Genomic DNA, 288,358 nt, shown 5'->3' with positions numbered 1-288,358 from the left:
GGTCACACAGCTGATAAGTGGCAAACACAGGATTTGAACCTAGATTGATCCATAAATGAATCTTCCCTGGTGGCTCATAGGGTAAAGAGTCTGCCTGCAGTGTAGAAGACCTGGGTTCAATCCCTGGGTCAGGAAGGTCTCCTGGAAAAGGAAATGGCAACCCACTCCAGTATCCTTGCCTGGAAAATTCCGTGGACAGAGGAGCCTGGCAGGCTATAGTCCATGCGGTCACAAAGAGTCAGACATGACTGAGCGACTTCACTTGATCCACAAATGTTTCACTATATTGCACCACTTCCAGTCTTACCTATTTGTTCAAATTTACTTTTTACCAGCAATATTCTCTTTACTTTGTATACATTAAAGTGATTAAAATATCCTGTAAAAATGTTCCATAGTAATACTCTGAGGGAAATCTTGAAGACTTCTTTTGGTAAGATGAACACTCCTTGGGTTGTCCAGATTTTGTGAGACAGTATTGGAGATGTTACTATTATTTTAGAGGCTAAAAAAGAATATGGTACTGCTTGCTGGCTCCTCCTCTGCTTAGTTAGGGGCAGTATGCATTCTTTCTGCTTTCACTGTTAGCTCTGCCTTTTTTGTGCTACCATACAGAGTTGAGTTGATTCATGACAAAAAACAGAAAAGGTGATTACTAGTCGCTCTGTACATGAATTACCTTTCTATTCTTGGTATTATGTGAATTTCTAAAACCAACATTCAAATTCCTTGATTCTGTGCCATTTAAAAAATTGTCTTCCCATTGAGATTTTTAGTGAAAGCACTGAGAAATATTAAAAAAAAGATGTCTATCAAAATCTTTTTCTGAGTACATGTCAAATGCTTATTTGATAAGGATGAATATTTCTTCCTGGATCTCACTATCACTGAGGGACTAATTGTCTCTTACATAACTTCAACTCTCACTTAGAATAGTGCTTGGCAAGCAGTATGTTCTTCATGAGTGTTTGCTGAACTGGAATTGTTTCTTAGCAGGACACTGTGCCTCTGATATAGATTATCTTCTTATCATCTCTGAAATTTAATATTTTTGAATGAAATGAAGAAACCTTGATTTTGAATTTCTTTGTGCCTCTAGGTCTTCAACTGATGCCAGGGAGGGAAGGGTATGGACTGCTGCTGTCCACAGCTCCCACACCTTGGATTTTACCTGGAGATCTAGGCGCTGATGACCAGCTGCCTTTCTCTGTTTAACCTTTGGTTCCATGCACTGGCCTCACGAAGGACCTCACATTAGTCAGCTGCCTTTCTAGGCCCTTTCCCCCTCCTTCCTCTCCCTTTCTTCTGTGATCATCCTTTGCTGACCTGCATCCCCAGGACTTTGCATGTCCTATTCTATTGAATTTGGGGTATCAGCTTTCCCCTAGTCCTTTATGGATTTTGCATGTAGTTTTCATGACTCTGATTCTTATGTGTAATTCATGCACTGTGATGTTCCTATTCACAAAGAATATGCTTTCTACAGACTTCTACTAACACATGTTGCTGTTAGACATTATCACCAGATGTTTGGGAAGGCAGGTGAGGAAGTAGTTCTGGGCTGTAAGACTCAGGCCCTCCCAGGAGAGTTAGGAGGAAGTGGGACGTCCTGTTGCTTCCAGTCACTTTAATAGACCCGGCCTTTTGATGTTTCCCAAGAGTAATCTGAGGCCATCTCCATCAGCTTTCACAGGATGTGACCTCTCTCCTAGCAGCCTAGGGAGTGCTGGTTTTCACGCTATATTCCACAAATCCCCTAGACTCCACAGGTCCTGTCATTCCTCAAACATTTGACTTATCTCCTAATGTGGATGTGTAGTAACTTAAAAAAATGTATACACAATGTATTTAACAATTTTTAACACTGAAGCCCACTAATTTGTGTTCTCAGTGATGGAATGATTTCATAATACATAAATGTTGTAAATTAGAATTTATAAAATTCATTTGTAACAGATATTGGCAGTCTCTGTGGGCGGTCTTTAATCTCACTCCATGCTGTTCAGACATGAGCTCTGTACTTCTCTCAGATTGCAGCCCTTCTCATCTCTCCTCTGGGTTATTTGTAACAGCCACTCATTCACTTTACTCACAATCCATTCCTAGCAGCAGCCAAAGTAAGCCTATTAGGAGGGTGTGATGACTCCTCTACTCAAAAACTTTCCCATATTTTCCCATCCTTTTGTCCCAGGTGTCACTAGTGGTGAAGAACCTGCCTGCCAATGCAAGAGTTCGATCCCTGGGTTGGCAAGATCCCATGGAGGTGAGGATGGCAACCCACTCCAGTATTCTTGCCTGGAGAATCCCATGGGCAGAGGAGCCTGGCAGGGTACATAGGGTTGAGACCGAAGCGACTTAGCATGCGTATCATTGTTTTGTTTTTTAATTGAGATATAATTGACACGTAGCATTGTATAAGTTTACAATGTACAATGTGTTGATTTGATATAAACTGTAAAATGATTACCACTATACTGTTAGCTACTTTTCCATCCTATCAAATGGTTACCATTTCTTTTTGTGGTGAGAAAGTTAAGATCTACTCTCTTAGCAATGTTCTAGCATATGATACAGCATCATTAGCTACAGTCACCATGCTGTGCATTAGATCCCCCAAATTGTTCATCTATCTCTGGAAGTGTATAACCTTTGACCATTATCTCCTCATTTCTCCCGCCATCCCCAAACCCTGGTAACAACCACTCTACTCTCTGTTTCTCTGAGTTTGTCTTTTTAAGACTGTCTATTAGGTGATATCATACAGTATTTGTCTTTCTCTGGCTTATTTCACTTAGAACAGTGCCCTCAGGGTCCATTCATGTTGTAAAGGGCAGGATTTCTTCCCATTTATGGGTGGATGATATTCCATTGTGTATATAACACATCATATTTGTCCATTCATCTGTGACAGGCATTGAGGTCCATAGTTTAGGTCCACAGTTCTCCATATTACCTAGAGTAAAAGCCCAAGACATTGCAATGGCTTATAAAGTCGTACACTACCTGCCCTCACCCCTGCTTGATGTTCCTGTTCTAATTATCCCATCTCTTTTTGGCTTTGCTGCCTTCCTTGGTCTTCCTCCAACATGCCAGCCATACTCCTGCCTCAGAACGTTTTTTTTCTTAATGGTCCTTCTGTCTTAAACATTTTTGCTTAGCTGGACACTCCAACCCCAGGTCTTTACTCAAATATCAACCTGCCTTCCCTAACCTGACAGCACCTTCCTTAAAATATCCCTCCATTCCCTTTCCTGCTTTTTTTCTTCTATTAAAATGGTCTAAAACTTCTCTATTGTCATTAACATTCAATAGCAGTATTATCACCATCTAATGTATTATATATTTGGCATCTTCATTTTGCAATTCTTCCCCCTGTAGAAAGTAATCCATGTTGCCAGAAATATCTGAATGTTTTGTTCCCTGCTATATTCCCTGTAGATAGCAGTTGGTAGTTATCAATAAATATTTATGTTCTCTAGGAATAATCCACGAGCCCCAGAACATTAGTAAATAAACTAGATTTTTCTGGGAATTTGCAGGGGGAGATGGATAAGATGGTTTATGTCCAAGGGGGAGATTCTCCTTTCAATTACTCCTTTCCTGAGAGTAGAGACCAAATTGTTTTGACTTGAGAGATGCTCTTCCTGGATATCACTATAAATAGATGCTTTTTAGGTCAGTACAACATATAATCAAGCAGATTAAGTGATAATGTTTATGAGGATCTGAGAGTGAGATGTGCCATAATGTACAAGTCAACTGGATTTTGGAGGAAAAAGGATTTATGAAAATTCTTTTTAACATTATCTGAAATGCAATGATCTAGATAAGCTAAATAAGTATTTTTCCTCTATTTTTCCTAACCCCCAACTACCAACTACCTCCCTCATCTCCATCCCCATCCCCCAGCTGATGAAGTAAAGCCAAACTTATTGTCCAAATGGTGGATTACCTAAGTCATTTGCTTTTACCTCATGACTTATCTTGGAGAAGGAAATGGCAACCCACTCCACTATTCTTGCCTAGAGTATCCTTTGGACACAGGAGTCTGGTGGGCTGCTGTCCATGGGGTCATGCAGAGTCGGATACAACTGAAGCGACCTAGCATGCATGCATGTACTGGAGAAGGAAATGGCAATCCACTCCAGTATTCTTGCCTGGAGAATCCAAGGGGCAGAGGAACCTGGTGGGCTGCTGTTTATGGGGTTGCACAGAGTCGGACACGACTGAAGCGACTTAGCAGCAGCAGCATGCCTTTTCTGTTTATAGGCTTTTGGCCAATTCTGTTGTTCCCCACCTGGAATGGCAATATGAAAACAATTAAGGTAATTAACATTATCACTTATGGTAAAAAGTTGGGTGGGGAAGAAAACAATTATTGACTAAAAGGAAATTTGAAGGGTATGCATAGATTGTCTCTCCATGTATTTTGTTAGCACATATAATTGGTAGCAATATTAAGGCATTAAAAATATTTACTTCCTGGTTTGCATTATTAGCTCATATGTATTTCATTAACACACATGAGCAAGAGTGATACATAGCAACAAGTGAGCTTTCTTTACCAGCCATTGTGCAAAGTTAGCATGAAGCTATTTTTAAGGCTGATCTACTAGTATATGTAAATGTAAACACCTCTGTATGCTCTGGTGACATCTTTAAGTGATTGAAAGCTCGGCATGAAAGTTGTGTCCAGCCTAAAGACCACTCTCAGTTAAAAGGTTAATCTTTTTAATAGTTAAATAGGCTGCCCTCTCAGACACATCTCAGAGAAGAGAATTTATTAGGTATAATCTCGTTGGGTATGCAAGGTAAATAACCTCATTAAAACTAAAATGTGAAGGAGATGCAGTACTATTCAAATAGGGCAAAAAGGGGCCAACAAAGTAAAACAAAAAGCAGTTATGGAAAGTCAACCACTGCTCTTGTTTTGTGTTTCATATTTTGTGCTGAATAAGCAGATTAAAAGGGTGAACTGCTTAGCATTAAGAAGAGCCTAAAGGAAAAAGGCCTAGGTAAATTCTTTTGGTGAAAAAGCAACAGATTAAAGCATAGCCTGTTGGCCATGCATTAGCTGAATAATCTCAAAGAGTGGAAATGCTGGTTTCCATGAGTGTTCTTCAAAGGGCTATAAATGAAGTGATCCTTCCTGGTTCTAAAACCCTAATAGACCTTGAACACTTGTTTTCCCAAAGCATGGGTACCCCTGATGGATGACTTGACTGTCTTTTTATTTGACTAAGCTCCCTTGTTATGTTGGAATTTCAAGATCATTATTTCTCTATGAAAAATTCCTCTTCCACGTAAGGTACTGAGCAATGCCCTAGAACTAGAATCTCTCTCAGTTGTGTCTGACTCTTTGTGGCCCCATGGACTGTAGCTGCCAGGTTCCTCTGCCCACGGGATTTTCCAGGCAAGAATACTGAAGAGGGGTGCCGTTTCCTACTCCAGGGCATCTTCCTGACCCAGGGATTGAAACTAAGTCTCTTGCACCTCCTGCATTGGCAGGCGGATTCTTTACCACTTGCACCACCTGGGAAACCCTTTGGTATCCTACCTATCAGTATCTACACTTATTGTCATCTATTTCATCTGTTTTGTTATTGTTTTTAGTTGCTCAGTCATATCTGACTCTTTTATACCAGGGACTAACCCTCCGGGCTCTGTGGGATTTCCCATGGAGAAATTTCCCATGGAGTGGTCCATGGGATTTCCCAGGCAAGAATACTGGAGTGGGTTGCCATTTCCTTCTCCAGGGGGTCTTTCTGACCCAGGGATTGAAGCCGCATCTCCTACATTGGCAGGTGGATTCTTTACTGGTGAGCCACCAGGGAAGCCCTATTGTGGTTTACCTACAGTTTTTCCAGGGGAATCTGTAGTGGTTCTAAAATAAGAATTTGCTTTTATGCAACTGGTATTTAGGACAATGAGGCCAGTATAACTCAGAAGTCATGTTGGTCATACATGATTTCCCTCAGATTATTAATGTTTTGCATCACTAAACAATAGCAGCTGAATGCAGCAAGTTAGAAGAACATAGAATATAGAAAGTAAAAGTGTTAGTTGCTCAATTGTGTCTGACTCTTTGCAACCTCGCGGACTGTAGCCTGCCAGTCTCCTCTGTCCATGGAAATCTCCAAGGCAAGTATACTGGAGTGGGGAGCCATTCCTTTCTCCAGGGGAACTTCTCGACCCAAGGATCTAACAGTGGTCTCTTGCACTGCAGACAGATTCTTTGCCATCTGAACCACCAGAGAAGCCCCATAGAAATAGGACCTACGGCCAAACTATGTTGAAAAGAAGACCAACCTGTGAACAGCTTGGCTATGTGCTTTGTCTTAGAAGTGCTGAGTGTGTGGTTCTCTCTGATCCTTGGGTATTTTGCTCTTGTCTCCTCAAATAAGCAGCCTCTGTCTTTTATTTTATCCCTTCTAGCAAGCTGTCTAGTTTCTCTCTCTCTTTTATTGTGGTAAAAAATATATATCTTTTTTTAAAAAGAGGTAAAAATTCCTGTGTTTACAGTAGTCTTTTAGGAAGTTAACTAGAGCTTTAAAAAAACTGAAAATATTTTTATTAGGTTTATTATTCTTTGTGTTGGTATTTTTATTACAAAGTTGCTTAAATTTGGAGTGGTTTGCTACTCCTTTTTTCCCTATAAATCCTGTGACTGCAGAATGCAAGTATCTTTTGAAACACATATATCTCTTAGTTGCTGCTGCTGCTAAGTTGCTTCAGTCATGTCCAACTCTGTGCGACCCCATAGACGGCAGCCCACCAGTCTCCCCCGTCCCTGGGATTCTCCAGGCAAGAACATGAGTGGGTTGCCATTTCCTTCTCCAATGCATGAAAGTGAAAAAGTGAAAGTGAAGTCGTTCAGTCGTGTCCAACTCTTAGCGACCCCATGGACTGCAGCCTACCAGGCTCCTCCGTCCATGGGATTTTCCAGGGAAGAGTACTGGAGTGGGGTGCCATTGCCTTCTCCACTCTTATAGCAGAAGAGCCTTTATTTCATTTTCTTAACGCATGTTGCATGGATGTCATAAGTGATCATGTTCAGAACTTGTCCTAGGAAGCTACACTAAGGTTGGAGCTGCTGCTGCTGCTGCTAAGTTGCTTAGGATCACCTATAAAGAACATAGCAGGAAGAAGTCCCAAGATCAGCCAGGAGACGTGCTGAAGTTTTTTTTTTTTTAATTGATTTATTTTTAAATTGAAAGCTAATTGCTTTACAGAATTGTGTTGGTTTCTGCCAAACATCAACATGAATCTTCTGAAGTTTTGTGGGTTCACAAGTGTCAAAGTTCGGAAGTCTCACAACTATCACTCTTGGTGCAATGTTCTTATTCCTCTGGCTTCTCCTATCCAATGAGTCAGTTCAGTTCAGTTGCTCAGTTGTGTGCGACTCTTTGCAACCCCATGGACTGCAGCATGGCAGGCCTCCCTGTCATCACCAACTCCCTGAGTTTACTCAAACTCATGTCCACTGAGTTGATGATGCCATCTAACCATCTCATCCTCTGTTGTCCCCTTTTCCTCCTGCCCTCAATCTTTCCCAGCATCAAGGTCTTTTCCAATGAGTTAACTCTTCACATGAGGTGGCTACACTATTGGAATTTCAGCTTCAGCATCAGTACTTTCAATAAGTATTCAGGACTGATTTCCTTTAGGATGGACTGGTTGGATCTCCTTGCAGTCCAAGGGACTCTCAAAAGTCTTCTCCAACACCACAGTTCAAAAGCATCAATTCTTTGGCACTCAGGTTTCTTTATAGTCCAGCTCTCACATCCATACATGACTACTGGGAAAACCAGAGCTTTGACTAGACGGACCTGTGTTGGCAAAGAAATGTCTCTGCTTTTTAATATGCTGTCTAGGTTGTTCATAACTTTTCTTCCAAGGAGCAAGCATCTTTTAATTTCATGGCTGCAGTCACCATCTGCAGTGATTTTGGAGCCCCCAAAGTCTGACACTGTTTCCATTGTTTCCCCATCTATTTGCTATAAAGTGATGGGACTAAATGCCATGCTCTTAGTTTTCTGAATGTCGAGTTTTAAGCCAACATTTTCGCTTTCCTCTCTCACTTTCGTCAAGAGGCTCTTTAGTTCTTCGTTTTCTGCCATAAGGGTAGTGTCATCTGCATATCTGAGGTTATTGATATTTCTCCTGGCAATCTTGATTCCAGCTTGTGCTTCATCTAGCGCAGCATTTCTCATGATGTACTCTGCATAGAAGTTAAATAAGCAGGGTGACAATATACAGCCTTGATGTTCTCCTTTCCCTATTTGGAACCAGTCTGTTGTTCCATGTCGAGTTCTAACTGTTGCATCCTGACCTGCATACAGATTTCTCAAGAGGCAAGTCAGGTGGTCTGGTGTTCCCATCTCTTGAAGAATTTTCCACAGTTTGTTGTGATTCACACAAAGGCTTTGGCATAGTCAATAAAACAGAAATAGATGTTTTTTTGGAATTCTCTTGCTTTTTCGATGATCCAGTGGATGTTGGCAATTTGATCTCTGGTTCCTCTGCGTTTTCTAAAACCAGCTTGAACATCTGGAAGTTCACGGTTCACATATTGCTGAAGCCTGGCTTGGATAATTTTGAGCATTACTTTGCTAGTGTGTGAGATGAGTGCTGTGAAAGTGCTGCACTCAGTACGCCAACAAATTTTGAAAACTCAGCTGTGGCCACAGGACTGGAAAAGGTCATTTTTCATTCCAATCCTAAAGAAAGGCAATGCCAAAGAATGCTCAAACTACTGCACAATTGCACTCATGTCACAAAGAGTTGGACATGACTGGGTGACTGAACTGAACTGAACTGACACTTATAGGGTGACTTCTCTGAACTTTTCTGCAACCAGTAAAAATATTTTTGGTGTCAAGAATATAGTTTGCTCAACACACAATGAAGCTCTTTTCTAAACCCTTTTCAGTTACAAAATAATCCTATATTTTCCAAGTGAAGTGAAGTGAAGTGAAGTGAAGTCGCTCAGTCGTGTCCAACTCTTTGCGACCCCGTGGACTGTAGCCCACCAGGCTTCTCCGTCCATGGGATTTTCCAGGCAAGAATACTGGAGTGGGTTACCATTTCCTTCTCCAGGGGATCTTGCGACCCAGGGATCGAACCCGGGTCTCCCGCATTGGAGGCAGATGCTTTAACCTCTTTTTTATTTCCATCTCCCTGCCCCTAGCCCTCCCCTGCACTCAGGCCTCTTGCTCTGTCCTGTGATGCTTTCAGTCACTACTAACTGGGAAGGTCACGTGGACATGATCTCATGGATGCTATTTCAGTTCAATAAACATATATTGAACACCTATGACATGTAGGGCATTCTGCAAAGCAGTTTCAGTTAAGTCTCCCAGATCAGAAATTGGTGTCTTAGAGACCTTTAAAAGGTAATGCATTAACCCAAGACAGCAACCAGATGAAACAGAGCCTCAAGTATTCCTGAAACATCTCCTTAAATCTCTTCAGGGACCCACCCTGGTATTTTCCTGGATGACCTACTCGCTCTAGTGTCTGCAAACAAGCTAGGAGCCAAGAGAAGAAAAGTGGGGAGCTGATGAGCATTCATACTTCAGAAGCTATTCCTTTATTCAATAACTGGTTTCATCCTTGACATTAGTTTAATGATTTGTGTGTGCTGGGCAAGTATATGTTCAATTATTCTGCAAAGGACCATGAAAACTTCAGTGTCCCAACAACTAAAATTCTCTGTGTTGCAAAGCCACCAAGCTGGCCTGGAATAATGAAATTCCCATGAAATTGAATTGATCCTCAAATTATTGCTTAAATGATGAGACAGTAGAAGTTAAGAGAATATTAATGCTAATGAGAGTTCTTCAGCTAATGCTATGAGACCAGCTGCAAAGTGGATTAAGCATACTATGAGAAAAGTCATCATGCTCATCTTTTCGTAGATGCATGATTTGCTTTACTCTTAAAACATTTGAGGTTTAAAGTTTTTATACCATGCTCTATGAATAGAAGTGTAATGAGGTTGAAAACCAAAATTGTACTCACCACTATTAGAAAAAGAAAAAAGAAGCTCTGGTTGAATGCTGCCCATTTGAATCCCTTTTTCTAAAAATCTAATTTTTTTATTACTTGTCTCATTAACCCCAAGATTTAGAACATTGAATGGTGTCTGAGTAAAATGAGTGACAGTGCAAAATATTTTTAAAGGGCTAGTCTTTCTGTTGATCTTCTCTTAAACATTTTAAAATTAAAATGTTCTTACATGATACAACTATTTGGATATGTAAGTGATTTATCCCTAAGTTTGAATCTACCTGTCTTAAATGTATACTGAGCTTTTATATATGCTTTGAAAATACAGTAGATAAGAAGCATAAGTGTTTCTGATATTATGTTTTGTCATCTCCAGCGAAGAAGATTGAAATCTTGAGAAACAATTTTCTGAAGAAATGAAATCGTATGCCCTCCTGAACCCTTGGGGGAAAATAGCCTCTCTGTTTGCTCAGAATATGAAACAGTAAAACAGTGCAAGTAAAACAGACAGCCATGCCATGCATGTCACATTTCCATTTGTATTGTTTGAAATGATGTTTAAAAAAAGATTTTCTGGGGTTTTATTTATTTATTTAAGAAGTAACTGGTACAAATAATATTTGCACAATCTCGCTGGTGTAAGAATTTCCAAATCAAATGTATTTATTTTCTGGGACCAGAAGAGATTGGTTTGTAACCGTTGTGATCTACGACTAAACAGAGAACATGTGAAAAAGGTTTTGGAAGTGCTCTATAGTAGTAACATTTCTGAAAAGATAAAGAGAAGCTTCCAACATCCTTGTCTCCTAGACTGTTAGGGGAGTCCTCAGTAGACTCGGTGACCTCGTAGGCTAGGCAGAAAGATAACTTACAGAGGAAGGGAAGTTTTTAAAAGGCAAAAAATGAAAAAAAAAAATTAACTGCTATGCTTCTCAAAGAGAAGATTATCACATTTAGAGGGAAGAATTTAGAGTGAAGAATTGTCCCTTCTTATCACTCAAAGTCATGAATGTCTGCCTTGGGCCTGATGACAATCTAGATAATTCAGTACAGTTGAGGCTGGAATGGAAGATTCTGTAAAAGTCTAAAGTAATATTTTTTGCTTTTTAAGCAAATTGACATAATACATCCAGACACTTCTGGGGACACATCCCTTGTTATAAGATCTTGGACTTAGGGGGAGGAGATTTTCTTCTCCTTATAAATTTAAAAGATTAAAAAATTTTACTTTGCAGTTTAACTGTATTATAAAATTATAACAGTATGTAACTGAGGAAGATCACTTGTCAGAAGTGGTTTGTCAATAATTAAAGAAGAAATCTATCTCCATATTTATATTCAAATATTATTTCTGGTGCCAAGTAGTTTTTTAAGCTGGATCACTCACCTTAATCAACAGTCTCGGCTCCAGATATTTTGATCATTCCAAAACTCTAGATCTACCTCCAGTGATAAATGTTTGGTACCACTAGGAATATTTAGAGGATAGGTGGTAAGCTGTGAAGGCCATCTCCCTAATGGAGTTCCAATGCTGCATTGAGATAGCCTTACAGACTAAGTGTGTGGTCCTAGGTTGATGACTTTAAATGAAAAAGCACACATTTGGGCTTTAGACACTGGTTTATTTATTTAAAAATCAGTTGCTTTACTGTGGAGTCATAACTTGTGTACAATTTGACTTAGAAATGCATCTCCTCCAGGTTCTTTGAGTGCTCAGAAAGCTGCCATGGTTTAAAGCCCATAGGATCACTTATCCCTAAATTTCTGGCATCAGAGAGGGATGGTCGCAATAAGAGTAGTTGAAGTTGAACCACTTGCCAACATGAACTAAATTATCTGTTGCTGATCACTACCTTTAGAAAAGGGTCCCCACCTACATGTTTTCTAGTATTGTGTATATGTAAATAATATTTTACATAGTGACACAGCAGCCCTTGTTTGCCAGTTGTTTATAAAGGGTTTCTGAGTATTTTTATGTAAATTAATTCTTTATGCTTGTGTTAGTAATTTTTGTGTGTGTGTGTGTGTGTGTGGAGAAGGCAATGGCAACCCACTCCAGTACTCTTGCCTGGAAAATCCCATGGACGGAGGAGCCTGGTAGGCTGCAGTCCATGAGGTCGCAGAGTCGGACACGACTGAATGACTTCACTTTCACTTTTTCACTTTTATGCATTTTTGGAGAAGGAAATGGCAACTCACTCCATGTTCTTGCCTGGAAAATCCCAGGGATGGGGGAGCCTGGTGGGCTGCCATCTATGGGGTCGCACAGAGTCAGACACGACTGAAGTGACTTAGCAGCAGCAGCAGTAAGTTTTTGATTGCAAGTGGTAGAACTCCAGCTGGTTTGAGAAAGAGGGTAATGTTTTGGAAGGTTATAGGTTTATCTTACATGACCTAAATTCAGTTGGGGAGCTATGTGGCTAGACCTTGGGGACAACAGGATCTAGACATTCAAATGCCCTCAGAGCTCCTGCTCTCTCCAACTCTCAAACGTGTTTCTGACTGTTGGTTTTGCCCTCCACTGCTGTAGAGCAATGTCTTCCATGTGGCTGAGAACACATGGCTGATGCCAAGTCTTGTATCTCATAGCTCCTGCCATTAGATTTATCAACTGTCACTTCTCAGTTGTAGTTCAGTCAAGCCCACAGACAGGCACACCTCTAGAGCCATCAGTTCAGTTCAGTTCAGTTACTCAGTCGTATCCGACTCTTTACGACCCCATGAATCACAGCACGCCAGGCCTCCCTGTCCATCACCAACTCCCAGAGTTCACTCAGACTCATGTCCATTGGGTTGGTGATGGCATCCAGCCATCTCATCCTCTGTCGTCCCCTTCTCCTCCTGCCCCCAATCCCTCCCAGCATCAGGGTCTTTTCCAATGAGTCAACTCTTTGCATGAGGTGGCCAAAGTATTGGAGTTTCAGCTTTAGCATCAGTCCTTTCAATGAACACCTAGGACTGATCTCCTTTAGGATGGACTAGTTGGATCTCCTTGCAGTCCAAGGGACTCTCAAGAGTCTTCTCCAACACCACAGTTCAAAAGCATCAATTCTTCAATGCTTAGCTTTCTTCACAGTCCAACTCTCACATCCATACATGACCACTGGAAAAACCATAGCCTTGGCTAGATGGACCTTTGTTGGCAAAGTAATATCTCTGCTTTTGAATATGCTGTCTAGGTTGGTCATAACTTTCCTTCCAAGGAGTAAGCGTCTTTTAATTTCATGGCTGCAATCACTATCTGCAGTGATTTTGGAGCCCAAAAAAATAAAGTCTGACACTGTTTCCAGTTTCCCCATCTATTTCCCATGAAGTGATGGGACCAGATGACATGATCTTAGTTTTCTGAATGTTGCGTCAGTGGTGACCAAATGTCTCATGCAAGAACATGGCAGTCCCCACTAGGTAGCGCTGGGGAGAGAAGGTCTCAAGACAAGGGGAGAAAATATGATAGCAGTCCATCACAATTTCCAACCAGAAATAGAAGAGCCCTAAGGACAGAGGTTTTACCTGTGGTCATGTATGGATGTGAGAGTTGGACTGTGAAGAAGGCTGAGTGCCGAAGAATTGATGCTTTTGAACTGTGGGGTTGGAGAAGACTCTTGAGAGTCCCTTGGACTGCAAGGAGATCCAACCAGTCCATTCTGAAGGAGATCAGCCCTGGGATTTCTTTGGAAGGAATGATGCTATAGCTGAAACTCCAGTACTTTGGCCACCTCATGCGAAGAGTTGACTCATTGGAAAAGACTGATGCTGGGAGGGATTGGGGGCAGGAGGAGAAGGGGATGACAGAGGATGAGATGGCTGGATGGCATCACTGACTCGATGGACATGGGTCTGAGTGAACTCTGGGAGTTGGTGATGGACAGGGAGGCCTGGCGTGCTGCGATTTATGGGGTCTTAAAGAGTCGGACACGACTGAGCAACTGAATTGAACTGAACTGAAGGACAGCGGTGGTAGTATGTTGAGTAGAATGTTTTAAGGGCTCAATGCATGTTCAAGGATGGCTGCTTTCCAGATAACTTTTAGGGCTTGAAAAATACAGCTGTTTCAACTATAGAATTGGTTAGAGCAAATCTTCCACATTTCCTTGACCTCACCACATAGGTTATCTGTGGTGACACTGCAGTTAAGCATGTGGGCTCTGGAGCCAGACATCCTGAGTTGAAATTCTCCCTTCTGGCTCTGTGCCCATGGGCAAGTTACTTATGCCCTGTATCTCAATTTCCTCATTTGTTAAATGGAGTTAGGACCTTCATCAGAGGCATATCTAAAGATTCAGTGAGGTTTTAATACCTGTACCTGACAACTGTAATGAGTTAGATGTTGTTACTCTTCTGCTCACAGTTACATAATTAGAAACACATACTACAGGGAAAACGTCTGTGTGTCTGCATCTGCTGTTCTTTTCTGCTGGGATGGCCTTTTTCCTACTCTCCTGACATGCCAATCTCTAACAAAGCCAGAGCTTCAGCTTCTTTCTTCTGGTTGCTCAAAGCATGCTAAAGGCAGAGAACACAGACACACTGCTGTGGGCTGCGGGGTTGCTGATGCTGCTCTTCCTATGTCCCGGGGGGATCTTTGAGAGTATGTACTGTGTGTGTTTCATTTGCATATTTTAGAGGTTAGCAGATGACAGAGACAAGTTTTTGGTAGGATGACTATAAACACGCACATTTCAATTTTCTCTCATTGGCATCGCCTCTGCCATTCTACTTGGCATTTCTTCCTTCAATTCTTGTTTTGTTGAAATCCTATCAACTCTTCAAATTGCAGTTCAAATGCTGTATTTAGAATCAGGCATTCTCTGAACAGGCCAGGTCTCTGCAATCTCTTAATACACCTTCCTCCCCTGTCACTTAGCACTTTTGTGTATTGAACATGTTGGTTTGCCTGAAAACAAAGAAGACAGAGAAGTTTTGTTCTTATAGTTGCCTAAGAAAATTGTTTAGTCAAATAAATGTAACTTTTTGCTTATGTGTAGACCATATGTAATCAGTTCTGACTTTAAAAATACCAGTTTAATATATTTTAAAATATAGCTGTGTGTCTAGTAACCAGGAAAGAGTCCTTTTATTTCCTGAATTCTTATACTTGATTTTAAAATATTTGTTTGCATTATTGGCAAAATTGAGCCTATTAAACTATTAATTTTATTATAAGATGAACTGGAAATTCTGATTTCTTGATTCTGTTAGATTTTAACTTAAATTGTTAAGGATAGAGAATGCAAATGATCTTAAGAAGCCAAAAGAAAATTTGAAAACAGGAAGAAATATGTGGAATTTATGCTATTTCCTAGTAGGTGTCAGTGATAAGATTAAAAAGCAGTGAAGCTTTTATGGATAAAGACCAGTTGCCTATTTTGGAACTGAGGACAGCTGATGTCCTAGGTACCTTCATTGTGAGTGTGTGTGTGTGTGTGTGTGTCTGTCAGTGTATGTGTGTGCACTCAGTCACTTCAATCATGTCTGACTCTGCGACCCCGTGGACCATAGCCCACCAGGCTCCACTGTCCATGGGATTTTCTGGGCAAGAATACTGCAGTGGGCTGTTGTTTCCTCCTCCAGAGAATCTTCCCGACCCAGGGATCAAACCCAAACGTCCTGCATTGCGGGCAGATTCTTCATCACTTGAGCCATCAAGGAAGTCCCTTCATTGTGAATAATCATAGACAAAAGTATTCACAATATCAAGTTGCATAAAAGTGCTTGTTTCCCTGTACACTTTTTATGATTCAGGTGGTCATTTTTTTTTCCAGCAGGAGGTGCCATATGAGATGGATGTGGGTACAACTTGGAATTGTTTCTAGTTTCAGCTTGAGTCCCTTGTCCATGAACGCAGAGGACTTAATACCTGTGTGGAGAGGATCTGAAGGCATGAGATCTGGAAGTGCACGTCCGGGAGCCCCAGTGTTTGTTGTTGGCAAACCTTTATTTTTCTATCCCACAAACTGTAAGTATTCATTCATGGAATATTTTATCTAGGTATTCATTAGTATTTAAAAAGAATGTGTTTTTAATACTTTAATGGTTACATCAAAACAGGAAAAATGAACAACGAAAAAAAAAAAAAGGTAGGGGAAGATTTTTCCCAAGTACTGCTGAAATTTTCCAGGATGATTAACTTAAAAAAACAAAACACAATACCTTAAGCCACTATTTCTATTGGCTGGCTTCTAAATAGGTCACCATGGCTCTGTCTTCAAAAGTGCAACAGAACAGGCTGAAACATTTTAAAAAATACACGCATGCTGTGTCAAATAACTTGCTAGACTGGTCTTTTTTCCCTGGTGACCTGATGGATTTCTAGAGATGATCCTTTCCTCTGATTACATCTCCTCTGTCTCAAGACTGTCTCAGCCTCTGTCTCAAGACTGTCTCAGCCTCTGTTGACTGTCTCAGCCTCTGTCTCAAGATTGTATCATCTGTTTTTTCTCTTCCCAGTTTCCCCTTCACTCTCCCGTCCCCTCCAGCATCTCTTCTTCACTGGCACTTTTCTATTCAGCCCAGAAACTCAGACTTTTGACATACCCAAAGAATCTTTCCTGCATCCTGCCTCTCTGACACTTACCTCATTCCCTCCTCTTCCCAGCCAAGTATCTGAAAAAGAAAATTTTATTCCTGATGCCTCCCCCTCCACTTTAACTCCAGAGTCTGGCTTCCACCTTCAGAATTTACTGCAAGTACCCTTGCAAAAGTCACGGATGTTCAGTTACTGCCCAGCTCAATGTCCCTTCTCTACTGCCCCACTGCTCTAGCACTGTTGACACTGGGCACTCCAACTGGCCCATCAGTAAGTCCACTTGTTCAGCATCATTGCTAGTTCTGGCTCCTTTTTCAGTCTCCTTCAATGGTTGTCCTTCTTCCACTCACCCCACCATTAGTGGCCGACATTGCTTTTGGTCCTCCTCTTGCTTTTTTATGCTTTTTACTGGTGAACTCAGTCATCCCCATATTGTTAGCTATAGCATATACCCACATTCCAATAACCCCAAATTTTGTATTTCCAGAACTGAGATGGTCATAAATGATGTCTGATCCCATAACTTTTTGTATAGAGTAGAGGTAACTTTTTAAAAGTTAGTGAGAAAGAGAAGCAGTTGGGAAATAAAATGGAGTGAGGAATGAGGTGCTTATTACAAATACCTAAATACTTGCTAGAGGCAATATTTAAATAGTGTTTCCAATTTGACTCTGATCTTTCTTGCAGCTGGTGAGAAGAGAAAAAATCTGATAAGCTATGTAATTCATGATATCTATAGGAAAAAACAAAACCAGCTTCCCCACGCAGCTATTCCTTGTGCTAACACTGGAAAGATGTCTCATGAGGAGGATCTTGGATAATACACTGACTGATATCTTTATACCTTTATCATAAACGAATATTCATTTTTCTTTTAAAAATGACATTTGCAGGATGGAGTGTGATATGATTATCCAGCTTGAGCATCATTTATGGGACTGTTGTGAACTAGTCCGAATTTGATTTGGATCCACTGTAATTTGCGCTTTTCTTCCTGGACCTCCAGTGGGTTTTCCTAAAGTAGGCTAAATGGAGGCCGTTTCTGTACATTGTACAAAGAAGATCAGGAGCAGAATTTGCTAACTTTAAAATGTGCAGTAACTTCATATATTAAATAATGCATACATGTAACCAGGCTGGCTACCTAAGTTAGGTGGAATGGCTCATGCTTCTTGCCTTAGGAACAGTAGATGAGAAAGAAAAGGAGTGACTGAGTGCAGGGAGAAGGCAATATGGATGTACACTCTCATTTTCCTTAAACGGCATGATGGAATATGTCCCTAAAATATCTGTCCTCAGCGCAGATGGGACACTATACCTTCCTGCTGGACAGCAGCAGGGTTCTTCTGCTCTCCATGTCACCGCTCACTCTTGTCTCCTGTTCTTCATGAGCCAAGCGACAGGAGACCAGTCCTGGGTGACTGCCTGGTCCCTCTTGTGTTTCTTGTTCTTACATGCTTCATCCAGCTCCTGGCCTTTGTCCCAAAGCTGTCTACAGTTCTCGCCAGCACTGAGTCGGGGTACTCACTGGCATTGACTTCACCTGTCCAGTTGCCCTCGTTTGCACCTGTGCTAACGTGGCCAGGCCTAGTTTTCACTGTGACACTGCCTGCCTTGTTTATTGATATCAGGAACTGGATCAGGATGTTCATATATCAGATGAATGACATGTTTGGTAAGAAAACAGTTACAAAATGAGAAATATATAGATTTAAAACCACATGTCAAATACATTGATATTTGTTCTTAATCTCTATTCACCAGGGAGCAGTGATTGAGGACCCAAGCAGCAGAATATTATCTCTTGAAAAACATAGGTTCCAATTTTTGACTGGTTCAAATTTAATCCTCTGAAACTGCATGGCATCTTTCAGATTCCTGTAGAGTGCCTAACAGGCAAGCTCTTTGGGCAGGAGACCCAGAGTCTTGAAATTTCAGAAGAGGGTATGCTGAGATCCCGGCCTCCATCCTTCTGTGGAAATAATCCTCCCTGTATATTGCAACACTCTTGCAACAGTCCTCTAGAAATGTCTCCTTTAGGCACCTCTGGTTTAGAGCTTCCTCATGTTTGTGGTTTTCTTTGGAATCCTGTACTTCCACCTCTTTGGGACACTTATTGTCTTGTGTACAGGCAACTCATTTTTCTCTTGAATATTATTATCATCTATTAGAGTGGGGTTAGATATTTCCAGTTCTGATGTCCTTTTCCTGGGACCTGCCAATTTACTGACTAGGTTCCAACATGTAACTGAATCTCTTCTACCAGCTGTTGAAACCTAATATGGAGACAGAGGATCCTTGGGGCACCATGCCTCACGCTCTCTAAATAGAATCTCCCTGTCACACCAAATGTTCTGTGAGGCTTTGATAAAATGAAAAACGGAAAGCAAAACCAAACAGCATTCATGACAAGAAGCCCTCGATCCCTGACAAGCCTTAGCTTGGCTTTGACAGAGCTCCTGAAACAGCCATCGTCCTTGAGTTTGTTTCCGCGTAATGTTGTTTATAGCCTCTTCAGATAATTGCCACTAGTGACCCCGGCCACAAGGTCAGCCAGCTTCTTCCGCCTAACTGGACTCTAACCTTTCCAACCTTTATGGCACAGAGACAGTCACACAAGCTCTGCTTTAGCTTTCTGGGGATGATTCTGGAGTCTTTACCTAGACGAGGGTTGGGAACCACATTGATGTCATTTCCCCAAACTGGGGACTGACCTCTGCAAGTTCCTTGGTTCCTAAGGACTGGAGAGTTTATGCCCCCAGGTCTCCTCTGGGTGTTGGCCAGAAATGTTATCACCATAATGAGAAACCCCCTTATTTGCTCCTTAAGCAAATGATCCTTGTGTTTTGGGGAAGTAAACAACAAATAAGCCGCAGTGGAACTCCTTTGACTTTCAGGAAAGGTGAGATGTTATGGGTTCATTAATATGTAAACGGTAGTATGTAGATCTCAATGAAAGTGACAAACAAGTGCCACACTGGGTATTGCTGAACACAGGAAATGGTTGGTTTGAGCTAATATATACTTTTGGCACCACTTCATCTTAAAATCATACATAGCATCCAGCACCAGCAGGTTGGTTTTATAGCTTCATCTATTACTATCCTGTCACTGTTAATTGTCTTCTTTTACCTCTGCAGTATTCTACAAATTGGGCCTATCCAAAGTGACAGGAGGAAGAACATTAAGCATCTGACAAGATGATATCTAAGTTCAATTTCCTACTCTTTACCTGATTTATACCTGCAGAAGATAATTTTCCTTTCTGTCATAAACAGCCCTATAAATCAGCAGTGCTTATGGAGCAGCCGCACCGAGAGCCCCCAGCTTTGCAGCCTCTGTGTTTCCTATTAGGAAGCCATTACTGTTGAATTTTCCTCCTTCAAACAAAAATGATGAAATTTAATACCACTGAGATTACAAAGATTAAGAGCTGAAGTACTGCCGGGGCTTTTCAATTGAAGCTGCTATCTGAGCAATCTTTGCAAAACTCAATAAAAACAGGGTTTCTGCCTTTGACATCATTATCCATCTGTTTGGATGAAATTGCTGTATCATGGTATAAATCTGTGATACAAGTGACATAACCTCTGAAATAAAAGGGAACATTAACTGCTCTATCTTCTGGAGGCCCTGGGACCGGCTGGCTATAAGCTCACTCAAGTGTGATGGCAGTTATTCTGTGTTTTACTAGACTGCAGACAATTATCCTTTGCTCTCCTCCCCTCTTATGACAAACTGCCAGAGCTTCTGCTGAAATGATCTCAAATAGATTTTCTAAAATGCTTAGTACTAGATTGCCTCCATACATTATTTCTTTTCAATGGGCTGAAAATAAAAACCTAATCCACAAATCAATTGCTACATCTATCAGATGCACATTGGTGCACATTTTATTTTGTTCTATCAAGATTTTATACTGCTTATATCCTCTTTGCAGCATTTTACATAGATGGGCGTGCTGCAGGAAGGCAGCTTACCCAGGGTTCAATAGGAGTCAAGAGACATTTAGCCTTATGAGAGGGGAATCTTGTGAAAGGACCATTGATGATAATGTGAAGTGTGAAAAGAACTCTCCAGATACCGCTCTTACGGCTGTGGCACCTCTCCAACCCCCCTGACATGCCAGCCAAATTGAAGCGGGAGATGGATTAGAGGATGAAGAGGAGAAAACCACTCATTAGGACACTTTCCTGGATGAACTCACTTCCTTTCTTGTTCTTTTTCTCTAGGGCTGTTGAGTGCAATTGAGGTACTTTCTACCCAAAGAACAGGGCACCATCTTGTCTGCCAAGCTTCATCCCTTGAGTAGACTTGAGATGGATATGCCTTAAAAAATCTAATTTGAAGTCATTCAGATAGGTGGTTGTGGCACCTCTTTGAGGGGGGCACAAAACATTTATCGACTTAGATTCATTCTTTTATTTAACTGTGCTCATTGTCTTTGTGTGATGCTAATACCATTAGTCTCTGAGATGCTGGCTGGTTATTTACTCAGCCCAAACAAGCAAGCAAGCAATTGCTCAGTTGTGTCTGACTCTTTGCAGTTCCATGAACTGTAGTCTGCCAGGCTTCTCTGTCCATGGGATTTTCCAGGCAAGAATACTGGAGTGGGTTGCTATTTCCTTCTCCAGGGGATCTTCCTGACCCAGGGATTGAACCCAGGTCTCCTGCATTGCAGGCAGATGCTTTACCCTCTGAGCCACCAGTGAAGCCCTTACTTAGCCCAGTAGACAAATAAAAATAGCAATGAGTTCCTAAGCCCTCAATACAAGTTATAAACTCTCAGTGTGCTCTCTTCTGCTGAGTAAACAATCTCCAGTTGCTGTTTACCTCTATTGTATTTACAGGTTCAATCTGAAGCATTCATGGGAAAATCCCATTTGTATGGTAAAACAGGGATACCTGGTACAAGATCAGGATTGCTGATTTGCCTTTCCAGGGGGCATTCTAGTCCCCTTTGCCTCTTTCCCCACTTTCCCCCTAGATGGGCACACTTATACATACTCTCCTGAGATCACATCTCTTTTTTTGTCTGCAAATAAGGGCAAGAATTGGAAAGAATGGAACATGTCTTCATAGACCCTTCTATTTTGGTCAGATAACTAGAGAAGCAAGGCAATTAATAGGCAATCAAATTTCCTTATTCTTATAAATGGCTCAGGGAATCCTTATAATCACTGATACTTGTTGCTTAAAGGATTGAGCCAGGAAAGAGTGAAGCAGCAGAATTTTTTTTTTGACAATATGCTGACACAGGATCTATTATACAAAACCTTATCAAAACCCAAATTTTGGGGAAAAAATTGAATTAGTTCAAACATCTGGGAAACTACACCTCTAAGAGTTTTATTAAATGTCAGAGACTAACTCATACTTCTTTTTAAAAAAATTCACTGAAGACAATGTGAGTCAGAAAATAATTTGGAGAAAACCAATCTTTAACAAATAAAAAAGCAGTTGAATATCCACAAAGCAGTTGATATATATACTGAATCAGAATTTCAAGGGAGGGGGATGTGGAACTAGAAGAATCTATACTTTTAGAAGTTCCCCAGGTGATTCTGATGTGCAGACATGGTTAGCTGGGAACCACAGATACACAGCTTGCCAGCTGCTCTTCATCTCCATGGCAACAGAGGCAGAAGAAGCAAGCATTAACTGTGGCATGAAGTATTTAAGCTAATATGAGTTTGCTTTTAATTACTAGATTTGCATTTGTCATTATAACCCTTTAGTGAATATCTTCTCTTTGGCCCTATGCCTAAGATTTGGATAGTTTCCACCAGGTGAACACTATGCTTTTGATTATAGACTTTTTTTAACCTAGGCTTATACTAATTATGCATAAAAGAAAAATCATGTTAGAACCCAAGTAATTAAACTTTTTCTCTAGAGACTCATGTCATTAAAAATAATGTCATACAAAAATAATGCATCTAGTTGTAAGTATAAACAATGGAATAAAATATAGAACAAGATTTAAAGAAATACAAATGCCCAGGTACACATTTAAGAACATTATTAGCTAAACCTCAACTGTTACAAACTGTATTTAATTTAGGTCTGGTTTTCCTCACTGAGACTGAATAGGAAAACTAGTATATCTGATTTCATTTATAGGGCCAAAATTTTTTATTACTATACTTGTTCTCAAAATCCTTTTTTCTTTGAGGCTTTAGAAATAAGTATATTTTTTTCCTGCAACTTCAGGCATTAAAAGCCTTTTGCAGTATTTTAGCCTTTCGGGGAAAATATTAATAATAATAGAAATATAATACATGCAGTTTCCTATATATATGTCCTGTTGTAATTGCTTTTTCTCCTGCTCTGTTTTAATAGAAACATCTATTTCCTCCACAGAATTTTCTTAGTCTTCTACTGTTCTTTTTTCCTGCCAAGAGAAGCCTTTTGCCTGAGTCAACCCTTTTTTCCAAACTTTATGTGCATGAGGCTTTATAAAATCCTGTGATGCTATCTTCTGTTATTTATTATCATTAATCATAACTATGACAATAATAAATATTTTAATACCTTCTTTGAACATAGTTTAATTTCATCTTTTGAAATCAGGAAGGGTTCCCTTGGCAACCAAGTTATATCCTCCTCCCTGGGTGGCATGATTCTGGTATAAAAATTATATGATGCAAACTAGTCAAAGATTATTTTAAAATTAACCCATCATTTCCCAGTTTACAACTTACATCAGGCCTATATTTTTTCTGTGCAAAAGGAACTAAACACTTCTGCTGTCTAGCCTTTAAAAACAAAAATGGAATAAAAAAGAATTAAAAATTATGGTTGTGATGGGAAGAGAAAAATTATATATATATAGTGCTTGCTTTGGATCAGGGGATTAGGACCTGCCCATTTATCTGTTATTGCTTCTGTATTCCTATATCAGGAGAAGTGGCATCAAAAGGACTGAGTGTTAAAAGACTCAGTGTGTGAGTGTGAGTGTGTGTGTGTGAGTGTGTGTGTGTGTGTGTGTGTGTGTACACCTACCTAACTGTATCTTGGGGAAAGATGAACTTTGTTGCTTAGTAGCTGTTATGGATGAAATATTTTCTGTCCGCCATCAAATCCATATGTTGAAACCCTAACCCCTTCAATGTGATGATATGGGATGTAGAACCTTTGGAGGTAATTAGGAATAGATAAGGTCCTGAGTGTGGAGCTCTTATGAATGGGATTAGTACCCTTATCAACCTCACAAGACAGGGCATGCTTCTCTCTGCTCTCTACTGTGTGATGACATGGTGAGAAGTCTGCAACCTGGAGAGGGCTCTAACCATAACGCACAGTGCTGGTTCTCTCATCTTGGACTTCTGGCCTCCAGAATGGTGAGAAATAAACGTCTGTTGTTTATAAGCCACCCAGTTTATGGTATTCTGTTTTAACAGCCTGAACTGACAAAGTCAGTAGCCTTAAATTCACTTAAATCATACAGGTGGAACTAAAGATATAATTGTATTTTCTATAAATGTAATTTACAGTTTTAATCAGTAACTTCAGCTTCTTTTGCTTGAGTCCAATTAAGTTATTTACAAAATATTTTCTGGAAAAAATGAAGATCTGTAATTCAAACATTTTTCTCAACTGTGAACGTGAATAAGCAGGAGGGTGAGTTAAAAAAAGCTTATAATCTACAGTGGCTTGTTCTATAAAGTAAGAGAGAAAAGCGTATATTGTTTTAAAAAACTGTTACATTGTGTTAGGAAACTTTGTAAAAGTGGCATTATAGAAATGCTACATTATAGAAAATTTGGCAAACTGCAGTAAAAGGAAAAGCAGGAAAAAATTAAACTCAAGTTGCATCTCCTAAAGACAAACACAGTTAACATTTTGAAGTACTTTCCTAAGATTAGGATTCTTTTTTAAAAATTCAATTTTGTAACTCAGAAAGTCCTTTTAAGAGTTACAACCTATCAAAAGCAATTTCCTTGATAACATATTAATATTTGGCAACATATATTTAAAGGTAAAACGAAAGGACATAACTGTAAGTGAAGATGCCTGTTATGTTGTCCTTTAATTAGGTACAGAATTTACCCTTCACAGGCAATACCACTGCTAGAACACTATCTTCAAAGGATAATCTGAAATGCAAAAACAGAGACTCAAGATGTTTCTCACAGAATCACTTTTTGGGAAATTGTCAATCAATGGTGTCATATCTATATGATTGAATACTCTGCAGCCACTAAAGTATAAGGATTTAAAAAATAACATGTGAAATGATTACTAGCCAATGTTAAGCCAAAAAAAAAAAGCAGATTTCAAAGTTTCATATAAAATATGATCTCAATTATATTTTTACAAAGCAGAAGAAATGTGGTACCAAAACACATCATAAAACACCAAAAGGGTTGCTATATCTGAATGCTGGGATTATAAATAAATCTGATTACTTTCTCTGTAATTTTTTGCATATCCAAACATTTTCTACAATGAATTTGTATTTATTTTATAATTGTATTTTTGAAAATAACACAAGCTGTTCCCTTGCTCCATTTTCTGGGAACCATACTTGGAACACAAAGGAAGAGATTAATTGCACCAAGCATCCCTTCCTCAGAATAGTTCCTGTGTTTCTAATCACATGGCAGCTGTTTGCATGGTAATAGTCTGCTCCAAGTTTTATAGAAGCTGCATTTCTTAATTGAGTGCTTTGAAGAGTCTTAAGACCCATGCAGAAAGCAGAGTAGGGGCCCTCTCTCTGGCAGGGTTAGCTTGTAACACAGTTTGAAATATTTTTCAGGGATGGTCACAGCCTTCCCTGTTAGTGTCCACATTTCTTGGGAAGCAGTGGCCCAGACACAGGGCTCCTGCAAGCCTGGGCATAAAACCTCACTTATGGAGGAAGCCTTGTTGGACCAGTGTGGGCCTGAGCTCTTCATCACAGCTAGGGTCCGTCTCCAGCTTGTAGCAACAGAAACTGGCCCAGGGCTTTGCTTTCCTTCTGACCAGGTGGAGCCTGAATATGACACCCATTTTTGATTTTGCAAATGGTATGATTTGATGGAGCCTCATTTCTGGGCTGGGCTGTCTACCCATTTGCTGTTTACTGTGACTTTTTCCCCAAGGGCACATGATAACTCCAGAAGGCCTTCAATGCCAAACCCAAAAGGAGGAACCTAGGGTTTTTCTCTATTTTGATGGGGGCAGGTTGTCAAAGAGGGGAGGGGGTACTTAACACTACAGAGCATCAGTGGTCTCAGTGTAATAAAAAAATTAAAAAAAAGGCTCACTTTTTTCACTGGGCTGGTGGGGAGGCAGAAGAGGGGCTCCAGGAAGAAGGGAGCACAGGGCTTTTTCAGAGGCCATTTAAGGCCTTGACTGCCTAGGTGGAATGTGCAGGTTTTGTGACATCCATGATCCAAAGTAAGTCATCTGATCAACTTGGCAAAGTTTCTTCAAAATAGGGAACATTGTCTAGTCCTTGTCCAGAGGAGATGCTGGATGCTCTCTGAGTTGGCTTGGGGATGGGTATTCAGAAGGCCGGGGTCAAGGAGTGATTGTCCTTTATGAACCCTTCATTTCAAGAGGAAATGAACAGACCAGAAACCAACCAACAGTGCAAAAGGTGCTTCTGTGTCTGAATGGGAAGCAGGCCCTCCTGAGGGCCTCGAGCCCTGGGACTGAGGCATTGCTCCCCGCCCAGCTAGCGCAGCTGGTGCTGAAGGAGCATCCCTGATTCCTTCATGGGCGGGGGCCGTTGGTGGGGCTGGAGGTTGAGTCTCACCCCCCCACCTCCCCCAACGGCGTGCCCTCCTCATCATCCGGCACCACTCTAAGAAAGTCTTCCAGCTTCTGGGACAGACGCGTCTGACACCAGGGGAAAACCTAGAGTTGCGTGGTGCCTTACTCCATCTGCCGGTTCTCCATCCTCACCTTGTGCCCGCTTGGCTCTGGCTGGCTGTTCGCACCCTACACCCGCGGGTTCCCTATTGCAGCACCAGGAAGGCCTTTCGGGGTGAGTCAACAGTCCACTTACATACATTTGCTCCTCATTGAAAGGGCATGGGTGGCGGGAGAAGAGACTTATTTATTAATTATAAATTTCAAAATAAAATTAGTTTTAAAGTTTTTCTGATTGTAAAAGCTGCATTCTCGTGGTAAGAATAAGCCAAAGTATACAGAAAAATCATAAGAAAAAAGCAAAAAAAACCACACCCCTCTAAAATCTCAGCATTGATTGGTAACTACTGTTAACATATTGGTAAACGGTCCTCCCCCTTCTTTCTTTGCTATATTCTCAGTGGGAATATACTGTATATTCTTTTAAAAACTTTTTTTTTTAATTTAGAAAACCTCAATCATTTGTTCTTAAATCTGTTTGCCTTTAAACTCAACAATGTGTCTGAGTGTTTTTTTTTTAAGGTAAATATAGTACCACATTGTTATTTTTGTGGTTGTATGTTATTTGCATTGTATGATATACCTTAATTTAATTAAAAACCCTTGATAGATATATCATTTACTTTCAATTTATGGTAATAATGGTACCCTTACTTTTCTTTTTATTAGTAGAAGCAATAGAAGAAAAATAAGAGGAACAGTATTTGTAGACTTTTCAAAGTATCTGTTACATAAATTTCTAGAAGTATTAGGTTGCCAAAAAGTTTGTTCAGGTTTTTCCTTAACATCTTACAGAAATTGAAGACAAAAATTTTGGCTAGCCCAATAGAATCATTGAGTCTAAAGATATTTGTATTTATTATGTTGACATATATCTAAACTGCTTTTTGAATTATTATTTTTTAAATTTATTTATTTTCTACTTGAAGGATAATTGTTTTATAGAATTTTGTTGTTTTCTGTCAAAGTTCAACATGAATCAGCCGTAGGTATACATAAATTCGAATAATGGGAGAAGTTTTTGGTGCCACAACAGCTATCTTCTTGTGATATGTTTTAGAGTGTACAAAATGGATTTATTGTTTCCTTCTGAAAGACAGATACTCTTTATGCAGTGCTTGTGAAGAAATTAGGTATAGGCTCATGGACAAGTTGATTCACTTTTGGGGGGCTTTGTTTCTCATCTGTGTAAATCAGCCTTGGACTAAATGCAATCAAAGATCCCTTACATGTCTAAGATTTTACAGTTTTATGATGCCGGGCGTGGGGCGGGGAGGCGGAAAGCAGTGGCCAAATATCTTACTGTTGTCTGCCTGCCTTTTTATTTTTTCCTGTATTTTTTCAGAGTTTAGGTTGGAATCTTATTGTTGTTGTTCAATAGCTAAAGTTGTATCCAGCTCTTTTGTGACCCCGTGGACTGTAGTCCACTAGGCTCCTCTATCCAAGGGATTTCCCAGGCAAGAATACTGGAGTGGTTACTATTTCCTTCTTCAGGGGATCTTTCTGACCCAGGAATTGAACCTGTGTTTCCTGCATTGGCAGGCGGATACTTTATCACTGAGCCACCAGGGAAGCCTGCTGGAGTTTTATTCTAGTTGTATGTTAATTCAGAAATGATTAACAACTGCACAATGTTGTCTCCCTATCCTACAATGACCTTGTTATTGGATGTTGACATATATGGATGTGAGAGTTGGACTGTGAAGAAGGCTGAGCACTGAAGAATTGATGCTTTTGAACTGTGGGGTTGGAGAAGACTCTTGAAAGTCCCTTGGACTGCAAGGAGATCCACCCAGTCCATTCTGAAGGAGATCAGCCCTGGGATTTCTTTGGAAGGAATGATGCTAAAGCTGAAACTCCAGTACTTTGGCCACCTCATGCAAAGAGTTGACTCATTGGAAAAGACTCTGATGCTGGGAGGGGTTGGGGGCAGGAGGAGAAGGGGACGACAGAGGATGAGATGGCTGGATGGCATCACTGACTCGATGGACGTGAGTCTGAGTGAACTCCAGGAGTTGGTGATGGACAGGGAGGCCTGGCGTGCTGCGATTCATGGGGTCGTAAAGAGTCGGACATGACTGAGCGACTGAACCGAACTGAACTGATTTCTTCCTGAAAATAGTGCAAATGAAATGGGTTATATCCTTTTTTTGCCTACTATCTATACTTCTCTCTCAGTGCCTAATTCAGGGCTCTTTACCCCAAAAGGGGCTACCTAACTTCTAATAGTATACATATACCTTGTTACATGTGAAAATAAGCAAAGCAATATATGCACATATTTTATATATATATATATATATATATATATATATATATGGTTGTATATGTGTGTGGGAGTGCACATATGTGTGCACACTTGTAGTTTTGCCCATTGCATCTCACCAGCAGCTCGCATAATGAGAAAGCTGAGCCATTAAACCTTGGTTCAATGGTTTGGTTCAAAACAATTCTGGTTACTCTAATTTCACTCAAGCTTCTCCCCTGAGCTTGTATATTCCATCCTACTCCATTTCTCAGCTTCCTCGCCTGGCAGGTATCTTGAGCTTGACGTGTCTAAATCAGAACTCCTTATGTCTCCCGCATCCTCCAATACCTTCTTCTTCTACAGTCTCCCCCAGTTCGGTAAACGACAACTCCATTCTCCCAAGAAACACCTTTGTGCTGCTCTTGCTTTCTCTTTACCTCACACTGGTCCGTTCTGTCTGGTCTGCCTGCATGTCACCCTCCAGCAGAATGGGCTCTCTTGGTGATAAAGTTGTCCAGCTCTGCTGGACCACACGCAGCTCGTGCTCCAGGCTACATGTTTTAAAGTGTCTTTCACCTCAAAGGCTGCAGTCAAAATTTTGTTTCCTCTGCGTACAAGTCTCCTTGTTGCTGGGTTCTTAGGCATGGTAGTTGGAGTTGGCAGGCAGTTACTTAGAATTTCTACTCAAGTGCTCTTTTGAAACCACTTTTTAATTAAAAAAAGTTAGATCCCCAAGATCCACTGAATATCTGGCTAGCCTGAAGTTCCATTACAAGCCTGGAAAAAAAATGTCTGTAATTGTTTGTTGCTTTATAGTCTTATTTAGTTCTTAGGATGGACAGGGACACACGTAACCAACACTGACTGAAATAAAGAGTGATGGGCAGAGGTGTTTCAGGTGAAATGTGTCTGGCCCTGAAGACTCCAGGGGCCTAGGCTGCAAATGTGCAGGCATGACCAGTGACCTAGTTGGTCAGGTGTGGGCCAGGAGAGACAGAGGGTTGTCCCAGGAGTCAGGAGCTGAAGAATGTGGGCTGATATCTAGAGGGAAGGCTCATCTTATCTTTTCTGAGGACTAAATGGCACTAGTGGTAAAGAACCTGCCTGCCAATCCAGGGGACATAAGAGTTGTGGGTTTGGTCCCTGGGTTGGGACGATCCCCTGGAGGAGGACATGGCAGTCACTCCAATATTCTTGCCTGGAGAATCCCATGGACAGAGGAGTACGGCAGGCTGTAGACCATAGAGTTGTAAAGAGTTGGACACGACTCAAGCGACTTAGCATGCAAGCACACCCAAATGAGGCACCCAGATCAACGTGGAGCAAGCACCATGTACAGCTAGAACCAAAGCCCTTCATTTCTCAGAAGAGATGAAAGACGACGGTTCAAATTTGTGTCCCATAGGTACTTTATCTCTTTAAGACTGTTTTCTAGGGTAGAGTGGGTGGAGTTTTTAGCATCTCAAGAGAGTGTTAAGAACACATCTGCTTTGTCTGGGTGTTTGATTTTCCTTTAACCACAGTGATAGGTACACTTTGTGGTGGTGTTTGTTTTTGGCAGAGTAGTTAAGGCTGTGGGCTTAGGACTCAGTAAGAATTCCCTCCAGATTACAACTCTACCACTTACTAGCATAGGCAGTTTTTTTTACCTCTTTGAGTCACAGTTTAGTCATCTGCAAAATGGGTGTGGTAAGGCCTACCTTATGGGTTGATGTGAAGATTAAATACAATAATCCAGGCTCTGTGCCTGGCATATAGTTAATGCTCAATAGCTGCTATTATTGGTGCTGTTATCATTACCACTATTATTAGAGTTGAATGTGGCACAGAGGTCATCAGGCCTACCTTCATTATATCCGAGATAAAGAAACTGACCCTCAGAGCTCACAGGTCGCTTACCATCATCCCTCCATAGCAGGTTCCTGGCTGAACCAGCCAGTGCAGCCCCTGGTGCTCTTTCATCATACTCATCATTGCCTGGTGGCTAAAGTTTGTAATCATTCTTGCCTCCCTGCCAGGTGGAATATTGGCATGGAGTTGCCTGCAGAGTTTAAAGGGAAGGAAATAATAGTTTACAAGCTCTGTGGGGCCAGGGACCATGTCTGTCTTGGTCTCTTCCATATCCCTTGTGCTAACTACAATGTCTAGTGTTTAGTAATGTAATAGTTAATACACAAACATGTGCATTACATGAAGCATATTCAGCAAGGAGGTGACTACAAACACATCACAGTGGAAATGTGGCACCCATGAGCACTGACTTCTCCCCTGGGAGTTGTTCCTGGACACATTTGCCCATGTCCTTCCTGTGCTCCTAGAGTGCTTTGAACAAGGATGAAAGCAATTTACATGAGAGGCACTTGCATTTGGTCCCCACATTGCCTCTTCCCTTTTTCTCCCCCTCTGTTCCTCTGTGTCCTTTTCTTCTTTCTCTCTCACTTCTACTTCCTACTCTTGATCAATTCTTTAATGAGGATAGGCTATGTTGTGCTGCAGAAATAAGCCACCTCTAATATTCAGTGGCTTAATACAGCAAAATTTATTTCTACAAATCTGGGTAGAAATAAATTACTCCAGGACAAATGCCATCCATGTGTTGGCTCAGCATTCCAGGCTTCTGTCTTATGGCACTGCCTGCAGCTGCAAAGATGCCCACCCCAAGGCTGGGTATGGAGCCCTCAAGGAGCTCTTCCTGGTATGAAATACTCGACGCCATGTCACGCCCACCTGCTCTAGTGTAGGCTGGTCACCTGGACTCACCCACAGATTGGGAAGGGTCATCTCTCCGTGGGCTCAGAAGGTCCTAGAGGCAGGATCTGGGTAAGATGGCTCTACCACAGGTCTTTTTCAAAACTCAACTCTTTTCCTCATCTGTTCTCCTGTATTTTCCACTGACATTCTTTTCTTTCCTTAGTCCTTTCCCTGCCTCCTGTGTCTTCTTGCTCACCTCCCTCCAGCTCCTGGTCTGTATCCTACTGCGTGATGCAGAGCAGATGCTGACTGAGGACGCTGTTGCGATTGTCGGGTCTGCTTGACTCTGACCTTCTTGCCTGGATATAGACAAAGGCAACAGAATTTCCCTCCTCCTTTTGGATCACTGGGAACTTACAAAATCCTCCTGTTGTCCTGAGTACCCTGGGCCTGGAAAGGACTGGCAGAAGGTCAGGCCAGGCATCTTGCACTTGGGAGACACCAGGCAGCCCCAGAATCTTCCCCTCCTCCCTTCAGGAGTCAGCGCCCTCAAAGACCCCACCAATCTCAGCACACGGCTCAGTGGAGCTGGATGTTCATTTGGAGTGATGTGTATTTGATTTTCTGCACAGGATCTAGTCACTGACCACTTACCTTGACTGTAAGGAGTGATTAGTTTCTTGATAACATCAATAAGGTCTCTACATGAGTGTTTCAGATTGGCCTCACAGTGAAACAAGTTGATTTCTTTATCTCGGATGTAATGAAGGTAGGCGTGATGACCTCTGTGCCACATTCAACTTGATTTTTTTTTTTAATACTAATTTTGTAACAGATGAAAAGAACCTGTGTGGCAGACAGATGGAAAGCACATGGCATGGGGGCCAGATTGCCTGACTCTGCCATCACAATAAACTGTGGAAAATTCTTCAAGAGATGGGAATACTAGACCACCTGACCTGCCTCTTGAGAAATCTGTATGCAGGTCAGGAAGCAGCAGTTAGAAGTGGACATGGAACAACAGACTGGTTCCAAATAGGAAAAGGAGTACATCAAGGCTATACATTGTCACCCTGCTTATTTAACTTTTATCTAGAGTGCATCATGAGAAATGCTGGGCTGGAAGAAACACAAGCTGGAATCAAGATTGCCGGGAGAAATATCAATAACCTCAGATATGCAGATGATACCACCCTTATGGCAGAAAGTGAAGAAGAACTAAAAAGCCTCTTGATGAAAGTGAAAGAGGAGAGTGAAAAAGTTGGCCTAAAGCTCAACATTCAGAAAATGAAGATCATGGCATCCGGTCCCATCACTTCATGGGAAATAGATGGGGAAACAATGTCAGACTTAATTTTTTTGGGCTCCAAAATCACTGCAGATGGTGAGTGCAGCCATGAAATTAAAAGACGCTTACTCCTAGGAAGAAAAGTTATGACAAACCTAGATGGCATATTCAAGAGCAGAGACATTACTTTGCCGACTAAGGTCCGTCTAGTCAAAGCTATGGTTTTTCCTGTGGTCATGTATGGATGTGAGAGTTGGACTATGAAGAAGGCTGAGTGCTGAAGAATTGATGCTTTTGAACTGTGGGGTTGGAGAAGACTCTTGAGAGTCCCTTGGACTACAAGGAGATCCAACCAGTCCATTCTGAAGGAGATCAACCCTGGGATTTCTTTGGAAGGAATGGTGCTAAAGCTGAAACTCCAGTACTTTGGCCACCTCATGAGAAGAGTTGACTCATTGGAAAAGACTCTGATGCTGGGAGGGATTGGGGGCAGGAGGAGAAGGGGACGACCGAAGATGAGATGGCTGGATGGCATCACTGACTCGATGGACATGAGTCTGAGTGAACTCCAGGAGTTGGTGATGGACAGGGAGGCCTGGCGTGCTGCGATTCATGGGGTCGCAAAAAGTCAGACACGACTGAGTGACTGAACTGAACTGAACTGATTAGTTGAGTGTCTTTCCCTCTGGGTCTCATTCCTGCAAATAAGAGTGGTTGGACAAGATGAACTTTGAAGCATCTTTGAGAGCTATGATTCTTTGAGTTTGTTGTATCTGGCTTGCCACAGAGGATAATACATACGGCTGGGGTAGAATGTATTATGTGAAGTCTTAAAAAGGCCCCTTGGTGTCATCATCCATAGAAGAGAAGGAGCAGGAACAGGCTGAGGAGTGGATTAGATGAGGTATGATGGGCAGCACCAGGGGTAGGGTTTGATGAACTTGCTCTATAAATAGCCCATTGTCCTCAAAAAAGTAGCACAGTTTATCTGTTAATTTTATTCTTTGTAGTCTCTCCTCTTATTTTTTTCCCCTTATAAAATTTTTAGTGTCAGAAAATGCTGAGAATGGAAATATTAGGGAATTTAGAATGAGCTTGTTGAGATATTCAGTATAGACATATCAGCTGTTGGTGATTTCCCCCAAAGTTGAAGGTTATAATTTTTCTACCCTTCCTAAGAAATAACGGTCTCTTGGAATGTGCAACTAAATTAGTCATACTGTGTCCTGAGAATTGGTCTCTGTAATACATCCTGGCCTTTGAAAAAGAGCTGCAGTTGTATAATGGATTTTAGAAGTCTCCAAAGCTGGTTCAACTAACATATTTGTTAGTCTAATAAATGATATTGCTCTTGTCAAGATTTTTCCATATAGCACAATTTAATAGAGGAATCAATAGTTTCTCAGACATGACAAAAGGGCCTGGGTGTGTTTTGATGGGAGACACAAAGACTCTTGTTCTAATAAAGCCAAAATGGAAAAAAAAGTTTTTTCCCTCCGCTTTCAAGTGTATTTTTATGAAGCTAAAATATACATACCACTTTCTCTAGGAAAATATTTGTTTATCAATATTTTCTCCTACAGTGTCTTTTTACTCTGTTATTATACATGAATATGCATTTTGTTTCCATCTTACTTCCTCTGGTCTGATGAGCTGTCACGGGTACACTCTTCTTCAGGAAAAACTCCAGTCTGAGGGTATTTTAATCCACTGAACATATGGAATTTTCTTTAGAAATCTTTTAAGAAACATTTTGGGCAAACATTGGCATCTACCTACATTTCCTCTCATCATAGCTTTTTTAAAGTCCTCAGAGTGGTTTCGTATAGTCAGGGGCCATCTTCTCTAGCAGCTCCTGCCTTCACTGAACAGAGATTTTAAGGTTGCGTACAGTGTCCTCTGACTCCTGCTGCCATATTGATATCTTTGCTGATTTTAGTTAATGGGTTAAACAAATCTCTTTTGGAGTTGTTGAAGCTTCTTGGAAGGAAACTGCATTGGTATTGAAAATATTGGCACGTCTGTGTGTCTCATCCTCAGCCAAAACATTTAGTTTTTGCCATGGAATGTGTTATTTGGAGGATGTCTGACTTTCACGGCTCTGGGTTCTACCTCCTGGCAGGAGCAATTTGCTGACATTGTCCCTTAGCAGTTATCCCCAAATAACACCATCTTCATATAAGAACTCAAGTATTGGTCAGAAAATGACTGTTGGGGACAATTTCTACTAGACTGATGAAAGACTGCTCTTTGAAATGCTTACTCAGACAGCTGAGATTATTGGTCATGACTATCTCTTGAGACAGAAATAGTCTCAGAACATTTCCAGAGACAAGACAAACGAGTACATTGATGTGTTAGGGGAGCTAAAATTGACTAAGGAGATAAGCTAGGTTGAGAGCAGTGGCTCACCTTGAGTACACATTAGAATTACCTGGTGGGCTTTAAAAAACAAACAAACAAAAAAAACCCAGAGTCTTGACCTTATCCCTAGAGATTCCTGCTTCACTTGGTCTGGAGTGGGGCATGGTTAGTAGTCTCTTTCTCGCTTTTTCTCCTTTTCAGCTGATTCTACTGTGTAATCGGGGCTGAGATCCACGAGTCTAGTGCAGTGCTGCTAGAATTGGAATTGGTTAGAAATGCACTTGGAGAAGGCAGTGGCACCCCACTGCAGTACTCTTGCCTAGAAAATCCCATGGACGGAGGAGCCTGGTGGGTCGCAGTCCATGGAGTCGCTAAGAGTCGGGAACGACTGAGCGACTTCACTTTCACTTTTCTCTTTCATGCATTGGAGAAGGAAATGGCAACCCACTCCAGTGTTCTTGCCTGGAGAATCCCAGGGACGGGGGAGCCTGGTGGGCTGCCGTCTATGGGGTGACACAGAGTCAGACACGACTGAAGCGACTTAGCAGCAGCAGCAGCAACAGAAGTGCTCTTGGGAGTGGGGCCTGGGAATCTGTATATTTTCAGTTCTCTAGATGATTCTTGCCCGTGATTGTCAAATGTTAGCACATATCAGGACTGTCTGACGGGCTTGTTAAAACAGTTTGCTGGGTCTTATCCCAAGAGTTTCTCATTCATCAGGTCTGGGATGGGACCTGAGAGCTTGCATTTTGAACAAGCTCTCAGATGTTGCTGGTCTATGGTCCACACTTGGGCCAGCATCAGTCTGCAGTAGACCTGGGGACTTGGACTGTTTCTGAGTTTGCTGCAAAGGTGGTAGCTTAAAGACATTAGGATCTCAGCTGTCGTAAACTGAGATCCTAATGTCTTAGAACTAATTGCTTTGGCTAGGAACCCATTTCCCACCTCCCACCCCCACTTTTTAAAGGTTTTTTGCAGCAAGGCTGCAAAGCATGGGATAAAACTCCAAGAGTCAAACTGTATCACAGATGATAGTTACCACTTTCATTATTTTGACTAAGACATTCTGCCAGTTTTATCAGGGTAAAATGAATTATCTTGAAAGACTTTTTTACCCTTCTCTGTAATGATTGGTTGTTTCAATGTATTAGGCAAATTGTGGAAGGTTTTGATTGTCAGATACACTTTATAGTAGAATCTGTTTTTGCCTCAGTGGTTAAGAGTAGAATGTAAACTAATATCTTAGGTAAAAAGAAGTAGCACATTTTTTTTTCCTGTTTCATGGATGGACTGGATACTATTTAAGGCAATATGTATTTTGGATGAAGGTGGTGGGGGAGGGTCCTCTCTAGTTGATTCTGATAAAACCCTCAGGTGAGAACCATTGCTTGAGAGCAGGGATCACAAACTAAAATGCCTCCAAGGACTGGCAGGGATTGGGGGCAGACTGGAGTCTGCTGTCTGCAGGGAACAGCCCTCCTCCCACTCTGGCTGGTTTTGACTAGGTAGGAACACTGCATAGCATGGCCAGAGCTTCTGGTTTTAAAAGGAAAGCCAAGGAACCTACTTTTCTCCTGAGAAACGTCCTGATCTTTGAATGTTGTCAATACACTTTTAAACCTGTAAGACCCTTGCACTGATCAAGCAAAACATACTTGTGAGCAGTAAACAACCTGTTTGTGACTTCACAGTGCTTTTTCTAAGTCTGAAATTCCAATGAGTCAGTCAAAACGAGTCTTATTCAAAGTTACCTCAGAAGTACACTCAGTTTCCTGGGTTTGCTGTCTAGCACTGTGATCCCATGAGATATAAGGGCGACAGGGAAAATATTACTGCTTACTTTTAAAAAAGGACAATTTAAATATCTCAGGCTCCAGCTTGTGTGCTCCCAGATTTTAATATAATAATCATCCTTGATATAACATATTTCTTTGGAAATGAAATTTGGATGCATTTCAATCTTTAATGCATGGAATTAGCAGGATAGGGGTTGGAAAAGTTTCAAACTCTATAGAAGAGTGGCCACAAAAGAACATTCAAACCAATAACTAAAAATCTCAGCGGTATATTCTTCAGTTATTGGATCTTGGGTATTCAGGGCTGACTGCATCTTCCTGCATATTGAATTATTGTAGCATTAAGTTTCTGTAACATTTAGGAAATAGATGGCTGAGAAGTGACTGAAAAGAGAAATTTAAAAAGCAGGCATCACATTCCTTTTTATTATGTTTATCTGTCCTCTCAAGGACAGGAGAGGCGCTTTCCATCTGTTTAAATCTTGCCCTGGCACATCCAGCCCCAAGGTGCTGGAGGGTTTGTGGGCCTCACTCACGCATTTAACCCCTAAGACCTTCCATTTCATTAGGGGAATCTGCCATTATAGGTGCTCATTCCTATCCTGTGTACAAATTTTCTCTGCTGGCTTTGTTGATAGCTTTATAAGTTGCACGTTCTCTGAAGCGGCAGACAGGGGAGTGAGGCCTGGACTGAGCATCTTGGTAGCTCTGTATTAACTGTATTTTGTTCCCTAATATGTTGAATGTCAGTTTTTGTGGCCTCTGAAGATATAGTTTGGTATGTGTTGGCAGGTCAACAGAGGAAACATTTTCAGGGATGAAATCCAAGGTTGTCGCTATTACTCCTAGAACATAAATATAGAATAATGGTCAGTGGGATTTCCCTATGGTTCATCCCAGTGTATGGGAAATAGGAGTCATCTAAGATATTCACATCTGGCTAATAAGAGAGTGGTATCTTGTTTCACTCTTGCTGTTTCTCCTTGTATGTTTTCTGTCTTGGGGTTCCCGTGGGTAAGGTGGAATTGTGTGTTTTTGGATCCCTAGCCAAATGTCATCTAATCTCTCATTAACCATGAATAAAGCTTTTACAAGCACAGATATACTGGAGGAATCTGAAACTGGGTAGGGATGCAAGCTTGTGGTAATTTGGGAAACAAGCACATAAATTTTTGTCTAATGTAATTTTTGTGCTCAGGAAAGTAACAGAGAAAGGGATAGGAACAGGCAGATCTTAATTAAGTGAGCAATTTTAGAAAGGATAAAAATATTATGGAAACTGAAAAGAAGTATTTTGGATCCTGACTCAAGTCCTGGTGTGAGTTGGGAATGTTTTAATCTGTTTGGCATGAGCCAGAAATTGTTTCCTAGTGGGGAAAGACATAGGCTCCTCAAATAAGACCTTAGCCTCCTGGTTTTTGTGTTGTAGGTAGACCCCATGCTGATGGCTCTTCTATAGGTGGCTGCTTCATGACACTGATGGAAAGTCTAAGCCTGGCCCATATGGTGTTGCTGGGTGTTCTAGAATCAACTTCCCAGTATTACCAGTTACAAAATATCCACTTTCCCCCAATCCTGTGACCTCACTCTGTTCTTACCATCTTTGGTCATCAGTTTCTTTATGTATAAACCTGAGTGATAATACTTGCCCTGCATCCTTCTGCAGTTCTGATAGTCAGTTGAGATAATATATCTGAAGGTGCTTTTAAAATTGTTGAGTGATACAGAGATGTAGGAAGTTCTTAGACAATTTGTACTATAAGGGTGATACAAGGAATTTGGAAACTTCTGTTCACAAATGAAAAGGCTGTATGTAGGTGGTATCAAATGTTTATAGGCAGGTCTTTCAGAAACACTGTTCCATTGCAATAGGCTCAGTGGTCAGTTCAGTTCAGTCACTCAGTCATGTCTGACTTTGTGACCCCATGAACCGCAGCACACCAGGCCTCCCTGTCCATCACCAACTCCCAGAGTCTACTCAAACTCATGTCCATCGAGTCAATGATGCCATCCAGCCATCTCATCCTCCGTCATCCCCTTCTTCTCCTGCCCCCAATCCCTCCCAGCATCAGGGTCTTTTCAAATGAGTCAGCTCTTTGCATGAGGTGGCCAAACTATTGGAGTTTCAGCTTCAACATCAGTCCTTCCAGTGAACACCTAGGACTGATCTCCTTTAGGATGGACTGGTTGGATCTCCTTGCAGTCCAAGGGACTCTCAAGAGTCTTCTCCAAAACTACAGTTCAGAAGCAGCAATTCTTCAGTGCTCACCTTTCTTTATAGTCCAACTCTCACATCCATACATGACTCCTGGAAAAACCATACCTTGACTAGATGGACCTTTGTTGGCAAAGTAATGTCTCTGCTTTTCAATATGCTGTCTAGGTTTGTCATAACTTTCCTTCCAAGGAGTAATCATCTTTTAATTTCATGGCTGCAATCACCATCTGCAGTGATTTTGAAGCCCCCCAAAACAAAGTCTGACACTGTTTCCTCTGTTTCCCCATCTATTTGCTATGAAGTGATGGGACCGGATGCCATGATGTTAGTTTCCTGAATGTTGAGCTTTAAGCCAACTTTTTCACTCTCCTCTTTCACTTTCATCAAGAGGCTCTTTAGTTCTTCTTCACTTTCTGGTATAAGGGTGGTGTCATTTGCATATTGGAGGTTGTTGATATTTCTCCTGGCAATCTTGATTCCAGCTGTGCTTCATCCAGCCCAGTGTTTCTCATGATGTACTCTGCATAGAAGTTAAATAAGCAGGGTGACAATATACAGCCTTGACGTACTCCTTTTCCTATTTAGAACTAGTCTATTGTTCCATGTCCAGTTCTAACTGTTGATTCCTGAGCTGCATACAGGTTTCTCAAGAGGCAGGTCAGTGTGGTCTGGTATTCCTATCTCTTTCAGAATTTTCCACGGTTTATTGTGATCCACACAGTCAAAAGCTTTGGCATAGTCAATAAAGCAGAGATAGATGTTTTTCTGGAACTCTCTTGCTTTTTCCATGATCCAGTGGATGTTGGCAATTTGATCTCTGGTTTTCTGCCTTTTCTAAAACCAGCTTGAACATCTGGAAGTTCACAGTTCACGTATTGGTGAAGCCTGGCTTGGAGAATTTTGAACATTACTTTGCTAGCATGTGAGATGAGTGCAATTGTGCAGTAGTCTGAACATTCTTTGGCATTGCCTTTCTTTGGGATTGGAATGAAAACTGACCTTTTCCAGTCCTGTGGCCACTGCTGAGTTTTCCAAATTTGCTGGCACATTGAGTGCAGCACTTTCACAGCATCTTTTAGGATTTGAAATAGCTCAACTGGAATTCCATCACCTCCACTAGCTTTGTTCATAGTGATGCTTTCTAAGGCCCACTTGACTTCACATTCCCAGATGTCTGGCTCTAGGTGAGTGATCACACCATGATGATTATCTGGGTCTTGAAAATCTTTTTTGTACAGTTCTTCTGTGTATTCTTGCCACCTCTTCTTAATATCTTCTGCTTCTGTTAGGTCCATACCATTTCTGTCCTTTATTGAGCTCATCTTTGCATGAAATCTTCCCTTGGTATCTCTAATTTTCTTGAAGAGATCTCTAGTTTTTCCCATTCTATAGTTTTCCTCCATTTCTTTGCATTGATCATGAGGAAGGCTTCCTTATCTCTCCTTGCTATTCTTTGGAACTGTGCATTCAAATGGGTATATCTTTCCTTTTCTCCTTTGCTTTTCACTTCTCTTATTTTCTCAGCTATTTGTAAGGCCTCCTCAGACAGCCATTTTTCTTTTTTGCATTTATTTTTCCTGGGGATGGTCTTGATTCCTATCTCCTGTACAATGTCATGAACCTCCGTCCATAGTTCATCAGGAACTCTGTCTCTCAGATCTAGTCCCTTAAATCTATTTCTCGCTACCACTGTATAGTCTTAAGGGATTTGATTTAGGTCATATTTGAATGGTCTAGTGGTTTCCCCCACGTTTTTTAAGTCTGAATTTGGCAATAAGGAGCTCATGATCTGAGCCACAATCAGCTCTCAGTCTTGTTTTTGCTGACTGTATAGAGTTTCTCCATCTTTGGCTGCAAAGAATATAATCAATCTGATTTCAGTGATGGCCATCTGATGATGTCCATGTGTAGAGTCTTTTCTTGTGTTGTTGGAGGAGGGTGTTTGCTATGACCAGTGTGTTCTCTTGGCAAAACTCTGTTATCCTTTGCCTTGCTTCATTCTGTACTCCAAGGCCAAATTTGCCTGTTATTCCAGGTGTTTCTTGACTTCCTACTTTTGCATTCCAGTCCCCTATAATGAAAAGAACATCTTTTTTGGGTGTTAGTTCTAAAAAGTATTGTAGGTCTTCATAGAACCATTCAACTTCAGCTTCTTCAGCATTACTGGTCGGGGCATAGACTTGGATTACTGTGATATTGAATGGTTTGCCTTGGAAACGAACAGAGATCATTCTGTCATTTCGGAGATTGCATCCAAGTACTGCATTTCGGACTCTTTTGTTGACTATGATGGCTACTCCATTTCTTCTAAGGGATTCCTGCCCACAGTAGTAGATCTAATGGTCATCTAAGTTAAATTCACCCATTCCAGTCCATTTTCATTCGCTGACTCCTGAAATGTCGACGTTCACCCTTGCCATCTCTTGTTTGACCACTTCCAATTTGCCTTGATTCATGGACCTGACATTCCAGGTTCCTATGCAATCTTGCTCTTTACAACCTCAGACATTGCTTCTATTACCAGTCACATCCACAGCTGGGTGTTGTTTTTGCTTTGGCTCCATCCTTTCATTCTTTCTGAAGTTATTTCTCCACTGATCTCCAGTAGCATATTGGGCACCTACTGACCTGGGGAGTTCATCTCTCTGTGTCCTATCTTTTTGCCTTTTCATACTCTTCTTGGGGTTCTCAAGGCAAGACTGAAGTGGTTTCCCATTCCCTTCTCCAGCGGACCACATTCTGTCAGACCTCTCCACCATGACCTGTCTGTCTTGGGTAGCCCCACATGGCATGTCTTAGTTTCATTGAGTTAGAGAAGGCTGTGGTCCATGTGATCAGATTGGCTAGTTTTCTGTGATTGTGGTGTCAGACTTGAGTGAACTTCAGTGGTCAGACTTGAGTTCAGGTCTTTGCTTTACCAACTGTACAACTCAATGTTGTATAAGCCTCACTTTCCTCATTTATGGACTTTCCTATTGCTCAGTGGTAAAATCTGCTGCCAAGCAGAAGACACAAGACACACAGGTTCAATCCCTGGAGGAGGAAATGGCAACCCCCTCCAGTGTTCATGCCTGGAAAATTCTATGGACAGAGAAGCCTGGTAGGCTACAGTCCATGGGGTCACAAAGAATTGGACACAACTGAGCAACTGAGCATGCATGTTCCTCATTTATAAAAACAGCTATAAAACCTATCTCACAGAGTGATTGTGAAGATTAAATGAAATATTAATAATATATATGAAAGTACTTATACTTTTAGGTTCCTATTAGATGGTTCCTATTAGATGTTCAGTGTGTGTTGATTTCATGGGAAATAGATGGGATCACTTCATGGGAAATAGATGGGGAAACGGTGTCAGACTTTATTTTTGGGGGCTCCAAAATCACTGCAGATAGTGATTACAGCCATGAAATCAAAAGACGCTTACTCCTTGGAAGGAAAGTTATGACCAACCTAGAGAGCATATTCAAAAGCAGAGATATTACTTTGCCAACAAAGGTCCGTCTAGTCAAGGCTGTGGTTTTTCCAGTAGTCATGTATGGATGTGAGATTTGAACTGTGAAGAAAGCTGAGCGCCGAAGAATTGATGCTTTTGAACTGTGGTGTTGGAGAAGACTCTTGAGAGTCCCTTGGACTGCAAAGAGATCCAACCAGTCCATCCTAAAGGAGATCAGTCCTGGGTGTTCATTGGAAGGACTGATGTTGAAGCTGAAACTCCAATAGTTTGGCCACCTCATGTGAAGAGCTGACTTATTTGAAAAGACCCTGATGCTGGGAGAGATTAGAGGCAGGAGGAGAAGGGGACAACAGAGGATGAGATGGCTAGATGGCATCACCAACTTGATGGACATGAGTTTGGGTGAACTCCGGGAGTTGGTGATGGATAGGGAGGCCTGGCGTGCTGTGATTCATGGGGTCTCAAAGAGTCAGACACGACTGAGCGACTGAACTGAACTGAACTGATGTGTTGATGTGATTCACTAAATCATACATTGATGACAGTGTTCTCAAAGCATTTGCAGTATATGTAAAGTCATCTAAGACCTTGTGAACCACTTTGTTTGGCCAGTCCAGTTCTTCTAATAAAACTGAATGAGAAAGAATTCAAGGCCTGCTGTACCAGTAGGAGGCTAGTTAAAAGCCCCTCCCTAGTAAGTATTGCACCTACACAGGGTTAACTCCTTATGGATAAACCATTGCTCCTCCCAGTGTCCTCTTTTACAGTGCAAATATTGCTGCATAGAAAACACATGATATAGCTCTTCTACACCAGTTGGTTGAGCATCTTAGAGGAGCATCATCAGAGGAGCATCCTAGGGTCAGGGGTAGGGTCTAATATCAGTGATTGAGAGGAATATTCAGCATAGTCAAAATCACCATCAAAGTCCCCATAGATTCTCCTGAGTATGATTTTTGTGTGTATGTAATTAGACAACAAGTTTTGCTTCAGAGTTGCACTAGATCACTGTTTCTAGGTGAGAGCCAAATGAAATATTTGACTTGTGGTTAGGATTCAGGTTTTATGAAAAAGTATTTATTGGTGTGCTTGAGAGTATATGGTGATGAGATGCTCTGGAAGCCCATTTGGGCAACAAGAGCGCTCTGGGGAAAAAGGGTGAACAAAAGATGTTTTAAAGGCATGTGCCTGGTGAGTAAGGACAAGCCTCATCAATTATTGTTAAGTAAGTGAATTAATTGTGATTGTTTGCAGAAAGTTTGCTCAGTTTATGTCGTTATCAGTGAATGAGTGTTTTATAGCACTCTTACAAGCATTAAATTACATATTTTTTAATATGATACAAACTTAATAGAACAACATGCTATTTCATTTTTGTTTTTAATGTGCATCAAAAATATTAGTACCAGTCTCCTCATTTCACAGTGTAAAAGGACAGGAAAATCCAATCGAATGCTTAATTTTGTTTTGACCTCAACGATCTCCATTCAGGCTATTTTGATGTGCATGACTTTCTCTGACAGTCACTTGCCTGAGTGGGGTTTATTGATCTGGGTAAGCCCTCCTAAGAGCTGGTCACTTGTACCTAGTCTGGTCTAGTTCTGAATATCCCCTGAACCAACTTCCAGTCCTGACCTGCCCTGTACCAGGAGGTTGCTAACATCTCTCTTGCACACGACCTCTGTTGAAGACATGATTTTTTCCCATCCCATTTTGCCTCTCAGGACCCTCTTCCACTCTCCTTTCCTTCTCTGCACCTAGCCAACTCCCACTGCTTTCCATCCTACTGCTGCTAGCTCAAGTCCACTTCCTTCTGGAAATGCTTTCTTTTCCCTTTGAATGAATCACACTATTGACCATACCATTCATTAACAATGTGTCAAGTAAATGGCACAGACAGTAATCGGCATTTTTGTAATCGTGGGTTTTGCATGCAGGAGGTAAATGATAACAGTGGTCCCTGGGAATTTCATCATGACAGCCTCATTTCTGAGATGGTAAAGAAGATCACAAACCCAGAGTTCAACTCAGTAAGAAGCACCTTTGTGGCCTGATAGCTCTGAATTCCAGGTTTTCCCCATTAGGAGCTCACTACTCATCCTATCTCCACATCTTGGTTTTCTGTCTGTGAGACCAGGACTCTGACTGGTAACCTTGGCGAACAGAGTTGCCTGGATTACATACCCTAAGGCCCTGCCAAGTGACTAAATTAAAGGACTGATTTAAAGGAAGTTAAAAAGAAGATAAAAATGACACCACCCGGAGAGAGCCCATTATTCAACTCAAGTTGCTCTGTTCTGAGGAATTAGAAGCCATGATCTATGATTTGAGTATAACTCAGGGAACAATTTTGGTCTAACAGCTTCAACTATATTTACAACAGCCTTTCCCCCATTTCAACCCTCTGCTTTTTACTCTATAAACTTCCTTCTCTATGTCTAAAGAAATTCTGCTTAAATTCCTTGAGGGTCTGACCCTTTCTGAGCCTTAGTTTATGTTCTTTTGTTCTTGTACTTGACATTATCTCAAATAGTCTTGTAAAATCTTGTTCCCTTCAGAATTTTATATCCCTCAACGAGGCATTTTCTCTCCTTCCTTCAGAAAAATCACTGCATCACTTTGGTAACTTTTTCCTTTTATGAATACAGATAAAAATTTCCAATTCCTTAAATGATACAGATTACATTTTCTGGCACTACTGCTGTGTCCAGAATAACCTAAAACAAAGTTTTTTGAGCAGAGTTAATATTTGGCAAATCTGCATTAAACCCAGTAATAGCAGGCTGAAATGCCCTCTAGAGAGGACTGCCCAGAAGAAAGCTGATTATCTGTTCTTGGGGGAGGAAGGGGAGCCTAAAATGGTCAGTGGGCTGATTAGCACCATAGTATTTTTCTCTGATATGATTCTTGGATGAAAGTACTGTGATTCAATAGCATTTTTCCCTTTGTTCATTCATTTCATAGATATTCACCATCTCAGGTGAAAATGTGTACAGTTTGTTTTCAGGAGGAGATAAACTGCTCAAAACCTTTGAAATAGCAATTATTCATTTAATAATATATATTTTTTGAGATCCTGTGCTGTATCAAGCCCTGTGCTGATACAAAAATACCAAAACACATTCTTGCTCTGTGGAAGTTCTGTCTGGTGTGGTAGATGAACAAATTAACAGTCAATTATAATAGAATGTGACAAGTGTTCTGAGGAAGGTCAGAACTGAGAGAGGCACCTCTCTTCTTTTAAGGGGTGGATTGTGGTCAGAAAGGAAGACTTCCTGGAAGAATTGATGCTTCAACCAGGACAGGCTACCACGTATACACAGAGGAGAGAAGGGGTATAGGATGGGAAGGAAGGTAATACATGATTGTATTAGTTTTTTAATTGCTGCTGTAACAAATTATCACTAATTAAGTGGCTTATGTGTTTTAATCGGCTCAGTCACGTCCAACTCTTTTGTGACCCCATGGACTGTATGTAGCCCACCAGGCTCCTCTGTCCATTGACTTCTCCAGGCAAGAATACTGGAGTGGGTAGCCATTTCCTTTTCCAGGGAATCTTCCCAACCCAGGGACTGAACCCAGGTCTCCCGCATTGCAGGCAGGTAAAAATCCATCTGAGCCACAGGGAAGCCCATTAAGTGGCTTAAAAAAATACGTATTGAAGATGTCTGATGTCTGAAAGGGGTTTCCTTGGGCCAAAATCAGATGTTGGCAGGGCAGGGTTCCTTCCAGAAGTTCTATGGAAGAATCCATTTCAGCTTCGAGACCCCTGCATTCCTTGGCCCCTGACCCCTTCCTCCTTCCTGGATAGTCCAGGACAAGTTCAAAGTCCTCAACTTATTCACACATGTGCAGTCCTTTTTGCTATGTAAAGGATATATTTATAGGTTCTAGGGATTAAGACAGACTTCTTTTGGTAGTGGTAAAACACTATTTTGTCTACCACAATGAACAAAGTACATCCTGAGGGGAAGGAAAAGGGATCCCGATCTGAAGTTATCTGAATGTATTTGAGACGTTCAGTGTATAGTTTGAAAGACAGCATTATCTAAATCATTTACCTTCTTATACAGTAGTCTGAGTCTCATGCCTGTTCTGAAACCTCGTTAATGGTCCCCTTCAAATGAAGAAATGGGCCACCATTTGACAGTTTTTCTTAGTATAGAAAAATAAAAATTAGGATAGTGTTATTTCTTATAATGAAGCTACTTTGAGAAGTAGTGTGGATTCAGAAATGGTTAAAAAGTCTTGAGTAATCTTCACAGGAAAGCTTGTTACTGGGCTCAGTTTCCTTGCTTAAGAGCTGGCCTATCTTGGTTTCCTTCTCATCTTGTTCTCTTCAAGTTTTACAGTTCAGAGTCATAACCTGCAGGTGTGCTTTTCGATTGCCATCCCTGTCACTGAGCCCAAACCGGGGAGCCTTGTGCCACCCCTGAATCAGCACTGACCTCCCCAGTTGGTGTCAGCTGAGCCTGAGCTAGCTGCTCTGCCAGCTTTGGCAGCAGCAACTAACAGGGCATTTTGGGTTCCACTGACCTCACTGTGGTGGCAGAGGCAGGGATAGAAAGGATGGTGGATGCTTGCTCTGATGGAGTGGACTTGGATAAAGGACATCCCACATCTGCTATGCTGTCTCCTCTTAGTGGCTGAACATGAAGGCTTGGCTGCTATAATGGGCGGAAGGGTGTAATTTTATTATTTTCAAAATTAGAGTTGATGATGAGGCACTGATGGAGAAAATGACCTATTGACTGACTTTGAAGTTCTAATATGCTTGTCTCATATGCATTTTAACTTTATTACAAAATATTTAAATTTACATCACATTTGCAAACTGATTACAAAATTCCAAAACAGATGAAATTTCAGAGGCCATACATTTTTGATACAGTCTTTCAAGCTAGGTTAAACACTGCTTCATCAGTCAAATGTGTTCTCCATAACTGTTTTCTCATCCGTCCCATCTACACTGCACTGACTGCCCTGTAGACAGTTGGATTCAATGCTGGGGAATTTCAACAGTCTGTATAATATGGGGCCAGTGCTCTCCTTTCCAAAATTTGTGTTTTGCTAGTGATCATTCTTTCCTGTTAGCATTCCAGATTTGTTCCTAAACTGGCTTGATGCTGGGTACTGAGCCCTTTGTGTTCAATCTGAAGCTGCCTGAGGTGGGGCAGGAAAGGCATGAACCCTAACGTCTTGGGCCTGGGCTGAATCTGGTCTCTGCTACTTACTCATTGTGTGAGCAGGAGCAGGCCACAAGACTGCTGTTGGCCGAGCACTGTCTGTGACTCTTCAGGCCCGCCTCAGGTTAGGCTGCAATCACAATCCCCTGTCCTGTTGCAGATGGACAGACCGAAAGCAGAGGCATATTACATCTTCGTGGCTTATGGGTGATGGAACTGGGATTCAAAGAGAACTGTGTTTCCAGATGTTTTTTCAAGGTGAAAGGCTCTATAGGAGGAGTTGAATGGGGGCTGAAGGCTGCACAGTTGGGGTAGCTATGTGCCCCCAATCCCTCTTTTGGAAAGAATTTACTGTCATCTGTTTGATAATTACACATTTATTGGAAAAAGGTTTGAAGCTAAAAAGGCATTGGAAAATAATTACGTTTTTACTACATTATGCCCTTCTAACTTAGTTAAGCTCCTGGCTGTTCACTGTCTGCTGGAAACTCAGGATATAATAGTACAATCCATATAGAATTGTAGGAAAGATAAAATGAAGTAACACAAGTGAGCCATCTGGTACAGGATGAGGCCTCCCTGTTCATTCTCTTTGTCATTATCATACAAAGGCTTTGTGTCAGGGTATGGCTCAACTGTACCTAGGGCATACAGAACCATTAGTTGGATATTTTTACATTATTTACAATAAAGGCTGATTAATTCAACAAACACTTGTTTAGAACCAACCATGTGCCTAGAAACGTGTGGGTCTATGGCCAGGGATGGCCTGGTGGAGGATGGGGTGGGCAGCCAGATAATATGGTAGCTGTGAGAATTCTCCCTGTATCCCACTTCAGATATGGCCTGATGTCTGAACAGTCTCCATTAGGCCATTGTTACCATTGGCTCTTCAAAAATGTTCACTAAAATTCAAAGCCATCAAGAGAGGCAGCATCTCCATTTTCATGAGTTTATTCCCTGAATGAGCAGCCATACAGACCCCAGGGTAGATTTGGATGAAGGCTTGAGGTAAAGGACAGGGATCAGTGTGGAGACAGGGGTATTCTAAGGTCAACATCTATTTCCTTACTGACTCAGTCAGAGCAGGCGTGTGCCAGTTGTCAGGGGGCTGAAATGACACTCACATCATGTTCTCTGGGTCTCGGGCCTGCAGCCCTGGCCTACGGGTACCTGTTGGATCTGTCTACTCATGTAGATGGAGTTTCATCTAAGAAAGAGGGAAATTCAGGGAGTGAGCTCTGAGGAGAGCAGTTGATAACACAGCCAGTCCCAGATCGAGGAAAGGATAGGGAGCAGACTAAGAAGCAGTGCGTCAGGGACCCAGAGTGGCACACTGTAACTCCCACAGACACTGAGTTTCCTGAGGATAGGATGAAAACACCAGTTTCACACAGTAACCTCCAGACCCAGAAAAAGACTGAATTAATTGAAGAAGGCTCTGAGAGTTTTTCTAAATTTGGTAAAGTGAAGGATCATATTATCTCTGTATTTGCCAAGAATGAGTTGTTGAGCAAGCAAAAACAGCCGGGTAAGAAAAGGAAGGTAAGATGTCATTTAGAGTCAGACATCTCCTGAATGATGTCCTGAATGAAGAGAGAGTCCAGCCTATATAGGAAGAGCTGGTCTGGTCAAGAAAAGATCCCAAGAGACCTTCAAAAGGGACTTGGAATGAAATGAACAGTGATGATCACAAATGTTGATTTGTGCCAAGAACTCACCTAAACCTTTTGCATGAGTGGTGAACTCACTCAGTCCTAACAACATCCTTATAAAACAGGTATTATTATTTTTCCCGTGTTACAGATGAAACTGGGACAGTCAGGTTAAGCTGCTTGCTTGAGGTCAGTCATGAGGCCAGAGTTCAAACTAAAAGCCTGACCCCAGAACCCATGCTCTGAATCACCTGCTTTCTCTCTACAAAATGGACAGCTTGTGTAAAAGTCCAATGAGAAGCTAGAGAAGTCCAGAAGGCTGAAGCAGTGGTTTTTGACTGGGTTCACACCTCCTGGATTAGTGAGCAAAAGTTAGTGTGTCTGTTAGTGTATGTTTTGGGTTTTTAATTTTCCCTAAGGAGTGGAAGAAAATAGTATTTTCAGAGAAATCAATGACCTCTAAATAGGTAAGAATTCCAGAGGGTTAGGAGCAATTTCTGCACACCAGCCTCCCAACCAAGGTTTGGCTGCTGGTGGGGGTCACAGAGCTTATGCTGACTTGTGTTCTCAGGGCTGACTGCCTGGTACCTCCAGTGGGATCTCCCCAGAAGGGTGTTTCTAGAGGCTCAGCTGTCTGTCCTCATGGGAACTTTGGCTGGGAGGGATCATCCCCTGATAAGCATTTCATTTGCCAGGCTTGGCTTGGTGTATATTTACTAGAAGATGAAGCCTGTTAAAACAGAAAAATGGTCACTGCACTGGAACATTTTTCTCCAAGTGACATTATCCATGACTTCTACTGTGGAGAAAAGAGGCAAAATCCTTATATTCTGGACAAATGCTTTTGCAATCTTCTGGTGCCATTGATTATAGCTTATCTAACTTCACAGTAGATCTGTCTTATTCAAAAGATACAGTGTAGCTTGAAAATCAGTAGAGGGGTGGGGAAGGGGGCTGCTGCTGCTAAGTCGCTTCAGTAGTATCTGACTCTGTGCGACCCCATAGACGGCAGCCCACCAGGCTCCCCCGTCCCTGGGATTCTCCAGGCAAGAACACTGGAGTGGGTTGCCATTTCCTTCTCCAATGCGTGAAAGTGAAAAGTGAAAGTGAAGTCGCTCTGTCATGTCCCACTCTTCGCGACCCCATGGACTGCAGCCTACCAGGCTCCTCCATCCATGGGATTTTCCAGGCAAGAGTACTGGAGTGGGGTGTCATCGCCTTCTCTGTCAGATAAGACTTTATGTTATGATTAAGTCACTTTTCCCAGACAATTTAGATTAAGCAGAGGTTTTCTCTGTGAAGAACAATATTGTCACTAATCCTGAGCAGCAAAGAAATATATGTTTTTCTGCCATTAACACCCAACAGTGAAGAACAATGAATCAGGAACAACAGATGTATTAGAGTCACTTGATTGATATCTGAAAAACTACCATTTCTGCTTTCATAGATATTAGCGTAACTTTCAACACTCTTAATGTTAGATTTCAGTGAGAGAGAGAGAGGTAAATATTCATGCCATTGAAAAGATACATTCTACAATCAGAGCCTGATATCAGCACAGTACATCTTCCTGACCCTTGATTCTTTCCATTTTTGCTATCTTATCTGGAAGAGACAGTGGGATGTGCCCTGGAATACAGCAGATGCACTGGTCTTAAATCCCACCTCTGTCACCAGTCACAACCTTCATGAGCTTTAGTTTCATACCTTTCATATCCTTACGGGCTTTTTGTGCTTGATTTATGGTTTATATATCTGGTTGTACTTCTTTGTGGTTCTGACAATCTTGGCTTAATACATTTTGAGGCCATGAGTGTGTTCAAGTTTAGAGTCATTTTATCTCCTTGGTGAACTACATTTATTTTGTAGTGCATCTCTAACATTTTTGCTTGCTTTCAAGTCTCTTTTATCTCATATGAATAGAGCTATACCAGCTTTTTGTTGTTGGTTGGTCTTGTATACCTATTTGCCTTGTATACTCTTTTCTATCTTTTTGCTTTTACTCTTATTACAAAGCCTTATGCTTTAGTGCATCTCTTTTAATCAGTAAATAGCTGTTTCTTAAAAAAAATTCAGTCTTAACAAAGTCTAAAGTTAATCAGCATCTTTAATTTTATCCCAAACAATGCTGCTGCTGCTGCTGCTAAGTTGCTTCAGTCATGTCTGACCCTGTGCTACCCCATAGACGGCAGCCCACCAGGCTCCCCCGTCCCTGGGATTCTCCAGGCAAGAACACTGGAGTGGGTTGCCATTTCCTTCTCCAGTGCATGAAAGTGAAAAGTGAAAGTGAAGTCACTCAGTCATGTCCAACTGTTAGCGACCCCATGGACTGCAGCCTACCAGGCTCCTCCGCCCATGGGATTTTCCAGGCAAGAGTACTGGAGCGGGGTGCCATTGCCTTCTCTGAAACAATGCTAGTACCTTAGAATATTTTAACTGCCATCATCTTTCTTGACTTACATGTTACTTTGTCATGTATTTATTTTTACCATTTTTGTTTTTAAGTGTTGTAGTGGATGCTGTGTGCACTGCCTCATTTTCCCTTTGAGGACTAAGACAATCCTTCTACCAGTCCCTAGGAGTGTTAGTGGCTTATGGATTTCAGTTGAGTCCCTCATTAAGAATTGTTCTCAGCAGAAGAGAATGGTCTGGCCCAAAGTCATGTCCCCTCCCTGGTGGCAGTTCATATCTAAGCCTGGTCAGTGTGTATATGTGGTGGGATAAAGGCCCCCTCCCCGAGAGGTGAGACAACAGCAGAGCTCTCCGTGGGATCAGATGATGTTTTATTGTGACTACATCACAGTTCACTCCTTTCTCTGACAGTTTTGCTTTGTTTACTCACCAGCAGATGTTGCCCCCTAGAGAACTCTCTCAAAACCCTCCTGCATACAAATCTCATACTCACAGTCATTTCCTAGGAAATTCCTTGGGCCAATATTCATGTAGACTTACATATTTTCCATTTTATTTGCTAATACTGTCTTTTTGTGTGCAGAATCAATTTCCTTCTGCTTGAATTACATCTTTTAAATTCCTTTAGACAGAGTCTGTTGAGTGGAAGTCCTCATTTTACTCTGATCTGAAAGATGATTTAATGAATATGGAATTCCAGGATGACTATTATTTTCTTACAGCTCATTGGTGATGTTATTCTACTGTTCCCTGATTTCCATCACATCTCTTGTTCATTTAGCTGTCAGATGAACTATCACTTGTTTGAAGGTAATCTGTCTCTTCTCTCTGCCTGCTTTTCAGATCTTCTTTTTGTCTTTGATGTTCCATAGTTTCTAAAGGAGGATTTATTTTTATTTAACTTACTCGGGATTCACTGAGCTTTCATATCCAAACCACTGGAAATGGAGTCTTCTGAGCCTCAGTTTTCACTTCAGTAAAATCATAATGGTGATGATTTTCATTTTAGTGTGTGATTGCAGAAAGATCACATTAGACAATTCATTTATATTTCCTTTAAGGCAGAATTTCCTTTTTTTTTGTTTCACTGGATTAGACATTTTCCCTGTTCAGACTTCCTTAGCAAATTCTGTAACCAAATAGATATGGGCAGTGCTGGTTCCCACATGTTCTCTTGGAGAATTGCAAAGCTCATCAAATAGTGTAGGGAAGTCCTACACTATTCTCCACACTCATGTGTCCTCAGAAGAGCTTTGTTATAAGCATCTTACATTCCATGGAACACAATGTTGGGGAATGTGTGTCTGTGTTCAGTTGCTGGGTCATGTCTAACTCTGCTACCCTTTGGACTATAGCCCACCAGGCTTCTCTGTCCATGAGATTCTCCAGGCAAGAATACTGAAGTAGTTTGGCATTTCCTCTACCAGGGGATCTTCCTGACCCAGGGACTGAACCTGCATCTCCTGCATTGCAGGTGGATTCTTTACCGCTGAGCCATTGAGGAAGCTGTTTTAGGGAATACCTGTGTATAAAATATCAAATAATATATTTTATTTAATAAGAAAGGAATATTTACCCCTTAAAAATAGTCTAGGTTTTTTTTTTTTTTCCAAAAATTAAGCAAATAACAAGAAAAGGATTAATCACAAGGAAGCAGTGGCTCATAAATGCCTTGTTCCAGGCTGCCAGAATCTACACCTGCCCCTGGGGTGGCCTCCTGCCTTCTTTGTTGTGAGACTGTAATAGAGCCAGGCCATGAACAGCCTTTAGCATGGCTGGTGCTTTGCTTGGTTACCAGCGCTGCCCCTCCCAACCAGGCAACTGTTAGCGGTGGGGACCGTTGGTAATTCTGCTCAGCCATTGTCAGCACCACAGTGGGCCCCTCCCCCAAGTGAGCAGCTGCCAGAGAGTGACCGTTAATGGTCCTGCTCAGCCATTGGTCAGCACCACAGTGGGCCCCTCCCCCAAGTGAGAGTCTGCCAGAGTGACCGTTAGTGGTCTTGCTCAGCCATTGGTCAATAACACAATAGGCCCCTCCCACAAGCAACCAACAGTCAGTGAATGACATTAGCAGGCCCATTCAGTCAACAGTCAGCAGAATGGTGGTCATCAGACAGAGAGTGAGGTACGAGGCAGATCCCAGCCTTCTCCCAGGGAGCTTTCCAGCTCACCCAGCCTGGCGTCAGCAGGTGAGCTGGGGGGCCTAGGGAGCTGGCTGGGAGCTGCGTTCTGCAGGGCCCCAGAACCCTCGTCAAGGCCACTTTTCTGGCCAACTCCAGGTCTTGAAGTGGCAGTGAACATCTCCCCATCCTGCCTCTGCCACCTAATGGCAGCAGCAGTCTTCCTGGGTCGCAGTCTGTGGGACCTGGTGTCTCTCACCTGGGAGCCGTGGACACACCTGCCTCAGAGGGACCTGAGTTCAGTTCAGTTCAGTCGCTTACTTGTGTCCGACTCTTTGCCACCCCATGAATTGCAGCACGCCAGGCCTCCCTGTCCATCACCAACTCCCGGAGTTCACTCAAACTCATGTGTGAGGGACCTGAACTCCCCAGTAAAAATGCAGGTTTGAGGCCCCACTCCGTACCTACCGCAGCCTTTCAGCTTCTTTCATTTCTTCATGTGGTGACCATGCACATTCAAGCTTGAGTTTGCTATAGCAGTAGTCTTAGTAGTGATCACTAGAAATGGCTATTTGTAGGTCAAGTATCCTTGCCTGACACTTAATATAAGGAAACAAAATCCCTTCTCATACAAGCTTCAGTGGCCTGTCAGTCACCACTCTGTAGTTCTGAAATTTAGGGTTTGGTGGACAGAATTCCTTCTATGGCCTTTGGAACCTTTCACCTGAGGTGAAAGTGTTAGTGGTTCAGTCATGTCTGACTCTTTGTGACCCCATGGGCTGTAGCCCTGTAGGCTCCTCAGTCCATGGAATTCTCCAGGTAAGAATACTGGAGTGGGTAGCCGTTCCCTTCTCCAGGGGATCTTCCTGACTCAGGGATTGAACCCACATCTCCTGCATTGCAGGCAGATTCTTTCCATCTGAGTTACCAGCATTTGAGATAACTGTTGAAATGGGCGAGAAGCAAACAAATATAATTATTAGGACTCATATTTCTAGATAACTGTCTTTATGCTTTTCATAGTGCTTTCAAAGCAAAAGCCACAGATGTATTATTCACTGGATCCTTCTTATGGATCTGTAAGATAAGCAGGATAAATATCAATATTTCCATTTTACACAAGTGGAAACAGACTCAGCTGGACTAAGTCATTGGTTCAAATCCCTGAATGTAGTCAGTGGTGGAGCCTGTTTGAAATTTAAGGCTCCTTGCCTGCCCACCCTCCATTCTTTTTTTCCCACACACACCGAATTCGCTGTACCTCCTTTGTTCTCTCCCTTCCTTGCAAAGATTTCTACTGTCATTTGCACATATCACCATCAACCTATTGGCATATCTGTGCTGTTCTGTCCTGACCATTGTAGACATAGTCTACCAGCCTGACTGCTGATGAGCCCTTCCCAACCAGGTGTGCTCCTGTGACCGTTTCTCTATCGACAGAGAAGAGTGGTGGCGACTCGCAGGAATACTTTGCCTAATCAGGCTGTTTTGTGGACATTTCCTTCACTTTACCAACCTTCCTAACTCTTAATTTTGTAAAGCTAAAAATAGCATACAGCAGTCATTGTACCATCTGGAGGGAGGTGCACCTGTGTTCTTCCCCTCTCAGGACATGTGTACCTGTCTAGGAAAAGGGGCTGCATTCTGGACAGTTTGGCAGAATGGCGAGGGAAGATATTTGTATAATTTGAACCTGCAAACATTTTTAATTGCAATAATGAGAGAGTTGCTATTCTGATTACCCAGCACAAAGAGAACACTTGTCTAATTCTCCAGTTAATTTGATCCATGCAGATAGCTTATTTTCCAGAATCCATTTAGCACTAAATCTGAAGTGATGGTCCACACTACGGAATTATCCAGGTAACTGTTTAATGAGCTTTTTACCTTCTGGAGCCTGTACACCCAGTCAGAAGAAAAGTAAGCCCTGTTCCCTTCTATTAGTCATATAACTTTTAAAAGTCTTGGTAGTGTTTTATCACCCTCCCCTGTTTGTTCACTCTGGGCTCTGAGTACAGAAACAAGATAGATTCAGAGCACAGGGGGAGTGCATTTGTTCTACTTCCACAGTTTCATAGCATTATTATTAGGCCTTTTGCATGTTTATTCTTCAAAGGAACTGTTTTTTCCTTACCCAGCCGTGGCAAGAGGGCATTTCTTAGCTTCTCCTCTTTAAATCTCTGGTCTGAAGGTCATCAAGGTGAACGATGATGTATTCCCTCCTGGCTGTGAGTAAATGCAAGCGGTCCTGGCCCACCAGCTGCCTGCTAAAGTGATTTAGCTGCTGTGTGCCTGCACCAGAGCTCAGAACACAAACGGGGCAACCGCTGAACCTCAAATTAAGCCAGCAGCCACATTCCAGTTGCCATGCTGTGGCTACATCACCTGCTGCAGCATTTCAGCAGGATGCTGGTGAACATGTGGGGTCACATTCTGTGCCGTCAGCCTCTGTGAAGTTCTCTTTGTCACGTCAAGTTTCTCATCCAAGTTATGGTGATAGAAAACCATTGTTGGGATGCTGGAGTTGGTTTGGTGGGATCCTTACAAGAGACAGTGCTGTTTGTCAGTCCTTATGCAGGAGAGGGAGGAAAGCCAAGCCTTTCTTTGGTTGTCTTCATAGACATATTCCTATAAAGCTTCTGAGGCTAATTGTGGGGAAAATGTGCCAGGTAGACTCCTTTCATGCCAACCATAATTAATACTATTATAGTCTTCAAGGCCATAATGCTCATCAGTTATTAATTAGCAATTCATTTTGTTGAACAAATAACACTTATGATTGATGATAGAACTTGTAATTGGGCACTAGAAGTGGCCCTCCTGGGACTGACTTACCAGCAGATATTAACCACGACACAGTAATGAAAAACACAGAGGATCATCCCGGAAAATCCATGTTAAACAATTGTGACACAGCCAAGGTGTTCCTTCTCAATTGGAGAAAATCCCATCTTGAGTGTTGGGTGTGTATCCTGGGTCTGAGTATGTTAATTGTTCCTGGTTACACAGCATTGGGGTTTTCCATTTCCTCTTAAGTTTGTAATCAGCTGCCCTATTTTTTTTTTTTTCCAAAAATCAAATTGTTCCTTGCTAGGCAATTCTATTGACTTTGAATTATTCTTGTGATAGGTCATTTTGAGGTGTTATCATGACATGTCCAGTTAGACCTGAGGGAAGAAAGTGCTTTTCCAAAAAGGTAATGATTGAAATTTTTATTTTAAATGATTTCTTAGATTGAAATCACTTTAGATTAACAGATTTTCCTGCCCAATTGATTTTCTGGCATCCATGTGGTGATCTAGCAGAGATAAAATGCGGGTTCTTAGTCCACGGCTGCGAGGAAACCGAGAGCTTGGCAAATAGAACCGGCAAAGCTTCTTTCTCTCTCGCTCGGTTGGAGCAGGACAACTGGAGCCGGTCAGCTGCTGACCAGATGCTGCCTTCAATTAATATGCCAACCCTCAAAGACATTTATCGCTCACTCTCAAAAGCAGAGCAGCTGAGTAATAAAAGGAACTACTAAAACCATTTTTTTTAGAGCATTTGTAATGGCTAAATTGGTTGAAATAAATTAGCAAAAAAAAAAAAAATAAACATAGTTTGTACAGTATCTGTAAAACAAATTTCTAGTCTTGGGAAAATAGACAAAGTGAGAGCTTGTATTTAACAAGCACATGCAATATGCTTCATTAAGACAAGGCTTTTTTTTTTTTTCCTTCTAAATTTAAAAAGGGTTAATAAACTCCAAGATATCATTGCCAGTTAAACAGGTTCTGCACCATTTTAAGGGAAGTAAGAGGTTACAAAGGAGACAGTTAAAAAGAAACCAAGAGACTGTGTTGTAGTGCTAACAGGCAATTAACAAACTCATGGGTGTTAATTATCTTCATACTGTTTCATGTTCAATTAGCTTAGTCTCTGCAACAAAGGCAACGATGAACAATTGCTTTGATAGGTGTACAGTACTTCATTTGTAGTTAATCGGTTTAAGCCCTCTGGTTGCTAGGTTACCTTGGTCTCCAGAGGTAAAAAGCTGTACAGATGCACTATGTTTAAATGACTACAGAGAACTGTTTAAACTCAAACCATGTATAACTCTTTATTGATTTTTCACAGAAGATCTCAGCTCTGATGATAAGGTTTTGATATATTTTCCTGCTACAGCCAGTTCCTTGGAGTATTGCAGAAAAAAAATCTGTCAATATGCTTCTATTATGATCTCTTGATCTGTGCCTATAAAAACCTTTAGCCACAGCCCTTATTATAAATAATGGAAGAAGCAATATCTGATTTTTTTTTCCACACTGTACTACATGAAGATTTTTTTTTTCCCGTCATTGCCTTTGGATCCAAATTACAGGACTTCTTTCTGTACCCATGCTCTTAAATAATAAAGAAGAATTTCTAGCTCTAATTAATTTGATTGACTCTCAGCAGGATGGGATCAGCTGTAGCATCATGAACTTTAACAATAACTACCAACTGATGGGCAGTTCACATCAATAAGACCATCACTAGCCTCTCTCTCACCTGTCACCAGGCGGGGAGTGAGCAATAACCAGCCCCCCACAGATGCTCCCTGCTTAGCGCTTTCTGCCCTATTAGCAATTTATAATGGTGATCAAGAAACAGTCAGCAGCAAATCAAGACAACTGTCTGGCTGCCTGTTTAATTGGCCTTGTTTGCGTTTTGATAAATGGCTCGTGACTACTATAGGCCCCTGTATTTTGACTTTTAATAGGCCACAGTGATTAGACTACCAACAGATACTAGGTCAAAACCAAGGAAAGGTGCAAAAAATGTTAATTAATATCAATAATAGGCAATTATTAGTTAGACAGAAGGACCTACTAGCTGCGTGCTCTAATGGCTCAGAGCTAACTGGAAGAGGAGTGCTGCCAAATTAGCATAACTGTGTATGCAGACTGCATGGTGGATCCTAGCAAACATCTGTTATGTTAGTAATTCAAATAGAATTCCTGCCTTTGGAGAGAGATTCGCAGAGTCAGCAATCCCTGTTGGCCATTTCAAGGCACTAACAATACCCTAGTGACTGGTGTCCTTCCAAATGGGCTGTGTTTCAGGCTAAGAATTAAATTGCACCTTTTCTTTGGAGTTGTGCTCGTGAGGAGCTTAAGGGGGTCACTGTCTTCTGGCCAGGAGAGGGTGGAGGAGAAGGGGTATGTATGGAAGCCACACTCACCTTAGAGGGAAGTGTAATGTGGGCCCAGCAGGTTCAGGGAGGGACTCAGCCATTTACGTTTGCTATTTCATAATTAGCACTGAAATATGGCTGTGTTCAATACATCAGATGAAACACTGTGTATCATTCTCACAGCATGATTTTATCCTTTTCTTGAAGTGTGTGTTTGGGCTTGTGTAATGATGAAAGACTGACAGTATGTTTTGAAGCATAAAGAGAAGTAAGATGGAGTAGGAGTTAAGACAATGCAATGCTTGGAATTGTAAATGTTATTCCCTACACTTGTTGTTGACATTAAGGTCACCATGGGCAAAATCCTCATGATAGTCAAAGAATGTTAGAATTGGAAAGGAATTGGAGCTTTCTTAAGTCCAAATTGAGAAATGGAGATCCGGAGAGGTCAAGGGACTCTTCATGGTCAGCCAGCTGGTTTGGGGCAAGCCTGGAAGGAGACACAGGTCTCCTAATTTCCCTCCCAGTACCCTTCGCCTGACCTTGCTGCCTACCTAGGAGGCTGTGAGTTTCTATCTGTGATTTAGTGTTTGGTAGGTATTTTCAAAATGCACATTTGAAATGTAAATGTGGAATATGTACAAAAAGTGTTCCTACTATATAAATATATGATATTTATGAAATGGCATGTTATCAAACATACTTTATTTTTAGGGTTAGAAAAAAACTTGGTTATAAAATTCTGAAATCTACAGCCACCTCTTGATGTTTCACATTTTAATGTCAAGCACAAATTTTTTTTTTTTCTTTTTGAGAAGGGTACCTTATAATTGCGGTATCCCCTGTTTTATTTTGAGCTGTTTCCTTATGTATCTTGCTTGAACCAAACCGGGCAAGGATATGTGTGTGTTGCCCTTTTCCTTCCTCACCAGAGTACTGACATTTAAGACCCATTTGACTAAACATTTTCAAGATCTTAAAAAAAAATAGAAAAGTGTGTGTAGGGGCACAGACTCTACCTCGTCAAAGACTGAAATTGAACTGTGGATTATAACCAACTGCAGTTTTCTCTCTTCTCTCTCTACCCTTCCCTAACCCTAACTCAGCCCCTCTCACCCCACCCCCAATACCAAGGATATCTCTTCAGACTGCATCTTTTCCCTGAATGCAGTGAGCCATTAATCCTTTTTAGTACCAAAGTGTCAGAGAAAAATGGACTTACTTTTTCATCTTTATTCCTGCAAAAATACTTTGAAAATCATCTGGTTTTGCATCTATGAGGAAAGTATTATGTAAGCTTAAAAATAACATTTTCAAATAATTCATTTCTGGGAATAGATTCTTTTAAAATGATGGAAATATGACACTTTAGTTTCTCATTTTTTACACTCTTAACAAAAATATTTGTTGAGTCCTGGGCCAGGATGTAAAAGAATCACAAAAATAACTATCAGAATAGTATATTTATGAGTTATTTATTTCCTACCATATGGATCTCTTTACTAAACATTTTCTATGTGTCAGCCACTTAATTCTCATAACAAATCCCATGAAGTAGGGTTCATAAAATGAACCCCATTTTATGAATGAAGAAACTGAGGCTTAGCAAGTTTCTATTTAACTTAAGTTTTAAATGTGTGACACTTTGTAATATAAATTATTTTTCTATTTTGAGGATTTTAAGAGTTTCTTCAATTCTTTTGTATTGAAAATATAGTAGATACTGTGTTTTAAATAAAGTTTAAGAAGCAACAAGAAAATGGTTCATGTCGTAGCATTTTTTTCAGGTAGAGAGTATATTATACATAAACGTTACTGTGATATTTTAAACTTTAATATTCCTAGAGTGAAAGGAAATTAGATTTATTTTCTTTTAATTCTTAGAGATTTGTTTCTTTTATTCCTGTAAACTCACTGCATTGTGGTATACTTGTCCCTTAAACTCCAGCAAATCTCACATGTTACTGATTAGAAGAAGTATGAGTATTTTATCTGTCACAAATTAATGATGGAATGCTAAATTAAACTAGGATGAAATGCTTTCCAATCCTTTCTTCTGAGTTATCAATAGCATTCATGATATAGCATTTCTTTAAAAAGTGCTCAGCTGTTCACTCTGTGATTTTCTTCCATTGTCAGTAACATTCATTCCACAATTTTTGATGCTGGCGCTTTTAATGTTCTCACATGAGCAGAACACGACAAATCTGCCAGGACTGTAGCCTTGCTGATAGTAGTAGAATAACACAACTGCATCTGGATTTCACAGGTGTTAAAATGTGCAAAAAGGAAGGTGCTGCTTAGAATCCGTAAGATGTGTTAGTACACCCATCATAGTTATCTATCACACATCTGTAGAGTTATACAATTTTCAGATAAGTAAGTCTAGTATTTAATTCCAGTCTCTCAAAATGACATGTGATCACAAATGTTTTTCTCATAGTAGCATTTGCAGCTAAACTCTTGGTGTGTGGACTAAACTGCGAATGTGGTGAGAAATTCGGAAACTTCTCTTATGTAGAGCTGGATAAAGAGACTAGTAAATTGAGTATTTAAGGTTTCTTTTATGTATTTTTTACTAAGGTTCATCTGTGCAGTTTTTAAAATGATCTTTGGCTGTGCTGAGTCTTCATTGTTTTGCTCAGGCTTTTTCTAGTTGCAGTGAGCAGGGGCTACTCTTGTGCTGCCTGGGCTTCTCACTGTGGTGGCTTCTCTTGTGGCGGAGCACAGGCTCTAGGCCCGTGGTCTTCGGCAGTCACAGCAGGAGTGCTCAGTACTTATAGCGTGTAGGCTCTAGGGCACAAGGGCTTCAGTAGTTGTGGCACACAGGCTCAGTAGTTGCGGCTCTCAGGCTCAGTGGTTGCAGTGTGCGGGTATAGTTGCTCAGATACAGGCGGAATCTTCCTGGCCTGAGGATTGAACCAGTGGCCCCTGCACTGGCAGGTGGCTTCTTGTCCACTGTGACACTATGGTAGTCCCATATGTGCAGTTTTTAAGAGCCAGATTCCACATGTGGCCAATTATGCCTTTAGTGTTTTAGTTGTACCAAGAGTACCACTATGGCCTATAAATGGAAGGTCTGTCTCTACCTTGCTGGAACCAGGACCAAGCGGAAAAATATCTTTACGAGGTCTGGAAAGCTGAAGTGTTAGACCTAAGTGGTTGTCAGAGTGTCTGTCTACAAGAGAGAAAGCCCTAACTCTGATGTGTGCATCAATGCCTGCTTTTGGTGATGTGTTGAAATTAATAGAATCTCTCATGCCAGAAGAATTTCCTGCTTTCTCTTCTGTATAGGGCCTAGACCACTGTATCTGTTTTCTTTTTTTTCCTCTTTGGCAAATATTAGTCTTTGGATAGATACTGATACTTATTGAGCCTATTTCTATTCATGCCTGACATAGCCGTGACTCGTAATGAGGGGCTAGGTGTCTTCCTCTTGGGTAGTTATATATTAGTCAATAGTCATGATTTTACAATCATGCAGGCCTGTATTCCAGTCCCAGTTCAGCCACTCAGTAGCTTCACGGTCCTGGGCTTCAGTTTTCTCATCAATGAAATGGGCTATATGATACCTACTACACGTAGGTATCTAAGAAAACATGTATGACATACTTTAATTCCTGGTTGTAGTAAACGCAAAATGATGGCACTTGTCATCATTATTGCTACCATTTATAGACTCTGTCATGCACCTGGACCATCAGAGACCAGAGCATCTCCAGAACTCTTCTTGGTAAATACTTTCAGGAGCCATTTCTTCCTGATCAGATGAGAGTTCCCAATCCCTTCCCTTTGTTTAGAGTCTGCCTGTCCAAAGAGGCACCTATCTTCTGCCCCTCCCCTGACATTGCACCTGTTTTGATTAGTTATATACTGATCTATTATAGGTCTATTGTCTTGGATGTGTCCTTTTAAACACAGAATGGTTAGATGAGCATTAGAAGGAAGTTGACTTTCTTCTAAGTTGACTTAGAACCTAGTCACATTTCTGTCACTAGCCAGGTGACCACTCTCATCAGTAAAATCTTTCTCTGTGGTGCTACCTCAGGAGTCGATCACTTATTCTAGCTACCATTTACTGAACACCTGTGCAGTGCCATCCAGATGTCAGTGACATTCCACGCTTCATCTCTAGTCCTTGTGATAACCTGGCAAAGCAGTTATTATTCTCCTCATTTTAGAAATCGGGACAGTAAAGCTTAACAATCTTAACTGTGTTTTTACTGCCTGAATGATTTGGGGCAACTTCTTAAACCATTTTAAATCGCAGGCTTCTCATATGTCCATTAGAGGAGCTAACAGCTGCTGCCTCATAGGCTATGGAGATGACGTATGTAGGGCTCATGACACAGTCCCGCACGCAGTGGGCATTCCAGGAGCGCTTGGTGATATGCCTTGTCAAGAGCCACATAGCTAGAAGGATGAGCCAGGTTTTAGTCTAGGTCTGTCTGGGTCTTTCAAGGTATGTGAGAAAGTACTTGCGACCCAAGTGCCTGTGAAGACCTTTTCCTTGGTGTGATCCTGGAAGAGGGAGCAGCTGCCTTACTCTCCCTCTTCCTCTTGGGGGTTCCTCTTTTCTTCTCCCTTTTGGTCTGTCATCTGCTCCTCCATTGTGGCTGCATGGGAGGACCACAGGTACTAGAGAAAATATTCCTTCTCTTAAAGGCCACAGGGATAACCTCTTTCAACATAAACACGTAACATAAAATTTACAATCAGTGATGTTTAGTACATTCATAATATTGTACAACCATCACCACTATCTAGTTCCAAAATGTTTTAATCATCCCCAAAGGAAACCCCTTACCCAGTGAATAGTTACTCCCCATCCTCCTGCTCCAGTCCCCCTGGCAACTACTAACCTGATTTCTATCCCTATGAATTTGCCTGTTCTAAATATTTCCTATATAAATGAAATAAGACCATATGTGGCATTGTGTGCCTGGCTTTTTTCACTTAGCATAACAAGGCTTATCTGTATTCTTTCCTTCTCTATACCAGCTCCAGGAAGACAGTGAAGAAAAATTTCCCACTGTTTCTTTTCAGTAAGTCCTCTTGTACATTGACTGCCATGGCGGCCAATCAGCCTCATTGTGACAAAGCTGGCTATTTCTATGGAATCTTCCTGCATTGCCCATCAATCTGTAAGCCTGCCAATCATGGCAGAATCTGCTTCTGTCACAGTGGTTTATGGTCTTTGCTTCTACAGTTTGTCTTTTTCTTCCAGGAGTAGATTCCTGTTCCTTTAAGAAGGATGATGAGATTCAAGATATTTCATGCAAGGCAGAGCCTTATCCTGGCCTCACTCATGATCTCTGTAAGAGCCCAGGCCAGCCCACACACCATTCAATAATTTCATCTGGAAATGAAGAACTTAGGAATTTAGATGAGTTATCTGAGCAGGGGGCTGGGAGAAGAAAATAACAGATAATTCACAGGGCTTCTGAGTCTAAAATGTTACTTAATAGAAAGATTTTTCAGATAAGGAGTAATGAATACTGGATTGTCACATATCACAAAGTATTGGTTTGGCCAGAAGTTTGAACTTTTTGGCCAACTCAGTTCATAAAATTAAGAGTTAAATGGGGGTTACACAGAGCAGGTTGGTGATTGGAATGGAAGTCTCGGTTCCTATGCTAATTTGTATTTCTCATTGAAGATGTTTATATTAGCATTTTGGTTTTATTAAACAATAGCAGTAAAAACTCAATATACTGAAAAAGCAAGAGGAGTTTAGGCTGTGGGCAATTCCAGAAGGCAGGACTGGATTGTCTCCTGAGGTCACCTCCAGTCTCGTAATTCTGTGTGTCTGAGTCATCTTGTAATTTCTTGGGGGTTTGTGGGAGAAGAAAGAGGAGGTCCCACCTGACAGGAGTCAGGGTCACCTGTCATCTCTCTACTCATCTGGCTGATGCATACTTAGCATAGTGAATTCCTGTTTGGAAATTGATTTACAGTAATTGCAAGTGGCAGAGAAAGCTTGTTTCAAGGCAGGATTTGAAGTGGGAAAGAAAGGACCTTGTCCAAAGCTTTTTCCAAGGCCGGTCATGCTGAGTGAAGGTTCCTTGTTGAGGGAGAAAGGAATTCCCCGCAGACCCTATCTTCTCACCCCAGCTGACAGCTCTATTGCGGATATGGTACCTCCCTGGCTGTCAGTCATTTGAAGGGAACCTCTGACTCTAAGACCTCTCTAGGTTATTAAAGGGGATGGCATACATGTGTCAGGCTGATGACGGTGTACATGACAGAGAAACTGTCACAGAACAAAGATGAAAGAAGCTGAGCACCTGCCTCCCTGAAGTGGCCACCAAGTTATGCCTGAAGTCAGTGTTCCATTTTAGAGGGCATACTGCCTGAGGGTCATGCACTGTGTGTGTGTAGAAAGGTGGTGTAGGAGGGAATATCTTAATAGGATTTTCAGTTTTTCTTGTTTATTTCACATACAAAATTTCTGAATGAACATCTCCATTCATGTGCTTGATGTTACTATTGAATAGGTAGAAGGATTTGACATTTGGAGCCCCAAAGTTACTTGTCTCTGCTGCCTATAAAACCACAGCAGGTGGTGAGCTCTTCACTAGTGAGCACTAAAAATGCCCAAATAACACTGCAGGATTATTGCTCATCTATATTTTGTAAATAGACATACATATATCTGCATGTAGTATATACATTTTAATCTCACCTATTGTCTAAATATGAAAATGAATTTGAAATAAATCCATCAGGAATATGCACTTAACAGCACATTTAAATAATCAGCAGTTGGTACCTGATTTATTCTCATTTTGGTCTCTAAAGCAGAAGAATTCAGTCCTTCTGAATTTCTCATCCAGGACTCATAAGTTTGAGAGAGTCAGAGAATTTTTTGTACTGTAATCTTCTCCAGCTGTAGCTTATTCTGAAATTGGATCTGTTCCAGGGTGTAAATATTTGTTAATGAGTTTCCAAAGTCAAAATAATTAGTGATGCTTAGGCATCTTTTATAATGGGCCTAGAATAGATTTTTTAAAGCAGTCTGCAGTAGATTTTTCGTATTGGTGTACAGGTATAGAGTTCTGGTGGACAAGCTCATTTAATAATTAGGGATTCAAAGTAGATGTTTAGACATGATTACATTGATGGGTTATTCTTCAGATTTAACAGGATGAATGTTTTAAACCTCATGACTGACCTGTGACTTTGAGCTGCATTGAACTTACTGACATAATGTGCTGAAAGTGGATCATGGAATCCCTCAGGATTCTGTGGAAAACATGATCTTCCTTCTCAGAAGCTTGCATATCAAGGGGCGGTCTTTTCTGGCGAGTTTCAGATTTACACACTTTGAAGAACTAAGATTCAAGAACGGGTTTCATTTTGAGATATGTTCTAGAACTGGTAGAGCTCAAGGTCTAAGAGATATAATATTTGTCTTAGAAAGATGCATAAAGAGGTGTGACTCTTCAAAAAAATTCAAGTATTTCTGAGCTAAATATCATGTTAATACAATGTGCCATTTTAATTTCTAATGCCTATCAAAATAATTATTAGAGAATTTCTGATTAACCTTTGCTAAAAGAAAATGTATACTCAGATAAATTAAGAATATGTCATCCAGTTACACTGAAAACTATCAATAGCTAGCTTGGGAACAACTCTTATTTAGTTAGATATATTAATCCAGTAAGTGGGAGAATTCTTTCTGTTTGTCCTCTGATGCATTTGACTTTGAGATCCCTGGTACCAAACATCTATGAGATATCAGTGAGGGTTTGGTCAGAGAAGCTGACTCATTGTGAGTGATATTTTTCAATGCTGCTTGTCAAGAGGTCAAATATACCTTTCTTGATAAGTGATATTGAAAAATAAATCAAATATAAAGCTAAATCAACTTATATAAGCCATCTAGGAATTTATCTTGGTTGGATTATATAGATTTCTGCATCCATCCTCACTGTTTTGTCAGATCTAACCTCTGTAGTGAATTCCTTTTTCCATATCACTCATAGTGTTATTTCTAGAAAGTGTTGTAAATCTTCATAGAACTGGTCAACCTTAGCTTCTTTAGCATCAGTGGTTGGGGCGTAGACTTGGATTACTGTATTGTTGAATGGTTTGCTTTGGAAATAAACCAAGATCATTCTGTTGTTTTTGAGGCTGCACCCAAGTGCTGCACTTCACACTCTTTTGTTGACTATGAGGGCTACTTCATTTCTTCTGAGGGATGTCTGCCCACAGTAGTAGGTATAATGGTCCTCTGAGTTACATTCGCCCATTCCCATCCATTTTAGTTCACTGATTCTGAAGATGTTGATGTTCACTGTTACTATCTCTTGCTTGACCACATTCAATTTACCTTGATTCATGGACCTAACATTCTAGGTTCCTATGCAATATTGTTCTCTTTACAGCATCAGACTTTACTTTCATCACCAGATACATCTTCAGCTGAGGATTTCTACTTTGTCATTTCTCATTTCTACCTTGACCCAACTGCTTCATTCTTTCTGGAGCTATTAGTAATTGCTCTCTGTTCTTCCCCAGTAACGTATTGGATACCTTCCAACCTGTGGGGCTCATCTTCTGTTGTCATATCTTTTTGCCTTTTCATACTGTCCATAGGGTTCTCTAGGCAAGAATACTGGAGTGGGCTGCCATTTCCTCCTTTGGTGGGCCACATTTTGTCAGAACTCTTCACTATGACCTGTCCATCTTACATAACCCTGCATGGCATGACTCATAGCTTCACTAAGTTATTCAAGCCCCTTTTCCATGACAAGGCTGTGATTCATAAAAGGAATATTTGGTATATAAACCATATTTACTTTATCTAAAGAAGAGCTTCTTTATTGAACAATGAAACATTAGTAAAACCAAAAGCTGTTTTATGATATTGCTATTCTCCCTAATATGAATCTTACCTCTAATTTGGCTTTTAAGTAGATAACCAGGACTATCTGATATAATTCACTAAAATATGTTAGCCATTTACTGTGGCAAGATGCTGGGTTGGTTGTTAGATCATGGTTACAATATATCCTTACATTCTCTAAGTTATTTTTGTGTTTTCTAAGCTATGTTTGTTTTCTCCTTCTATGATTAGATTAGATTTATTTGTTCAAAGGAAGTACAATAAGTATTTATTCATTGTGAACACTCTGGTAATTAGACCTGCCCAAACTAACTGGTGGGTGCTATAGTGGTTTTGTCCTAGGTCACTTAGATAAGGAGGAATTTCCCAGAATTCCCTTCACAGTATGGTTCTGGGTCAGGGTTGGTCACCAAAGAAATTTACCTGAGGTTTGGGAGATCGACGGGAAGCAGTAGTTGTTATGCTCTGAAAGTCAGTGTAGGTTGCTAAGCTATCTTGCAGCTCAAGACTGTTATTGCAGAGCTGTTAGATAGATGCAAAAGTAATTCTGGTTTTGCATTGTTGAGCTTTACCATTTAATACTGGAACACATTCTTAAATAAGTGTGATTATGTTATGCATCATTTTAATGTGCCTTTCTTGCTTTGTTTTTTTGCTAATGACTTATTACTTGCTATTTATTTTATATTATAGAAATGATGTTAGAAAGCAAATTTGAATGATTTTTTTGAGTTCAAAATAGGTTGTAGAGCAGCAGAGACAACTTAAAACATCAACAGTGCATTTGGCCAGGAACTGCTGATAAACATTCAGTGCAGTGGTGGTTCAAGAAGTTTTGCAGAGGAGACAGGAGCCTTGAAGATGAGAAGCATAGTGGCCAGCCATCAGAAGTTGACAACGACCAATTGAGAGCCATCATTGGAGCTGATCCTCTTCCAGTTACATGAGAAGTTGCATAAGAACTCAATGTTGACTGTTCTAAAGTTGCTCAGCATTTGAAGCAAATGGGAAATGTGAAAAATAAGTGGGTACATCATGAGCTGACCATAAATCAAAAAAATTGTTGTTTTAAAGTGTTGTCTTCTCTTATTCTACTCAACAACAACAAACAGTTTCTCAATCAGATCATGATGTGTGATGAAAAGTGGATTTTATAAACAACCAGTGATGACCAGCTCAGTGGTTGGACTGAGAAGAAGCTCCAAAGCTCCCAAAGCCAAACTTGTACCAAGAACAGGTCATGGTCACTGTTTGCTGGTCTGCTGCCAGTCTGATCCACTACAACTTTCTGAATCCTGGCAAAACCATTACATCTGAGAAGTATGCTCAGCAAATTGATGAGATGCACTGAAAACTGCAATGCCTGCAGCTGATACTGATCAACAGAATGGGCCCAATTCTTTTCCATGACAACGCCCCACTTCACCTTGTATAACCAACAGTTCAATCACTGAATGAATTGGGCTTTGAAGTTTTGCCTCATCCGCCATATTCACATGACCTCTCACTAATCAACTATCACTTCTTCAAGCATCTGGACAACTTTTTGCAGGGAAAATGCTTCCACAACCAGCAGGATGCAGAAAATGCCTTCCAAGAGTTAACTGAATTCTGAAGCATGGATTTTTACACTACAAAGTTATTTGTAAACACACTTATTTCTTGTTGGCAAAAATGTGTTGATTGTAATGGTTCCTATTTTGATTAATAAAGATGTGATTGAGCCTAGTTATAATGATTTAAAATTCACTGTCTGGAACCACAATTATTTTGTACCAAGTTAATATTTTCTGGCTCTCCTGATTGGCGTTAAGACTGAACTTCAGCTCATCTAAGTCCTGGGACCAGCAGTGAAGAGTATCAGCTTCATCGAGGTTGGAGGTGATGAGAGACGGTTGGAGGTTCCAGTTTGTCCTCACAGGTTCCAGTTTGCCTTTTTTCTTTCCTGCTCCATGACCAGGTTTTTTTCCTGACTGTTGGCCCTGCTGACCTAAGACAGTTGGTTTCAGGTCCACTACCAGATTTCTGTAACTTCTTTACCAACTCCAATTGCATAACCAACCCTTTACTTCATGTCACTCATAATGGTCCTGCTTCCTTGATCAGACTCACAGATAGAGATGCATTGTATCAGAGATGTAAAAATCGCATGTTCCAGTGGCCACATGAGTGACATAAATGAGTGCAGCAGGTCTGCTGTCAGAAAGTTCATGCAGCCTTCTTCATCTGTTCTTCTTTTTCCCACTTTTGGTAGAGATGTGAAATCAACAAAATATTCCTCTACAGTAAGAAAAACAGCAGCAGAAGCATATTGATAAGTTACATGTGACTCTTGCCTTAGTACCAAGGAGGCAATGGGGAGAGTGGGCACTACCAAACAGGGAAGGGTGGACCTCAAGTAGAGAGCATCTCTGCTTCTGTGCTCCAGTAGAAATCCCAAGTGGATTTTTTTTTATAAAAAAAATTTTATTTATTTATTTTTGGCTGAGTCAGAGCCTTAGTTGCAGCATGTGAGCTTAGTTGGCCTGCCACATGTGGGATCCCATTTCCTCAACCAGAGGTCACATCCATATCCCCTGCATTGGAAGGCAGACCCTTAATCACTGGACCACCAGAGAATTTCCCTCCAAGCAGAATTTTACTGTGCATTCCTCTGATTTCAATGTGTTTACTAATTATACACACACACACACACACACACACACACACACACACACTCACACATACACATAAAATCATGAAGGCAGTCCATGGACCAAATATAAACATGTAGGTTATATTTGGTATGAGCCTCCACTCTGACTGGGAAGATGGTTGGCTAAGACCTTGGGATGAAGACAGAGAATTTAAAAAGCAAGAGGACTGTTGGAGAAGAGAATGATGGAGGGAGGTAGGGTCGGGGGACCCCCCAGACTCTTATGGAGTGGACAATATAGATGGATAAACACAACTCCATAGGAAAAACAATGAATTCTTTTGCTCTGTATGTGTGTGTGTAAGAGAGAGAGGGAGAGAAATCATCTAATAAGAACTATCACTTTCATAGTAATTTGCATTATACACAGGGATTTCACATATGCTATTTCATTTATTCTCATTTACTATCTTATCTGCTATATTGGGTGTGAGTGGGATGAAAGATAAATTACTCTTGGTTCCTGCCCTTGAGGGTTGCAGTCCATGGGGCAGTCTGATATGTTCACATCCAGCTATAGAACAAGAATGAATGTGATTCAGTGTCATGGTGGGAGAAGGATTTTGACAAATGGAAATGGGGAGTGAGAAGAATGCTGGGTGACACAAAAAGTCTGAGCAGAGGAACCAAGGAGAATTTGGAGAAGTCAACAGTAAAAGCTGCTATGAAGAACACATCAATAGCAAATATTCTATTAAAACATTTGAAATTCATTTGTGAATTCCTGAAACTGGGGAGGGGGGAATCTTTAATCTGCCTTAATTAATGGTCAAAATGTTAGTGGCTTACATTCAAACAACCTCAGTTTGAGAGAAAGGTAAGTTAAACAACATCCGTTGTCTTTGGTAAGTGGAGGAGGACAGTACTGAGCCTGGGATTCAAGACACAGAAATGACAGCCAGATTTGTCTAGAGGGAGGATGAAGAGCTGTTAGGTTTGCTGATGTCGTATCAAAGTCCAGGCAAAAGATAGGAGCATACTGATAGCAAAGGCTGTCCATTGCCAGAGAGGAAAGCAAATATATTTTAAAGGTTTTATAATAAGTTGTTCAGTTCAGTTCAGTTGCTCAGTCTTTGCGACCCCATGAATCGCAGCACGCCAGGCCTCCCTGTCCATCACCAACTCCTGGAGTTCACCCAAACTCACGTCCATCGAGTTGGTGATGCCATCTAGCCATCTCATCCTCTGTCGTCCTCTTCTCCTCCTGCCCCCAATCCCTCCCAGCATCACAGTCTTTTCCAATGAGTCAACTCTTCGTTTGAGGTAGCCAAAGTACTGGAGTTTCAGCTTTAGCATCATTCCTTCCAAAGGACACCCAGGACTGATTTCCTTTAGAAAGGACTGGTTGGATCTCCTTGCAGTCCAAGGGACTCTCAAGAGTCTTCTCCAACACCACAGTTCAAAAGCATCAGTTCTTCGGCGCTCAGCTTTCTTCACGGTCTAACTCTCACGTCCATACATGACCACTGGAAAAACCATTAAGTATGCTCTATTTAGATAATCCAGAAAAATCTGATATCAATCCAACTGGTCTCCTTTCTGTGTAAAACTCTTCAAGATGTATTAAAGTTCAGGCTCTTCTCTGGCATGACATCAGGTCCCTTTATACCCTGGCTTCAGCTTCCTTCACCAGCCTAGTATTTTTCCCTGCCCTCACCCCAGTCTCCTGAGGTATGGATACAATTTTCTTGCCATGAGGCACTACTTGCAGTCCTCTTGATGTCTCACAGCTCTATGCTTGCACATTCTACTGCTTTTTCTCTGGCATGTCCATAGTCTCGATTATCCTTCAGAATATCTCAAAGTGTCCCATGGTCCCCCCACTCCCCAATAAACCTTTCTTTGCTAACTGTACTCTATATATTTGAATTTTTGCATTTATTGTACAGTGATATAATTGTGTACATGTATGTTATTCCATGTGCACTGTTATATGTGCCGACACATTCATGCATGACCTCTTTACTGAGTGGCTTTTCTGGGTAAGACACTGCACAATGTTCTGTGGATGCTGCAGTAAATAGCATAGATCACGTTTCTGGACTCATGAAGCTTCAGTTAAAAATGTATGTTGAGGTGAAATGAATTCACAGGACATTTGAATTGTAGTGTCAAATTGTGTGCATTGGCAAAAGATTCACTTTCCTGAATTATAATTTCAATCCATTTTAAGTGTTCTGTCACTTAAGTTGTGTTGGACTCTCTGCGACCTCATGGACTACAGCACACCAGGCTTCCCTGTCCTCACCATCTCCTGGAGTTTGCACATACTCATGTCCATTGAATCACTGATGCCATCCAACTGTCTCATCCTATGTTATCCCCTTCTGCCTTCCAAGTGTACTGTTGGTACACTCCTACTATTGTTGAGTTCCTGATTAATGCACTCCCCGAGTTTATTCCTGCCACGTTCTCTCCGTAGTGATGGTTGGACTTTCAGGAGCTCTGTGGTTTTGTAGATCTTGACTATATTGGGGTTGGCTCTCTACAAAGGTTTAGATTGTCTTTGGAAGCAGGATCTATTTTGAGCCTTGGGTACAGGGGTTCTGCTTTCCTAATTCTTACCTGCCTATTTAGGATGTGCCATTCAACCCTATAGCTTCTCCAATGCACCTGTTTTGGATTATTTTTGGTCTAGCATGAGTTCTAGGGCCACAGTTTTTTCCCCCAGACCATCCTGAAATCTGTTTGTTCCATTCCTGATGCTTCTTTCAGCCACTAGTCATTTACTTCATGATTCATTCTGGAGAAAGGAGGCAGCTGTTCTCAGATTTTGCTTCCTGCAAAGTCCTACATAATGCCAGTTCTGTCTGTGTCTGGCAATGTGGAGTAGGCCGCTTCTCATATTTAGTGCTAATGTTGGTATTGACACATATATTTCTTCTTTTTAAAAAAAATATTACCTGCTTGGCCACATTCTAGAGTAGTAGTTTTTTCAAACAGCAGGTCATAAAAAGGACCGTGAAATACATTTAATATCATAACCAGCACTAGAAAATATGCATTGAATGAAATAGGAAACTTCAGAATATATCATCTGAAGTGAGGGTAAGTTTTGTAAAACCTGTCAGACACAGATGCCTGTGTGTGTACTGGGTTGTGATCTGTCTCTTTGTATGGGAGACAAAGTTTGGTAAACATGGTTCTGGAACAATCTATTTACATTTTTTTCCCTCCTTCTTGCAGTTTTAACTCTTTAACAGGTGTCTTCTGGATATAAATTTACATTGTTTTAGTTGGCTGTCCACATTTATTAAACTGCATAATTTTGCCACTTTTCTTTTCATTGTTCATTTACCTTTAAACTTGAATTTTTTTAGCTTTTGAAGACTGCACTTACTGGAGTACATTTATTTTGATAAGACATTTGAAATTTCACTCATAGCATTTTGGCAGTTCCCTCCTACTCTTCAGAAAGTTCTAGTGTTTTAGATTACACTTTAGAGGAAGATCTAGGCAAACATTAGCTAAAAACAAAATCAGGAGCAAAAACCAATTCTTTACTCAGCTTAATAGCTTCAATTAATAATCAAATTATTTTACACCACATCCAAAATTATGCAGCAGACCATGTTATTTAGTTACTAATGATTAAAATATTTATTCCAAAAGGATTCACATATACATACTTTTGACTCCAGATTAACTTGAATTAACTGCTTTAATGCTCTTTCAAATAAATGATAACTCCGAAAGGACAAGCTATCCTAAAACAAACATTTTAATAGGGGAAACTCAGTTTTCTAGCACATTTTGATATGGAAAATAAACTTGCTTTTTTTTTTAAAGGTTCTTTGAAAGGGAACTAGAACAACAGAAGGTCCCAGAAGAACTGAATGTTGAGCAAATTTCTGAATGAATCGCCTAGGATTTGTTTTTAATCTGAATATTTAATAGTGTGGCATTGCAAAATTCTAATTGTGCTACTCAATTTTAATGGTTAATCTCCTTTAAAAAATACACAAGCTTAATTGTGACATACGAAAATCCTTATTTAGGGTAGATTTCTAATTTGAGTGCTTTCGGCCCTGCTGTGTAAGGAGTCTCTTGGGTACAGATTTGAGTGTATGTGTGTGTGTGCCTTTACATCTCACCCTGTAACAGTTCCTCATTGCTGAGTCCGCCTCTCTGCAAGCCGGGCGCAGACAATAGATCCATCCTAATGGAGTTGTGTACTTGCCATCTGTAGGAGCAGCTGCTGGCCCGCATCTGCACAATATGCTAGGAGGGGAGCTCCACTAATCTGCATAATAAAGAGGAGGCTCATTCCACTCCAGCTAATAATCTCAAGCGATCGATGTACTTCATTCCCTCACTGCGGAGCGCAACCCAGTGGCTTTCCGCATCTGGTACAGTGGGGTCAAGTGAGATGGGATGGCCTGGGGCCGAGAGGCACTGTTTACCGTGTATGCTTGCATCGGGCTGTTGAGACCATGGTTTAGGTCTTTCTCTTGAGTCATCCTGACATGTGCAAATCCTGGGAATTGGGACTAACTGATGCTAGCACATTATTAAGACTGCTAATCAGAAATACTTTTGGATCAATTAGTCTCAGCCAATTTGCAGTTTTAAATACTTGCTTTGTTAGAAAAAGGGCGTGAGCAAGGTTTTGGTTTAATTGTGAACTATTTTGAGTCATTTGATTTTCATCTAGTTTTTTAAAAATAGCTTCATTATCTGACTTTTAAAACTGTTAATGCACCTATACCCTTATTGTGAAATAGGCAGACTATGTGAATTAATGAATCAAATTTATTTTTATTTTTGTTATGACATCAGGATGAAATGACTGTATCTTCAAGCAGTAGAACTAGTAGTAGAAAAGAAGATAACTGTTGAATTGAAATGATATAATTCTAAACTGGCCAAAAATCACTCTCTTAATAAAGCAAATGCCAAAATGGCTCATTTCTGTAGAAAATCATGTATGTACAAATATAATTTGATTCATAGAGTTGATTTAAAGGTTAAAACATTTGAACTTAGGTGACCTAAGTTGAAGACAATATTTTATTAATAAATGAGACTGGGCACATTCAGGGTGGTATGGCCATAGATGAGGACAATATTTTAAATCGAATTATAGTTTGCTGTTATTTATAACGTCTTGCTGTAAGAACTGGTGAGACTATTTCATCTAATTCTTGCAGGAAAAATATTTGCATAATTCATCACCCATCAATGAAGCACAGGGAAAAGAGCATTAATTTATGGAGATGGAAGACTAGGGTTGAAGAAATAATTGCTTCCACCAGTAAACAAAGAGTCCACTTACCTTTCATTTTAGCCTTTTAATCAACACCATTTGGTTAAACAAGATAACATCTTCTGGTATGATTTAGAAGAAAACTTTATTAGAAATAATTCCTTTTGGAATCCATATTGCTATCCAGTGATAAGAGAAAGATCTGACGTCCCAGGGAAATGTTAGTCAAAGGTGTTGTGTGAAATCTTGGTGGAGTGTTCTCCAGGGTTAAAATAGTGTGCTGGTTCTGAGTTATTCAGTTGACCAACCCTCATAGCGCTGTGATGAAATGAAGAGAAATGTACAAGGTGAGCTGAAAGCTTTCTCCCCTGGTTTCCTAATTTTAAAGCCCATGTACTGCCATATATCAAGAGACTGCCTACATATTCTTACTGAAATAGAAAAAGCAGCTGCTCCAGAATGCCTCTAGAAGTTTTGAATGACACCCACAAAGAAGGAAAATGATAGTCTGAGTTGGCTTCAAATATGGGGTCCCTTCATACAATTTTTTAGTAACTTTCCCAGAAGTTAGAAAACAAAGGCAATAGAGGGAAAAAAGTACTAGTTATGGGTACAAACTTGAGGATCAGTCAGGGAAGAAAACATGTTAATAACTAAATTAATAGATTTCATGACCCTAGTAGTGTCTTGCACAGTACACATCACTCACTATCTGTAGGTATTTGATTCATCTGTTTGTTGATTATCTGTTTTTCCACACTTGAATGGAAGCCCTAAGAAAGTAGGGACATTTCTTGCTGTATTCCTAGCATCTAGTAACAAAATTAATCCTCAATAAATATTTGGTTGAATAACTAGTAAAAGTTGTTGCAACATGCACCAACCCCATGGGATAGTTTCAAGATCTTTCAGGAGCAGTTCAGGAGCATAATCCTTATATTCAGGTTATTTTTTATGCTAAAATACAAAATATCCCTAGCTGACCTTGGAAAAACTGTGAAACCTTAAAGACTGGTCATGGCAATGAAAATCTGTGAATCTCCTGATAAAGTGTAGGACATTTCAGAGTCTCAGAAGATAAGACCTCAGTGTAATACATGCATCTCTGTACCACAAGAAAATAAAAGCCCTCCTAATTTCTGTTTATCTCTTGTCAAAAGGGACCTGGATTGATCCTAGAAGTGCCCTTGAATCGAGTACAAGATGGAATGAGTCAATTCTGAAGAACTTTTTTTGGGTAAGAGATTCACTGTTGCCAGGGTCGTTCTAAGAGTTTGTGAAGTTGCTTTGTGAGTGATTCTTTTATTTCATCTATTCATCCATCTTGGGCTTCCCTGATAGCTCAGTTGGTAAAGAATCCACCTGCAATGCAGGAGACCCCAGTTCAATTCCTAGATCAGGAAGATCTGCTGGAGAAGGGATAGACTATCCCCTCCAGTATTCTTGGGCTTCCCTTGTGGCTCGGCTAGTCAAGAATCCGTCTGCAATGTGGGAGACCTGGGTTCGATCCCTGGGTTGGGAAGATTCCCTCAGAGAAGGGAAAGGCTACCCACTCCAGTATTCTGGTCTAGAGAATTCCATGGACTGCATAGTCCATGGGGTCGTGAAGAGTCAAACACGACTGAGCGACTTTAACTTTAATCCATTCATCCATCCAATATTATTTCAGTGCTTACTATGTGTCAGGAACTTTCTGAGTGCTGGGTGCACTAATGAATGAATTCTGTATCTCTCTTCAGATTCTAGGAGAGCATTCTGGAGAAACTTCCTTTAGGGAGATGAGGGAGTTCTAAGACTCCATGGTTTTGTAAGGATTCAGGGTGCTGATTTGAACCAGGTTTGTAGGGAGACTTAAAAGTTAACTACTCTAATGACTGCCCAACAGTCTCTTAAAGCAGTTCTCACTAAATATTTTTATTTTTACCATATAAAGTACTACACACAATCCTAACTTGAATGAGCCCCTAACTCTTTTTAACTTTTGGCTTCTTTTCTTCAAGTCATCCATCTAATCTCAAAACATGTAAATGGTTAGAGGTGAATCCTTTTGCTCAGTTCAGTTCAGTCACTCAGTCGTGTCCGACTCTTTGCGACCCCATGAATCACAGCACACCAGGCCTCCCTGTCCAACACCAACTCCTGGAGTTCATTCAAACTCACGTCCATCGAGTCAGTGATGCCATCCAGCCATCTCATCCTCTGTCGTCCCCTTCTCCTCCTGCCCCCAATCCCTCCCAGCATCACAGTCTTTTCCAATGAGTCAACTCTTCGCATGAGATGGCCAAAGTACTGGAGTTTCAGCTTTACCATCATTCCTTCCAAAGAACACCCAGGACTGATCTCCTTCAGAATGGACTGGTTGGATCTCCTTGAAATCCAAGGGACTCTCAAGAGTCTTCTCCAACACCACAGTTCAGAAGCATCAATTCTTCAGTGCTCAGCTTTCTTCACAGTCCAACTCTCACATCCATACATGACCACTGGAAAAACCATAGCCTTGACTAGACGGATCTTTGTTGGCAAAGGAATGTCTCTGCTTTTGAATATGCTATCTAGGTTGGTCATTACTTTCCTTCCAAGGAGGAAGCGTCTTTTAATTTCATGGCTGCAATCACCATCTGCAGTGATTTTAGAGCCCCCCAAAATAAAGTCTGACACGGTTTCCACTGTTTCCTCATCTATTTCCCATGAAGTGATGGGACCAGATGCCATGATCTTCATTTTCTGAATGTTGAGCTTTAAGACAACTTTTTCACTCTCCTCTTTCACTTTCATCAAGAGGCTTTTTAGGTCCTCTTCACTTTCTGCCATAAGGGTGGTGTCATCTGCATATCTGAGCTTCTTGATATTTCTCCCGGCAATCATGATTCCAGCTTGTGCTTCTTCCAGCCCAGCGTTTCTCATAACGTACTCTGCATAGAAGTTAAAATAAGCAGGGTGACAATATATAGCCTTGACGTACTCCTTTTCCTATTTGGAACCAGTCTGTTTTTCCATGTCCAGTTCTAACTGTTGCTTCCTGACCTGCATACAGATTTCTCAAGAGGCAGGTCAGGTGGTCTGGTATTCCCATCTCCTTCAGAATTTTCCACAGTTTATTGTGATCCACACAGTCAAAGGCTTTAGCATAGTCAATAAAGCAGAGATAGATGTTTTTCTGGAACTCTCTTGCTTTTTCGATGATCCAGCGGATGTTGGCAATTTGATCTCTGGTTCCTCTGCCTTTTCTAAAACCAGCTTGAACATCTGGAAGTTCACGGTTCATGTATGGATGAAGCCTGGCTTGGAGAATTTTGAGCATTGCTTTCCTAGCCTGTGAGTTGAGTGCAGTTGTGTGGTAGTTTGAGCATTCTTTGGCATTGCCTTTCTTTGGGATTGGAATGAAAACTGGCCTTTTCTGGTCCTGTGGCCACTGCTGAGTTTTCCAAATTTGCTGGCGCATTGAGTGCAGCACTTTCACAGCATCATCTTTCAGGATTTGGAATAGCTCAACTGGAATTCCATCACCTCTACTAGCTTTGTTCTTAGTGATGTTTTCTAAGGCCCACTTGACTTCACATTCCAGGATGTCTGGCTCTAGGTGAGTGATCACACCATTGTGATTATCTTGGTTGTGAAGATCTTTTTTGTACAGTTCTTCTGTGTATTCTTGCCACCTCTTCTTAATATCTTCTGCTTCTGTTAAGTCCATACCATTTCTGTCCTTTATCGAGCCCATCTTTGTATGAAATGTTCCCTTGGTATCTCTAATTTTCCTGAAGAGATCTCTAGTCTTTCCCATTCTGTTGTTTTCCTCTATTTCTTTGCATTGATTGTTGAGGAAGGCTTTCTTATCTCTTCTTCTATTCTTTGGAACTCTGCATTCAGATGCTTATATCTTTCCTTTTCTCCTTTGCTTTTTGCTTCTCTTCTTTTCACAGCTATTTATATGGCCTCCCTAGACAGCCATTTTGCTCTTTTGCATTTTCTTTCCATGGAGATAGTCTTGATCCCTGTCTCCTGTACAATGTCATGAACCTCCGTCAATAGTTCATCAGGCACTCAATCTATCAGATCTAGTCCCTTAGATCTGTTTCTCACATCCACTGTATAATCATAAGGGATTTGATTTAGGTCGTACCTGAATGGTCTAGTGGTTTTCCCTACTTTCTTCAATTTAAGTCTGAATTTGGCAATAAGGAGTTCATGATCTGAGCCACAGTCAGCTCCCAGTCTTGTTTTTGCTGACTGCACAGAGCTTCTCCATCTTTGGCTGTAAAGAATATAACCAATCTGATTTCGGTGTTGACCATCTGGTGATGTCCATGTGTAGAGTCTTCTCTTGTGTTGTTGGAAGAAGGTGTTTGCTATGACCAGTTTATTCTCTTGGCAAAACTCTGTTATCCTTTGCCTTGCTTCATTCTGTATTCCAAGGCCAAATTTGCCTGTTACTCCAGGTGTTTCTTGACTTCCTACTTTTGCATTCCAGTCCCCTATAATGAAAAGAACATCTTTTTTGGGTGTTAGCTCTAAAAGGTCTTGTAGGTCTTCATAGAACCGTTCAACTTCAGGTTCTTCACCGTTACTGGTCAGGGCATAGACTTACGTTACTGTGGTATTGAATGGTTTGCCTTGGAAACAACAGAGATCATTCTGTCATTTTTGAGATGCATTCAAGTACTGCATTTTGGACTCTTTTGTTGAGCATGATGGCTACTCCATTTCTTCTGAGGGATTCCTGCCCGCAGTGTTTGTTTTGTTTTTAAATACTCTTGGTTTCTTAGATTCAAAGTTTGAATTCCTGTGCTGAGGATTTTCTTAAAATGAGGCACACTGGCACAAAACTCACCCTTCCCATGCAGAGGCTAGAGCAATACCAGATCTAAATGCACTGTTGGTGAAAACAGTGCTGGGACCCATAGGTCCTGTAATTCTAGTTATTTTCAGTAAATTTATGATTAGAATAATGTTGGGAAATAGAAAGTTGGTGATGTTTCCTAAAGGTTGGACCCACTACATGGGTTGACTTTTGAGAGACAGATAGAGGATCAGATTTAAGTCTTGAGACATTAGTGATCTCTCCTGTCTTAACCAGATAGCCTCTTTTTTCTCCCATTTAAATTGACATTCCAAGGTTGTTAGATTGATAGTGGCATGTGGTGGAGGCAGCTGGATTCTGGTTTGGGTGATACACTAGGCAGCTTAGATTCTCATACCTTAGTATACTGCTTACCTTCTTTACTCTGATGTGTGCATAAAATTGATAGGAAGCAAGAAGAATGTAACTAACAGCACCTAATAATAAAATAGTAAAAACAAACAATGAAAACAGTAACATTTATTAAGCACTTACTATGTGTCAGGCCATCTTTGAAGCTCTTTATGTAAATAAACAAACAATATGGCAAGGTAAGGGTCATTCCCATTTGACATATGAGAAAATTGAAGTACAGAGATATGGTGTACAGATTCTATGATAGACCCCAGTGATCTGTGCCTTCTGGTAATTTGTGCCCAGTGTTATGCCTCCCCTTGAGTGTGGGATGGCCTGGGGACATGCTTTAATCAGCAGAATATGGCAAAGGTGATGGGATCTTACTTCTGATAGGATGTTATTATGCTGCATAAGATAATGATTGCTATCTTGCTAGCTGCTTCTCCCCCTTACTGGCTTCAATGAAGCAAGTTGCCATGTTGAGGAGATCCACGTGTCAAGACATACAATTATTTTTCCACTGAGAAGGACATTTTAGAGACTTTATTGCCATCCACCAAGAGAATCTAAAAAGGATCCCTGTAACCACAAAGCCTGTAGTTTTTAAGTTGCTAACAGCTACTTAGGATCTAAGAGTCTCAATCTAACAGTTCTTGAAGAACAAGAAGTGAAAGTCTGCTAATAACCATGTAAGGAGCTTGGAAGCAAAGACTTTCCTAACTCCACCTTCAGGTGAGACTCTTGTTCTGGCTGGCCCCTCGATTCTTGACCCTCAGAAACTGAGCTGATAAACATGTGTTGTTCTAAACAGCCAGGTTTGTGATAGTTTGTTATGTAGCAAGAGATAACTAATGTGAGAGGCAGAAATTAACTTGCCTTTAGTCACAGATCCATCTGGTTACAAGCTATGGATTCTCTTTTAATGATTATCATAGGAATATTCCCAAAGGGCTTGCTACATGATACTGGATTTTCCGTTTAGAAATTTGAAGTTTTCCCTAACATTTTAAAACAGTTCTTTGAGTGGGAAATTGTATTTTTAAAACCCCAAGAATCTGAAGGAAAAGGAATCCAGGGAATCTTGTTTGGAGTATGGAGTAAAGCATCGATCTTTATTTTCTCTTACTGTTTTTATTTTGCTGTTCAGGGGGCCACTGATTCTTTGGATTTAGCATCAGTCTACTTTCCTTATATAGTGATTGTAAAGGGAAGTAAGGCCAGACAGTAAGATTAGTAGATCAGCTGGGGACCATTTAAAATATTCAGCCAGTTTAGAAGAAAGATGAATGTGGTGAGTGAGTTCTTTTTCAGATATGCTTGTAATAAGGAGTGGTTTGGGTCCTTTTTTTTTTTTCATTAAAAAATTTTAATGGGTATATAACTTCATGTCTTTCAAAATCTGGGGGAAAAAAATCAAACATGCAAATCTACAATGCGTTAACATCCTTAATTGTACCTATGCTTTCTCCCCCTCCACGGCTAGCACAGTGTTAATGGCACATTATGTGCTTGGAAGACAATCATGACCCCTGAGGTGCCCCTCCTCCAGCCATAATCACCACCTAAGTAAAGCAAATCCAACCCTCTCAGGAGGCCTTCATCTCTGGAGAGCCCCTTGCTCCAATATTGGAAAAACAAAGAGCTGTGTTTTTCTGCACAGAAGAACATGTTAAGGACATTTTAACTTCAGTTACCCACAGAGAGAACCTAACAAGACTTCTGCAGCCATGACGCCTACAGGTTTTAAGTTGCTTTAGTCTTCTCAGATCATGATGGTTTTCTCAGGCTACTCAGCATCTTCTGTTAACCTGAAAGGGCTCATGTCCTGAGTAGAAAGTTTCAGACAAACATGAATACAGTAAATAAAAAAATTGAGTACTGGATTGTGTTCCTGCCACGACTGGGGGTGTTTTGAAGCTGTGTGGTGAGAAAGTGACAGGCATCACAAACTCTTTGTGTTCTAGTTCTATCCTCCCATGATAGTCACACCCCTCTCCCTTGTCTCTCTCAATATATGGGATATATATTCAAAATACTTTGGATTTGAAGGTGAAAATCCTAATATAACCATCAATCATTCATTGCTCCTCTGTGTGGTGAAGTAGTCAGAGTATTTGCTTACGGAATAAAAAAAAGCTCTAACCTGAGCTATAAATCAAGGATTTTAGACAAGTTTTTTTTTTTTCTTTTCTGATTTTAAATTATAGTAAGGGCTCATTTGTTGGTTACACTTGTTGGAGAACTCTTACACTTGCACTTTTGGAAGTGTCCCTTACAGAGATGAGAATGTCTTCTTGGCTGTATTTCTGGCTTCCTTGGACACCTTGCTTTCTAAGTTTAAAATTTTAAGATGGTCTAGTTCCATTTACTCTTGGCATAACTTGAAGAAAGACTAAGTTAAAAGGCTCTTGGAAAGCTTTTGTAAGTCATTCGGTTGACAGTGCATTCAGACCAAGACTGGGATAAGTTAGGTGTAAATAAATCAGAAACACGTGGATGTCGTTTCCCTTAGTGAGTAACTGTGCTTCTAATGTGGGGCCAGAACACAGTAAGCCAGAGATGATTTTGTTTTGGTTAAGCTCACATGGTGAAGGAACAAGGCTGACCTCCAGACCAACTTGCTACTGCTTAGTGTAACTAAGTGAATCAGTAGTGCAAGGTTCCTGTGGGCAGGGCCTCACCCTGGCATACACATGCATATTGGTTGAGGCTAAAGTTGCATGCGATGGTGTGATCACTCACCTAGAGCCAGACATCCTGGAATGTGAAGTCAAGTGGGCCTTAGAAAGCATCACTACGAACAAAACTAGTAGAGGTGATGGAATTCCAGTTGAGCTATTCCAAATCCTGAAAGATGATGCTGTGAAAGTGCTGCACTCAATGCGCCAGCAAATTTGGAAAACTCAGCAGTGGCCACAGGACCAGAAAAGGCCAGTTTTCATTCCAATCCCGAAGAAAGGCAATGCCAAAGAATGCTCAAACTACCACACAACTGCACTCAACTCACAGGCTAGGAAAGCAATGCTCAAAATTCTCCAAGCCAGGCTTCATCCATACATGAACCGTGAACTTCCAGATGTTCAAGCTGGTTTTAGAAAAGGCAGAGGAACCAGAGATCAAATTGCCAACATCCACTGGATCATCAAAAAAGCAAGAGAGTTCCAGAAAAACATCTATCTCTGCTTTATTGACTATGCTAAAGCCTTTGACTGTGTGGATCACAATAAACTGTGGAAAATTCTGAAGGAGATGGGAATACCAGACCACCTGACCTGCCTCTTGAGAAACCTATATGCAGGTTAGGAGGCAATAGTTAGAACTGGACATGGAAAAACAGACTGGTTCCAAATAGGAAAAGGAGTACATCAAAGCTGCATATTGTCACCCTGCTTATTTAACTTCTATGCAGAGTACATCATGAGAAACACTGGGCTGGAAGAAGCACAAGCTGGAATCATGATTGCCAGGAAAATATCAAGCAGATGACACCACCCTTATGGCAGAAAGTGAAGATGAACTAAAAAGCCTCTTGATGAAAGTGAAAGAGGAGAGTGAAAAAGTTGGCTTAAAGCTCAACATTCAGAAAATGAAGATCATGGCATCTGGTCCCATCACTTCATGGCAAATAGATGGGGAAACTGTCAGACTTTTTTTGGGGGGGTTCCAAAATCACTGCAGATGGTGATTGCAGCCATGCAATTAAAAGCCGCTTCCTCCTTGGAAGGAAAGTTATGACCAACCTAGAGAGCATATTCAAAAACAGATATTACTTTGCCAACAAAGGTCGGTCTAGTCAAGGCTATGGTTTTTCCAGTGGTCATGTATGGATGTGAGAGTTGGACTGTGAAGAAAGCTGAGCACTGAAGAATTGATGCTTCTGAACTGTGGTGTTGGAGAAGACTCTTGAGGGTCCCTCGGACTTCAATGAGACCCAACCAGTTCATCCTAAAGGAGACCAGTCCTGGGTGTTCATTGGAAGGACTGATGCTGAGGCTGAAACTCCAATACTTTGGCCACTTCATGCGAAGTGTTGACTCATTGGAAAAGACCCTGATGCTGGGAGGATTGGGGGCAGGAGGAGAAGGGGATGACAGAGGATGAGATGGCTGGATGGCATCACTGAGTTGATGCACATGAGTTTGGATGAACTCCAGGAGTTGGTGATGGACAGGGAGGCCTGGTGTGCTGTGATTCATGGGGTCGCCAAGAGTCCGACATGACTGAGCAACTGAACTGAAAGTTGTATAAAGATAAATTGTATAAACATTTCAGATTCCAGATTCTATCTCCAATGTCATGGAGGCTAAGTGTGTGAGCTCTGGAGTACAAACCCTTCCTCTCCCACTCACTAACTGTGTGATCTTGGGTAAGTGACCATGATGAATCCTATCAAGCTTTAGTTTTTCATTCTGTAAAATGGGGATCATAATAAAATAGGAGCCATGACCTAGCATTGATCTGAGAATTGAGTTTGAACATAGAAAAGAATTTATCACAATTTCTAGCAGAAAGCAAGTACTCAATAAATGTTTGGTAGCTGACTTAAATATCACTATAGTTTATATATAAGTAGCAAACATTGTTGCAGTTTCCGTAATGAACCCAGATGGAGTGTGCTGTCATCATCAGAGCATTTTAGTGTCTGATTTGGAGGTAGACTGAGAGACCTGGCCAACAGGATTATTGTCCAGTGTGGTACCATTGGAGGGCAAGCCCTGGCTGGCAGCCTCTATGTGAGATTCAAAGCCTGGTGCCACCCAGTCTCTTCCACCTGGCTTTGGAACATTGTGGAATAATCTCAGATCTGGAAATTCCTGTTAGAGTTGATGACACCAGGCTTCAACTCCACTTGTTGTGAAAGCCTCATGATGAGGGATCAGTCCACATCAGCATTCTGTGGCAAACTTCTTTTTGCTAAAAGTGCACAGATGGTGGCTCTTTTGTTAGCCAGATATGACTTAGGTGCTCCATTTAAATGTGCAGTTTGTTGTGGGGCAGCCATTAGGACTGTAAGTTCCTAGTGTCATCCTCATACTGAGTGCATCATAGATCTCTTATGCTTTGTAATATAGTGTTCTCACTGCTGGAGATTTGACAAAGCCAGAAAATGCTAGAGAGAGGAGAACTGGGTGATTCGGCACAGCTTCAAACTAGTAAAGCTTCAAACTAGCCACTGCTCCTCACCAGCATCCCCTCAGCTGACCTGTCATCTCCAACTTGTTTGTTCCCTGAACTCGCTTCCTGCCTTCTGACTGTCCCAGTGTCCACAGAACCCTTCCTAAATCAGAGTTAAAAACAAGTGCTCTCTGTCTCTGTCTACTTGCTTGTAACCTGTGTATGTTCTCACAGGCACCCTGAAGCTGCCCCTGAAAGCGCCAAGGCTGCCCTTGATGGAGAATGGAAAGATGTGGTGGCCATTTAGAGCCATCGTCTGCGAATGTTTTTAAGAAAAATAGGTCCTGAAGTTCTCTTTTAGTTTTTTAGCACTAATCAGACATGGTTAGCCACTGCTTTCAGGAATAAAGACGCCGCGGGAATTCCCTGCTGGTCCAGGTGTTAGGACTCTGTGCTCTCACTGCCGAGGGCTTGGGTTCGATCCCTGACTGTGAAATTAAGATCCTGCAAGCTGTATGGCATGGCCAAGAAAAAAAAAGTGTGCTGCCATACACAAGGCACAGAAAGAAATCCCTCATTCATATTCTATTAATTTTAGTGAATCTAGTTCGGGATACTCCTGGAAGACCCCTCCTCTTTAGTGTTTGGATTCTGAGTCCAGTTCATCTTCCATTTGGGAATAGGTATAAGAGATATCAAGACAAGCCTTCTTGTCCTCATCCTTCAAGTGCATGGAGTCTAATGAAGAGACTCACACTGGCCAGTCATAATTCTCTTTGCTGACTTTAGACTCCTCCATAATAGGCATCCATTCACAAATTAATCTTCTGTTCAGTAGACAATCTGTGACAATCACAGTGCAAGACACTGAGGCTCAAAGAGGAAAAGACAGAATCTATCTCTTGTGAATAAAGTGTATTGTAAATAAAATAGAAATATAAATAAATCAATCTATACCATTTGTTTGGGGCCAGTAGAGGTAAGTAATAATTCTGTGGGAAAACAGAACATATGACCCTGATGAGGCTCCATACCTTGGAAGGATTTTATAGGGAGGATGATGTGTGAGCTGCTTTGGAGATCGAGCTGGAGTTCTTGAGGACAGGTGCAAATTCAAGGAGGTATGGCTGTGACTTGTTCAGGGAATGGCCAAGACTTTAGTTATGAGTAGGGTCAGGGGCTTCCAGAGCCAAATCACAGTCCTGGCTGCCCTGCACACTAAGATGTTTCTGCAAGTGGTAGGAAATTGTGAAAGGCTTAGATAAGGGAGTGACATGGACTTCCCTGGTGGCTCAGTGGCGAAGAATCTGCCTGCAGTGCAGGAGACACAGGATTGATCCCTGGGTCAGGAAGATGCCCTGGAGATGGAAATGGCAACCTACTCCAGTACTCTTGCCTGAGAAATCCCATGGACAGAGGAGCCTTGTGGGCTTCAGTCCATAGGATTGCAAAGAGTCGGGCATGACTTAGTGGCTGAACAACATCAGAGGGAGGGACATAGTTGGACTTTGAAAGATAAACCTGATGGTGGAGTGGGAGATGGGGCAGGGAGGAGACTGGGTGAGATGGGAGAGAGGAAGGCCAGCCAGGCAGTGACGGTCATGACAGCCTGAACCCAGGTGAAGGCTGAAGGAGTAGAGAAGAAAGACAGGATAGAAGGAGAAAACAAGGTTTACTTTGAAGAAGAAATGGCCATATCACCTGGTCTGTCTCTCTCCAGGGTTATGGGAGAACTCCTCAGCTAGAAAGCTTCTTGATGTGCAGAATATGTTATACTGGCGGAGGCCTCTTCAGAGTCAAATTCAAATGTCCTATAAAATAAAGTCACATGAATTTTCCCTTTTCTTCTGGCTCTGAGAGAGAGGAGCTTTGTGGGGACACAGGAACTTAGAGGAGTAGTGGGAGACGCAGCCATGGTCTGTTTAAAGAGAGGGAGAGGGGCCGGAAGAAGTGGTGCTGGTTGGCTGTTGAGGGGTTCAGAATTCCCTGAAGCAGGAATGCTCCTGCTGCTAAGTCACTTCAGTCGTGTCCGACTCTGTGCGACCCCATTGACGGCAGCCCCTCAACTCCCCCATCCCTGGGATTCTCCAGGCAAGAATACTGGAGTGGGTTGCCATTTCCTTCTCCAATGCATCAAAGTGAAAAGTGAAAAGTGAAAGCAAAGTCGCTCAGTCATGTCTGACTCTTTGAGACCCCATGGACTGTAGCCTACCAGGCTCCTCTGCACAAGTGGTGACTGGAACACTTTTAAGTTGTTTGTTGATCTGTGCTGAACTGTGTTGCTGCCTTTTGTGATTCTAAAATCTGCAGAATAAAAGTATATTACACACGTTGGCCTGTGTGAGTGGTGCTTTGGGGGATGAATAGTTGATGGGATGTGTGCCTAGGATGGGAAAATGAGGAGGTGGTCAGGCTTCTCTAGGTCAGCATGGAGGTGTCATGTCCCCAAAAGGCACAGGTTCTGGAAACTGAGGCAGTGACCAACAGAAAATGAGCCTAGGTCCCAGGTAGGCACAAGAGCCAAGTTAGGAGCCGGGTGGTAGGTGAAGCAAGCAGCAGGGTGACTGACTCAGAAGCAGATGTGAAATTAACCACCTTCTCTTTAATATCCCAGAGGGAAGTGACCTCTACAGGAACCGGAAAAGCCAGGTCCTGCTGCTACATGGCTAGGTGCCTCAGAAGGCAGCTGATTGGGATTTAAGAGATTGGTAGGAGTAGAGTCATCAGAATGTGCTGGTAGAATGAACATGGGATGAACAGACGTAGTAGGGGTCAAAGATGTCAAAAAAATGTCAGTTATGCTACGAACTAAGCTAGGGAGTTCAGAGTTGATGGTAGGAATGTTTTTTTGAAAGGGGGAGTGACATAGTTTGAAATGGGAGTGGGATATGAAGTGGCTATAAAATATCCAAGTGGGGAGGTCTAGCTGGCATCTAGAACCACACCTGTGGGGGTAGTAGGAGCTCCATGGTGAAGCTATAGTTTTTTTTCTCCTGTGCAGAGGAGGCCAGGTGACTGGAAGAAACCATCCAGATGGATCCAGAGGAGCAGTAAGAGGCAGTGGAAGAGGCCAAGTTGGGCCAGCATTCACGAGACCCTTCCAGATGGGACCTGTCTTTCTTTCAAACTTTGCTCTGTTTACTTAACCATTACTTATTTCCTCTCTTCCTTTCAGTAGTGCTCCCAGTTGAAGGAACTGTAGACAGGAATTACTCCTCCACCCAAGGGACTTTGAACTGCCTTTTATAGTATTTATTAATCTTCAATGTGGGCTTTCCTGGTGGCTCAGAGAGTAAAGAATCTGCCTGCAATGCAGGAGACCTGGGTTCAATTTTCTGTGTATCAGGAATGTTTCATTAAGGGCCTGTTGTGTTCAAGCACTGAGAATTTACCAGTGTACTTCAAATATTAGCTCTCTAAAAATAGTCACAGTTTATAAATCTATTTCTTGTACTGCTGCTCCTTGAGGAAACTGAACAGGTCACTTCTGATGCAAAGGCTGGAGTCATTTCCTACTATGTCCTGTCCTGTCCAGCCCCTTGATTTCTATACACAGAGCCTAAATGAGAAGACTGTATCTAGAAGTAAACCTAGAAGTCAGTTATTTAAAACTTTGAGCATATTTTCTCATAGAACTTGGGTGGAGCTTTCTCATAGTCCCTTGGGTGGAACTATCTCATAGTCCCTTGGGTTGAGGAGTAATGTTATAGAAGATGGTTTAACTCCTGTGCTTTTGACAGAGGCCCTGGGGAAGGGGTCCCCCTACGTGGCTAGAAGAGAAACCATGGCTCTGGGGAAAGCCGGCATCCCTGCTCCTCCACCCTGGCACCCAAATACCTGCTGTCTTTATATGTCAGTTATTTGGATGAACTGGTGAGATATATTATTTGACTGGAACTCAAGGAGCAAAATAGTGAATTTCTCTCTGAACTAGCTTACTCTGTGCTACAAAATCTACGTTTAATTCTTTATAACTATTTCCAGAAAAAAAGCCATGAATAGAAGAATATTGGAACTTGGGGACATCTGTGAGATAAACTAGTTAACAGGTTTAATATTGAGTAGGACCAGAGGTGATGGGAAGAACAACAGGGTTAGAGAAATACAAGGATGCTCACAATCGGTCTACATTGGTTGGAGGAGTTGACAAAATTAGGCATGTGGGTGGTGGGTATGAGTGCAAGCCTTGAAGCCTAAGGTCAGTATTTAGATCAGAGCTGAAGGGTTCATTCAAAGGGACCAATGTGTTTTAATTTAGTAGAAGAAGCATTAACTAACTAACTAATCAGCTGTTGAAAACTGTGCAAGTGGCAGGGAAATAATGGTAAAAAAGATGAGCACAGACCTCAGCCTCTGGAAAGCTCACAATCTAACACAAGAGGTGAGCAAATTCTAGATTGGAGAGAGACAGGGTGCTATGGGAACCCTCTGGAAGAGGGCCAGTCTCTCACAAGCAAGAGCCACAGTGGGTTAGGAAGGCTTCCTGGAAGAATATAAATTAGCCAGATGAAGAGAGGCAGAAGCAAGTTCTAAGCAGAGGACATAGCAGACTGAAAATGTGGCTGTGAAATCACCTGAGAGGTTGCCATCATCCCCAGAGCCAGAGTACAGAAAGGGTAGAGAGACAGTCATTTGATATTTAACCTTTTCTAGAATTTAGTTTCCTCAAGTGACCCAAAATTTATACTTTCATGTAAAAGAATTTACTGAATTCCCACAGTAATGGAAATATCTTAATCAAAGCAGACTATTTCATAACTAATATTAAAACTAGTTTTCAGAAAAGAAATCTATTTACTTTCTGCCACCAGTTGGATTTTCCCTAATGTGAACTTTGCATCAGAGCTGGAAGAAGTTCTGTTGTTGTTGATATGTAATTTTAAACCTTTAACAACCATATTAATTCCCATTTTACATCTAAGAGCTCCTAGAACCAGAGGCAAAAATTCTAAGGAGCCAAAAAGGATAGTTTCATGCTTTTTTTATTATTCGTTTAAAAGTAGCAAAGTGGTATTTTGTTTTCTTCCTTAAATGCTCAGGCAAAACATCTCCTCTAGGGAAATCCTTGAACCAAACAGTATTGTTTTGGTTTTCCTTACTGTCACCTTAAACATGGTTCTAAAGACTGAAGTCCCAGTGGGTGTCAGGCACTGAAATGAACTGAACCCGCAGAAGGCAATTTCACTACCACTTGGCTCTTAATAAAATGGGTAGGAAGTCAGCTTTGTCAACCATCACATTTAAATGATCAAAACACAACTCCTGTTAATAGTTCAGATGGTTTGTCATTGTTAATCACATTTCTAAGTGGATTTAACACTCTTGACCAAAAATTTATGTATTTTCTTTTAATACATTACAAGAAATAAATTTCTTTCAATGAGAAGAGGTTGGAATGTTTCAGGAGAGAAGACCATGGTGTCAAGCAGTAGTTTACTGCTGGGATTAATTTCATGGTCTAAAGTTTAGATATTACCCCAGATTTTTTTAAAATTTAAATTGTGTGGGTGAGTGTGAAGCTAATTCATTATTTATTTCTAAGAGATTTTAAAAATAGAAATTTGAATATTTGACAATTTTAAAGGAAAAGTACAGAGATTTCATATCTAGTTCATTCATAAATATGACTCATAATCATGTAGTGTGTTTATCTCTCCATTTTCTTTTGCAGTTAAATAGTCATGACGTCACCTATTCTTTGCTGTAGCTTAAATGGGTTAGGAAGTACCCTCAGCCCCTTGATAATTGCAGCTAACAGTTACTGAGGATGTAACCTATGCCCATCATTGTGCCAAGTGCCTGCCATCTAGTGTCTTTCTGTTCACCTAGATGATCCTCTAAGGTAGATATATACTAATATGCCTATTTTACAGAGGAGGAAACTGAGACTTGGAGAGCTTGAATTAGTTGCCTATAGTTACATCATTAGCGAAGGGAAGAGCCCAGATTTGACTGGGATGGATTACATAGATAATACAAGTTTCAGAGCCTGGGCTCTTCAGTCTCCAGCACATTGCTTTTCTTGACAAAAAGACAGGCAGAATTTCCTCCATCATTCTGGGAACATGGTGCTTTGTGATTTAAAGACAGAATTTCCCTAAAGTAAACTTGACCAACTAGGTACAAAATCCACACTGATTGAATGTCTGTGAAGCAGCTTATAGACGTCATCATGGAGATTTCTCAGAGAAAGGATTCCTGAATGGAATCACACTGGGAGATGCATCCACTTTCAGGTAAGCAGAAATGTAGTAAGACTGCTTTCACTTTTACCCCACTTCACTCATTTTCCTACATGGAAATACCCATTACAACAACTCTTTAGAGACATATTTATGAAGCATTTGGGTCATATTCATGATAATTATTCAACATTATATTGCCAAGAAAGCTTTATTTTGAAGCTCATGAATGTAAAATGAATCATTAAGAAGGAAGACGAATTTTTCATAGTAAATGGGAGTTTTCATACTTTATTATTCAGTTAAAAAATTCTCTCTGGTCTCAAGGTCAATTGTAAATGAAAACAACCTTTTAAAAATGTGGCTAAAAATCACTCTTTAAAATAAATCAACTTTATTGAGACATAATTTACATATAATAAAATGTACCCAACTTCAGTGTGCAGTTAAATGAGTTTTGACAAATGTATACAGTCATGTAACCATCACTATAATTAAGATAAAACCATTTCTATCATCTACTTCCCAGTCAGAACCCAGCCCCAGGCAATCACTGACTGGCCTTTTGCCACTATAATTTTGCCTTTTCCAAAATTTTATATAAATAAAACCAATTAATCAGTATTAATTTGTGCTTGGCTTCTTTCACCTATCATAACATTTTCAAAATTCACTCACATTGTTGTTTCAGCCGTTTGTCCCTTTTTATTGGTGAGTAGTATCCTATTGCGTGGATATACATACCACAATTTATTTATCCATTTGTCTGTCAATGAACATTTGGATTATATCTAGCTTAGCTATTGGGAATAAAGCTGGTATGAACATTCATATCCAAGTCTTTATATTTAGAATTGGGATTGCTGGGTTGTTTTAGTTTAGCTTTATGTTACATTTAGCTTTGTATGTTTTCTTAAGTGCTTATACTTTTTTATATTCTCACCAGCAGTGTATGTGAATTCCAGTTGTGCTCTATCCTTGTCAACACTTAATATTGTCAAAATTACTGTCTTTTAAAAATGCATGTTTTAAAATCTTAAAAGCAAGTAAAATACAGCCTCTTGAGAAGACTAACTTTAAAAGCCAAGTTCTGTCTATATTGAAAAGGTCAACAGATTCACTCTATGGCAGTCAGTGGGGGAGGAAAATGCTTCGCATCTGTTTCTCTGGAACTGAGCTATTGGCAGTATTAACTGGAGTCTCTTGGCTTAAAACCACCATCAGGAAGCTCTTTGAGGGGGAGAGGGGAGGTGATTTCTTGTCTGCCTAGAGACATTACAGAACCACACTAATGACTTAAATGATGGTTGTTCCCTCATATCCAGGACTTTATATGGTGTCCAGATGTTTCACATGCTTCAGAGATTACTGTGGGCTAGCCCTGTCTCCAAACTTTATACTTAGCTGGGAGAGACCATCTGTTTATTCTTCTGGCTATAGATGATGCTGGGTACAGAGTAGGTGTCCAACAAGTCCCTCTTGTTTCTTATTCGCTTTTCAAAAGAGTCCCAGATGAGTAAAGAACCAAGCACAGAAGCAGTGGCAAGCCTCCCAGTGAACATAATAAACATAACATGAATCTTGTGCTGCCTTATCAGTAGGGTACTATTAACCACAGTCTTTTGAGTCCTTTGCCATTTAGGAAAACCGTGCCAACGTTTGGACTGGAAAGGCTGAAGTTTAGAGGTACCTTATGTTTGGCCTGTTTCATCTGACAGAAAATTCAGTAGTTAAACTGACTGATATTGCTTGACAGAGACATAGCATGAATTCTATTTTATAAGAACTAATGTTGGATTCTCAGAATATATTCCATGTCTGTCAGTGGGGCAGGCAGTAGAGACACAGATATGAGAGATATACTCTCCCCACCCCTCCCCTCAATCGAGGGGAAGAAAAAAAAGCTGACGATATAATCAATGGTGCATGTGTGCTGCAATAGGGCAAAGTACAGGGTTTCCTGAGAGAACAAAGGCGTATCTCTCACAGGCTCAAATCCATTCCACAAATGTTTGCATCTCTGTGGACCTGGCACTGAGCTTACTGGAGCCATGACCTTTACAGTCCTTCCAGTCTTCCGGGAAGATGGATGGAAACCTAGTGAAGCAAGTGAAGCAGGTGGAGACACTCACAGAGAAGGGAGGGAACCTCTGGCAAAGGAATTTGTCCTGGTGTGTAAGGACAGGAAGGATCGGAAGCATGGCAGGAGTTTGGGAAGGAGTCTGACAGGATGGTGGTGAGGGGAGGAGGGTTCCACATGAAACAGCATATGGAAAGTACCAGAATTTAGCAGGAATGTATGGTGTACCAGGAAAGGGAAGAAGACCCATAGGACCAGAGCTCAAGGTATCTGTCAGATGGCACATGAACAGTCCTCTGGTATGGAGGAGCAGGAGCCAACCTAGAGAGGGTGAGTGTGGGTGAAAGGTCATGGGACAGGATGTCAACTCGGCTTTCAGTGAAGGGCTGGAACTGACTATGAACCAGCTGAAGATAACAGTTTTATCAGCATCCTGTAGCCCTAAATATACCACATTGAAACGTGTTAATACCTACACATTTTAGCCAGCAAACTTAACTTGGATCGTCAAGTAAAGCCTCCTTTCCCCCATATTGCTTAAGATCATTTCTCTTACTACTATTTTCCATGAACAGAACTAGCCATGGAGACTTGTGAGTCTTTAATAGAGAAAACCGCAGGGAACTGTGACAAAGCTGACTTGCACCCAGGGCTCTGATCATGCTTCTCCAATAAAAGGTCTTATCGAACGGCCCAGAATCTGGAATTTCTTGACTCTTAATTTGGATTAAGTTTTCATGTTTTTCACAACTGGGCAGATTTTCAAAGCTCCCCACATTTCATACGCGCCAGGTATTTTATCTGTTTTCTTGCCCAGGCTGTAGCATGATGACTGGAACATAGTAGCCAGGCAGTGAATACATCTTGAATGAAAGAATGACTGGAAGGAAGAAAACATTAACAGTGAACAGATGCTAAGAAATCTGGTCTGATGCTGTGTTCTTACTAACACACCATTATCTTTCTTCCTGTAAGCTATTCCTTTCAGTTTGAACTCTAAATTTAAGTAAATCAACCCTTGAAAATTCAGTTATTGATTCTGAAACCTATATGTTCCTTCGTTTTTGCTCTTTAGAAATAATTGACTATTGGGGGAAAATGCTCTCTGCTTTATAAAACATATGCTCAATTGCTCCAAGGTCAGAACAAAAAGTTTTCCTGTGTCTTTTCTCCTTCTTTTTAACCTAGATGATTTAACTTTATTTGCAATGTGCTTAAAATCTTGTATCACTTTGTTGTTGTTCAGTTGCTCAGTCGTGTCTGACTCTTTGCGACGCTATGGACTGCAGCACGCCAGGCTTCCCTGTCCTTCACCGTCTCCTGGAGCTTGCTCAAACTCATGTCCATTGAGTTGGTGATACCATCCAACCATTTTATCCTCTGTCATCCCCTTCTCTTCCTGCATTCTATCTTTCCCAGCATCAGGGTGTTTTTTCCCAATGAGTCAGCTGTTTGCATCAGGTGGCCAAAGTATTGGAGCTTTAGCTTCAGCATCAGTCCTTCCAATGAATATTCAGGGTTGATTTCCTTAAGGATGGACTGGTTAGATCTCCTTGCAGTCCAAGGGACTCTCAAGAGTGTTTTGTAACACCACAGTTCAAAAGCATCAATTCTTTGGTGCTCAGCCTTCTTTATGGTCCAGCTCTCACATCCATACATGACTACTGGAAAACCATAGCTTTGACTATATGGACATTTGTCGGCAAAGTAATGTGTCTGCTTTTTAACACACTGTCAAGGTTTGTCATAGCTTTTCTTCCAGGGAGCAAGCATCTTTTAATTCCATGCTGGCAGTCATGGTACGCAGTGATTTTGGAGCCCAGGGAAATAAAGTCTCTCACTGTTTCCCCAATTATTTGCCATGAAGTGATGGGACCGGATGCCATGATCTTTGTTTTCTGAACGTTGACTTTTAAGCCAGCTTCTTCACTCTCCTCTTTCACCTTCATCAAGAGGCTCTTTAGATCCTCTTCACTTTCTGCCATAAGGGTGGTATCATCTGCAAATCTGAGGTTATTGATATTTCTGGCAATCTTGATTCCAGTTTGAGATTTATCCAGCCCAGCATTTCACATGATGTACTCTGCATATAAGTCAAATAAGCAGGGTGACAATATGCAGCCTTGACTTATTCCTCTCCCAACAGTTCAGTCTGTTTTTCCATATGTGGTTCTAACTGTTGCTTCTTGACCTGCATACAGGTTGCTCAGGAGACAGGTCAGGTGGTCTGGTATTCCCATCTCTTTAAGAATTTTCCACAGTTTGTTGTGATCCACATTGTCAAAGGCTTTAGCATAGTCAATGAAGCAGATGTTTTTCTGAAATTCTCTTGCTTTTTCTATGATCCAGTGGATGTTGATTTCTGGTTCCTCTGCCTTTCCTAAATCCAGCTTGTACCTCTTGAAGTTCTCAATTCACATACTGTTGAAGCCTAGCCTGGAGAATTTTGAGCATTACTTTGTTAGTATGTGAGATGAGTGCAATTATGTGGTAGTTTGAACATTGACATTGCCTTTCTTTGAAATTGGAATGAAAACTGACCTTTTCCAGTCTTGTGACCACTGCTGAGTTTTCCAAATTTGCTGGCATATTGAGTGCAGCACTTTAACAGCATCGTCTTTCAGGATTTGAGATAGCTCAGCTGGAATTCCATCACCTCCACTAGCTTTGTTCGTAGTGATGCTTCCTAAGGCCCACTTGACTTTGCACTCCAAGATATCTGATTCTACGTGAGTGATCACACCATCATGGTTATCTGGGTCATGAAGATCTTTTTTGTATAGTTCTTCTGTGTATTCTTGCCACCTCCTCTTAATAACTTCTGCTTCTGTTAGGTCCATACTTTTTCTGTCCTTTATTGTGCCCATCTTTGCTTGTAATGTTCCCTTGGTATCTCTAATTTTCCTGAAGAGATCTCTAGTCTTTCCCATTCTATTGTTTTCCTCTATTTCTTTGCATTGTTCACTTAGGAAGGCTTTTTTAAAAATCTCTCCTCACTCTTCTTTGGGACTCTGCATTCAGATGGGTATATCTTTCCTTTTTTCTTTTGCCTTTCACTTCTCTTCTTTTCTCAGTTATTTGTAAGGCCTCCTCTGACAACCATTTTGCCTTTTTGCATTTCTTTTTCTTGGGGATGGTTTTGACCACTGCCTCCTGTACAGTGTTACAAACCTCCATCCATAGCTCTTCAGGCACTCTCTCTATCAGCTCTAATCCCTTGAATCTATTTGTCACTTCCACTATATAATTGTAAGGGATTTGATGTAAGCCATTTAACTTATATGCAGAGTACATCATGAGAAATGCTGGGCTGGAAGAAGCACAAGCTGGAATCAAGATTGCTGGGAGAAATATCAATAACCTCAGATATGCAGATAACACCACCCTTATGGCAGAAAGTGAAGAGGAACTAAAAAGCCTCTTGATGAAAATGAAAGAGGAGAGTGAAAAAGTTGGCTTAAAGCTCAACATTCAGAAAATGAAGATCATGGCATCTGGTCCCATCACTTCATGGCAAATAGATGGGGAAACAGTGGAAACCGTGTCAGACTTTATTTTGGGGGCTCTAAAATCACTGCAGATGGTGACTACAGCCATGAAATTAAAAGACGCTTACTCCTTGGAAGGAAAGTTATGACCAACCTAGAGAGCATATTCAAAAGCAGAGACATTCCTTTGCCAACAAAGGTCGGTCTAGTCAAGGCTATGGTTTTTCCAGTAGTCATGTATGGATGTGAGAGTTGGACTGTGAAGAAAGCTGAGCGCCGAAGAATTGCTGCTTCTGAACTGTGGTGTTGGAGAAGACTCTTGAGGGTCCCTTGGACTGCAAGGAGGTCCAACCAGTGCATTCTAAAGAAGATCAGTCCTGGGTGTTCTTTGGAAGGACTGATGCTAAAGCTGAAACTCCAGTACTTTGGCCACCTAATATGAAGAGTTGACTGATTGGAAAAGACTGTGATGATAGAAGGGATTGGGGGCAGGAGGAGAAGGGAACGACCGAGGATGAGATGGCTGGATGGCATCACTGACTCAATGGACATGAGTTTGAATGAACTCTGGGAGTTGGTGATGGACAGGGAGGCTTGGTGTGCTGCAACTCATGGGGTCACAAAGAGTCAGACACAACTGAGCGACTGGACTGAACTGATACCTTAATGGCCCAGGGCTTTTCCCTACTTTCTCCAATTTAAGTCTGACTTTTGCAGTAAAAAGTTCGTGATTACTTTACAACAATTAATTCTTATCACCTCCTGGTGGAGGAGACAGTGTAGATTTATATAATCCACCAGCAGGTAGGCAATCCTTTCACATTTGCCTGAACTATGAGCTTTGCTCTCTGGAAAGGTGTTTGGTAATGAAAGGAAGGCAAATTGCATTTTACATATCAAAAATGTCATTATGCTTTTTAAAAGCTACTGCTATAGCCACCTGCTAGAGAGTCAAGTTCAGAACAGCTCTGTTTTCAGAGTGGCTGGATGGCATGTAACACATGATTTGAATATTCTTTAGCTCATTTGGAAGTTAAATTGAAGTTAAATTTAAATTGCAGTGTTTGTACTATTTTCCTTTAAACCTTAGATAAAACTCTCCAGTTGGCCCTTGAGAAGTCAGTGGCAAGCTTCTGATTCTCCCAGGCTTCTGTCTAATACTGTTAGAAATATGGGTTAGTGACAATTACCCAGCCTGGAGGTGAGGGAAAAAAGCCCTGGAATGGGCCCAGGTTTGGGGTAGTTTGTGTTCCTGGTTTAAGCAGTTACATGACCTTGGGACAACTGTTCAGCACTTTAACATCTAGCTTCCTCTACAGCAAAAGGAACAAATTAAGGCTGCATCTTCCTCACCTGTCTCATGGAGCTATTGTGAAGACCCAAAGGAATGTGTGGAAGTGCTCTGATAAGAAAATGCACTGTGTAAATGAATGGCAAAGCAGCATTTTGGAATGTTTTGAAGTTTTTGGTGGGCAAGGCTAGGAGAACAAAGGTGATAATTCCTAGAACAGAGCTGTCTGAGACTCTGGCACACCATAGGTATTTAGTGCACGCTAAGTTATGTCTGACCCTTGGCAACCCTATCGACTGCAGCCTGCCAGGCTCCTATGTCCATGAGATTTTCCAGGAAGAAATACTGGAGTGGGTTGCCATTTCCTCCTCTGGGGGATCTTCCCAGTCCAGGGATCAAACCCACGTCTCCTGTGTCTCCTGCATTGGCAGGTAGATGGAGTCTTTACCACCGAGCCACGTGGGATTTGAGTTGGTCCCAAACCAGTGACCACAGAGAAAGAGTGTTTCATGTGGCAGTGGGATCACTGTTACCCTTTCTGGCCCAAAATCAAGTAAAAAGGACTTCCTTCATCTGGCTGCACTCTTTACCTTTTTCAGGGCAACCATAGACCCGGTTTATACCCACCATATCCCTTCTACTCTTAATAGTGTGCAAATTCAAATGATAAATTATATAATCCCCCTTTTTACCAGGTATTTGACCAGGTACTTATAGAATAAATTTGGAAGCTTGCAGGTCATAGGATTTACAAGACTCTAAAGCCCATTAGACACCTCTGTCTGGAGCCAGGAGCCAACTTTTTGCACTCATCTTTCCTCTGCTCGTTGATAACTAGTTATTACCAATCAATGGTTCATCCTTTTGTTTAGAAGCCTTCTTGCTCATGAAAATGGAGAAAGAGAGTTTGTTTTCTGAGAGCCTCTGCTCAGAGAACAGATATCTTGGCCATGTAATTTAATGAATAAGTGCAAATAAATTTAGGGCAGGCAAAATAATGACACCCCCACAGTCCCACCAATATGGCCACATCCTAATCCCTAGAACCTGTGAATAGGTTAGTTACATGGCAAAAGGAATTTAGGTTGCAGGTGGAATTAAGATTGCTAATTGGCTGGCCTTAAAATAGAGACTTTTTCCTGGATTATCTGGGTAGATCTAAACGTAATGGCAAGCCAACACAAAAGTGGAAGTGGAATGCAGAAGAGATCAGAGTGATACGGTTTGAGGACTTGTCTTGCCATTACTAGCTTGGAAGATAGAGGAAGGGGACCATGTGCCAAGGAATGTAGGAGGTCTTTAGAAGCTAGAAAAGGTAAGGAAAGGGATCATCCCCTGAGACCTCCAGCAGGGGATGGAAGGGCCTCCAGCCTAGTGAGACCCATGTTGGACTTCTGTTAACTGTAAGATAATACATTTGTGGTGTTTTGAGCCACTAAGTATGTAGTTTAATAAAAATACTGAAAATTCATAAAAGAAAGCTAATAATAATGGGGAAAAAGAATAGAAAACTGAAAGAGTGCTCATCAGTCAACAGTTATCTATTGGATTACTTGTCGTGTGTCCAGTACTATATTAATGCTGTGAGCAAATCTCAATGAAATATAATACGCAGGCTTGCCCTCAAGGGTCACACTAACACTAGTACATAAAGAACATTTAGAGAACAATTAATGAGAGTGCTAATTAGATGCTAAATGTACTGGGAAAAAGAATTTGAAAAAAGAGATTGCAGGACAGGGTATATGAGCAAGGTGGGTAATACATAAGAATGATGAATAAATGGGAAACTCTTGGGGTTTCTATTATTATTATTCTAATAATAATCTCAGATTCCTAAGGAACTTTTTAATCAGTGGATTTTGGTTGCTGCGTAATGAGATTCTACATGGCACACTGAATAAACATTGCGTTTCCTCTAGGCATGGTCTTGGGCCCTTTTCTCTTTCTACTCTCCATTGTCTGCTCAGATGTTCTTATCTGTATAACATATGCATGCCAGAGTGGGTGAATGTCTAGGGCTCCGTGGTGGGTCAGATGGTAAAGAGTGGGTGAATTGTGACTCCCAAACGTGAGGATATGTTCACATCCTCATCCCCTGGAACTTATGGATGTGGCCTTATTTGGAAAAGGGCCTTCATGGATGTAATTACATTATGGACCTTGAGATGAGACCATCCTGGATTCTATAGATGGTCTCTAAATAAAGTGACAAGTGTTCTGTAAAAGACAAAGAGATACACACATACAGGTGAGAAGACACACAGAAGAGGACAAGGCAATATGAAGACAGAAGCACAGACTGGAGCTCTGTGGCCACAAGCCAAGGAATGCCAAGGATTGCTGGTAGCTGTCAGAGGCTGAAAGAGGCAAGGAAGGATTCCTCCAAGAGCCTTCAAAGGGAACATGGCCCTGAGGACAACTTGATGTTGGACTTCTAGCCTCAAAAACTGTAGAGAACAAATTTCTGTTGTTTTTAAGCACCAAGTGTGTGGTAATTTGTTGTAGAAGCCCCAGGAAACTAGTACACATGGCTTAGTGGCCAACCCCATATTGATATAGAGTCTCTCTCTGGCCCTGAGAGCCCCAGGCCTGTTTACCTGACATTTCTGGATGTTTTAAAGTCACTTGAAATCTATAATATCCAAAACTCCTCCCTGTCCCCAAGTTTGCTTCTATTCCAGTTTCCCCTAGGACACTAAATGACACCATCATCCATTCAGTTGAATACATCAGAAGCTTAGGAGTCAGTCTTGACAGCTCTCTGTGCTACATCTTGAATGTCCAATGAGCAAGTCCCGTGGGCTTCACTGTTCAAATATTTCTCAAATATTTACTTCCCCTTGAATGTCTACCATCATTTCCACCGTTACCTTTGTCCTTGCTCTGATCATCTCTCATCTGAACTATTGCAACTCTCTCTCAGGTCATCCCCCCATAAAGATGGGTCCTAGCTGTCCCCAGTCTCTCTTCTACCCTGAAGCCGTTATGCTATTTTAAAAATGCAGCTTTGATTATGTTAGCCCCTACTGAGAATGCCCCAGTGATTCCCACTGTGCTTATGATAAATACAAAATGAGCGTGGAAGAAGCAGGGCAAGCTTGAGTCTCCGCCTGCGCCAGACTCGTCTTTGAGGGCTCCTCTTCAGTCAGCCTGGCCTGTTCTATGTTTGCTCCTGCCCCAGAACCTTTGCACCTGCTGATCTCCTTGCTAAGAATGTTCTTTCCTTCCTTGTCTAGATTGCTCTGACATATGCTTCTGATTCCAGTGGTTCTTCCTCAGGGGAGTTGTCCCTGATATTCCAAACCAGGAAAAAGTCCTTTGACTTTCAGACTTTCATAGTGTTCTGTATCTCTCCTCATAGCTCTTATCCATGTTGCAATTTTACATTTTCGTTATTATTTTATTAATGGATGCCCTCCCTTACTAGACTATATGCTTCACTGAGAACAGGAGAATCATGTCCCAAAGCCTGCACCATACATAATAGATAAATATTTTAGTGTGAGTTCAGAATTAAATAAGTATCGTATAATTTTACCATTATTCCAAGAAAGCTCTTCTATCATATGCCTTGCTGTTTGAGCGTCATAGTGAAGGGAGCTAAAAATGTGGTCATCAGGCACACATGGGAAGAGAAACGGTACCCCTCCTCCCCACCTTTTTTTAAAAAACCATTCAGGTACTCACCAGCATCATTTGTCTGCTAACTTGCTTAAGTATTGCAAACTATCTCTTAGACCTGGTTTTGGAAGAATAAGTGTGTGAAGTCTATTTTCAGGAAGCATATGAGTCAGTTAAGCTTTTATTTCCCAAGTGGTATACCAACTTGTTGTGACTTCAGTAGATGCAACAGGTGCCCATATTTTTCGCTTTTATGACAATATTGTATCCTTATCCTCAGGAGTCCCCAGACTGAATGCCCTTCATTGAAATGATGCCAGGCAGGGATGAGCTTATCCACAGCAGTCTGCTTGTGTGGAGAACAGTAAAACTATCAGCAGTCCTATGTACCTCTCCCACCACCCCAAAACCAAAGTCTCAGAAACAAAGAACGAAAAAACTCTACTTTTCATATTAATAGAAGCAAAGACAAAAACATTGAGCTTTGGCTTATGAAGAGAGGGCTTTTTTTTTTTAAAGGAAAAAGAGGCTGATTTTCAAAACTCAATCCATGGTAGCTGTGAAATTAGCATGGAAAAAATTGATCGTCATCTGAAAACAAGACACAAACCCCTTAAATGTGCTTTGCTTCTCTTCTAATTCTCTAGGGACCTTTCCCCATGTTGGGGGAAGGTTCTGAAGAGTACTTTAATTAACTTGTATCAAAGAGACCGAATATAATAAAGAACCGTGTAAAGATTTCTTTAATTAGTGAATTTTATCAGATCTTTTCCAGTGTCCATCAGGAAAGTAGTTGGTGGGCTCCCTGGGTCCTTGGTGGTATATTCAGTCAATAAGCTATTCATGACTCCAGCAAGTAGCTAGGTTTTTAAACCAGTGGGAATTTGGTGGACAATTTCCCTTTGCTGCCTTTAGCTGCATGGCTAGAATCTATAAACTGTTCTCTTTCAGAGAAACAAAGTGCTGAGTTGAGCGAGCAGCCAGCAGGGTCTGCAGCAGACACACTAATTGCCCTGTTGAAGCGTGGGCACAAATTTGCTCTTACTTGTAACTAAAGAGAGGTTGTAGTGTTGGATTTGGCAATGTGTACAGTGTTAATACAAAGTCCTTTATTTTTCCCCTGGTGTAATTTTGGAGTCACATACATTTCATTGTCTTTCCAGAATGGCAATAAAGCCTACAGAAAGAAGTCTCTCCTTCAGTAAATCAAAAGTTAGCAGACAAAAGGTCAAAATACCCAAAGCCACAAGAACATTAACACTTTGGATATAAAGATTCCTTTCAAGAAACAAATGCTTGCCCTCACTTTGGAGAAAGCAGACGCCTTATCTTTGTGAGTTTACAAAATGGAGCCAAACTGTACCCGTAGTCACTTTAACTAAACCAAGGCCTGGATCTTTTAGCAGCCCACAGTCATTAAAGCTCTCAGAAAGCCTCCCAGGAGCCGATGTGCTTGCTTAAGTATATGCTGTAAAAGGTCCCAGAGATTTACAAGGACTGCTCCACGCTAAACCAGGCACCATCTGATAAACAAGCAATTTTGGCTGCAGGCTAAATGATGCTCTTTGAGGCTTTGATTTACAATGCTGAAGATGATATATTTGTAGTTCGGGGATAGGTTCTGCTAGGGGCTTGCTGTGATTACTCACCCATGAGCAGAATTCAGGGCTCAAGTCTTCAACTTGGAGGTCAGAAAATTGCCAGTGGAATGAAAGAGGGTTGATAAGGTTTACTGAGATGCTAAATAGATATCAAAGGAAAAACTTATTAAGCCAGTGGTTTTGAACACTTCTTAAGCTTTCTAGGGACCACAACTTTTGTTAGTTTGCTTAGGTCCCAAAGATATGAAAATAATCTGAAGAATTTATCTGGTCTGATTTTACTTTCATTGCATTTTAAAAGCAAATGTAGGTTTTGCTTAATGCTGACATTTAAAAATAAGCAAAAATGTCCAATTGAACATTTATGTAATTGCTTGAAAACTAAGAAATTTAAAGGCAACTTTGAAACAAATCTCATCACCTCAGAGAACACTGAGGAACAGATTTAGAGTCTTCAACCTTGCATTAGTAACTTTGAGAATGCTTTTAACATTTGCGGTTCCAAGAAATGATTTGGCAAACTCCTTTGCCCAGAAGTTTTGTATTTACTAAACAGTGAGTGTCTGCTAATATTGATGCTATACTAGTACAAAGATAAATAAAATATGGATTCTCTGCTTTAGAAGTTTATGGTTCAGTTCAGTTTAGCTAAGTCGCTCAGTCATGACTGTCTCTTAGTGACCCCATGGACTGCAGCATGCCAGGCCTCCCTGTCCATCACCAACTCCTGGAGTTTACTCAAACTTATGTACACTGTACCATCTCATCCTCTGACATCCCCTTCTCCTCCCACTTTCAATCTTTCCCAGAATCAGGGTCTTTTCCAGGAATTCAGTTCTTCACATCAGGTGGCCAAAGTATTGGAGTTTCAGCTTCAGCATCAGTCCTTCCAATGAATATTCAGGACTGATTTCCTTTAGGATGGACTGCTTGGATCTCCTTGCAGTCCAAGGAGATCTGATGGTCCAGTAGAGAAAATCAAAGATCACTTCAGTAAAATGTGAGAAGTGTTTAGAGGGAGTGCTGTAGGATGCTGAGGGAGAATGGAAGAAAGGAACCAACCTGTTGGAATTAAAGGAAATTTAACAGAGGGGGAGCAGCCTCCCCAGTACCCTCCTTTCTGTCTCATGACTGGCCAGGCAGCCAAGCACACAGAGAGAGTAGAGAGAATAGATGGAAAGTGGTGTTTCCAGCACCACTGGTATTCTCACCCGCGGCATATTCAGAGCTGTGTTCCTTTACTGAGAAAAATTCATCCTCCTTGGGTTTTAGTTCAGGCAACAGAAGGCAGATTCAGAAACTGCAGACACAGCTTACTAGTAAAGAAATCAGTGGCTAATTAGACGTTAGGCAATGGGTACAGACCCAAGGTCAGGGCTGGCTCTAGGGTAGAATGTCAGCACCAGCCTTGGCTTTTTGACCCACCCTATCTTCTGAGGATGCAGGGAACAGACCCTCCCTCCTGTCTCAAGAAAAGACCTGAAGAAGTTATGCAGATTGTGGCATGTATGCTAGATGCTCAGAATGGTATATTTCCTTCCCATAGGCCTTTGATGATGCAGGAGAGTATATGGAACTGTCTTTGGGGAGATTAGAAATAAGGGAGGTAGTTCTCTCTTTTTGCCAATCAACTTTCACCATGCACTATTTCCTTATAGATGACACAGCCCTGGTTGGGCTTCAAGGTTAGTAGTAATAACTAACATTTATTGAATGCTTGCTGTGTGCCAGGCACTATTCAAAGTAAGATACACACACACACACACACACACACACACGCACACACACACACACACACACACACATGTATCTTCACAACAACTCCCATGAGGTACTTTGTGATCTGTATTTTACATATGAAGAAACTTTTAAACTTGCTCATGGTCATATGGCTGATGAGGTCATACTGAGATGCCACCTAGGACAGCTCATTTTGCAGAGAAGGACCTCTAGGTTGGAAATTCAGGGCATCACCACCCTGACTTCCCACCAGTTGAATTCTTTAGATTGGTGTTTCAAGTCAGCACCCAGAAATGTTTTCTTTTTAGCCATCCCTCACCCTGATCATCGGAGAAGGCAATGGCACCCCACTCCAGTATTCTTGCCTGGAAAATCCCATGGACAGAGGAGCCTGGTAGGCTGAATTCCATGGGGTCGCTAAGAGTCGGACACGACTAAGCGACTTCACTTGCACTTTTCACTTTCATGCATTGGAGAAGGAAATGACAACCCACTCCAGTGTTCTTGCCTGGAGAATCCCAGGGACGAGGGAGCCTGGTGGGCTGCCATCTATAGGGTCGCACAGAGTCGGACACGACTGAAGCAACTTAGCAGCAGCAGCAGCAGCACCCTGATCATCATGTTGCTTGTCTAGGCCTCAGTTTCACAGTTTAGATAAAATTGCCCTCCTCCTTCTCCTTCTAAAATATTTGGAACATCAGTTATATAATGCCTGTAAAACACTTAAGATTATGCAAATAGAGGATATTACAGAGACACAAGATGATGGTATTTTATAGCAGCCCATTAAGACATATCACTGTAAAGACAGTGGGTTACATTAAGTTGCATCTTTTTGCTATATCCTTTCCTGAATTTTAGCATGGAATTGCATATGCTTTAAAAATCTACCCAAGCTAATTGTCTTTATGAACACAGAGCTCTGCACAAGCTCGACTGGATCTCATAAATTCCCCTGGCCAAAATATGTTTCAAGTATTATAGTGTAATTCACTTTATCATGTCCAGTCTCAGCCTAATAATGCACAACTCCCAGGAGCCAAGTATATTTCATGAAGCTTACAATTACTTTTATAAAAGTTGCAGTAAAGTGTAATGATTTTTAATGGCATCAATGATACCATTGTATATATCGGTTTCAGTTTTGAAGTAGACTTAAGTTCAAAGACCCAAGGGGACCATTCTCCTCTCGATGCACTTGTGTTACTCCCATTAATGCTAATGGGACAGACAAATGCTGCTCTGGAGGAGAATATATCTGCCCTTAGGAAGGTAACAGGTTTTAATTAGTAATGCTTTGAATCACACAAAAGCAGTTCGCCCTCTGTAAACAGCAAGTGTTCTCAGAGATGAGAGTAGAGATCACAGCCTGAGTTACTCATATGGAATCTTCAAATCTGAGCTTTGTAAATGGTGGAGACATAAGGCTTTCGTCAACTGAGAATGAGAGAACAAGCCTTGCTTTGGGGAGCTTTGTTGAAATAAAATCACGGAACGAAAGCAGTATTTATTAAAGTTCTGAGAGTCTGAGTGCCAAGTAGATCTCATAGTGGGGTTATTACAACGACTGTCTTTGAAAGGGAAGCTACGTTAACTCTCAAGATACCGTGGAAGTGAAGGTCTGATGGAGTAGCGTCCATCTTTATTTGATCACAAGCTTTAAACGTAAAAGGGAAACGTCTAGTGTTGCTTCCTCAGTCAGAAGGCCCTGTGGTGGTATAGTGCTAGAGCTTGGGCAACAAAGCAATTCTTGGGAAGTGGATCTTAGGCCGAAAGGATAGACATGGATGGAGGCTTGGTAGCAGAAAGGGGCCAACTTTGGCACGTTGGCCATTCCACATCTATCATTGGGATGGCGTCTCCAATATAAGCTTCAGAGCGAGGAGAAGCTGGAAGGAGAACCTGGAAGGCCAATGTTTGCCTTCTATGGATGTGCTCTAGCTTACTTTTTAAAAACCTGTATATTTTAAAAAATTCTAAAGATTGACATATATTTGATATATGACATTGTATCATACTAAGAGATCCAACATGCTAATGTGAAACAATTTTACATTATGATTGCCATGATAGCAATAATTGCATTACAGCAAAAATCCGTCCATGGAATTCTCCAGGCAAGAATGCTGGAGTGGGTTGCCATTTCCTTCTCCAGGGGATCTTCCCTACCCAAGGATCGAACCCAGGTCTCCCGCATTGCAGGCAGACGCTTTAACCTCTGAGCCACCAGGGAAGCCCTATAGCAATAATTAGCACCTCTATTATATGATTTAATTATTTGTTTTTAGCGGTTGCAATAATAGAGATCTGAAAAAAAAAAAATAAAAACACAATTAATGAAAGAAAACAAAACCTATTTGTGGAATAGAGTTTTTTGGTGTGACTGTTTACCCTAGATAATATACCACAGGTAGAACATTTAAAATAGAATATGTTCAACACAGGACTTTTGAAAATAAATATGTCACGAAGTGAGATAAATTTATATTCATCATCTAGTTTGGATTTCGTAAGCCTGCACCCAAATGATCACAGATTTTGTGTTAACAGTTAGTGGATCAGTCTGTTTTTACCTTTGAACAAGTAGATTGGATTAGGATAACTATTATACAGAAGTAGGCGTGTGTTTTTCCTCTTTGGTTTAAGATTTTTTTTTTTTTTTTGATATTGGGAGGTTAACAAAAAACAGTATTCATTGTGCTTGAGTATAATGACTGGAACAAGAAACTTAGTGTTGGAAAGACTCACTTAATATTTGGAGGAAACTCTGATTGAAATAACATTCTTCTGGTTATAACTGTGCTTTTTTTTCCATATAAATATTTGGGGAATTCTTTGCTTTAGAAAGACTGAAGTAATTCAGTTATGGGAGAAGATACTTTCTGCTGTTTCACAAAGAAAGATATAAATATGCAAGATAAGCAGAGGTTTTCTATTTGTTCCTGTTTCTCTGTCTTACTTCCCCTCCTGTGACACTGAAAAAAAAAATCCCATTTATATAAGTATTAAACTCATAGTAGAAGAAATGTCATAGGCACATTCTTAAGCTCATGAATTCATTATCACACATGTTCAGGCTGGCGATGTGAGATGTAATGCCCTTTTCTCTGAGGTGGCCCCCAAAGATATGCTCCACGGTCAGGATGATTTCATTTAGACCCAATTTCCCCAGATTGTGGAGTGTTGCAGATGACTACCTCTGTTCTCTCCACATTTCCCTTCCTGACTGACTAGAGACTGTAAATGTTATTAACTTTGAAGTGTCTATTTATGTCTCTCTACAGACTGTCTCCCCCTGCCGCGCCACCATCCAGCAAAGGTTGGGATTTTAAGTTTGCACATTGGAAACAGCCTGTTAAAGTCTTTTCAAGCTTGGAACAACAGTCCCACTGCACAACACATCAGGAGGGGCTGAATGTGAACATCAGTCTTTTTTCTGCCCAAACAGTAGCAAACTTCTCAAACTTCCTGGCTGTATTTCAGTACAGTCGTATCATTTACACAACCTTTGATTTTTTTTTTTCTCAATATTTTATTATCTTAAAGTTTGATGGTTTTCTACCCCAAATGTTCTTCAGCAGCAGCATAAAAAATTCTCAGAGAAACTTGGGGACACACCCTATGAAAACACTCTGGATTTACAGAATTACAGAATTCATTTGGGAAGTGTGGGAGTGGGCTTGATTTTAGATATTAAAGTGAATTCAAACTCCTTGTGATTTCTTCACCTAAATACTGGACACTCCAAGATTGTAGTCCCCAGTGATTCTAACCGTAACCACTGCTAACTGTGGCAGCACATGGAACTACCTTGGCTTCCTTGGATCCAGAAATGGAAACCAGAGAACAGTGGAACTATCATACCAGCCTCTGGACTGTTAGTACATCAGAAATAAATAAACTTCTAGTTTAAGTGATTCCAACTTGGGGGATTCTCATAATGGCACAATAACTAATGCAATTCATAAGACAACTAAGTAGAGAAAAATCACCCTGTGGATTGTGCCTAGAGTTTGAATGAAGGCAGGAGGGATATGCCTACAAGGGCCTGGGGCTGGGGTGGGGGACCAGGACTGCAGACCAAATCACTAAGGGTGTGTGGTCTTATAAATTGTGAAGCTTGATTTTCACTGACTTTGGGTTTGGAAACTGAGCTGTTGGGAGTTGGCTCTTCCAAACCTGTCATTGATGGCAGGTTGTACATTGTGTTGTGACACTTCATGTGTTGGTCCCATCTTCTCAACTGGATTGTTGATTCTCTGAGGGCAGGTTCTGTGTGTGCCACTTTGATATCACTAACAGTGCCGAGCTTGTGTTTTCCTTTTAGTAGGAGCTCAGTAAGTACTGGTTTCTTGATTCACTTCAATGGATGATACACACATTAGAGCAAGAATTAAAGAATTATAAGTAGCCAAGCATAATTAATGTTTCTTATCTGTAGAACTGAAAAGAAACAACTTGCAAGATCCTCCGTTTCAGCCTTAATTTTATAGGTGAAGTGAAAGTTGCTCAGTTGTGTCTGACTCTGCGACCCCATGGACTATACAGTCCATGGAATTCTCCAGGCCAGAATACTGGAGTGGGTAGCCTTTCCCTTCTCCAGGGGATCTTCCCAACCCATGGATTGAACCCAGGTCTCCTGCATTGCAGATGAAGTCTTTACCAGCTGAGCTACAAGGGAAGCCCAAGAATCCTAGAGTGGGTAGCCTATCCCTTCTACAGGGGATTTTCCCAACCTAGGAATCAAACCGGGTTCTCCTGCGTTGCAGAAGCTGTGAAAGAAGCCCAATTTTATAGGCAAGGAAACCGAAGTCTACAGAGGTGAAGTGACTCACCGAGGATCAGGTAGTTAGCGAACCTAGTTGGGGGTACTAGTACCCAAACCCTCTGTCTTTTAAGAATCACGTTTACTCTAGCTGTGGCTCCAATCAGAAGCTGTTCACAAGATTAACTAGCAGGTATGAGACTAGCCTCTTCTGTCCTTCACTCTTAAATGGTTATACTTATAATAAAATATATTTAAAGGGAAATTCTTTTTAATTTTTAAGGAGGAGAAAGTGATTTTTTCAGAGTAGTTGTAATTTGACTACAGGATTTTTTGGGAAGATACATTTTTATTCCTCTAGAAAAGGTACTAGTTAATGGGTTATTACTTGTTTTTACTTAACTGGATGCTTTGGAAGAAAATCTAGGACTCTAAGAAGTATCCTTAAAGCAAAAGGGACTCCTGTAACTCTTATACTGCAGTTGTTATTCAGTTGTGTCCTACTCTGCGTTCTCATAGACTGCAGCATGCCAGGCTCCTCTGTCCTCCACTATCTCCTGAAGTTTACTCAGATTCATGTCTATCTCATCCTCTGCTTCCCCCTTCTCCTTTTGTCTTCAGCCTTTCCCAGCATTAGGATCTTTTCCAATAAGTCAGTGCTTTGCATTAGGTCACCAAAGTATTGGAGTTTTAGCTTCAGCAACAGTCCTTCCCAAGAATATTCAGGGTGATTTTCTTTAGGATTAACTGGTTTGATCTCCCTGCAGTTCATAGGACTTGCAAGAGTCTTCTCTGGCACCACTATTTGAAACCATCTGTTCTTCAGTGTTCAGCTTCCTTTATGGTCTAACTCTCACATCCATACATGACTACTGGAAAAACCATAGCTTTGATTATATGGACCTTTGTCAGCAAAATGACCAGGATGCCTGGGTTAAAGGATGTAAAGGATTTGGGAACTTTTGGGAGGGAGTGTCAGATGAACTCATAATAAAAATATTCAAGGTAGAGTTCAGTAATAGACTAGTGATAGAGGTCCAGATAGTATCACTTCAAACTCTTGGGAGTTCTAGATGATATCATGTGCAACCATAATGAAAGGCTTGCACATAATGTAAAGTTATAATTTAGAACTCAGTATTTCACACTGCACCCTGCTATCTCTTTAGTGGGCTTTGTGTTCTGGAAAGTATCACAGTGCATTAAGGAAACAATGAACTGTTACTTGGATGGATTACCTCTGAAAGGCTCTTCAAAAATCCCCACTAGGCCTTTATTTCTCAGAGACTAACTTAGCTCATATCAATACTTATATGGATCCCAAAGCTTGATAGTGAAGGATGTGGTTTTCAGTTTGAAAAAATTAAACATGGATGCCTCCTGGAAAAGGAGTAGGTGGGGTGGGGATAGTGGGGTAGTGCTAAGGAGAGATAATCAGTGGGTACACAAAAGCTTAAACTTCATCCACTTGGTAAGGAAAAGTGTATTCTGTCAGTCAAAGTTTCAGGAAAATTAGGTATGCTCTGACAACGGTTTTTACAGATATAAGCATGTTTAAATGAAATCTAATTATGTAAACGGTAAAGTGTTTTCTAGTTTTCTTTCTCATTCCATCAGTAAACTTTGGTCTAGTTTTTATTGCTTTTGGCTAAAGGCCATTACAAGACTTACTAAGCACTGAGGTTCAGTATGATCTTCAGAATAAATTAATTTACAATAAAAAACAATATGGTTGTATGGTACATTTCAGTGACTAAACTAGGTAATAGGTTAAACAGGGTACAGGTTTTGATTTTCACTAGCAGGCTTATCCCTAAGATGGGCCAGACGTCCTAGCAAACACGGGCTAACAAAGACTCAGGAGCTCCCAGTGGCAGAGAGATCGCTTACAGCAGAGAGGGAGATTTGCTTTTTCTTTCTTTTCCTGTGGACTGATCCCGTCCTGGCTGCCAGTGTATGTCAGCAAGTTCACAGGCTTTAATTCATTGTAAGCCCCAAGTTATTGCACACCAGCACACTTCCAAGAAAAGAGATGTCACAGAAATCCATGTTACATAACAGGACACCAGGACTAATCAAATCTTGTTACAGCGGTACTATCCCATAGTAATTAGATTGATCCTATCAAGACTCTTGGCACTGTAGTGACATTTCCTGTATTATTTTATTCTGTAGGACATCCTTCTTCACAAAGGTTTATCTTAGGCTCTCTGCGGGATATAGAGATCTGGCAGAAAGGACCATGGCTGGAATGTCATTTTGGACCTTCTAATCACTTGCTTTTTTTCCCCTTAAGAGTGAAATCAGCATAACAGTGTTATTATAGTGTCATTACAGCTGAGGGCTATGACTCTCAGTGTTACGTCATGGCACTCCAAGCCCAGCAGTAGCTCAGAGGACCCAGACATATGGGCATGAATCAGGAAAGAATTTGAGGTTTTAGTACCCTAAGAAGAAGGACTTGTTGGAGACATCTCAGTTGCCCTTTCAGGATGAATCCCAGTTAACAGATTCCGGATGGCTGGGAGTTCAGTGATATGTCTTGTTATCCAACTCCTCCTCCTTTCTCTTTCATTCTTCGGAGGTCTAATCAACCTCCTCAAAGCTTAGTGTCCTAATACAGCTGCAGTTTTATTATGCTCATGGATTCTGTGGGTTGGAAATTCAGAAAGGGCAAAGAGCTCTTCTTTGTTTTGCAGTTTTTGAAATGTCTCAATCATCTACAGGTGTCTTAAGTGGCTGAGGCTGGATTAGCTGGGGTTGGGGATCCACTTCCAAGGCGGCTTCTTCACTCACATGTCATGACACCTGGTTGGGATGTGTTGAAGGATCCATCATCAGCTTGGACTGTTGACTTGAACATCTGTTAGTGGCCTCTCCAGTATGGCGGTCTGAGGGTAATCGGATTTCTAACGTGGAGGCTTGGGCTCCATGATAAATAGTCTAGCAAACAACATGGAAGCTGCATGGTCTTTTATGACCTAGCCTCTGAGATCACTAGCAACATTTCTTGGATTCTTTATGAATCAAAGCAGACACATGCCTTCCAGACACAGATCCAAGCTCCTGACAGGAGGAATGTCATAGAGTTTGCAGCCATGTTTTAAAATTTCCACATGAGGTTCCAGGTTGGTCAGGGAAATCTCCAGGCAAACTAATCTGTTACCTTAAGGTAAGGGACTGTCCTTGTGTACAGTAAAGCCTGAGTTATTGAAACTCAGAATAGTTTCAATAACTCAGACAACCCAGAAAGTGACTCAGATAAAATAGAAGTTTATTTTTCTCCATATAACAGTCCAGATGTAGGTAGTGAGATCCAGGATAGTTGGGTAGCTCTGATCCATAAGGTCATTTGGAGATTCAGATTCCTTGCATATGGTTGTTTCATCATTCCTCAGGGTGTTGTCCTCTTACATGTTGTCAAGTGCGGCTTACTGTCACCAGGTTTGCATTCTAGCACATGGGAAGGGGCAAGAGAAAGTGGAAGGTAAACATCTTCCTTTTAAGAAAGCGACAAAGACATTAAGCCTATTATAGCACAAGGAACTCTACTCAGTACTCTAATGACCTATAAGGGAAAAAGTATTTAAAAAAGTAGAGGTATATATATGTATAACTGAGTCACTTGGTAGTACCCCTGAAACTCACACATTGTAAATCGGCTATACTCCAATAAAAATGAAAAAAAAATTAAAGGAATTACATATATCACTTCCATTCACAATCCATTGACAGTGGTTTTATAATATGGATATTCTTAGCTGCAAAGGAGGCTGGGAAATGTAGTCTCCACTTAAGTGTCCATGAGCCCTGATAAAAGTTGTATGTTCCTGGAGTCCTATTACTAAGAAGAATGGAGGACAATTTAATAGTTTCTGTCAGCAGCTTTTGAAACATCCTTGGAACATTTGTCAGAAAGAGGTTGACAGACTTCTGTAAGTGAGAAAAGAGTTAATATTTTAGGCTTCCCAGGCCATAAGGTGCGTGTCTCTATTCATTTTCTAGCGCTGCTGTAACAAATTACCGTGAACATGGTAGATTAAAACAACAGAAATTTATCTTAAAGTTCTGTAGGTCAGAAATCTGACATGGATCACCGTGGGCTCGAATCAGGGCTTCATTCCTTTCTGGAGGCTCTAGAAAAGGGTTGGTTTCCTCGCTCATTTGAGTTGTTGAATTCTGTCTCTTGCATACAGTCTTCTGCATCTCAAAATCAGTGCTGGCCCCTGATTTCTCCCCTTGCTGCCATCTCTCTCACTGGTCACAGCTGGAAAAAAATTTCCCATGTTTAAGGACTTGTGTGATTAGTTTGGCCCATGTGAAGTAACACATACATGAGTTCTGGGTATGTAGACACTTTCAAGGGCAATCATTCAACTCAGCCATTATAGCTTAAAATAGTCAAAGACAGCCCGTAAATGAATGGGCATGGCTGTGTTAGAATAAAACTTTATTAACAAAAACAGGCAGTGGATTGGATTTGGCCATGGACTGTAGTTTGCCACCCCTCTTTCAAGAATATGGAAACAAGTTGTTGACTTAGGCCTTGCAGTCAGCCAGAAAGCTTCTCTTTCCACCAACCAGGCAATTAAATATGCCATATTTTGTGTTATCAGGACAGCACTCAAATGCTTCTGTTAAAGCCACCTTTACACTGAATTGTAATTTCTTCCTTCAGTGTCTGGTTTTTGTGCCCAGATTGTGAGCACACTGAATGCAGGAACCTTGTCTGATTCATTTTTGTATCTTCTCTAGTGCTTAACAACATCCAGCACTTAGTAAGTGCTCATTCGATAAAGGAAACCTTATGTAGTGGCTAAAAGAGGGAGGCATGGGCTAAAACACACACACAAATACAAACTTTTTCATGTGCTGGGGAAAGTTTTCTCTGGACAGACCTTCAATTTTGGTAAGTTTTGACTGTTGGGGTTTTACTCTGCAATTAAATCTGACACTTGTGAGTTTGCATATAGGTTTCTGGAGATAGATCTTAAGAAAAAAGTTTAAAACCAATTTTTTTTGCCTTAATGAAAAATGAAAGGGCAAAGCCAGAATTATACATTAGCTGGTGGAGCCAGTAGTATGCATTTGACAGACATTTAATTTCAGCCTGCTTTTGCCAAAATAACAATGTGACCATAAGGAAATTTACAAATGGAAATGACATTTTCCTGAGTGTTTTCCCAGACATTGGACTTCAGTATGGGTTGAAAAGTGCACAGAAAGGTTTTTGACCTGCCAAGCCATGAGTTCAACTATTGTAGGATAAACACAAAACTGATGATATTAACAACATCTGAGGCTGAAGTGGACCAGGAACTCATCTCTATCTTATTTACATGGAATGTTCTCACACTCACAGCCCACAGCTAAAATAAGAACTTTATAGGTACATAGGTATTTGGGGTCTTTCACTGAAAGTCACTTTATATGTAAAGTATCACAGGAACAACTTCTTTCATCCCAGATGTTCAATGAAATTAAGATACACAGAGGGCACTTTATTCAACAACCTAGGACCAGTCAGGTTGGGACCTAAGCATGGATGATTATTAAGTTATATAACTGGGTTAGACATGGCCATAAGGCTACTCCACCCAGTTGAACTTGGCTCAGATCTCTTAGGTAGACTGAAGGAAAAGAGCCTCAATTCTTAGCATGAATGTTATGCATTTAAAGAGCTTGCTTGCTGCTGCTGCCGCTGTTGCTGCTGCTGCTGCTAAGTCGCTTCAGTCGTGTCCGACTCTGTGCAACCCCATAGACGGCAGCCCACCAGGCTCCCCTGTCCCTGGGATTCTCCAGGCAAGAACACGAGTGGGTTGCCATTTCCTTCTCCAGTGCATGAAAGTGAAAAGTGAAAGTGAAGTCGCTCAGTTGTGTCTGACTCTTAGCGACTCCATGGACTGTAGCCTACCAGGCTCCTCCGTCCATGAGATTTTCCAGGCAAGAGTACTGGAGTGGTTGCCATTGCCTTCTCCGAAAGAGCTTGCTTACACTTATATTTTCACTCTAAGGTGGTAGGTCTAGAATTCGCTAAATTGTCTGCATCTAAGAGAACCTTTTGAACACTCCACCTCCATCTTTCTGCTTTCCTGGCCTCCTTCAAACAAACCTGTTCCCTTCAAATTATGGTCAGTGGCCTAGAAAGCATGGCCACCGAATCATCGCACTTGCTAATAAGAACATTAAGATATCAGACCAAGCACAAGCTTTCTGAGCCTGCCCTTAATGCTGACATCAGACCGCTAAAATTGTGTTTTGGAGCACATCCTTCCAACCAACAATAGGGTCTTGCCCAAGTCATAAAAGCTTTTATGCTCAGACTGTCAACCTCACTGAAGCCTGCAGAGACTGTTTCTGTTCTCTCTGCTTTTCTCCCTAATATGTTAGGATGGCTTGTACAGAAAATGAAAACCAAACCTCTTACAAAAAAAAAAAAAAAGCCATAGCCCCACTTGATATAATTTAATTTACTCTTCCCAAGACTGTATTACCTACCAGCCAGTTCCTTAACTCCTTCTGGAAATTTGGCATGAAATCAGTATTTTCTCTGGCACAGCTTAGCCCTGTGCTTTGCAGGGCATGCTATGCATGCCATACCAAGCTCTCTCCACTGCTTTCTCATCATCCAAAAAGTCTCAAAAGTGTTACCTATTAGACCTGGACATTGTGGTAGGTAACTCTTTGAAGCCCTGTGCTCAGTACTGGCAGGCCATGCTGTTTTAAAAGCATTTGCCTTTTCAAAAATATCCTCCAACAGTTTCCTACCAGTTTTAGTCTGATTTCACCTTCTTGTGGCAGGCTTTACATTTTTATTATTTATGAGCCTAGGTGATTTTTTTTATAAAGTAAATGCAGTGAAAGTAGAGACCTGTTAGGTTTTTGTCTTTGTAAGATTGTTTCCTGTTATGGGCTGAATTGTGTCCTCCCCACCTTCCAAATTCATGTGTTGAAATCCTAACTTCTAATACTTCAGAATGTGACTATTTTTGGAGATAGGGCCTTTGAAGAGGTGTTTAAGATAAAATGAGGTTCTGTGGGTGGGCCCTAGTCCAATATGACTGATTCTGTGCAAGAGATTAAGGTACAGACACACACACACGGAAGACCATGTGAAGACACAGCTAAAAGGGTCACCTGCAACCCAAGAAGAGAGGCTCCAGAAAATAAAGCCAACCCTCTCAACACCTTGATCTTAGCCTTCTAACCTCTACAACTATGAGGTATTTGTTATAATAGCCCTAGCAAACTAGTGCACTTACTGTCAATTTTGTTCTTTTTTCCTAACGAACATTGATCATGACTTTGATGTCTCTAGATTATGCCAGAAAAGATCTGGGCAGCATATTGTGGGCCACAAGGAAGTGAAATGATCTCATGTAGTCTCTGCATGCAGCAGAGTGACCAGAAATTTCCATCATTAACAATGCCATTCCAGTGACAATGACCTTAAACCATCACCTGAGAGATGACTGGTTTGCATGTGACTTTTCTGAACAGCAAGTTTTATAGAATGAGTTACAGAGTGCTGCTCTGGGGCACAGAGCTGAATCAGGAAGCTCAGAGGACCATGTTTGTAACACATGTTTGGCCCAGAGAGTGTTGTTGTTGTTGTTGTTGTTGTTGTTTTTTAGCCGCATAAAAATGGAAATTTCTTACTGCTCTTAAGATTTTGAAATGTCTATCCTACTTCTCTGTGGACAAAACTGAGCAAAACTGAGCTTCCTTCTCAGTTGGATGCTACTTTGTGTGGAGTGCCACAGCTATCTCCGCCCTCCCCACACTGGCCACTTCAGCCTGTCAGCTTTACTTATTACCCAAGCTGCCTGGTCCAGATAACGGAAATAAACAGATGAGTGACCCCTCGGTGATAGATTCTGAAGATCCTTATTGAAAAAGGTGTTCAGAGGTGAACAGTATTTGAGAAGCTCAACAGCCTTTTTAATATATTTACTTGCAGATTTTCCATGTGCATTAACAGATTGAAAGATCTGAGAAGTTCTACAATAGTGCGCAGCATTTCCTGTTCCTATTTGACTAGGAACTCCCATTTCTGTGATTAACATTTATTTGTCATCCTTCTGTGGAACACTCGTTGGGAAATGCTGAAATGGATTCTTATAATCTGGTCCTATCCGAAGGCACAAGAATAAAGTGGAAAATTAGAATTCCATAAACTACGAAGTAATTTGTGTATTCATAAAAGAATACTTGAGTACATATGAAAATGTAAAGTTGCCTTATTAAGGAGCAGTATTATTTAGTGGGGCTTCCCTTGTGGGTCAGTGGTAAAGAATCCGCCTGCCAATGCAGGAGACAAGGGTTCAATTCCTGGGTCTGGAGGATCTGTGGAGAAGGGAATGGCAACCCACTCCAGTATTCTTGCCTGGAGAATCCCATGGACAGAGGAGGCTGGTGGGCTACAGTCCATGGGGTTGCAAAAGAGTCAGACGTGACTTACCAACTAAACAACAACAGCAACATTATTTTTGTGATGCTATTTAATGCATCAAGGAAATCTGCATAAATGACCACAAGCCACAAAATGCACAGTGTTATCTAACATATGCGACAGTCTTTATAAAAGTTAAATGTTTTGCTCATTGTAAAAAGGTGATTTCAGCTTTGAAATTCCAATTACTTTTATTGTGCTCCAGTGTCTTTGTTACTGCCAGGATGAATGCATCACTCTCCCCATATTTCAGGTTAATGATCTGATTGAACTGTAAACATTTTGTTAGACAAAACTTACACCCATTATACTTGCAGTCATTTAAAACAAGGAATATGTGCAAATGAACCTAGATATCCTTCTGTATTAGCTATCTTATTAGAGTAATAATGTGCTAATCCTGATTTGCATGTTCAACTAAATGATCGCAAACAGTTTTTGACACGTAAATTCACGGCTGTTCTACATGCTTCCACTGAGTTTGGTGAAAACGAATTGGTCTATTTGAGTTATCCTCCTTTGATTTCTCCAAGAAAATCAATATAATAAAGTAATTCTTTCCTGCCATCCTCTTCTTTGCTAAGCTCTTCTGAGAACAGTCAGAAGGTGTTTTTCCTTCAATTATTTCAGGCTTGTTTGCATTAAATCCTTTCCAACAGGCGCCAGTAAATGTGCTCTCTTAATAAGGATGTCTCCCTTTGAAATAAGCTAAATAAAATTTTACATTTAAGGTGAGTAAGAACCAGTTATGGAGAAAATTGCTCAATATCTGTTCTATTCTAATTCCTTTTTCCATGCAAAGCATGCTGCAACTCTGTATTGAGGCCCAAGTGTGATGATATGGCATGCATAATTCATGCTTCTGGCCTTCTACACACACTTATTTTTTTCATCAGAATTCCACATATTTAGATAAGGTCAAAGATTTTTCTTTATGGATATCTGTTGAACTTATTTTTAAGGGATCTGACATAAAATATGTGGGTATTTTATTCGTCAGAAGAATGCTTGATTGTGGTAGTCTCACAATACAAGATTTTTCCTGTTGATAGTTTAGATTTTGTCTACTTTGTGAATGTTTGTTTGGTTTTGTTGGATGGCAGGATCCCATTTAAGTGGCTGACTTCCTGGTTTGTATAGGTGTCTAGCATGAAAGCTCATGTACTTATTAGGAATTAAGGGAAGATCACGCCACTCAGTTCCCAAAGAATTCATCATTTTGTGGAATTTCTTATGTGGTTCACTTTGTTAAAAATGGCATTTTATTTTTATGTTTAATTAATTTTTATTGGGTTATAGTTGATTTACAATGTTTTGTTAGTTTCTGCTGCACAGAAAAATGAATCATTTATATATATAGGAACATTTAATATGTGTATATGTAGTTATATACACAAACACACACACTCACTCTTTTTAGGATTCTTTTCCCATATAGATCATTACAGAGTATTGAGCAGAGTCCCCTGTGCTATACAGTAGGTCTTTATTAGTTATCTATCTTATATATACTAATGTGTATATGTCAATCCCAATCTCCCAATTTATCCCTCCTCCGCCTTCCCCCTTGGTTAACTATAAGTTTGTTTTCTACATCTGTCACTCTGTTTTTATGTTTTGTAAGTAAGTTCACTGTACAAAAAAAAAAAAGGCACTTTAATTATAAGCAAAGCACATCAAAATCTTCCACTATATACAGTCTGTTTCCTATTCTTTTTCAACTCCGTTCTCTTAATCCTGTTATAGCTTTTCATACCTCATTAAAGTCTTTTCCATTTGGATGGCCACATTTCCAACTCAGTATGTCTACAACTAAATCTATCACCTTCCTCACCAAGTCAGTTTCCACCATGTAATGAGTGGCACAAGCCAGAACCCTGAGTGCCGTCTTCAGTTCTTCACTCTTATCTGCTTGACACATCCAGACAACAGCCAAGTCCTGTCCATTCTGCTCTCTCAATATCCGTTGAGTCTGTCCTCATCTACTGAGTTATTTCTCATTGGCACTTCCTGGTCCAAGATGCCATACTTCTTTTCCTGGATTACTTTTACTTCCCACTCACACATGTGTGCGTGGCTCCTGCCCCTAAACACACACTGAAACATCTAAGCCTGATTGTCAAAGTGGTCACAGGGGACTGCAGAGAACTCCTTGTCTGGTACATTCCCCATCCAGCCTTCTCCATTACTTACATTTATTGAGTGTCTGCTATGGGAAGTGGCTACTAGGGGCTATGTAGAGTCTAAGAAGTTATGATCTTTGTCTACAGATAATCTAGATAACCTAGTGGATTTTTCTGGAGAGTGCTTGGGGGTGGGATGCAGTGAAAATCACTGATTATATTTTAGCCACTGTGGTAATATTTTTGCATTAACACTCTTGTTGGAAAACAAAAATCAAAGGGAGCCTATGGCCTTTAAAATGTTCTTAATTTGCTACCTACTACTGCTCAGTAATACTCTCAAGAATCAATTTTAATCTTTGAGATTAGGATTTCAACACTGAGGGTAGCATCTGATTTCAAGGAACATCCAAAGGTCAGCACTGTACTCAAACTGCTTCCTTTCGGTTCTGGTGATCTGGGAGTTATAACTCCCTGCCTCATTCTGATCCTCCTCAAGATCACTCAGGTATAGCTATATCAGGGGGAGGAGGATTTGGGGGTCGCTTTGTATAATTCATTCCTCCCTGAGATACCTTCTGAATAACAATGGGGTTTCCTGAGGATCCTGGACACAGAATGTACACCGTCAGCCTTTAATATATACCATTTCTTCCAGATGGTTTCTGAGTTGTCAGAGGAAGTTTTATATCTACAGAGTTGTCAGCTTCCCCATCTCTTTCCCTGCATTTTGACACCCTGTGGCCCCCCTCCCTGTCCGCTCTGTGCTCAGGATTCCAGGAGTGGAGCATCACCGTGGCCGTTAAACAGGAGCAGATAACTCAGATCAAATCTCCGTGGTAAATCGGCTTCTCAGCATCTGGTGCCGTTCCTTTAATGAAGCCTTTTTCTCACCATGATGTGAATCCATTAGCCACCAAGAAACTGGAGTAGGTAAAAGATTTTGTTTATCTGGCCCTTCTCAAAGGTACTGTCTGTCATCATAGATGTCTGCAATAAATATAGCAACAGCATCACAGAATGTGTGAAGCGATTAGATTTATGAGGTACATAAACTGCAAAGCTTCTAATAACCATAATTCCTAACTTCCATCATAATACCTGTATTAGTGTCATGTTTTCCAGAGGACTTCATGTTTCTAAAAATATTTTAATTGTGGTTACCATATTTACCCTGTAATTCCTTTAATTTGAAAGTGAAAGAGCTCTCCAGAGATGAAGCCAGAGGAAACAGCCCACCCGTCCGTATTGTTTATGTGGGCAGTGGGGCAAGATGGATGGCCCATCTTGCATGTTTTGCAATTAAATTAGATAAATCTCCTCAGAAAAAAAAGAGAATCCACACTAGTAAGGAACAGCTGATGACAAAATCAAATGTGGGGGTGGGGAATAAAGGGTGAGATTTCAGTCTTCATCCCAACTCTCCTACCCCCACCCTTGATTCGAGGGAGATTCTGTCTGAGTGCTTTTAACATGGTCTCCTTCTAATTATTTGCCATTACTTGAAAAACCTTTGAAAGGATGCTAACTATCAGTCTGTTAATATTTCCCTTTTGACCCAGGCCTGAGATACTAGCTCACGTGCTTCAGACAACATTCTTGGCCTGTGAAGTTTCTCTTTGACTTTTAAGGATAAAGGAAGACAGACCCTCTTAGGTTTGCTTAGAATAAACACACACACAGTTTTTTAGCAATTTCTGAACTCAAGCAGAAAACACATCTTGTCGTTATTGCATTCAAAACTTGGTCATTTGGTCTTGCTCTTCACCGTGCAATTCTCTCAAGCCCACTTCAAGGATTGACTGAGTGCAATGGCTATTTTTGCATCTTTGCAGAATCTGGCAGATTTGAAGGATGCCCCAGACATAACCCACTGAAAGATGATGTCATACCTGTATCAGTGAATTTAAGACTCTGACAGGTCACCTGGTGGACCTTAGCCAGAGACAGGGGGACTTGCCTAATGGATTTAAAAGAAAATATTTTTCTGAATAGAGACAGAATATAAGCTTATCTTGTAACATTCAAATAATAGAGATGTATAAATACATAATTTCACCCTCTAAATATAACCACTGTTAACAGCTTGAAGTATATCATTTCAGGCTCTTTCCTAGTAATATCCAAATATGTTGTTATTTTACATAAATGGAATAGCACTATACATGCTGTTTTATGATTGTCTTTTAATTTAATAATATACCATGGATACTTCTCTGGGGAAGTGAATACACATCTGTCTCAATCATTTTAACTCTTTTTCTGGCATTTCATAGCATAGTTGGATCATAATTTATTTACTGTTCCCTTTCTGAGTATTGAAATGGCCTTCAATTTTTTGCTCCTACAAATAATGTTTCTAAGAACAGCTTGGTCCATGTATCTTTAGATGCTAATGAGAGTATTTCTGCAGGATAAATTCCTAAAAGTGAAAGTGAAATTAAAATATTTACAGTTATTATAAAATTTATAAATATTCATATAGGTTAGAAAGTTGTTTTAAAATTGTGTATTTGTTTCTAAGTTTACCAGTAATCTATGAAAGTGATGCTTTCCCATACTCCAACATGGGAATTAGGCCTTTCATTTAAGTTTAAGCTCTTCCTTTGGTCTTTGCTAGGTGCGCAGATAAAACTATTTCATTGTTTTAATTTGCTATTGCTTGGATTAATAATGATATGACTAATCTTTTCATATAGGTATACATTTTTTTCTTTTCATTATTCTTTATTCATATCTTTTACTATTTTCTATCAGAGTTTTCCTTTTTTCCTTATTAAATCATAGCTTCTTATTATATAATATGTTCATAATAGAAGCTGGAAATAATTGTCTAAGTGTTTTATTTATTTCTCAATCCTATTTATAGTGTGCTCTATCATATAGACATTTTATACTTTTTTATAAAATCTGTCAATCTTGTCCTTTATGATTTTTTACCTTTATGTCCTGATAAGAAAGGTATCTTCCATCTTAAGATGATAAGCATGCTCTCCTATATTTACTCCTAGTAATTATGTGGTTTTTAAAATATGTTGAAAATTATAATAAATCATTATTTTATAAGAATAAAATAGATAAGAATGGAAACTATTGTTTCTCTTCAAACGGTTAGTAAGAGCTTTTACACTATTCGATGAGTCAGCCCTCTTTGCTAAATTTAAATGCTATACTTAACAGTCACTAAACATCCATATATTCATAGACTCGTTTCTACATTCTCTATTCCATTGTATCCATACCAATACCATGTTGTTTTAGTTATAGTTCCTTTAAAATTTATTTGAATCTGGTAGGACAAATTCCCCTCTTATTATATCTTATTTTCAAAAATTTCCCAGGTGTTCTAAGCATTTACTCTTTCGGGTTAACTTCATTATCCATTTTTAAGGGTTGACTAAAATTGAAATTTTTGAAATTTTATTAACATACAGTTTCTGAAAAGTGAGAAAGAAGAAGCCAAGGAGAGAAGGATGGACTGAAGGCAGGATGAGAAACATTGACTTTTGGTTGCCTGGGCAGGGAAGTCGAGGGGGCTGGAGTAGATTCCACAGTCTCCTTCCTGTTGGGCCAGGCTGCGCGGAACTTGCTGAGGGCTGGCCACGTGGCTCAGCATGAAAGCCAGAGTGAGGGTGGGCCTGGGGACATGGAGGTGAGCATGGTGTCCTTTTGCCTGTGGTCTGAGTGCTTGGCTAGGAAGAATGTTGAGTTCACTCATCGTAGGGAGAAATGAGAGTAAAGGGTCAAGTCAGTAAAGTGGGCAAGCAAGAGGGCCCAGATCAGAATCCAGAGTAGGAACTGGATAAAGCTCTGCCCAGGAACGCAGGCCTGGTGCAGATGGATCCAGCTGGAACATTCCAGTCAGGAGCTCAGTTAGGAGCATTTCTGATTGTGGGGACCTTGTGAAGTCCTCCTGTCTACCTCCCATACATCCTACTCCCCACTTTCTGGGGCCTGCTCTGGGGTTACACTTGTGCAGCATAACTTGTCCAGTCTAGCTGGAACTGATCTGTGCAGTGGATACTTGACCAAAGCTGGGCCACGTACTCACTTCTTAAGGAGAGTTGGCATTGACACACAGGAAACAGATGGATCTTTCTTGAAGTATCTGCATTTTCAGTAGATAAATCTCTGAAGGTCTTGGTGGCTGTCCTTCAGCATGGAGACTGAGAGACTGAGAAAAGTAATCTATTTTGAAGAAGAATAAAACATATTCACAGAAATAGCAGAGACCAATTTTTCCAGCTTATTTTTGAGACCAAGTTGCATTCTTTACTTTGAACAAGATGAGATATCCTGAATCACCCCTTTCATAGAAAAGCTGGCTAGACAGCATTTATGTTACATAGAGTCCTAGAGGTCTTAAATAATACAGGCACTAAGGAAGGTGGGCTGGTGAAGTTATGAATTTCCTTGTTAATAAAAAGCCACGGTCTAAATTAAAGGACTGAAACATCATTGAGGAAATTGCAGAAAGCAGGGATTCAGCAGGTTAGATCTAGAAATGGCACTTAGGATTTTGCAGTCAGCTAGGCCAAACTTGGCAGGAGGGGATGGGGTGCAAAGAGCACTGGGCAGAGAAGGAGATAGTCAAGCCCAAGACCATGGAACATTAACCTTGAGTTAACCTTGGACTAATTCTCGTCCAACCAGAATTGCTGGACCTCCCTTGATAAAATGGGGCAGTTGTGCCTCCTCCATGGTCCCTGCCAGGAATTTTTTGAGATGTGTCAGGGACCAGGTGCACCCAGTGGGTTGTAAAATACTATTTCCATGCAAATCATTGTTGCAGCCACCTTGCAGGACCTGTGTTATAATGTGTCACTCTCTGGGGTAAAGTGCTTATAAGCTCAGTAGCTGACTGATCTGTGCTCATGGGATAATTGGAAGGAGAATAAGAGATGGGCAGGGGGCAGGAACCAGGAGCAGGACAATCCAGGATGTGCCATCCTTACTCTAGTTAGTGGGACCAGCGCCCGGTGGAACACCATGCGGAACATGATGTGAATGAGGCCCCTCAGCATTGTGTGATGTGAAGGTCCTAGTCCCTGGGTCACATCTAAAGAGAATTCCCTCTCGTGCTGGGAGTGCTGGCTGGGAAAGGGACCAGTGGTTAAATATAAAAACAACTCCCAACTGGAGGAATTCCCCTGGCAGCTTCATCACAGCTGTGTTGTCCAAACCTTTGGGGAAAGGCTGAAAACATTAGGAAAAGCATGGGTCTGGCTGGTACTCGAAGCCATGCACCCCATAAACTGTGTCAGCACCCCATAAACATGCCACTTTTAATGACAAGTGCATGTCTCTGCTCACCACCATCATTTATTCTACTGCAAAATCTCCCGGAACCGTTGTTTCCAGAATTCCTTTTATCTTAACCATTAAACCAGCCTTGGGGAGATATTGAGGTCAGTAGTCCTGGACCTGAGTCGTATCTCCCCTGACCTCACCTGAGCAGTAACCTAAATAGTGACAAAGGCTGTGGAATGATGCTAACAGCCTCACAGAGGCTCCCTGACCAGGCTGGCATATGTGGGAACCTGGACCCATCAACTATCCCATAATGGTTTATGAATGTTCGCCCTGGAACAGGGATATTTTAAAACATCTGCTTTGGTGATAATTAGCATGTGTAGGTGCCTGGAAGGTAGAGGATACATTAAAAATGTGTGCACCACGTGGAAAGAGGGGCGCCAAGCCAAAGATGCACGTGAAAATGTGTGATGCGGGAAGCATGGTGTCAGGAGGGCTGAAGCCGGGGATGGAGGTGGGGGTTGCAAAAACAACCCAAAGCCAATCAGGGCCCAGTGAAATCAAATACAGCCACCCCGCCCACTAACAAAAAGAACTCAGGAAGAACAACAGAAAGAAATCTTTTGGCAGTGGGAGCAAAAAGAATAAAGGAATGAGCCCGCTATTGAGTAGGAAGCCCTGTCCCAGGGCAAACAGAGGTGTGTTCTGTGTGTTCTGAGTTTCCTTCAAGAGGAATGAATGTGCTTCAGACAGCGAGGCCCTGGAAGAATGCAGCCAGTGTGCGGCTCTCAGATAAACTTGGGGATTGAGGTGTTTAGGCCCAGGTGATGACTATAGAGCACTGAGGGGAAATTAATTTGCGTGTGTGAGGTGCAGGTGAGAGAACTGGTCAGCCATGGTTGAAACGTCATGGAGGATGGCGGAGGTGTCAGAGGGTTGGAGGATAGTTCTGACTTGATGTCAAAAACAGAGAATTCTGACACAGAAGACCAAGACTGCTGATCCCCTGCCTAATTTTGGAACAGTTTCTCACAAGGTGTGTGAGCTCTTAGAAGTAGAAAGAGGTTAGCTTATTAGGGAAATATATGAGTTCGTAAAAATAATTCATTTCAGTGCAACCAAGATCCCTCTTCTCCCTTCTCCCTCCTCCTTCTCTCCCTCTCCCTCTCCTTCCAATCCACTCTCGCTTTCTTTTAAGTTAGAAGTTGGGCAGTTGAGGAAGTTCTGAAGATAAACTTACTTGCTTAAAAGGCTTTTCATATCTTTAATATTTTTGTGAATAAGATGGAAAAATATGGGAAATATATTTTTATATATAACAATTATATCATTAATTAAAACAATATTATATAACCAACATATTGTATTAGTATATGACTGCTGACGTAGGCTAAATGTTTGTGTCTCCTCCAGATTCATGTGTGGAAATCTAACCTCCACTGTGATGGTATTTGCAGGTGGGGGGCTTGGGGAGATGATTCAGTCACGAGGACGGAGCCCTTATCACTGGGATTGATGCCCTTACAAAAGAGATCCTAGAGAGCTGCCTTCCATGTTCTGCCATGTGAGACCACAATGAGAATGCAACTTTGTGAACTAGCATTGAGGTCCTTACCAGACACTGAATCCACCAATGCCTTCATCCTGGATTTCCCAGCCTCCAGAACTGTGAGGAAGAAATGTTTGTTGTTTAAGCCACCCAGTATGGTATTTTGTTATAGCAGCCTAGACAAACTAAGACAGAAATATTATCATTTAATAAATAAGTATATAATAAATATGATATAATATTGTTATTGATAACAGAATTAAATTAACACATGATATAATATTACATTGTCATATAAAAAATTAAAACTATCTGAATAAGGTGAAAAATATATATTAAGTAGCTAAAGTACAACTTAGTGAATTAGGGTCAGCCAGAGGAAGTACAATGTAGAGGGTAGGATTTTATAGAGTTATCTGGGGAACCAATTAGAAGTGCAAATCCCACCCACCCAGACCTATTGTCACCAGGGGCAAGGCCTGGGAATCACCATTTTAAACAGATCTCCAGATGATTCTCAAGCACATTCACAGGTCTGTACCTTTAGACCTGACATCCCCCCTGAGTTTTGTACTTGTATAGCCCACAACTTCCTCAACATTTGCACTTGGATGCCTAACAGTCTTAAACATAGCTCGCCCCAAATAGAATTCTTGATCCTTCCCAAACCTCCTCTTCTTTCTGTAAATGGTACCATCATCCATCAAGATGTCTGGCCAAAATCTTGAAGGGATTCCTCTTTCCCCAAAATACACTATAGGCTTTACCTCTGAGAGAAATCTTGCTTCCGCCACTGCTCACCATTGCCCACCCCACCCCCTGCCCCAGGCCTAATGTAAATCACCATCTCCCTGCCTATTACCACCCCAGTCTCCCTGCCTCCACTCTTGCCTCCTATTCCTTCTCCTTAGAACAGCTTGTTTAATCTTTGTTACCTTTCAATAGCATTTTACTTCATGGACAACAGATCCCGAATTCCTCATATTGGCCTCCAAAACCTCAATGTGGTTCTTAACTACCTCAGTTGGTGACTCAGCCTCTGACTCCCTAGGTGCCAGCTGCCCTGGTTTCTTTTTCATCTTGTGAGCACAGGATGAGAGGACCGTAGCCCCGCTTGATTCTGCCTCAGGACCTCTTCACTTGACAGCCTGGTTCATTGTTCAAGCTTCACCTTATAGGTCATCTCTCTCCTCAGAGAAGCCTTTTTGGCAACCCCAATTCACTCTCTACTTCTTTACTCTTTGATTTTACCACCTAAAACACCTAAAATTCTTTATTGTCTATTTATTTCCATAGTTGTTGTCTGACTCCCTGACAGAATATAAACCCCATGAATGGGAAATTTATGCCTAGAATGTTGTTTAGCACATGGTAGGTAGTCAATAAATATTTACTGATGAATGAACCACTGATATAACAGACAAGGCTGGACTTTGCAGTTATCTCTGGATATAAATCTCTACTGCATGTCCAGCTTCCAGCCCAATACTCCTGAGCCTTGTATAAAAATCTGGCTCCTGCGAGATTCTTGCTGTTCTTTGTGCTTGTGAGTGTGTGTGTGCATGTGTGCTTAGCCTTGTCAGACTCTTTGTGACCCCCTGGACTGTAGCCCCCAGGCTCCTCAGTCCATGGAATTTTCTAGGTAAGAATACTGGAGTGAGTTGCCATTGACTACTCCAGTTGCTGTCCGTCACTCATTATCTAATTCCCCCTCTTCCCATACCATACAGCACACGTACTGAACACGACCTGCTGCATACCTTCTTCCTCTCCCTAAGGAATAGCCTGGCCCTGGGGATCGTCATTGTTTACACGGCTGAAACAGGCAGTACCATGCATACCTGCTCTGCCGCTTCGGTCATGTCCTACTCTTTGCAACCCCATGAACTGTATAGCCCGCCAGGCTCCTCTGTCCATGGAATTCTCCAGGCAAGAATACTGGAGTGGGTTGCCATTTCCTTCTTCAGGGGATCTTCCTGACCCAGGGATCAAGCCCAGGTCTCCCGCGTTGCAGGCAGATTCTTTACAGCTGGCGCCAGCAGGGAAGCCCGGGCAGCATCATAATGCCATAGTTCTCAACGGGGGCTGAGTGGTAGAATCATCAGGGAAACTTTAGAACAGTCCCAGTGTTGAGGTACCTAGAACGGGGTACCTAAAGGAATCAAAGTCACGGAAACAGACAGTAGAATGGAAGTTGCCAGGGGCTGGGGCTAGGGGGAAATGGGGAGTTGGTGTGGAATGAGTCCTGAGTTCAGCTGGGGAAAGGGAAGACATTCTGGAGATGGACGGTCATGACGGTCACACAACAATGTAAATGCCCTTAACACCGCTGAACTGTATGTTTAAAATGGCTAAAGTGAAAAGTTCTATGTTATATATATTTTACAATTAAAAATAACAAACAAAAAAAAACAGCGTCCAGGCCTGTCAGCCTTTCAGGGGATCGGGCTTGGGTGTCCATTTTGTTTTAAAAACTCCCTAGGTGATGAAGCCAGGCTTCACAGCTGCAGCCTTCCTTACTCATTGCCTATTTTCGTGCCTCCAACCACTGACATCCATTCTCCATTTCAGCAGCTCCCTCCCAGGACCACGCTTGGCGTCACTGGAGAGATGCCGGGAGGGGTCATCGGAACTCAGCTTCATCCTGTGGTCCTGTGGCCACTTGTTTGTGTCACCGTTCAGCTCCTCTTGTACACTGACAGCCCCTGTCTTTCTGTCCATCCACCCTCCTAGTAAGTTTTTACTGAGCACCTGCCTTTGCTATGCTCTGGGTTAACAGTGAGAAGACAAAGAGAAAAATACCTGTAATTCTTTAGATTCTGTTCCCTAACATTTCTGGACTTAAAAAAAAAACCTGACTCCATTTTCATTGCTTTGGCCCTCATGTAGGCTTTTGCTCCCGATTTATACAGTTTCCTCACTGTTCTCCAAATTCCTCTCCCTGTGAAATCCATTCCTATCTAAAGCACAAAGCTTTTCATGGCACTCCTTTGCTCATAAATTTTTATTATAACATCCTTAAGGTTAAACTTCTAATTTCCCTCTTGCTTTTTAAAAAAATTTGAGTAGGTAAATTAGGGTGACTCAAGTGGTAAAGAATCTGTCTGTCAATGCAGGGGACGCAAGAGACCTGGGTTCGATTCCTGGGTAAGGAAGATCCCTTGGAGGAAGAAATGGCAAGCCACTCCAGTATTCTTGCCTGAAAAATTCAATGGACAGAGGAGCCTTGTGGGCTACAGTCCATGGGATCACAAAGAGTTGGACATGACTAAGGGGATACACACATACACACATATAAAGTTTGCCATCTTAATAATTTTTAAGTATACAGTTAAGTGGCATTAAATATATTCACGTTGTTGTAGAAGCATCAGTGCCATCCATCTCCAGAACTATTTCATTTTCCACAACTGAAGCTCTGTACTGGTTAAATAGTAACTCTATATTACCTCTTCGGGCTTCGCAGGAGGCCCAAGTGATAAAGAATCCATCTGCCAGTACAGGAGGTGTGAGTTTGATCCCTGGGTTGAGAAGATCCCCTAGAGGAGGAAATGGCAACCCACTGCAGTGCTCTTGCCTGGAAAATTCCCACGGACAGAGGAGTCTGAGAGATTGTGGTCCATGGGGTCACAAAGAGTCAGTTACGACGAAGCACAACGCCCATGCCCTCTTCCCTCAGCCCCTGATAACCACCAATCTGCTTTCTGTCTAATGAATTGGGCTACTCTTGGAACTGCATATAAATGGAATCATGCAGTATTTATCCCTTCATGTCTGGTTTATTTTGCTTAGCATAATGTCCTCAAGGTTCATCTGTATTGTAGCGTGTATCAGAATTTCCTTTTTAAGGCTGAATAACATTCCGTTGTATGTATATAATACATTCTATGTATCCATTCATACATTGATGGACACTTGGCTTGCTTGTACCTTTTGACTATCATGAACAATGCTGCTATCAACATTAACATACAAGTTGCTTCCTATTCTTTTGAGTGAATAACCAGAAGTGAAACTGTTGAAACATATGATAATACTATGCTTCATTTTTTGAAGAAGTACCATAGCTTTTTTACCATAGCTGCATCATTTTATATTCCTACTGGCAATGCACAAGGTTTCCTCTTTCTCACCATTCGCACTAAAATCTGTTTTTTTTCATTGTTGTTGTAGCAGCTTTATAGTATCTACTCAGATGGGTATGACGTAGGTACCTTTTAAGACCTAGTTGATATTAAAGAAAAAGAGTTTATGTGAGACCAGTCTGTGGAGTTGTACAACTTTCTCTAGAGGGCTAGTGGTCCAGGTGGACGGGCAGAAAGCATATCTTAGTTTCTAGAACTATTGGTTTGGTCAGTTGATAACATAGAATCATTTAAAAACCAGTAATTCTAGGAAAGACTAAGATATTTTTCTTAGCAACTGCTGGGTAAGGGATTCACCCACTTTGTAGTGACGTGGAATAGGAAGGTAACCATAGAAACACACTGTAGTTTCATTTACACATTATTTGTAGCTGGTGCTACATGAACTCATGGTTAAGTTTATCCCAGGAGTTTGTAATAGCATATTGATTTTATTTATGGGTTTTTAAAATATGTTTGATTTTATGATTATGATTTTATTTACTCTATGAGTGCTCAGTTCTTCCCAATCTTATTTTTAAGGTCTTTAAGAATTTCTGATCAAAAACTCTGTTGGTTGCTGTTAAGGAGAAGTACAAAGCTGAATGGCATCACTAGACATTGGTGGTGCTTTTAATGAGCAGAGAAGACCAGAGTTGACTTCTTCCCAGAAAACTGAGGGCCGGTCATCTTGTCTGTGCCCATATTTGGCCTGCCTCAGGGTTCTTCCTGGTGGATGCGCGCGCATGTCTCAACCAAGACACATTCTAGTGCAGAGGTGTCTAGGGGTTGGTAGGGCATGGCATAGGCTGGTGGCTCCTCCCACCTTTGCTCCCTTCCCTGAGTGAGGACCCTTTCTGCACCTGTGTTGGGCTGGGACATCCCCTTGACCACTAGAATGAGGAAAAACTAGTTGCTTTGTCTTCCACCTAGTCACGGCCTGATGCTCCTGCTAGCATCCTGCCTCAAAGCATCAGCAGGAGACTGGTTGCAGCTGCTCAGCCTGGGGCCCATCTACCTCCTGCCTCAATGTGACCCTCCTCAAAAAAGGCATCCAAGGCAAACAGTTTACTGACACAGCAGACAGAATTTTGAGGCTAGAGACAGACCTTACTGACCTACGGAGTAGAACCAGATACATAAAAACCCAGCCCTGGGGCAGTCAGGCTGGAGCACTTGGTTGGTGCCGCCAGAGGAACCTTCCATGGATACCATGAAGGTCTCACACCTCATGGTCGTTCTCCACCAGGTACATGGGTTTCCACAAAGGCTTAGCAACAAGGGCCCTCCCTGAAGCCAGACACAAACTTTGTCTCGCAAGAGAGTGTGGGTGAGAGGTATGTGGGATGTAGAAAAGGTCCACGTAAAACAGCCTTCCAGGAAAACTGTCAAGAGTTCCATCTGGGGAAGATCTATACGCTACAAAATCTCTTCATGCTTGTGACAGAAATATTAATGCCCAAACTTGGATTAAATAAAAGAATTTATTCTTTTTGTTGGTTTGTTTCTGTATATTTGAGGGCTGGGGAAACATTTATGGAAATTTCTAACACTAGTGTTAATTTTTCTGTAACCTAGAATCAGAATTCAGTTTAGCAATCCTTCCTTTTAGCCCTCATCAGGTTTGGGATTTATTAGTCCTGATTCAGGCAGAAGACTTGCCCAAGCTACCTACCTTTGTTCTCCTTTCTTGACAAAATTTGTCTGAGGCATCTGAGTGCTGTGTTAAGAGATGATACCGCAAGAGGAGTGGGACTGTACTGCTTACTTGGGGGCCGGCTCTGGTGAGCTTCCACACTTCTGTTTTTCTCACCCTTCCTTGATGCTGAAAATCACTAATGAAGCCATAAAAGGAAAAATGACATGTCTGTGGCTCCTTTTCCCGAGCCCTATGGAAAGTGAACACAAATAAACCAAACAATCCAACTAAACAAAATCCTTTGTTGTTCTGAACGCTTACTGATACTTTGTCGCTACTGATTGTTAATTACTGTCAGGTAACACTTTGGGTGATTAATTGACCTCTCTCAGCCAAAACAATAAAGCCTATTTAACTAATCCTGTGGAAAGCTGAGAGCAGGATTTGTTGCGCTGCTCTTCCCGTTGCTGGGTGATCCTCCACCGCAGCCCCCCTCTCCTCATTTCTAATCACACCTACTTGGGGAGAGAATTCTATAAATATACCCTCCACTTCATCATGGGTCCTCAATCTATCTGCAAATACTGTTTTTGGAGTCATTAAGACATATGCTTTACTCTTGAAGACAGATTGCTTTATTTTGTAAATGAAAGAAACCGAAGAACAATGCACAAAGGGGGATATCTTAAGCATGTTCTTGCTTCTAAAATCTTTCTAGGCAGCAGTTTATTTCTACTTTAAGCTGAGCATAGTGGACTTTCTGTCAGAGCCTGAACCCATTTTCCTGGTGTTGCTAAGAACTCGTTGGGAGCAGTTTCTCTCTGCAAAATGCCATTAGGAATGAAAACTCACTTTGTATGAAAACTTTAGGAACTCACTATGTAACCATTAAGACAGATACACGCACAGTGTTTATTCTAATTGTCCAGGGTCCTCACTCAGAAACTCATCTTTCTGGCATCTTGATCTTAGACTTTCCAGTCACCAGAACTGTGAGATATAAATTTTTGTTGTATAAGTCACCAGTCTGTGTATTTTATTATGGCAGCCTGAGCAGACAAAGGCAAAAAGCAATATTTTAATGGTCGAATTTCATGTATTAGGGTATGTTGGGGGAAGGGGAAGATATTTTGCAATAGTCTGTCTGTCTGTTCTCTTCCTCAAATCACACCCTCTAGAGAGTCCCACTGGATTACTAAAAAAATCTAATATAACCTGATATAATAGCTGTTAGAATTGTTAAATCTCACTCAGTCCAAGAAAAAAAAATTAAGTTTATTCTCCTAGTTCTGAACGTATTTCTGGGATGGAATTTTTTGTTGTGTGAGAGTTGATCGGAGTATCATTTTCTCTTGAACAGGTTCGAGATGGAGAAAAATGTATACAAATGCCAGAAATATCTGTGAAATGGTCTTATTTTGTAACCACTTTTCTTAAGCTTGTGACTCTTGGGCATATTGCATGGGATAGGTTGCTTTCTCTAATTGTACCAAGGGACAACGAGGACTGTTCTTGGCTGAATAGAAAGTGGAAAATCAGCACCAAAGAAGCAGAGTTTGCAAATAACAAGACATAACCCTTCAATGCAAGTTATTATAAGGGAAGACTGAGGCTTTTTTTCTTTATCCCTTCCTAATATTATTGAGTTATAATTTGAATCTAATACTAAATTAGTTTCAGGTATATAATGTAGTGACTCTATATTTTTATACATTATAAAATGACTGCAGCAATAAAGCCAGTTACCATTCCTCACTATACAAAGTTGTTACAATATTACTGACTATAGTCCCTGTGTGTACATTACATCCCCATGACATTAATTTTAGGGCTGTAAATTTGTACCTCTTAATTCCCTTCACCTACTCTGTCTGTCCTCCCACCTCCCTTCCCTCTGGCAACAACCAGTTTGTTTCCTGTATCTATTTTGTTTCTGTTTTATTTTGCTTGTTCCTTTGTTTTGTTTTTTAGATTCCATATATAAGTGAAATCATATGGAATTTTTCTCTGTTTGACTTATTTAAAGTAGCATAATACCCTCCAGGTCTATCCATTTTGCTGCAAATAACAAGATTTCATTCTTTTTTATAGCTGAGTAATAATCCATTATATATCTGCTTTATTCATTCATCTATTGATGGAAACATTCTTTAGGAAATTCTGCTCAGCTCTTCCTACTTCTTATTCAGCTGGGTGATGACAGTAACTTTATTTGACCTCTACATTGATAACACCCTTTCTCCTGCCAACAAAACTGCTTGGTAACAGGTGGTGGTTCAGTTCAGTTCAGTTCAGTCACTCAGTTGTGTCCGACTCTTTGTGACCCCAAGGAATGCAGCATGCCAGGCCTCCTTGTCCATCACCAAACTCATGTCCATTGTCAGTGATGCCATCCAACCATCTTATCTTCATCCCCTTCTCCTCTTGCCTTCAGTCTTTCCTAGGATAAGGGTCTTTTCCAGTGAGTTAGTTCTTCACTTCAGGTGGCCGAAGTATTGGAGCTTCAGCTTCAGCATCAGTCCTTCCAATGAATATTCAGGACTGATTTTCTTTAGGATGGACTGGTTGGATCTCCTTGCTGTCCAAGGGACTCTCAAAGTCTTCTCCAAAACCACAGTTCAAAAGCATCAATTATTTGGTGCTCAGCTTTCTTTATAATCCACCTCTCACATCCATACATGTGACAATGTATAGTGAAGGACCCTTCATTTGTGGTGAAGGACCCTTTAAAAAATAATTTCCATTACTTTATAGATCCACATTGTATAAAATACAGTAAGAGTGAATCATTAGGAAAAAATGACATGCAGAATAAAAACATCACTTTTTTATTACTGGATTTGGCAGACCTTATCAAATTGCTGCAATATTTTTTCAGTGATTGCTATTCTGTTTTTACCTATCATTGGCCTATAACATACAGATAAATGACCCCACTCTGAGAAGTGTAGACCAATTACCAAGTAAACTAGCAGGTCCATAGGACTTCTTCTTGGCCCTATCCTTAGGGCAGAGGGCTCATTATCTTAGAATTGCCCAGAAGGCTCTGATCTATCAAACACGGGAGGCTTCCCTCTGGGTTCACAATCTCTGGGATCCTCTTCCCATGGAGGGCAGTACTTTGAGACACTGTTCCAGATGAAATTCATCTTCAAGTCTTCTTCCTGCCAGATCTGATTTACCCTGACAAGCAAGCTTGTCTTATCTCTGAGCAGTGCCCTTAGGAAAATGAGGCAGAGGTGATATATTGTCAGTTGCCTTTTGCTCCAGCTCATTTCTTTTGTGTATGAAGGCTTTTCAGAATGAAAATCAGAACACAGAAAAGTGGTAAAAACAGAAGGAATTAGGAAATAGAGGTTATGGAGATTAACTGAGACCAAGAAGTCATGTGAATGGGTCAAAGGTCACAAGAATTAGGAGAGGGGACACCAGGAGCAGAGAAGGAAGAAAGGAAAGGAGCATGAAGGGTCTCTGAGGACCCTCTGTCTGGGGTTGGTTTAGTTCATAGGAATGATGCTGAAGCTGAAACTCCAGTACTTTAGCCACCTCATGCGAAGAGTTGACTCATTGGAAAAGACTTTGATGCTGGGAGGGATTGGGGGCAGGAGAAGAAGGGGACGACAGAGGATGAGATGGCTGGATGGCATCACCCACTTGGTGGACGTGAGTCTGAGTGAACTCCGGGAGTTGGTGATGGACAGGGAGGCCTGGCATGCTGCGATTCATGGGGTCACAATGAGTCGGACACGACTGAGTGACTGAAATGAACTGAACTGAATAGTTCACCTCAATAATGTGAAAAAGAGATGGAGCCCAAGACCTGGGCCTTCACCTACTGCCCCAGAATGAACATGGGGCTTAAAATAACATTGTCATTTCCTGATTTTGAAAAATAAGATATTATATATGTGTGTATATATATATATTCTATATTATTTATTATATATATGATTCTTTTAAAACAAAAATAAAATTATAATAGTCATGATATTTTTTACTGTTCTTGATTTAGTTGAGAAATCTATTCTTTAATACTCTTGCTTTCAGTTTTCTTAAGAATTCCAAATCTTTTCACCTGTATTATCCACACATCACTATTGAAATATTATTATTTACTTACATATCAGTTAACAGATCTCTATAGAGGGCTCCACGGAGAAGGCAATGGCACCCCACTCCAGTACTCTTGCCTGGAAAATCCCATGGATGGAGGAGCCTGGTGGGCTGCAGTCCATGGGGTCGCAAAGAGTCGGACATGAATGAGCGACTTCACATTCACTTTTTACTTTCATGCATTGGAGAAGGAAATGGCAACCCACTCCAGTGTTCTTGCCTGGAGAATCCCAGGGATGGGGGAGCCTGGTGGGCTGCTGTCTATGGGGTCGCACAGAGTCGGACACGACTGAAGAGACTTAGCAGCAGCAGCAGCAGCATAGAGGGCTCCATCTAGCAGTTAGCAATCTACAGAGTAGCTAGGAGCCATAACAGTTTCTTCTAGATTTGTGAGAATAGACTTCAAGATAGAAAGTATAAATCATTAAGACTTAAAAAACTGTTGTGGGCGTTGGTATGGGTTCTGAAGGGAAAATAGTGAGGCAGTCTGTGCGCTTTCCTTTTGTTCAGAAGTGCTCACTAGCTTCATCATAAGGAAGCTTGTGAGGTTTATGACAGGAAAAAACATTTGAGTGTTTTTGAAGCAGTTTGCTAAATATGCACTTGTGATTGCTTTGAATTGTTATCAATGCAGGTCCTAGTCACATAGAACCTGTAAGAATGAAGGCGGCTTTGGCTGCCTTTGTTTTCCCACTAGAGAATTCACCTATCCCCTGTGTATTACCTTGCCCTGATTCAGTGCCTCTCAGCTGACTTCTGTAAGACCCTCATCTTCACAAAATGCTGGGTGTGTTAAGTTCTTGTCTGAAGTTAGGTTGCTAAGAGCATTTATATTTACTGCAGGCTCTCCCACTCTCCACTGAAGAGTTTAACTGAAGTTGAAATAAATGAACACAATTTTCTATTCCATACATACTAATTTGTTTCTTATACACAATTGATGCTCAAAATATGTACATGTATGATCACAGAGTGAACATTTTTCTTTTTTGACTTCCCAAGTCTGAATCCCATTCTTGTGTTTGAGGAATCCCCATCTTAGGAGGCAAGGCAGGAAACAGAGCCCACCTCCCCCTGAGAGGCTGTTAGTACTCGATACTCTTCCTCAGGCTCCCTAGGTCATAGCCCATTAGGTGCCTGTGCCTGAGATTTAGCATCCATGTCTGGTGGTGCAGGGAGGCAGGAGTAGTGGAAAAATCACTGTAGGGCAAATGTGGGCGATGGCTGGGGAAGGTGAGGCATCCAGTGGTTAGTGACTGTGGCAGGAGTTCTTTGCTGGGCTGGTTCTATGTCATTTGAGTTCTTGTCCAGGCTCTTACTGGACACATATCTTTCCTACTTGTTTTCTGAGTATGACTTTCCAGTGATTCTGTGAGCTACTTAATAAATTCCTTTCTGTGTAATCTGTTGGAGCTGGGCTCTGGTGCTTGCAGTTAAGAACCCCAAGTGACATACTTTTAAATATTGAAATTATGGGAATTTGATCTTTGGTATAATGTGTACTGTCCTCATCCCAAGTCAACTGAATGAACACTTACTTTTAGAGCATTTGATGGAATTTTTATGGCAATTCCTGAGACTTAAGCTCTGGCTGTTTTAAGGCAGGGCTTGGTAAGTCCTGCCCAGTGGTGGGCAGAGCAGGCAATCTGTATTATTCTGGGATGCTCACACAGCCTAGGTTTGGATCTTCCAGGAATGCTGTCTAGGATCTCCACCAGTCTATTCAGTACTTCTGGGAATTAGAAACCTTGTCTCTTCCTCCAGATGTCTATAGCCTTGTTCCAGGGTCACACTTGGCTGGTGGGTCTGGTGCTGGATTTTTGCTGTGCTTGTCCTCTTAGATGGGAGCTTGGGCAGGACATGATCTGCATAACCATATCTGATAACCCTGCTGCCTTCCATGGGAATTCTTTTCACAATAAATTGTGTTCATTTATTTCAACTTCAGTCAAACTCTTCAGTGGAGAGTGGGAGAGCCTGCAGTAAATATAAATGCCCTCAGCAACCTAACTTCAGGCAAGAACTTAACACACCCAGCATTTTGTGAAGATGAGGGTCTTACAGAAGTCAGCTGAGAGGCACTGAATCAGGGCAAGGTAATACACAGGGGATAGGTGAATTCTCTAGTGGGAAAACAAAGGCAGCCAAAGCCGCCTTCATTCTTACAGGTTCTATGTGACTAGGACCTGCATTGATAACAATTCAAAGCAATCACAAGTGCATATTTAGCAAACTGCTTCAAGTAAGGCTTCTAGTAACTCCAGTAAAGGGCTATAGATGTTAAAGTCTTCCTAATCTCAGACCTCCTGAGAGGTGAAAAGGCAGGATGACAACAAAAAGAAAGGCTAAATAACATAAAAGACTTTATGGACAGAGAGGAGCCTGGTGGGCTACAGTCCAGGGGGTTGAAAAAATGCTTAGTGACTAAACAACAACAAAAACAATGTAAGACAAGGAATAGGACTGCATTAGTTAGGATTCTCCAAGGAAAAGGAATCAATAGGATAACTACACCTATAGATATCTATCTCTCCACCTGTGTGTGTGTATAAAGAGATTTATTATAAGGAACTGGCTCATATGATCATGAAACAAAGTGAAAGTCGCTCAATCTTGTCCAACTCTTTGCAACCCCATGGACTGTATAGTTGTATAGTCCATGGAATTCTCTAGGCCAGAACATTGGAGTGGGTAGCCTTTCCCTTCTCCAGGGGATCTCCCCAACCCAGAGATCGAACCCAGGTCTCCCTCATTACAGGCAGATTCTTTACCAGCTGAGCCATGATGGAGGCTGACAAATCCCAAGATCTGCAGGGCGAGTTGGCAAGCAGGACCCCCAGGAGACTTGATGGTATAGTTACAGTCCAAAGGCTGGGGGAGCTCAAGACTCAAGAAAAGCCAATGTTTCAGTTCAACTTCAAGGCAGAAAAAAGCCAGTGTTCCAGTTAGAAAGCTATCAGGCAGGATGTGAGACATGATGCTAGATTCTGAAGCCAAAATTGTTGATTCCTGGTCCTGCCCACGCTTCTTGCTTCCCACTCATGCTCTGCGGCTTCCCAGGTGGCTCAGATGGTAAAGAATTTCCTGCAATGCGGGGGATGCAGGTTTGATATCTGGTTTGGGACGATCCCTAGAGAAGGGTATGGCAACCCACTCTAGTATTCTTGCCTAGAGAATCCCATGGACAGAGGAGCCTGGTGGGCTATGGTCCATAGGGTTGAAAAGATAAACAAGTGAACAACTTCAGTATGTGCACACACACGCACTCATGGTCTGTCTTCTGGGAACGAACTCTTTTTTCCTTCTAGAATCCTCATTTAGAACTCATCTTTACCATGTAGTTCTTCATCACTACCCTTTTATAATTAACCCTTCCCCCTCCAAACATGAATCTGATTTTTTTTAGTGCAATTCATGAAAAATAGTACCAGATAAACTATTTTCTCTATTATCAAAATGTTTTATTTTTGACTTAAAAAAAACATATTTTATGTTTCTTTCATCTCTTTACCAGGATTGTAAAATAGTAGGCTATATTTTTTGGTATCTTAATTTCCTTTGAGCGTGCTTTCAAAATAAGCATGAAATGTTTGCTTCATATACTCAAAGTTTTAGCTGCTGCTGCTGCTGCTGCTAAGTTGCTTCAGCCATGTCTGACTCTGTGCGACCCCATAGACAGCAGCCTACCAGGCTCCCCCGTCTCTGGGATTCTCCAGGCAAGAATACTGGAGTGGGTTGCCATTTCCTTCTCCAATGCATGAAAGTGAAAAGTGAAAGTGAAGTCGCTCAGTCGTGTCCGATTCTTTGTGACCCCATGGACTGCAGCCCACCAGGCTCCTCTGTCCATGGGATTTTCCAGGCAAGAGTACTGGAGTGGGGTGCCATTGCCTTCTCCAAGGTTTTAGCTAGTGAAATGTAAAAAAAAAAAAAAAAAAGGGTACCTTATTAACCTTTGTCATAGTGGCAGGTGTGCAGATTTGGAGTTGAGACTCCTCTCCAACCCATCAGGGATGGCCTAGACAGTCTCCTGTGTGAAAGAGAAGGACAACCGCTAAAGTGGTCATAACAGTGTTTCTTAATTTAAATCCGTCTGTAAGAATTCAGAATAAATGAAAGAGAACACCTAGCAGGACATATCCCCAGAAAGCAAAGCCTAATTGTAGTTCACTCTCTAGTCCCTTTTAGAAGCAGAAGTTGTTAATTGCAATAAATAAATAAATGCATTTCCAAAGTACCTACTAAAGAGCAGTATGGAGGAAAGTAGGCACTTTATCCCCCTTATTTTTTGTGTACAAACAAACCACCAAGTTATCTGACATCTTTTCAATTTCACTTAGAGGTCACCAATGATAACTTATTTCCTAATGCTGGACACTTAAGTAGAAGCAGATTACTGTGCAAGAGTAGTGTAAACAGCATGAGTAATAAAGCCAAGCATCAATTTTTCATTCCCAGTCCGATCACTAAACTTTTAACCAAAACTGCATGTGATACATTGTAGGTGTCCTTATATATCAATAAAATTGATCTGAACAAGTTGAATCAAACCTACAATTAGAGTGAAATTGGCAACACTAATATGTGTTAACGATAGGTGGGCCACCTAATTTTGAGAAATAGTGATGATCTGAAAGCTGCCTCCAAAGCTTCTGTTGGATTTACTAGTGAGCTTAACCTTACTTCTGGTTTGGACTAAGGTAACACATGCTTGGTAAAAGGGACTTTTTTTTTTTCTCTTCAGGTTATAAACTGAATATTCTGTTAATGTGTGAAACCAAGCTACTCAATGGGTTGTTATTTTCTAGCTAAAACAAGGATGAACTACCACCTTTAATTTTGGGTAACTACATTTACTCTGCATAAGCACTTCTGCTTACATTTCACTGGCCAAAGCGTGTTATATGGTGCAGAGGCCAGTGGGTGGACACCTACAATTCTCCCATGAGGGAGAGCTTCAAAAGTCATATGGTCAACTTTTCAGGGCTGGGGATGTATAATCCTTTCATAGAGAGGGCAAGAACATATTTGGAATATTAAATAATCTGTCATGAAACATGATTCCATTTTTCCCCATGAACTTTTCCAAAGCTCCTCAAGAGAAGACTTTTCTCAAAGCTAAAAATCTTCCATTCCTTTTATTGTTCTCTAAAACATAGTTTTAAATTTTTTCCATTCTGTGAGCATCCTTCAGTTTGCCTGCATTTGCTGGACTATTAAACTTCATGACCATGGGGACTGTGTCTGTTTTGTTCTCTACCAGATCCCCAAGGCCCAGCACTGTTTCTGGCACCTGGATGGCAGTCAGTAAATATTTATTGAACAAATAAAGTGTTCTTTTTACCTTATAATCTGGTCAATACAGGTTGCAATAGAATGATCACCACCTTTAACTGTAGATCTTGCACATCGTTTACAGAGCTTAGAATCATGTGTACGTTACCATGTGAGTCTATGAACTTGTTATGATTCCATTGTTGACTAAAACATTTTCTGTAGTTACTGCTTTTTAAATTTTGTCTCCCTCTCATATTATTGCACCATTTTTTTAAACACTATATGCAGACTTTGACATTTATCTCCTTAGAGTAATATCTTATCCAATTCAGTCCCTCTCTCCAACCCATCAGTATTTTCTATAATCTTGATTTGGTCACCAAGTGTATTTAGTCTCCTTCTCATAGGTATCATATGTAATCACATGTAAATTAGGTGAGTTTAATGGTAGTGTTCAAGAATCTGGAAAAAGTGGAGCAGGAAACATCTTCTAAGAAGTGTTTGGTGGCACAGTGTCTGAAATGTCCTTCCAGTCTGCTATTAATCTGTTATTGGAAATCTAGACCTCAAAGGGTTAACCAGCAAGCTCCATGACCTCATGGAGCAGTAGGAGCCCAAATCCAGGCATTATCACTCACTCATCTGCTACTTAATGTGTCTAAGCCCTGGTATTCTATCTGTATAATGGGGTGAGGTGTGATGGTGGCAGGATTGAAGAGGGCAAGGAAGTGGGATTCATTACAATAATGTATAAAAAATGCTTAGCTCTGTGGCTACTTTCTTGTTGTTCAGTCGCTCAGTCATGTCCGACTCTTTGCAACCCCATGGACTGCAGCACGCCAGGCTTCCCTGTCCTTCACCAACTCCTGGAGCTTGCTCAAACTCATATCCATTGAGTCGGTGATGCCATCCAACCATCTCATCCTCTGTCATCCTGTTTTCCTCCTGCCTTCAATCTTTCCCAGCATCAGGGTCTTTTCCAGTGAGTCAGTTCTTCACATCAGGTGGCCAAAGTATTGAAGCTTCAGCTTCAGCATTAGTCCTTCCAGTGAATATTCAGAATTGATTTCCTTTAGGATGGGCTGGTTTGATCTCTTTGCAGTCCAAGGGATTTTCGAGTCTTTTCCAATACCACAGTTCAAAAGCATCCATTCTTTGGGGCTCAGCTTTCTTTATAGTCCAACTCTTCCATCCACCCATGACCATTGGAAAAACTATAACTCTGACTATATGGATCTTTGTTGGCAAAGTAATGTCTCTGCTTTTTAATATGCTGTCTAGGTTGGTCATAGCTTTTCTTCCAAGGAGCAAGCATCTTTTAATTTCATGGCTGCAATCACCATCTGCTGTGATTTTGGAGCCCAAGAAAATAAAGTCTGTTACTGTTTCCATTGTTTCCCCATCTATTTGCCATGAAGTGATGGGACTAGATGCCATGATCTTAGTTTTTTGAATGTTGAGTTTTAAGCCAGCTTTTTTATTCTCCTCTTTCATTTTCGTCAGGAGGCTCTTTAGTTCTTCTTCACTTTCTGCCATAAGGGTGGTGTCATCTGCATATCTGAGGTTATTGATATTTCTCCCGGCAATCTTGATTCCACCTTGTGCTTCATCTAGCCCAGCATTTCACATGATATGCTCTGCATAGAAGTTAAATAAGCAGGGTGACAATATACAGCCTTAATGTACTCCTTTCCCAATTTGGAACCAGTCTATTGTTCCATGTCCATTTTAGCTGTTGCTTCTCGATGAGCAAACAGATTTCTCAGGAGGCAGGTAAAGTGGTTTCGTATTCCCATCTCTTGAAGAATTTTCCACAGTTCGTTGTGATACACACAGTCAAAGGCTTTAGCGTAGTCAATGAAGCAGAAGCAGGTATTTTTCTGGGATTCTCTTGCTTTTTCTACGATCTAACAGATGTTAGCAATCTGATCTCTGGTTCCTCTGCCTTTTTTAAATCCATCCTGAATATCTGGAAGTTCTTGGTTCACCTACTGTTGAAGCCTAGCTTAGAGAATTTTGAACATTACTTTGGTAGTATGTGAGATGATTGCAATTGTGCAGTAGTTTGAGCATTCTTTTGCATTGCCTTTCTTTGGGATTGGAATGAAAACTGACCTTTTCCAGTCCTGTGGCCACTGCTGAGTTTTCCAAATTTGCTGGCATATTGAGTGCAGCACTTTCACAACATCATCTTTTAGGATTTGAAATAGCTCAACTGGAATTCCATCACCTCCACTAGCTTTGTTTGTAGTGATGCTTCCTAAGGCCCACTTGGCTTTGCATTCCAGAATGTCTGGTTCTAGATGAGTGATCACACCATCATGGTTATGTGGGTCATTAAAATCCTTTTTGTTCCCTTTCTTTTCTGCTACCCCAAGTGTCCTGTTTGTAGGACACTTGTCCTGTTTTTTGGGTCTCTTTTCATTGAGTTCAGAATTAGAAGGCAAACTTACTGATTGGTTCAAGTATAGTCCCCATACCCAGAACATCATACATGAAATGTTGGGATATAAACCCCCACTTTCTGAACATCCATTCTCAGGTAGCCAGAAGTCTTTGAAAAGTTTTCAAATTCACATAGATATATAATCCTAGGAATGGTTTTGGAAATAGCCATGGATATTTACCTAGAAAACTAACATAGAATTTCTAGAGATAAATATGCACTCTAAAGATATCCTAGGCTACACTTTTTTTCTTCTTCTTTCTTTTTAGTTTTTTAGCAGCTTCTCTTACCTAATTGTGTTTTGCTTAGGCACATCCAAATTAGTCTGAGCTGAGTAACAGAGGGAATCACAGAAGGAATTTGTCTCAAAATCCACAATCTGGAAAATCCACTTGTAGCTAATGAAGAGGAGCTTAGATGAGAAAAGAGAGGGCTCTGGGGATTTCAGGATATTTTCCTTTTCTTCTCTTGATCTCAAATGTCAAGTTCATTTTAACCTGTACTTCTGACACATTTTTACTAATGAAATACCTGCATATGTGCTCACAGCTGAACCAAAGTCATAAATTTATGGACCAACCATTATTCTTCACTTTAGCTAAATGTGGAAGTATGCCTAAGTTTTAGTGCACCAAGGACAGTGTACCTCACTTGTGAGTACCATTTTATTTGTGCTGGATTATTCATTGAAGTCCTTCTTCTGCTTGGGCTCAAATCCTACGTCTGAGTCCAAGGACTCAGACTCAGCCTGGATCACAGTGATAAAGATGCTTTGAGACACTTTGGCAGAAGGCCCCCCCAAGCTTGAGACAAAGGCTGAAGTGCTTCTAGCTGAAAGGAAAGGGCAGAAAATAAGAGGGCTGGGTTTGGGATTACCCAATATAAAATGTTTAGGCTCATAGGGAGCCACATGCATGAGAAGCAAAGCATACCATGACCAGCCCGAGCATCTGAAATAAGGGTCTGCTGGAGTTAGGGGGAACATGCAGGCTCACCAGGCCAACCCACCAGACCAATCAGTGTCAACTCCATCTGCCTCCAGATATCGGGCCTCTAAGCCATGCTGCTTACCAGCCATTTTCTGTCATTTTCTTTGTGCCTAGTTTTAATAAATTCGAGAATTTTCTTTTCTACAATTTTTGCAATTAAGCTGTGAGAGGTAGGGCTTCTCTGGTAGCTCAGTTGGTTAAGAATCTGCCTGCAATGCAGGAAGCCCCAGTTTGATTCCTGGGTCAGGAAGATCATCTGGAGAAGGGATAGGCTACCCACTCCAGTATTCTTGGGCTTCCCTAGTGGCTCAGACAGTAAAGAATCTGCCTGCAATGCAGGAGACCCAGGTTCGATCCCTGTGTTGGAAAGATCCCCTGGTGAAGGGCATGGCAACCCACTCCAGTGTTCTTGCCTGGAGAATCCCCATGGACAGAGGAGCCTGGTGGGCTGCAGTCCATGCGGTTGCAAAGAGTCAGATACTACTGAGCAACTAAGCACAAGCACATGGGAAGTAATGGTGAATTATTTGTGGATATTAATATAACTCTTGTGAGGAAAAGTCAGAGTAGGAATTGCTGCTTAGACCAAAAAATCTCTCAGATTGCATGTGTGCGTGCGTGCTAAGTTGCTTCAGTCATGTCCAACTGTTGGCAACCCTATGGACTGTAGCCCACCAGGCTCCTCTGTCCATGGGATTCTCCAGGCAAGAATACTGGAGTGGGTTGCCATGCCCTCCCCTAGGGGATCTTTCTGACCCAGGGATCAAACCCAAGTCTCTTATATCCACTGATTTGGCAGGTGGGTTCTTTACCACTAGCACCACCTGGGAAGCCCCTAAGTCAGATTACTGCTCAAAACCATAACTTTATTATATGATAGTTTAACTTCATGATTTGAACTCCAGGGACTCAACATTTATAAAATTGGAGGCAGAAGTCTTCCTAATTTATCTTACATTTAAAGAAAGAGAAAGGATCTGTAAAACAAATAACAAAAGTGGGCTTACATATCAACCTCATTAGGAAGGCATGCTGTCCCTGGTACTGTAGAAGCAAAAAGCTATTCAAAAAACTATTAGTATGCTAATTAAAAGATATTATTTTCTATTTATCAGCATAAGTCTGTAAGCATTCTTACTTCCAATAATTTGTAAGCCTCTGTCATTTATTGAGGATATTAGTTTTTATTCTATAGGATATTTATTTTTAAATATTTCATAAAATAGAGTAGGCTATCCCTCATTAGTCCAAATTATTAAATATTTTATTTATAATAAAATGTCTATTCAGTGGTTTATAAATAGACAGTTTTCAAAGATACCTGGGGTGTAGCTTTTCCTCTTTATGGAATAAATTTCTGTTCATGGAAATTGGATAAATATACTTGGTATAGAAGTTTTTCCAGAGAATTTCAGAAATTATATTAAGGACAAGGCAGCAAAAGTGAGAAAAATAAAACAGGATGGGAAGTAACCCATGCCAGGGTGGTGAAATAAACCTGCTAGAGTGGTGAGCAATCCTATATCATACAGGATTTTGGTAATTTAAGAATGTACCAGCAAAAAGGAAATAAACTACCAGATGAGAATGAGAGGAACAGGATCCCTAATAGTACCATCAGCTGAACTGAATTTTAGGGGAAAATATTTAGTCACATACCTGGCTGTTTCCTGGGATATCACATTGCAGACTCCATTTTCATTCTGAGTAATGGAGTGCAGACGAATGTTTTGGACGGTGGCAAGGGATCGAAAGGATTATTTAAAGTGGTGCTATTAACAGTCTCAGTGCAGAGAAGTGTTCCAGTTGCGCAGTTCCCATTTGGAGACCAGGAAAAAGCAAAAATGACTTCATACCCAAATGCTCAAATCAATGAAAAGTGTTGGATAAACTGACAGATGTCGAAGCCCTCTCTTCCTTGCTGGGTGAATAGTGAGACATATGTGATAAAACCAGGACCAGGTGGGTCTAAAATGATACCTCCACTCCCCTGGAATGTGCCTGTGTATATATATATGCATGGCTGCGCTCCCGTATGTAGGTGAGAACCACCATTTCATGTTTTTTTTTTTAAACATAAAATTTTAAACATACACAAAGTAGACTGGATAGTGAAATGAATTCCATGTGCCAATCACTTAGCTTCAACCATCATTTTTCTACTTCATGTCTACTTCTATTCATTTCCTATCCCCTACTCAATACTTTTCAGATTTTTTGAGATAAAATTTACATACATTAAAAACTTAAATGTATAATTTTGACAAATATATATATATATATATATATATATATATATATATATATATATATATATATATACATACACACCATGTAATCCGCATCATCGTTTCATTTTAGGCCCCTTGGTTTTCTTCAGGGGTTTAAAACAAGGCTCAACTAATTGGATCCTATTTTAATGTCAGGATGACCAACCCAATGCCAATAGATTGCATGATCAGTTAGTAGAGGATATGTTGAAGGGATGTCAAGGGAGGAGGGATATACTATAACTTATATACATACATAAAAAATCCACAACAGGGCAGAATAGGAAGGAAACGTACCCTGCAAATAAAGAAGTTAGAGTGATCTAGGAAAGAATGTAGACAAGGCACAAGACAGAAAAAAAGACTTCATAACTTCAAAAACTCCATGAGAAAAGATGCAACTTCCTACTATTTAGCATTTCAGTTCAGTTCAGTCGCTGAGTCATGTCTGACTCTTTGCAACCCCCGGACTGCAGCACACCAGCCTTCCCTGTCCATTACCAACTCCCGGAGTTTGCTCAAGCTCATGTGCATTGTATAAGTCACGCCATCCAACCATCTCATCCTCTGTTATCCCTTTCTCTGCCCATCTTCAATCTTTCCCAGCACCATGGTCTTTTCCATTGAGTCAGTTCTTTGCATCACGTAGCCAAAGTATTGGCGTTTCAGCTTCAGCATCAGTCCTTCCAATGAATATTCAGAATTGATTACCTTTATGATGGACTGGTTGGGTCTCCTTACAGTCCAAGGGACTCTCAAGAGTCTTCTCCAACACCACAGTTCAAAAGCATCAATTCTTTGGTGCTCAGCTTTCTTTATAGTCCAACTCTCACATCCATACATGACTACTGGAAAAACCATAGCCTTGACTAGACAGACCTTTGTTGGCAAAGTAATGTCTCTGGTTTTTAATATGCTGTCTAGGTTGCTCATAGCTTTTCTTCCAAGGAGCAAGCATCTTTTAATTTCATGGCTGCAGTTACCATCTGCAGTGATTTTGAAGCCCCTCAGAATAAAGTCAGCCACTGTTTCCATTGTTTCCCCATCTATTTGCCATGAAGTGATGAGACTAGATGCCATGATCTTAGTTTTTTCAATGTTGAGTTTTAAGCCAGCTTTTTCACTTTTATCAAGAGGCTTTTTAGTTCCTCTTCACTATCTGCCATAAGGGTGGTATCATCTCCATATCTGAGGTTATTGATATTTCTTCCAGCAATCTTAATTCCAGCTTGTGCTTCATCCAGCCTGGCATTTTGCATGATGTGTATATGTTAAATAAGCAGGGTGACAATATGCAGCCTTGATGTACTCCTTTCCCAATTTGGAACCAGTCCATTGTTCCATGTCTGCTTTAACTATTGCTTTTTGACCTGCATATGGATTTCTGAGGAGGCAAGTAAGATGGTCTGGTATTCCAGATACCAGATCTCTTGAAGAGGGATTTTCCAAATCTCTTGAAGAATTTTCCAGTTTGTTGTGATCCACACAGTGAAAGCTTTTAGATGGTAATTAAAGGAATCCCAAAACAGGACCTGAGAAGTTGCCTTGACCATCAGTGTGTTAAAGCCTCACCACATCCTGTTGAAAAGGCTCATGCTTCACAGAGCCGTGCTCACCACGTCCTCATGGGCACTCTGCTTCTTCCCAGAATGACTTCTCTGGTTATGTTGTGATCATAACTGATGTTCTTCTTGCCTCTGGAATCTCACAGCATTTGAGGAAGACAAGGCCGTTGCAGAAGCACAGTCCAGGAGAAGGCCACATGCCTACTATCAGTGCGTCTTCTTCCTCTGCCTCTTCTCAGAGTTTTTCCTGCACCACTTTCATTCCAGGCACAGTTGTCCAACCGGCAAGATGCATTCCTCTTCACAGTGTAGCAGAACCAGCTTCCCAGAGGGAATGCCCTGACACACTGCATTGTTTCCTGGTGAGTTCACCTCCCTCAGTTTTTTTCCACATACCACCTACATTTGCAGGTGGTTTCTTGTCTTTGCTCCAAGAATGTTCTGTTTTTGGATCTCAGTGCTGTGCTTGGAACAATGCTCAGAAATCTATTCCAGATGGCCCCTCATCTGCTAATCTCTAGCTCTTTCCCATTGCTGTGATTCTGGATGGGTGGTGTGGCCTAAAATCAATAACTTCTTGCTTGATGGGGGGCAAAGACACCAAAGTTTCAGCAAATGACCATGAATTTAAGGACAGGGGACAAAACCATTTTTCTGTTGATAGAATAATATTTTTACAAAGGCATCTGGCTCCCATGTCTGTCGATCTTCCCAAAAGGAACATTGTATGATAAAGTTTTAATATAGTGATCTGTCTTTTCTTTTTTATGCATTGAATGTAAACTATGTCAAGTTCCAAAACTCTGTATTGTCTTTTCCTCAAAGGTGATACCTTTTTTTTTTTTATAGCTTGAGGGAAGTGAGCTTTAATATATTTTGGGTGTGGGGAGGGTGAAGGACCAATATTAATCAATAAAGTGTTATTCATCCTTTCATTCTTTTCTATAAGCTCACATATTTGGTTAAGAATATTAGATTTGCCCCATTGATCTACTCATAGCACCTAAGCAGGATTTTGGAAGTTAACCACAAACAGTAGGAGTGTATTTGAAACAACTTAGGTTTTCTTCAATAAACTCTCATTTAGTAACTTAAATTTTAAAAATTTACTTAGAGAATATGTATATGTACATACACTATATGTAATATAAAAGCACTCAATTATTCTTAGAAAAGTTTCTTTATTTTTTAATTCTTTCATAAAGTTCCAAGGGTTGCTAGGATCTGACAGATTGGTGTTCACTTTACCCACGTATTTTTTGTTTTTTGTTTTTGTTTTGCTTTATTTCTTCTCCTCATCCCTATCCCAGTCTTTGATTTTCTAGATAAGAAAACCCAACATTCCTTGGTCTGTAAAAACAAAGAAACTCCTTCAGCCTCGCGGCCATTCTAAAGGAAAGTCTGGCGTGTTTCTTTGTTCTGTTATTTTTGTTATTCTCATTGAGCTATCATAAGGTTTTGTTTGTTCTTAGTCTGTCATTCCTGCTCCCAGTACTTCAAAAGTACCATCAGATTTTTGCTGAACTTAAAATACTTCTTTTCCCTCCTCAAGCAGGACTTATGTTGTAGCCACGCGTTCCGGGAAATAAACTCACTCAGAAGGGCAATGCAGATAGATAGTGGAGTGCAATTTATTACACCGGCGGGCCCAAGGCAGAGTCTCCTCTTAGCCAAGGACCCTGACCAGTTTTTGTGAAAACCTTGTATACCCTAAGTGTAAGTGCCCAAACCCACCTCCCCAGATTCCCTGAAACTAGTCTGGAGAAGACAATGGCACCCCACTCCAGTACTCTTGCCTGGAAAATCCCATGGATGAAGGAGCCTGGTAGGCTGCAGTCCATGGGATTGCTAAGAGTCGGACATGACTGAACGGCTTCACTTTCACTTTTCACTTTCATGCATTGGAGAAGGAAATGGCAACCCACTCTAGTATTCTTGCCTAGAGGATCCCAGGGACGGGGGAGCCTGGTGGGCTGCCGTCTCTGGGATCGCACAGAGTCGGACACGACTGAAGCGACTTAGCAGCAGTCTGAACAAAGGAAAAAGAAAGATATGATCAAAGTTAACCTGTGATTCATATGCCTTAAGCCTAGGTAGTTAACAGTGGACAATTATCAATAGGCTTGTGGTCATACCCCAATAAGCACAATAGAATGTATGATTCTACTCCGTTACACAGATAATTACAGTATTCTTTTAGGCAATGGAAAGCCCTGGGGCTCTTCCTTCCATGGGCCTGGTTTTCCAATTGGTGTGCCGTTTCCATAGATACTAGGCATATAGCTCGAAGTCCACAGTCCAGTCCAAGGTGGAGTCCTCCTTTCAAGATAGAGCCTGTTCTGTTTCCTCCTTCACTTACTATTGTTCTATATTTTTTACACTGCTAACATGTTCCTATTTTTTTCCTCCACAAGGACTGGCTTTCATGATTCTTAAACTTACTTTGTTTTCATGATTTTTCCTCTCCAAAATATCTAGTGTCCTTTGTCTGCTGGTGACTTGATTTCTGGTGGTTTTACTTTACATGAATACAGAGTACTGAGGCACTTTTGAATTGTCTATGAAATCCATGTCCAGATTAAAAAAAAATAAATAAAATGTATGAGCCACATACCTTTAAGGATCTACTTTGTTTATTCCTTCCTGCAGCTGAGGACCATTGCTGATTTAGTTTGGATCCATGGGAGCAAGTGAACCTTTGAGTGTAAAACTGTATGTTGTTTGGAAGTGAGCTGCTTTCACACACTTCAGGTGCAAAAATGCAAAATGATGAAAGCCTGACTTTGGTGTAATTGCTGGAGGCAGAATTGCTAAATTAGCTAAAGGCTGAGACTCCAAGTATTCTGTGACTAAGCTAATCCCCTTGTTCATTTCTACCTGGATTTCCAGATTTACCTGGCCACTAAAGGCATTTTCATAATGTACAGTGACACTTGTAAGCTTTACATCCATATGTTAAATCTGAATCTATCCAGGCCATCGTTAACAGCAGAGTAAAGTAAACATATCCTGGGGGTGTTAAAATGAGTTTCAGGAATCACATCTTTGCCTGACTTCAACAGTAGCAAAAGGTATAATTGCTGTGCTTCTAGTTTAGCAATATGTATGCAAGTTTGTGCAAAATCATGATTGAAGTCTTGAATCTCTCCATCTTTGGAGGAATTTTTCTTGAATACATTCCATAGATATCTTTAGCAGGAAGACTCTAAATCCAGCCGTATCACAGTCAGAAAAACTGCTTCCTTCCTTTAAAACTCCTTGGTTTTTTTGGAAAAAAAATTTTTAGTGGGAGTTAGGAGGATCTTGATGTTGTCTCAGTGGAAATAAGTCTTTTATTCTCTAAAGAAGGGAGCCTTGTCACCGAGGATGCCCTTCAAGGCTAGGATGTTACAGAGAAAACTCCAGTTTCTCTCACGGCATGAGTAATGAAGACAACCCTTCTGAGACAGGCAACTACTGCTGCCTTACCTCGCATTCAAAATCCACGTCTTTCAAGGAAGCAAGGTATGCTTTCATTTGCACCAAGTCCGTTGCTTATTTTTGTTTTCTCTTCAGAACAAAGAAGCTGGAAGACACTGTGGAAAGAGTGTCATTCTGTTTGCATTTTCTTTACATATTACATCCTGGAGAAGTTGTTCAGGACCAGTTTATCCTTAACCCTTCCTTCACCCTCTGATGCTGCCAGCTTTGAGGTCAAATTTAGTTTAGCTTCTCCAGAATGAGATTCAGGCAAGCCAAGGCTACAAGAAGCAGTCTCAATCACTGCTCTCTGGGTCTGCCATTGTGGATACGGCAGGTCCTATAAAACTCAAGCAGCAACTTGGCTGCTAGAAGCCGGCACCTGCTTTTCATGAGTCCCATCTCCCATCAGAAAGATGGGGCCTAGCATGGAACTGGTTTACAGACTGGAAGGCAGTTGTTTGCTTATCTTCATGTTTCATTGCCTTTTCTCAGTGGTGTCCTGCTTCTTAAACTGTTTTGTGTCGTTTGTTACTACAGCTAGAGGTATAAACTCGATACAGACTTTGATTATGTTTATGGGCCTGAGCCACTCAGGACTAGAGTTTTCAAAACTCCCTGGCCTTCCTCCAGAATTTTGCTTTATAACCTTCACAATGAAATGAAACGGGCTCCTAGAAAACCAAATCTTTAGTTTCAAACAATCGTTCAGTTCTTGTGCTGGCTTTTGCTTTTTTGTGAGAGTGGATATCAGTGGAAGGAGGATCTCCTCAGGTGGGGGGGTCTGAGGAAAATCCCATGTGATTGACAGAGGCCCATGGAGGGTCACCTAGGTCAGACGTGACATATGATCAGGTGAAAATTCAACTCCAGAAACTTGGAGAAGACCTCAGTTCCGGAAACCATTTTTAAAGAAAATTAAACTTTCTGAATGGTTTAAACACATGTTTTTAATACGTGTTAAATGTCTTTTCTTTCTGGAAAAGACATGCTTCAAGAAAATGAAGAAAAAGATAAATATTTGGCAAAACAATCTTTTCTACAAATGCTCCTGGGTAAAAGCAAATGAAAATGGTTCCTTACTACCAGGCTGTGCTCTGTACACTTGCATTTTGCTTCTCTTTCTTCTCTTTACTGTGTATAGAAAAGTTTGCTTCACATGATTTCTTAATTAGATATTTAATAGCACATAATGCTGGAGGTTGGGTGATGTTTGGCTGTATTTTATATCAGTAGCTCAATGTGTGCGTTTATACTTTGCTGGTGGTATTTTAAACTACACACAGGGGATGCATGCCCTTCCAGGCAGAGACACGAGGATGTTTCATAGAGAGGCTATAAGCCCTCTTTGCTCAGTGGGCTAGCCCATGGCAGCGCTAATACACAGGCTCTGATGTATCCCCATTCAACTGCTTCCCATAAGGCAGAGCTCCCTTTTGCTTATTGGAGAAAAGATTCTTTGTTGCTTTTTCCTTCCTTTTAGAAAGTCTGATTTGTCTGTATCTAGACTTGAAGAGGTGGAGAAGGCAATGGCACCCCACTCCAGTACTCTTGCCTGGAAAATCCCATGGACGGAGAAGCCTGGTGGGCTGCAGTCCATGGAGTCACTAGGAGTCGGACACGACTGAGCGACTTCACTTTCACTTTTCACTTTCCTGCATTGGAGGAGGAAATGGCAACCCACTCTAGTGTTCTTGCCTGGAGAATCCCAGGGACGGGGGAGCCTGGTGGGCTGCCGTCTCTGGGGTCACACAGAGTTGGACACAACTGAAGCGACTTAGTAGCAGCAGCAGAATTGAAGAAAAGGTAGAGATGGAGGAATAATCTGCAGCTGATAAGACAAAATGACATCTGAGTATTGGCAAGAGGGCAATTGTCATTGACCCAGCATGAGTCACAGAGTAGCCAGCTGGCCTTGAGAAGGATTTTGCAGCTTGATATGAGTGTGGTGATAAAATATGTTGGGGTTGAGAAAGTAGCAAAAGGATGAAATGCCAAGGGGCTTTAATTGGCCCAGAGAATTGAAAGGCAGGTCATTAGAGAGGTGGTTTGTTCAAAGGTGAGTTGGCATTTGGACAGGGGTTCTTTCTGCAAGATGAGTGATGGCAGTGATAGAATCAGAGGTATGTGTGGAGATGGAAGTGAGGGGGGCCTTGTCCTGGGTCTAGGTGGAAGAGCCTCATTGATGAAGAGGGGGCGTCGAGCAGAATGCTGTCACCTGTTGCCAGAGTCTACAGTTGCAGTTTCTAAATTTATTTAGGCTGCGGGCCAATTGGGACTGTGATGAATGCTTCTGTGGGATCTCACTCTAGAACAGCGTTTCTCAGTCTTGAACTTGAGACATTTGGGGCCAGATAATTCTTTGTTATAGCTTCCCTGGTGGCTCAGCAGAAAAGAATCTGCCCGCTAGGGCAGGAGACATGGGTTGATCCCTGGGTTGAGAAGATCCTTTGGAGAAGGAAATGGCAACTCACTCCAGTATTCTTGCCTGGGAAATCCCTGGACAGAGGAGCCTGGTGGGCTACAGTCCATGGGGTTGCAAAGAGTTGACCATGCCTTAGTGACTAAACAACAACAAATTATTTGTTATGGGGTCTTTCTGTGCATTGTGGGATGTTTAGCAGCATTGCTAACTCCTGCCTGCTTAATACCAGTAACAGCTGTGATACCACTAATATCTCCAGACATTGCCTAGTGTCCCCTGGGAGGTCAAATTTGCCCTGGCTTGAGAACCATTGCTCTAGATATATACAAATATATCCAAAATTTCCAAGGAGTGAAGGTATGCTGACTCCTCTCTAGGGTTAATATACTGAAATACCTTTAGCACACTCTGTTCTGACTTCTTAAAGAAGCTAAATTTCTATTGTCACAGAATCATGGATCTAAGAGTCACAAGTCTCCACCAACTTCCTGGAAGGCAGGGAAAATTCTTATCCATTAAAAAAGAGAGCAGTTGTCCTTCCCTGGTGGTCCAGTGCTAAGCTCTGTGCTCCTGATGCAGGGGGCCTGGATTCTAATAGATCCCACGTGCCCCAACTAAGACCCAACACAGCCAGAAAAATAAAAAGGAGCAACTACATTTTATAAAATTTAAACTACTTATATCTGGTCATATATAAATTACTTATCTATGATGTCATGGGGTACAGAATCCAGATTACTTGTCTCCTGGGACTGATATATGTGTAATGTGGATGAAGTCACTGTGGCTAATAAATACATCATTACAACGTACTTCCTCTTTCTTCCATCTTTGTCTTCCCTCTTAGAAATCAGAGAATCATTTGTCTTTTCACTTGTTTGGGAAGCTCCGTTAGCCTCCAGGGGTATCAGACACATGTGAGTGTGCCTTCTTGCCTCTCCACTTTCTTGGAGAATCTACTCCCGCCCATGGCCTCTGCTGAGTGGTCACATGTGCCCACTCTTCACTCAGTCCACAAGGGTGAACACTGGCCACAGGGGAAAGCACCTGTCATCACTGGCAGCCTGAATCAAAGGGGTAACCCAGATCAAGAACATTCCTCCCACAGAATGTGAAATTGGTGACATGGAGGGAAGTGGCCTGTGGGTAGCAACTAAGAGAGCGGAGTTTCAATTCCTAATCCCCTGCCATTGAGGTCCTCCTGGAATCCTGGATCTGTCTCCGATGCAGTGTCAACAGAGTTCCTATACTCAGTGCAGCTAGAAATCCCCCTCACTGAGCCCTGTAATAAACACCCCGCATCCTGAATGCACCTGGGCCTTCTGTTGTCGCTGCCTTTCTATCAGGCACTCCACACGCAGAGGTGAATGGGATTTTGAATTAATTATAAGGCTAGCTGTTTGTAATACTCTGTGGCCACATTTCTCATAGGAAATCAGGCATTGTCAGTGCATTGCTGTTGGACTAGAAGGTAAACAAGGATCCAAGGCTGTTACGAGTGTGGATTCTGGCTGTGGTATTGTGACTTGTGACCTAGGATAGCCTCGATATGGGAGGTCAGATGTATGTGCGTGTCTCTCCAGGTGTGGGTGTTCTAGAGTCATTTAGTGTCTCTCTGGATGAATATATGCTTGTTGCTCTGTAAGGAGCTGAATTGACCACTCTAGTAAATGCCTGCGGTTATGTTTTGTGCCGTGTAGATGTTTTCTGAACATAGGGTTTCACTCGTCCGGGGTGTTGCTGACCCCCCTTTGAGAACATGGATACCATATAGCAGTGCTTCTCAGTAAAGCCTGCCTCCAGGCGGGAGGGCATTTTGGATGTGTGTGGGGGAAATTTTGATTGACACAATGATTAGGGGATGCCACTGACATTTATAGGCTTCCTTGGTGGCTCAGACGGTAAAGAATCTGCTTGCAGTGTGGGAGATGTGGGTTTGATCCCTGGGTTGGAAAGATCCCCTGGAGAAGGGAATGGAAACCCACTCCAGTATTCTTGCCTAGAGAATTCCACAGACAGAGGAGCCTGGTGGGCTCCAGTTCATGGGGTTGCAAAGAGTTGACATGACTGAGCGACCAACACACACACACACACACACACACACACACACACACTGGCATTTATGAGGAGGTCAGGGATGCTAGATATTGATTTGTGAATCTCATATGTCTCACAAGATCTATTTATAATTATTTAAACGTCAAACCTAATTCCATTTAACATGGAAACACAGGGTAGTTTTGCTCGGTTTTTATGGTTACTGAAATTTCCAGGAATGCAACTCCCATTTAATTAAGCAGAGATTGTTGTTTTTACCAAGGACATTCAAAATTTACCAAGAATTCATCATTTTAGAAAACCATGTTTTCAATTTTACTGATGACAACTGCTGATTTATCATAATGCAATGTATTTGTATTAGTTTGCCTTGGGGTAATTATTACATTTATGATGATTCTGTGTGTGTGTGTATGTTATATGTATATATGTCTCAGTTCATGACTATAGTGGAAGAACCACCATTTCAACGTAGACTTTCAACATTTTTTTTTTTTTTAGGCTTCCAACTTTTATAACAATGTTGAATCAGAAAGAAACACCAGGGTTCTTATCACAGAGTAATGTCTTGTAGTCAGATGTTACCACCTTTAGCAACATGGTCCCCTGTGAGTTTACATTTCTCTCTAGAGAATGTGTACATTTGCACAGTTCTTTACATGGAGTCAGTCCTTCAGCTTCACCCACATCACAGGCCAAAGCAGGATACTCTGATGCTGAAGGAAGCGTACAGGATCTTCTCCAACTCAATGAGAGGAAGCTGTTCTCGATTTTTCCTAGCAACCATTTCTCTCTCTCTCTTCTTGGCTCTCTGTCCTTTGCTCCATGCTGTTTGGATTCAGATGTTTCCCTCTTTTCCAGTAGCTCTCCCATTTCCCATTTCTGAGAAGATGACCCACTCGTGTGAAATATCAAGGTTTTGAGGATTAGGTTCCAACAAATCATACTTTTCTCAGGATGATTCTCTCATTTAATGTGCTTTAGGTAATTTTTTTCCCAATTCAAGTTGCTTGAATCAATGACTATCATCTCCATTGGTCTTGGAGGAGCAGAAGTTCTTGGACTCCAGAGTGTGAAGACCTCTACATTTGCCATGAATACCATTAATCCTTCTGTTATATAAATTATTCTTCCTACTTTCAGTGATTCCTTTGTTGGCACCAGTAACTTCTCCTGGATCTAGTATCAGCTGTGATTTATGAGAGGAAATGTTCAAATAAGATTACTTTTGGCTGACAATCAAAATGATCTTTTATTTCTTAGCTTCTTTTCTAGCAAGAATAACAACAGACCACTTTATTGAGTACCTACACTGTATCAGGCATTATTCTGAATTCTTTGTATATGTTTCATTTAATTCTCATAAATAACTGTGTGAGGTAGAAGCTATTATTATCCCCATTTCAAAGATAAGGAGTCTGAGAAAGGTTAAATAACTCACCCAATATTTCACAATTAGTAAGTGTCCTCTGTCCATCAAATGTAAGTCATTTAATGCCCCAAATAGAAAAGCATCCCAGAGAAAAATAAATTGAGAAAGGATAAGACTAAATCCATAATCAAGACATTCCATCAGAATTGTGGCCCCCTTAGGCCTAGCTTTTCCCTAAATATTGGCTTGCAATCACATTCTCATTACTCATATCTGAACTATATATGGCAACACTATGTCATCTAGAGAATGGCTATAAGAGTTGATGCTAACAGATTTCAGTGTATGTCTCTCTTTACTTTAGCTGCTGTCCTATTTAATTAGTAAATTATTCCTAATCAGAGAACTGAAAAGAATAAAATTTAAAAGCACGTTACTTAGTTTCTCTGAGCCTAGATATCTGTTCACAACCATATGACCTCTGCTTTCCTTGTGTTTAGCTGGAGAGGATGGAGACTTGAAGCGTGGTTGGTTATAGTTTATACTAACAAGGCCAATGCCATGGTTTTAAATTCTTTCATGTTGTTTTTCTCTATGCTTTCCACAGATTATGGCCTTAACCTTGGCCTAAAGCATGGTTCTTCAAAGGGACCCCGGGAGAAGATGATTCCACTGTTTCTACAGAGAAGCACATTGGAATGCTGGACACTGGGTAGGTGAGCTGCATTTTGGCAGTGGATACTCAGTTCCTCATAGACTTTCTGTTATTTTGTATTTCTGAGATTAGAAACCTGCCCTCTACGCAACTCAGACACCCTTGCCAGCTGGGTTCTACCAGTGAGAGGCACTTGGGTGAGATTAGAAGATGGAAGAAAAGCACATGTCCATTTGCTTTAGGCGGTGATGGGAACAGGAATGTGGGTTTGTTATTTTCTGCTCTGCAGCAGTGGTTTTCAGTGGCATGTGCAATGTCAGGCGCTCTGAACAGCACAACTTTCCCCTTTCACCCAGTCCTAGCACTTTCTTGCAGTTTCACGTCTTTGCTGTTTCTGATTTGCACTCCCAGCCCTTCCAATCTTTTTTTGTAATCAATTCTCTCTATAAAATCTTCTCCTCCACTCCCATTTGGAATGGAGTGGTTTCTATTTCCTGGCATAGACACCAACTTGAAAGTAGGTAGGGTGGAATTTATAAGAGCCAATCACATCATCTTCACAAAGAAAAACCAATTTGATCTGTTGACTGATTTTATTTTTTATAACATGCAATAATTATAGCTTAAAGATAGCATATAAGGTAGAATAAATGGTCATTTAGCATACATAAGGGTCAGGTGGCTCAGTGGTAAAGAATCTGCCTGTAGTACAGGAGATGCATTCTTGGGTTAGGAAGATCCCCTAGACAAGGCAATGTCTACCCACTCTGGTATTCTTGCCTGGGAAATCCCATGAACAGAGGAACCTGGCTGGCTATAGGCCATGGAGTCAAAAGAGAGTCAGACACAATTTAGTGACTAAACAACAACAAGCATTCATAAAGCATTTGTCTAGCCCTAGTGGATTATATTACTCTTGCCTGGCAGATCCCATGGATGGAGGAGCCTGGTGGGCTGCAGTCCATGGGGTTGCTACCAGTTCGGACACGACTGAGCAACTTCACTTTCACTTTTCACTTTGCTGCATTGGAGAAGGAAATGGCAACCCACTCCAGTGTTCTTGCCTGGAGAATCCTAGGGACGGGGAAGCCTGGTGGGCAGCCGTCTATGGGGTGGCACAGAGTCGGACACGACTGATGTGACTTAGCAGCAGCAGCAGTGGATTATATCCTTAGAACAAAAACTAGTGCAATAAAACAAACAACACAAGGGAGAAATCATCTTAGACAATTTTTAGTAATAATATTATAGGTAGACATGATGGTGGTATTTCTGAGACTCTTCCCAAGCATTATGGGATAAAGCAAATGAATAATTACATTCGTGTCACTGTGTATCATGTTTTTCTGAGTGATAGAAAAGAGATACAGATGTAAAATTCATGAGGGTAAGTTAAAAACCCTAGTCTTGAATTGCAATTGAGATGAACAGTTTAAACCCATGAGATATTTTATCTTTTTAAAAATTTATTTTTTTAATTGGAGGAAAATTGTTTGTGTTGGTTTCTAAGATATTTTATATTTTAAAATATATTTTAGGTATATCCCCCCAAAACCTGGAAACAATGGCCAATCCATTAGCAACAAGCACCTTTACTGCATAGACTGTCATCTTTAAATATAATTTCCTGTTTTAAGGAACCATGACTTCTTGGAGAAATGGCTGATTCTAGGCCTCGGGCAGGAAATATCTAAGATGATCCTGGAACATCTTGTTATGGCACAAGGCAAGAAAGCCATCAAAGATTAATCATGTTGTGTCAAAAAAGCTCAGGAGCCAACTCAAAGAAGTTTTCCTTGGCTAAGTAGTATGGATTAATATGGGCATAAGTAAGAATGGTAGCTGTAATGGATTGAAGGTCATCAAATACAGTTAAATACATGAGTTTATAATAGTTAAAAACAGGAAACATCACTGGTCACTTTTGGAAGGAGCCAACTCAGGTAGTAGATGAATAGGTCTTTTATTCTGTCTTTCTGTTATGAGTTGTATCTCACAGTAATCAAATAACTGATTAAAGGAATTAGAATTCCAACTAATAAAAGAAGGAAGGATAGAATAGAAAATCACCATTCTATAAACCCTCAATAAATTAATGGATACAGGCAGTGATTATCTAACTTTCTTATATCTATTCCAACATATGCATATGTGTGTTGGTGGGTTGGGGGGATTCCATAGAGCAATAAGCGGTTCTCGGACCCCAGCTGGGTGTCCTACAATTCAACTCAATTCTGGCAATATTTACTTGAAGATGGCATCAGAATCCACGTGTTAGGGACTCAGTTCCGCAGGAATGCCCTCCACGTGAGATGCCATGCCAGTGCTCCCCACTGACCGGGTATATAGATTAAGGGTTTCAACAGCCCCTTCCTTGCTTTCGATTAATTTGTTACAGTGGCTGACAGAGCTCGGAGAAACTTTTTACTTACCAGTCATCAGTTTATTATAAAAGGATTTAACTGAAGAACAGGCAGACAGATGAGATACACAGGGCAAGGACATGTCAGGGGCTCAGAGCTTCCACGATCTCTTAGTGGTCTACTCTCCCTTAATCTACATGTATTCAAATAGCCATAAATTCTCCAAAACTCACTCTTTTCAGTTTTTGTGGAGGCTTCATTACATAGACTTGATTGATGCAATCATTGGCCACTGACGATTGATTGAACCTCCAGCTCCTCTTCTCTCCCAGGAGGTAAAGGGGGTAGAACTGAAAGCTTTAGTCCTCTAATCTCATCGTTGGTTCTCCTGGCAACCAGCCCCCATCCTTAGGTTCGTCCAGAAGTCACCTCATTAACATAACAAAAGACATCTTTGTTGCTCTCAGCATTTCGGAAATTCCAAGGGTTTTAAGAGCTCTGTGCCAGAAACGGGAAGACCAAATATATATTTCTTATTATAAATCACAATATCACATCATTAGAGACTGCTAACGTTACAAAAAGGTAGTAAACCAGATAGTATGTTGAACTACACAACATCATCTATACCATATTCTTGCCAAAAAAAAATTGAACCAAAATCTCATAAATCCACTAGAACTAACTACCAAATTACTTAGAGGAAAATGTTAAACCACACCATGGAATGAAGTCAGTAGAACTAAGTCTGTGGGTTTTGACACATACATAAATTCTATGTACATTGTAATGTGTACGTAAATTGTAAGAAAAAAATAGTGGAGGGGAGCCTATAGATTAAAAGAGATTTAAGAAATATTGAATAATTTCCATGTAAAGTCTTTTTTGGGTCCTGATCCAAACAAAATCATGAGACAGTTGGGGAAATGTCAGTCCTGACTGCTTAATTATGTAAGGAAATTATTATTACTTTTCTTTTGGTTCAGTAATTTTGTGGTCTTGTTTTAAAAGACTCTTTATGTTTTGTACATACATATTGAAGTATTTGTAGAGAAATGATGACTGGATTTTGCTTCAGAATTACCCAGGGAAGCGGGAATTATGAGGATACAGATGAATCAGAATTGGCCATGAGTTGATAATTGTTGCAGCTGGATGATAGGTACATGGAGGTTTATGATATTACTCTCTCTACTTTTGTATATGTTAGGAATTTTCTGTAATGAAAACAGGGAAAAAAAATCCTAGAGAGGCCTAAGTAGATCTTATCAGCCCGCTGGTTTCAGGGAATTGAAACCACAGTTATCTGTGGTTACTGCCTACCAAGAGTTCCACAGATATTTCTACATAGGGAGGTGTTATATCAGATCCTAAGTATATTTGTGAACCAAATTGGTGCCTTTCGACTTGAAAGATTCACAGGTCTGGGAACCTCAAAAAGGATATGTTTCTAATTGTTGCTAAAACAAATGACCACAAACTATGTGGCTTAAAGCAACCCAAATTAATTATTTTATAGTTCTGGAGGTCTGAAGTCCAATGTGAGTTTCACTGGGCTAAAATCTTTGTATCAGCAGCGTTGCTTTCTTTCTGGAGGCAGTAGAGAAGAATTTGTTCACTGGCCCTTCTGTCTCCTGTCTACATTTCTTAAGCCCATGTCTATGTTACTCTGCTATCTCCTCACATCTCCTCCTCCAATTATTACTTATATCTCTCTCATAAGGGCCCTTATGACTATTTTGGTCCCATCCAGATAATTCAGGATAATCTCATCTCAAAATTCTTGAATTTCTCTGGTGGTCCAGTGGCTAAGACTCCATGCTCAAAGGGCAGAGGGCCTGGGGGTCAGGGAGCTAGTTCCCACATAACGCCACAGTTAAAGATCCTGCCTGCCACAGTGAAGACTGAAGATCCCACATGTTGGCAGCTAGGATCCCGCACGGTCAAATAAATAAGTATTAAAAAAGAATATCTGCAAAGTCCATTTTTCCATTTAAGATAACATATTCGAAAGTTCTGGGGATTAGGATGTGGACATCCTTGAAGGGGGGGCATTATTCTGCCTACCACAAAGACAAATGAAGACGCTGGGAAATAGGATTAATGAGGGAAAGTATATGTCAGGATTTAGCCAGGAAATAGAAAATATTCTAATAGTTTAAACAGAAGACATTTAATACAGAGAATTTGTTACACAAAAGATGGAAAATCTGAAAAGTCAAACAAAGGAGGGTAAAGTGCCCCAGAATTTAGAAACAGCAAAACCTACCATTACTTCTAGGATGGGAGGGGTGCAGGAAAGAGGTGGTATTACCAGAGTTCAGATGCTGAGCCATTCTGTGAGAATCACGGCAGAGGCTTCTCAGTGGAGGTTGGGAACAAGGAGGTATGGATTGGCTGGTGGAGAGCTAGAGCCTCCGAGGAGACATGGGCCTCCCTGGGAAATACAGTAGCTCCTTGTTATCTGTGGTAGTTGTGTTCTGTAAAGTCACCATGAATAGTGAATTAAAAAATACCAAACCAGGACTCCCCTAGTGTTTCAGTGGTTAAGAATCCGCCTTCCATTGCGGGGGACATATGTTCGATCCCTGGCCAGGAGAGCTAAGATCCCTCATGCCTCAGGGTATCTAATCCTGCATGCCTCACCTAGTGAAGCGCACAAGCCAGAATGAAAGATCTCACATGCCACAACTAAGATAACTGATGCAGCCAATTAAATAAATATTTTTAAAAATGACCAAACCATTGCTCCTAGGGGAAATACAGGGTTAGGTTCCTGTGAGCCTCTGGTCACAGCCTTTTCTTCAACTGATCAATGTATAACCTTGTTTCGTGTGTGTTTCTGTTTGAAGTCATATTCACACACACATGTGTACTTGCTTTACTGATATTTAACTCAGGGCCAACTCATGCCTGGATGAAGCTTATCTAACACAAGCATTTTCTACATAAGCTACATCATTATACTTGCGAGTACCGGACAATATTTTGGCCTTGTGCTTGGAGGTAATTTTAAAGTGAAATCACCAAAGAAGCGCAGAAATGAGAAAAACATGGTACAAACACATGAAAAAGACACTTATAAGTATGAGAGCTGTGACAAGAAGGCAAAACATTACCTTGTTTGACTTCCACTGGGAACATGTGTGTCAGAAACTCACATTTTTCACTGCTCTGGGCACATGCATGAATGACCAGGAAGGCACCACAAATATTGATTTTGAAGTAACAAATTTTAGTAAGTAGGCAAATCTGTAAACATGGAATCCATAAATAAGGAGGCTGAACTGTATTTTTCCAGGCAGTGATGGAATCATATACCCTGGGTCTCCCCACCTCCCACTTTTCAGTGTTCCACCAGGGTTCTCTTTGGCTAAATCAGTTGCAAGGGAGTGGGTGAAACAAAGTTGGAGAACACGTCTGATTGCAAAGAGGTGTTGCACAGCACACAAGTTTTGAAGAACTACAATTTGGTGGTGAAAGAACTAATGAGAAGCATTCAAGGGACTTAATGGTTGCCTTTAGATTTACAGACCTTATTATAGAGGGGATGATGACAGGCTGTTTTTAATTTCCATAGAATCAGTATCAACTGCTTTCAGTAGAAGCTATGCATGAAAGATTTCTGAAAACTCTTCTACCTGTTTTTGGTTTGAGGTCCAAAAATCCTTTAAGGATAAATGACGACTTCCTTTCTTCAAACATTTTTAAAGGACCAGGCACCTATTTATTTGCAGTTGCTGGTGACTGGCCCATCTGGAGGTGCATACTCTGTGGGGTCTGAGCTGGCCTTTGCTATAATTCTGTTTATGGTTAATATCACCTTGAACTCTGGAGAGTAGCAAATGCCACGGCAGCTGCCTTGCTGTCTTAGATCTGAGAGAGGAAAAGAAACCTGTTGTGGCAGAAGGGTGGTGGATAGAAAGCAAATCAACCAAAAGATTATTTCGGCACAGGGGTTGGTGGCTTGCTTGAGTAAGTGATTTATGATGCAATGTTTTTATTTGATCTGGCATTACAGGGATAAATTATTGAGTGCTAATTGTATGTTGATAAGCTGTTCCTGCTTAAATTTATTCCTTCCTCAGTTTGTGTTAATTGGGGCATATTGAAACAGAAGGGGAATTGCCCACTTACTGCCTAGTTTGGTTAATGCTGTTGCTAAAACGTTGCATTGTAATTGGGTCTTCACTGTTATTCATGCTACGTGAATAAGGGAGCTCCTACTGGTGGGCTTTTTTTTTTTTTACTTCCCATTAACGCATGTTTCTTTTCCTCATAAATGGAATGTTAAAGAATAATATCACTCCTATTTACCTCTTCAAATTTACTCAAGTTGCAGCAGAAGGTAGGGTCAGAGGTGGACTGGCAGAAGGCTGGGGAATTTTGAATGCAGAGTTTATCACTTGAAATTTAAATTCTTTTTAGATAAAGCCGTCATGGGGAGGTAGAGGGAGACTGGACTGGGGGGTAAGAGAGCAGGATACTGAATGTTTCTCGCATAGGTGGCTTTCAGGTGGCTTTATCTCTGACTAATCTCTTTGTCCCCCCATCAACCCTTCATGAAGGGACTTGAGTGGCAATGCAGTGTGACATGGAGAAGGCAATGGCACCTCACTCCAGTACTCTTGCCTGGAAAATCCCATGGATTGAGGAGCCTGGTAGGCTGCAGTCCATGGGGTCTCACAGAGTCGGACATGACTTCACTTTCACTTTTCACTTTCATGCATTGGAGAAGGAACTGGCAACCCACTCCAGTGTTCTTCCCTGAAGAATCCCAGGGACCGAGGAGCCTGGTGGGCTGCCATCTATGGGGTGGCACAGAGTCGGGAATGACTGAAGTGACTTAGCAGCAGCAGCAGCAGTGTGACGGGTCAGTGACTAGGCTGTATCTGCTGAGTAGAGATGGGGGTGTGGATGGCATGGAGAGCTAACAGGTCTTGTTTCTGAAGGGTCTCCATAATAAGTAACTCTGGGAAAGTTGAGTGAGTCCAGATTTTAGGAACCCAATATGGAGACAAAACACCAAATGGCCAGCAGGATTATAAGTAGAAGAGCTGGGTTGAGATAAAAGGAAATAAGCAAGGGCAGAGGAAATAGTAATATTATAAACAGGCATGCCAGATTCTGTGGACCCAAGGGTGGTCCATATGAGCCACTACACATGGCTCAAGAGGAGGCTTGCAAACACTAATCCCAGACACTGCCTCTGCCATGGCTCCATTAACGCTGCTGGGTGTGGGCAGGTGTGTACCTGGCTGTGAACCAGAGAGAGGTGGACCCCACAGGTGCCAGGAGCTCCTGGCTATGTAGGGACCATGGATGCTGCCCTCCACGTCTGTTCCTAGGACTAGAGTCCCCTTCAGCCTCTCTGTGGGTATTCTTCTCCCAGTTTTGTTCTTAAACATCACATATAATCTTTCTTCTGGCTGATCTCCCTTGAATTAAAATAGGGAAGAGTTCCCTTTAAGTCATCATTTGTGCAGCTTTTCTGCTCAAAGTAGAGAGAACCTCACTGGCCTCTGTGTAGAGAGAATTACTGAGAATCAGATGAGTGTAGATACTGTAGATATCTAAAGATACCTTGCCCTGTAAGTACTGAAAGAAGCTTGAAATTGGGTAGCTTCCCCACCAAACTGCCCCAGAGGTGTGGCTTGTGAGGGCAGGATCATGCTGAAATGTCAAGAAATGGCTCTAGTTCATTTTATAAAGCCATTTTGGCTGTTGGCTAGTTTCATTAAAACAGGGCTCATAATTACAAGATGATTAGCTAAAGTGTCAGTGTTACTATGATGTCTTTCCTGGGGGAAGGACGACAGTTCAGTGCTGGCAGCCCCAGCCTCGCTGTTGTTGCAGTGCATGTTCTACTAGAGCACGCCAGAGTCCAGCTGCCCTTCGTAGGGACCATGGCAAAGCATAGAAAGAGAGCAGAGAGGTGGCTAGTTTGGGTTTCACTCCTTCTGCCAAGACTGCCAAGACTCCTTCTGCCATTTTCCCAGGAATCTGGGAACATCCTGGGAAAGATTTTGGCTCCCAGGGAGCTGGGAACGGGAGCTGAAGACTCTCAGGAGCAGGAGTGCTGAGACCTGGAGGGGAAGTGACTCTAGCATTCAGAGGAAACAGCAGGTGTTCAAAGCCCTGGAGCAGGGGAGGGGAAGGGCGGGACTCAGGGAGATGAGGTGAGGTCTGCAATGTGCACAGGAGACTGGAGTCAGCTCAGTGTGCATTGTCAGAAGACTCTATCCACGTCCCAGCCACTAAGCTGAGTGAATGGCCACCAGTAGCTTTAGAATGAAAGCAGGAAGCTAAAGCAAGTGGGGAGCTTAGAGACCATGCAGCGTAACTCAGAAAAGTGGTAGCACTTGCCAGGGGCCACACAGCTTGAGGTGGCAGAGCCAGGGTGAGATCCAGCCCTCTCAACTCCCAGGAATGCCGCTTCTGTTAACACCTTCACCTCACCTGCAACATCTAGGCTCATTCTGACCGAGGGTTGAAAGGAACCCAACCAATTGAAAGCAGAAATTACCCAACCAACCGCACAGGAAAAGAAAATGGGATTCCAGAGGTATTTGAGCTCCATATTGAACTGTTTTCCTATTTCTTAACTTGGTCAGGTAAGATTTATAAGTAATGTTGACAAAATTCTTGAGAAAAAAATAGGTGTTGATCACTCTGCTAAAGAGAAGGTTCATGCTCCATAGGGTGGAAGGTTGACATCAGCATAAACTCTTGGTTTTCCTGAGAATTCTGAACCTTTTTTATTTTTCTGCCTCCTGGGCTGTTATGATTAAGACCTGGCAGATGTTAAGTTTGCTCTAGACCTTGCTTCTCAGAGTGTGGTCCCCAGTCCAGCAGCATCAGCCTCACCTGGGAACCTTTAAGAATGACAAATCCATGCACCCCTGGGCCTGTGGAATTAGAATCTCTGAGGAAGCAGAAGCAGAAGATATTAAGAAGAGGTGGCAAGAATACACAGAAGAACTTACAAAAGAGATCTTCACAACCCAGATAATCATGATTGTGTGATCACTCACCTAGAGCCAGACATCCTGGAATGTGAAGTCAAGTGGGCCTTAGAAAGCATCACTACGAACAAAACTAGTGGAGGTGATGGAATTCCAGTTGAGCTATTTCAAATCCTGAAAGATGATGCTGTGAAAGTGCTGCACTCAATATGCCAGCAAATTTGGAAAACTCAGCAGTGGCCACAGGACTGGAAAAGGTCCGTTTTCATTCCAATCCCAAAGAAAGACAATGCCAAAGAATGCTCAAACTACCACACAATTGTACTCATCTGCCATGCTAGTAAAGTAATGCTCAAAATTCTCCAAGCCAAGCTTCAGCAATACGTGAACCATGAACTTCCAGATGTTCAAGCTGGTTTTAGAAAAGCCAGAGGCCCAGAGGTCAAATTGCCAACATCTGCTGGATCATGGAAAAAGCAAAAGAGTTCCAGAAAAATATCTATTTCTGCTTTATTGACTATGCCAAAGCTTTTGACTGTGTGGATCACAATAAACTGTGGAAAATTCTGAGAGAGATGGGAATACCAGACCACCGGACCTGCCTCTAGAGAAACCTGTATGCAGGTCAGGAAGCAACAGTTAGAACTCGACATGGAACAACAGACTGGTTCCAAATAGGAAAAGGAGTACGTCAAGGCTGTATATTGTCACCCTGCTTATTTTAACTTCTATTCAGAGTACATCATGATAAACACTGGGCTGGAAGAAGCACAAGCCGGAATCAAGATTGCCAGGAGAAAAATCAATAACCTCAGATATGCAGATGACACCACCCTTATGGCAGAAAGTGAAGAGGAACTAAAAGGCCTCTTGATGAAAGTGAAAGAGGAGAGTGAAAAAGTTGTCTTAAAGCTCAACATTCAGAAAACGAAGATCATGTCATCTGGTCCCATCACTTCATGGGAAATAGATGGGGAAACAGTGGAAACAGTGGCAGACTTTTTTGTGGGGGGCTCCAAAATCACTGCAGATGGTGATTGTAGCCATGAAATTAAAAGACGCTTCCTCCCTGGAAGGAAAGCTATGACCAACCTAGATAGCATATTCAGAAGCAGAGACATTTCTTTGCCAACAAAGGTCCATCTAGTCAAGGCTATGGTTTTTCCAGTGGTCATGTATGGATGTGAGAGTTGGACTGTGAAAAAGGCTGAGCACCGAAGAATTGATGCTTTTGAACTGTGGTGTTGGAGAAGACTCTTGAGAGTCCCTTGGACTGCAAGAAGATCCAACCAGTCCATTCTGAAGGAGATCAGCCCTGGGATTTCTTTGGAAGGAATGATGCTAAAGCTGAAACTCCAGTACTTTGGCCACCTCATGCGAAGTGTTGACTCATTGGAAAAGACTCTGATGCTGGGAGGGATTGTGGGCAGGAAGAGAAGGGGATGACAGAGGATGAGATGGCTGGATGGCATCACCAACTGGATGGACATGAGTTTGGGTGAACTCTGGGTATTGGTGATGGACAGGGAGGCCTGGCAAGCTGTGATTCATGAGGTCGCAAAGAGTCGGACACGACTGAGCAACTGAAGTGAACTGAAGATGGCCCAGGAATCTATGGCTTTAACAAGGTCTCCAGGTGATTCTGATGCACACTACAATTTGTAGTTCATAGAAGCCCTGAACCAGAATAAAAAGGCAGTGTCAAACGAATACAAGAGGCAATAACAAAGTCATGGTTCAAATTCTGCCAATTACTGGCTTGGAGACCTTGGACAAGTAATTGTCTGTGCCTTGGTTTCCTTAACTCTGAAAGAGTTGCCTCGTAAGGTGGTTGGAGAGCTCCAATGAGATCATGCAGGAAACACCAATATGTAGCACATTTTAAATGGACACTCAGTACATTTTATTTATTAGTTCTATGACTGGTATAACCCCAGATGGCTCTAGCTGTGGCAGCCCATGGCATGAGTGGGCTGGCCTCATGACTCTTCCTTGTGCCCTCTTTCTTGAAGAGCTTCCACAGCTCTACCCGGACTTTGCCGTTGCTTCAAGGTGAGAACTATGGGACTGGGTGGGGGCCTCCTGAGCACCTTGGGGAACGCATCTCCAGCCCCTCATCAATTCCTGAGTCTCACCACAAAATCGAGACACAATTAGAATCAGTCCTACTTCATGGTATGGGAAACAAGTTGTGGGAACCTCACATTCTGAGCCAAAAGTAAAGACCTCTTAACCACAAGCACAGGTCTCCTTAGAAAGAGAGGGAGGCTGACATCTGAGCATTAGAGCCGCCTGAGGAAATCTGGTCATGCTGGGTCAGTTAGTCCCACCCTGGTGCTTCTGCCACCAGCATCCACATAGTCACTTCCACATCGTCAGAGCAAGAGGCCAGCCCCCTCTCCAGAGCAGCCTGTCACACACAACACAGATGCAGGAGTGGCAGGCTGGAGCAGCAGCTGCCACTGCCTCCCTTGGGGCCGCTGTAATGTCTCCCGGGGGGCCAGCCCAAGCTTGGATGAGCCTCGGGAAATTAGTGAGCAATTCTGACTGGTTTAATTTTTCTCTCCCAAGAACTTGAGAGACCATGTCCTCTTAATCATCTTTTGAGAAGGAAGATGAGAGAGGAGAGAGATGTTTAAGAAAACATGAGAGCAATTAATCTGTTCATTCATGTTCAGTAAATGTCTCTGTGCTCTAAGGACATCCTTTCATTTATTCTACAAATAAACATTTGGGGGACCCACTCTACATAGAGTGCGGGGAACAGCAGGGTGAATTAAGAACATTTCTGGCCTCAAGAATTCTGCAAGCAGATGGGGAGGAGGACAGGCCAAGGGGACTGCTGCTGGGTCCTGAGCTTTAACTGTGTGCCTGGCCCTGGGCAAGTGCTTAATCCTCACATGAACCCCATGAAGTCTGTGTTCTTACTTCTGTTCTACAGATGAGGACATGGAGGCTGAGAGAGATAAGGTGACTGACTTGGAATTACCCTTTTGGGGGGTGGAAGGGCTCAGTGACTCTTCCACTCTGGCTTTGCAAGAACATGCGCACCCATCTATAGAGCAGTGAGCAGGAATGTTAAGTCCCAGGGGAAGGTGCTCAGTATAGCTCTGAGGGAGAGGCATTGTTTCTGACAGCCGTGTGGGCCTGGAAGCATAGTCTAAGGGAGGGCAGAGGCTGGAGAAGTCAGTGGGAAAAAGGTACTGAACAACACCATTAGGGAGGCTAGGCAAGGGGCTGGGCCCTTGGTGACTGTTTGCCTTGAGCATGGGCTATCGGAGTCTGCTATGGGGAAGCCAAAGAACTGAGCAGCCATCATCTCAGGTCAGTCCTTGTCCTGTACGTACCTGGCCAGTACCAGCTATCAAGCAAGATGGGGTAAGCCAGGGCAAAACTTGGAATAGGGCTGTTGTTCAGTTGGTCAGTTGTGTCTAACTCTTTACGACCCCACGGACTGCAGCATGCCAGCCTTCCCTACCCTTCACCATCTCCTGGAACTTGCTCCAACTCCTGTCCATTGAGTCGGTGATGCCATCCAACCATCTCATTCTCTGTCGTCCCCTCTCCTCTTGCCTTCAGTCTTTCCCAGGATCAGTCTTTTCTAATGAGTTGGCTGTTTGCATCAAGTGGCCAAAGTATCAGAACTTCAGCTTCATCAGTCCTTCCAATGAATATTCAGGGTTGATTTCCTTTAGGATTGACTGATTTGACCAGATAAGCATGCAATAAGGGCTTGTCAATGTGTTATACTTGGTTTCAATTTTACCACCATTTTCTCCTTGCCTGTTCTCATTTACTAAGTGTCACACGTGCGTAATGTGCTTGGCCTTAGGTTCAGAACGGGCCTGAGCATACTCATACCGCTCTTCACCCAGCTCCTCTCCCTGATCCCTGCCAGTTCATAGCAACCACCTCCTGCCGACATCACATGAGAAGGTCAGGAAGGAACTGGCACACACAAAGAAGTAAGAAGGCCGCAGGCGCATTATGCGCCCTCACATGGCAGTGAGACGAGTCCCATTTTATGGGTGTAGTCACTGAGGCTCAGAGAGGCCAAGCTGGTGGAAATGGAGCATGCTCTCTCCACAGCTGGTGCCTTAGGGGTGAAGGAGGCAGTTGACAGGTTTGGGGGAACAAATAATAATTCACAATAAATTTAGTTGATTTAGGTTAATCAGTTAAACAACTTGTATTGCCTTAGTTCAAGCAGTATAGTAAAGGGGTAAATTATATTGGGCGTTGCAGGCAGACAGTTCTGGATTCAAATCCTGACCCCACTTAGCTTTTCTCAGTCAATTCTCCTACCTCCTCTGAGCCTTTCTTTTTTCATTTATAAAATCAGAATAATAGTACCTACTCTATAGGGTCATCAAGGTGAACTAATACAATTTATGTTATCATAGGCAGCTCTCTTCTTGGCCAGCAATGTCTCCTTCTCTGCCTATTTTCTTCTTCAGGAAATGCTTGCTTCCAGATCAACTGGTTTGGACACATGAATATTGGCTATTTGATCTGCTTATTCTGAGTATTATGTTATTTACTAGTGATTGCATGGTTATCCAAACACCTTGTTGCATGGCCAAGCACAGGGAAACCAGAATAATGAGCATGGATGGCATGGTTCTCCTCCAAGAATGTCCTTTAAAGGCATAGTTGGCCTTTAAAGTTGCCTGGGTTTCATGACTCTAGAGCCCAAGGAAGTTTCACATGGCAGAGATTGGCTGGTTGTTCACCAGCCTTTTTCCCTTTTCCTCTCAGCTAGACCACATGTCCCAGTTTCCCTCATAGCTAGGTGGTTATGTAACTGAGTTCTGGCCAGTGGAACTGGATGGAAATGCTGGGGATGTGGGACATCAGTGAAGAGCCTGGCCGCTAAGAATCTCCCACAAATCCTCCTCTCTTCCTGAATCTGCTGCCAGGTAGAGGATCCAACAAAGGACCCCAAAGCTGTAGAGGACAGAAAGATACCAGATAGAGGGAACCTGAGTCCCTGAATGACTATATGGAGCAGAGTAACCATCCCACTCTGAAACCTGCATTGGTCCATGAGACAATTTCTTACTAGGCTAAGCCACTGAGATGGGGGGGGGGGGGGGGGCGGGGCGGGGGAGCTACTTCTAATAGCTATTAGCCTGCCTTAAGTAATACAGCCTGCTTATGACTTATAGCAAGGTATTTCCAGCCATCATTAATACTCTCTCTAAATAACCCTATAAATAAAATATCCTGGGAGAGGTAATATATTTCCTTCAGAATAAATTATTTATAAACTTCACCTGCCAGGCTCAAGCATGGCCATTTAGATATATGACATTGATTTTGATAGCAGGTGCAGCTGAGGTGTGGAGATGGCCAGTACAGTGGTTCTCAAAGCATCAGTTTCACTGGTAACTTATTAGAAATCCAAATTCTTGGGTGCTCAGATCTACTGGATCAGAAACTTTGGGAGATTAGCCATCTGTTCTCACAAGCCCTCCAGTGGTTCTGATGTACTAGGCAAGTTGTTGTTCAATCACTTAGTCATGTCAGACTCTTTGCTACCCCATGGACTGCAGCACATCAGTCTTTCCTGTCCTTCACCATCTCCCAGAGCTTGCTCAAATTCATGTCCATTGAGTCGGTGATGCCATCCAACCATCTCATCCTCTGTCATCCCCTTCTCCTCCTGCCTTCAATCTTTCCCAGCATCAGGGTCTTTTCTGATAACCAGGCAAATATTTGAGAACAATTGAAGGAGGAGGACTGCTGGAGACCTGAAGCTCACATCTATGGAGAACAGAGCAGAGTGGGGTTCACAGCAACTGCTCTGGTGCTGACTAAAGGCACGGGGCGAAGGGCACAAGGAGAGAGGGACAAAGATGAACACTTTTCAGTTTTCCTATGATTGTATCATTGACTGTGGCACAACAGTTAAGAATTTGGTTTGTCCCTCCATAGAGAATTAATTACTATACCCGAGTTCTTAATATTAGTTTGCATAACAAAATAATCACAGACTGCATGGTTTATATAACAAGTTTATCGTCTTGCAGTTCTGGAGAGGTTTCAGATGAAGGTGCAAGTTTCATCTCCTTTGAGGACTCTCCTTAGTTTATAGGTGGCTGCCCTGATGCAGTCTCTTCACAACGTTGCCCCTCTGTGTATCCACAGCCTGGTGTCCCTTTCTGTGTCCTAATTTCTCCAGATTAGATGAGGCCCTAGCCCCATGGCCTCATTTTAACTTAATTACTTTTTTAAAAGCCCAGCCTCCAAATACAGTCACATTTTGAGGGTCCGGGGGATTAGAGCTTCAACATAGGAATTTTGGGGGAGACACAGTTCAGTCGTAACAGCCATGGAATCTGGAATATTACTACTTTTTTATTTTCCTATCCTTCTGAGAACTTCCTTGAATAATCCTGGAGCCAAAGATAATTATGTGCTAAATTTAACATCTTGTTTGGAGTAAAAAGCTTGCTTCATTTTATTCTAACAATGAAGTTAGAACTGAGTTAATACTTTTGGTAATGAGTTGGCTAGTTGAAACTAGATCTGGATAAAAGTAATGCAAAAATAAATGGGGCCTGTTTTAAATAGAATTTCCTGTTCCTCTTGGGCAGCTGGAGGTTAATTTGTGAATGAATGAAGGGTTTGGCAAATAGGGACTGTAAAGCAACTTTACAGTCTGGTGGAAACCTGCATTTTGTCCTGAGCTGATGACCAGTTAGTGCCATGGTCAATGGGAAAATACTTTCTTTGAAATTTTGTTCTTTGGAAATAAACAAGAAGGTACTTCTGTTAGGATATAAAAATGAGTTCCTTTAAGATGCTCAGTTTGGTGTGTTAGTGAGCTTTGGTATTAATCTTAAATAATGACTGAGTAATACAGCAGAAAAATAGAATGGGAGAAAAAATAGATGGACAACTCTTCTTAAGAACGCTCATTTGATGAGCATGTATTGCTGTTCCCAAGGGAAATCTTCGGCATGTCAGAGGATGGCTTTATCTTTCGTTCTATTCATGGGGTCTCTCCTTGCTTCTGCTCCGTCCCCTTCATATTAACCAGCAGGGGTCACAGATTTGGTACCCCTGCTGCCAGGCTGAGCTTTGCCATAACAGCTTCAGGTAGTCTAAACTTGGAGCAATTTAGCTGCCTTTAAAATCCTACAGAATGAACTTTCTTATCATTTGTTAACTGCCAGGGCAAAGTTCACTGAAAAACATTCTTACTGCTAGTCTGTGAAATGGTGGCTGTTGAAGTCCTATGCATACGGGCATGTTAGCCTATGCTCAAAATATGCTTATGGGGCAAATTCTGATATGATTAATGTTGGCATCATTGAGCATACATTAGTGGAATTTGCATATATAAAATTTAAATAATGTTCAAGGACATTAAGTGATTTCAGACTTAATAGTGATAATCATAGCTAACACTTACTGAACTATTACATGCCAGACACTCCTCTAAACATTCTATATAATTATTAATACTCACAACAGCTCTATATTTTCACACCCATTTTATAGATGAGAAAACCAAGGCACAGAAAAGTTCAGTAACTTGTCCAAGATTGCACAGCTAGTTCATTCAAAGGTGGGCTATGAGCACAGACAGGCTGGCACCAGAGCCTGCCCTTCCACATCGTGGGTTACATGGCCACAGCTGTTAAGCGAACTAAGGCAGGAAAATGGTTTTGCTTTGCCAGGACAGGTGGTACCTGAGTGAATGCAGGCTTCTCTCACAAGATAAGGCTTCATCAAAGTGGTATTTATCTCAAAGTGTCATTCTGGGGAGTCTGTAAAGATGGTGTGAGTCTGTTGGACTGGGATCCCTGGTCCTTCCCCTCTGTCTTTTTAGAGAAACTCTTATGCAGTTAAGCCTATGTGCAGTCAACAGGTGCCTATTGAGGGCTATGTAGAGGGCCTCTGAGAGCTGCCACCTTGACCAAGACAGCTGCTGCTCTCCAGGAACATGGCAGACTCTGGCAGAGCCCATACTCCAGGACATAAAGACAGCACAGTTCGACAGCACTGAGAGAAGAGGTCAGAGTCAGGAGCTAGGTGAGGGGACTGGGAAGGATCTTCAGAGAAGAGACTGGCTGAGCTGACTATAAAGGAGTGATAGTACTTTATCACTGAGTAAGGTGAGGAGGGAGTGTGCCATGGCATAAAGGAAGGGTTGTGAGGTACTCCTCCCTGGTGCCCCCAATGAGGGCCATGATGGGTGATGAGCCCCAAGAGTTGGGACCTAAACTTTATCCTGGGGGGTTGCAGAGTCAGCTGAGGTTTGTAAAGAAGGTGGTGCCATCCACAAGGACATGTTTGCTTTTTCTGCAAATTAAGGATGGATTTGCCCAACTGGGATGTGGTTGACTCATGAAGGAGTATTTATAATTCTAGAAATGATGGAATGCTAAGGTGGAAGAAGTGACAGTCTTGGTAGGAAAGGCAAACACCTCTCTTACCTGTTTGCTAATGTTTGGAATAAACTGGAGACTATTCCTTTGCTTAAACACCACCTCCTATCACTTGTAAGATATTTTTGTAATTCACAAAATGTAGCCACACTGGCAAACATGAGCAGCTTTCCTGAGTGAAGGATGTGGTGAAATGTGGAGAGAGGCAGGAAAGGAGAATGTGGGAGAGCAGAACTGAGAGTTTGAGCACATGGAGTATATATATATACATACATGTTTGTATGTGTGTGTGTGTATATATCTGTTTATATGTATATATAGCAGTAGTCCAGAGTGCACTCAAGACTAGGGTACACTGCAAGGTAATGTAATACCTGGGTCAGTAGGAAATGATATGGAGATATGAATTATTTTCTAATGATGTAAATCTTTAGCTCATTAGATACTTTTTCAAAGCACTTCTTAGTAGCAGACAGCAGAATTCAATCCTAGCTAATTCAAGCAGAAAAGGGTTCTGTTGAAGGATATTCAGTAGCACACTGAGTCTCTAGGAAGCCTTGGGAACAGGCATGGAGGCTCTGTCTATAGCCAAGAATGGTGACCAAAATCATGCAGCTGACTCATTTCAAAAGACCCTGATGCTGGGAAAGATTGAGGGCTGGAAGAGAAGGGGACAACAGAGGATGAGATGGTTGGATGGCATCACTGACTCACTGGACATGGGCTTGGGTAGACTTGGGAAGCTGATGATGGATAAGGAGGCCTGGCGTGCTGTGGTTCATGGGGTCACAAAGAGTCAGACATGGCCAAGAGACTGAACTGAACTGAAGCCCTGCTAATGGTGATGCTCTTAAATATTTGAAAAGTAGAGCCTTTTAGTTCTTCCTCCTCCACTAGCCAAAAAAAGCCAGTACAGTTACTTCAAAATTAAAAAAAGAAAAATTGATCAGTTTTAAAATAAGGTTTATACTTTAGCTTTGGACTGAAGAATATGCCCCCTCCTCTGTCTTTGTATTTTTTAAAGTGTTGTTTCTGCCACATACCCCAAACTTAATTAAAAACAACCCAAGTATGTCTTTTAAAAATGTATGATGCAGCAATTAGTTCTTAGAATGTGTCTTCTTACATGTATAAAAATGAAGCTGAAGTTATAGCAATGAATTTTGATGGGAATGCAGAGTGGCTCAGTCAGAGGAACATGTCACGTGATCATGATGACAGGCATTCATTCATGATTTGATGACTTCTCCACCTAGAATCTGGCAGCCTGACAGCCCAGCACCTGCTTAACCCCAGCAGTGAGCAAGGAGTCCCTCAGCTGCAAATGAAGGGATGTGGGTATAAAGAGATGTTTTATCATTCAGTATGATTTTGGTCTCACTGTCCAAGTATGTAAAATTCAACCTAAAACCTTCAGGTTGATCATAAAAAAGACCTGAGGACCTCATCATTCTGCACAGAGCTCAAGGAGTTGCCTGGAGAAACAATTTATTTCCTGCAACTTTGCAGACATATAAAAATGAATAGATTGTGAAGAACATTAACAATTTAGTATTACAGCATCTCTAGACTTTTCAGCATACATGCTCACTTTAGGAGAAATCTACCCTACAATATGAATGTATCAGTATATAAGGATATATTCACAAAGATATGTTTACTTCAGTACTATTTGCAGTGGGGGAAAAAAACTCTGTCCATTAGTAGAGGAGCAGTTAGATAAATTCTGGTACATTCTTACTGTGATCTGTCATGTGTATATTCAAAAGAATGATTTAGAGCTGTATTATTGACCTGGAAGGATATCCCCGTATATTATATTTTAAAATCTATTGTCAAAAAAACTGCACAGAGTATAAATAAACCCATCTTTATATAAACATATATGTGTACATTTATATTTTCTGGGGAGGGTTGAGTAGTATGTGAAAGAATATAAGCCAAATTGTCCTTTCTCCAAGGGTTAGGGTCTGAGGGGTTGTTTAATGTTACAATAAACATGTATTAGTCATGTAGTTACAATATAGAGAAAGAAAATGTACTTAACCATTAGGATTTGGTGTGAATTCAGTGATGCAATATTTGGAAAATGCTTCTTATGATTCCTGGTCTCTAGGAAGCATCTGAGAAATGCTGGATGTTCTTACTTGATTTATTTGACTGCAGCATACAGCAGTCTTGCCCTTGCCTTCCTCCGCGCTATTATCTATTGCAGTCTATGTTCTGGATGGTTTGTAGTCTCTGAGGATACCACTTGCTCTCGCTGTCACCCTTATGCCTGTGTGTGTACAGTCTCCAGTCTTAGAACCTTGTATTCCCCCTCTTTCACCTGAGTAGCTGATTTGCATCCTTTGGGTCTCAGTTTAAGTGACTTTTCTGACCCGCAAGTGAAGGTGAGAGATCTATCTTCTCTGGGCTGTCTGTCCCACATCACAATACCATCACCCTGTTAGAATAGTCTGGCTGTGGGGCTGTGCCTGTCCATCTTTGCATCCTCAGCGCCCACCCCAGGGCCACAGAATGGGTACTTGGTAAACACTGATGGAGCAACTGAATGAAGATGATGAGCAGCAGCCACATGACCATATCAGGAGAGAAAGAGGTAGATTGGTTTCTCAGGAAAAGCTCAGGGAGCCAGACAGGCACTCTGTCACTGTGTTTGAGTTCTCGGTGCCTGTTTGGGTTATTCAAGTGCAGTGTTTTCATTTCTCAGGTTTTGCAAATTGAAAATGAACAAATTGAAAAAGATGTTGCTGCTTTTTAAATGATGAATTTGTTCAGATTATCATACAATGTCCCTTGAATTTCAAAGTTATTAACTTGCTAGGATAGTTAATAACTACTGTTTATTAACTTTCTGCTTATATACAAAAACCTCAGTTTAACCAATGTCCAATCAAAGCAATTAAGAAAATACATTGCAGAATGGAAACTCTGAGAAGAGCTTTGTGGATGGTGACTGTGGCTACCATGTAAACAAGTTGTATAATTCTTAAATGACAGAGGATTAATTTCTTGGCCCTGTTAAAAAATCAGTTTTCCTTTTTTTAAAACATGTGTATTATTTACATTTATTAAATAATCATTTTGTTATCTTTGTTAGGTTATTACCATTGGAAAACATGTTAAAAGGTATCATTACATTATTCTAAATCTGATGGGTGAATTGATGATATTTATTATTTTAATAGAGATGCCTACTAATTAAAATTTTTAATAGCTAGCAAAAAAACGCCATTTTCAAAAAAGGTAAAATTATGACTCTCACACAGAAATCAATTGAATATATGTTCAAATTTTTCTTAATTTATTAATCAATGAGGGGACACAGACAGATGTTATAATTGATTTAAAAGAAAATCCAAAGAAACGCAATTGCAGATGACCAACGCTGAGTGAAAAAATGGAGGCAAAACTGAGTTTTTCATGGGGAGATAATGATGGTCAATTGAATATCTTCTGAATATGACAGAATTTGCATGTCTACAGGCAAGAATTATTTTGCTAATACATTTTGGTTTAATTATGTTCCAAATATTGCATAGAATATACTTATACTAAAAAAAAAAAAGTTCATCTGAAAATACAGTTTAACTGGTGATCTTATTTAACTGGTGCCCCCAACTCAGTCTGGCAACTTTATATGAATTGACCATCATTATAACAGCTCATTTCTAAATCCACTAGATCAATAGCCTGCCTGCCCCCCTAAAGGCAAATTGTTGTTTGCCAGCAAACCCACTCCCTGATCTATATTGTGCCATGTGACATTCTCATTTACTCTTATCCAGGGACATGTCCTCTCTCCTTATTTATGTTCATTTGATTAGAAAGTACTGTGAACTTGACCTTTAAAATATTCTCCAAACCATGCTATTGTCTTCCACCTCTATTGCCTAAGCTTCAGATCAGGCTCTCATCCCTTCTGGCCTAGAGATTTGCAACTTTCCTAAATTAATCTTTCAGTTTTTATTTTCTCCAGTCCCTCCCATGTGTTTTGGATTTAAACTTCCCTCCCCTTACTTCCAACAGGAGATGGTTCAAACCCCTTAGCATGTCCTTTTGCAGTGTGACCGTGTTCTACTTCTCTGACCACCATCCTCATCGCCCTATTCTGCTTCTACTCTAGATACAATAGTTGTTCACAACTCTGAGTCTTCGCACATGCTATGCCTGTAATGCTGTCTCCTTCACTCTCATACTCCCAACTCCTGCTTTGAAAGCCTACTTCAATGTTACCTCCTTTATAAAGCATCCCTCCTTTATAAAGCATTCCTAAGATGTCCCCTCTCAACTCTCAATCTTCTTTTCTTGTGCTTCCATTGTAACATATTAAACACACCAGTAATTGTACTGTTTCTGTTTTGCTCACTGGACTGAGCTTCTCAAGGACAAGGATTTACGTCTTATTCATTGTTTTAAATATACAGTACTAAACACGGTGCATGACACCTACTGTGCACACAATATCAGAAATAAGAAGTAAATATCTGTGAATATCTCCTGTGTCTCCATCAGTGAAGTTACCATGGGACACCTGAAGATGATGATGTTGCAGCAAATAAAGATAATAGAAAACTAATCAGTTAGAATACATACAGATGCCTGTTCTTCTGGTTCATTGGATTTCACACAAGATCGTGTTCACACATACAAGTGCATGTTTATTAAGCATTCGCATATAGGTACAGATGTCTAGCACAGAGAAGACAGCAGGGGCTAGCTGTCCTTTCTGTCCCTCCAAGTGTGAGAGGCACAGATGAAACTTATCATCATAACAAGATACATCTGATCATCTTCAACATAACAGTATACATTTCAGCTCTTCCAGAATACTTCTGAATACATCCAGCATTTATTCTTATGAACAGTTTTAATTGTGGAGTTCATTGTCTGGCCATGGCCTGCATATGACTCCCCCTGTTCAGCCCCTAATAATATCTGAGAAGTCAAGAAGAGTGAAACTCCTTAAATAGGCATTACAGTGTTAAGGGCTTTTGCTTATTTCTTCTATCATGAATTTCTCATAGTGAAACTAAAAATTGTTCATCAGGATGGTACAGGTAAAAGAGAGAGAATGCAATTTTAAAAATGTAGTCCAGAGATTGCCTGTATCAGAACCCTTTGGTATGCTTGTTAAAAAAGATTTCTGAGCCCAATCTTCATTATCAGATCAAAACTTGTTGTAGTGGGGTTCGGAAATCTGTATTAATAAGAAATCTCCTAGTATATTACTGTATGCAGTGAGGATTGAGAACTCTTGGAACAGATCCACATAATAGGACATATTCCACATATAGGCAACTGAGGTGCTCTAATACATCATGAGATGGGTGACAATAACCCACTCGTAAAAGGCCAAGCTTTTCAGACATTCACTGTAACCACATCCAGGGAAATCGGTCTCATGGCTCTGCCACTGTCCACACTATCACCTGTGCTCAATGAGTTTCAAAGTGGCAGCTTGCTAGCTGTTGGGTGGATCACTGGAGTTGGCAAAAGAAGCAGGTAGCTCTGTGTGCTGAGTTAAGGGTAGATTTTTTTTCCAAGTGGGCGAGACTTTAGGACAATGTGTAGGATATTGGAAAATGGAGCAAAGTGCATGTTTCTTAACTGGGGAAAAGTGCACTGTGATATCTGATGTTGCTGAATTAAAGTTAAATGAGCAAGGTTTCATTCTCAGAGGCTGGCAGATTCTCCCTAGACACTCTGCTGGACACCAGATAAAACTCCCATTTTTATACTTGAGTATATTCAGTTTTTTAAAAGTCTTTTTGTTACTGTAATATAAACAATTAACTAAGCACTTATTACCTCCCCTTATATTTCAGATTTAGAAATGTTGGCACTTGGAGCATGATGTAAAGAAATGGGACAAAAGCACAGAAACTGATGCCTTCTCTTTGAGCTCCAAACTAAAACTTTCATCTGTAGCTTTGTTCCTGGTTTATCTGAATCTAAAATAGAAAAGACGACTAAGAGACTGTGCTGCTCTTCTCTCTTGTCCTGATGACCTGCCCTTTGTGCCTCTTTTTCTCAGCTGGATCCAGTGGCCTGTATGAACACAGAACTCACTGAGAACATCCAATCCCTCTGCTCAATCCTCCTCTTTCTGATGGATAACCTTAATTTAGTTGAAAACATTTCTCAGCCCTGGAACTCTCAGCATTTTGCATACTTTATGTCTTAAAAAGCTAAACCTTCCTTTGTGAGCAAACAGATGGCTTAAACACTTGTAGTGGATTCCTTATGGGTTCCTTGGAAAAGTACACCAAGTCTGGGGGGAGGCTTGGCTGTATTGTGATTGTGGTAGGGTAGTGCAAATATAGCAAAGATTCCTGTGGGTTTGAGGCTACTTCTTTCAATGCTTTTCAGCTTATTTAAGATGGGTGTTTTTATTGCCATTTTGCAGAAATATTCAGGCTTGTTGTTGTTGTTCAGTCACTAAGTCGTATCTGACTCTATGACCCCATAGACTGCAGCACACCAGGCTTCTCTGTCTTTCACCATCTTCTGGAACTTGCTCAGACTCCTGTCCATTGAGTCGGTGATGCCATCCAACCATCTCATCCTCTGTTTCCTCCTTCTCCTCCTGTCCTCAATCTTTCCCAGCATCAGGGTCTTTTCCAATGAGTTGGCTCTTTGCATAGGTGCCCAAAGTATTGGGCATCAGTCCTTCCAATGTGTATTCAGAGTTGATTTCCTTTAGGACTGACTTGTTTGATCTCCATGCTGTCCAAGGGACTCTCAAGGGTCTTTTATAGCACCAGTTTGAAGCATCAATTCTTGGGCTCTCAGCCTTCTTTATGGCCCAACTCTCACTATACATGACTACTAGAAAAATCATGTCTTTGACTATATGAACCTTTGTTGGCAAAGTGATGTGTCTGTTTTTTAATACACTGTCTAGGTTTGTCATAACTTTTCTTCCATGGAGCTAGTGTCTTTTAATTTCATGGCTGCAGTCACCATCTGTGGATTTTGGAGCTTGAGAAAATAAAATCTGTCCCTGCTTCTACTTTTTCCCCTTCTATTTGCCATGAAGTGATGGGACTAGATGCCATGATCTTAGTCTTTGGAATATTGAATTTTAAATCAGCTTTTTTCATTCTCTGCTTTCACCTTCATCAGTAAGTTCTTCAGTTCCTTTTTATTTTCTGCCATTAGAGTGGTATCATCTGCATATCTGAGGTTGTTGATATTTCTCCCAGCAGTGCTGATTCCAGCTTGTGCGTTATCCAGCTGGGCACTTCACATGATGTACTCTGCATATAAGTTTACGGTGTATGAAAGAAACAGGAGCCTTCAGGGTGCTAGAGAGGAGAGCAGTGGGGAATCCAGAGAGAAGTTTAAGACAAAGGAAGTAGTGGAGGAACTAACAGGTAAATGCTGTAGAAGAGGGGATAAAAGAACCATGGTTGTGGCCATACATAATTACTACTGATTTAGTAAGACTCTGCTTTAGATTTATTTGCTAAAATCTATGAGTCTCTTTGGAGTGGTGGGGATATTTACCTTTAAAAAGTAAAAACTAGACTTTCTCCCCCACAAATTCATCGAAAGAACATTTGAATGCTGAGCAAATTCCAAAACACAACTTCTGAGCCCTGGCAGAGGATATCAGGCACCCAGAAAATCAGCCCATTGTCTTTGAAAGGAGGTAGGACAAAATATAAAAGATAAAAAGACAAAAGAGTTAGGGACAGAGATCTGTCCGGGGAAAGGGGGAAAGGAGTCTTAAAAGAGGAAAAGCTTCCAAACACCAGGAAACCCTCTCACTGGCGGGTCTGTGGGGAGTTTTGGAATCTCGGAGGGCAACATAACTGGGAGGAAAAATAAATAAATTTAAAAAGCCCACAGATTACATGCCTAATGGCAACTCCCAGTAGAAAAGTACCCCAGACGCTCACATCCACCACCAGCAAGCAGGGGCTGAATGGGGAGGATTGGGCTGCATTGCTGAAAGACTGGACCTGAATGCCTTGAGGTCAATCTGAGGGAGCTAATGTGAGATAGCAACCTAAACTGTGGGATAGCCAGAGAGAGAGAGGGAGAAAAAAAAGAGAGAGAACTATCCCGCATAAAGCCCTAATCTAAGGCGCTGCCAGCCCGCTCACAGAACAAAGGATTGAGCGAATACCAGAGGAGAGCTAGCAGGCTGTGGACAGGCCCATCCCCCGCCAGAGGCAGTGGGCAGGCAGGTGCCAGCCAGAGCGGGAAAGGGGCCACAAAGACGGCATCCCCTACCAAACTGCGAACAGGCTTCCAGTTTCTAACCAAGACTTCCTGGGATTCTGTATGGTTGACATCCGCCCGGAGGGTTGCAGCCAAGAGATCAGCTCCCCAGAAGAGACACACATGGCACACACACTGGAGATGGGCAAGCCCTGGAAACTGAGCGGCTGGGACGGGGAGGTGATAAGAAGCACTGCATCTGGGGAGAGTGCACTCACCAAGCACCTGGTTGCCTGAGCTGCTCTGACCATGGAGGGGCACGAAACACAGGCCCAACCTGTGACTTTGTGGAGTAACTGAGAACCCGAACCTGAGTGGCTTAGACCTGGGAAGTGCATGCAACCCAGGGCCTGCTCCCTGCAGAGAAACCTGGAGCCTGAGCAGTGTAGACTGGGAAAGCACACACGCCATGAGCAGGGGCAAACCCAGTGTGGCCGAGACACTGTGAGCACTCCCCACACACGCCAGTGCTATTTGTTTGTAGTGTTCCTCCCTCCCCACAGCATGACTGAACAAGTGAGCCTAAATAAGAGACCACCTTCGCCCCCTTGTGTCAGGGCAGAAATTAGACGCTGAAGAGACCTACAAACAGAAGAAGCCAAATAAACAGAAGGAACCGCTGTGGAAGTGACAGGTGCAACAGATTAAAATCCCTGTAGTTAACACCGACTCCGTTGGAAGGGGCCTATAGATCTTGAGAAGTATAAGCTGGAACAAGGAACTATCTGAAACTGAACTGACTCCACACTGCCCACAACAGCTCCAGAGATATTCCTAGATATATTTTTACTATTATTAAAAAAATTTTTTTTTAACTTTTTCTTTTTTTAAAAAAGTCCTCCATTACTCCTTTAATTTTCATTTATATAATCTATTATTACCTCACAAAAAAGACTCTATTTTTAAGGCAAACTTCATATATGTTTCTTATACTTTTTGTGATTTAAAAAAATATATTGTATTTTTGAGAATCTCACCTCTATTCTAGATTTTTAATCTTTGCTTTATGGTATTTGTTATCAATTTTGTACATTTGAGAATCCAATCTTCAGTACCCATCTTTACTTAGGAGTGTGATAACTGGCTTGATCACTCTCTGTCCCTTTTGACTATCCTTTTTCTCCCCCAGGTCACCTCTATCTCCTCCCTCCCCCTTGTCTTCTCTACCCAACTCTGTTAATCTCTGTGTGTGTTCCAGACTGTGGAGAACACTTAGGGACCAGAGTACTGCCTAGATCTATCTCTCTCCTTTTGATTCCCCCTTTTTCTCCTCCTGCTCACCTCCATCTCTTTCCTCCCTCTTCTCTTCTCTGTGTAACTCCGTGAACCTCTCTGAGGGTTCTACACAGTGGAGAGCACAGAGGGAATTGTTTACTGGCTAGATTGCTCTCTCCCCTTTTGATTCCCCTCTTCTCCTCCTGGTCACCTCTATCTCCCTCCTTCCTCTTCTCTTCTCCATGTAACTCTGTGAACCTCTCTGGGTGTCCCTCATTGTGGAGAATCTTTTCACCATTAACCTAAAAGTTTTATCATCAGTGCTGTATGGATGGAGAAGTCTTGAGGCTACTGTAAGAATAAGACTGAAAACCAGAGGCAGGAGGCTTAAGCCCTAAACCTGAGAACACCAGAGAACTCCTGACTCCAGGGAACATTAATCAATAAGAGATCATCCAAAAGCCTCCATACCTACACTGAAACCAAGCACCACCCAAGAGCCAGCAAGTTCCAGAGCAAGACATACCACACAAATTCTCCAGCAACACAGGAATATAGCCCTAAGCTTCAATATACAGGCTGCCCAAAGTCACACCAAACCCACAGACATCTCAAAACTCACTACTGGACACTTCATTGCACTCCAGAGAGAAGAAATCCAGCACCACCCACCAGAACACTGACACAAACTTCCCTAACCAAGAAGCCTTGACAAGCCACTTGCCCAAACCCACCCACAGGGAGGAACCTCCACAATAAAGAGGAATCACAAACAGTCAGAACACAGAAAGGCCACCCCAAACACAGCAATCTAAACAAGATGAAAAGGCAGAGAAATACTCAGCAGGTAAAGGAACATGATAAAAGCCCACCAAACCCAACAAAAGAGGAGGAAATAGATTATTCTGAAAAAGAATTCAGAATAATGATAGTAAAAATGATCCAAAATCTTGAAAACAAAATGGAGTTACAGATAAATAGCCTGAGGACAAGGATTGAGAAGATGCAAGAAAAGTTTAACAAGGACCTAGAAGAACTAAAAAAAGTCAATCATAATGAATAATGCAATAAATGAGATAAAAAACACTCTAGAGGGAACCAACAGTAGAATAACAGAGGCAGAAAATAGGATAAGTGAGTTAGAAGATAGAATGGTAGAAATAAATGAAGCAGAGAGGAAAAAAGGAAAAAGAATTAAGAGAAATGAGGACAACCTCAGGGACCTCTGGGACAATGTGAAATGCCCCAACATTCGAATCATAGGAGTCCCAGAAGAAGACAAAAAGAAAGGCTATAAGAAAATACTCAAGGAGATACTAGTTGAAAACTTCCCTAAACGGGGAAGGAAATAGTCACACAAGTCTAAGAAACCCAGAGAGTCCCAAACAGGATAAACCCAAGGTGAAACACTCCAAGACACATATTAATCAAATTGACAAAGATCAAACACAAAGAACAAATATTAAAGGCTGCGAGGGAAAAACAACAAATAACACACAAGGGGATTCCCATAAGGATAACAGCTGATCTTTCATTAGAAACTCTGCAGGCCAGAAGGGAATGGCAGGATATACATAAAGTGATGAAAGAGAAAACCTACAACCTGGATTACTGTACCCAGCAAGGGTCTCATTCAAATATGAAGGAGAAATCAAAAGCTTTACAGACAAGCAAAGCTGAAAGAATTCAGCACCACCAAACCAGCTCTCCAACAAATGCTAAAGGATCTTCTCTAGACAGAAACACAGAAAGGGTGTATAAACTCAAACCCAAAACAACAAAGTAAATGGCAACAGGACCATACTTATCAATAATTACCTTTAATGTAAATGGGTTGAATGCCCCAACCAAAAGACAAAGACTGGCTGGATGGGTTAAAAAAACAAGACCCCTATATATGCTGTCTATAAGAGACCCACCTCAAAACACGGGACACAAACAGACTGAAAGTGAAGGGCTGGAAAAAGGTATTCCGCTCAAATGGAGACCCCCCTGCCCCCCGCCAAAAAAAAAAGCGGGAGTAGCAATACTCATATCAGATAAAATAGACTTTACAAAATAAAGGCTGTGAAAAGAGACAAAGAGGACACTACATAATGACCAAAGGATCAATCCAAGAAGAAGATATAACAATTATAAATATAAATGCACCCGACATAGGAGCACCGCAATATGTAAGGCAAATGCTAACAAGTATGAAAGGGGAAATTAATAATAAATAACACAATAATAGTGGTAGACTTTAATACCTCACTCACACCTATCGATAGATCAACTAAACAGAAAATTAACAAGGAAACACAAACTTTAAATGATACAATGGACCAGTTAGACCTAATTGATATCTATAGGACATTTCACCCCAAAACAATAAATTTCACCTTTTTCTCAAGTGCATATGGAACCTTTTCCAGGATAGATCACATCCTGGGCCATAAATCTAGCCTTGGTAAATTCAAAAAAATGGAAATCATTCCAATCATCTTTTTTGACCACAATGCAGTAAGATTATATGTCAATTACAGGAAAAAAAAACTATTAAAAATTCCAACATATGGAGGCTAAACAACACGCTTCTGAATAACCAAAAAATCATAGAAGAAATCAAAAAAGAAATCAAAATATGCATAAAATGGATGAAAATGAAAACACAACAACCCAAAACCTATGGGACACTGTAAAAGCAGTGCTAAGGGGAAAGTTCATAGCAATACAGGCTTACCTCAAGAAATCAGAAAAAAGTCAAATAAATAACCTAACTCTACACCTAAAGCAAGGAGATCCAACCAGTCCACTCTAAAGGAGATCAGTCCTGGGTGTACTTTGGAAGGAATGATGCTAAAGCTGAAACTCCAGTACTTCGGCCACCTGATGCGAAGAGTTTTCTCATTGGAAAAGACTCTGATGCTGGGAGTGATTGGGGGCAGGAGGAGAAGGGGACAACAGAGGATAAGATGGCTGGATGGCATCACTGATTCGATGGACTTGAGTTTGAGTGAACTCCGGGAGTTGGTGATGGACAGGGAGGCCTGGCGTGCTGCAATTCATGGGGTCGCAAAGAGTCAGACATGACTGAGCAACTGAACTGAACACCTAAAGCAACTAGAAAAGGATGAAATGAAGAATTGCAGAGTTAGTAGAAGGAAAGAAATCTTTAAAAATTGGGGCAGAAATAAATGCTAAAGAAACAAAAGAGACCATAGCAAAAATCAACAGAGCTAAAAGCTGGTTCTCTGGAAAGATAAATAAAATTGACAAACCATTAGCCAGACTCATCAAGAAACAAAGGGAGAAGAATGAAATCAACAAAATTAGAAATGAAAATGGAGAAATCACAACAGACAACACAGAAATACAAAGGATCACAAGAGACTACTCTCAGCAAAAAGATGCCAATAAAATGCACAACTTGGAAGAAATGGACAAATTCTTAGAAAAGTGCAACTTTCCAAAACTGAACCAGGAAGAAATAGAAAATCTTAACAGACCCATCACAAGCACGGAAATTGAAACTGTAATCAGAAATCTTCCAGCAAACAAAAACCCAAGACCAGACGGCTTCCCAGCTGAATTCTACCAAAAATTTAGAGAAGAGCTAACACCTATCCTACTCAAACTCTTCCAGAAAATTGCAGAGGAAGGTAAACTTCCAAACTCATTCTATGAGGCCACCATCACCCTAATAACAAAACCAGACAAAGCTGCCACAAAAAAAGAAGACTACAAGCTAATATCACTGATGAACATAGATGCAAAAATCCTTAACAAAACTCTAGCAAACAGAATCCAACAACATATTGAAAAGATCATACATCATGAGCAAGTGGGTTTTATTCCAGGAATGTAAGAATTCAATATTCACAAATCAATCAATATGATACACCACATTAAAAAATTGAAAGAAAAAAGCCATATGATTATCTCAATCGATGCAGAGAAAGCCTTTGACAAAATTCAACATCCATTTATGGTAAAAACTCTCCAGAAAGCAGGAATAGAAGGAACATACCTCAACATAATAAAAAGTATATATGACAAACACACAACAAACATTATCCTCAATGGTGAAAAACTGAAAGCATTTTCCTTAAAGTCAGGAACAAGGCAAGGGTGCCCACTCTCACTACTACTATTCAACATAGTTTTGAAAGTTTTGGCCACAGAAATCAGAGCAGAAAAAGAAATAAAAGGAATCCAGATTGGAAAAGAAGAAGTAAAACTCTCACTGTTTGCAGATGATATGATCCTCTACATAGAAAACCCTAAAGACTCTACCAGAAAACTACTAGAGCTAATCAATGAATATAGTAAAGTCGCAGGATATAAAATTAGCACACAGAAATCCCTTGCATTCCTATATGCTAATAATGAGAAAACAGAAATTAAGGAAACAATTCCATTGACCTTTGCAACAAAAAGAATAAAATACTTAGGAATATATCTACCTAAAGAAACAAAGGACCTATATTTAGAAAACTATAAAACACGGATGAAAGAAATCAAAGAAGACACAAATAGATGGAGAAATATACCATGTTCATGGATCAGAAGAATCAATATAGTGAAAATGAGTATACTACCCAATGCAATCTATAGATTCAATCCCTATCAAGCTACCAATGATATTTTTCACAGAGCTAGAACAAATAATTTCAAAATTTGTATGGAAATACAAAAAAAAAAAAAAACCAACCTTGAATAGCCAAAGCAATCTTGAGAAAGAAAAATGGGACCGGAGGAATCAATCTGCCTGACTTCAGGCTATACTACAAAGCTAAGTCATCAAGACAGTACGGTACTGGCACAAAGACAGAAATATAGATCAATGGAACAAAACAGAAAGCCCAGAGATAAATCCACACACCTATGGACACCTTATCTTTGACAAAGAAGGCAAGAATATACAATGGAGAAAAGACAATCTCTTTAAAAAGTGGTTCTGGGAAAACTGGTCAACGACTTGTAAAAGAATGAAACTAGGACTCTTTCTAGCACCATACACAAAAATAAACTCAAATGGATTAAAGATCTAAGTGTAAGACCAGAAACTATAAAACTCCTAGAGGAAAACATAGACAAACACTCTCTGGCATAAATCACAGCAGGATCCTCTATGACCAACCTCCCAGAGTAATGGAAATAAAAGCAAAAATAAACAAATGGGACCTAATTAAACTTAAAAGCTTTTGCACAATGAAGGAAACTATAAGCAAAGTGAAAAGACAGCCTTCAGAATGGGAGAAAATAATAGCAAACGAAGCAACTGACAAAGAACTAATCTCAAAAATATACAAGCAACACCTGCGGCTCAGTTCCAGAAAAGTAAACGACCCAATTAAAAAATGGGCCAAAGAATTAAACAGACATTTCTCCAAAGAAGACATACAGATGGCTAACAAACACATGAAAAGATGCTCAACACCACTCATTATCAGAGAAATGCAAATCAAAACCACAATGAGGTACCATCTCATGACGGTCAGAATGGCTGCTATCCAAAAATCTACAAACAATAAATGCTGGATAGGGTGTGGAGAAAAGGGAACCCTCTTACACTGTTGATGGGAATGCAAACTAGTAGGGCCACTATGGAGAATAGTGTGGAGATTCCTTAAAAATCTGGAAATAGAACTGCCATATGACCCAGCAATCCCACTGCTGGGCATACACACCGAGAAAACCAGAATTGAAAGAGACACGTGTACCCCAATGTTCATCGCAGCACTGTTTATAATAGCCAGGACATGGAATCAACCTAGATGTCCATCAGCAGATGAATGGAAAAGAAAGCTGTGGTACATATACACAAAGGAATATTACTCAGCTATTAAAAAGAATATATTTGAATCAGTTCTAATGAGGTGGATGAAACTGGAGCCTATTATACAGAGTGAGGTAAACCAGAAAGAAAAACACCAACACAGTATACTAACGCATATAAATGAAATTTAGAAAGATGGTATATGTGAGACAGCAAAAGAGACAAGTATGTATAGAAGAGACTTTTGGACTCTGTGGGAGAAGGTGAGGGTGGGATGATCTGAGAGAATAGCATTGAAACATGTATATTACAATATGTGAAACAGATCACCAGTCCAGGTTCAATGCATGAGACAGGGTGCTCAGGGCTGGTGCACTGGGATGACCCAGAGGGATGGGATGGGGAGGGAGGTGGGAAGGGGGGTTCAGGATGGGGAACACATGAAAACCCATGGCTGATTCATGTCAATGTATGGCAAAACCCACTACAATATTGTAAAATAACTAGCCTCTAATTAAAATAAATAATTTTTTTTTAAAAAGTAAAAACTAAAAAACTGAATTTTAGCATTGACCGTTGATACTTTTCTTGGTAGCTAAGATTGTAAAGAATCTGCCTGCAATGCGGGGGAACTGGGTTCTATCCCTGGGTTGGGAAGATCCCCTGGAGGAGGGCATGGCAACCCACTCCAGTATTTTTGCCTGGAGAATCCCCATAGACAGAGGAGCCTGCTGGGCTACAGTCTATGGGGTCACAAAGAGTCAGACACGACTGAGAAACTAAGCACAGCAGAACACAAGGAACTGAAAGATATTCAGTGGTATTCAAACAAAGAAACAAAAATTCGTGGAATTTTTGTCTTTATGTTAAACAGATTCCTATATGCAAAACTGATAAGTGTGGAGCCATTTGGATAAAGCCGAGAAGGTATAGGGTCTTCCTGCCTGGCCTTGTCATCCCCTCCTGAAGTAACCTTTGCACTATTCCCTCAGGCTTCTGGGACCCTCAGAAACATAGATTGTAAAAACTGACTTTAGAGAAATAGAAGGTGATTAAGCTTCAGGAGGCTTGTTTCTCATGTCTGCTGTACAATCCTGGCTTTATAACCTTGGGCAAGTCTGCACCTCAGCCCCTTACTCTGAAAGTGGAGATGATGATATCCACTGGCTTGCAAGCCTCACAGGGCTATTCCAAACCAGGAACCTGGAGATCCCATATAAATATCTAGCAGTATTATTTTACAGTCATTTGTGGTGGTACTCTCAATCTTTGAATATTTTATTCCCTTTGGAAAACTCCATACCTCATACATACTTTCTGATAGTTAAGAGTTTTGTACCTTGTATCCAGCTTTCCCAATTGGTTAAGATATTCCCAACTCTCTTATTTTGCCATTAGCTATTTCAACTCTAAATTCTAATTAGTAAAAGTATAGGGGATCCCTGACCAACCCCAGGTTTGGTGATTTGCTTGCAGCACTTACACCCACTCATGGGATTTACCATAGAATTTATTACAGCAAAAGGAAACAAAGCAGAATCAGCTCTGGAAAAAAGTACATGGGGGAAAGTCCAGAGAAATCCAGGTACAAGCTTTCAAAAGTTCTCTCCCTGTAGAGTCACACAGGCTGTGCCTAAATCATCCAAAGTCAAACACGTGATACGGTGTCCATCCATAGAAACTCTCTGCCCAAGGCTCCTAATGGGAGCTGTTCATGTAAGCACCCTTTATCTAGCATGTATCAAGAGTCCAGACTGCCTGATGGAAAGCAGGTGTTTGGCCTACACCACATTGTTTGCACAAATACTTTAGGAACAGTAAGATAGTTTTATCAGTTGGGGAATGGAGGGAAGTCACATGTGTCAGCTAAGGACCAAAGTTGTAGATGGGCCTTTCTAAGGATAGCAGTTTCAGGCCTGCTATGTTAACTCATTTCTGATCAGTAAGCTTCAATCTTCAATCTTCTTCTTCTTCTTTTTTTTTTTTTTTTCTATTTACCTATCAAAACAATTTGAATGTAAAAATAACTCAGGAAAATTTGTAAGTGTTCTTTTCATGTTAATGATAGTGTGCAATCTGAGATGAGCGTTCTCCCTCAGACTCCCTGAACTCAGATAATTTACTCTGCTTTTATAAAAAGCTCATAGTTGTGTGAAATTAAAAGGTTCTTGCTCTTTGTAAGGACAGCTTTGGCAAACCTAGACAGCATATTAAAAAGCAGAAACATCACTTTCCAACATAGGTCTGCATAGTCGAAGGTATGGTTTTTCCAGTAGTCATGTATGAATGTGAGATTTGGGCCATAAAGAAGGCTGAGTGCTGAAGAATTGATGCTTTTGAATTGTGGTGTTGGAGAAGACTCTTGAGAGTTCCTTGGACTGCAGGAGATCAAACCAAACAATCCTAAAGAAAATCAACACTGAATATTCATTGGAAGGACTGATGCCACAGCTGAAGTTCCAATACTTTGACTGCCTGATGTAAAGAGCTACTCATTGGAAAAGACTCTTATGCTGGGAAAGATTATAGGCAAAAGGAAAAGGGGCATCAGAAGTTGAGATGGTTAGATAGCATCACCAATTCAATGGACATGAATTTGAGCAAAATCTGGGAGACAGTGGAGAACAGAGGATCCTGGTGTGCTGCAGACCATGGGGTTGCAGAGTCAGACATGACTTTAGTGACTGAACAACATAATTGTATGAGTCAATTAAGTGACAATAATGAAAACAAATTTTAAAATCTAAGATAATACAATTAACCTTTAGAAATATGATTGTTTTTTGTTGCTTAGTCACTAAGTCATGTCCAACTCTCTTGTGACCCTATGGAGTATAGCCCACCAGCCTCTTCTGCCCATGAGATTTTCCAGGCAAGAATACTGGAGTGGGTTTCCATTTCCTTCTCCAGGGGATCTTCCTAACCCAGAGATCAAACCAACATCTCCTGCACTGGCAGGTGGATTCTTTACCACTGAGTCACCAGGGAAGTCCAGAAATATGATAGGAAAACATTATTTTATCTTTTTTGTGCAGTAATTTTCACTAAAATATTTAAATTTATCTCTGCAGCACATTTTTGTGTACAAGAAGATAATGAAAATAACTGAAAGCTTACATATTAATTAAAGATGTTAAGATGCTATAACAAGAGATCCAGTAAAAAGTTAGCTTACAAAACAAAGATGTTTATTTCTCACACATGTTAAAAGTTCTAAGATGAGAGTTTGAAGTAGATGGAGCAGCTCTGACAAATTCATCAGAGACTCAGCTGGTGGCTGCCCCGCCACCTGTATCACATGGTTCTCCACATGTTGTTTTCCAGGTTCTGGCTACCGCAGCCTTGAAGAAAAGGATAACAGCAGAAGTCCAGAGCCAGGAGTCTCCTCTCAAGCAAGTAAAGTGAAATTTGCTCACATAAGTTCTGTTCATTGTTTATTGATGAGAAATTGGTCACATGGCCACATGTAGCTGCAAGAGAGGCTGAGAAAGTGTAATGTAGCTGCATGTCTAGGAAGAAGGGAAGGAAAACTTTTGGTGGTCTGCTAGCCATCTCCCCTACAGCTCATAAGAATTTTTCATTACAGGTGCAAACTACAATATTTAACAGTTTATTTAGAGATTTGTAACTTTCCAAATAATCACAGAGCAAGTCTCAAAACTCTCTGGAATGATATCTAAGCTATCACTTTAAAAAGTGCTATATACTATGATAATCTGTAGCATGAGAAGGTTTGAAGATGTAAAGCTCATCCTGACACTTTCCCTGATTTCATAATATTTTATTATTCTTGATGGTTTTATCCCAATTTTAGTTGATTTTTTTTTTCTCTTTAGTTTGCTCTCCTGTGCAATATGTAATGCTTCCTGCCCTAAACCAATCTTTAGCTAAAGGGCTTTCCTCTTGTTGAATGCCTTTTAACCTCTGTATTATAATTATGATTTCAAGGTTCAATTGTACTTCCTTAATGTAAATCTAGGGAAATTGAAAAATAAACCACTTCATTTCCAGTTTTGACATTTATACTACATCTGTTATCTTACTTATGTATATAACATAATATTCAACTCCTTAAGGGTATTATGTTTATAATTGATCTGCTTATGTCCTCATTTCTGATATACAAATAGTAGCATTTGATTTGTTACATTTAAAAATGCATTATAAAATTGTTTAGAAGATTCTTGTGTTGTTTTATTATATAATCTCCTATAATTTCTGCTGGAGAAGGAAATGGCAATCCATTCCAGTATTCTTGCCTGGAAAATTCCTTGGACAGTGGAGCCTGGTGGGCTACAGTCCAGGGGGTCACAAAGAGTCAGACACAACTGAAACTCATGCATACTTTCTGCAGATTTATTTTAAAGTTGGTGTGAATGAAAGGAAGTAGATGCTAGATATTGGTGGCAATAATAAGGGTTCATTTATTTCTTTGGCTAGGAATGCATAAAAATTAGGTCATTGACTTAGGCATTTATTTTTTTCAGTTTTGCTTTCTGACATTTTTTTCATACATAGACACATACATACACATGCAGACTGTACACATTTATGCATAGTGTGTATGCATATGTATATATTTTCCACTTGAACTCTCCTTTGTTTAAGTGTAAAATGTCTCTACTTGCAAAAAATTTCCCTGTTGCTAAAAGTGTGGTCCTTAATGTACTGAGATGATCTCACTATGCACAATGATGAAGGATTCTATTTTGAGTTGTCACTTGGTGGTGGAGACAGCTCTGTACTGAGCTCTTCTCACTCTCTCCCGCCATCCCTGGTACAGTCAAGAATAGCCATTCACCACATGCCAGATACGACTTAGGCACAGAGCGTGTGGTCAGAGGACAGGAGGTAACTAACCAATTCATATGGCTCAATCCCAGGACCCAGGATTCATGCAGGATACTAAGCCAGACTGCTGTAGGCAATAATCCCTTAGTGCTTGGAATTTACAGAGTACTAAATATATAATTCTTTGCTAATCTGCTATCTCATGGTAGTTTCACAAATGTTTAGGAAAGTACAGAGTGAGAAGCATGACTAAATCTATAATATTTTTTCTACCTTTTTAATTTTATCTTTTTATTTTCTCCTCACATCCTCCCTTCCTTTCTTCCTTCCTTTAATTTTTAATTAAAACTCTGGGCTTTGCAGGTGGCTCAGGAATAAAGAATCCACCTGCCAATGCAGGAGATGCAGATTCAACACCTGGGTTAGGAAGATCCCCTGGAGAAAGAAATGCCAACCCACTCCAATATTCTTGCCTGGAGAAGTCCATGGACAGAGAAGTTTGGTGGGCTACAGTCCATGGGGTTGCATAATATTTTTCTTACCCTTTTAATTCTATGTTTTTGTTTTCTTCTCATGCCTTCCCTTCCTTTCTTCTCTCCTTCTTTCCTTTCCTCATTGCTTTCTTCTTTATTTCCTTCTTTCTTATTCACAGAAAGAGAAACTAAAGGGGCAGAGATATTAAAGTAAAATGTTTAGAATTCAGGTCTACTAGCTGAAAACCCAGAGTAATTGCTACCATATAAGAATACGCATGAAGACAGTGAAGGCCAGTGTATGTATGCATATGTTGTGTTGTGTGTTAGGTGGAGGGAGTTAAGTGGTTCACAAGTGTTTCTGCTTTAAGCTTTTCTCTGATTATCCAAACCTTTGTATTTTGGAAGGCACCCTAGGAGCCATCTGGGTGAACTTCCCACCACTGCATAACCCCACTGCTTGATCTGGCTTCCTTTTGATCATTTCATGGATGAGATGCTTATATCTCACAAAGCAGGACATCTTGGTTTGGATCATTTGTGTGGTAAGAACATATATTGGGCTGCAGTTTGCTTTCCTGTAAATTCTATCCCCTATGGAAATACATGAACAAGTGTATTCTTTTCCTTGACAATCTCTAGTCTAGACATCTGAGAACACCTATCATGACTTCACCAGCTTTTCTACCCTCCAGGCAAGCATTTCTATTTCTTATAGCTTTGCCTCTCTACATGTATATTGCATTTTATCCTTCTCCTTCTTAAGATGGACAGAGAACTGAGAGCCCAACTCCCACCAAGAGAACAATGAGCAGTTACATTCCCTGAGCTGCAAGGCATGTGGAAATAGAGAATCCGAGCCTCTCTGGGGGGTGGATGCTGACAATGCTGTCCTGACTCTGCCCCAAGATAAGTTTCTTGCCCCTTGTCTACCTCTGCTTTTTCACCTTTAAAATAATGAACCAGGAATCAATGAAATAATGCTTTGAGCAGTTTGGAACAGTACCTGACCTATAAGTATATGTGTGAGCTGTCATTACATTCACACAACAGTCACTTCACAGTTAGTACATTCTGCACTTTGAGTCAGCCAAAGACCATGGGCATTTGCGTACAAACCACTAAGACACAGTATCCCTCCTGTCTTGTATATCCATGGATGTGCAGTTTGCACGTGCATGTTTGAAGTTAAGTGAAGGCTCTATCCCTGCCACCGTTCATCTGGGCTTATCCCAGTGTGTCCTCTGGCCTGTACTGTGTTTTGAGTCTTGAGGGTGCAAATCCAACATGGCCATTCTCCCTCCCCACCTCCTTCTGTTCCCTGTGGGTTTGATAATCTCACATTGGGAAAAAAAATTTAAAAAGCCAAGTAAGACTGAAACAATTACAGAGCACCTTATCAGCCTACACTGATTTATCTAGTCTCTGATAGCACAAGCTATTTAATTTCATGTTTGTCTGAAGCCAAGATCTCCACTTTGCAAGGGTTCTGTGTTGACTTACCAACAAGTATCCATATAGTCATACAACAAAAGGAGCTTAGTGGCATGACTAAGCTTGACTTATTTATAAAACAAAGTTTTGGTTTGCTTTTTTCTCAGTTCTCTTCAGTTCAGTCCCATTCAGTCACTCAGTCATGTCCAACTCTTTGCGACCCCATGAATTGCAGCATGCCAGGCCTCAGAAACTTTCACTTTTCACTTTCATGCATTGGAGAAGGAAATGGCAACCCACTCCAGTGTTCTTGCCTGGAGAATCTCAGGGACGGGGGAGCCTGGTGGGCTGCCGTCTATGGGGTAACAAAGAGTCAGATATGACTGAAGCGACTTAGCAGCAGCAGCAGCAGCAGCAGCAGCAGCAGCAGCAGGCCTCCCTGTCCATCACCAACTCCCGGAGTTGACTCAGACTCACGTCCATCGAGTCAGTGATGCCATCCAGCCATCTCAGCCTCTGTCGTCCCCTTCTCCTCCTGCCCCCAATCCCTCCCAGCATCACAGTCTTTTCCAATGAGTCAACTCTTTGCATGAGGTGGCCAAAGTATTGGAGTTTCAGCTTCAGCATCAGTCCTTCCAAAGAACACCCAGGACTGATCTCCTTTAGGATGGACTGGTTGGATCTCCTTGCAGTCCAAGGGACTCTCAAGAGTCTTCTCCAACACCACAGTTCAGAAGCATCAATTCTTCAGTGCTCAGCTTTCTTCACAGTCCAACTTTCACATTCATACATGACCACTGGAAAAACCATAGCCTTGACTTACACAGACCTTTGTTGGCAAAGGAATGTCTCTGCTTTTCAATATGCTCTCTAGGTTGGTCATAACTTTCCTTCCAAGGAATAAGTGTCTTTTAATTTCATGGCTGCAGTCACCATCTGCCGTGATTTTGGAGCCCCCCAAAATAAAGCTTGACACTGTTTCCACTGTTCCCCCATCTATTTCCCATGAAGTGATGGGAGCAGATGCCATGATCTTCGTTTTCTGAATGTTGAGTTTTAAGCCAACTTTTTCACTCTCCTCTTCCACTTTCATCAAGAGGCTTTTTAGTTCCTCTTCACTTTCTGCCAAAAGGGTGGTGACATCTGCATATCTGAGGTTACTGATATTTCTCCCGGCAACCTTGATTCCAGCTTGTTTTTCTTCCAGCCCAGCATTTCTCATAATGTACTCTGCATAGAAGTTAAATAAGCAGGGTGACAATATACAGCCTTGATGTACTCCTTTTCCTATTAGCTATTAATAAATCACATTAAATATATGTGGTACTAGCTGTCATATACGATCATAATCTTGCTTATGGACCTGGCCAGAACCTGTGATTATACTACTGAGGACCAAATGAAGTATGCTTTTCTGGTTAAGCAGAAACTATTACTATTGACCCAACCTTGGGTTTTATTTTATAAACCATGAAAACACCTTTATTCCTCAAGTCTTCCAGTGCTTCACAGAAAACAATTTACTCTCTTCATAAATAAGCAACCCCCAAGAAACAAAGAAAAGAAAACAAATGGAAGAGCATGACCAGAGACTCCTAGTTATTTCTCTGGGATAATCCAGGAGGTTGAGTAATAGAACCAGTAAAAATCAGATTTCTTCTCTCCTTGTCCAGTACTTTTTTTTCTTAAGAGCAAACATGCATTCCATGGGCCCTTATGTCTCTCCTGAGAGCACCTTATCAGGTAAGATTTTAACTAGAGGTTTACATGAGGCTTCATATGTTTGAACAATCTATAAATCTTTTGAGCTTGGTCCATCATTAATTTGCAGTAATTGTTTTGACATTGTTGATCTCTCAAAACATAAAAAGAATTCCCTACCAATAAAGAGGCTGTGATTTCATTAAGGATCTGTTACATTTCAAGGGGGAATACAATATTTTATGAAAAACAAAAGGAACCTTGTCATATTCTATTAAAGCAATCTCCTAACCCCCACTGAAATTGCCTGAGGACTTACACAGTTCCTAATTACACACAGTCTACCTTGGATTTCCATGTAATTTAAATGAATGGGTCTTGTACTGAACGTCTCATTTCTAAATTACTCAATGTCTCTTACTTAAATTGCTGAAACTCAATATTTTGACCTCTTTCCTCAAAGAGTCACCTAAGAGAATAGAAGTTTCTGGAAAAAGGGAATCTGTCTCTCAGAAAGTTATGAAATTACTCTTTTTTTTTTTTTTTAGATTTGACTAGTTCACATTTCTTTACTAAAATACTATAGAAGTTTGCCCTGGAAGGAGAGATCTAAATGGGTAGTTTGAATGAAAGGGTTTTATTTCCCTAAACAGTTCCCAGAGAGACTAGAAATGCTTATTACTGCTACCTTAAAGTCTGATCTGTAGGGCTTGCCTAGTGCTATCTATGTATGAGGGAAGTAAACTGCCAGATTGTAAACACAGCTTGAGTTGCCTCCTTTTTGACGTTTGAACTAAACTTAGGTCCTCTTGGGATCTGAATTTAGTTTTGACAAAATACAGCTTTCAGTTTCAACAAGGGATAAAGGGATAATGGCCCCTTCTTAAACTAATAGTCCTTACAGTGGTCATTTGATGAGCTTTAAGGTATAGATATGAGAAAAAAATTCAAAATCAGTGGGAAGTTTTGAGTCCTTAGTTAGCATGAAGTGAGCTTCACATGCTTGGAAAATATTTTCAGAGCTCAGTTGGACTGGGGTATGAGGAAGCATAGGGTGGGAGGGAAGAGGTAGGGAGTGGTGATTATTTCCTGGCTGTCCCAAATGCTGGGTCAAAAAAAAAGAAAGGAAAATCAAGCTTTTGGTCAACTTAGAAAAAAAAAATCCCTTTCCATGTCACACTTTCACTGTTACTGGGCTGCTGATTCTATTTGGCCAACCTGTCTTTCTATTACCATGTCTGTTCACTGTCAGAGTGATTCTCATTGAAATGCACAAATAAAGGTGAATAAAAATTGTTTTGTAAAGTGTTATGTATAAGCATGGAGGAGTGGTAATGATATAACAAATATAATAATAAAATGTAATGATAATAACTGATACTTATTGAGGACTCATCCTGTGCCTGACAAGATTTTTATATGTTCCGATTAATTTTCTTACAACAGTCCTTGAAGTAGGCACTATTACTATCCTCACATTTCAGATGAGGAAACTGAGGCACAAGCAGATAAGTAAAAATCCAGTTGCCTCAGCTTTTAGGCTAATGTTACTTATACAATGAACTCTTTCTATATGTAAGCTTAGATTTTTAGCAACGACTGTGGCCAGTGACTGCTCAGTCACTCAGTCGTGTCTGACTCTTTTGCGACCAGCACTGTGGCCCACCAGGCTCCTCTATCCATGGGATTTTCCAAGCAAGAATTCTGGAGTGGATTGCGATACTTTGCTCTTTCTATATGTAAGCTTAGATTTTTAGCAACAATTGTGGCCAGTAACTCAGAAGAAAGGCATCACCTGCCTTCCAGATGGACTAGACTTGAGTATGTTCTGCTGTGTTGTCTTGGTGGTGCCATGTCAATTCCCAGTGATAATAATTAACAATAATGTTTGGGGTAGTGTTATCTTTGTGAGGAGCTGAGATTAAAAGCAAAAACTTCTAGAATGGGCATCTGAGACTTAGAACTAGGATTTGGGGCACTGGTTGATTCATTTGGCAAATATTCATTGAGCATATGCCATGTGCCTGGCACATCATTCTCAGCTGTGGGACACCATGATGAACCCAACAGATAAGGCCCTTCCTCTTATGGAGATGACATGGCCTCATAGGCAAAGCTACTTTTCACTCACACTGTCTGGATTTTCAGTGGTCCACAATTCTCTGCTTTCAAAGATATTCCCTCTATGTTTAAGCTACTTTTCTGGAACCTTCTGCCTATAAACAAGTTTCTTTTCTGAGGCACAGATAGGTATTATACACAGTCAGTCTATATGATCAGGGGAAGGAAAAGCTCCTGCAGGTTATTTAAAATCTGCACAAAAGATATACAAGCATGACTTACATAGTCGTGGGCTCCCCTCCGAGAATGTGGTGATCGTGTCCACAACTACCAAACTGCATTAAAACCCACATTAAAACAGTAATAATAGAGAAAAAAAGAAAAAAGTCCTGGAGACGGAGCGGAAAGAGTTCTTGAATTAAATCACTTTTATCTGGGCTCATTCGCTTAAGGATGCAATCAACTCACTATTTCAGCAGCTTGGGACCTTAGAAATGCATTTCAAGATTAATTATAAAATGAATTCTTTAAAATGGAAAAATATACTACTTTGCTATTACTTTTAACAACAGATTCTAGTTAAAGAAGCCTTGAAGCAGTTTAGTGGCTTGACTGCCACCTACTGTTCATTTTTTGCCAAAACTTGCATGTAGCTTGGGCAGGAGGTAAGAAAAATGCCTTGGGCAAATCATTTTTTTGAAAAAGTATTTTAACATATGTGCTGTAATATAATTATTTTTAAAATTTAGGAGATTGAGAAAATGTGATTAAGTTAATTTTAAATTACTGTATTTGTCTTAGTAGTTTATGGCAGTCACATTGATTAAAATGAAAATTCTACATATGTATAGATATAGATATATGTGTGTATATATATGTTCAGGGCATTTCATTAGTCCTGACAAAACATTATACTTGAAATTAATAAAGTATGCCACAAACATGAATGTGTCAACATGAAAATATCTCATGAAGCTGGCATCTGATCTTTAAAACAGAAGAGAGATCTCTATCACCATACTTTTATGCTTACTTGGCTTGTGCATACTTCGAAAATATCAGCACTTCTTCTGTCTAAATAAGGAGATCAAGTGCTGTACATCCCCAGTATTTCTGAGTGATCCAGGCTTTTGATAGAAGCCTGTTCAGTTGACACAGTGGTCCTGAGATTCTGTTAACTGCTTAGCACTCAGGAGGCAGGATGGGTTAATGCTTTTTCTCTCTCTTGTCTGAATGACTCATTTTAAAGTAATAACTCATTTTCTGGGTACAACAATCCTGTTTACTACTGAAATATAGAATCTTGGTGGAAACTTTGTAAACAGGTGATCCTAAGACACAGTCTATGTGAGTTGTTTTATTTTTTAATTGTACCTTTTCAAGTTTTTGCACTGAATTATTTATGGAAAGAAAAACTGTGAACTGTTTATGTGTTTTTTACTGATGTCTTACATATATGTATATGCATTCATATTTTCAAATATGTTTGTAGATTGTTTCATTTGCACTTAAATCTAGTTATATTTATTTTATGTTTTTAAAGAGTAAGGCCTAGTACAGTTTGGCCCTGTTAAAATGTGCTTCCTGCTAAAGCTATGTGGCAGTTTTCAGTAAAAAATGGTGTCAGTAAATTCTAACATTCTAGAAATTTTTTCAGCTAATGTTTCTTTACTTCACCAAGGACAGTTATATCGAGTAGTGGTAATTTCATTTGTTAACACAATATTGGTGAAAGAACATAAATATCATATTTTATTTTTTGCCACAACAGTATTTCTTCTGATATATGAAACAGCCATCTTATATTAAAAAGATCGCTGTGAGCTCTGTGATGAGCCCTCTCCGTATACAATTTTACCGATAAATGCACATAGTTTGAAAATTTGTCTTTAATGGTGCCAATAATATAGATATAAAACAAAAGCCTTTTTGTGACTTTATTTATAGTGTCACTGATAGAATTTATTAAAATGATATTAAACAACATAAGTAAATTTGATCAAATGTTAGTTTTACAGCTTTTCCCCCCAAATGTTTCCATCCAGTAACAATGAAGCTAATCCAAAGCCAAAGAGAAATAGTTCTACCTAAAATATTGGCGAAGAAGCTGAAGCAAATAAAACTAAGCTGACCTTTTAATAAATGTCTGTTTATTGATTTAAATTCACTTTTTTTTCCCCTTTTTCTGAGCAATGCTGACGAGGCCTGTTAGAATACAAGCATGTATAATAACTTGGACACAACCATTTTTTATTTCTTTTGTGTGCCATTACTGAAAGATTGAAGCCAGCTTCACGTAAGTGTAGTGATGCAAAAATAATAGTAACCCCGTCTGGCTGCGCTAGAGCAGAGGCAAACAAGAGCTTCATATTGAAGTCTTCGAGGTAGCTGACATGACGCACCTAGTCAGACGTAAATAATGACAGACGGAAACTATCATGAGGTCTGTGAAGCATCAACATACTGCTATCATTTTCTCTCTAACCTTGCCTTGCTAGCAGCGCTCAGCCTTACAGCCTGAGAGATCATTTAAAAAGCAAATCCTAATGACTCTGCCCACTGTAACAACAGTCAGTGAGATTGGCATCAATTTAGCTCCGTTTAGAAACTCGGGATAGCAGCTATTGTCAACTTGTGACACCCGAAACTCCGCTTGTTCTCCACACACCAACCCCCAGTGCTACCCCTTCCCCACGGCTATTTCCACTCCTGACAAAAAAGATTTTCTTCTCTGGTAGGAAAATTATTCATCCCAGTTATTTGCGTGGCACTCTGCATATAATCCTTTAAGCTGCACCTATTTTCCTGGATTAGCTCATTTGTTACAAAAAGCTTTAAGCTCCCCCCATTTTCCATGTGACACATATTATTTTGTGTATATTATGTATGCACAGGGTAAGAGTGGGTAAATAACATTCCAGTGTCCCTGTAGCTTAAGACTAACATGGTTATGGTTCAGATAAACCCGTCTGTACATGGCTGCCATAATCAAGTGGAATGGCAGAACAATTTTGCAGATGCAGTCTAGGAAGGTTAAAAAAAAAAAAAAAAAGCTGTCTTGTCCCGATTCAATAGAATCTATTCACCAAGAAACCTGTGATAAAGTGGTCGCAGGTTTTATTTGTTAAGACAGTGATGACTTTGCAAGCCTGTGGGAACTGAAACTGATGTACAATAGGATAATAGCATGATCACTTTGCAAATCAGCATGTAGCTTTGCTTGGGTGCTGGCGGCAGAAGGGCACGGGGTTCTGAGAGAGCTAGCTGGCAACCTGAAAAGGCAAGGAGATCAAACTGCCTGGCTGTGAGTGTAAATGTTCGAGGATAAATTGCCATGAATCTCCTTCTGCTTGTCTTAAAACACATTGCATATATGGGTTTTTGCTGTTTTATAAGAGACTTGGAGGTGAATGTAGGGACCTGAGTGGGTGATGGTAGTGGGGTGAGGTAGCAGAAAAGAATGGGGGAGGCTCACAATAGCCTGTCTTAATGGAGAGCTATTGATCTCATTTCAGAACACTTTAATCTCCCGCTAAACATCTTACTTACCTTGTGTAAAAGAGATGCCAACTTGAAATAAATAATAAACACACACTATTTTAAGGACTTTTGAATTTTGCATGGTAATAAATATTAATGCAGCTTGTGACTCCCAAAGAAAATAGAAGGCACTTAATTCTGTTGTTGATATCAGGTACTGTGCAGGTTGATTTCCCGAGGTGAAAGTGAAAAATGCACTATTTGGACTTAAATTTAGATTTAATAAATAACTAATTTAGGATCTTGTTCTATATGCAAGGATATAATCATAAGGCATTCGGTTTTAAAAGGTTTCATTTATTCTTGTGAGCTTAATTATTGCAAGGAAACTGTGAGCAATTTGTTTTTTACCAGTGTCTGATTTCTGAGAATGGTTATTAAATATTAAATGGATGCATAATTCAGGCAATTAAGAAAGTAATCACACAAAGTAATGTAATGGAAGTTAATTATTACTGCATAAGCAAATAGTTCATTAATGCTAGTAGTTGCTATAGCTGCATTCTTAATACATGCAGAACTGAAGCATGAATCCTCTGTGTATTCAGGAGCTAGTAGGAAGTGTGATGCTACAGAGAGAGCACCACTAATGAAAAACAGAAGCGAATAAGGCCATATTGACCCCTGACTTGTCTAAATAAGGTGGGATCATCATTACTTAAGAGAGTTTTATTGAAACCACGACTGCACTAGCTGCTTATAATTTTTTGGTTTGTAATACAAACCATGTTTTAAATCAAGGAGAAATCAAAAGGAAATCAGCTTGTTAGAACAAAAAATCACCCATTGTACTTCCCCTGTTGTATTTTAAAATCATCTCTTTTGTTAAAGAGCTGAAGTCATTATCTGCAACTTGAAAAGATACCATAGATTATTATTTTTCATAAAAACATTACAGCTGGTAACAGACCTTATTTGTCCTGCACCTTAAGCCCAAGTGAAAATTCTGACATTTCTTTGCTAACGCTGTCTCCCTAAAGCATTATGCTTTATAAAGGCTATTTTATATGAATTCAGCACCTAGGAGGTCTAGTGCTCTCCAGACCTTGGACTGTAGCTGGGCACCAAGGTGGCTGAGGCAGGCCAGACCAGGCCAGGCAGAAAGAGAGGAGAGCAAATAATGGCAAGGATTTAGACTTGAGCCCCCAGGACCAAGCCAGGCCTGCTTCAGAGGGGACCAACTCCTTAATGGGTTTACTTTTTAACAACCCAGAACCTCCCAAGGCTCACTTCCTTCCTCAGTAACAGCACTGCCTTCCCCATTTCATCATAGAATTTCACAGAGAGAAGCAATTCTGTTAGGCCAGGTGCTGTTCCCCCCACCCTGATGTAGGCATCAACCCACCATAATCCTGACATCATTTGCTTGCTGCTTATATTGCCTTACCAAGCTCTCCCCACCAGCTCCCAGGCTGGAGGCTGTGTTAGGTGGGCACAGTGAAGGTTAAGAGACATTGGTCTTGTCAAGGTTGTGCTTCCAGTCATTCAAGGATGGACCTCCCTCTGTTCCTAGTGCTTGGCTCACCACTGGGGAACCAGTAGAGACCTACAAGACAGATTCCAGCTCTGCTCCAGGAAAGCAGCTTACAGTGCTCTTAGAACAGTGCGGTTCTTTTAACCTTTGAGGGGTTAAAAAAGTTTTGGGACACTGTAATGCAATTGGCCATTTACACAAAAATTTGTGTTTAGATTTTAGAAAGTTCATGGTCTCCTTAATCCTGTTCATGGATCTCAGCTTTAAGACCCTCTGCTTTGGAGGAGACCTGTGTCTTCAAACGGATAGTGAACATTTAGGAGAAAATCTGTTTGGGTTTTTGGCATATAGACTATAAATATAGCAGAGGCGCTAGTGGGCTTTGAGGTGTAGTTTGGGGAAGGCTTTACGGAGCAAATGAGCCTTGAACTTGATGTTGAAGGACTGCTGATATTTTGAAGTCAAAGGCAGAGCATTTTTGTATAGAACAGCATAAGCAAAGGAAAGTAAGATGCCATTTGTTTATTCATTACCATTTTCATTCATTTAGTAAATATAGAACTCCTACTGAATTAGATAATCAGGGGAAATAAAGGTAAGAAATGGTTTCCTGACCTCAAAGAATTTACAGTGTAGAAGATGCAATATGGCAACCACATAAGTTTTTATAATACAAAGAAAATGTAATTGCTCTGAGTGAATTCAGCTAGGGGGTTTCAAAATGATTAATGTAAGAAACATGTTTTGGCATCATTGCAAAGAAACCGCAGTTAAATGGGCAGGTATAAAGCACTGTCAAGACTTCACCTTTAGTTTGGATGTCATACCTCAGAAAGAGGAAGGAAACAGTCTGGGCAAATCCAGGAAAGTGGAGAAACATGCTGTGTGTTTGGAGAACATGTTTAGCTTAGATAAAGCATAGGTTATAAGTTGAGAGAGCTTCAAAAGGTGAGAGGGAACAGGCCATGGATGCTCTTAACTGGTGGGTAAGGAAGGTTGAGAATCACAAATGGAGAATCACAAATTTTCCTTAATGTGTTTTAGGAAGGTACATCTGGTTAAAGTTTTCAGGAAATGTTGGCATGAAGTAGCCCTAGCTGCAGGGAGACTTCACAGGCTGCAGCTGAAACATAGGAGGGAGCCACTGAGTAGCTGTTGTTGGTATATGCCTTAGGGAATTAATCTGGTATACTGTGGATAGTGGAGGGGGAGGCGTGGGAATTTCCAATTCCTATATACCTGCTGGGGCCAGAGAAGGGACATGACTCCTGGGTCACCTTCAGAAGACGACATCATTTTTACTCACCAGGAAGGAAGCAGGTGTGTCATCATGACGGAGGACTTCTATGGTGTTTCTGCCACTCTTTAATGTTCTGGCTTCAGAAGCATTGGAAGTGTGTGCCAGCTGTATCATTCGTCCCCTCCTTCCCCACCCACCACCTCCTCCCCACTTGTTTTAGTATCTCCTCACTCAGAGCAGTGTTTGCCACATAACACTGGTGTATAAGTTCAGATCATTTGCATAAATCTTTTACCTTTAAACCAACTGATTACTCTGCCAGGGATCAAGACGTTCTTTAAGGAAGCCTTGGAGCTTTCAGAATATGGGCTTTACCTTCTCTCGGATTTAGAAACAAGTTTCTCTTTCAGTTGGAGAAGGCAATGGCACCCCACTACAGTATTCTTGCCTGGAAAATCCCATGGATAGAGGAGCCTGGTAGGCTGCAGTCCATGGGGTCGCTAAGAGTTGGACATGACTGAGCAATGACTTCCCTTTCACTTTTCACTTTCACGCATTGGAGAGGGAAATGGCAACCCACTCCAGTGTTCTTGCTGGAGAATCCCAGGGACGGGGGAGCCTGGTGGGCTTCTGTCTATGGGGTCACATGACTGAAGCAACTTAGCAGTTAGCAGTTCTCTTTCAGTAAGTGGCATCTCTTATATTACCTCATTTGACCTCTATAAATGCAAGGAGTAAATTGGGAATATATTATTTCTATTTTATAGATGAAATAAAGAGGAGATAAATGTCTAGGGTAAGACAGTATAGTGAAAGATGATCCCAAGATGAAAACTTTCCACCTCAAAATGGTATTGATGTTCAAGACAGCCCTGAGTGAACGGTAGCAGGGGCTTCTATTTGTTTCTACTCTGATCCATAGAATTTCTTCCAGACTCCTCAGTTCATCTTAACTTTTATAGGCTAAACTCAGGTCAGATGAATTCTACCTGTGCTGTAGGAGTTACTTAATTTCTCATTCAGCAGTAGATGCTTTCTTTATTCTTACAGAGATTTCTATCATGGCGAGCTTATATGCCAACTAGCATTCTTTACTGAGGTACTTTTCTCACTTTAGGACAAATGTCATTTCTGCAGTTTCTCTACTTGGGAACAAGTCTCTCATTCCCTCCCAAGTCACCAGTAACTTTAAACGTCAGAATTTATCTCAGCATCGCCAACTGGCCCCTTTGCTTGCTCATCAGCATAGCATCTGGGTTCCATTTAAAGTATCAAGGCCAGTTGTTTATTAAATTATCTCTAGAAGTTTCCAGACAGTCCCAAAGGACTTCCAAAATTTAGCTGCTTCTTCCTCACCATTCAGGTGAAAGTGGTTAAATTATAGAACTTTTCTCCTAAGTTTGAGATTGTCATATCAGATGCCCCCAAACTACTTTAATACATGCTGAATTAGCTGCTAACCAGTTTCTTTCACTTCACGTTTTGAAATCTTTAAACCCATGGATGGAGGAGCTCTGTGGGCTGCAGTCCATGGGGTCACTGAGGGTCGGACACGACTTAGCGACTTCACTTTCACTTTTCACTTTCATGCATTGGAGAAGGAAATGGCAACCCACTCCAGTGTTCTTGCCTGGGGAATCCCAGGGATGGGGAATCCTGGTGGGCTGCCATCTATGGGGTTGTACAGAGTCGGACACGACTGAAGCGACTTAGCAGCAGCAGTAGCAGCAAGCCCTGGGAAAGCAAGCAGCCGCAGCCTGAAGGCTGAAGGTGTTTGTCTTGGACGCTCAGCTGTTGTAATGGCCTTTACAACGTGTCTTTAGGACTCTACCCCATTCTCTTTTGGCAGTTTTCATTGTGATGGGGTGGGGTAGTGGTGAAGGGGGAAGGTCAAATGGGAAATCCCCACTTTATATGAACACAGGGCTGGCCTGCACTGCTCTCTTTACACAGATCTAAACTGCCACAGACGGGTTCCCACACTGGAGCTCTCCTGTTAAACTCTATGCATCACCATAGAGGGAGAAAAACATGCCTTCTGGGATCTAATGACTAATTCCCTACATCATGTCTACTGTATCCCAGGATGCTAACTTCAGCACACCTGCCTCTACCGCCGGTAAGGGAATGAGAGCACTTGTCAGTCACTGGTTACTGACAACATTTATAGTATTCTTCAACTGAATGTCAGTGCATAGCCAGTGTGAATGTTCTCCAGGAGGGGGTGAGTTCTGTCACCCTGGGAGCCCGAGTTTTATGGGTAGTTGGTTGGGGAAGTAGTTCAAAACCCTTTATAAATGAGGTGGATATGTTTGGAAAGGTTCTAGGTATCCCGTGATACTCTGTTAAATTTTGTTTCTAATTACATCATCAAGAGGTAATTATTGCACTCTGAGGCCAGAAATTCTGAAATTGTAACCATCCAGGAAATTTAGGCCATAAAAAAGGTATGCATTGGCCTGGGTAACTGAGATGGCTGAGGGAGTGTGTGGGATGGCAAGGGACGGGGAACTTAGAAACTCAGTTCTGTTGAGTTCAGTTAGTGCCTAAGTCCATTTATAGTTGTCTGTGCTGTGGAGCCTGAATGAGGCTGAGTTAGGGACACACTTCTAAATGTTAGAGAATCCAAAATTACCTAATTCATTCAGGAAGGTATCTAGAATAACTATCTTATTTTTCTTCTTTAGATCAGCCCACTTTTGGGGCAGGTTCTCAGAAAGTAGAGCTGATATTCAGTTTAAAGTGAGAAAGGAAATGTAAACTTCCTTTGTGTAGCAGTTCAAGAAAATGTAGATTTTTTTTTGGATACTAAGTAGCCAAAGATAAATGCAACACAATGAGACACAAGTATGCCTCGATTCTCTTCAGCAGAACTCTCTGACTTGGCCTCCTAATGCCTTTGCTCCCTCCCTTTGCATTTCTGCCACGAGGGAACTAGAGTGAAGAGCTTCCTGCCTTCACTCCTGAGAGGTATGTGAGTGGAGTGGTTAAGAATGGACTCTAGATCAGAATCCCTTGTTTGCTTCCTAGTTCCTCCAAGGCAACCTTGTATATTACTTAGGGTAGCAGCAGTTGCTATAACAAATAAATCCCACGTTGTCAGTGCTTTGACACAATAGAAGCTTATTTCTCATTCATGTAACCATCTAGTGCTGTGTTCCTGGTGAGCAATCTTCCATGCTGTGATTCAGAGACAGGGCTCTTTCATCCTGTGGTTCTTGCATCTCTTAAAACCTCAGGATCTTCTGTATCCAACCAGCCAGTAAGTAGGAAATGTGGAGCAGGTACAGCCAGTAATTGACAGAGCTGAAAGAGACACGCATCCCTTCCACAGCTTCCTACGGGTCAGAACTCGTCACATGGTGCCACCAAGAGGCAGGGGAGGCCAGAAACATAGTCCGTGGCTGTGCAGGTTGATTCTTTCGAAGGGGGAGCATAAATGTTGGTGAAAGTTAGCTATTCTTGTCACACTTAGGCCAGGTAGTTCAACACTCTGTTCAGTTCCCTCATCTCTAATGCAGAGACCATAGCAGTACCTACTTTATAGAGTTGATGTATGAATTAAATCAGATAACATATATAAAATGGTACACAGGAAGTACTTCATAAAAGTTGGTAATTATTTCAAAAGTTGTTATTGCGGTTAATTTTTCCTTGAGTCACTTTATTACCACTCAAAGACTCTCATCATTAATATCTCACATTTCTCTAATTAAAATAGCTAGCCAAACAGGATATGATAAGGCTCATGGCTGTTTCATGAACAAAGAGAATCTATTTGATGGAGTGTAAAACTAAGCAGTGTGACAGTTAGACAGTCCTTGAAGGATATGAAGGCTTATGATAAAAATCACTGCCCCTGTTCCCCTCCTGCTGTATGTATGTTCTACACACGAAAGGAAAAAAAAAGTAGAATTTCTCAGAGGGATGACAGAATGGTTCATCATTTCATTGAGTACATGTTATTTTTCAGTATTTATTTCCACACTATTTTCATTAGAAATGATAGGAAGCCTTTTCTTTGAATTGATATTACTTAAATATAAATACATATACTTAAATACGTGTACTTGAAAGACTCAAAAAGGGCATTTTCAACCTCTGGTATGATCCATTTCTATTTTGACAAATCTCCATGAAGAGCAACCAATATAGTAAAGTTAATTTTCCTAGCTACTAAATTCCTCTTTCAGAGTGCAGAAAAAGTCTGTGGTCACCAGCAAGAATCCTGGGAAAGTAAAAAGAAATGAATGAAGATAATCTAGACACAGATTTATACACAGAGTGGGGAAGGCATGCTGTTGATTAGACTGTTATACTTCCTGAAGGGCTACTTACTTTTATTCAGTGTCATAAACCAAGCCAGGTCAAATCACAGCACACTTGACCCAACCTGGCCTGGCAGTGGTTGGAAAGTTGAAAGCCAGAGATGTATAGCAGGGTTTTTAATCAAATGGACTCTGTTAACAGAATACTTGGGTTGGAATCTCGGCTTCACTCTTAACTATACCTGCACAACTTTGGGCACATTACTTAACCTTTCTAAATCTTGGTTTTCTTGTCTCTAATTTAGGATAAAAATAATGCCTACCTTATGCGTTTGAGATAATTTCTGTGATATCCTTGGTACAATACTTGCTGCATAATAACCACAAGTACCTATGTGCTCTGTCTTAAGAGCTTTCCTTGCAATTTACTCACTTAATTCTCATAATAAACCTATGGGAAAGATATACAAGCAGTCTCATTTTACAAATGAGGAAACAGAGGGACAGAAAGAGACAGAAGAACTGAGTAGTCTCCCCAAAGATCACACAGCTGCTTAAACTGTAAAGTCACACTTCAAACTCACGCCTAGAGTCCAGAGTCCATGTTCCTTTCCTCTGTATTATGCTGCCTCTTCATAAGAGCTCAGACATGTCATTCAGTTCTTATATTTTTATTAAAATGTAGAGGTTAAGAATTCAATTCAGGAATGTTTGGTAACATAGATTTTAAATTGGGAATATTAGGGAATAAGAGCCTGGAAAGCTTTTGCTCATCAATACTTACTGAGTTAGTAAATGAGCAAATAAATGAATGAGTAAATTAATGTGTGGATGAAACAAGTGTCGTGTGATCTGAAGCTGGGTGTGTGTCTCAGAACCTAACTCTGGAAATTAGCATCAGCTGGAAGACATGGACCTTGTATCACCATGGCGTCGCAGTAAGCAACAATGACAGTTCCGATGCACTGCTTGTATTTGAGTCAGGGAACCTCCCTGCTGAGTCTCAGACTTCAAATGGAAGAAGGCTGCCACCTTTGAGAAGCACTCAGTGTGATGATCCTGTGTCAGGAATGTGTGTGCAAAGATGGTTTCCCTGAATGCAGTGCTGGCCCATGTGAAATACATATTTATCTGACTTTCTAAAGCCACATTTGGTGTTCCATTAGCAGTGTGTAGCAGGCCCAAGTGTCCTCTGCATTATACTAATTGTTTAAGCATAGCCGGTTATTACTTCGGTCAGAGGGGTAGCGTAGATCACGGTGGGGAAAATAGGGCACAAACATAATTGTCTAGTTTTTGAGAAGCAATTACAAATAGATAAGGAGCTATAAAAATATTACACATAGGATGACTTCTCAGTAGGACTAAAAAGGCGGCTGGAGCCTGTGCAGCCATGAACAGGAGTGGTTCAAAGCTGACAAGTCTACAGCGATGACTTAAAAATAGCAATGGTAATTCTGCAGCAAAACAGAACAATAAAATCAAGAGTCAGGGTGCTCAAAAAAGACATTGCCCCAACACAATGCTCTTTCATTGGGTAAGCTATTTTCATAGCAAATCCGAATTTCAAAATGTCAGCCTGATAAATAGGCAAGATCTGAAAGAATAAAGTCAAGGTGTTTTGTTTAGTAAAAAGACACTCTTGTTTCTAACAACCTCTTAGAGCTTTAAGGAAAGAGGGTGTTGCACTTTGGAAAGAGATGTAGTTATATCTGTCTAGATGCTATTTTAACATATACAGACATTAAGTAGGTTTAGATCATATTATGAGGTTCAGTTTTTCTCTGTAATAGAATGATTATTGATTAGAATTTAATAACCATGAGGAACTATAAAAGTTTAAAATATACTGTCTTATTCTAATTTCCATTTTCTTCTGAATGAAAGTGTTATCTTTGTATAGAAAGATTAGGTGAGGTCTACCAGCATTCGGTCTGACAGACTATTTACCAACCTGGCAGGGGGGCTCTGAGTCCTAGTTTTGAGAGCCCTCTCTCCTTATTGACTGGTAGACCTTGGGCCATATTCAGCATCTCTAAGCTTCCCTTTTCTCATTCCTGAAATGGAAGTAAAAATAGTCTCTACTACATAGGGTAATTTTGAGGCCTAAGTTAATGAGTGCAAAGCACTTAGCGTGAGCTAAATAAATAGGTGGCCATTATGATTGTTTCACTGCTGCTGCCTGTCATCTTGGGCAAGCTGTGTGATACTTGGCCAGTCTCCTAATCTTTTTGACTCTTGAATCTTTCCAGGGATTGAGCTAGGTAGCTTTGAGGTCCCTTGAAGTTATATATGTGTCACTTACAGCAGAGGTCTAAACAAGGTTTTCCGAGAGCAGTATGCCTCTTAAGAATCAGGCATTTTCATTCGAATTGCTCCTCCTGCTAGGAGGAGGTCCTCCTTAAACAAAGTCCATGTATGATATTAGGAATGAGCTCATAACTGATTTCAAGAATCAGACAACTGGACACAGCTGGCAAAGGCATCTTGACTTTATAATACCAGTTCTGTCTTGGAGCTATGTTCTCATTTACTAATCATTTAAAACTAAAAGAAAGATGTCTCAGGTACTCTCTTGTTCTGCCTTAAATCCCCAGCTGAAAACACATCCAGAATTAACTAGGACCCAGAGAAGAGCAGAGTGCAGTCCTGTCTCTGTCTCCTCAGCATTGTTATTTGCTCTGTGATGGGAGAGAGAAAGCCATCCATAAAGTTCCAAGTGAATTAGAAAGTGGCGCAGCTGCAAGAGTCCAGGGCCGATTTCAGACTATATTTTGACATTGATTATGCCTGCCTTTGCTATTGAGTGTCATTCCAGTCAATGGGATGACAACAGGGAGTTAAAGAGAGCACAGAAAGAAAATAGCACAGAGAAACACAAAGAAAGTAGTAAACTGCTTGAGAAAAGCTAAGCTAGTTTGATGCATTTGGGTTGAGGGCCAGGGTAGAACCCCTATCAGGTAGAGGAACAGGAGGAGTGCCAGACCGTTCTCCCCACCCAATCCTGCAGTTGTCACAGAACACCTTAGGTCTGTATCCTGTTTTCTGTCTTCTCATCCTCATTTATGTTGAAATAAGGTTAATTATATTTGGAAATTGTTTTAAGGATCTTGAAAAAACTTCATAAAGTTGTGGAAGACAGAATTAAGCATTTATTCATGATAAAAATCATGTTTGATTTTTACAATACATTACAATGTATTATAAAATATTTAGGATAAAAATCATGTTTGATTTTTATCCTAAATATTTTACAATACATTGTAATGTATTTTACTTCTCTGGGCCCTTAAAATATGATAGTGTTATCTCTTTTGGTTGATTGCATTAGGCTGTATTAACAGAAACCTCAACTCAAAAAATGTCTTTAACGACAAGAAAATACATTCTTTTGGGTCAGAGCTAGGGACAGAGTTCAGGGTTGGTTGATTCAGTAGCTCAACATTGTCATCAAGACCTGCAGTTATTTCTATCAAATGCTGTCATTGGTGTTACCTATATCCTCAAGCTGCTAAGAAGACTACAGTAGTCCTAGGCAAAACTCAAATATTTTCAGAGGAAAATGGAAGGTCATTTCTCCCCCGTGACTCTCTGTCTTAGGAGTGTGAAATTTTTTTTCCCAAAAGCCCTCCTGCAGTCTTCCCTTTGTACCTCATAGGGTAGAATCACATTGCATGCACTTCTTGAACTGGTCATTGACAAGAGGAATAGGATTACCTTTACACCAATCACGTCTGTTTCTGGAACTGGGGTCAGGGTGCACTGAGTCACATGGCTGTGTAGATGGAGAATACCAGGACAGAATGAGGTATGTGTTTAAAAAGAAGGGGAGAACAGACACAGTGTTGGTAACTCATAGTGTCCACTATACCATATAGATAGATAGAAAAAAATATATAGTTGCAGATATAGAAACACATAGGTTAAAGGATTGCCTAAGAAGCGGCAGAGCCATGGTGGATAAAAGCTGTGTTATGAAGGGTGTGTAGAGTTTTCACAGAACAGAGAATGTTCTGGCTAGAAAGACTCTGAAAGTGAAAGTGAATTCGCTCAGTTGTGTCTGACTCTTTGCAACTCCACGGACCAGGCTCCTCAGTCCATGGGATTTTCCAGGCAGGAGTACTGGAGCGGTTTGCCATTTCCTTCTCCAGGGGATCTTCCTGATCCAGGGATTGAAGCCGGGTCTCCTGCATTGTAGGCAGACCCTTTACTGTCTGAGCTACCAGGTAAGCCCAGACTATATGCTATGCTATGCTATGCTAAGTCACTTCAGTAGTGTCCGACTCTGTGTGACCCCATAGACGGCAGCCCACCAGGCTCCCCCATCCCTGGGATTCTCCAGGCAAGAACACTGGAGTGGGTTGCCATTTCCTTCCCCAATGCATGAAAGTGAAAAGTGAAAGTGAACTCGCTCAGTTGTGTCCGACTCTTTGCGACCCCATGGACTGCAGCCTACCAGGGTCCTCTGTCCATGGGATTTTCCAGGCAAGAGTACTGGAGTGGGGTGCCACTTATAAAGGTCATCAAATCCTTGCTCTTTCCTAGTACTTTGAGAGCATGGGCCTTGGTATCACTATCTTAGCCAAAAGTACTTACTAATGCACACCTCTGAATGGAACTTATCTCCAAAATCTGTTGATCTCTCCTTTGAAGGGCAAGATTCTGTGTGAGTCCCACAAAAATTCTGCATTGTAGAAGAGTGGGCCAGGAGACTCCCAGTCACTGAAGTCCCTCCTGCTCCTGAGGACAAAAATGCGGGAGGGCAGGGAAAGAAAGGAGCTTGTTTCTAGCTCAGTGTCTCCCATGAGAACTGGAGTTGGGAATGAACAGCTCCTCCTTACACTGAGCAGCCTTTGCATCCACCCATGTCCACCTCCAGAGGCCTCGGTGGCCTTTGTCCATCTTTTAATTCCTATAGTCTTTTCTTTTACTACCCAATGTTCTGCTTCTTTTTCTTCTTATTAAATCCAGGCATTTACTTCTATCTGATTTTACCTTGATAAACCTAGAGTAGGAGCTGAGAATTGTTTTCAGGTTTCACAAGTAGCAGGGGGTCAAAAACAGTGGCACTGCCCGTACTAGCCTCAGGGTGAAACATCTTCACATCTTCAAGACAAGCAAACCTCCCTCCTGCAAAAATTGACTGACCACGCGGAGCATAATCTTAGTGTGTTAATATGCTAGCTGAGTCTTTGTCTCTTTGCTGAACCTTATCAAATATTCCTAAGATTGTCTACCTTTCGCATAATTGTAGAACATCTTAATGCTAAAAGAGCCACTTTCCCCCACCTTATCAAAGACATTTTTATCTAAACTTGGCAGGGGCAGGGGTGAGTGTGCTCCTTATCATTGGGCCTGCCGAACACTGTCAAGGCTGTTGACCACATCGTCCCTGGTTGGGCCACCAATCAGCTACCCCTTTGTCCTTGGATCTCTTGTTTCCATGATTCAAAGTCTGGGTGAGGGTGTCTGTTTGGCTGATCCTGGGTCAAATGTCCTTGCTCTGGGTGTGCTTGTGTGGTGGAATGAAGGGATGAGGAGGGTGAGGAAGGAGGGCATTCCTTCTTAAGTTTTTTTACTGGGGATATACCCTGTCTCCCACCAAGGCTAATTCAGTGCACATTTTAGATGTTGGGGGTTCAAATGTCAAGCGGCCAACAAAGACCAGAGTCTATGATATAGGGGTATGATGTGCATGGGTTTTTAGGGTAGAGAAGCTCAGACCCAATCAGAACAGAATGATCAAAATAAGGAAAACCTACTAGTTAGAGCAAATAGAATAATCAAATTGTTATCAGTCCTCCTGAATTGGTCCCCAACAAGGGTCCTTCTGCCTGGTGTAACTCGCACCAAAAGAATAAGAAAAGTTTGGTTCTGAAGCAAAGCAAAGCTTTATCTTTGATCAAGGACACATGCTTCCCACCCACCTCAGGCTGTGGGTGGGGCTGCTTTACAGGGATATGTTAGCAGGAAGGGTTGGTGTTCCTGCAGGACAGGTGTGACTGTGCTGTCCAGGCTCCAGATAGCAGTGCAGGTGCAGCGTCGGCTCGTGCACATGGCCCACCACCATCTGGAGTTGAGGAGCTTTCAGCACAGGGTCCATGGAGCTGAGGTGTTGGGTGTTTTGTGAGGATCTCTGGTCTGAAGGGCTGGGGGCAAGGCCTCTGCACTCAGCCCCCTATGAGCAAGTAAAACAGACTAAGCACAAAGGGAAGAAAAGGTTAGACCTTATCTTATTACTCAGATTCTATTTTTGTTCCCTGGGAATTGTGGGCTTTGCTGGTGACAAAATGTTGTTTAAAACAACGATGGCAGTGGTTCCCAAACTTTGGGGTGTTGCACAATTGAAGAGCACTTAGTAAAAATACCCCATTTCTAAACCTCACCACAGACCTGTTGAATGAGACCCTCCTGGGGACCGGGAATCAGCGATATTCATAAACTCCCTGGATAATTATGATATATTTGGTCTGAGAGCTCCTCTAAGAAATACTGCTATGTGTGGCCTGAGAGAAGTGATTAGCAAAACAACAAAAATAGCTAAATTTAAGGATGTAGAGCTTTTTATGTTAAACACTGACCTGATTATCTCACTTCAACCTCACAGTAACTGTACCGGGTGTGTGTGTGTGTGTGTGTGTGTGTGTGTGTGTGTTAGTCACTCAGTCCTGTCCTACTCTTTGCGATCCCATGGGCTCACCAGGGAAGCCCAGCTCTAGCAGATTATTGTAATAACTGTTTCACAGGTAAGCAGACAGATGTTTAGTAACTTGCTTAAGGTCATAAAACTGCTAAGAGGTTTGCAGCCATGGGTAGTACTGAGGTTTGTGTATCCTAAGAATTAGTCCCATGGAAAATACAGAGAGAGAAAGATGATTATCACATCCAAAGAGAGCAAGAAGCTTAAGGATGGAAACACTAATATAAGCAGAATGGCTGATATGGTCTACCTTTTTCCTTTTAATGCTCTACAATTTGGTTCAGTTATCTAGAAATCAGAAAAGAGAGAGGGGGGGAGAATAAATTTTGTATGAAGTTGGCTAAAATTATATTGTCTTGATTTTCTTATGTTTATGAAGATAAACAACAGCAATGGAGATAAAATTAGCTAAGATTCTAGAATCCATCCCAGGTTCAACTAAGAGCAATCCTCAGACAGCCAAATTTATTCTCCTTGCTTTTAACTGAATACAAGTCAAATGATAAAATGACAACCATAGAGGATTTTGGTTCTCCAAACTACCTCCTAGGGTGTGTTGTCAGATCACATTGAACCCAATATCCTGTATGTTCTTTCTTTGTGTCCAAAATCCTGCCTTGGTGAGACCTGCCATTTGGAAAGATGGCCCCATGTTCCCATAACCTCAAGTCGTATAACAAATGTGTGTGCACTATGCTGAACTTGTTAAGGAATGAAGATAGCTTAAAACACAGAGGCTTAATTTTAGTATATCAGAGAATTAACCAGAAAATCCCATTTGTTGAAAATACAGTACTTTCCCCACCCTTCCTAAATATGGTAATTTCTGCATTTGTGTGGGAGGGAGGTGCTGGGGAGGGGTGGGAGTGTTGGGGTCAGGGGGAGACTTAGTAGGGATAGGGAGAGTTTGGCATGCACTTTTTTTTATTTTAAAGGAGTAACCAAGTGTTCTGTATTTAACAAAAGATATGTTACCTTAATGAGTTTGGATTCAACATAACAAAAAATAAGAGAATTTCAGAAAAAGAAGAGTGGCTTCCTGCCAATCTGAATGGTGGGTCCCACTGGGAGGCAGAGAGATGCACAAAAGTCTTTTTGTACTCATGATCCTTTGATCCTTTATTTTTATAGTAGATAAGACAGTAATTTTCTACTGACCCACAGAAAGATTCCTAAGAGAAGCCCAGAAACTACCCTGGATTACAGTGAATTTAGAAAGCTGGCAGAAAGCATGTATAAAGGTAATTTCTTTTGCCTTATTTTATATATCACTTTCTTTTAAAGAAAACACTGAAAAAAACCCACGTTTTCTTTTTTATTCTCTAGCCTTATGAAATGTGAAAAAGAAACATTGTGAATATTGTTTAATAGATGGAGAAACAGACAAATCTACCTGGCCAAGTCAGCTAGGATACTAGAGAAGTGTCAGAGGAGGGATATAAAGGTCCTTTGCTATCCCCACCCAATTTTCTCCGTTAACTAACTATATCTTTCATTAGTCAACCTTCATTAGCAATGTGCCCTCGAACTCTTTTTCTGCTTTAGGTTCCCACCCCATTCCCATTTCCATTGTAAACGGCATACTGGTCAAGAAAAAATGATTTTGAAAATGCCATCTCTTGTAAGAAGAGCTGTAATTTCACTGTGGAAGTGAACTTCCTGCTTGAAAGGGAGAAAAATAAGAAAGATGGACGACTATGGAATTTTCATGCAAGTTTTTCACATGGCAGATACTGTATGCATGTCCTCTCTTTGTAAAGCGAGTGACCCTTTACGTGTGTCTCAAAACATCTAGTGGATTTTACCTTCTACTTCAATGGGAGTTTTTGAGACCTGGAAGAGAAAGAGACTTGCTGACCTTTAAAAAGCGACTGATCCATTTGGAGTCTCTACTGTCGACTATGCAGTTGCTTCAATATTTCAGTGGAAGTTTTTAACAAAAAGAAGATTCGGGAGCCACATGTTTTGTTTCACATTGACCATTGGGAATTACCATATCTGACCATTTGGGAGGTGTTATAAATGTTCTTTAGTGTTGGTTTCCTACCTGGCAATCAAATAATAGAACTTGTGCTGAGAAGGACAGAGAATGGTAACAGTGAAAGAACTAGTTGATGTGGAATGAAAGAGCTAGTGAAAAGATTAGTTTTTCTAAGGAGTTAAAATAGACAAGTGAGGCTGTGGACTCACAGTCTTTCCCAAAATACAAATGGCTGGATATCATTTGAGAAGTGACAGATTCAGGGCAATATTGAGTTAAAGGTTATTTGTGTACTCTTGTCTGGATAAAAGTTGCTCCATTTCCATACTGGAAAATTCTGAAAACAAAAACAATTTTTCCTGAAAGTTTGTTTTAGTGTTCTGGTTTCAGTGGAACAACACAGCTTTTCTATGGTAGTCCAAGAAATACACAGGGGGTAATGAGAAGAGGCTGTGCGTGGAGGGGGCCTCCACCTCCGTTCCAACCAGCAGAAGAGTCACCTGATGATTCCAGAGGAGGTATCTGTAGCTTTTGAATAATTGCAAAGATTAAGTCAGGGGAAACCAGGGAAAATAACTAAAACCTTGGTGGTGGAACATTGTAATCATCCAGGGGGGAGACAATCAGAGCCTGACCCAAAGAATGGAGTTGAAGAAACTAATATCATAGAAAGATTACATGAACAGACAATTGGCAATATCAGAAAGAGACAAAATTGCTGAGTGAAGGGGAGGGAAGACATAACAATAATTCTGAAATTTTATTTTATTTTTGGCCATACCCTGCAGGATACTGGATCTTAGTTCCCTGATCAGGGATTGAACCCACGCCCCCTGCAGTGTAAGCATGGAGTGTTAGCCACTGGACCACCAGAAAAGTCTCTTGGGATTTCAATTGTTTTACTTGAGAATGTATAATTGGCAGCATTGTCATATGTGGTGGGTAAACAAAGGTGAATTTGGTGTTTGTCACCAATTATGATTCACTTAGAGCCAGCCTTGAAAACAAAATAGAACATACTATCAAGAACAAAGGAACCAGACAGATCTAGGTGTCATTTAACACTGTTTCTAAACTTACCTGTGGTTCTTGCAGAGTGGTGTATTTATGGGATGCCTAGAATGGAATACGAAGCCATACTGAGCTACAGATAGAGTTAAATAGTATAGCATTTTTCAAAAATATTTCCCAAATGATTTACCAAAGCCACAAAAAATGTGATTAAAGAGGAATAAGCAAAGTAAGGTAGTAAAAAAGTACATTTTGATCAATCAAAATGTAATTGAATGTAAGCTATTCAAGCTGGTTTTAGAAAAGGCAGAGGAACCAGATATCAAATTTCTAACATCCGCTGGATCATCGAAAAAGCAAGAGAGTTCCAGAAAAACATCTATTTCTGCTTTATTGACTATGCCAAAGCCTTTGACTTTGGATCACAATAAACTGGAAAATTCTGAAAGAGATGGGAATACCAGACCACCTGACCTGCCTCTTGAGAAACCTATATGCAGGTCAGGAAGCAACAGTTAGAACTGGACGTGGAACAACAGACTGGTTCCAAATAGGAAAAGGAGTACATCAAGGCTATATATTGTCACCCTCCTTATTAAACTTCTATGCAGAGTACATCATGAGAAATGCTGGGCTGGAAGAAAAACAAGCTGGAATCAAGATAGCTGGGAGAAATATCAGTAACCTCAGATATGCAGATGACACTACCCTTTTGGCAGAAAGTGAAGAGGAACTAAAAAGCCTCTTGATGAAAGTGAAAGAGGAGAGTGAAAAAGTTGGCTTAAAGCTCAACATTCAGAAAACGAAGATCATGACATCTGCTCCCATCACTTCATGGGAAATAGATGGGGAAACATTGTTAGACTTTATATTTTTGGGCTCCAAAATCACTGCAGATGGTGAGTGCAGCCATGAAATTAAAAGACGCTTACTTCTTGGAAGGAAAGTTATGACCAACCTAGATAGCATATTCAAAAGCAGAGACATTCCTTTGCCAACAAAGGTCCATCTAGTCAAGGCTATGGTTTTTCCTGTGGTCATGTATGGATGTGAGAGTTGGACTGTGAAGAAAGCTGAGCGCCAAAGAATTGATGCTTTTGAGCTGTGATATTGGAGAAGACTCTTGAGAGTCCCTTGGACTGCAAGGAGATCCAACCAGTCCATTCTAAAGGAGATCAGCCCTGGGTGTTCTTTGGAAGAAATGATGTTGAAGCTGAAACTCTAGTATTTTGGCCACCTCATGCGAAGAGTTGACTCATTGGAAAAGACTGTGATGCTGGAAGGGATTGGGGGCAGGAGGAGAAGGGGACGACAGAGGATGAGATGGCTGGATGGCATCACTGACTCGATGGATGTGAGTTTGAGTGAACTCCAGGAGTTGGTGATGAACAGAGAGGCCTGGCGTGCTGCAGTTCATGGGGTCACAAAGTGTCAGACATGACTGAGCGACTGAACTGAACTGAGCCAATGAATAATTATGTAAGAATCAAGGTAAGATGATCTCAATGCATAAATGTCTTCTGAAAATTGTATTACTTTGAATCCATTAAAAATTAAAAAGAGCCGGACTTCTTTTACTTCATTGATAGGAAAAGAACATTCCTCAACTTTGCCCACAGTAAAGAAAATAAAGCTTTACATAATAAAAAGATTAAATACATGAAAGTTCCTACATATTTAAGTTAGTATTTTATAAATATAAAGACATTTGTTTGAATCTAAAATTAAGTGATATTCCTACAGTTTTTTATTGCTAAGCTATTTTATCCTTTCATTTGCATTTGCTCAATACATAGGCCCTTCTAACTACCTGCATCCATCTTTGAGAAGTGAAAGTGAAAGTCCAACTCCTTGCAACCCCATGGACTGTAGCCCACCAAGCTCCTCTGTCTATGGCATTCTCCATACAAGAATACCCACTGGAGTGGGTAGCCATTCCCTTCACCAGGGGATCTTCCAGACCCAGAAACCAAACCTAGGTCTCCTGCATTGCAGGCAGATTCCATCTGTCACCAAGGAAGCCCGTGTTACCCTTCTTAAAAGAATCATCCAGCTTCATTTTCCCCATTTTCTTACTTTTTTCAGTCTCCTGGCTTTGCCCACTCACCCTCTACTTTAGCTAACTTCAGACAGTTCAGTTCAGTTCAGTCGCTCATTCGTGTCCGACTATTTGCGACCCCATGAATTGCAGCATGCCAGGCCTCCATCACCAACTCCCAGAGTTCACTTAAACTCATGTCCATCGAGTTGGTGATGCCATTCCAGCCATCTCATCCTCTGTCGTCCCCTTCTCCTCCTGCCCCCAATCCCTTCCAGCATCACAGTCTTTTCCAATAAGTCAACTCTTCGCATGAAGTGGCCATAGTACTGGAGTTTCAGCTTTAGCATCATTCCTTCCAAAGAACACCCAGGGCTGATCTCCTTTAGAATGGACTGGTTGGATCTCCTTGCAGTCCAAGGGACTCTCAAGAGTCTTCTCCAACACCACAGCTCAAAAGCATCAATTCTTTGGCGCTCAGCTTTCTTCACAGTCCAACTCTCACATCCATACATGACCACAGGAAAAACCATAGCCTTGACTAGATGGACCTTTGTTGGCAAAGGAATGTCTCTGCTTTTGAATATGCTATCTAGGTTGGTCATAACTTTCCTTCCAAGGAGTAAGCGTCTTTTAATTTCATGGCTGCACTCACCATCTGCAGTGATTTTGGAGCCCAAAAAAATAAAGTCTGACATCATTTCCACTGTTTCCCCATCTATTTCCCGTGAAGTGATGGGACCAGATGTCATGATATTCGTTTTCTGAATGTTGAGCTTTAAGCCAACTTTTTCACTCTCCTCTTCTTCACTTTCTGCCATAAGGGTGGTGTCATCTGCATATCTGAGGTTATTGATATTTCTCCTGGCAATCTTGATTCCAGCTTGTCCTTCTTCCAGCCCAGCGTTTCTCATGATGTACTCCACATATAAGTTAAATAAGGAGAGTGACAATATATAGCCTTGATGCCTTTTCCTATTTGGAACCAGTCTGTTGTTCCACGTCCAGTTCTAACTGTTGCTTCCTGACCTGCATATAGTTTTCTCAAGAGGCAGGTCAGGTGGTCTGGTATTCCCATCTCTTTCAGAATTTTCCACAGTTTATTGTGATCCACACACTCAAAGGCTTTGGCATAGTCAATAAAGCAGAAATAGATGTTTTTCTGGAACTCTCTTGCTTTTTCGATGATCCAGCGGATGTTGGCAATTTGATCTCTGGTTCCTCTGCCTTTTCTAAAACTGGCTTGAACATCTGGAAGTTCACGGTTCACGTATTGCTGAAGCCTGGCTTGCAGAATTTTGAGCGTTACTTTACTAGCATGTGAGATAAGTGCAATTCTGCGGTAGTTTGAGCATTCTTTGGCATTGCCTTTCTTTGGGACTGGAATGAAAACTGACCTTTCTAAGTTAACTTAGAAGCAGCTAATTGCCAACTTTCAATGACATTTTCAGTTCTTACTTTACCAGACCTCACTGGAGTATAGTGGCATCACTTTTTCTTTTCTGCATCTGTATCCACCTTTGGCTTCCTAGATGTTTGTCTTTCCCAGTTTCCCCTGAGTATTTCTGAATTAATCTTTCTCAGTTTCCTCTGAAAGTTCCAGTTCCTCTCTCTAGGCCTTGAATGCAGCAGCTCCTTATGAGTGTGTCCTTCTACCCTCTGTCCTGCTCTTTCCCCTTTTTGGATTCAGTTTTAGTGTAAAGACACATCCTTGGCTTCAGTTGCCATCTTTAGACCAGTGACTCGGGATCTACTTATGCAGCTGAGGTCTCCCTTGACAATCCAGAGGAACAGTGCTGACTCCCAGGAAACTTCCACTAGGACAGCTGTGGATAGGTCAACCTTACCGTATCCAGAACAGAACTCATTTTGACCCACTAACCCCATAAGCTTTTACTCCTATATTCCCTATCTCAGTGAATGATAATATCATCCTCCCAGTTGCCCAAACCATAATCTGAGACTCATCCTTAACTCTTTTTTTCATGTTCAAATGACATAGATGTCAGCTCTCAACTACTGTTGATTATCTTGTTTCACTCCTACTGTGATTACCTGAGTTCAAACTCTTATCAAACAGCCTTTTCATCCTTCTTGCCTTCAGTTTTTCCATTCATTCACTCATTCATTTGCAATACAATTATGACGTGTTTGCTAACATCCAGGCATTGTGCTGGGGATGTGGTTCAAGAGATGAGAATAGCCAACCTGGTTTCTGCTCTCATGGAGACTACACTAGGGTCTATATTCAACTTAAAATCCAGATATGATCGTGTCATTCTTTGTTCAGCATTCTTCAGCAGGCTCTCAAGCTTCAGAGCTATGTCTGCTGTTACTAGACTGGTGTGGAATGGTTTGTGTGAGCCATTGCCCTTTGCCTCTCCAGGGAAATATCAATTACAGCTGGACACAGGGCCACCCAGAAGACAAAGGATTGTCTTCCAAACTTCCATGCAACCGGGGTGGTGCCCACATGACTCAATCTTGGCAGATGAACTGTAAGGCTGCTAAAGCCAATTAACCTAACCTGGGAGGTATGGTGGGAGGGGGCATTTTTTGCCCTCTTTCTTCATTCTTTCGTCTGGCTACACATGCGCTGACTGGAGTCTAACAGCCATCTAGAATCACAAGGAGACCTTGAGTATGGAAAAGATGTGTACTAGGATAGTGTTGCAGAAAGATGGGAGCCTGAGTCTCTGATGAAACTCAAAATTGTGACACCCTATATCAGCTTTGGCCCCCTTGCCATCACATCTTTTTGTGAAAGACAAATATACTTCTATCCTGTTACCTTGGTTAAACCATAATTATTTGGAGGAGGGGCTTTATATTACATGTAGCTGAACTTAACTGAATAAATGAGACTTATAAATACCTTCACAACGTGAGCCTTTCTTACCTCTTGAGAATTAGCTCCTTTACTCCTGATGCAAGTACCAGAATCCAACTCTTTCTACTCTCTCTCTCTCTCTCACACACACACACACATACACACTCTCACACACTCCCATTCACACTCACACTGGTTTTTCCAATAGTCATGTATGGATGTGAGAGTTGGACCATAAAGAAGGCTGAGCACCAAAGAATTGATGCTTTTGAACTGTGGTGATGGAGAAGACTCTTGAGAGTCCTCTGGACAGCAAGGAGATCAAACCAGTCCATCCTAAAGGAAATCAATCCTGCCTCTTAAAAGACTTCCTGAATATTCATTGGGAGGACTGATACTGAAGCCGCAATACTTTGGCCACTTGATACAAAGAGCCGACTCATTAGAAAAGACCCTGATAGTGGGAAAGATTCAAGGCAGGAGGAGAAAGGACGGCAGGATAAGATGGTTGGATGGCATCACCAACTCAGTGGACATGAGTTTGAGCAAGCTCTGGCTGATGGTGAAGGGCAGGAAAGCCTGGTGTGCTGCAGTCCATGGGGTCGCAAAGAGCTCGACATGATTGAGCGACTAAACCACAGCACAGCGCACGCTCACAGCTCCAAGCCTTTGTCCCTGCTGCCCCTTCTACTGGAACTCTCTCCCTTCACCTTCACTTCACACCTTCTTAAGTCTTATTCTTCTGGTTTGGTTCAGACCTACTGATTTGGTTCAGGATCCTTCAATACCCTTTCCCAGCCTAACTTAGCTGGTGCCCTCCTTGAAGTGCTTCTTATGTGTGCTGCGCTTACAGTCTTTTTAGTCTCCTACCTAATACTTTTCTTGTTTCCTCATTTGAGTTCTTCACTAGCCTGTAAGGGAAGGGGGTGTAGGTGCCTGTTTGATTGAGCAGCTTTAATCTAAATTCTCCTGCCCCTGCTGTCAATTTCGTATCTAGTCAATAGAAGAAGTTTGAACTAACAGGGTTTAATGACTTGACCAAGGATGATCTTAGAATCAATTTGCCTGTCTTCCTTTTTCCTTTTCTCACGTCCTGGGCACATGTGTAGGTGGGGTGACTTTATTTGAGATGGGAGAAACTTGCCGAAGTGAAACCATTCCCTTGGGGAGGATGGGGGAAGTTCATAAAGCAGTTTTCTAGGTAGTCTTACAAGTCTTCTTAAGATTTGCTGCAAACTTAGGAACCTGCTCCACACATATTTAGTAGTCCTTTGGAGGTCTTTCACATACCCTAGGGCTAGACTTAACCATCTTAAATCCAAATCTTCACCCTGCCACTTAGAAGATTTGAATGAATCTGCTTTCCCTTTAGAGATGTCCAGCCTCTTTAATAGACCACACAGAACTTTCTTCTAATTCTTTGGCCTCATCTCTTACCACCGTTTTGCCATCACCTTTGCACACTGAAGTGCTGGTCCTTCTGGGATAGCCCATATCATTTCTCACCTTTGTTCCAGCTATCTCCTCTGCCTGGATTATCTCCCCTTCTTTCTAAAAATGCTAATCCAACCATTGCTTATGGCTCTTATAACTTGACTCAGGGGACTGCCTCCTCCCAGAACTCTTCCCCAGGCTCCCACTGGCTGGGTTAGATGTGGTTCCTCATCCACCCACACCCTGTGCTTGGCTCACCCATTGCACTTGGCTCAGAAGTTAATAACTCATTTCCAGTATGTTGGCCTCTCCAAAGGCAGGAACCATATCCTGTTCATCTTGAATCTTCCCAGTGCCTGGCACACAGCAGGTATGCAAAAATATTTTGCTGAATTAATAAGTAAAATGTCAAATGGAAATGCTCTTAGGACCACACAGAGATTACATCACTGCACAAATTTTCCTGGTCTTACTCTGATGAGCCATCAGTTTTCCCCTTTGTACATTTCTACATCCTGGATGGGACTGGTGATTTAATCAGCTCAGGTGAGAGTTTGGAGTGACATTAGGAACTAGCCTTATGTTGGAGGAAGCAGTGGGACCAACTGTAAACTCTGTATATAAGCAGGTTTTGTTTAATAACTGTGAAAATTGTCCCCCTAGTTCTGATCTTTGTCAGAGATCCCTGTCATGCCATATCACATCACAGAGGGACCTGGGGTGCTCACTCTGGCTCCAGAGAGTTATCATTTGCCTGGAACATATCCTGACACCCCAGGAAGTTTTTCACCTGGGGAAACTGAGGGAGGAGTTAGAGGTTAGAGATTCTTTGGTGGAGGTGCTACTATCCATCTGTGTCTGAGACACTTGGCTGCCATCTGTCCAGACTGAGTTCCCCTCCTTCCAGAAGGAAAAGGTGCCAGAGATTCCTATATGTGGGGGCCTAGTTGGTACGGATGAAAGGTCACTTAGAACCTGGGTGATCTTAGGTAAGGTGAGTTATTTAACCTCTCTTATGGCTTAGACTCCTCATATAAAGCTTGAAAATGCCTCTGTCAATAGGAGGACTAAATTGATAAATTATGTAAAGACTCTTGGAGAGGCATGGTCTATAGGTAGGTGATTATAGATGTCAATTGTCATTATTACTGTTGTGATAATACTGGTCTGTGGTATCTACAAAGAACCAATCTTGAGAAGAGAACTCGGACAGAAAAATGTCTGGAGGAGAACTTAAATGAAAATGTAAAGCAGAGTCCCCCTGGGGGTATAGCTCACTGGTAGAGCATTTGACTGCAGAGTTTCCGTGTTGGAATTCAGAATCATTTCATTAAGAAAGACTATGTATGTCTCATCTAAAAACGATCTAAAAAACAAGACCGAGAATTTGCATGAAAAAAAAGTTGAATCTGTTTTCACATTTTATAATTATTACTATTTTTTTCCTTGCCTCCCCTTTTTGTGCTCTCTCTAAATTCCTTGTGCAAAAGCCATCTCTTGAGTCTCTCACATTGATTTGGCTCAATTACCTTTCAGTGCTGCTTTGACTTATTTATGGGAAGTGGCAAAAGCTTTTTGCCTTCCTGAGGGATCTCACTCCTCTTTTCATAAAGACAAAATGGTCCTTATTTCTTTTAAATGCTAAGCTGTCTTGCCTACCTCAGAAGATGTGCCTGGTGTTACCTTTCTAGTCAAGGGACTTTGTTTTCTACTGAGGAAGCTTGAGTTGGAGAGGAGGGCAGGTGATAGGCAAAACCAGGGAGCACCTTAGATCCAAAGGAACCTCAAGAGGAGGAAGTCTTGGGGCCCAAGTGTAGGTAAGTAATCATAATGCCAGTTTGCTTCTGCATACATTGATGGTGTGCCCACATCCTCATTTGCCTCCTGCCTCTCTGCTGGCTGCGTCTCCATCTCCTTTGCAGGCTTCTCTTCCTCCGCTAGTCTTTCAACGTTCATATTTCTCATGGTTCTGTTCATGGGCCTGGGGTCTTACTCTTTACTTTGCCCTGGACCATCTCAACCATCCCAGGACAACAGGAACCAGATCTGTCTCCCAAGCTCCAGCCAATACACACAAGTTCCCTTCTGGTTCCTAAAATTGGATATCCCATGGGTCCCGCAAACTCAACATAATAAAAATCCCACATTTTTTTCTGAGAAAGACCCTGTTAAGATAATTAAAAGACAAGTTAAAGAGTGGATAAAAATATTTGCAAATCACAAATAACAGAGGACAAGTATCTAGAATATATTTTTAAAACTGTCAAACTCAAATAAAAAATATAATTAGAAAATGAGCAAAAAATATGAAGAGACATGTCACCAAAATGACATCTAAGTACATGAGATGATGTTCAACATCATCAGTTGTTAGGGAAATGCAAGTGAAAACCACAATGTAATATTCAGTTCAGTTCAGTCGCTCAGTCGTGTCCGACTCTTTGTGACCCTATGAATCGCAGCACGCCAGGCCTCCCTGTCCATTACCAACTCCTGGAGTTCACCCACAATCAAGTCCATCGAGTCAGTGATGCCATCCAGCCATCTCATCCTCTGTCATCCCCTTCTCCTCCTGCCCCCAATCCCTCCCAGCATCAGAGTCTTTTCCAATGACTCAGCTCTTCGCATGAGGTGGCCAAAGTACTGGAGTTTCAGCTTTAGCATCATTCCTTCCAAAGAAATCCCAGGGCTGATCTCCTTCAGAATGGATTGGTTGGATCTCCTTGCATCAGAATGGCTAAAATAAGAAATTTGACACCACCAAATGCTGGTGAAAATGAGGAAAAGCTGGATTACTCATACATTGCTATAAAGTGGGTAGAGGCACTTTGAAAACTAGCTTGGCAGTTTCTTAAAATACTAAACGTGAAACTACCATGTAACCAGCAATTGTACTCTTGAGCACTTATCCTAAAGAGATGAAGACTGTGTCCATACAAGAACTTCTGTTTTAATGTTATAGCAGCTGTATTTACAATAGTTAAACATTGGAAGCTACCCAGATGTCCTTCAGTGGCTGAATGTTAAACAAACTAGTACATCTGTGCCGTGGAATACTACTCAGTGATAAAAACGAACATATATTAATATAGAATAATTTGGGTGAATCTCCAGGGAATTATGCAGAGTGAAAAAAGCCAACCCAAAAAGGTTATATACTATATTATTCCATTTACATAACATTCTTTTCTTTTTACATAACGTTCTTGAAATGACAGAATTATAAAATGGAGAACAGACTAGGGTCTACTGGGGGTTAAGAAGAGAGTGTAGGTAGGAGGTAGGTGGGTTTGGCTCTAAAAGGGCAACATTTGGAATCACGATGATAGAAATGTTCTCTGTCTGACTGCAGTGTCGGTATCCCAATTATGATGTTGTATAAAGTTTTGCAAGATGTTACCTTTTTACATGGGATTTTTCTATATTATTTTTATAACTTCATGTGAATCTATAATTATGTTAAAATCAGGTTTTAAAATAATTTTAGTTAATACTTTCAGGATACTAATACATATAAAATTAATTTGGGTTGTGTTAATATTAACATGGCTAAACATTTTGAGTTTTAATAGAGTAAGATTCCTTTGACCCGTTTAACTTACTATGATATGTCATCTATGCATGTATGTGTGTGCTCAGTCATGTCCAACTCTTTGTGACCCTATGGACTATAGCCTGCTTAGCTTCTTTGTCCATGGGATTCTCCAGGCAGAATAGTGGAGTGGGTTCCCATTTACTCCTCCAAGAGATCTTCCTGATGCAGGGACTGAACCTGTATCTCTTACATCTCTTGCATTACAGGTAGATTCTTTACCGCTTGAGCAATCGGGGAAGCCCTACTGTGTCATAAGTTTCTGAATATGTTGGGTGTTTTGCTTTTATTTATTTTTTTAATTTTTGGCTTTGTTTGTTTCTTTTGAGTAACCATATCTTTAAAAACATGGAGCGATATTTTAAAGTATAATGCAACATTTGGAAAAGAATTATGCCTCTTTAATAATTCAACTTATATTTGGCCTCTATCTGCCTTTAATTAAATCTGTGTTAAAGAATTAGGGGAAATTCGCTTACAACTTAGAAAATGCTAAGTTCAGATAATTGTACTCTTGGCCACAATAAATCTAACTTTTTAACAATATACTTTGTTCTTGGAAACAAAACATTGGAAACTACGCTTTAATGCCCTTGCTCTGTCATGAATGGGGTTACACTGTGAGTAAATAATATCCCCTGTGTACACATTTTGTGACTTAAGGTGCTTTATTCATGGAGGCCCCAAGGCTTTGTTTTCGACATTTGCTAGTTAAAGTTACGTAATCAATGAGAACAGGACTAAATTCCAACTTTGTTTCACATGAGCTCCTGTTAGGCCAGAAGGTGGGCTGGAAGAGTATTGGTCTTGGGGTCACAGGATTTGGGCTCAATTCTACCTCTCTTGTTTATGAGCTTTATGACATTGGGAAAGTCATGTGAACTACCTGAGCTTAGAAGTTTTTATTTGTAACAAAAGCAAAATTATATCTTCTACCTAGGATTATGAGAAATAGAAAATACATATAAATATACTTGCTCATATTATGATCTCAGTAATTGACCATGCTTACTATTACTGTTATTTGGGATTGGTACATGCTATGCTACATTTCTATTTATCTTTGATTTATCCTCCAAGCTGGATTGTAAGGGTAGATACATGTCTACTAGACATGCCACCAAACCACCTTCATAACCCTCACATCTCTCCAGATAATGTCTTGAACTCAATGTTGCTGCTGCTGCTAAGTCGCTTCAGTTGTGTCCAACTCTGTGTGACCCCATAGACGACAGCCCACCAGGCTCCTCTGTCCCTGGGATTCTCCAGGCAAGAACACTGGAGTGGGTTGCCATTTCCCTCTCCAATGCATGAAAGTGAAAAGTGAAAGTGAAGTCGCTCAGTCGTGTCCGACTCTTAGTGACCCCATGGACTGCAGCCTACCAGGCTCTTCTGTCCATGGGATTTGCCAGGCAAGAGTACTGGAGTGGGGTGCCATTGCCTTCTCCCTTGAACTCAATAGGGACTAAGTAAAAATATTGGTTAAGAATGAAGATAATGCTGTATGTGGAACAACTAAAGGTATTAAGTCATGTTGAACTTCCCTTAACACATCTGTGCACAACTTTCAGTGCACTGGAATGAACCAGGGAGCTTGGCAAAACAAATCTCTGTTGTCCGTCTCCTATCTGAGGCAATCTGATACAGCAGGCCTAGGAACCTGCATTTTGCATGTTCCTTGGGTAATTATGATGTAGGTGGTCTGTGTACTGATTGCATTTAGAGAAACAATGTTTTAGCAGGTAACCTATGTCGTGCTGACTGTTAAATTGTAAAGAGATGCCCATATACTACATAAAGTAGGAATTGATGATCGTTGAAGTGAAAATTTATTCTGTGGGGTCATTCAAAAAATCCACTTTATCACTGAGGTGCCAGGCACATATTATAAAACTAATCAAAACTTACTTTTCAGAAGTTAATTAACATGTTTTATGTCCTAGTTCTCTAAGCCAAAACTATATATGTACATGCTGTCTTTTTGGCTCCAGCTTGCATAGTGAAGAGAAAATAGAAATGAAATAAAAAGCCCGCTGGGCATTAGGCTGCAAATACATTTATCCTGCAGCAAAGCATTAATTTATAAAGATAACTGCAATGCATTATGCATACAGTCCATCCTCATTTGGCCCCCAAACTGGCTCATAGTTGAACATTTCCTTTCTCTAGCTGCTGCTATTTAGGACAAAGGCTTGGAACTAGTAACAGAATGATTGTACTTCCTAGGAGTGCTTCCCTTAGTATTGAGAAGACTTGATACAAAAATAAGAACTGGTGGCAAGTGTTATATATTCCTGTATTCTTTCCATTGTACAGACATAGGGACTGTTTAGAGACAGAAAAATAAAAGTGACTTTGTTCTTCATGAGAACCAATAATACAAAAAAGAGCTGTTATTTCCTTTTGGTTTTTATCCAAAGACTTCAAAATACTGATTAAGAATAATGTCCACTTTCAGATGGATAATATGAAAAAAGGGGGAATATTTTCTTGTTAGACTATAAAACTGAGAGTAATCATTTTGATGTCTTGTTTTCCATCCTTACATTATTTACAAAAATGACCTCTATTAATACATAACTTATCCAAAATAAAGAATATAATCAGTTTACTAAGAAATAATAGTTCTATAGAAGCTACTGGTATACAATATAAATATTGTGGAACTCAATGATAATCCAAGTCCTTGACCCTAGCATGGGTTCTATAGTGAAAGATGGATGTAACTGGCCCCTCTTGTAGGCCATCTCAAACATTTCCCATTCCCGAGAATATGAACAAAAAAATGGACTTAGGAAAAAAATACTTTCTCAGATCTCAATTCTACTCGAACTCTGCAATAATTACAGTAATTACAAAGATAAAGGGTAAAAGTCACAAAGTGCTGGCTGGGACATTCCAGAGCAGGAGAAAGCTTGGCGCCATTTTTATAGTTATGCCTGTTAAGATTTAATAGACGGAAAGTTTCATTAGTGAGCTGTGCTGCAATTAACTTCAAGGAGGTTCCAGACTACTGTATGTTGCTGTTACAACAGAAAACTGTTTAGATTTCCCTCTTGAAAGGGTGTATTGGATTTTCAACACTTCGATAGCAAAAAAAAAAAAAAAGTTGCAAGAGGCTTGATTTTAAAAAATGTGATGTAGAGGCTAATTTTTCTTATCATAGAAAACATGGTAATAACAGACTTTTATTCTTCATTGGACATGGTAGTTGTTGACTATCTGGGAGTGAATCATTTTGGAATTATATTATTATTGGTATTAATTATTTTAGACAGAACAAAGGTACAAAAATCTTTGTACTTCTTTTTTCTCTCTCTCCTCCTAGCTCATAAAATTCATGTCCCACTGGGATTGTGGCAAATTTGGAAACTGTTATTTCTTGAAATCAAAGATTTTCCTGAATCATGTACTCCACCTTTACTATAAAATTCTTGCTCTCACTTTTGACAAGTTGGGAAATCTCAGAGAATAAAGACTGGAATCCAATGACTTGCTTTTCTCCAGTGGCTGGTCAGATTCCAGTCTACTTTTGGAGCTTGGAGTCTAGACTTTAGAGAAAAGTGTCCATAGGCAGAACTTTGCAAACTCCTCTCTAGAGGTTACACTGGTGCTCCCCTTTATAGTATAAGCAAAGCTTTGAAGGTCTTTCAAGATTATTCCTCATGGAAATTAGTGCCGTGCTCTGAGTTTTGTGTCCTTCAGAAGACTTTCTCTATCTAGCATGTGATTTGATTTTTCTAGCCTACTCTGACATGGCTAAACTGTTATGGTCCTTACTGTTATATTTTATTGTATTAAACAGCAGACCGCTACGGGTCTTTTAATGACTTAAAGAATGAGACCTGTATTTTATGACTTTTAAAACCCGTCTTAATACTCTTTCTTCCAGTTATAGTCCACCCACCCCCTTCATTTCTACATGTGTTTCCATTAATAGGCTGCAGATTTTTTAGGTGTGGTAAGCATGTAACCATGATATGCACTTTCAGAGACATGTTAGCTTTTTCAGACACAAGAATTCAGTTTGATGTCTGGGAACAGTAATTTAGTTTGACCAGAAGTTATGGAGTACCTAAAAACCTAGAATTTTAATCTATATGGAACTATCCCACAGACAGTGTTTGCTGCTGTCCCAGCAGCACAAATGCATCAATTTTTTCTACCTAAGTGTGAAATCTGGAAGTGGGTGACACACTTTTTACCTAGCATCATGTGGTAGGTAAACACTGTTGCTGAATTATGGGTGGTTGGAAGACTGTGGTCTGTCTATTGGACTAAATTTCTCCCTGAACTTGCTGGGTCCCCCAAATTCCACCTCCTCCTCAGTAGATGATCCTTCATAAAGTTCTAGATCCTTCTTATTTTCCTTGTCTTCTTTAATTCACCAAACCAGGCCACGCTAAGTCTCAGAATGTGACAAGTATGTGAAGAAGGGCAGGAAGTTGTGCTCAGAGATTCCACGGTCCCCCAGGAGCTTCCATGCTGGGGTACAGATCAGGGCACAGGGCCCCATCAACCCTTTTGACATACCACAGTTTTCTGCGCTTTGATGCCTTGTGATGGAGGCTCTGTTTTGGGGGGAAATCTTTCTTGGTTTAGTTCTGGGAAAATCATTAATACTTGGGTTAAGGCTGGGTCAGAGTTTAAGAGATCAGTATGTTTGTTTGGGTTTTATATATTTATGGCTGGTTTTAGTTTCTGGTCTTAAACACCAGCAGCAAATTCTTGGGGTTTGTGAAGCGTTGCGTCACTTTCTTTCTGTCTTCGTGTGACATGGTGTTTGGATAATGCAGTTAGAAATCAGAGTGGGAATTAAAGTCTTTGTCACAACTGAGTGAGTTCTGAGCTCAGGTGTAGTACCTTGCATTATGTTATATATTTTTTAACTTCTCTGTTAATCAACATGCTTGTTTATCATTTTTCTCACAGGAGGGTAGCTAGAATTAATTAATCTTTAAAATGCAGGTAGGCAGTATAACATTATTAGAAATGGCTTGTGTATGTCAAATGGATAGCTACATTTTGCATATTTAACCATCTTTATTGGTCTGCATTCTCATTTGAAGAAACATTTAACTTTTTATAAGCAAGGACCATATAATGTACAATACTACTAAGCCTAATATTCAAGAATGTTTTCATACATGTCTTAGTATTAATTAGGGAGCAGTTCTTGTTTGACATGTTTACTTTTAATTCTTAATTTGGTTTCCAAGTGGGGTAATGCTGTAAGTACCCAGAAAAACTAACAATTATCTAGTCTAAAGAGCTTTGGATTTCACTGTAAAATTAAAACTGTGTGGAAATTGTGTTTTCATTCTACTCATATTAACCTTTTCTTATCCATATTAGCTAAAGGTTAACTTGTTCTTGCTATTTTTATGAAGTGAGAAGCAGGAACTTTGTCTTTTTATGAAAGGAAGCAAAGGAGTGCCAAGCATTCATTAGAGATTGAAATTAGAAGCGACTGTGAGATTAAGTTATAATGTAGCTTATTGCACAAACCCAATTTGGACTTTTGTAAGTGCTGATATCAGGAAGAGTGAGCATAATTGCATATATGAAATTTGTGTTCATTTTACCCTGTCTGATGCTAATGCCTGTTGGGAGACAGGGCTCTGTGACTTTCTGGGAGGGAATTGCATCTCACAGGTGGCTGTCACTGCCCCTAGGCACCAGAGTTGAGGAGATCTGTTTTAAATATAGCTCAGAGGCCAAGAAAGAGATTTCCTGTTTTTTTTTTTTGTTTGTTTTGTTTTCTCTTTTGTCTTCCTGGCTTCACCACTGCGTTCTCAAGTAGCTAACATGTTTCTCTTCCTTTCACAATGGAAAAATGCAGCCAAAGGAAATATTATTAGTATCTTCACAAAATGGCAGAGTGCAAAAGACTGTTCAGTTTCCAGATCTCATTTCATTAAGTACTCGGAAAGGGTCACCCTGAGAGGGGTGAGTACCTGGGTATCTGGATAGGAGAGTCATCTTCAGTAATCGCAGAGCATTCAATAATGGTAAATTCTCTTAAGAATCTGAGGAAACAAACAAGGGACATAATTTCTGTTTATTAGATTTTTAAAAAATTGATTGGAAACATTTTTAACCTCCCTAAAAACAATAGGAGAACTTCAGTCTTTTAAGATACTACTTTCCAGTCAGTGGGGTGAACCTAGAATTTGTCCCATAATTTCTAAATGAGTGAACAGAAATAAGAAAGGTATTATACTATTTTATGCTGAATTAACCTCACTATATACTGCTAAAGATCTATCTCTGGAGACACATCATAAAAACTAAGCACTTTTACCACCATGGCAGTATTAAAAAGTATTTCATATTTTACTATTAGGGTGTAAAATTACTAATCAAGGGTGGGAAATGACCAGGAGAAAACAGGAGAAAAAGAGAGTCATTGAAACATGCTGAAATATTACCAAGCTTTCACTGAATATATTTTTCCCCTCATCTTTTCAGGGCCAGACCTTTTAAATAAAAGACAACCTGTTTAGCATATTAGAAGACCATAATAAATAACTGTTGCAAATGAATGAATTCTATTTCCTCTAGCAGAATCATCAAGGCAGCAGAGCTTCTCTGAATGTATCATTGATTTCAATGAAAGCAAAACTTCTTTTAGGTATGGACCCCTTTGATATTGGCAAAATTGCTTCCCCTCATGCTAATACATACAATCCTACTCCAGCATTAAAGAAATTATTATGTTGGTTCTAGAAGGAGAGTGTTGACTTGATGTCTGAGATTTTAGTAAATCCCCTCAAAATTAGTTTTTGAATAAAAGAACAGGTATAGTCATATATTTGGAGAACATTCCACAGGTCTTCGTCACCCTTCAATATACCCTTAGACTGTACCTCAAGATGCACCCTCCTCAGCGAGAGAGCTGGAAGTCAAGACGCTTGCTTTGCATTTTGAGTTCCATCACGCTGGATCTTAGGCTTATAAAACCCTCTACTCTTTTTTCTTCTCTCCTTCTATCATTCCTTTCCTCTACATGCCAAGAAAGCATTGGGAGATTTAGGTTGAGAATCTAAATTCCTTTCCTTCTCATGAAAGGCAATATAGTCTCTGGAGTCAGACTACACATGTTCACATCTCAATTCCATCACTCATAACTCCTTAGTTTTCTTGGCTGTAAAATGGGAATAGTAATGTTTTCTATAGTGGAGGGATTAAATAAATTAATATGTGTAAAGGATTTAGAATAGTGCTTGAAAAGGAATGCTATTAGTGTTACTATCATTATATGATTACTACTGCCTTTCGAGTATCAATGCTCTGAGCTTTCCTGGTTCTCCTAGGCAGAGTGTTGCACTTTGTGCATAATCCTAGTAGAGCAATTTGTTTCTTAACAGTTTGTTTCCATGTGTATTTCCTCACTAGACAATAAATCCTTTGAGGTAGGAATCGGGCGATGGCGTTTTATTGATGTTTCTAGGCATTCAGGAGGCATCCAGTGTTTATGAATGAATGAATACAGATGAGTGAGTGAATGTATGCTTCATTTGTTGCCTTCCAATATCCATTCTCTACTTCTTTAGCAATAGAGCCTCCAGACTTTCGCAGGGCATATGGCTGTCCAGCTGGTAACCATGTTTCCCAGCCTCCCGTTCATCAAGGTGCAGCCGTATGATTACATTCTGGCCAATGGGATGTACAGGGAAGCATGGTGTTCCATTTATTGGTGATGCTCTTAAAGAAAAAGAGACATGTGCTCTGTTTTCCCTTTCCCTCCTACCAGTGGGTAGAGTGTGGATGTGACATGACGTCTGAAATGGTTGTCTTTGAGCACAAGATGGATGGCACTTGTTGAGGATGGCAAAGCAACAAGATCTAATAATTCCTGTGTTCTTAATGACGTGAAGCTACTGTACCAGCCCAGGACCGCTTGTTTTCAAATCTCTCTCTTGTTTGGAGCACTGTCTTGGTGTTAATAATTTTTTTTTTTTTTGGTGGGAGGTAGGCCTTTGTTTCACCAGTTGAGTCTGCTTATGTCCCCTGAAGAAGGAAATGGCACCCTACTCCAGCATTCTTGCCTGGAGAATCCCATGGACTGAGGAGCCTGGTGGGCTACAGTCCATGGGGTTGCAAAGTCAGACACGACTGAGCGACTGAACGACAACAACTGGTTACTTAAACACTACCCATGGAGCCACGTTTACATAGTCTCTGTCATTTGATAGATAATTTTCTGATGCAGATAACATTGATAAAAATAGATAAGAATTGGATAATCATAGTTGATTAGAACTGAGCAAATGTGTGAATTAATATAGCAACAAAGGCTTGGTTTTTAACTGTTTGAAAAAAGTGTTCAAACCTCATTGTCATTCTGTTCTCGGTTAGCTGATGATCTAACTGGTGATGAGGGAAGAGAGATGAAAGATTGCACAAAACTCTGGGTTATAAGCACTGACGGCAGGGGGCAGTACTTATTTTAGAAAGTGTTTCTATTCAAACTTCATTTGGATGGGCAGGAGGGACAGAGTCTTCCCAGGAAATTCCCATCATCTCAACAAAACAAGCTTCTTCTCTATTCGGTATCCTGTGGGCAAGCCCTGTCTGTGCTTGCCTGGATAAGAGAGTCAACAGAGAAAGTGCAGCGTCCCCTTTTAACTGCTCTTCTATTTGTCATGAACTCCTTTTTGGCTTTCTAAGCAAGTGCTACTGAACAGAGAGCTGCTTGGGTCTCTGAATCAGAGATTTACACTTGGTATGTGGCTGTAAGACGACCAGATTTTTAGTATGAACAAAGACTTGCCAAAAGACTTACTAAGATGCAGTTTCACAGATTTTCATTGTAAAGGAAAACCATTCTGGGGAAAATTAAAACGTGTACTAACAGCTTGATGCTCATTTTGAGAAAGTACAGAAAATAGTGATGAAACATGAATATACTGATACACAGACAGTTTGTGTCCGACTCTTTGCAACCCCATGGACTGTAGTCTACCAGGCTCCTCTGTCCGTGGGATTTTCCAGGCAAAAATACTGGAGTGGGTTGCCATTTCCTTCTCCAGAGGATCTTTCCAACCCAGGGATCGAACCCAGGTCTCCCACGTTGTAGGCAGACGCTTTACCGTCTGAGCCACCAGGAAAGTCTCTATTGTTAACATACAACATCCATATTAAAAAGTGTCTAGATCATAAGTGTACTTATATAAGCCTTATATACTCTTGTATACATATTTATATACTTGTATATACTCTTATATACTCTTGCGTACATAATATTTAATTTTCAGGAACCAAACACATTGACACTTACCAGAACACAATCCAAGAGTGCACAGTATATCTTTAAAAAATCTGGAGCTATGTGGTAAAATGTGAAATACTGATAATAGTATTTCTCATGAATACCAAACGTTTTCTCCAGAGTTTCTATAATTTTATATTTGTAATTTGGAAATAGGAGGAGCTCATATATTTAGACGCCTAAATTTTCAGCTCAATTTTTAAACAGAAATATTTAAGGGGAATGACACAACTGTGTGCATAGATAATGGGAATTCAGAACGATTTATCTCAGCCTCCTCAGCGACTCTCTCCTTGTCAGTCCCGCATGCACTGTGTTTGCTTTTGGTGCTTCTCTCCTACTTCAGGCAAGTAATACTCAAGCTCTCAAGGCCTCAGTTTTCACAACTGTAAATTGGGAACAGCTGTACACAGGATTGTGCTGATCAAGTGAGACTGTGTAGAAGGTGGTTCCTGTGACATTTGCATGTAGGAAGACATTAATGATGGTGTTTTGTTATTATTATTATCGATGCCAAAATCAACCGATGCTGGATCTGGGGAAGCTGCAGAAACAGCTACATAATTGTGTTGAGCTATATAATATTATTTCTCAGGTGGATGGGCTAGGCCTGAAGTGAGATCGCCAGATTTATGTCCTTTCCAGATGAAATGTGGAGCCTCTAGCAACAGGAGGTAAGAGATGCACGGTTTAAATGAGTTGTCATGTTGGAATTGGTGTAACTCTGAAGAGAATATTTCCAAATGGTCTTCAAGGAATGTCATGTAGCATTTATTAGAGTTACTCCAACAGGGACGCTTCCCACTTGCTTTGATTTAGAGATATTACTGCTGGTTAAAAGCCTTAGGTAAGGCCACACACAGTGGCTGGCGATTTGGATAATTAGAAGGAATGGCAGAGGCCTGACTCTTTACAAGGAAGTTAGCAGTGACATGCAATTAAAGCAAATCATGGTGGGGGCGGGGCACTGGGTAGCTCTAAGAATTATAGTGGATCAGGTAAAATCAACCCATACTTACAGATTTCCCTTTCCCAAAGAAGATTTTTGCTTTCTTATTTTAAAAAGTGAGTCCAGAGATGACTTTGCTATTTTCATACAAGCAGAACGAAAAAAACAATATAACTCACTCCATGGTAATTTTTCTCATAATTTTGTGGATTACATGGCCAGTTGGTGAAGCTGTTGGTCTGTTGGAACCTTGGTGAAGCATGTGGACCTTGAGTATCATACATTTATTGAGACGGTGTTTTCTGCTTGAAAAGATTCTTTCACATCTGTTACTTATTATGATGCCCACAACTGCATGAAGGGAGGTAAGGAGTCACTACGATGTCCATTTCAAGCATAAAGAAATGGAAACTAAGCTCTGAGAAGGAATTTGCCACAGTTGGTTTATAGGAGAGGAGGGTAAAACGCTGGTCATGTGACTCACAGCGCAGCCCTTTCGCCAACACGTGGAACGGTCTTCTCCAGCATAAATACCCATACTTGCTTTCTGAGCTTTTCCAGGATACTGTTTTCTTTCTTCTCCTGAGACATTGCAGTGGTCGTGAGTGCCTTAGAGAAAGTATTGAAAGCTCTCGACCTTGTCCTCAGAATAAAATGCACACATAAAAACTGCATCACTTCAGACCACCCCCTTCTAAAATCTGTGTGATCAACAATACAAGGTTTGTGGAAAATAACAGTCTAGGTCTGTGGGGGCACATGGCCTGAGGAGGGGAAAGAGTGAAGGAGAAGCCAAAGGTTTGTTGGGCCCCAGTAGCACTGGGAGTCACTCAGTTCTCATCAGGTTGGTTCGAACCTCACAGCAACCTTCAAAGGCGAGTATTGTTGGACCTGCTTTATAGATGAGGACACTATGAACGGTTTACTGGAGTTTTCAGCCAGAGACAATTTTGACCATGGTGCTACACAGCCTCTCAAAGCAGTAATGGTCTGTTAGTGCTGAGCCGTTTTCCTAACACCTAACAGGTTGCCCCATGCCTGTGTGGGGTGGTATGGCTGGGAAGTGGGAAAGGAGGTGGGAAACCTTTCAGCACCAAGGATTCCTCAGGGAAATCCTTTTCTTGGGGGTGACAGGTGGGAACTATTGCCAACAGTAGAAATGTGAAGTGTGAAGAAGTGTTGAGGTGCGGGGATAAAGAAGAACAGGGCGGCATCCATAGGGTGGTCTGTTTCTCCTGGGATGCGTGTTGGACGCCCAGCTGTTGTATTAATTTTTATCGATTCCATGCTATATAGTCTTGCTAACTTGGCAAATGAGTCACGAAGTTACTGTAATGGGGTGAGTGAACTCGTGGGTAGAGCTGGGACTGGGAGAAAGGAAAAGGCAGATCCCTACAGTTGGGGTTTCCTGAGCCATAAATAACGGCTGTGTTGCCATTCCCAGCAATATGCTTCTGTCATTAATTAACTTTTATGGAAAGCTATGGTGTTCATGACTTCGGCCTCTCCCCACTCTTGATCTATGTGGTGTTATGTGGTGTAGACAGCACTGCTCACGGGTGGGATTTGTCTGACAGGGGAATCTGAATTAGCTGATGTGAAGTGCCCGCTAATATATGGCATGCCCCTGCAGAGGGTGAGTGCGAGGGGAGAAAGCGACATGGCACCCTCCCTGTTCGTCCTGATTGCTTTCCCAGCACCTACACGTGGGCTCAGAATATCCTGTTCTTTATTAGTTTACACTATAAGTGTGGTTGTTTTTTGTTTTTTTTCTTTTTTTAGTGTGGTTAAAGAATGCTGAGCTGTTGCTCTTAAGATTCTGTGTGTGGTGCTCTATGCTTGACAGATGAACCATAAAGGTGGAAAGCTTTCTAGAGACACAGGCTCCCTCCCATCCATCAGAGGCAAACAAGGAGATCCCAGCCTTGACTTTTGAGATGGCCCATGCTGGTGTTAACATCCTGCCGGAAAATTAACCCTCACCTTTGACCTGCAGTCTTCCTACTTGTTTTCCAGAATAGTTGTATTTTTACGTTAGCATACATCAGAATCATCTGGAGGGCTGGTTAAAACACCGATTGCCAGGCCTCATCTCCATAGTTTCTTTTTTCCTCTAGCTTAATTGAGATATTATTGACATACAACACACAGAAACTTAAGGTGTACAAGATGATAATTAGATCCATGTAATTACTGCAAAATGTAATCATTAACCACAGTAAGGTTAGTTAACACCTCTGTCATCTTACATAATTATGATTTTTTGTTTGTTTGTGGTGATAACATTAAAGATTTACTCTTAACTTTCAAGTGCCTAACACAGTATTGGTAATTATAAGCACCATAATGTACATTAGAGCCCCAGATCTACTTATTAGTTTTCTTGTTACGCTTATAGTTTGGAGTTTGTACTCTATAACCAACATCTCCATCTTTCCCACACCTCCAGCCCCTGCTGACCACCATTCTACTCTATTTCTAATCAGCTTGACTTTTTATAGACTCCACATGTGAGAACATAGAGTACTTGCCTTTCATGCCTTATTTTGCTCAGTGTAATAAGTTTTATTCCTGTTGTTTCAAAAGACAAGTTTTCTTTCTTCTTTATGACTGGATAATGGTCCATCTTGTGTGGTGTGTGTGAATGTGTGTGTGTATGTGTGCTGGTCCCAAAGTTAAGGCAAAGACATCTGTTTCTGTGCAAGTTAAGAGGAATCTCTTTGAAAGTTAAGAATGTCAGAGAAAATGTAGGTGTGAGGAATTGGTAAAACAGGGAACATGTTCTCAGGGGCCATATTCTAGAAGACTTTCTGATATGCTTTGAAAAAGAAAAAAAAACAAACCAAGAGATCTATTTTGTATTAAATAGTGAGTCACCCCCGAAACACACAGTTTAAAAAGGGGATAGAAATAGAAATCCTGAACTGGACATTGGGACTATTTGTATTTAGCATGTAATTCCCAACGAGTATATGCAGAGTGGAGTTTTTTCCACAACGGGCCTTGAAAGTAAAGGGATGAAACATATGTTAAGTGAGGGAAAGCAGGATGCAGTGTATAGTCTGTGTACGTGAGCTTTTTATTTGCAAAGATAGTGCACGCCTGGGCTAGTTATGAAGCAAGTAATGTGTGTCATCCTGGGACCAAATGCCTCCTGTCTTCATCTTCATCCTACTTCTGGCTCCCCGTGGGCTCTTTACTCAGTGGCATGAACCATAACTTTCCATCTCCTTCTCAAGCTGTACTTCACCAGCAAAATAATTCCCAAGGAATAATTTACAAAAGTTAATTGTTAGTATCGTGTAAAATTTATATCCTAAACTATGACCATCTCTACAATAGCATCTCCCAAGCTGTTTCTCGGAACTATAAATAGGTGGTCTATGGAAAAGCATTCGTGCTATAACATCTATTTGCCTATTAAAGCACTGAGAATCCTGAACTAAAAAAAAAAAAAAAAAGCTATGTAGTTTTTATTAAATCATCCTTTTTCTTTATTTTCAATACTTTTCTATAATAAGCATGTATTACTCTTATAATAAAATGTGAATCAAGTTATATTAGAATAAAAAAGAATAGTCTAAGCCATTAAACGCAGCTTCCAATCTTTCCTGTCTATCAGTTACAGACTGTTTGTGTCTCCCTACAAATTCATATGTTGAAGCCCCAAACCATGATGTGATGGCATCTGGAGACTTTGGGAGGTCAGTAAGTTTAGATGAAGTTATGAGCTTGGAGATCCCTTGATGGGATTAGTGTTATTCTAAGAAGAGGAAGAGAGGCCAGAGCTTTTTCTTTCTCTGCCATGTGAGGATATAGCAAGAAGGATGCCATCTACAAACCAGGGAGTGGACCCTTACCAGATGTTAAAATCTGCTGGTACCCTGAACTTGGACCTCCCAGCCTCCAAAACATGAGAAGTAGATATGTATGGTTTAGCCACCCAATCTATGCTGCTGCTGCTGCTAAGTCGCTTCAGTCGTGTCCGACTCTGTGCGACCCCATAGACGGAAGCCCACTAGGCTCCTCTGTCTCTGGGGTTCTCCAGGCATTGGAGAAGGCAATGGCACCCAATCTATAGCATTTTGTTATAGCAGCTCAAACTAATTAAAACACTACCCTTCTGTCACTTCTGTGGGAGAACTAAGGATGACCTGATGTCAGATTCTAAAGCAACACATTCTTCATAAAATGCCCTGTTTAAAGGATAACTGAATGTGAATAGTACATATGATTGTTGAATACCTCAAATATTTGCCATATTGGAAATCTCCTTCATCCCAACTAAAGACATGGATCTACAAGGATTCATGTCTTGAGCACTTAATTGTTCAACCCAACTGAGCACTTAATTGCTCAACCCAATTAGTCTAAAGTGAGTCAGTCAAATCCTGGGACATAAGAACCTGCAGTGCCAGGAGCAACACAGAATTGGGGAACTACATCCAACTTCACTCTTCTAAGCCCGGGCACAGGCACACGATCATGGGCATCAGCGCTACATGTAGGCAGCAACCCAGCATGCAGGCTTTTCCTGAGAAAGGAGATCTGCCCAAGTTGGGCTCAGCACAGACTGTAAAGGCCTAAGCCCATATCATTTGCAAATCTCGACTTTACTCCTCAGAAGTGTTTAATACTTCGTTTAGAGTGTGGTTGTTCCATAGGTCACATTTTTCTTGAGGAGAGATCATATGATGTCCCTGGTATTTTTGAGGATAATCAAGGGTCAAACCCTGTCATGTGATATTATACCTTTGGGAAGAAACTGAAGTCTGTGTTAAAATTAGGTTAGAAAGCAATATATGTTTGACATTCTGGAAAGCAACTTTAGGCTGTTGAGTCCAATAGTATGGCACAGTTTTTCCAGTTGGCAGTGAAGAAGCTCAACAAGGCTTATCTCTCTTTGATGGAAGTGAGATGTAATCCTGATTGGGTATCACTCAAGCCAGCAAAGTTGATTGGACTTCTGTCTCAAGTGGGCATTGACGTCATGATCACGCTTTGATCTTATGGACGGGTGCCACCTGCAGGCAACAATAGGCTATCTGGGCTCTCCTGAGCAGGAGTCTTTGGCCAAAACAAATTCAAACTCAAGGAAATGTGGATGCAGGAGTTACTGTGCTGACCTGTTCAGAAAGCCTGTGAATTAATGACGAGAATTGTTAATTTTGGTAAAATAATTTCTTACTGGAAAAAATACTGACTTTTTCCTCAAACAGTTTGGGAGCTGAATTTAAAAATTCAATATTCTTAATTTTTAAGCAGTAAATTCATTAGTGTTAAGTTGCTAAATACCTCTTACTGAAAAGGAGAACGAGGAGATGAGAAGAGAATGAGAGCTGGATAGAGGCCCATACCATTAGGAGTTGTACTTGTAAAAGGAAACATTGAAAACCACTGCAGGGCACAGCCCTCACACCTGGCTCACAGCAGGGATGGAATTTGTTACTCAGCAAAGGGTGAACTGGCTTCTCTGGTGGCTCAGATGATAAAGAATCTGCCTGCAATACAGGACGCTCAGGTTTGATTCCTGGGTCAGGAAGATCCCCTGCAGAAAGGAATGGTAACCCACTCCAGTATTCTTGCCTGGAGAATTCCATGGACAGAGGAGCCTGGCAGGCTACAGCCCATGGGGTCACAAAGAGTCAGACACGACTGAGCGACGAACACTTTCACTTTCAGAGTATGCACTAGGCTCTCCCATGTGGTGATGCCTGAGGCATGTCTCAGTGGAGTGCACCCTCTCATTCCTCATGGCAAATTGTCCTAGTGAGAGGAATCTCCAGTCCTCATGCACAAGACATGTCATGGTAGTAATAATAGCACTTACTCACATTTACATTTATATGTCTGGTCTTCTCTTAATCTATTTCTCAGAAAGAAAACTCATACACAGTACTGTCTGGTTTAAAACCAGACACATGGCAACCCTATTTACTAAAACTTCACTGGCTGCCAGGCAATGTGCTATTTGCATTCACGTGTATTATGTGTATTACATCTTATTAAACCCTTGTAATGGTTCTGTGAGTAAAGTAATTTATTCCCATTGGACAGATGAGGAAACTAGAGCTTGAAGAGGTTAAGTAACTTGCTAGACATAACCCAAAGTAATGTCTTGGGATATCTAACTTCACAATTCTTTATGTTCCTTTGATATTTGATGCACTGAAATAATAGAAACTTTCTGTAAATTTGCCATCAAGCTTTTCCTTGATTGATCTATGAGTATGGAACCTTCAAAACGGGATAGTATCCTTTGGATCTCAGAAAGCATAATGTCTTTGAAGTATTAGAAAAGTTTTGAAGAGTATCTTCAATAATCAATTGTTGATAAACTTGAGTGAGGCCAAATTTTGCACATGCACACACACACACACACATTCCCCCAACAAGCCATGAAAGAATTATTATAGCTTTTGATAGTGAGTGGTGTCCCTGTGACATGGTCAGAAGTCACCTCAGAGTCTCAATATACCATTAAGTTTCAGGACCTGCCCAGCTGTGGTCACGTATTGGATACTGAGTATCTAGTTTGATTAGATTTTCAGACTATTGTTCTTTTCAAAATTTTCAAGTGATTCGGTGCAATGGATAGAACCAGATGGACAGATATTGATGCCTCTTCCATCCTTCTAAGAAAATGCTCAGAAAAATCAAGTGACAGCTTTCAGACTATAGGCTCTTCTAATGGTATGAATGCTTTAGGCTGTGATTCCTAGGGGTATGAACCAATTTCTTTTCAAGAGAGTTTTCACTCCTCCTTCCCCTGATACCTTGGCACTTTCTGTGAGGGAGTATTTCACAACAAAACTTCCAGAACCATCAGCTGTATACTGGTACAGACTTGATGAATATGTCTTGGTTTAAATCTAGGACAACAAAAATAACTTCTGAAATAATGTTGTAAAAAAATTTTCTTTATCCACTTAGAATTGACTCATGGTTGTATCAGTATAGCCATTTCTATTTCTGAATTAGCCAGCAGCATTTCCCCTTGACCTTCTGAAAATGATACAACTTCTAGATTTTACTGTCATAATGCCAGGTGGTGGGTATTATTCCTCAAATTCATTTTAAAAAGTGTGAAGAGTGTATGACCTGTCCTCCTTTAAAATCTGCACTCAAGACTGATGAATTCGTAAGCAGAGTACTTCTGAAATCTTTGACAGCGTGAGCAGAAGTTGGTTTCTTTGCAGTGATATACAGGATTTCTGGAGATGAGTGTTTCCTTTCAATAAGAGGCAGAAGACCAATCTATCAGAAGCTGCCCCTTGGTTTCTGAGATGTGTAGAACTACACCAGGGTACTTTATTGGGCCATTAGAAATGTGACATTTGAATTGGTTAAGAGGTTCCAAAACCCCTCAAATTTGAGGATTGAGACAGGGCATAATTCTAGGCAGTATAACGGCTTTACCAGTGTATGGATTTTTTTCCATGAAATTTAAGTCCCTTATCAATAATTGATAGTGTGGATGATAAGCCCTTTTCAAACAATCTGATGTGTTTATCAAATACCCTTATCTTAAATGAAGCAAGAATAGTGAGAATCTTTAGAAGAACATATGTTTTGCCTCACAGATGATCAGAAACACAGTAGTAACTTTATCTTATGTGCTTCAAAATACTCTAAACTTCCCAGCATGTGTAAATGGTGAGGACTCTCATTCACAAGGAATAGAGAACCTGCCCCAAACCCAGGTAAGAACATCAGAAAAGACTTAACTAGGTCCCAGATCTGGGGATGCCTAAGTCTGGAGCTTTGTGACTTCATTGACCTATATGATGTGCTTGGCTTGCCCTCTCTCCCTGACTCTCATTCTAAGTAGTAGCCTTACTGCCTTTCTCCTTCATTCCCAATGCTTCCTTCCTTCATGTAGAATCATCTGGATTACATCATCCAGTTTCATAATTCCATAACAGAGTAGAAAGGGCTTCTTTCTTGCAGAGTCTTACGTTAAACCCAAAAGAAGAACTCCATTATTCCTATAGAGTCCTATGTTCATCACAAGCCCGCTATTTTGGTGAATGTTTGAGGTGATAGTCCATACAACGTGAGGACATCAGAAAAGGACTTTTAAGATCTCGGGCCACTGACAAAATTGTAGGAAGTATAGGGCATTAACAAATATGTAATTTGAGGCGACATGTAAAATTGAGATAAGAGAAGTCAAGATAATGGAAATTAGCTGACTGTGACTGGAGCTTCTACACAAGGAGAAATACATCATCTGTTCATTGAAGAATGGATTAGATTTCAATGGTGAGAAATCAGGGGCAAGTGGAGAGTCATTCCAGAATAGTGGAATGGTATAAAGAACCAAAAAGTGACAGGAAAAAGGGAGAAGTTAGGATCTTGATGTGAAGAAATCTTTCTTTTTGTAAAGGAAGAAATGTGAGCTAAAGTCAATATGAAATACAGGTATCAGATCATAGAGGACTTTGAGATCTCTAGCTTTCACTTGTTTCCACTTAAAAAAAAGGCTGTGTAGATCCAGTGATGATTTTAGAGAAATGAGAGGCAGGATCAAATCAGTCATTAGAGAGTTTCAAATGGCAGTCGTAGTGAGGAAGGACTGGATGGGGAATTTACTTAACACAGTTTCAAGACATGCAAGCTAACTATATCTGGGCACTCTGGCTGTGTGGCTAGAAGGAATGGAATTGCTCTTCCTAAAGTTCTAAGTCTCTTCCACAGGGTTTTGGGTGTTAGCTATAAATTGCCAGTCAAGAGCAAACTCTCTTTGTATCACCTGGCCCCATATTCCCTCCTAAATTCAGATTACATCTCCAAGCAGCAACTGGCCATTTCTTGTAGGTCCCACCACCACTACACATTCAATACCACCTCTCTCATCAATTTTTGTGGCTGTGTCATTTTCTCAGCAATTCAGGTATGGCCATTGCTGGGAACAGGTGACAACTCTAGTGTGTTGCAGGGATATTCTTGAACAGCAATATTTTTATGTGGGTAAAAATCAAATTAAAATGAGCATGGAAGACACACTGAGAGGAAGGCTTGGGTGCCAAGGAGCAGGGACAGCCCTGCCTTCTTTTGCAGGTAAATTGAGCTGGGTTGAAGTGAGCTGAAAGTCTAATTGCTATGGACAGACTGACAGACAGGGGCCCCATACCATTTTAAGCAGTGGCAGGTGGAGACTCTTTTTTCACCTCTAGCAGCCAAGTCCTGGAGACAAGCTCCCATACAGTAACACAGAGGTCCCCCAGAGGCTTCATCCAGGTCCAGGAAAATTACCAGTATGTATTTGAATACAGATCAGTGTTATAACCAAGATCCCCAAATAATAATGACTTAAATCAGATAGAAGATCATTTTTCTCAGGCACTAGTCTGATCATAAGCAACCCAGAGCTGACATGGCAGGTCAGTATCCTCAGTATACATCTTCCTTCTCATGGTCTCATCATGTTGATCCTACCAACAGGAAGGGGAAAGGGCCCCTACAAGGGTTCATTAGAAGTTGCACACATCACTTCTGGTCACACTCTAATGACCGTAATGTAGTCATATGGTCACACATAGCTGGAAGCGCTTGGGCCACGTGCTTAGCTACTGGTAACAGCTGATGCTTACATAGTGCTTCCTGGAACCAAGCACTGTTCTAAGAGCTTTGCCCATATTGACATACAACAATCCCATGAAATAAGCACTAAAATCATTTCCATTTTGCAGATAAGGTCACTGAGGCACAAATAACTCACCCAAGGTCATCAGATGGGGATAAGTGATGGGGAGGGACATTCAAACCCTCACAGACTAGTTCCCAAATATGTGATTTAAACCATTCTGCAATATTGCCTCTATGTTCAGGATTCTGTTAGTAAAGGAGAAAAGAGAGGATGAAAATTAGGAGACACTCAGATATCACTACTTTAGCACCCCAGCATTCATGTTGGTCACACACAGCAATGGTCCAAGCTTTGGGATCCTCTCCCTCATTGCTCTATTCTTCCCAGTTTTCTACACATTGCCATTCACAGCAGCCCATGCCTAGACCCTGCCTCCTGCAGAGATGGCTGATATGATAACAGAAGTTATCATGTGGCTTCCAGTCACTCCATATTCCAGCCTATCCCCTGTACTTCCCCACCACATGAATCCTCCCCAAATGCCATCTTCTTCATGCCACGCCCCTCTTTAGAAACTAACAGGGATACACACTGTTTAACTATCTCGACTTCTTCAGAATCTGGCCTTCAAGGCCTTTCACTATTTGGTACCAAACATACATTTCAAACTTAAAAATCCCTCCTCAGCTCCCACACAGATCCTCTCTACAGCAGTCAGATTGGTCTATTCCTGTTATATGTATTCCTATAACCTAGCTCTCTGGGTAGAAAATGAAGGGTCACCTATATATAGACAGGAATTTTTGCTCAAGTCTTTTGACCCACTGAACATGGCTTCTCCTTGCCCCTGTTAACTTGTCTGAAGTCTACCCATCCCAGCTTACAGCCTACCTGCCCAGTGGCTAACTCAGAGTTCTGTTCCCGTGTGCCTTGAATGAATATATGCTCAGTGGCTCACCCACCGCCCCCTGGCCAAGAATGTTAGCCCTCTTTCTGTGTATAGTCTTGCACTTCATAAGACAGAGGCCAGGTTTTGTCCTATTGTGATTCCTCCATTTCAGTGAGGTGCTCAGTATACTCTGCTGATTGGCTAGGGGTTGATCCTAAATATTAGCTTATTTAACCACTTTTAAGAATACCTGTAAGCAACATAACTTGGCAAATGATTTCCACTGGTGTTCTACATTAAGCAATAATATCACATTAAGTCTGCAGGCTTGCCTAATGTTAAATGTAAAGGAAATAAGAATATGACATCTTTTCCTTTGCCATGGATATTATTGTCCACATTAGACAGAAAAAGTCCTCAGACTCTTTCCTGTATTTTGTACAATTAGAAGTATTAAAGAGTTTTCCAGATATTTGTAGATAACCTTGAGCTGAAATTGAACCCTTGCTATCTCTTGAATTTTGAACATCAGCTATAGGACATGGGGAAGGAAGCCAATGGACATTAATGAAAGAGCTTTCTTTCAGAAAAGATGGGATCAAGTAGTTCTGGAACAGAGAAGGAGGAATGTACTTTCAAAGAGGTACTTCCAGAAGCCTTGTTTGTGCTCTTGTCTCCAGAGTAAGAAGGAAGAAGTGGCGACAAGAATATATTTTAAAATCAGGGCGTTGTAAGCTTGTCTAAGACTTCTGAGCTTTCAGACTGTTTGTTCAGGAGGTGATTTCCAAGGTTTTACAACTTTGCTAAAAACATTCGGTCTCTTCTTTAGATCCATTCAGCTGATATCATTTTTAGTGACTTCCGAGGCAGCATTGTTGCTGAGAATTGATACAGCAATGAATCTTTACTAGCACCTATCAAAACTGGACTTTTGTATCTCACATTTTACTTTGACTACATTTTTTTCTTTTTGAAATTCCTTAGAAACCAGCTTTGTCTTGTCAGTTGAATAACAAGCATGGAATTTATATAATCACAGCCTTGCCATAGTACAGCTGATTTGCATCTTCTGGTTAAATGCAAATTGTCCATCCTTAAGTTCAAGGCATTTGCCTCTCTTTTTAAATGAACAGCACTAAAGTGACTTGTAGACATGACTGTTTGTTTAGCCTGGCTTCTCTCTTTGATCTCATGTTAACATACCTTAATGGCAGGTAATGATTGATAATAGAGTATTGTAAAGTTCAGGTAATAAATACTGCTTAACTCATAATAATGCTGAATAATGTACTTTTTATGACTTGGTTTGATGGAAAATTTCCTTGTCAGCTTGGTCTAATTGTCCAAACAAAACCACCCATTACTTGAAGAAATACATGCCCACCTTAGACACATTAATTAGGGTCATGGCTGGGCTGCACAAAGGAATATAGTAACACTTTAGTTATCTTTAAATGTAATCTTTGGACAGTCTTACTAATGCTAGACTCAGGTTTAATGAGAGTTTTTGTTTACACTTGCCCTTTGAGGCTCACGGGCCTGCATTGGAATCTATGGTGATGGCTGTGGATACACACCAGCGTATCACATGTATACACACAAGGATCTCTCCTTTGAGGCTTCCAGAAGTCACCAGTTCTAGTGGTTTGGACATCAAAAGTCACAACACTAAGTTTTCTTTGGCATGGAGGGCAGGGGTATTTGTATGAAGAGAAAAGGAAAATCTTTAAATTTTTTTATTGCTCAATATTTGAAGACACATTGCATTGAGATTAAAGTAAAAAGGGGATTTGGTGTGTTGGTATGGACAAGTTTGGGGGCTGTACATAAAAGTGCTGGGTGAAGAACTGTTTATCCAAACATGGTATTTCCATGATGCTTCATTGACTTTGAAGTCCCAGGATATTCCAGAGAATACGGTACAATAGAAATCAAGGAGATGACCATGTGGGTTTTTAACAAAACAAGCCATGTAACACCCAAGGTTTGACTATATTCCCATAATGAATCTAAAAACAGTTCTCTGAAAAAGAATGCTTGGTTTTAAAGTTGGAATGATTTAATTCATGATTCCAAATGAGTGAAGTGCTAGTATATTCAACTCAGAGGCTAGTTTTGCTGCATATTGTTGAAAAAGGTATAATTTTTCAGACTTGACCCAAATTGTTATCTCCTTGATGATGGTTTTATGTCTTATTTAATACCTAAATTCTAAGAAAACCTACAATGGGAAAAATTTTGTTCTCACTTTGTTGTAATCACACCATTTTCCTTCCTGATAACTCTCTATAAATGACTTGTTGTTCAGTTATTATACATTTGTAGTTTTTACTGTTGTTAGGTACCTAGAATGGCTCATTTCAATGAATAATATTATTCACTTCACACATGTTACTTGCTCTCTACCTTAATATTCTTTTTTTTTGAAAGCAGGATATTTCAGATTGGCTTTAAAAATAAACAAAATCTTACAGTCCTTAACAATTTTGCCCTTTTATCCTGATAATTTGTTTCATGTTCTACTTTAGTCTTTTTTTGCTGAAATTCTTAGATGATTATAGAATCAAAAATTACATTTTTTAGAAATTTGGTTTGCTGGATGCATATATACAAAGTAGTATCTTGGTGGGATCGATTTGCTTGCTCCTTTCCATTAAAAACATAGATAGTTTTGGTCATTGTTAAGTAGGAGAATACATGCCTATAACTGTTGAAGTGAAGTTGCTCAGTCGTGTGTGACTGTTTGTGATCTGATGGACTGTAGCCTACCAGGCTCCTCCATCCATGGAATTTTCCAGGCAAGAGTACAGGAGTAGGTTGCCATTTCTTTCTCCAGGGGATCTTCCCAACCCAGGGATCAAACACAGGTATCCCGCAATGCAGGCAGATGCTTTACCCACTGAGCCTCGAGGGAAGCCCAGAAACTCTCATAGCAGTTAATAAACCATGGCCTTCTGAAAATGTTCCAATTTAAAAACTGCACGCATCAAATGTTAGGTCCATAGCAAATGTCACTGCCAATCAACTGCTTTCCCTTTCCTGATGGATGTGTGCTAATGTTGGGTGAGGCTCACCAATTTCCATGTCTTGAAGTTTTTAAGACAAACTAATGTAGCAGGAATGGTCATTTGACCACTGTATACTTGGACTGCATTTATCTTTTCTGATTTTTTATTCATTTAGATAAGAACCAAGTCTTCACAATCCTTAGTTTTATATACAATCTATTTCAAGGGGAATCCATTTCAGCTGTATTTTAATGTCTTTAAATAGATATTTTTTAAAAGACCTAGAGATGGTTAGTACAAGTGTTCTCAACCCTGGCTGCATGGCAGAATTACCTGGGTATTTTTAAAATATTCGTATCCGAAGTCCACCTAAGAAAACCTATATTAGAATCTTCAGGTTGGTACTTTATATGGGCTTTTTTAAAAACCTTCCCTAGTGTTTCTAAACATGTGTATCATAAATTAGGAATACTGATCATGTATAATCTTTCTAAAATCCAAGTCCAAGAGAGCCTCTGTGCAGAAGTGAGTGGGGCACTTGTTAAGCACACTTTCCCAAGCCACCCTTGTCCAAGACCTGCTGAAACAAATCTGCTGAATAGAGCCTGGAAGCAAAATTTTTATGTGAACTTCACACCAAAGTTGAAATTTACTATTGGGTTGCAAATTTACTTCCAGTCTCAAATCTCATGTAAAGAAAGTTAATTCTCACAACAACACTTTTGCAATGGGTTCTAAAGCTATCTTTATACAGGTGAGAAAACTGAGGTCTCAGTTCCACTATGGAAACAGGATTTGAATCTGTGGGGTTGCCTTGACAACCTGTGCACACAGCTATTACTCCATAGCTCCACAGCCCCAAGATAGGAGCACTGCCCACGGTGATTACCTATGTCCAGCTCTATGGTAAGTAATGTGTTAATAAAGCACATCAAATAAGGTGAAATGAATGGCAAGGTAGAGAAACTGGAGGATTGATTCTTGATTATTGGTGAGAGCTTCAGGAAAGCCTTCATGAAAGGACTAGGCATCTGAGCTGACCCTCTAAGGATGGGGAGGGCTCCTCCAGGCAGAAACTGTGCAAACACAGGCAGAAGAGTGTGTGAGGTGCTCAGAGAACGCACGAGTTTTCTGTGGCCCTGTGTGGAGTTGTACTGGGTAAAACCCAAGCCTGGAAAAGCAAAATTGAGGCCTTGTGTGAAGGGATTGGATTCAGTTTTCTTCTTACTTAATCTACCAATAAGCTATTCAACCAATAAATACATTCATTCTAATACTAGATAGTGGTTGGTGAGCAAAGGTGAAATTTCTTTTAAATGGACTCCTTAGTGGCTGGGAGGCTCATTTTCATTAGTCATTCATGAATTCTTTAGAATGCTATTTATTTACTTTTGAATAGGAAATGCATTAACGTTGGATAAAATCCAGATGAACAAAAGGCTGTAAATGAAAAAATAAGTCTCCTAACGACCCCTGGCCACCAGCAACCCAGTTCCCCCTTCCAAAGGCAACCATTATTGTACAATTAGTGAAGCCTTTCTCCTCTCTTCCTTTTCCCTGACCACAGTCACATGGTCACATGATCTGTGAAGTCGTAAAAACTTACAGTCCCATTAACTCACTGAGATTCAACCTGGTTATACATATACAGTGTTGTAAGTGTTAGTAACTCAGTCATGTACAATTCTTTGCGACCCTATGGAGCGAGGCCCACCAGGCTCCCCAGTCCATGGAATTCCCCAGGCAAGAATACCGGAGTGGGTTGCCATTCCCTTCACCAGGGCATCTTCCTGATCAGAAATTAAACCCAGGTCTGCTGCATTGCAGGCAGATTCTTTACCATCTGAGCCACCAGGGAAGTCCCCAATGATAGACATATGTATCCAAAGTTCTCATGGGTATTCATCCAACAAACATTACTGAATGCCTACTATGTGCCTACTTTTGAAGGCCTAGACTGGCAGTCAGGAAATCAGGAAGAGATGATACTTGCCTTTAGGGATCAGTTCAGTTCAGTTCAGATCGTTCAGTTAGTCGTGTCTGACTCTTTGCGACCCCATGAATCGCAGCACGCCAGGCCTCCCTGTCCATCACCAACTCCCTAAGTTCACTCAAACTCATGTCCATCAAGTCAGTGATGCCATCCAGCCATCTCATCCTCTGTCGTCCCCTTCTCCTCCTGCCCCCAATCCCTGCCAGCATCAGAGTCTTTTCCAATGAGTCAACTCTTCACATGAGGTGGCCAAAGTACTGGAGTTTCAGCTTCAGCATCATTCCTTCCAAAGAACACCCAGGGCTGATCTCCTTTAGAATGGACTGGTTGGATCTCCTTGCAGTCCAAGAGTCTTCTCCAACACCACAGTTCAAAAGCATCAATTCTTCGGTGCTCAGCTTTCTTCACAGTCCAACTCTCACATCCATACATGACCACAGGAAAAACCATAGCCTTGACTAGACGGACCTTTGTTGGCAAAGGAATGTCTCTGCTTTTGAATATGCTGTCTAGGTTGGTCAGAACTTTCCTTCCAAGGAGTAAGCGTCTTTTAATTTCATGGCTGTAATGACCATCTACAGTGATTTTGGAGCCCCCCAAAATAAAGTCTGACACTATTTCTACTGTTTCCCCATCTATTTCCCATGAAGTGATGGGACCAGAGGCCATAATCTTTGTTTTCTGAATTTTGAGCTTTAAGCCAACTTTTTCACTCTCCTCTTTCACTTTCATCAAGAGACTCCTTAGTTCCTCTTCACTTTCTGCCATAAAGGTGGTGTCATCTGCATATCTGAGGTTATTGATATTTCTCCCAGCAATCTTGATTCCAGCTTGTGCTTCATCCAGCCCAGCATTTCTCATGATGTACTCTACATATAAGTTAAATAAGCAGGGTGACAATATACAGCCTTGACGTACTCCTTTTCCTATTTGGAACCAGTCTGTTGTTCTGTGTCCAGTTCTAACTGTTGCTTCCTGACCTACACACAGTATAATAAGGTAAACCGTCAAAAAATAATGACAATGCACTCTGGGAAATGTGATAGCAATAAATGCATGGTTTTATGAGGTTAAGTGGTTTCTAACGCCCAAGCTCTTTTTAGTTCCTGCTGCCTCTGGGCAGAGAAGGATGCTGAGTCACTAAAGATGTGAAAAGTTGACTCACTGGAAAAGACTCTGATGCTGGGAGGGATTGGGGGCAGGAGGAAAAGGGGACGACAGAGGATGAGATGGCTGGATGGCATCACTGACTCGATGGACATGAGTCTGAGTGAATTCCGGGAGTTGGTGATGGACAGGGAGGCCTGGCATGCTGCAATACATGGAATCACAAAGAGTCAGACACAAATGAGCGACTGAACTGAACGGAACTGAGCTGAAGTTAAACTATGTCTTTCCAAACTCACCGTGTTTTCCATTTCTGCATAACTTGATCAAAATAATTCCTCCTTGTCATGGTCTCTTCCACATCTAGACATTTTCAGATGTATATTCTATAGATTTTTATTGTTGTTACTCAGTCAGTTTAGTTGCTCAGTCAGATTCGACTCTTTGTGACCCCATGGGCTGCAGCATGCCAGGCTTCCCTGTCCATCACCAACTCCTGGAGCTTCCTCAAACTTGTGTCCATCAAGTCAGTGATGCCATCAAACCATCTCATCCTCTGTCATCCCCTTCTCCTCCTGCTTTCAGTGTTTCCCAGCTTCAGGGTCTTTTCCAGTGAGTCAGTTCTTTGCATCAGGTGGCCAAAGTATTGGAGTTTCAGCTTCAGCATCAGTCCTTCCAATGAATATTCTATCATTTAGGATAGACTGGTTGGATCTCCTTGCAGTCCAAGGGACTCTCAAGAGTCTTCTCCAACACCACAGTTCAAAAGCATCAATTCTTTAGCACTCAGCTTTCTTTATAGTCCAACTCTCACATCCATACATAACTACTGGAAAAATCAGAGCTTTGTGAGACAGGCCTTTGTTGGCAAAGGAATGTTTCTGCTTTTGAATATGCTATCTAGGTTGGTCATAGCTTTTCTTCCAAGGAGCAAGCATCTTTTAATTTCATGGCTGCAATCACCATCTGCAGTGATTTTGGAGCCCCCCAAAATAAAGTTTCTCACTGTTTCCATTGTTTACCCATCTATTTGCCATGAAGTGGTGGGACCAGATGTCATGATCTTAGTTTTCTGAATGTTGAGTTTTAAGCCAACTTTTTCACTCTCCTCTTTCACTTTCATCAAGAGGCTCTTTAGTTCGTCTTTGCTTTCTGCCGTAAGGGTGGTGTCATCTGCATATCTGAGGTTATTGATGTTTTTTCTGGCAGTCTTGATTCCAGCTTGTGCTTCATCCAGCCCAGCATTTCACATGATGTACTCTGCATATAAGTTAAATAAGCAGGGTGACAGTATACAGCCTTGATGTACCCCTTTCCCAATTTGGAATCAGTCTGTTGTTCCATGTCCAGTTCTAAATATTGCTTCTTGACCTGCATACAGATTTCTCAGGAGGCAGGTCAGATGGTCTGGTATTCTCATCTCTTGAAGAATTTTCCACAGTTTATTGTGATCCGCAGAGTCAAAGGCTTTGGCATAGTCAGTAAAGCAGAAACAGATATTTTTCTGGAACTCTCTTGCTTTTTCAGTGATCAAACAGATGTTGGCAATTTAATCTCTGGTTCCTCTGCCCTTTCGAAATCCAGTTTGAACATCTAGAAGCTCATAGTTCACTTATTGTTGAAGCCTGGCTTGGAGAATTTTGAGCATTACTTTGCTAGCGTGTGAGATGAGTGCAATTGTGTGGTAGTTTGAGCATTCTTTGGCATTGCCTTTCTTTGGGATTGGAATGAAAACTGACCTTTTCCAGTCCTGTGGCCACTGCTGAGTTTTCCAAATTTGCTGGCACATTGAGTGCAGCACTTTCACAGCATCATCTTTGAGTTGATCCTTGAGTTGATCTTTTGGGATTTGAAATAGCTCAACTGGAATTCTATCACCTCCACTAGCTTTGTTCATAGTGATGGTTCCTAAAGCCCATTTGACTTCACATACCAGGATGTCTGGCTCCAGGTGAGTGATCACACTATTGTGGTTATCTGGGTCATGAAGATCTTTTTTGTATGGTTCTTCTGTGTATTCTTGCCACCTCTTCTTAATATCTTCTGCTTCTGTTAGGTCCATACCATTTCTGTCTTTTATTGAGCCCATCTTTGCATGAAATATTCCCTTGGTATCTCTAATTTTCTTGAAGAGATCTCTAGTCTTTCCCATTCTGTTGTTTTCCTCTTTTTCTTTGCATTGATCACCAAGGAAGTCTTTCTTATCTCTCCTTGCTATTCTTTGGGTCTCTGCATTCAAATGGGTATATCTTTACTTTTCTCCTAGCTAATTATTTTAGTTGATTTGATTTGTTTTACTTCTAATTTAATTGAGTCTTAGGCAGGTAAGATAAACCAAACTTTGTGAGTTTTGTGCCACTGGCATGTGATTTTGAGCACTTCTTTGTTCTGTTTAATTCTTGCGTGGCCACACTGAAGTGTCAGTAGGTTACGAATATTCACAGGAGTGCATGTGGGAGTAACTCATTTTGCAAAAAATAAGCCAACATGTAGCACATAAAATTTTTATTATTTTGAGGCAATTTCCCAACCTATGTTCCAAAGACACATTTTGTGAAATATTAATAGATATTAAAAGATCATGGCATCTGGTCCCATCACTTCATGGGAAATAGATGGGGAAACAGTGGAAACAGTGTCAAATTTTATTTTTTTGTGCTCCAAAATCACTGCAGATGGTGATTGCAGTCATGAAATTAAAAGACGCTTACTCCTTAGAAGAAAAGTTATGAGCAACCTAGATAGTATATTCAAAAGCAGAGACATTACTTTGCCAACTAAGGTCTGTCTAGTCAAGGCTATGGTTTTTCCAGTATTCATGTATGGATGTAAGAGTTTGACTGTGAAGAAGGCTGAGCGCCGAAGAATTGATGCTTTTAAACTGTGGTGTTGGAGAAGACTCTTGAGAGTCCCTTGGATGGCAAGGAGATCCAACCAGTCCATTCTGAAGGAGATCAACCCTGGGATTTCTTTGGAAGGAATGATGCTAAAGCTGAAACTCCAGTACTTTGGTCACCTCATGCGAAGAGTTGACTCATTGGAAAAGACTTTGATGCTGGGAGGGATTGGGGGCAGGAGAAGAAGGGGATGACAGAAGATGAGAAGGCTGGATAGCATCACTGACTCGATGGACGCAAGTCTGAGTGAACTCTGGGAGTTGGTGATGGACAGGGAGGCCTGGCGTGCTGCGATTCATGGGGTCGCAAAGAGTCGGACACGACTGAGCGATTGAACTGAACTGAACTGAATAGATACTATACTCAAAAAAAGGATTCTTCGGTTCAGTAAGTTTGAATATGAAAAATAAATGGGCTTCACTACTCCAGAAATTCTTAGAGCCTTTAGTATGTTAATATACATTGTGAATTTCCAGAACATTGTATACTGTGCTTCTCAAACTTATTTGACAATGATAACTTTAGAAATATATAGCCATTGTCCTCTTGGGACGTTCCATTTTACTATATGACTGATGATGTCTCGTGCAATAGATTCTGTGTGTGAGATGCCCCCAACAAATGGTTCTCCATCAGAAGAGAAACACTCTTAAAAGTAGGTAGATATATACATATCTATGGTTTACAAACCATGTGTGTGTAATGAAAGTGGCAGCTTATTTCTGTACATTGATGAAACTTCTGGTTTATTTTCTCAAGATCTTTACCATGTTCTGAGAAAGCTTAAATGTAAATAGCTCTGATTTTACTTCCGAAAGAGCCCTTTCAGCTCTGTGGCTGGACTTCTCCCACTTGTTTCCTCTCTCCCGTTGCAGCTTTTTGCTTTTTGTTAATGCTCCCCTCTTTCCTCTTCTCCAGCTGCTCCCTCTCTCTGTGATGAGATGTGGACAAGAGACAGTGACTGTGAAGATGGCAAAAGCAGGCAGAGTGGGGAAAGGCTTGACAAAGAGAGCACAGAGAAGGGGGTGGGGAGTTATGAGCAAGGGCAGAGGAGAGGAGCGCGGCAACCACAGGCCTCTAACAGTCATCTCTAAACATTTACGCTTCATCATTTCTCCTTATGGGCAGATGGGGGATTGGGTGGCATGCAGATCCTATAAACCCAGAAATCAGAAATGTTCCCAAATTGCAGGGGATAGTTTGGCAACAAAGAGGAACATTGTCGTCTTTGTTGCTATGCAATGAAGACTGTTTGGAAGTTCCTCGGGAAAGTTCTAGCCAGACAAGCTTTTCCTTTTTGGTTGTCGCTTTCCCTACCATTAGATTCTATGCATTTATAGTCTCATAGAAAGAAAGAATGAAGCTATAGTTGACCTCCTGGAGACATTCTCACTGCATTGCTAAGAATGAGGGAAAAGGGTGTGAAGGGAAGGAATAGGCTCCAAAGCTTGGAAAATCACTGATGGTTGGATCAGTGAAACATAAGAAACTGCAGACAGAAGTGAGCAGACTTCAAAAGGAAACTTTTCTTAGAGTGCATTACTTAGGATTATATTCAGATGTGAGGGACAGAAACCCCAAGGTAACAATGGTTTAAATAAGATAATTTTATTTCTCTTTTCTGGAAGTGTGGATAGACAGTCTGGGGCTGGTATATTGCATTGCACACCATATATATTTTCTATTAGAGGCAGGGCTTTGACCTCATGCTCCAAAATACTAACATTAGCATTGTAGGCAAGAGGATGGAGAAAGGAATGAAGAAGAGAGAGCAAAGGAAACAAAGGTCAATCATGTGCTCTCCTTCAGAAAGGCTACTGGAATGACCATCCAACATTCTGCTTACATCCCATGGGCTGCAATTGGTATTACCCAATACCAAGCTGCAGGAGAGTCTGAGGAATTCAGTCTTTATTCGGGGCAGCCATTTGTCCAGTCAAACCTTGATTGGACATTTACTGTGGGAGAAGGAGATAATGAATGTTGTGGAATGTGGCAGGCTATGTAATTATTCACACAAGTGTTCAGTCCCTCGCTTGCCACTGATATATCAGATTTGACCACATGACTCCCTTCCAGCAAGGACACTTAAGCCAGAGCTTTATGAGTTAACCAGTCGTTTACCATATCCTTTGCCATCCGCCATGGGACTGGCAGTGTTCTGGTCAGATGCTATCCCATCACTAGGTCCTGGAGGGGAGAAGACATGAAGCAGAGCTGCAGCTGGCTTATGAGCAACTTGAGTGAAATATAAACCTGAGATTTGGGGGTCATTTTACTGCAGCATGACCTACCCCAGTGGTTTCAAGTAGTCCCCAGACATCACCATCAGCATCTTCCAAGAACTTGTTAGAAATGTACATTCTCAGTGCCACCTTAAACCTACTGATTAGAAACTCAGGCAGGGTCCAGCACTCTGTGGTTTAAAAAGTCCTCCAGGGGATTCTGATACATGGCTAGATGTCTGAGCCACTGTCCTGGTCTATTTTGACCAAGATGGGGAGCTGGAGATGCCTATCTCACACATAGGCTTGACTGCCTGCTGCCTATAGGTGGAGTCAGGGAGCAAGGGCTGCCGCCTGTTCCTCAGAGAGAGAGAAGAAATAGATTTAATAATGACAAGAGCGGAAATGGCATCTTCCTGTCATTTGTTGGGACTTTAGCCCTGAGGCAAGAGACCACAGCTACAGAAGTTAAGAATTGCAGCTCTTCAATCCAGTGAGGAAATCTGTTATTGTAAGAAGTGGATAGTTATACCAGTATCTTTGAAGAAGCAGGGGTAGAATTGTGCCTTCGAAATCAATTTCTCATTTCTTTGACCTTATGGCACCCTATTGTTATGACTGGAGTGCCCACAAGCCACTAAAACAACACATCATACATGTTAAAGTAAATTGTCCTATTAATGGTCTGTATCTGACTTTTACTATATACTATCACCTCGAGATAGTCAAGACACCCTAGTTTGTCCTAAAACAGGGCTGACAAATTACACTTTGAATTCTCAAATGTGCTCAGTGCAATGTGTGTGCATCCTGCAGGAAGCAGAGCTGAGGCTATTGCCAGAAATGCCAGAGTGTTGCTCTGTAGGGCTAGAGATAAACAATGGACACATCCTCACAGTAAGGGGGTGCCTCTTTCACCCCCTTGCAGGACTATCTGTATTATCTAGATTGCTTTCGTCTACTGGAGAGAAGTCCATATTCTTGATCTTTCCTAAGAATCCAACGTCTCTATTTTTCCATATGTTATTAGACCAGATGATTACATGGATGGGAACTAAGATGTCTGCTGGTATCTTGCTCTCTTAGATGTAGCTTTTATTTTAACACTGCCAGTCTAAAATATGAATGCCCATGGCACAGGCTCTAGGAGATGTCTGTAGAAATAAGTCTTCCCTAGGACCTTGAAGAGAAGTGCAGCCAAACCAGGGTAAAGTGTGGGAGAAGAGACAGAAGCATGTGTGAGGCCAGGACTCTTGGCATATGGTGGGGAGGTGGCACACCCCACTCCTTACTACAAGCAGCTAGCTGTCTTTCCCCGTCTGCTATGACTTTGTGAGAAATTCAGGTTTCATATAAAATACCAACACCCTAATGGATCCCTTTCATGGATCACAACCTTGTCATGGTGAAGCGGCTTGCATAACTCAATGAAAATATGAGCCATGCCATGCAGGGCCACCCAAGACAGACAGGTCATAGTGAAGAGTTGTGACAAAACATGGTCCATTGAAGTAGGGAATTGCAAACCATTCCAGTATTCTTGCTGCAAGAACCCCATGAACAGTATGAAAAGGCAAAAAGATATGACTTTGGAAGGTGAGCCCCATATCGGAAGGTGTCCAATATGCTAGTGGGGAAGAGCAGAGGGCAATTACTAATAGCTCTAGAAAGAATGAAGCAGCTGAGCCAAAGTAGAAATGATGCTCAGTTGTGGATGTGTCTGGTGATAAAAGTGTAAGTCCAATGCTGTAAAGAATAGTATTACACAGGAACCTGGAATGCTATCAAGGTAAATTGGACATGGTCAAGCAGGAGATAGCAAGAGTGAACATCGACATCTTAAGAATCAGTGAACTCAACTTAATGGACAGGAATGGGCAAATTTAATTCAGATAATTATTGTATCTACTACTGTGGGCAAGAATCCCTTAGCAGAAATGGAGTAGCCCTCATAGTCAACAAATAAATTTTAAAAATCCAAAATGCAGTCATTGGGTACAAATTCAAAAACAACAGAATGGTTTCAGTTCATTTCCAAGGTAAACCATTCAATATCACAGTAATCCAAGCCTATGCCCCAATCACTAATGCCAAGAAGCTGTAGTTGACCGGTTCTATGAAGACTTACAAAACCTTGTAGAACCAGCACCAAAAGAGATGTCCTTTTCATCACAGAGGATTGAAATACAAAAGTAGGAAGTCAAGAGATACCTAGAGTAACAGGCAAGTTTGGCCTTGGAGTACAAAATGAAGCAGGAAAACGGCTCACAGAGTTTGGTCAAGAGAACATGCTGGTCATAACAAACACTCTTTTCCAGCAACACAAGAGATGACTCTACACATGGACATCACCAGATGGTCAAGTCCAAAATCAGATTGATTATATTCTTTGCAGCCAAAGATGGAGTCAGCAAAAAGAAGGCCTGGAGCTGACTGTGACTAAGATCATGAGCTCCTTATTGCAAAACTGAGGCTTAAATTGAAGACAGTAGGGAAAACCACTATGCCATCCAGGTATGACCTAAATCAGTTCCCTTATGCTTATACATTACAGGTGATTAACAGATTTAAGGGATTAGATCTGGTAGACAGAGTGCCTGAAGAACTATGGAAGAAGATTCATAAAGAGGTCCAGTGGTTGTCTGAGGAAGCTTTACAAATAGCTGAGGAAAGAAGAGAAGCAAAAAGCAAAGGAGAAAGGGAGAGATATATCCAACTGAATGCAGAGTTCCAGAAAATAGCAAGGAGAGATAAGAACGTCTTCTTTTTTCGTTTTTAAATTACTCTGTCTTCCTCTCCTCCCAGGAGATTATACCCTGACACAAAGTGTCAACATCAAGCAAAAAGCAGTGAATGAGAAAGTTTTTAAATAGTAAATTCTATTTATAAAAATTATGTATTAAGTTTCTGTGAATCTAATTTATTTTATTTCCTACTTTTTATTTTGAAAAATTTCAAACCCACCAAAAAGTTGCCAAAATGGTACAAGGAACACACAAATGGCTGTCACCTAAGTTCACCAATTGTGAACATTTTGCCACATTTGTTTTCTTTTTCAGTGTATGTATATATGTCCATTATTATTTCTTGTCTGGCTGAATTATGTAAGAGAAAGTTGCACACATCATAACTCTTTATCCCTAAAAACTTCAACATCTATCTCTTAAGAACAAGAACACTTTTTGATAAACCACAACATATAATTATCAAATGTAGAAAATTTAATAATGGTATAATACTACTATCTAGGAGTTCAGCCCTGTGCATCTATTTAAATATTTGAAGGAAGAATCTCCATTTGGCTTTGGTTTACATAATCTAAAAATAGGATTTTACTGCAGTTTCACCAAAATCCACATCAATAGGGATGGGTGGTGGACTCAAGAAAATGCTTTCCCCCCTTATTTAATTTATTTCATTTATAAAACACAGATACCACTAATAATATCAATTAGCCAAAGGAATTAACTGATGAACTATAATGTTCAAATCATTGAGAAAATACTGGGGGTGTGTTCTATAGCCACAAAGATCATGCCTAGCTTGAGATAACTCCCAGGGCCATGGCATGATCTTTTGATATAATTTGATTTCCTGAGGACTCACATATAGGGACAGTACCAATCCAGCTTCTTCTGTGGGTGTGTTTATTATAGATAACCAGTTCAGAATAGGAGCTGAGATGAAGTTGAAATGGAACCCATAGCTCTTTGTTGTGTTTTTAAAGGGAGAGGCATGTGCTTATACATTTATCAACAAGCAGACATATGATGTGCAAAACCGTTGGCTTAAGAGCATCTATATTCCTGCATCCCAGGAATCCCAGCTCTGCCTGACAACAGCTGAAGTCCAGGGTCAACTTGAGATGAATTACACCAACATGACTGGAATACACCTAAAGGTATACCTTCTCAGTGACCCACCAAAGCCAAATCAGTGCCCTGAAATTTGTGCCTTTCCTGGTGTGGTTGTTTTTCTGTGACATTAAGAGGACATCCAGTCTCTTGCCAAAAGGGATTTGTCCTTTTTATCTAGTCAGGAGAGTGCTTCAGCTATTTGCATTTCTGAATTGCTTAGCTGCCCAAGCATGCTCTGTGTGTGCTGTTTGAAATGTGTCATTGAGGCACGTGACTGCTGTTCTCAAGCTGATGTTGGACTTTCTCCAACAAATATGGATTATGTTAAAGTCGGTTCTGAATTGACGAGGATATGTTAATAACTCCCAGATGGGCATCTCTGTGCTCTCCAGCAGGGAAATGCAAGCAGTCTATGGCAGGAGCAAGTGTTTGGCAGGTCCATCATTCCGTCATTAAAGGCCACATTATTACTTACAACTGTGCTTGCATGACAATGGCTGCGATGAGCCCAGCCTCACAGTCATCAGCAGAAGAAATGTGCTTCTAGGTAGATTGTTTTCCAGGTAGGGAAAAATGTTTTGTATGAAATCTCCCCCTTCCTAGCCCTGAATAAGATATTATTCAGGAGGTAGAGTGGGAGGTGGAGGGGTCTATCCTGGTCCTCAGAGACCCAGGAGAAGGCAAAGATATGTAGCTAGGGATATATGTCTAAGGACCCCTGTTCAGAACAGCCCTTGCTCAACAAAGCAGCTTTTCTCAGTGGCTGTCCTGAAGGGCGTCCTTCAATGCCGACTTCTGCCCTAGCAAGTTCCAATTGGTAGAATTAATTAACATTAGAGTTGTTTACATTGTGGGTGCAGCTTCCATTAATGGCATATTTTCCTAGTCTTTGATTCTTAAACTATAGGATATGATTGTTTTACAATTGTGTTTTCGAAAAGGAAATTAAAGAAGTGCATCTTCTATAATTGCATTTCTTTTTTTTTAATATTTATTTTTACTTTATTTTACTTTACAATACTGTATTGGTTTTGCCATACATTGACATGAATCCACCACGGATGTACATGCGTTCCCAAACGTGAACCCCCCCTCCCACCTCCCTCCCTATAACATCTCTCTGGGTCATCCCCGTGCACCAACCCCAAGCATGCTGTATCCTGCATCGGACATAGACTGGCGATTCGATTCTTACATGATAGTATACATGTTTCAATGCCATTCTCCCAAATCATCCCACCCTCTCCCTCTCCCTCTGAGTCCAAAAGTCTGCTATACACATCTGTGTCTTTTTTGCTGTCTTGCATACAGGGTCATCATTGCCATCTTTCTAAATTCCATATATATGTGTTAGTATACTGTATTGGTGTTTTTCTTTCTGGCTTACTTCACTCTGTATAATCAGCTCCAGTTTCATCCATCTCATCAGAACTGATTCAAATGTATTCTTTTTAATGGCTGAGTAATACTCCATTGTGTATATGTACCACAGCTTTCTTATCCTTCATCTGCTGATGGACATCTAGGTTTCCATGTCCTGGCTATTATAAACAGTGCTGCGATGAAAGAAGCAGTATATTTGATGTTAAATACCCATGTGACAGGGACTCCCCTGAAGCTCAGATGGTAAAGAATCTTTCTGCAATACAGGAGACTGGGGTTTGATCCCTGGGTCAAGAAGATACCCTGGAGAAGGAAATGGCAACCCTCTCCAGTATTCTTGCCTGGAGACTCCCATGGACAGAGGAGCCTAGTGGGCTATAGTCCATGAAGTCACAGTGAGTCAGATACTACTAAGCAACTAACACACACACACACACCCATGTGACAACTATTACCTAGGCATATGCAGTCATAAACTATGTGGCTCTTACAGTTAATTGTGATGAAATTGGATATTAAGATGAAAGGGAATAATTTGACAGACAAGAATCATTTTGGTGACCGTACAGGTACAGCTACAAATTTGTCAGATTTCAAAGTGGTGAGAGGCAACAGGGTCTCCATTTGCAGAGGAAAAACTACACATGCATGTCTTTTACTTAGGATGTAAAATAATCTTTCATCCCAATGTATGTGTTACAGTGAGAATGACCAAGCACAATAAAAAGTAATTGAAAACATTCAGTTGCAGATGATACACTTTCTCTTTGCTCTTGGTCCCTATTTCAGTAACAAGTAATCCAGCCACAGCAAGTCCCCTTCCTTCCCAGTCAGGTATTTTTATGATGTCATTTCATCTGCATGGGCATATCTATATGTTCTCTTTTCCTTTTCAGCAACTCCAAGAAATATAAAAGTATAAAACCACATCTGCCAATACCATTAGGACAAACCATTTAGGATTTCATTTTATACAAGGCAGCAGCACTGAATGCCATTGATTCCCAGCATGCCCTGGTACCTTTTAATGCTAACAGTCGGGATTTTAAAACTTTTCATTATAAGTCATTTAAAAATACCTTAAGATCAGCAAAAGATTTCACAGAGCTTCTGCATGGAGGTCTGCCTGAAGAGGGGTTGTATGGGTGTGGGACCATGACAGTTAACAACTTAGATATTCCCAAAGGGTGAAGATAATTTAGCTCACAAGTTTGACCGTAAGGCATGGCCATAGAGCTCCCTGAAGGCTGCAGTTTCCAGACCATGTGCACAGAGGGAGAAGGATTTTTGCCATCACCTGCCTGCAAACTATCCTAGCCCTTTGATAGTGCCATGCTTCCTTCTGCGAAGTGTGACAGTCCAAGAGTTCACCAACCCTGAAAATTATGTGCTTACTGAATATGCCTTTGACCCACCCTAACATGTAATGTAATGTAATGTAATGTGATGTAATGTAATGTAATGTAACGTAAAAGACAGCCCAGTGGATTGAGATCCACTAACCTCAATGTAGAATTGTTAGGCCTCCTTGCCTGAGCTACCCAGGCAACAAAAAGGGGAAATTGCTGCTTAAAAGACACTGTTAGGGGAGCGGGGTTCATGTTTAGGGAGGGGGGTTCATGTTTGGGATCGCATGTACACCCGTGGTGGATTCATGTCAATGTATGGCAAAACCAATACAGTATTGTAAAGCAAAATAAAGTAAAAATTAAAATAAAAAAAAAAAGACACTGTTAGTTTATGGACCCTGAGTGTTTCTTAAGACTTCAAATATACTTTTGTATCATTAATATTTTATTAAAGAACCTCAATTAATGAATTTCTGTTTGTAGAAAGTTTGGGGAGTTGGCAGGTGCAATAGAAATAGAAGATACTCTGTTTTAATGGCCATTAAGTTGAAACTTTCTGAGATACTATAAAACCCCAATTAGTTAGCTGAATATCGCCAGTGGTTCATCATTGTCATTAGGTATTAATTAGGCAGCTACAGAGTGCTAGACTCTCTGTAAAACTCACAAAAGCTACTGTCACCGTTTGGGGAAAACGTACACTTTCAGGGGTAGTGATCTTTGTTGTTGCTACATTACCATTTGTAATGAGCATTTGTGGAATGAAGGACTTGGTATTTTGAAAGAGCTCTGCAGTCTTTAATTATAGCTTCACTAGCTCATAGCACACAATGTTACATTTACAGGAAAGGAAACCAACTTTGAAAGAGGTTATGTAGCCAAGCAGACATTGCCGTCAAGGCTTTTTGATACCCTTTTAAATGTTATGTCACCTCTGACAGAACACACCCTGACAATTCAAAACGATATAAAAAAGGAGAGTTTGAGAGAGACCCTTGTGTAAAAGCACTGATGGTATTAATCAGAGATCAACACAGAGGTGAAGGGGTGAATTTTCTGATTTTCTTTCTCTACCTTTTACCACATAGGACAATATTCTTCTTATAATGGCACTCAACTTTCTGGATTGTTAAAAAGAAGCTTATAAGAGCAATTGAAAGTAATATGGGCTTTTTAATATTGTGACACTTAATGCTACATAAAACCTTTGTTTCCTCCAGGTTTATTGAGCTGGTGTATTAGATTTCCCGCTGTATGAGCAGGAAGATTATGGTGGCTTAGGTCTAAGTATACTTTGGGGAGGCATTTTGTATTTTCTCTATAAATAGTCTTTCTAAAACAACACAATTGTGTAACTATTAATGTTTATATTGCATTATATATCTTCCAAAGTTTACTATGCATAGTAGAGAGTATGGTAACCAAAGGAAATGCTTTTGTCTATGAAAAAGGCTGGAAATTGTCATTATCAAAGTAAATCTATTTTACTTATTATTTCATCAGTAGGATTTTCATGCTTTTGTGTTACATTCCAATATTACATTATTATGTCTGTAAGCTTCTAGGGGCTAAAATTTGTATGTATATATACATACATCCACCTGCATGGATGTGCTACAGCAGAACTGAAAGACTAACTTTAAAATGAAAATAATAACATTTAGGTGAATCCAGAATGGGCAGAAAAACTTGAAAAATGTTAGTTTCAAGTATAATGGTTTTTATAGATTAAAAAATTTGATTAAGAGGGCTATTGTTCAGAGCATGCATCAAAGCTTATTTTTTATACTGAAATAATTTCTCAAGCTTAATGAAACTAACCATATCATTAATTCCCTTATTAAAGGTACAAAATCGCTCTCAAAAGTGCAGGGGAAGTTATAGCCCTGCGAAAGTACAATACAGGTTTCTACTTCGCTTACGCTTTTGTTCCTTTTCCTGGGGAAACATAATGAATGGTGAAATTGCTTTTCTTTGTATGAGTGATTTAATGAGCAATTTCTTCAGAATTTATTTGAGAAGGGCCCCATATCTAGCGCTACAAGTCTCCCTGCCCCCGAGCCCCTTTTCCTTCCATACATGAATAGACAGTTTCATTATATTCAGAAACATACGAGAGGGAAACCAATGGTGAGGGCTGTTACATCGAGAGAAATGAAAGATTATCTTCTCCAAGCAGGAGAAATTAGATGTATCGGGCCTACCTTTGAATCTGTCTTAGCCTCAGATAGAACATGACGTATGGGTAATCTGCAATTTGCTAGGGGCATTGTTAGCATGCTTTGCCTCCGGGGTAGGATTTTAACCAGGCCTCCAGCAGCTGTGTGTTTGGCATCGCAGCCGCATTAGGTATACAGAACCCCCCTGCTATTACCCTGGTGAAACCCGTGCCAAGGCCCCTGGTGACACGATAGAGGTATTAGGTCAGATGAGTTACATTAAGTGGCAAGTGATAAATTCAAGATGACAATTCAAAACAGCAGTGTTTCTTCTAGTAATTAATTCCAGTGGTGCCTGAGGTGGAGCTTGGTTGCTACCACTGGTGTGGCAATGCTGCGTAGCTAATGAGAAAACATTACAACGAGGATTAGGGGCCTGTGCATTCTGCAGGCTGAGGTCACTATGATTAGGAAATATTAACACAGACTTACTGTGATAAATCATATACACTCAGGAAAGTTAATTTTTATTTTATTCATGTGAAAACTGGTAAACACTTTACAGTGTGGTGATTCACTAAGTGGGCTGTGGTGGCTGTGGACCCAGCATTCCACCCTGGATCTGGGTCATCCATCCCCTCATGGGACATTGGGATGGTGGCAAGAGGGCTTGCCAGAGCCACTGGCCCTGTTTTGTTTTCTGTCTGTGGACATCATGTCTTTGGCACATAAAGATGCTATAAAATGTTAGGGCTTTTTTACTTTCCTAAATGTGACTTGATCAAGACTGTTTATTATGTGACTCATCCTCCTTGCTTAAGAAATGACTCTGCACTGGTTTTAGGGTGGTCTTGTCAGGCAGCGGACAAGGAGTTGACCTCCTCTTTCTAACTCTCCAACAAGGGTGCCTTCGAATTCATAGTGCTATCAAGTTTTTCAGAGGGCTTTCTCCCACTTATTCTCACTGTCAAATGTAGTGGGAGTGCTGCCACTCCAGTCTGGTAAGTGAGAAACTTGAGGCCAGAGAGGTGAAGGTAGTGGGTCAAGATCACAGTCAAGTTGCCCATGTTGAGCCTAGAACTTGGCACAAAACACCTAGGATGTTGCTCCGAATGTCTTACAAAGGAGGAAGCAGAGTCAACAATCAAAGCTGTTTCCTCTAAAATTCCCAAAGAATATTCTGCTGGGCACCCTTTTGTGCACACACATGTTATGTGTGCATGACCATACATACATGCACACACACGCCCCAAATGGGAGCTGGTCACTACTGAAGGACTTTTAGTTTGAACAACTACAGATGTCTTGCAGTGTATTGGATATATGGCCTATAAAATACCTTCTAAACACTTTGCCTTTGGCACTGAAAAATGAACTGCTTCTAGAGGTAAGACTGTGTCCTTATCACCTGCCGTAAATTGGCTCTGGTGTTTGAAACTCAAGTTCAATATGTGCTCTGTCCCACAGGTATGTGTGTGAGTGAAGGGAGATGAGTAGAGAGGCCATTAGCAACACGTGTTCTATGAAATGTTGATGTGTTGCCAGACACTCACTTACATCTTTATGTCCTGAGCTTCTTAGTTTATTAAGAAGTCGATTACATTTTAGAGAAAATAAGGAAAACTGTAAGTGTAGTATATTTTCTTATTTTTCTGAATTCTATGTAACATATAATATTGATCTCACATTAATGATAATGAAATTTAGCTAGTTCCATTTTCTAGGACTGTAGAAATAATGGAGTAAGCTCTTACTCCATGATATTAGAAGAGGGAAGCTCAGTTTCAATGAAGTAACAATTAAAAACCACTCATAATGTCTATGTAACTCCTGTCACTTTTGTGTATGAGAAAGAAACTTAGGACAAGTCAGTATTTAGCACATAAATCTAGCACTTCTTTACCTGTTTTCAGTTGCTTTGAAAAAGCACCAAAGAGTTCCTATAAAACATTTTCTCAACTCTGTAATTGAAGTGAGAAAAAATGAAGCTCTCATGAAAATGAGAGATGCCCGTCTTAGTAAAGGAGCAGGTAGAATGGCCAACTCTGATCACTGGATTGTCTGTAGCAGGCAAGAGTGGCTAAACTGTGTGATGATAGGCAATGGATTTGAGAAAACGCAAATGGTTTTTATCTTAATTTTTTAAATTTTAACCTTAAAATAGCACTCTTTTTGCTTACTTAAGTTTCATAGTTGAACAAGAGAATGATGCAAATCATTTTCTGGAGACTAAAAATTTATTAAAAAACAAAAATAAAACTTCAGAAATGTTTAGGAATTCATAATTCAAAAAATATAACCTTAAATTGACTTTCATTTTAGGTAAGGAAAGAAGACTATATTTTCTTTTTAACTGCTTAAAATTATTTGGTTCAATTTATATCATACTGTTTAATTATCTAACTTTATCTGTAAGTTCACTGTTAAGAATTTAAAATATTACTTTAGTAAAGAGAAAAGGAGGACTACTTGTCAGACTTTGGATGGCATATTCTTTTTTTCCCAGTGACAAGTCAGAAAATAAAAGATTTCTAATGTTTTGAAGCTTGTCACATGTCTAAATCACTAGACAGGTTTTACTACTTAAAACAGTGCCATGTTTTACATAGAAAAGGCTCTAGAACAAAATTGTTATTTCATCTGGATTCAAATGTATTCTCACCTTCTGTCTAATCATCTTTTTTTGAATTAGGTACTTGGGTATTTCATGCAAACCTGAAACCTGTTGGAAACCAGGGCTATTTCTGTTTCATTTCTGCCAAGCTGCATGTTTCTCAGAGTCTCACATTTTAAAACATTTTCTGTTCTGCTATGAAACGAAGACCACTGGACTGGGAGCACAAAGATCTGGGTTCCAGTTCTGGCCCTACCTGTGTATGAACTGTGGGCCTCAGTTTTCTCATCTATGAAGTGAAATAGGAGGTTTCCAAACCTGTCCTCAATTGTATCATATGTATGTGGAAGGTGTTCTTTTTACTTTTTTGTAAAAACTGAGAGAGTCTTTAAATTGTAAAAGTAATTTGTGCTGGTTTTAAGAAGCCAAACAATATGGATATATAAAGAAAAAGTTTGATAATGTCCCACTCTCTTTGACTTAAAATAGAAGTTTATTTCCTCTCTCACCTAGGAAGATGTCCAGAGGTGGGATGTCCAGGGCTGGTGTAGTAGCTCCAGCATGTCATCAGGAATTCAGGCTTCTGTCTCTCTGTTCCACTATCTAAGTTCACAACTGCCATCCTCAAAGTCGTCTCATGACTCAAAAATGGCTGTTGGAGCTCCATCCTAAGAGAGAAACTGAAGGCCAGAAGAAGGAAGGAAGGCCGAGGAAATAAAAGAGATGTAGGGAAATGCCTCCTGTATGAGTTAGCTCCCTTATGAAGCACACAATTTTATCTACGTCTTATTCACTGAAATTGAATTATGTGATCATAGTTGCAACAAAGGAGACTGGAAAACTCAGTGTTTTATTCTGAGTGATAAGATTCCTAGATAAAGTTATATTAATAATTCTGAGGAGGAAGGAGAACATGGCTGAAAGGAAGACAGTTGGCAACCTCTTCACCAGTGCCTGTCTTCCCATACTTGCTTTTCATGTCCACACAAACATACAAATGTTTAGAGTTTCATTTGGTGATTCTTTGGTGGTTATTTATTAAAATGGATGGGGTTGTATGTGTTTTGTATAACTTGCTTTTTAATCTTAATCTATTATCAATATCCACCCAGGTCAATGTATTGAGATTGGACTTATTCTTTTCAATAACTACATGCTGTTGCTGCTAAGTCGCTTCAGTCATGTCCAACTCTGTGCAACCCCATAGACGGCAGCCCACCAGGCTCCCCAGTCCTTGGGATTCTCCAAGCAAGAACACTGGAGTGGGTTGCCATTTCCTTCTCCAATGCATGAAAGTGAAAAGTGAAAGATTTATCCTAATATATTTAACCAGCCTCCTACTGATAATTCAAACTTCCTGTTTTATTACTTTGCCGACTAAGGTCCGTCTATAGTCAAGGCTATGGTTTTTCCAGTGGTCATGTATGGATATGAGAGTTGGACTGTGAAGAAGGCTGAGAGCTGAAGAATTGATGCTTTTGAACTGTGGTTTTCGAGAAGACTCTTAAGAGTTCCTTGGACTGCAAGGAGATCCAACCAGTCCATTCTGAAGGAGATCAACCCTGGGATTTCTTTGGAGGGAATGATGCTAAAGCTGAAGCTCCAGTACTTTGGCCACTTCATGCGAAGAGTTGACTCATTGGAAAAGACTGTGATGCTGGGAGGGATTGTGGGCAGGAGGAGAAGGGGACGACAGAGGATGAGATGGCTGGATGGCATCACTGACTCGATGGACGTGAGTCTGGATGAACTCCGGGAGTTGGTGATGGACAGGGAGGCCTGGCGTGCTGTGATTCATGGGGTCGCAAAGAGTCAGACACGACTGAGCAACTGAACTGAACTGAACTGATATATATATATATGTATCAACATTTTTTTGGTTTTATATATATATGTATCTTATTTCATCTGGATTCTTACATTTTAAAAATTATGAATGCCATCATGCACACAAATAAATATACAAAATGTATATACCCTGTTTATAGAATAATAAAACAAATGCATGTGTATCTATCACTCAGTTAATAAAAAATAATTATTTTAAATATAAGCAATTATTAATTGTATAATTATTTTAAAATTATTTAATTATAGTTATTAAGAATAATTATATCTATTTTTAAAAACCCTGAACTATTCACACATCACATGCCTCTCCTTCTTTCCAAATCCATTTTCTTGAATTTTATCATCCCTTTGCTTTTCTTTATAATTTTACTACAGATAAATATACTCTTAAAAATTATTTGGTTTTGCTCATTGTTGTACAAATATATCAATGAAGTCATATTGTATGCATGCTTCTGTGACTTTATCTTTTGTGCCATACTGTATTTTATGAGATTTATTCATGCTGAATGCATGTAACTGCCATTTTAAGTTTCACTCATGTATAGTAGTAGCCCATTGTATGAATACACCACTATTTATCTTTCCCCCTGCTGATAGACATTTGTTTTATTTTTATCGCTAACACAAAAAGTGCTCTTTTATCCATTTTTGTTTGTTTTTATTTTCTTGTGTATGTATGCAAGAGTTTCTCTTGGTTATATACTCTGGAATATAGTTCCTAAGTCATAGGGTATGTATATGTGTTTTCCCCAAAAACAGTTATCCCAAATTACACTAGCACTGACGGTGTGTAAGCGTACCAGATGTTTGTTATACATCTTTGTCAAAAGTTGGTAGTATCAGACTTAAGTTTTCGCCAGGCTAGATACAAAATTATCTGGAGGGCTTATTAAAAGTTCTTTAGCTCTAGAGACATTGATTGAATAGGCCTTATTTGATCATTTTATGGAGGGTCCTAGCATCTCTCTTTTAATAACTTCCTGTTGATTCTGATGCTCGGCCATGTCTGGAGCATCTAGTCACAAGACTAGACTGACCTTTAGGACTCCTTATAGTATAACTGTCTCCAGATTCTCTGTTGCCTTTCATTCCCACAGTGATGCCACCATCTCGGTCTTAGGGTCTTTCTCCGCAGAGTTCTTTGCATTTCCATCTCTCCTTCTTTCCCACTTCTGTAACTAACACACAAGCCCTGAATCAAGTCCTTATCACTTTGTGCCAAGATCAGAAATGACATCAAAGGTGGTTACGTACACAGACTCTGGAGTGAGTCTGGGTTCGCAAACTAGCTCTGCCTTTTACTAGCAGAGTGAACTTCAGTCAGTTACTTTCTCTGAGTTTCTTTGTCTTCAGTTATAAAATGAGAATGATAATACAAGTACTTATCACATGGGAAATGTGCGGGTTAAAGGAATTACTATATTTAAAGATCTTAAGATGATGCCTGACACAGGGTAAACACTCAATAAAAATTATATAATAATAACAACAATAATTAATATTATAGTTCTAATTAATATTATAGTTCTTGTTACTTCAACAGCCTCCTGGAGAAGTATGGGGAATTTGAAAGAGAGAGAGCCTTATTGACAAGCTCTCTTCTAATTTAGTTCTCTTTACACCAGGATGCTAAATAATCTCTACCAGCACTATTTCACCATATTCTCCACTGTTCAAGAATGTGCAGTTGTTTCTTTTGTGTGTCTTGGGGAAATACTCATCAAATGCTCGTGGAAACATCAGTGGTATGAGGCTTTTGCTTCATTTGAAAGAAGCAGTTTTTCCTTTTTCTTTCTGTTTCAGTGTAGTTTGTCTTTGATAATACTTAACAAGTGTCTTAGGTAAATTGTATTAAGAAAGACCAAAGTGTTTGAACAAGGTAGAAGTTTACTTGTATTTCACTTAACACCAAGATTCTAGGCAACCTGAGAGATCATTTCATGAAGATATACCCTGGTACCATCCCTCTTGTTACCATACCATTCCCTAGTGCAGGAGTCAGCACAAAATTTTTATAAGGGGCCAGAGAGTAAATATTTTAGGTTTGAGGAGCCAACTGGTCAATTCTGCCACTGAAGTACAGAAGCAACCATCATCAGTACATAAATTAAAGGATGGGTTATATTCCAATAAAACTTTATTTTTAAACACTGAAATTTGATTTTCACATAATTTTCATGAGTCACAAAATATTATCCTTTTAATTTTAAAACTGGATAAATATATAAAAAACATCCTTAGCTTGTAAGCCATATAAATACAGGTGATGAATTTGGCTACTGGACCATAGCTTGCTGATTCCTATCACAAGGAGTTTAATCTGCAAGATCAAACATAGTTCACCACCACTATACTCATGATCCAGCCCCAAAGAAATGGGGACAGAGGCAGCAAATGACAATCATCTTCCTTTAAATAGATTCGTAATTTACCTACATTGCTGGCCAATTCATAGTCATATGGACTTACCTCATTGCAAGGGAATATGGGAAATAGAGTGTCTAGTTGGGCTGCCATGTGCCCAAGCTAAAACTTGAAGGGCTTTAATATTAAAAGGGAAGGGAGGGAGTATGGATACTGAGGGGCAATTAGCAACCTCTGCCACTGCACTTGGGAATTGAGTTGGAACAATGACAGAAAGATTAACTCCTAGACTTGGGGTCCTTTGAGGTTTGTCTTCTTGTCATTGCCAAAAATTAGATCTATGATGTTCAGTGATTATAAAATAAATCCCCTTCACTGTCCATGAGGCAGACATGATGGTTGTAGGACTCGGGGATGGGGGGGGGGGGGGCGGAGTTTGCTGGTCGTCTAACTTGTAACAACCACTATAGAACATCGTCAGTACTATCAAGCTACTTGGCTTTTTAACACTAAAAATAGATGTCAAAAATCACAGCAAAGTTCTGTTACGGGTTTTTATTTTTCCCTTGCATTTTTTAAGTTAATAAGGTTGTTTATATCTGGTAAATCTTAATGTAATCATAATCCAACATACCTTGTCTAGATGTTAACATTAAGACTAGCTGAGTTCCAGCCCCAGATTTTCAGTTCATGATTGAAGAAGCAGCAAGGGCAGGAAGTGTATGCCCACAGAGCCTACTAGCTAGTATCTAGTTAGGATAATAGCTTTGTAGATAGTCTCAACCTGCAAACTTTCAATCTGACAAGATATAAAGATAATTTATTAGCTAGGTACATTGCTACCCTGAAAATGCTAAGGTCCTGTTGTTAAGAGAAAGGAGATTAGTTGTTGGATGGACAATTCACTGTCTCTCCTGACCAATTCAATTGCTGATTTTGTAACAGATTTATTGAACACCTGTTATGTGCAGGGCACTTCACTGAGTCCTAGGAAGGCAAAATTTAATAATATAAAACATCTACTTTTGCAGAGGGAGTAGCCTAGAAGGGGAGACAGATTAGCAAACACATAACGATCATTTAGTGTGAAAATAGAAGTGTGTGTAAAGGACAGAAAGAGTTGAGGGCAGGTAGTTTTTGGGAAGGTGAGAAAGGAGGTCAGAGAAGAATTAGTAGAAACATTGGAAGGAGAATAGCATCACTTTCTCCCATAAAATCTGGTTATAAATGGAGTAGCATCCTATCCTGCATGTATGTGATATGAGAGTCTGATTTGATGTGAGAATGACCACATCAAATGTGTGGGAGAGTGCACATGTGCACAGGTGTGTATGTGTGTGCTTTCAAGTGCCAGGAACTATATCATTTTCCCTAGGAGTCTGAGGCTTACTTCCTGCAGTTGGTATTACATGTACTTACCATGGCGCAAGAACTTCCCCCAACCACAAGAGCCAGGTTCATAAGATCTATCTTGTCAAAAAATACAATTTGTGTATATATATCATATTTTTGACAAGATATATATATACATATATACACATATGCATGGAATACACATGCTCATTCCTCTTATTCAGTGCTCACTTGGTAAGAGGAAAATTACATGCATTTGTTAGGGGAAATTGTAAGCCAGAAAGTTCCTTTTTTATTTCTCAAATTTAAATAGCTTGGCTATCGTTAACGTGGCAGTATTTCTTTCTCATTTAACTGGAATGCTGCCTGTGTTTGCATATTGGACTTAGACATCATGGACCCCCAACAAATTTTAAAAGCAAGAAGTGGAAGGCTTGGAGAATATAGAAACGCTGGGAGATGACAGGCTTCTGTGGCAGTCGGAAGCTAGGGAATAGATAATTACATCGTCTCTCATTCTGTTCCCACGTGGACTTGCTTAAATGTCATTTTCAAAGGCAGGTTCTCAGTCTTTCCTACCTTGGAAACCTTATTCAGCTTGTGCTCAGATCATGAGAGGGGCACCTGGCCCAGAGTTTGCTCCATTGGGAATTCCCATTCAAGCATCGCCGGTCTTGACCTGGCTATTGTTGTTTGTGATACTTACTGGTAAAGTTTCTCAATCAATACAGCATCAGCCGAAGGAGCTCCTGGGAATGGAAGCCTGCAGCAGTGTATTTAATCTTGGAGCCAGCTTGTGCTCTCTGCTCGGCTGCTAAACTGGGTAGTTGGCCTACTTGATGTGGCATTATTGCTGCCGAGGTCAGATGTGAGTGGCTGGGTGAGAGCTGATGAATGGCTGTTTGCGATGAAGCGTCTCTCCCGCCCACCAGGAGACATTTAATAATGATAGACCATAACTGCACTCACACAAAAATCTGTGCCGCTTGTTTGTGAGTCTTCTGGGCTGGAGGTATAGCAGAATTGGCATTATTATGGAAGGAAGCTTTGAAAGTGGTGGTTTTTTGGATTAAACATAGAAGGAGCAGGGAGGAGCTTAGGGACTATTGCAGTATTTTAAATGACTGCAAATGAAGTTTTCTCTCCCTGCTCGGAGAAGGCAGCTATTACACACACATTCCATCACTTCACATTGTCCTTCCTCTTCCTGTTCACCCTTTGTTTTAGTATGATTTCTAGACAATGTGAAAAAAATGGGATATTAATTTTGCTAAAATGGACCATTATGATATGTTCATCATTAAGGGAGTAATTATTCAGAATGTGAAGAGTGGGTTTAGCAGTTACCACCCACTAATATGAAGGAGAAATGAATATCTAAATAATAGTTGAATGTGCATTCACCCCCTATGGTTTAAAATATAATACTACAAAGCCTGAATAATTCTAAAATGGTCGTCCTGCAAGAGGTTTCAGTGCGTTATTTATCTAGCTATTTCCTGTTCAGTCCAATCCTTTTTTTAGTAATCAGACAAAGGAAAACTAAAAATGCTTGGTGTGACGTAAATATTCTGTCTGTTATAAATGAAGGCAGGTTTCTCTAAATAAATAGACTGCAAAATATTATCAGGAAAATAATCAAAAGTGTAGATGTTGGGTTCAGTCAGAATCTTTGCAAAATCAGAGGGTTTCATTAAATATTTGATTCCATGACAATTGTCTAATGAATGGGAGAGTGATGTCTGGCTTTTCTGAGGTGTTATTAGCTTGCTAAGACTTTGGACTGTGTGTTTAGAAAAGGTCTGTGAATAATAGTTATATATGGTGAGCAGAGCCCCTGATCTATTCATTCTTTATTCCAGGACAGTGCACAGTGCCTCCTGCAAAGAAGGTCTGCTGTAAGTATCTATAGAATGAACAGAAAAGGGAAAATTAAATGAAGTAGAGGGTGGTTTGAGGATGCACCTTCTGGGAGTAAAAGAACTGATGCTGTTTCAACTCTGCAAGGTCATATTTTTTTCATCTTTCTAGTGCTAAGGATAGGCTATACTAATGATATTAAACCACTAATGTTTGGTCTGAAAGTGGTAAAGTAATTTTTTCAAATATTTACGGTAGATTTCAGTTCATCTTTATGATTGTACATATTTGTGTAGCAACCAAGCCTTCAGTGCAGTTCAGTTCAGTCACTCAGTCATGTCCGACTCTTTGTGACCCCATGAATTGCAGCACGCCAGGCCTCCCTGTCCATCACCAACTCCCAAAATTCACTCAAACTCATGGACATCAAGTCAGTGATGCCATCCAGCCAACTCATCTTCTGTCGTCCCCTTCTCCTCCTGTCCCCAATCCCTGCCAGCATCAGGGTCTTTTCCAATGAGTCAGCTCTTCGCATGAGGTGGCCAAAGTACTGGAGTTTCAGCTTCAACATCAGTCCCTCCAATGTACACCCAGGACTGGTCTCCTTTAGAATGGACTGGCTGGATCTCCTTGCAGTCCAAGGGACTCTCAAGAGTCTTCTCCAATACCACAGTTCAAAAACATCAATTCTTCGGTGCTCAGCCTTCTTCACAGTCCAACTCTCACATCCATACATGACCACTGGAAAAACCATAGCCTTGACTAGACGGACCTTTGTTGACAAAGTAATATCTCTGCTTTTGAATATGCTATCTAGGTTGGTCATAACTTTTCTTCCAAGGAGTAAGTGTCTTTTAATTTCATGGCTGCAGTCACCATCTACAGTGATTTTGGAGCCCAAAAGAATAAAGTCTGATACTGTTTCCACTGTTTCCCCATCTATTTGCCATGAAGTGATGAGACCAGATGCCATGATCTTAGTTTTCTAAATGTTGAGCTTTAAGCCAACTTTTTCACTCTCCTCTTTCACTTTCATCAAGCGGCTTTTAAGTTCCTCTTCACTTTCTGCCATAAGGGTGGTGTCATCTGCATATCTGAGGTTATTGATATTTCTCCCAGCAATCTTGATTCCAGCTTGTGCTTCTTCCAGCCCAGCATTTCTCATGATGTACTCTGCATAGAAGTTAAATAAGCAGGGTGACAATAAACAGCCTCGACGTACTCCTTTTCCTATTTGGAACCAGTCTGTTATTCCATGTCCAGTTCTAACTGTTGCTTACCAATCCTTACAAATCTGTAAAGAAAATTTAACTTTACTGTTTTCCATAACTGATATACTCCCAACCGTGTTCTCACCTGGAAAATCCCAGGGATGGGGGATCCTGGTGGGCTGCTGTCTATGGGGTCGCACAGAGTCGGACACGACTGAAGCAACGCAGCAGCAGCAGCAGCAGCAGCAGCAACCTTCAATGTCACCAGAGCAGAGAAGAACACCTAAGTCCAAATTTTTAAACTCCGTTCCAAGCAATAATTTCAACAGACTATGTAGGCATTGCAGATGTTCTGATTTTATACTATATTTCCTGTGCCCCTCAGATACAGCTTTGTGAGTGTCTGGGAGGGAAAATGGCTTACACAGTCTCCTGGTGGTGGGAAAGAAGGTGTCTTTGGATGACAGGCTTAGGTCACTGAATTGCCCTCTAGCTCCTGAGAAATGGATTATTCCATGCCCTCCAAGTCTCTAGGTGCCCAAGTGATATCCAATACTGACTTCTGCAGCAGTTGTGAGCTTGTGGCCTGTTCACTTAGCTCCATCTCTGGTGAAGCCAGAGGTTGGCTGGAGCCAACTTGGTCTGGCTCCAGCTTGGTCTGATAGAGTCTATGCGTGCCTGAAGCCTGGCTGCTGTTCCCATTTATTCCCAGCCCAGACAGCCTGCTCTGCAGATTGTGCCTGCAGGGATCTGCAACCCCCACTGTGGAGCTCCTTCAGGTAGGATCCCTGTATTGACACAGGCCCTTTTGTGGTACAGAAGAAATCTGTGGGGCTCTTCCATAAGCTGGCAGCTCAGGAGTGCTAACTCAAGTGCCTTTGCTTAGTTGGATGCACAGCTTCAGGGTATCGTGAAGGCCTCCTGTGAGATGAAGCTGGATGCACAGCTTCAGGGTATCGTGAAGGCCTCCTGTGAGATGATCTCCTTCCCAAGCTTCAATACGAGTTGGGAAAACACCATTCTGCTTTTGGCTTTCCTAGATCTAACAGTTCCCTCCAGGACTTCAGCGCAGAATGGAGACAGAATATGCATGTCTCTGACCTTTAGCCTTCTCTTTCCCAGTAAGCCCTCAAGGTCTGCAAGATGAAGGCTGTCTTTCCCTTACCGAGGCATAGAACTTCTCCTCCTTCCCAGGTGGCATTACCTGTGTTCCCTTGAGTCTATAATAGTGGCACAGTTGTGGAGAGAGTACAGCTAAAGGGAAGGAGGAATAATAAACCATTTAAAAAAAATATTATGCTCCCTATATGTACCTCTTTGTCTCGCCTCTCTCTCGTAGTAATATTTTTTCTCTTCACCTCAGTGATACACAGTCAAGACAGTGTTTAAACCTGAGTTTGGCATCATACGAGGTGTAGTGGTTTGAATGATGGCTCACAAAAAGATATGTCCACATCCTGGAAATTGTGAATGTATTCTTACCTGGAAAAGGAACTTGTGCAGATATAATCAAGCTAATGATCTCAAGATGAGATCATTCTGGGTTACCAGGTGGACAGAGAAGACATGGAGAAGAGCGGAAGGCCATGTGAAAATAGAGGCAGAGATTGGCATGAGTGGCCATAAGCCAAGGAATGCCAACAGCCAGCAAAAGGTGGAAGAGGCAAGGAGTGAATCTCCGTACTGCCTCTAGAGGGAGCACAGCCCTGCTGACCCCTTGATTTCAGACCTCTGACCTCCAAAACTGCTAGAGAGTAAATTTCTGTTGTTTTAAGCCACGCAGTTTGAGGAGGTATTGGTTACAGCAGCCACAAGAAACTAATACCTGAGGTGATATCAGATTGATTTCCCCCGCTATAATTCTTCAAATTTGAATTTTGTGAGTGCTCAATGGATATGTTCTGACTGGATTCCACGCAATGTTTCTCAGTTGCTTCCCTATATACTTTTTCTCAGAAATATCCTGTTTCACTTTATAGACGTTTATTGAGCACTTACTAGATGCCAAACACTATGCTTGGTGTGTTCAGGAGACAAAGATAAATAAGACTCAGTCCTTTCCTTCAAGAGACTGTATGCCTGGGCCTATTAGTGTAAGAACATAGTGATGTATCTTTGGTTTAGTTTAGAATTGGGATTCCAAATAGGCCTCTTTTGATGCTTCTTTTCCTATCCAGCTGAATAATTTCTATACAAATCTAAACCAAGACATTTCAATAATTTTCATCCCAGCCCAGTTTTCAGTCTTTCTTCCCAGGATCCTCAAATTACTCCCTGTTTTCTGACACCAGCTCCCCAGAATAACAATAATAAGGACAG

Source organism: Capra hircus, chromosome 2 (assembly GCF_001704415.2).
Source record: "Capra hircus breed San Clemente chromosome 2, ASM170441v1, whole genome shotgun sequence".
In the NCBI taxonomy this organism is placed as follows: Eukaryota; Metazoa; Chordata; class Mammalia; order Artiodactyla; family Bovidae; genus Capra; species Capra hircus.
This window is presented reverse-complemented; position numbering follows the sequence as displayed.